Source organism: Esox lucius, chromosome 2, assembly GCF_011004845.1.
Source record: "Esox lucius isolate fEsoLuc1 chromosome 2, fEsoLuc1.pri, whole genome shotgun sequence".
NCBI classification, from domain to species: domain Eukaryota; kingdom Metazoa; phylum Chordata; class Actinopteri; order Esociformes; family Esocidae; genus Esox; species Esox lucius.
In genome coordinates, this window is record NC_047570.1 from 27043784 (window position 1) to 27315722 (window position 271939).

Below are 271939 nucleotides of genomic sequence, written 5' to 3' on the forward strand. Positions count from 1 at the left end.
AGTGGAATGGCTGAACACCTTAAAAGCCCCAGGGAGAGCCAGGGATGGTGGTTGAACAGACCATTTGAGGGGAAACAGTGGTGACAGATGTTTTTTTCCCCACAACAAACTATAATAATATATTTTGATAATATCAACTATAGCATTTCAGTCAAAATGAAAGATTGCAATAAACTGTTAAATTCTATAAGGAAATAAAAGAATGTGAACTATGCATTTTTTGTCAGCTGTTTATAATTCATTGTGTGTAATCTAAATGCATAAAGTTAATATTTGGAAATTGAAAAGATTCAGTGTTGATTCTGTGTTGATGTCTGGGGCATAGCCTAAATGAAAGTTGGCAAGATTTCATTTGACGTGTTTTAAACAATGGCCTCCAAATTATGTATTTTGAACAGCCTCAAAAGACTCAACTTTCGTTAGTACTTGAAATAGTCAGTGTTGTACATAGACGCATTTTCAGCGTTGAATCGCCGTAAAAATGTTAACTGGGGTGTCTTGCGACACGTTGATTGTGTTTTGTGTGTGTGTTGTCTCAGCGTTAAGGTCGTTAGGAGGCGTGACGCGGGGCAGACTTGCGGTTTGTGATAATTAACTGATTGATAGCTCTCTATTAATTTGTCCCGGAGGACGCAAGTCAATCCGTGCTGATCTGTTGGAGCGGCTGGATTTATACACGTGCGAATGCGGACACCACACAACACTGGGAACCACGATGTCGCCGACATGCGAAAGAATTGCTTTATTTTTTAATCAATACCTGCTGAAGCATATATGCTTTGGCTTGTGGGGCGCTATGCTGCTGAAAGTGTGTGCGCGCGTCTGCGCGTTCATACCATGAACAGTTTCATTTGTTTAACAATGTTATTCTAAAGAGAAGAAATGTTTGTCTTCAGATCTTTTTACGATTTCCTTTTCAGTGTATTCTCTGCAATGCTGATGCGTGCGAAAGAGTCATATTGATAAATTAGACTTAGAACGAATTATCTCTCAAAATTGCGTGAATAGCTTGAGCAAATAAGCAGTAGATTAGTTATTTGCTATTTATCCATTTCTGTCATGTATTGATGCAAATAAATTAAATGAATTTTATACTAGGCATATTGTTAGGACTTAACATATTTTAACTTGAATTAAACTGTAAAGGCCAATGTTGTATTCGCACATGACCAAAATATATTTTAAATTCACACCTACATTTTGGTCCATTACAACTCACAGTGTTAGTAGAATCATACTTTATCCTCCATTGTACAGTTCTTCCCATGATAATAACGCTTCAGATTCTGAAAAATGTGTGTAAACAGGAGACGGAAGCCGGAGCGGGACGGAATCGATCCGTCCTCGGGTGAAGTGTGTGATCGGCCTACTAAGAACTGAAATAGAAGATTGTTATTGAAATGTGCCTTATTATATTTCCCCTGTTACATCATGTATTTCTTGCGGTTTCTCATGTAAGGCCTGTCCGTAGGCTGCTTATAAATTAGCCTATTTCTTAAATAGATTGCTTTACATTTTTGGTGATTTACGCACTCGAAATAAAGTCTGAATCACTCACGTAGGGAACATTTAAAGCTATACGGCCTAGTCTATATGGCTGCTCGTAGCTGGTTGGCTTGAAGCCGAAATGATCATTAGTTAACAACAAAAAATCTACCGTTTAAAATATCCAATATTAGCTAATTAAATAATTTACAAATGTAGAATGTGTGTATTGTAAATAATTATAAACATCACGGTTTATATGCCACATGGCATATAATGTATCTTTAGTATTGATTCTGACTTCTGATCGAGTCGTTCGTTAGACATTCCTTAGGCTTTAATATTTTCCTGTTTGGTAAGTTAGGCTGCTAGAAGAACATTCAGTTATTTACTATACTTGGATTGAGTAGACCTACTTAAAATATGTTGTAACCGTCCTAACTTGATAACACCCCGTTGTTGTATGTAGGCTGAATGAGTGTGTGCAGTCATGCCATTGCTAGGCTACCTCAGTGTGGAGTTATCTGTTAAATGATTGTCAGACGGGCATAGCCGTGTGTGTGACCAGAGTGATAACGACCCTGGGAAAGCTCCCTACTACCTGTCCAACAACCTGTCTGTCTGCTCTGCGCGCTGGCTGCTGTCGTGTCACTATGGCCTTCAGCACGTTGATTTATAGCGCAGCTGATAGGATATAGCTACATACACTCGCGAACACTCGCACGTACACACACACAAACACAAACACATACCGCAGATACAGCTTCACACACGGAGCAGTAGAGCTCTGTTAATGGTTATCTAGACTGGAGACATTCGTACTAGGGGTGTCTCTACCTAGGCTTCTGCTGCTATCACAGAACACACAAATGCATTATTGTTCAATTCAACGCGTGAAATCAATACATAGGTTTCATGAATCAATCAACTGAAACAAAACCTTCTCTATGCAACTCATAGACACAAATATCACACAACGTAGGCGACCTGACGAACAAATCAGTATCTCACTTGTTTGATTATATTCTACATACTGTAGGCTTCATTCTGTCAGATGGTAGTGTAATAGATTATTTTATAACTATTACTTCAATCAGTCAGTACAGTGAAAAAAGCCTAAATTCTCAAGTAGAATTAATGGCGTTTGGGTCGAACCGCTTCAGTTTTTTGCAACGCACTTCTGCCCTCTACTGTTGAAGGGTCGTTATGCAAGAGACACTGTGTTTAAGCACCATGGAGAGCGACCCTTATTTCTGCCTGTCTGTATTATTGTGATACTGTCTGTGTGTGTGTGTGTGTGTGTGTGTGAGTGAAAGATTCAAGTCACAGCATGTGTACATGTGGGATCCAGATTTCCCCACAGAGATCATAAAACCTGACAAAAGGACAAATGTTTTGCTGTGGTAGGGGTTTGGTTTAACACTTTCAATAGGGTTGGAATTCAGATAACATTTAGGTTTACGCATTATTTGTTAGGTGTTAGGACTAAGTGAAGCATAAACATAAAAGTTAGATTGTGAAAGTTAGTCTAAGGGCTTGATAATAGGAAATATGGATTTCGGGTTTAGGTCTCCGGTCCCCACAAGTATAGAAAGACAAAATGTGTGTTATATTCCTTTGCGTATGTGATTGTGTAGTACAGGCTATTGTTCTCATTTTAATGTACCGTGTCGTTATTGTTGTAATACACCTGTTGTTTTAATTAAGTTTGTCGTAACATTTCTTTCTCCCTCACCCTTCGTACTCCTCCATTAGCGTGCAAGCGCAAGGAGCAGGACCTGGGCCATGGACACGCTCACAGCAAAGTTGGTGGAGAACGTGGTGGCAGCAGTGGCGGCGGCAACCACAGCGGCAATGGTGGCCACTCCAAGAAGCCTCGGCTGGTGTTTACAGATGTCCAGAGAAGGACCCTCCATGCCATCTTCAAGGAAAACAAGCGTCCATCGAAGGAGCTTCAAATCACCATCAGCCAGCAGCTTGGCCTGGAACTGGCCACTGTCTCCAATTTCTTCATGAATGCACGGCGACGCAGTCTCGACAAATGGCTGGATGAAAATGGTGGCTCCTCCCACTCCTCTTCCTCTAGTTGCAGCAAAGCCTGAGGAGTAGGGGTGGGTGGGAAACAAGAAACAGTTTGTTGTTTCAACAAAGGAAAAATAAGTTGCCACACTGACTTTTCTGTTACGTCAACTCAGGTAATCAAGTGTTGAGTTGGCTGAATTTTCTATTATTTATGGTATACGGTACGTTTTCAGTTGGTGTGGTGATCTAGTTTTCTATTTTGAAGCAGCCATGAAGTTTTACTGTTGGTGGGGAGGCAGACTGAGACACTGACTCAACCTTGGTGAAAAAGCTTTGAAATGTAGAAATCAAGAGAAAATAGGGAAAAGACCTGCAAGACAGAGGTTTGACCTTATAGCCTGTACTTTAACATTGCTATTTATAGTATCCAAAGAAGAAACCAAAGACTTGTTTTGACTTGCTTTAAAAAATATTTTCTGGCAAACAACTCATCCAATCACTGGTCTCACAGCTTTAATACCTCCCAGCCATTGTCCTTATCTTTGATCTGATTGGTCAGTTTGGGGAGCGCCTCTGGATGGACATTTAAATCAGCCTAACAGTGTTGTGGTTTCATACCAATAGAAGGAGATCCCCTGGGATGGGCCAATCAGCTAAGAGGGGGAATCTTACAGGGGCCACAGAATGTTCAGCAGCCGCTTGGATGGGTCAGTTTCTGCCTGTCAGGATAAACAGATATTTGATTGGTCAGAGTTTTCTTCCTGTCAGGAACTCCTAAAATACCCAGCCACACCAGGTAGAAGCTGCCATAAACTGATCAGGTTTAACTTAACATAACCTTGCCCCCAATCCTATCACATTAGATAATTATTTAATCTTTCTGACCCTGGAACAGTGATTAGGGGCATCTTCTACTTCCTCAACTGGAGGAGTAAACCGGGCTGGGGTAAAATCACCCCAGTGGAGGCTACTAACCCTAACCCCATAACCACTCCGTAGTGCTTTTTTCCTGCACAAGTTGTGAGAGTAAATATTCAAACCAAAGCTTTCTCCACTCCAGGGCAGGTAGTCCCTAGACTGTATGCAGTTATTATACCAAATCACAATATCACAGCAAGAAGTACAACCAAAGAAAATGTCTTATATTTTGATGTTGTAAAGAGTATTTTTTAAGACCCGAGTGTGACTGTTAACCCTGTCCTTTTTTCCATCTCTCTCACCTTACTTCTTCTCATCCTCTCTCCCTCAATCCGTCAAGCCCTACTCAACTCTTGCTTTCCCGCTCTAAGCTCTCATTGTGTGGATGTGGATGGATGCAACGCAGGCAGAAAGCACTACAGTGGCCTGCTGACCCAGTGTATGGGTCAAACTATGTAGGATTGGTCATCTGACTCTGTGTCATCTGACTCTGTGGGCTGGGTTAGCTCTTCTGTACTCCTCCATGTCTGTGGTCCCAGTTCTGTCTTTGGGAGTGGGAGTCAGAGTGGGGTTGGGGTGTCTTTGCCTCTGTCCATGGGTCACTGGAGCTCTGCGGTTAATGAGCATTAAACCAAATGCAGCAAAGCCAAGCAAGAGCTGCTTCCTTATGTCACAAGGAAACAACAAAGAAGAGGATTACAGAAAACGTCAAATGTGTTAAGACCTACAGATATTTTATAGTGTGAACCAAAGATGCTACCTCACTCAATTTCCATTTGTGATTTCTATCACTTTGATGATACCAAAGATAACCAAAGATTTTGTCATTGCACGGCCGACATGAGTGACGTGGATAGAAAGTTTACCAAATGTCCTTACCCTAACCCGTGCCCCAACCTATCCTCTTTTCTCGTCTACTCTCGTCCTCCTCTCGTCCTCCTCTCGTCCTCCTCTCGTCCTCCTCTCGTCCTCCTCTCGTCCTCCTCTCCTCCCCTTGTTCTGCATGGTCTTTCTTCGTCTCTGCTCTTTAATTATAGATCTATATAAACATGATACTATGTTACAAAGAAATGACACTCTAAACATACATTTGAATAACTTCCTAGACAGACATGTTGATGATGTTCTAGACAGTTTTGTTATCAACATTTTAGACCAGGGGTCCGCAACAAGCTATACCACACCACAAGTCATCTGAGGTGTGGTTTAAAAAAGGAAGACAACCGTATGTGTTATACCAAAGTGATTCGTAAAATGACCAAAACATTTAAACAGTTATTGGAGGATGTGTCCGTTTTTTAAAACTGAAATGACCAGGAAATCAACTAGAAATTATCGAAGATAAGCTATGTTTTTTGCACTGTACACAATTTTTTACAATTCTAATTATTTTTCAGCCCTTGTATCATCCAACAAAACTGGCCAGTTGCTGAATCTAGTTGCCTACCCCTGTTCTCGACAGACAGGTTGACAAGTTTCTAGAGTTGAAAGTTGACTGTGTTTTAGAAAGACATGTTGACTGTTTTCTGAAAGGACATGTTGGCAACACTTTCTAGAGATACATGTTGTCAACATTCCAGAAAGACTTGTTAAAACAATTAAAACATTGAAAAGAATTACATTTGGACCATTTTCCAAACTATACATACGTCTGAGAAACTCTCTAAAACTCACAGGACGAGTGCCTTGCTTTTACCAAAGTGTTAAACCGCTGTTGACCTCTCTATGATCTCTCTCACCTTAGACCTTTTACTCCTTTGAATACCTCAGCCTGTATAACCATGCAATGAAAACATACCAAAGGAATTTTCTGTTCTCCACTACTGCTAAAATACCAAAGCTCTTCTTCTTGTCTCCCATGCAAATCCCTGACCCCCCCTACTCACCCACTCCTTCCCCATCTCTCCTTCCATCCTCTCCCCTCCCCTCTGAAGGAAGGCCCAGCACTCTGGCCATGAGTGTGACTGAATACCTCATAGTGAGAACTCTGTGGTTCTGTAGAGTCGACATGGGTCAGGCAGAATTTAGATAGTTCAGCAACTAATGTTGTTATTGTTACTTCAAAAAGCTTTATGGTTATTATTTATTTTATGTTTTTTGGCAAAAGTGCTCTGTTAAGGTTTGTCCAGGACACGTTTCAGGTTTTTTGGATTTGAAACTTGTCTGGATGGAGAGATGACTTGTACTATTTTAATATCAGACGTTGGGTACTTATTCCAATATTATAATAATGGTAGACTATTGTTTTTACAGGGTAAAACCAACAACTGCTGTGATAATGTGTCAATATCCTCTCCTTTTATCTTCTGTGTTGTGATGATTTGATTTTAATTTAATTGCATTTTTGTATTATTGCTTAACCACTGCTTTAATTTATGCCTTTGTAGAAAATCTAGATGTGTATATAGTAGGTTTTTTGAAAGAAAACTAACAAAAGCAAAAAACAAACTGACAGTTTTGTGTTACAGCCTTATAACAGTTCTGCTTAGATCCGATGAAGAAGTCAATTTGTATTCTTCTTCTAATGTATCTCAGCTCCATCCTTTCAAATACGTTCTGAACACTGCCAGAGACCACACCGTTGCCCTGATAAGGGACCGAAACCCGTCTGACACTACACCCTATTTCTTATGTTATGCACTACTACTGGCCAGAAACACATGGTAAATCCAGGGAGGTGATCAGGACCACAATGAACATCAGGAAAATCTGGATTTTAAGGGATATGTCTGTCTCATTTACATACATGTAGGTGGAATTGCATCTCTGCAACTCTTATCCCAGTAGTGCAGTAGTTAATAGGGTGTCATTTCAGTTTGCAGACAGAAGTTCTACAGTTGTTCCATACTTTGTTCAGCAGCAGTGAAACAAGCAGCAGTGTGTAATATGTTTCCTGTTCTTTTTCATTTTTAAAAGGAAATTGTTATTAATTGGTATACATGATTATAATGCACATCCAAAGATTTCATAGACAAACCAAAAAGAGGAGGAAAATAGATAAAATAAACAATGTACGACGTGAAAAAAGGCACTGGCATTTGTGAGGTTAGAAGACGTTGGGTTTTGATTTACCATTTGCAGCACGGGTATAGATGTTAGTAAAGAGCGTAGGCCTGGGGCTTCTGTAGTCAAGGTTACTCAGCCGTGTGGGGAATCTCCTGTTTAAATGTACAATCTAAAGCACTGTTTCAAACCAAACCGGGGCTGCAAGTCCTCTTAGTGTTGCTCAGCCCAGTCCTTTGGTGCCTGCTGCACACTGTAAAGCCAAGCCCAGCTGTACTGTGGCGGCCTGGAAATGCTAATGTGTAAATTTGGTGTAGGACCAACAACCAGTTCACATATAAGGTCTATTCCAACACCATCACTCCTTATTCAACTAAGTCAACTAATCATAAAGCCCGTGACTAGTTTAGTCAGGGGAGTCAGTGTTGGAACACATCACATGTGAAACAGTTGGTCCCTGAGGACTGTTCTGAGTCAACTTTGCTGTGTGATACACAGAGGGAGGTGGGGGGAGTCAGGGGCATGTGGATTAAGTTAGTGGTGGGATGGGTGAGACAGCAGGCCGGCCAGAAGCCCAGGATCACAGGGTTCTTCACTGCATCTCAAATGTTGTCCTATTCCCTATATGTAATGTAGTGCACTATGAAGGGAATAGGGTGTGATATGAGACACAGCCCTTTCATTCCTAATAATAAAGGGTCCCTGCCGTCTAGCTCCACCCACTGTCTGTTGTTTGGTGCAAACTCGTGTAATGACAATGAGCAAAGTCTAATAAATCTGCTAAGAAACTTCTACCAAGGTATCAATGTGTGAGTGTGTCAAGGAGGGACAGCAATTCTCTGGTTTCAGTGTGTGTGTTTGTGCTTAAGTGTGTGCATGTATGTTCAGTGGACTCAGTTGTGAACTTCCCAGTAGGAACAGGCCTTTATATGGTGGATCCTGACAATGGAGCCAGATGTTTTAGCTTTCAGACCTCAAACTTTGTCATTCTCTGTAAGACAAACCATTCTATGGGAATAGTCTAACTACAGACAAGAAGAGACAAGTAGTCAAAGTACATTGTATAAATAAACAGGCTTGTGTGTGTGATCTGTCTGTCCGTTCATCTGACCGTCCATTTGTGTTTGAGCATATCTGTGTGAATCAGGAGGTTTCCCTAATCATGCTGAGTAGCTTGCCCACAAGTCCAATCACTGTACTGCAGCGTCTGAGACAATCAGTTGTTAGGGCAGATCTGAGGTGGTGCCCTATTCTTTAAAAGTAGTGCGTTGAAGGGAATAGGTTGCCAATTTGGATGTGGCCTCATACACAACTACAATATAAGGGGCTCTTCCAGAGATTACTCATATGATAAAGTGGTCTGGAAGGTTTTGATAAACTAAAGAAAAACTAAAACAACTTGCAAAACAATTTCCCTGAGAAAGTTGTTTTGAAGCAGCCAGTGAGAGTATTTCTCTGTCTATCTGTTCTCTGAAACTCTGTGTCCTTCATATCAATCATCACAGTCAGATGCATACAAATACATCCCCAGTGTTCACTAGTACTTGGCTGTGTTCTCAAGACCTAAATGGACCCCCTCTACCTGGTAATTCAGGTCTTAATAAGGAACTTCCCTTGCCTGGTGAACACAGCCAAGTACTTTAACTTCATGTTTTTAGATCTCTGATCACAGTTTCTAGTTGGGTTTCTTTGTATGGTGGGTTAGAAGGGGGTTGGGTTAGGTGACATTCTCCCAGGCTCATAGAGAGGTTCACAGTTCTTGTCCTGTGTCCACAAAGCACCTCAGAGCAGGAGGCCTGATCTAGAATCCTTTTTGCCCTTTAAATCCTAATGAAATGGGGCAACACTGTCCCAGATAAGACCTAAGACTCAGAGACACACTCTCGTTATGGGTCACAGTAGCTTGGTTGGTGTTACAATTTAGGTTCTTTACTCCTGGCTTTGTTACTGCTCTCTCAGTGCTGTGCAAGTTCATCTGCTGTGTTTGCAAAGTAAAAGTAAGAGGAAAAAAATATGAAAATATAAAAGAGAAACAAGCGAATATGTCATCCAGCTTTTGTTTTTCAGTGTTAAAATGTAACATGTTCTGTAGTCACTAAAAAGTAGAAAAAATAAACAGTTGAAATTCCAGCACCTGAATCCAGACTCATCATTAATATTCTCACTGATGGCAAGAACACTTTAGATTTATTTCATATTATTCAGTGTGCTTGAAAGTAAAACACATCTAGATGTTGTTTACTTATAGTTTTTAGGGGTGCTTACAGAGCGACACACTGCTCTAGAAATGTTTACACTGCTCTAGAAAATATCTACATTATAAACAAACAAAACTACTTTTAAATGTGCAAACTGTCTGAAACACATGATTGTGACTACTTTTAGACTGACTGCATTTCAATGATAATAAAAGTTCCATAGACTAACCATAGGTAGATGTTTGCCCTCATCTGCGTGTTACGAACCAATCTTTAGATGTTCACAGTGACACAACTTAGTACCAACAATGTTAATACAAGAGAACTATGTACACTATTTAAACTATGACCATTAACAGAAGCACTATATGCATTATTAGGAAGTATTTATTTACAACCCTGTTTCCCAACATTTTGGGACACTGTGTCAAATTTAAAAACAGAATGCAATGATGTGCAAATCATTTAATGTGCATATCACCCTATATTCAATAGAGAATAGCACAAAGACAACAATTCAAATGTTGCTACTGAGACATTTTATTGTTTCTTCAAAGATATATGCCCTCTTTTAATTTGAGGCTGGCAACACGTTTTCAAGAAGTTGGGAAAGAGGAAACAGAAGAGTGTAACGCTAAAATACTAAACCTGATGGAATATCATACAACTAATTAGGTTATTTGACAACAGGTCAGTAACATGATTGGGTGTTAAAAGATCATTCCAGAGAGGATGGGCCTATCAGAAGTAAAGATGGGGAGGGGTTCACCACTCTGTGAAAGACTGCACAGACAAATACAGCAACAATTTAAGAATAACGCTTCTCAATGTAAAATTACAAAGAATTTGGGGATCTCATCATCTGCGGTACATAATATAATTTAAATATTCAGAGAATCCGCAGAAATCTCTGTACACAAGGGACAAGGCCGAAAACCAATATTGGATGGCCTTGATCTTCAGGCCCTCAGGTGGCACTGCATTAAAAACATACAATTCTGTGATGGAAATCACAGCATGGGATCAGGAGCACTTCTGAAAACCATTGTCTGTGAACACAGTAAGTCGCTGCATCCACAAGTGCAAGTTAAAACTCTACCATGCAAAGAAGAAACCAGATATAAACAAGATCCAGAAATGCCACTGCTTTATCTGGGACTAAGCTCATTTACAATGGACTGAGGCAAAGTGGAAAACTGTCCTGTGGTCTGACAAATCAAAACGTGAAATTATTTTTGGGAATCATGGATGCTGCATCCTACGGAATAAAGAGGAGAGGGACCATCCTGCTTGTTATCAGTGTACAAAAGCCAGCATCCAGGTTGGTATGGAGGTGCATTAGTGCACATGGCATTGGTGACTTGCACATCTGTGAAGGCAGCATTAATGCTGAACAATATATACAGGTTTTGGAGCAACATACAGCTCTGGAAAAAATTAAGAGACTACTCCTAATTTTTCTTAAATCAGCATCTCTACATGCATGGCAGTGATTCCATTCCAGTGCCTGTTAAATTCAAACACAGGCACACCTCATTTTACTTAATGAGGTACTGATTAGGTGATTACCTGAACCAAATCTAATTTAACGAGGAAAGGTATAAAAACCACTGCTGTGGTCATCACTATCCTCTTGCAATAGGACCAGCTGGATGGCAAAAACAGTGCAAGTAGTACCTCAAAGGTAATTTTAATTTAAAAAATATCTATTCAGCATGACAAAAGAGTTGAAAAGGAAAGCTTTGATTGAGGAAAAGAAGGGTTCAATTCTGGCTTTACTGGCAGAGGGAGACAGTGAGCATCAGGTTGCTTCCATCCTGAACATTTTAGGAGGTCAAGCAACAGACATTGGGGACAACAAAGCAACAGACTGGCAGAGGGCAAAAATGAATACCGAGATGACTGTCAACTAATTCAAATGTCACTCAACAACCGTAGGATGATATCAAGTGACCTACCAAAAGAATGGCAAACAGCAGCTGGGTTGAAGTGCACGGTGAAGATTGTTCGAAACAGGCTCTTAAAGGCAGGGCTGAATTTGTCAATGAGTCCTTAATCAATGAGAAGCAAAGAAGAGCCAGGCTGAAGTTTGCAAAAGACCATAAAGATTAGACCGTATAGGAATGAAGTAAGGTCATCTTCTCTGACTTGTACAATTTTCAGCTTTGCCCAACACCTGGTTGTCTAATGGTTAGATGGAGACCTGGAAAGGCCTACAAGCCACAGTGTCTCGCACACACTGTGAAATTTGGTGGAGGATCAGTGATGATCTGGGGATGCCTCAGCAAGGCTGGAATCGGGCAGATTTTTCTATGTGAAGTACACATGAATCAAGCCAAGTACAAGTTTATCCTGGAAGAACACCTGCTTTCTTCTGCTTCTGTTCCCCAACTCTGAGAGTCTGGGTGCTAAACGGGCCTGCCTGCAGTCCAGACTTGTCACCCATTCAAAAGATATTTGGAGCATTATCAAACTTCAGCCATTAATGGATCAATGCAAAACTGAAACACCTGTAAGCAAAAATACGACAAAGGAGAACCCAAACTGTTGAGCAGCTGAAATCCTACATACAAGAACGGGAATACATTTCACTTTCAAAACTACAGCAATTAGTCTCCTCTGTTCCCAAACACAGAGTATTGTTAAAAGAAGAGGGGATGCAACACATGGGTAAACATGCCCCTGTCCCAAATTTTTTGAAACATGTTGCTGGCATCATCAAAATTGCCATGTATTTTTCCAAAAACTATAACATTTCTTAGTTCCAACATTTGATATATTGTCTTTGTACTATTTTCAAATAAATATTGAGATCAATGATTTGCACATCATTGTATTCTGTTTGTATTTGTTTTTTACAGATTGTCTCAACACTCTCAACACTTTTTGGAAACAGGGTTGTAGAAGACAGTGGACACTCTCCTTACATCTTTTTTTTTCTTTTACTAGGAGTGGGAATCATTGGAGACAGGTGATGCAGAGACAGGTATTGAACCCTGGTCTCCTGCAGGGAATTGCATATGTGCATGGAGCCATGGGCAAGGCTAGCACTACCAAACCACTATTGGCTGTCTGAGACTGACCTAACATAGACTGCTTGATTGCTTCTTTCAGAGTATTGCATACATAGACCTCATTTTTAAGGGCAACAAAAGTATTGAGAGAATTGGCTTGATACATTTTTCTTGTTAGTCAAATGTATTCCCTCACATATTTTGTGCCAGCTGGCATAAGAGAGCTGTGGTTTTGTATTTGGAGGCTACCAGTTTTATTTTGTTTTAATATATCAGACATGCATTAATACCCAGCACTTCTACTCTTTCACCTCTAGATGACAGTGTAAGCCAGCCAGCAGAAAAGAGATTATTCTAGATGTTATGATTTTCTACTAAGGTATAATTTTCTTTTTATCAACTTAATCTCAAATAAACCTTATGCACTTAACCTAGATAACCTGTCGAAGAGCATGGTAAAACAAAAGCCTCTAATTTTCCCCATAAACATTTCAATAAATTATTTTGGTTATCGTGTTTGTATTAGAAGTAAAACAAATTCTGTGGTGAACATTTCACTTATAATATGGATTTACTTGTGACCTTTTTAAAGCAAAAGGTAATTCTCTAAATATCATGTTTCTTTGAGGGATTGCTACTGTTTTTAATTAATTCTTCACTGCATAAATGTTTATTTGCACCTATTCAAGGTTTTGAACCACTATAACACAATAACATTGATTAAAAATGACCACAGGACACTTTTGAGTGGTAGTCCAAATTGTTAGTTGCCACAATGTCAGAAGGTCCACCTACCCGACCAATCAGAAAATTGAGTATGATGAAGCCAGAAGGCCAGGTTACTTGGCCAATGAGATGAGGAAGTGTGCTGCCTGCTTGTGATTAGCTGGAAACGACAACCAATCATATGAGGTAGTGGAATGCATGCCACAGATGAGAGACAGAGCTGACTAAAATACTAGTACCCGCCCTTGGTACTAGGCAGTTTAACCAAAACCATCAGTCTGACATAGATGTATGACTTATTGTATGACAAATTGTTGTTCTGAGCACAATGATCTTGTTTGAAGATCAACATTGCAGTTTACATTATAAAGTCTTTCTTTATAACGTGGAAATAGACAAGTCTCTGACCCCCAAAGCACACATGAAACTGGGTTACCATGTGTGTAAACATAATTATGTGTGTAGAAAATCACATTCATTTATGCACTGCAAACATGAAAGTTGGTTAATTACAGTATTGTCTTCAGTTTGTTTTAATCAATCCAAAAAACCCTAATTATTGTTTGAAAACAAAGCAATATTGTTAAAATGTGTATGTTAAAATGACTGGCTGTTTCAACTCCTGAATCATAAGATGGAACCATAAGACACTCGAGAGGTAGGCGAAAAGCAGGGCATTGTTAGTTGTAAAGCCACAATGTCAAAAGGAGCAACTACCCGACCAATCAGACAAGGGAGTGTAATGAAGGAAGTAGGCCTGCGAGGACTTCAGAGGAGGCCTGCATGTTCAGCTAGTGAGAGGCAACTGCAGTGACTTCAAGGTAAGTGCAGTCAATACAACACTACTTAGCACTCCTCTGCTTTTGATGTGACATGAAGGAATAAAAAACTATTTTGAGGCTTCAAAATGCTATTTAGAAGGAAGAAAATAATTATTTTGAGGCTTCAATATACTATTTTGAGGGAACAAAATGTTATTATCTGACATGAATAATACTTCTAAAGGTCAACTGGTCAACAATATTTTTATCTAACAGAGTCAATATGTTACTTCATTCCAAATTAATTTGTTTGATAAGATGAGTAGTCTTAATTGTTTACTGTAATATTTGGTTAATAGTATCGCAAGAATTGGAACAGTCCCCCATTATATTACTCATTAATATAGCCAAAAGTAATATTATTACTTTTGTTACTTTGCAGGCTGGTACCCCAGGCTTGTGGATATTTCACCAGTTGCTTATATAAGTGAAGATCCTGCTCCAGGTTTGTGTGGTCAAAATCCCCAAAATAGTATGTCTCTAAAATAATAAGAGACATCGTTTTTTAGCAGTCTCCAGTCCAAGTATGGCATGATTTCCCTTTACCGATAGCATCATATTCAGCATGGGACATTTATTTTGAAGCCAAAATCGAAAATGCAATTATGGTGGTTTATCCTTCCTTTATGTTGCGTCCCATCTTTTAAAGGTGTTTATAGAACTGATAGTGGATTTAATAGCAAAGGAATGGTGAATGTACAAGTTCAGTTAGGTAAATGAGTGGATAGGTTAAACAATAATCTCAATATATGGGTTGAATTGTTGGCAGAGAATTCTTATTTTATCAAATAAAAAACAGGATGAGAGATTTTACAGTATAGTGTGAATAAAGGAGCAAATTGTGATGTTCACACTGAGGCTGGGACACTATCCTGAATTCTTAATTCAAACTGATAGGGAAGAATGGGACTGGACTTTGTAATAGTTGAATGGTGACAGAAACGTTTGAGCATGTGATTGTATTGTGGATTGTGTAATACTATATTAAAATGAGCATTAGAACAACTCATATAGAAAGGGAGATGTTGTTTATAGGGTCAAATAGGATGGGCCTGATTGACATTTGGTTGGTGTTTTGGGATTGGTGCATTGAGGTGTGAGGGAATTTGGTTGAATGTTTTAGAACTGGTTAGAACCTCATGGTCAGATTTAAAAAATACACTCCATCACAGTAGATGGCGGTGTATGCACCTTAGATCGGTTGCGATACGCCAAGTACAATTTTTAAAGAAGAAGATGCTGTATGGAGAGAGCGAAGAGAGGGAGCGCAACAGAGAAAGAGTGAGCAATGCACAAAGCAGGTTATAGAGAACACAACTAGAACAACGTATATTGACGCTGCTAGCTGTATGCACGTATGTAGTTATGGAGTTGGACGAATTCACCGTAGCTAGCTAGCCAGCGAACCGTTAATGTTTTGGAGAAAGAGAAAAGTTACAGTAGCTAGCTAGCTACAGTACTGATTGAGTAGGGGACGACGTTATGTAGCCACTGTGACGAGTTGAGAAATTGATGGTCTGCTCGTTTTCCGACAAACTTGAAAGATAACTAGTTAACTGGCTTACATTTACAGTACTGACAAAGGACGTGACTTAATTTTACTCGCTATGCTTCAAGGCGACAAGTCGAGTCGGTGCTTCTTGACAACATAATGTTTAGCTAACGTTGGCTGTTTTGATAATGATCCGTTGAACGAGGTTTGTCCTCCAGGGAGACTCGAGCGTGTCGTTAGCCGAGGACGATCACTCATAGCTACCTGCGCGTGTTTGTTGGACCAGATAAGACTCCTATGTTGATTGTTTGGCCAACTAGCTACTGTAGCTAAACACTTGTTATCTAAGCCATGTAAGTAACAAGCAAGTTGAAGTTACGGTAACACATCAAGTTGTAGGAGAGAGATAGCGATGCTTCGTGACAGGATTAACGTTACTGCTACGGCTCTGGTGGTGGAATTTAAGACGTTTATTTTTGGGGGGGGTAGCAAGTCAACTAACGTTAGGTTGTCAGCTTGATGTCTTGTTGACTAGTTGGTTGGCAAAACAGTGGCTCGGAGCTAATCTAATGTTTTACTGTCAGGTATAGCTAGCTAGCTGAGCTGTTTGTTGGCCAGTTAACAGTGCGACTCGATGGACCTGTACAGTAGAAACTTGCTAACAAAGCATTGCTTTGTTAGATAGGGGCGATTGGCAGCATTACAGGCTACCTAGCTGGTATTGTTGCTTAATACAGTGAGCAATCCTTTTGGCGATTTGAATCCACACTCAGACACATCAGTACATGTAGTTATTGTTGCTGTCAGGGCTGTGTGGAAGGGAGTCTTAAGACAGAAGAAGACGCAAAGAGACAGAAGAGGCTATCGGACTCCTGAGATGACACTGGCTAACATGAAACCAGATCGAGGTAAGCAGATATAAAACAGTTGTATTCTTTGTCAAGTAACAGTAGTAGCTAGCTTGAATGTCAATGGTGGTATATGTCTTTGGTTCTACAGTGTCCATCTTCGCTGTGCTAATAACGATCATGGAAATGATCCACGTTGGCTTGTGTGTTCTTGGACCAGGGGAATGTAGCTAGCCAGGCAGTCCCCCGAGGGAAATCGGGGCATAGACAGAACATTATGTAACAGCTGGTTTGCTTGCTTGCTTTCTGCCTGTGTCAATAAACAAAGTCGACTTGACCCAGCCTGCCAGGCAGGAAGGTCAGTAAGGCCACGGAAATTAGAACGTTTTGACATATTGCACAATACATAGTTAAACAGCATGGCTACCCATTTTTGAGCATTGGTTCAGCTGTAACAACACATGCTCTGAGACATTAATGAGATAGTTTTTGTGAATCAAAAAAGCCCCAGTTCTGTGACATGGTTGAACAGCTGACTGCATGATTTGCCGTTAAACCGCTCCAGCTTCCTTTGTGTGTCGGAGCACTGCGTTATGCTGGTTTTCTGATACGGATGCTGCAATGCTAAAAGCTCTTTGTTCAAACTGGACACATCCACAATGACCCTGAATCATCACCACAACGATCAGAGACTTAGACCTGCCGTCTGTTCTCTCTGCCTGCTCCACTGTCTGTATGTTTACATAAAGCATGATCAGTGTGAAGCCATGCAGGGCAGCCTGCCATATTTGTTTTCATATCAGGCTTATGCAACCTCAGCCGAAGTAGTCTGTAATGTCTTTTCTATTAATAAAACATGGACTGTACTCCCCCGGTCTGAGGACAGACTGATATTATTGTGATTTTGGTTGGTTATGATTTAGGTATGGACAACAACAACAGAGGAGCTCTCTCTAGCTCTGAGACGTTAACTGATACGGTTTGGCCTTATCACATTACAGTCAATCAGAAGGCTGTCAGGCTCAGTTTGTTTTAGTTAGTAATCATGTAGTGCTAAGGCCTTTCCATCTACTGCACTAAAATCTGTTTTCCCTATTAAAACAATAGGCAGGGCATCTCCCTACTGCACATGGTTTGGATGTGATCACACAGCAAGTGTTGGTCAGGTAAACAAAGGTTTGCTAGTTCGAAACCCAGAGGCTCTCCGGTTCAAAAAGTTCTGTTCTTGATGAAGGGTATTGATCTTAATTTCACCAAGGCTGTGGTAAATAATGTCAGATCCCCTGTCATTGACCCCTGTCTCAGAGGGTGTTTCAAGGAGGGCTAAGCTATGCACCCCCCCCTTACTACTGTATGTCCCTCAGGATCAGAGCATCAGCCACATGAACAAAATAATTGAAAACATGGACAACATATTCTAACTCCATCATTGTCTTCCACATGCACAGTACCCAAACATCCAGCCTACTGACACTGTAATGTGACTCTCCAGGGTCAGTGGATGTATACCAACACCGGAATGCTTACATTTGCCCCTGCCTGGCCTTTCCCAATGCACTCTGACTCTCTTAAAATACACGCCATGAGTCATGGCTCAGAGGAGACACGGGCTGTGGGGGTGTGGATGTGGTAAACACACTGCAGGGCTACAGGCAATCATTAAAACACTTATTTTCAATAGCTTTTAGTGACAGACTGAAGCAGTTGTCAGGATAGCCATTTTAATCAGCTGTTTAATTGTCTTATTGCATTGGGGTAGAGGTTGGTTTGGTCCTGTACCTTGTGCTCTGGGTTCTCTACCTTGTGCTCTGTTACTAGTGTTGTGCTTGGGTGGCTGGAGTCCTTGGCTATCTTTAGGATCTTCTTTTGACACCTTGTGTATAGAAAAAACACTCACACCCGCACACAGAAGTACACACATGCTGTACAACACCAGGCCAACTCTTCCTGATTCTGACTGTTGACCATGCCAGCTGGATCACACATTTAGGGTAGTCTGACTCTACCTTAACTGTTCTTCCCCATTCTAGATTTGGTGTTCTTATGTCTTGTCTGTTACACTGGTTAATAATAATAAGAATGTCTCGTTGCAGTGGGAGCTGATCTGGAGCAGTTTCCATGTGACAGGCCAGCCAATGCTCCCTCCCTTCTATTGTTGTTATGGGATACTGTTCCTCTGGTGGAAATGGCGAACACACTGCCCTCCTCACTCTCCACTTCCCAGAGCCCTCTCTTCTGTTTGCTGGACATTCTAGCTTTTACATTGAACAGAGGGGTGGTGGTGGGGGGTGTTTCTATAGGCTTTAGCCATGTAGGCTAACATTGTCTTGAATTACACACTCACCACTTGAACGGTCATTGTTCCAATACATTTTTCTTGGTTATATGGGGAGGGGGGGGGTTTACTTGTATAAATGTTTCTTCAACTTTAGATTCCAACCATGCGTGGAAAGGAACAGGAGAAAGTCTAAAGGAGCCACCATGGTTCAGTGTTTACCTCAGGGCTAAGTGAAGTCATCTGACTAACTTGTTGTTCAACTTGTAGGCTATGCCTGCACTGGTGAACTTACTCCCCACCCTGAAGTGTCCACACTTGCAGCCCTAAATCGCTAGCTTTTCACATCCTGTGACCATTAGAGAGCATCAGGGAGGACGCTCACGTATACTAGTATAGAAGAGGTCCCTAGGTTGATCCAGTTATCATCCCTAATCAAGGCTCGAAGTGGTGCTTTATAATCCTTTACACTGGTGGCGACTGATTAACAGAATCAAACGAGGAGTGTTGTAGCCTGTACCTTAAGGTCCGTGACACACAGGGTGACGTATAGCTCGGGGGCCATGTGCCGACAGGCACCCACCAAGTCCATAAAGTATACACATGAGCTCACCGTGAGTCATGGTCCTGTGGAGGACATCACAAGGGAGGAGTGGAGTGCATAGGAGAGAAATGGAGTTCAGAGAAAAGTCTGAACGTTCCCAGTCAATACCTTTTGACATAGAGTAAATCTCTATTATGATGATCATTTGATTCAGGTTTATTTAGTCATGGAAGGGATGAAGTATACATTGTCGAACTGCAATCATTCTTTTGAGCGTGTACTGTGTGGTAGACGTGTGGTAAGTTGCATTTGTGGAATATTGCAATAGGAATGGCGAATTGTAATGCGTAATCGTGAGAACCTCCTATCCTAAGTTACCGTTCCCTACGTATTTTATGGTTCCCAGTAATTCCCGACCCTATTTTTGTTGTTTGCTAAGAGGTGTTTCCTGTTGGAGTTCTACCAAGGCATCTCAAGGGATGTCCACACCCCACACAGCCGGATACTCTTATAGCCCCTGCCCCAAGCCCAGTACCACCAGCAGAGAACCGTGCCCTGGCATGATGGAACAGATAATCAACAGATAATCACTCGGGCTCTGTCGTGGCACATCTTTCCCTTCCCCCTCATTCTTTTTCACTGATTAACCTACAACAGGTGTTTTGTTATTCACACACTACGCACAGGCGGGTAATGTCAGGCTGGTGTTGTTACTCACTAATTAGAATGGCAGGCAGTTGCGACAGGTGTGGGGTTATTCACAGACTGACCGAGTGGTACAAAAGGGGATTTGTTCTCACAGAAAGCATGTCACACCCAGCAGTTGTCATTGGGGGAATATAGTGGGACATATGTTGCGTTGGGAAAGTATGGATGCGTAATATTGACACTGTCTGTGTTTTAGGCCTAAACAAGCCTCTCTGTACGCCATAATAAACCACAAATTATTAATGGTGCAGTATGTCACTTGACAAAATAGTTCTGACTGTGTTCTATGTTAGCAAATGCTAGACTTCAGTTCCAGTTGAGCATGTGATTAATCTTCAAATGTGGTGCCTCATATTTAACTGGCGTCATTTTAGTTTTCGTTTAACCTGCTTGCCACAACCAATTTTAGCCATGGTCTGACCAACTGTTTATCACATTCATGCAGGGAAGTAGCAATTTAGAACTGAGAATTAATTGCATCATGGTGCATTACTTCTAACCTTATCTCATGTAGCCAATTACCTATTCATAAACCATAGCGAATCACGTCCTACTCTTGGAACTTCATACCCAAATATGGTATTAGACCATGTAGGCTAACAGGCATGTTCATTATACTAACATGTATCTAGACCAGCTATTCAACATTCCTGGCTTATTCAAGGCTTCATGATTGCATTTTTTACAAGGAGCATATGTGCTACTGTGCTTAAGCATTTAGGTGCACGGAAATACATTTAGGAGCACAATTTAATTGTTGAGGTAGAGTTTTGTCTCTAGTACTGACAATTAACCACAACAATTATGGAGCTAAAAATATATTGTACATGAACATGTATTGCTGGGGACCTTTTCAGGTATGAGAGCGACTTTAAACAAAATGAAACTTCTTCTTGTACATGCAACTTTTCCCTTGGTCCTTACTGTACAAGAGAAAGTACTACACTTTGTTTTATGTCAATATACTTGGCTATATGGATTACTGTAAATGGGGCCCTATAAATTCTTTAAAGTTTCTCAGTTTCTATTTTTAAGATATCTATAGAGAAAACACAAGATTAAATTTCAATGATTCTATCACATCAAAATATAAAAAAATGGAGCATTACCAGCAAAATCCCTGCTTTGGAATGATTTTGGGCAGTTTTGTGGGTAAGAACAACCACCTGGTTAATCAAATGGTTTGGATTTGGATAGAGCCCTGTTATTCCCAAAGCGGTGAACCTTTCAATAATAATTTTACCTTTGAGCCTTATTGCCAACCGGTGTGACAGGTGAGCTCCAAAATGAGGTGACATTAATATGGCAATGATCATATATCGCATTGTAGTGAGTTCATGTTCACCTAAGCATCGCATGAACATGTCTTAATGACTGGGCCTCCCCTGTGGTTGCTCTCAGCCAACCGGGGCCAGCACGACAGGAACAGTAGGAACCATCTGGCCTGATCTGTTTCCTCTTGGCAGGAGGAAGGATTAGATGAGGGCACAACTCTCACTCAGCCTGCCCTGGCCCATATATGATGCTCCTGATATTGGCTGCATTTTATAAGTACATTGGGTACCTTTCCTCACTCCATTATTGCTGAGGTAAAAGACCAGCCAAAATATTGCTATTTAAGCCTGTCTGTGTGGTCGGAAACATATTAAAGCATTTTCAATCATTTCTACTGTGACTGCTACCTACCACTCAGTGATATGTAAATGACTCCGTTTGAAGGAAGTTGAAAGCAACATATGGTTAAGTTAGTGCGGTTGCTGGATGTCTTAGGTGGGGGATAGCTAGGTCCACTTGAAAGAAGGAACAAAACAGCTTTTAAGTGCTCCAAAGCTGTCTGGTTGGGCATTTATAGCATTAAATGGTTATATATATTTTCAAATAATATTTTTTAGAAGACCTAAGGTAACGTTGATATTAAAATCTACATTCTGTCACAGTTCCTCAGTCTTCTACTGTTAATACATAGAGATGTTTAGAGACCTTGTTGTTAGCCACTTTGAGTAGACCAAATTACTGTTGCAATACATCTTAAGTGGAGCTGATTAGGTTCTTCTAGTTGGGTCAGAGTCCTCTTGGCCAATATCAACACCTCCCTCCAGAAGTCAGCCAACAGCTTTACTGTTCTAAACATGGCCGCCCACCACCATCCTTGCTGCTTTCTCTCACTCACATGCTGATGCTATATCTGAGAGAAACTCCCACATGGTTACAGTCTGCTGACTGCCTGGCTGCTTGTTCTGTTGCTTTATTTTAGTAACAGGGCCAACATAGTCCAACCCATATGATTGCTCTGCCTGTACCAAGTTTAAAGGCCTCTGAAACAACTGATCACTGTAGGTTTGAGATCTGTTGAACACGTTATGGACCATATAAGAATATCAGTGTGTTGCAGTGTAGAAGGGCTATGTCGCCCCGAGCGCTGCCCTGCAACAGGGTGACTGGCTGGCTACTAAATGGATGGATGCAGGACTCATCAGTCACCTGACTTCTATCTATATCTGTTGAAACACCCCTGGCATGGCTAGGTCTAAGTCATTCACTGATATATTATGCCTAGGTACTGGCTGGCCAGCTCCGGTTTATTCTCACCGTGTGACACACTTTCCATGGCCTTTGGAGTTTCGTTGGTGTTGCTCAATTTGTCCTCGCTGTCAGAAATCCAGAGATCTGTAGGTCAGAGGTGTGTGTTTGTGGGCACATTCAGGAGAGATATGTAGGTCAGAGGTGTGTGTTTGTGGGCACATTCAGGAGAGATCTGTAGGTCAGAGGTGTGTGTTTGTGGGCACATTCAGGAGAGATCTGCTGAGTGTGCAGGACACTTGTGTCACTGACATCTGTAGAGGTTGACGGGGACTCTGACCTCCTCTGGGCCTAGGTAGGGTGACGGGCCGGCCACGACAGCACAGTAGTCGACCTGTAGAATAGTAGTGTGTTTCTGCTCCAGTCTAGTGTGCTGGAGGTCACCGAGGGCACAATAAAGATTAGCAGCCTACCCTGTGCCGGGCCGGCCTGTCAGGCTGCCAGTTACGCAATCGGTATTAGTAGGACAACGTGGGCTTCTGCTGCGGAGGACCCTGGCTCTGTGGCCCGGGTCAGGCTATATACCCAGCCTGTCCTGTCCGGGTCCAAACATGACCAGGGTCACCTGTAATGCATCACTCACGCCTTCAGAGCTTCCACCACTCCTACGTGATTAAAAGCTTTAGGCTAGCCATGCTGAAGACTCGTTAGGCTATTCACCAGAGGTTGTGTTTCAGGTAAAGTGTGTGTGTGTGTGTGCGCCTTTCTGTTGCAGTAGCCAGTAATGAGGATTTGCGATACTTGTGAAAGGGCAGGTTGTGTGTCCGTTGGGCCGTGTTTGTGTGTGATCCAGACAATGGCAGCTGAGTTCGCAGAAGGGGAACTGTACCCAGTCCTCTAAGCCAATCAGAAGCCAGGGGATTGTTGCTATGAGGGCTGGGAATCTTCCCCTTTGTGTAAACAGCGAGGTGGTGGGGGGTTTGGAGAGAGAGAGGGAGAAAGAACACTCAGAGATAAAGGTTTGAGGACACAGTGAAGTTGGACTTTGCTAAACTTAAAACTGCATTCCCTCTTTGGTCGTCTTCATCTGATTTCAGGCCAACATATCATGGGAATAGAAAACTGTAGATAAAGACTGAGTTTGTTTGCTTTTCGATTTGCTTGCCACCATTTTTTTTGTATTCTTGTTCTTGCAAATCCAGTTCAAGAGCTCCTGTAGAGAGTGGTCTGTTTCAGACACTGACACAGCCATAGATTATGCCTCATAGAGAACAAAGGGTCTGTGTAAGAACAGACAAAACGGTTGTCTTACAGTTTTGTCATTCAGTAGACCCACTTATCCAGAGTGATTTCATACATATATTTTAAGAAACTAGGTGTACTCTGACAAAAATACAAATAATAACTAGGTTACCTAAGACAAAAATACAAATAATAAACATAAGCAGCATTAGGTGACGAAGGCAGCAGAAGGGGCGGCTGGAGTTATTTTAGGTTCGCTTACACCAGTCGCACGCACACACACGCGACTGGAAATTCTGGATAAATATACTCACACACCTTTACCCAGTTGATTCCAGCACACAGAGAGTCCCTGTGATGGGACATTAACATGATCGGTGTGTTGCCAGGGCAACCCTTTGTCCCCAATGCAAAATAGATGTACACTACAAGCAGAGGAGGAGTGTTAGGACTGTGTGTGTTTAGGTGTGTGTGCTGTTGGTGTTTGTGTTAGAATTCCTGGGTAATGTGTATGTTATGGTAAAGATGTCCTCTACCACTTCAGGACTGAGGCTTGTTTAAGGCCACGGCTGGGTAGTTATATTTGTCTTAGAGGGCCTTTATGCCCTGCAGTAACAGTAATCAGATTGACCATTGAGAAGCTGTCAGTAATCTCCTCATACTGCCTGTCACCACTAATACATTACATACACTCACTGTCTGTGTGGTAATATTTACTGTGTTTCTACACCGTGTGTAAGTCCCCTGTAGCTCACCTGATAAAAGCATGGGGAGGGGGGCAGTATGAAAATGAATGCTCTCACTGCTGCAAGTTGCCCTGGATTGCGAGTGTGTTGCGTGTGCCAGGCCAAGTGGACTCTTCTCCTCTCAGGGACAGCAGCAACATTAGTAGCAACATTAGTTCTAATAATACGACCTGTGCTCCGCTCTTTTAAAACCTCACCTCTTACATAATACATGCTTAGTATACACTACTTCATACACATGCGCAAAACGACCAGCTGCGACTAAGCAATGTCCTGTGTTTCCCCGTCCTGTCCCGCTGGGCTGGAGGATCTCTTTCTGCCAGACTGTTACCTTTAGCCCACTTCACTGGAGGGAGAGGAGGGTGAGCAGAGGAGAACACTGTATAGGAAGGCCTGTATGTTGTTCCTCTCCCTTCCCCCTCTCTGCTCCCACAGTCAGTCAGAGCTGGCCGTTCTCCCCCTCTCCGCTCCCACAGCCAGTCAGAGCTGGCTGTTCTCCCTCTCTCCGCCTACATCTGTCCGCAGCCCCCTCCTTTGATCCATGTGCTCACTGCTGTGTGTTGACTGCTCTCTGCCTCCACGTGCAGCAGGCAGTACCGAGCACGTGGGAGGAGTTCCCTAGAAGAATGAGCGTGACTGTCTAACACACACACACCCTATACTACAGCGCACCAAGAGCCAGCTCAGAGCGTCTTTGTTAGAGCTGAGCTGTAGGAGGACAGGACTCTGACTGTCAAGGTTCTTTTTCTGTTGCTCCACCCAATCATTACACTGACCCTCGACTACAGCACAATGTTGTTATTCTGGTGTGTGCGTGCGTGCGTGCGTGCGCGTGCGTGCGTGCGTGTGCGTGTGTGTGTGTTTCTTTGATTCCACCCGTGTTCAACAGACATGGAGATGCAAAATTATCCCCAGAACTAGAAGTGGATCCTTCACTTTCTGTGTAGTGGTTGGTCTGCTAATTAAAGAAATAGGAACTCTCTACCATAGATGTAATATGCTAAAGAGGCCTCAATTAAGAAGTTGCCTTTTTTAGGTTTAGAACAAATGACTGTTAATGCTTCTGGTAAACTAACTTATTGCTTGTTATTCATCATGTTTTCTTATAACACGGTAGCTGTCTTTTACTGCATCAAACCAGGAAGTGTTTAAGATAGCTAATGCTTATTAGCTATGAGAATACAGAACTTTTTATTAAACCTTTATTTCAACAAGGAGCACAGACTGAGACCAAGGTCTCTTACAGCTGGGCCCTGCCAATACACACACAGTTTAGGTTAAATGATGGAAAAGAAAACCAGAAAAATATAAAAACACGGTGTACAGACAAAACAAGATACAGATAATAAACACAAGACAAAGTACATTGCTTTAAAAACCAGTGGTATTTCCTCAGTGGCCTCATGTTTTTAGTAAGTAATAGGGTCTGGCAAGGTCTCTGCAGTCCCTCAGTTTTCGGAGCATACATGTATATATCAAACACACATACATATATAGTACATATAATAATAATAATAATAATAATAATAATAATAATAATAATAATAATAATAATAATAATAATAATAGGTACAAATCATTACTCTCAAGCTTTACATACAAGTCATGTACAATCAGAGCATGCCTGACGTACCACTCTGGAGGATTACGTAGATCAGATGCCCTAACCCAGGGACCTACTGACCATGCCCAAGGCCCTTCAACACATCAATACATGTGAAATATATTTTAAGTTCTATACTTCTGTCAACGCACAGAAAACACAAAAACTAAAATATACGCTATTCTCCTGTTACTTTGGCCACAATATAATATTCTCCTGTTACTTTGGCCACAATATAATATTCTCCTGTTACTTTGGCCGCGATACGATATTCTCCTGTTACTTTGGCCGCGATACGATATTCTCCTGTTACTTTGGCCGCGATACGATATTCTCCTGTTACTTTGGCCGCGATACGATATTCTCCTGTTACTTTGGCCGCGATACGATATTCTCCTGTTACCTTGGCCGCGATACGATATTCTCCTGTTACTTTGGCCGCGATACGATATTCTCCTGTTACTTTGGCCGCGATACAATATTCTCCTGTTACTTTGGCCGCGATACGATAGGATCCTGTTACTTTGGCCGCGATACGATAGGATCCTGATACTTTGGCCGCGATACGATAGGATCCTGATACTTTGGCCGCGATACGATAGGATCCTGATACTTTGGCCGCGATACGATAGGATCCTGATAATTTGGCCGCGATACGATAGGATCCTGATACTTTGGCCGCCATACGATAGGATCCTGATACTTTGGCCGCCATACGATAGGATCCTGATAATTTGGCCGCCATACGATAGGATCCTGATAATTTGGCCGCCATACGATAGGATCCTGATACTTTGGCCGCCATACGATAGGATCCTGATACTTTGGCCGCCATACGATAGGATCCTGATACTTTGGCAGCCATACGATAGGATCCTGATACTTTGGCCGCCATACATTTGAGGGGGACTGCTTGGGCACTGTTGATATCTTGCATGCAGTTACTGAATAAGTAGCAGCCAATAAGAAAATAAACCATTCAATAGAAGTTATATTTGAAACTCTTTGTATTAAAGAAAATGTATACAATAGAACACCATACAACGCAGAACTATTGTGTATGCTGTGTTAATGTTTGCAGAATAATAATAATATTTTTAGGAAAAAGTAATGTAATATATTATTGCTTAATTTCAGATTAAACTCAAACTGGCAGTGTAAACGCACCACGTGACTTTACATTGTATTGTCCACCATGTGAACAGTACAATATAAATACCACAGACACACACACTTCAGGAGGTTATTGGATAAAAAGATTGTTGCACTGGGAATGAATCTTTCAACACTACGTTCCGGTAGGCTTCAGTACAGTACACATTTGTTATGCCATTGCTGTTGTTGAAATAGTACAGCTATTAAATTAAAAAATGTGAAGTACTTTGAAATCAGACCTTACATATACTCATACTGGATTTTGAGTATTTTATGTCCCAAAATAGTGACTGTCCTAAAATAGTGATACTGTACAGAGCCCAGTGATCACCCACCAGCTGGCTGGTGGAATAAACATTCTACACGCCAATGCCAAAATGTACCAACATTTGGCGTTAATGAAATATTGATTCTTGGTATTGTTGTATTAATAAAATGTTATGGGGAATATACTGCATTGATTTTATTCCTCCACCCCTGAAATATTTTTGCTGTATGGCATCTTTCCCCAACTGTTTATATCTAGTTTCATTAACTGCCTTACTGTATGCATCGGCTGTCTGTGTGTCCTCCTTCAAATGTCCGTGCTTTGTCCCTTTCGGCACTATGATCTCTGAATGCTTGTTCTTCCAGAGTACAGAAATGCATCCCCTTGGAACTGAAGGTTCGGTATGCCACAATGTGCCTGACCTGTTTCTTTTGTTCTCCAGACGTGGCAGCGGAGGAGTTCTTTGAGTACGATGCAGAGGACTTTCTGGTGTTCCTGACCCTGTTGATCACTGAGGGCCGGACCCCAGAATGTTCTGTGAAGGGTCGAACAGAGGGGCTACACTGCCCTCCTGCACAGTCTGGCATGCCCCCTCTACACAGGCATGAGTGTAGTGACAAACTGCCCCAGGTAACCCACTGTACCACAGACTAACACACTCACACACACTTCCTGGTAACACGCTGTACCATAGAATAGCACACACAACTCCAGGTAACAAACTACCCAGGTAACATACTATACCACAGACAATAACACACACACACACACACTCTGAAGCTAGTCTTTGTGTGGGTTTCAGTGTGTGCAGGCACGGCGTGTGCGCTCGGAGGTGTGTGTGTTGTGGAGGAACAGTATTCCTATCATGGTGGAGGTGATGCTGCTGCCAGACTGTTGCTATGGAGACGAGACTCCCCCTAGTGACCCCATCAGTGACCCAGCAATCAAACAAGATGCTCTGCTACTGGAGAGATGGACACTGCAGCCTGTACCAAGACAGTATGTACACACATACACACACACACACACAGTCGAGCTAGAGACATAAGTGGCACAAACGTTAATTCTGCATCAAACACAGCATGTATATGTTTTCAAGACGCATGACAAAAAATGACACTGTATCGAACGTGAGTCACTCTCCCTCCCCCAGGACGGGTGACAAGTTCATAGAGGAGAAGACTCTGCTGTTAGCTGTTCGTTCCTACGTCTTCTTCTCCCAGCTCAGTGCCTGGCTCAGCGCTTCTCACGGGATCGTGCCCCGAAACATCCTTTACAGGTATCAAACACACACCGTTTCATTGAGCCCCTCCAGGTTACATGATCATCCAGCCGAAATGTTCCCCCTTGCAGAATTTGGTTTAGAAGGCAACATTTAATTGACAACTGGCTGTAGCCAATTAAAATAGAGAGGCACTTTCCCCCTCCCAAAATGACCTGCTGCACACCAGAACCACATTTGGATTGGGTCTGTGATTGGTGGTGGCGTGTCTGAGACAAGGTGTGATTATAGTTTTTGGAGGAGCCTCGCAATTTCAACGGGTTGATCATGACCGGAGTACGTCTAACTAAATCCTGACTTTCTTTGAAATAACGGCATGAATTACCATCAGACAGTCCTCGTGAATTGCCATCAGACAGTCCTCGTGTATTGCCATCAGACAGTCCTCGTGAATTGCCATCAGACAGTCCTCGTGAATTGCCATCAGACAGTCCTCGTGAATTGCCATCAGACAGTCCTCGTGAATTGCCATCAGACAGTCCTCGTGAATTGCCATCAGACAGTCCTCGTGAATTGCCATCAGACAGTCCTCGTGAATTGCCATCAGACAGTCCTCGTGAATTGCCATCAGACAGTCCTCGTGAATTGCCATCAGACAGTCCTCGTGAATTGCCATCAGACAGTCCTCGTGAATTGCCATCAGACAGTCTTCGTGAATTGCCATTAGACAGTCCTCATGAATTGCCATTAGACAGTCCTTATGAATTGCCATCAGACAGTCCTCATGAATTGCCATCAGACAGTCCTCATGAAATGCCATCAGACAGTCCTCAACGAGTCTTAAGTGGTGTGCATCTCGTCCACAGGATCAGTGCAGCAGACGAGGAGCGCGTGTGTCAGTTCTCCCAGCCCCCAGCGGAGCACCTGTTCCCTGTCCCCAACGTGTCCCAGAGTGTTGCCCTGAAGCTCAGGGTCCAGTCCCTCCCGCGGCAGCCCACCTACCCAACCCTGGCCTGTAGCATACACACCAGCCTTCCGTTGTCCCCGCTCTACAGCAAGACGCCCGGAGTTAGGCCGGGGCTGAACCCTAACCATCCCTTGTACGTGAAGAGCCGCGGCTCTAAAGATGGCCACAACAGAACCACGCTGCCCTTCTCTGGCCTCCCCTTCCCCAGCCTACCCTGCCTGTCCCTGCCCAGTAAGAGAGACAGCCAGGGCCCTCCAGACAGCCAGGGTCATTCTAGCCAGAATGGGTCAGATCTCCCCCAGCTCAGTAAGGGTGAATCATCATCATCATCCCCCTCCTACCACCCCCCCCTCTCCCCCAGGCCCCCACCCCGCTCCCCTCTCCCCTCTGGGGGAAAGGCTGTCAGGTGGCTGTATGCCCTCACCTCCGAGCCCTCCGATGAGATCGCAAACACCACCGACGACTATGGGACAGCTGTCCATGGGGCTGAGAGCTCCAAGGGCCATGGTTCTGAAGCCCTCAGGGCCTTTAAGACTTACTCATTGGGCGAACCCCCTCGATGCCCCTCCCCTAGACCCTCCTCTTCTGAGACAAACCCTCTGATTGGCTCCCTGCTCCAGGAAAGACAGGAAGTAATTGCCCGCATCGCTCAGCGCCTAAATTTCTGTGACCCGACCGCCCCCCATCTCCCCCCGGCCCTCTTTACCCCAGACACTCCCACCAAGACCCCTCTCTGGGGCAGTTACCTTGACAATGCCATGCTCGGCAAGACCAAAGAGCCAGAGGGGGCACCGCCTACTGAGCATGCCCCGCCCTCCCCTTTTGACACACCCGTTAGCAATGTAGCAGCCAACCTCAGGGAGACACTGTCCCCAAAACCTGCTGCCTGCCGCAAACTGAGACTCACAGAGGACAGAGACCTGGAGACTCAGAGAGAAATAAACTCGGTGAGAGAGAGAGTCAGGGGGACTCTGAAAGACATGGAAACCCAGAGAGACAGAGAGAAAGACACACAGAAAGACAGAGAAAGACAGCAAGAGAGAGATAGTAGTCTCTTTTCCCAGGCTGTTCAGGACATTACAAGACTGATTCAGGACAGACTGTCTGTCCCCTCCCTGTCCCCAACACACAGCCGCAGCCCGCAGCACACTCCACATACACACAACACACACACAGCCCATGAAGAGACACACACCACACACAGAGACGACTACAGCCATAGCAATGGTCACAGCAACGGTTACACACCCAGCCAAGACACACACACACTCACACGTACGCCTGTTTGCGCAGACAGAGCTGGTGCTCCTTCAGAGACAAACTGTCAAATCAGAACCCAGAAAGGCCAGTCACCACTTGAAGACGTACAGGTCAGCCCCAAAATCCAGTCTCAACCCCAGGCCTCAGCCCATGTCACCCCGCAACCTCTACCCCAGCCTAAGACACAGAGCTGTCCACTACTCAGCCCCAAGAGCCCTAGAGACAAGACCTCAAAGGGTTTCCACCCCACCCTCCACATACCACCAAGACCCTCCTCCCCTAAAGACATGATCATCAGAACTATCAGGACTTTGACTGTGACTCAGACCACCACACTGACCCAGACCACTGCCCAGACTCTGACCACCAAGCACACCCATACCACCGCTCTCATCCAGAACCACATCAAACCTCAATCTCATACCCCCCGGGACCAGACCCAGCCTCAGCCTCAGTCCCCCCGGGACCAGACCCAGCCACGGTCTCAGTCCCCCCGGGACCAGACCCAGCCACGGTCTCAGTCCCCCCGGGACCAGACCCAGCCTCGGTCTCAGTCCGCCCAGACCCAGACCCACCCTCGGTCTCAGTCCCCCCAGAACCAGACCCACCCTCGGTCTCAGTCCCCCCAGAACCAGACCCATCCTCGGTCTCAGTCCCCCCAGAACCAGACCCATCCTCGGTCTCAGTCCCCCCAGAACCAGACCCATCCTCGGTCTCAGTCCCCCCAGAACCAGACCCATCCTCGGTCTCAGTCCCCCCAGAACCAGACCCATCCTCGGTCTCAGTCCCCCCAGAACCTGCCTCAGTCTCCCCTGCCCTCTGCTCTCCAGGATGAGAACAAGGCCCCCCCAGGTTCTGGGTTTTCTAGCCCCCAGCGCCCTGCTACTAGATCCCCTTGCCCGGAGACCAACACTGTCCTGGTAAGTGGAGGAGCCCTATAGATGAGCACAGGAAATCACCATACACTCCAGTCAATCCTGAATGTCATGCAAAGAAATTTCAATAGAATAGGCCTTTGTGATTGTCCTAAATTAATGATACTGAAAAACTGGAAATATCTATGGAAAACAAGATATGGTTTTGAGAAAGGATATTTGGCATGTACCAGTGTTTCGCCTTGGTATCTAAAATGGCTGTTGAGGAATTTGCTGTAATAAAGTCTGTGTATTTCCTTTTTCTTTTGTAGCATTCTCCGTCACCCCTGAGACCATGTAACAGTTGGAGGAATCACAACCGTCACTCTCTGGACTCCACCCTAACAAAGGTCTTCCACCCCTGTACTGGCTTACCCCTTCTCTCCAGCCCTGTAAGACACACTCTCACACAGTCAGTCATTAGTCTGAACTCCTGTTGATGCTGACTGAGAACATACAGCCATATTTGGTTCATAATTGTATTTTTTTTGTGCTGCGTGTTATAGACTTAGGTGTTAGCATGTTGTAATGTCTGATGTCCATTTTATCAGTATAGTTGTGTGTTATGTTGTATTATTACATTTGTGTGTAATATCTTCCAGGTTCCTCAGAGGCGAAATCAGACTGGATACTTTGACTTGGACTCTTCTCTTAGCAGCTGTAAAGGACTGCCCTGGACTACAGGAAAGAGGTACTACTAACCAGTGTTTAGGGAGAAATGTGTTATAATAATGAGTAATTTTGGTGGTGATATTAGTTACAGATCAAAGATTTTCTTGTTACTCTGAGGTGAGGTTGTTCTATCCTGGCCTGTTCTGTACTGTAGGTCTGTCCTCTCATACCGCCACCTGCTGTTTGGTGGATATATTGCTATTAGTGCTGCAACTGGCCTGACAGTGAGCTCAAAATGGCAGCTCTACGGTCATAGGTTGTGCCCTGCTCTGCTTTGAGCTACTCATTCACTGTGCGGATAAGAGATTAGAGGTCAGTCGGTTTGAGCAGGGAGATACTTCAACGTGAATGGCTGATTAAGGTTTGATAGTACTGTGTTTGAGTAATATATGTGTGCGCGTGCTTGCGTTAGTTCTGATGGTAACCCCGTACTGTGTGTTCTCTGTTGTCAGAGTTTGTGTGAAAAGAGAGGAGTCGGAAGAAGCTCAGCAGTTGTTCAGTGCCAGCGCTCCTCCTGCTAGCCTCAGTCTACTGGGCAACTTTGAGGTACCACATAGACACTCATTCTCACACATGCGCGCGCACACACACACACTCTCTCTCACACAGGTAAAGTGTATGTACATGCATGGTATGACCTAAGTGGATGTGTATTACAGGAGTGTGTGCTGAACTACCGTCTGGAGCCGTTGGGGTTGGTGGATGGCTTCACGGCCGAGGTGGGGGCCTCCGGAACCTTCTGCCCCAGTCACATGACCTTCCCTGTTGACGTGTCCTTCTACAGTGTCTCCGACGACAACGCACCCTCGCCATACATGGTGAGACACGCACACATGACTTAAATTTGAGCAGTAAACTTTGGGGGGGGTTGTTAAATAGCCAGCATAACATGGCTGGAGCTGTTTTCCTAGTCATGAAACAGTAATTGATTTTATTTTTTCTTCATAGCTGTATTATATGGTCTTGTACAGTTGTGCTCATAAGTTTGCATAGCCTGGCAGAAATTGTGAAGTTCTGGCAATGATTTTGAAAATATGACTGATCATGCAAAAAAACTGTCCGTTATTTAAGGACAGTGATCATATGAAGCCATTTATTATCAATGTTTGGCCTTGTTACAGACACACACAGGAGAAAATTGCAATTAAAGGTGAATTTCCCACACCTGTGGCTTTTTAAATTGTAATTAGTATAAATAGTTAATGAGTTTGTTAGCTCTCACGTGAATGCACTGAGCAGGCTAGACACTGAGCCATGGGGAGCAGAAAAGAAGGACCTGCAAAAACAAGGTAATGGAACTTTATTAAGATGGAAAAGGATATAAAAAGATATAAAATGCCTTGCAAATGCCAGTCATTACTGTTCAATCACTTATTAAGAAGTGGAAAATTCAGGGAACTCTTGATACCAAGCCAAGGTCAGGTAGACCAAGAAAGATTTCAGCCAAAGCTGCCAGAAGAATTGTTCGGGATACAAAAAAAATCCCACAGGTAACCTCAGGAGAAATACAGGCTGCTCTGGAAAAAGACTGTGTGGTTGTTTCAAGGAGCACAATATGACGATACTTGAAAAAAAAATTGCTGCATGGTCGAATTGTCAAAATGAAGCCTTTACTGCGCTAGCACCACAAAAATGCCCGGTTACAATATGCTCGATAAGACCTTAACACACCTCACAGCTTCTGGCACACTGTAATTTGGAGTGACGAGAACAAAATCAAGCTTTATGGCCACAATCATGCTATGTTAGGAGAGGGGTCAACAAGGCCTATAGTGAACAGAATACCATCTAAAGGCACAGGGAATCTTGTGGAAATTGATGGCAAGATGAATGCTGCATGTTATCAGAAAATTCTGCACAAAAGCTGCGCATGGGACGGTCTTGGTCTTTCCAGCATGACAATGATCCTAAACACAAGGCCAAGTTGACACTCTAGTAGTTACAGCAGAAAAAGGTCAAGGTTCTAGAGTGGCCATCACAGTCTCCTGAACTTAATATCATTGAGACACTCTGGGGAGATCTCAAACGTGCGGTTCATGCAAGACAACCAAAGACTTTGCATGACCTGGAGGCATATTGCCAAGAAGAATGGGCAGCTAAACCAACTGCAAGAATTTGGGGCCTCATAGACAACTTTTACAAAAGACTGCATGCTGTCAATGATGCTAAAGGGGGCAATACACAGTAATAAGAACTAAGGGTATGCAGACTTTTGAACAGGTGTCAGTTCATTCTTTTTTTTTGTTACCAAGTTTTCTTTTATGATTGTGTCATTCTGTTATGACCTACAGTTGAATGTGAATCCCATAAGAAATAAAATATATTTTGCCTGCTCACTCATATTTTCTTTACAAATGGTACAATAATTACCAATTCTCCAAGGGTATGCAAACATTTGAGCACAACTATATGTCACAGCTTTCAGCTAATCCATATTTAAGGATTCAAACCAAACAGTTCATATAAAAAAAAATGTATATATATATATGAGCTCACCATATATATATATATATATATATATATATATATATATATATATATATATATATAGATACATACACACACACACACACACACACACACACACACACACACACACACACACACACACACACACACACACACACACACCTAAAGGATTATTAGGAACACCAGTTCAATTTCTCAGTAATGCAATTATCTAATCAACCAATCACATGGCAGTTGCTTCAATGAAGGAAAAACATCCAGTATGCGGCAGTCCTGTGGGCGAAAATGCCTTGTTGATGCTAGAGGTCAGAGGAGAATGGGCTGACTGATTCAAGCTGATAGAAGAGCAACTTTGACTGAAATAACCACTCGTTACAACCGAGGTATGCAGCAAAGCATTTGTGAAGCCACAACACACACAACCTTGAGGCGGACGGGCCACAACAGCAGAAGACCCCACTCGGTACCACTCATCTCCACTACAAATAGGAAAAAGAGACTACAATTTGCATGAGCTCACCAAAATTGGACAGTTGAAGACTGGAAGAATGTTGCCTGGTCTGATGAGTCTCGACTTCTGTTGAGACATTCAGATGGTAGAGTCAGAATTTGGCGTAAACAGAATGAGAATATGGATCCATCATGCCTTGTTACCACTGTGCAGGCTGGTGGTGGTGGTGTAATTGTGTGGGGGATGTTTTCTTGGCACACTTTAGGCTTCTTAGTGCCAATTGGGCATCGTTTAAATGCCACGGCCTACCTGAGCATTGTTTCTGACCATGTCCATCCCTTTATGACCACCATGTACCCATCCTCTGATGGCTACTTCCAGCAGGATAATGCGCCATGTCACAAAGCTTGAATCATTTCAAATTGGTTTCTTGAACATGACAATGAGTTCACTGTACTTTTTTAACATTTCTAAAGAATGCTTTCAGTACCTTGTTGAATCAATGTCACGTAGAATTAAGGCAGTTCTGAAGGCGAAAGGGGGTCAAAAACAGTATTAGTATGGTGTCCCTAATAATCCTTTAGGTGATATATATATATATATATATATATATATATATATATATATATACACACACACACACACACACACACACACACACACACACACACACACACACACACACAAACCTATTCCACATTTTAATCCTGTATTTGAAACCATGAAGTGTACATTCATATAATAAGCTAGGACAGCCAACTAGTGTACATGGCCTATCCAAGCCAGAAAAGCCAGCATACCACCTTAGTCAAAGGTGTGAAAGAAACTGCAGTTTTTTTCCATACCTTGGCAGTAAAGGCCTTTTTTCCTTTCTGCTCAATGTGAGGATTAGTATTAAAACTTTGTTGTTCTTGTTACAGGGAGTCATCAACCTTGAGACTCTGGGTAAACGGGGATATCGTGTCCCTTCATCAGGAACCATTCAAGTGGTGAGGATATTTGTACTCTGGTGGATCATACACACTGAGTACTTGTGTTTAATGTATGTGCATGCACAAGTGTCACCATTGCTAAAATCAAAACCTTAGACTAAGAGAACAAAGATGGGCCAATAGCTCTATCTAGCTTTTAGGAAAGTGAGACCTCTAGTGGAGAAATGCATTAATATGAATTGTCTTTATAAGCTCTCTTCCATTTTTGTCTGTCCACTCCCTCCATCTGTCTCCTAGACCTTATTTAACCCCAATAAAACAGTGGTGAAGATGTTTGTGGTGGTGTATGACCTGAGAGCCATGCCTTCCAGCCACCAGACCTTCCTCCGTCAGAGGACCTTTTCTGTCCCTGTCCGACGAGACAGCACACACTCACACACTCATGGCAGCCGAGACAACACACACACGCATGGCGGCACTCACGGCATCGGCAAGAAAGCCCTCCCATTGGGTCAAGGACGTATTCTTCGCTACCTCATTCACCTGAGGTAAGAAAGACCATCTTGCTTGCTTCGACTGACCTTTCAATCAAATATATTAACTATTAGTCTAGACTGGATAGAAGACTGGCACTAATCCCTCTCTGCTCTTCCCACCCCAGGTTCCAGACCTCTAGGTCAGGTAAGGTGTACCTCCACAGGGACATCAGACTCCTCTTCAGTAGGAAGTCTATGGAGGTGGACAGTGGAGCGGCCTACGAACTCAAGTCCTACACAGAGTCCCCTGCTGACCCAGCCTTTTCCCCACGCTGCTGACACACACACACACACACACACACACACCTCTAGACCCCCACCCCACACACACACCTTCTGCCCTTGCTGCTCACAAAAACACACAAACACACATCTAGACCCACCCTTTTCTTCCCTTGCTGCTGACACAAACACACAAACAGATCCCTGTCTGTGTCTGCACTGCTGACACTGTCATACACACACATACATAGACCTGTCAGAGAGCTGGGCTCCAAGTGGTCTTATGATTAAAAGTCCATACAGGCGCTGTCCTAGATACCTAGGGCTGAAGTTCTCCCTCACCATCTAACCTGACCAGGAACAACTCCTGGTCCTATGGGAAACATGTTGTTGTCTGTGAAGTAAAAAAACAAACATAAAATACATGTTGAAAACATGTTAGACGTGCTAAAACGCATCAAATACACGTTAGTGAACATGGACCACTGACAGACCAGAACAAGCAATCAAGAATCAAAGACCGATTACAGGATGACATTGCAAAAGCGCACTGTGTTTTCCACCATGACTGGAAATCTAAATGAGTAATATTCTAATACTTATTTTTTGTACTGTTACAAAAAAAACTATCGGAAATGTTGCAATAGAAAGAGACTAACCTTTAGCTTTAGTGTTTACATTTACTTCATGTTTACCATCAGTTATTTAATATTTAAATTAATATTTCAGTTACTGCTCATGTGATGTCTTTCATGCTCAGCATTAGTGCAAAACTCTGTAAATCATATGTATTTTTGACATTAATATTCTGATCTGAAAAAAATAAATATATCTATATCTTATAAAGCAATCTTCAAGACTGGATTTTCTGTGCGTCTTTATTATGGCCTTTGATTAGTTTTCTCTGACAAAACGGAGGTCCATATCATCTGACCTGGGATTTAAATGATTTTATAACTGTTACATAAGGAAGCAACAAGGCACGAGGGGTTATGGTATAAGGCTAACATACCGCGGCTAAGAGCTGTTCTTAGGCACGACGCATTGAAGGTTGGTTCCAAACACATGATCCTTTCCCATGTGACCAATAAAGAGAAAAAATACTTCACATGTACATTAAAGTCCTTATCGATATAAATTACGTTTATGCTGTATGTGTGTAGGCTTACTGCTAACTGCAGACCGATCTAGAATGACACAGGTGGTGGGCGCGCACTTCTCAATTACAAAGTCACTGGTTCAGTTTTGGTTGTTCCAGGTCAATCACTAGCCTTCAATGTAATGTATGTAGCTCTTGTCCAAGAAAACGTATACCTTAACTTATCGCATGACATTGGACTTTGTGGTAGAAAGCCACTACAGCAGTTATGTCAAAAAACGACATGTACCATAATGCAATATTTTCTGAAAGCCGTCTTAAAATGTTGCCAAAGACGCTTCAAGTTAGCGGTATTGGGATGTGTTTACGAGTGAAATCGATGCCCATATGTCCCTCATGGCACTACTTGTATTGTAACAATATTTAATTATGTCTAGCAGAGCGGATAAGCGCACATCTAATTCAGAATGACGTCAGATTGGGCTGCCATATTTCTACGCGCTAGCAGCTAACGGTCGGACGGATTCGTATGGGGAAGGTACAACAATCCAGGGCAAGGATTTAGTCCAGATTGTTTTTATCTCTTCGCTTTGGCAAGAATAGAAATTACAAAGAAATGTCGGAAGAAATTGAGGGAACAAAAACGACAGAGGAGACGGTGGTAAATGACCAAAACGTACGTTTATTTATATTCCCAGTAAACCACACTTGCTAACCAACGTCAGACCGCGAAGCTGCACTGCAATGCCAGTGATACACTACTGTACTGTAACGTCGACGTTATGCAGGTCTTTAGCTAACGCGCTAGCTTACTAATACTTTCTAGCTCACTAATTAGATGTTTGATTGTCAACAGCATTATCCGCCCATGTCTGGTTAACGACGTCAGTTTCTAACCAATATAATAGTGTATGGGCTAGTACCAAACACTAATGTAGACAGTGGCAGTCGTTACCGCGTTATGCTTTATGGAATTTATATATCTAGCTAGCATAGTTAGCTAACGAGGTTAGCTACAAGAGGTAACGTTGAGTTAGCTGTCAGCAAAGCTAACTAGCTAATTGGATGAAACTGTTAGTAAATACCATCTGGACATCTGACTTAGAATCTGTTGAAATTATTTTGGGCCTATAGTAACTATAATGTACAGTATTTGTTTAATTGACTTAAATAAATATATATTATAACGTAATTACAGTATGCACAACACTACACACTTCACCAGCTAGTTATGTCTTGACTTTAGCCGTAAAAGCAATACGAGCTAACGCGTTAGCTACTTATTGTTATTGCCACATCAGCCAGCTTACTTGGGTGACGGAAATATAAGTAGTTCGCTAACCGACTAACGTGTAATGCTGTATATTCCCAGGAATCCCCTTAAATATTGTGTACAGTCAGTATCCAATAATTTAATATTTCAAGCTAATTAAGATACGTTAGCTTATGTACCGCCATAACAACTGATGCTCTTTAGCTTAACGACAGTTGTCATTTCTTCTAACTTACGTTGTTGGATGGCAGTCTAGCTTGTCTGTGAGCAGTTACTCTGCAGTAGTCAAGGCCAATGTTTTTTTTTTGTGTGGCTATTGTAGTAGATAGCTAGCTCGTATCATTAATTTCAACAATTCATATTGGTGCCTGCAGCTTTAGGGGGCATGTGATGTTGAATGCGTTCTAGTTGCACAAGATTACTGCTGCTGTGGTTTTATAGTTAAATCCCTACTTCTATTCTAATGCACAACATGTCTACTAGTTTTATCTTATGCCATGTCTTAATACACCTATCTCACAACAGGCTCTCTTTGTCTCAAGAATTCAGGTTGGTCCCTGCTTTTCTGGTTTTCTTTGAGTAAACAGCTAAGGACCTATTTGAACGTTCCGCAACTGAAAGTTTTGTTAGGGGTAATGAATACATCCCTGGACAAAGGCATATGTCTATTCTACAGGCCTGACTGGGCGATCTACTCCTATTGCCTATTCCTATAAAAAAAAAAAAAGTATTTCACCAAAGGGCGGAGCCTTATTTCATACGTCACAACAATGCGCGTTCTCAGCACCAGCGCTTGATGGCACCATCAGGAAAGTTGTGCACGAAGATGCTATACATATGTCGATTTTTGTAATTATATATAAAACATTTAATTAAAACGAGTGATAGACTGAGTACCTGTTTTTGATATAACGTTGAGATTTACTGAGTAGATTGAGCAGTCCTCTTGCTGTTAACTAGTTTTGTTTTACAGCCAGCCCGTAACATTAAACGCTTAAGTTCACGGTACTATGTGTAATTTAGCAGCACAGATTTCAGTAAAAATTTCCATTGAAGAAAACATTGCACCAAACCTGAAGAATGTGAACAATATCATCAATCCGATGGAGTAAGAATGTTAGTTTAAATTAAACTTCTGAAATGTGTATACAGATTACCTCAATGTATTCTTCTGTCAGTGGGACACTAAAGACATGCCTGATTTGAATGATTTGTCACCTAAATTCAAATACATTTATATATGTTAAAAATGACAGACATTAAATACATTTTCACAAAACGCAGGAGTGTCCTACATTCAGACAATAGGGTGTTTTTCCTAGCCACTGTGTCAATTTCTTGTTTCTTGTTCTTGGGGTTTTTAGCTGGGTGTCTGTGTAAGCACGTTGTCATAGCTGCTGTTGTATGATGGCTTTGGTGTGTGTGTGTGTGTGTGTGTGTGTGTGTTTTAGGCTCCATTAATGCTACAATAATTCTTAATAAAGTGGCTCTCAAAAATATCCACCCCCCTTGGACTATATATATGAATTGTTTTACAACATGAAATAAACATTTATTTTATCAGGAGTTTTTGCCATTGCACACAAAGTCCATAATGTCAAAGTTAAAAATAAATCCGCAATTTGTTTGAAAGATTCAGAATATGCATACATTACATTGGTCAGCATGCACAGTTCAACTGCTGTTGCCTGTGGTTGTTCAGCCTGTTACGCATTCTTAGTTGTACTGTTAAGTAGAGGACATGTCATCACAATAAAAGATGAGGTATTTTTTAGAAAGTTGAAATTAATGAGCAATAATAGCTGGTGAATTGGCTGTGATAATGTTTAAATATAACCAATAGATTTGGATTGGTTTGAATTTCTGTGGATCAATGCACTCAGGGGACCAGGCATATCATGAATCATTCAATCCCTAGTGTAGCACAAACCATAAAATCTTAATCGGTGAATTGACTTACGACTGATGATAACAATTGTGTGTTTCAGGAAATGGATGACAAGGTTATCAGTCCAGAGAAGGTGGAGGAGGCAAAACTAAAGGCTCGCTACCCGAACTTGGGACACAAACCCGGAGGTTCTGATCTGCTACGCAAACGATTGACCAAAGGGGTGAGTCCACACTACACAGTTAACCCTGTCCCTTTCTCTCAGGCAGTGTTTACAGAGTTTAACCCGTTGTCTCTCTGCAGCAAAAGTACTTTGATTCGGGGGACTACAACATGGCCAAGGCCAAGGTGAAGAACAAGCAGCTTCCTGCAGCCACGTCAGAGAAGAGTGGAGGGGAGATCACAGGAGACCACATCCCCACACCCCAGGACCTGCCCCAGAGGAAACCCTCCCTGGTGGCCAGCAAACTGGCTGGCTGATAAACACACACACACTGTCCTGTCTTTAAACCCTGTCTATACTCCTAACAGTTACCCAGCTACCCTGGTCCCTGTCTCTCTACCCAACCCCCACCCCACCCTGTGTACTCTCCAGCCCCAGAGAAACTCCTCCCTTGGTGGCCAGCTAATTGGCACACACCCTACTCAGCTAACCCTATCTCTGGTTGTGTTCCTCACGCTCAGCACCTCGGGCCACTCATCCCCGCTTTCCCCCGTTCTCTACTCAGATGTTATGGCTCCCTAATCCCCTCTCCCACCTCCCCTACCCGCTCTGCCCCCTCCTCCCCCCTCTTTTTTCTTATTTTCTACTTTTGTGTATAAATACACTGAAAGGAAGGTTGGGCCTACTACTACAGGAGGTGACTGTAAAGGTGGTTGTAACTCTGTCCCCTATTACATCCTATCCCCTCAATAACCCTATGGAATGCAGTGTATGGGGAATAGGGTGCCATTTGGGATGCACATCTGAAGGGTCTAATACTGGAGCTGCAGAGGGCCTCAAATGACACCATATTCCATAGGTAGTACATTAGCATCAACCAGAGCCCTATGTGGCTGCCTTATGAGCCTCTGGCCCAAACGAGTGCACTACTTAGGGAATAGTTTCCTGTTTGGGACCTGGCCAGACATATGGTCTCTGGTTTAGAGGGTAGAATGTCATTGCCAGTCCTTTTAGCTGATCATGTACATATTTCTAATTGTGTTGGAGAGGAAAACAGAAATCAGGATTTTAGAATGTTTTACTGTAAAATATGATCCTTTACCAAATGTTGTTAGCATTGTCCTCATATAAATTATGCTGTATTGTGCTTGAGTGATGGATTATGAATATAACCATGGTAATGACTGACCACAATCTCTCTGCAGTTGGTTTGTTCTGTTTAAAGACTACATGTATGCATACCTAATGGCACACTATTCTGTACATATGCAGTGTTTACACAGGCAGCCCAATTCTGATGGGTTTTTTTTTCTCACTGTTTTTGACTGATCACATCACCTATGAAGAAGGAATGTAAAAGGTCCAATCGGATTGGTTTGAAGACCAGTTAGTGGAAACAATGTCACAGTTGGACTGCCTATGCAAACAAAGAAAAAGTGCATTAGTTTTGACCAGGGTCTGAATTGGCACTGGTAGTTATAAAAGTAGTACACTATATAGAGACTTGGGTGTCGTTAGGGTAGCATACTAGATCTCCAATCACCCTACTCTTTATATGGTGCTCACCTTCTGATTATAACTGCATAGGGTTGCCACCTAGGCCTTTAGTCAAAGAATACATTTTGAAGTACTTTTCACTTTTAACCAGGGCCAAAACATTATTCTGGTTATTTCAAAAGGACAGGAAAACATGGCCGTAGGGTAAGGTTTAGACCAGACTGGAGATGAGATGTAGATGGAACAGCCTGAAGATGTGATGGGGGTGTTCTAAAAGACATTAGCTTTACATAAGATGGTCTCATACGCCATCCCTCCTTTCTGTCTTTCACTCACACACACTGCTACCACTAGAACTCTACCATATGTACTCTCACACATGATTACTCTCCCACTCATGTCACATACTCCCTCTCACAAACTAATTACCTAGTTCTTCAAAGCTATGATCACACGTATTGCTCGGGTTGGGTTGAATTTCAAGTCACTTGTGGTCCCAACGCCAAGTTACAATTGAATGAGATTTGGGAGTACACCAGATACCATAGTAATGATGTGAGTGTGGGCGGTGGTGTTGGCTGTTGACTGGCTGTGTCTCCTTATCCTGAGGTTCTGTAGTAAACCAAGGTTACACCTGCTGTAGTTTTCCCAGATGCTTGGAACCATCACGTTTATTATATAAAGCTGTTTTTACGTCTCAAATTTAAGATGATTTAACCATCTGAAATTAGACATTTGACTAGCCACTACTGAAGTCGAAATAAAACTAATTAGCTGTTAGGTTACTAGCATGCTCATTTGTAAACATTGTCCCTAGTTTTCTCAGCTCCAACAAGTGAGAAGATGTCAAATAACCGTTCTTGAGAGCAAATTAATTAGCTTGAGAGCAAATTAATCAGACTTTACCATTCAGAAACAGATCACACAGCCAGGGATTTATTCCTGATTTCAAACTAAGGTTTGAAAAGTGGGGACAATAAAATTGATGCTATGTGACTTTGTACCTGCTCAAACTAAATTAAAAAGCCTGATTTGATTAAGATATGGGGACATTTTTGTCTCTTCCATCTGCCGGTGTGAGCCAGGCTTAGTTCTACAATCTGTACACAACCCAGTCCACTAGTGGAGCTGAAGGTGTGGTCATCAAGTGTCTGAAGCTGAAGCACTACAACAGGAACCTGGCTCCTGGAATGCTTACGAATCTGCAGGGGTTTATTTATTAAGCCAACAAAACCTTGTAGTTACAAATCATTAAAACTGGGAGGGTCCTGCCTGCATCCATCCAATGGGAACTGTTTGGCCAAAACATTTAGTAGTATACAATGTAATTGGTCCCGTTCCTCACCTCACTTGATCTTGATCAGTTTGGTTTCGGCTAAAATTCAACACCAGGGGTGCATTCAGATAGAAATAGCATGTATTGATCGAACATGCCTCTGACATGAATGACAAGTAATTGGATCAGCTCTGTTCACAACATTTCTAACTGCAGGACGTTTAAATGACCGTAGCCCTCCAGCACCAGGGTTGACTACCCCTGCACTACATTGTTGAGGTTTGAGGTGTGCATGTATGCGACTGTCCCCATACAACCCTCCTGCTGTCACTTTGTGCCATTTTGTTATGTAAATAAAATAGTTTTGCACAAATACTGCTGGTGTTTGTGACTTCTGTCTCCATGCAGTTTAATGAGATCATACGATAATCCATAAATTATTTCACAAGATAGTAATTTTATTAAGAATGTAGAATGTTACTGAACAAATAAATGCATTTTATGTCAGCAGCATACACAATCCATGATTATCTAGAAAGATAAGGAGTTCTCTGGTAATTCAGTTTACAGGAAGAGAGGTACGGCAAAGATTAATATAATTAGAAACAGCTAGAACAGTACTATCACTGCTCAGAAAGAACTATACAGTAGTAGGCAACATAGTCTATTTCTGGACTGCCTCAGGTAGTTCTACTGCAGACACTTTAGTCCCCAAGTAGACTGTAGCTAAGCAGTTCAATTATTGCCTCAATTCAACACAGCTTGTCTTTTAAGCAGGTAAAATCAAAAACATGAAATGACTGTTAAGGGTTGCCTACCCTTGCTTTAAATCTGACAGGCATTATTCAGTTTCAGGTATATTTTATACAACACAGAAAAAAACATGGGATTTGTTATGCATTTTTTATGACTATTTATTTTAAGACTTAGGATTCTAAATAGCTTTTTGCAGAACAGTAATTTTTCTTAAACAAATTGTTTACAGAATTTATTAAGAAGCAGTTTATTGAAAATGTTTATTCAAAGGAATAAACAGCAAACTACATCAATAGCAATTGCCGAAAAGTCAAATGTACCTGAGCAATCAGATGTACAGTCATGTGAGAAAGATAGGAGACCCCATGACAACTGTTGTCTTTTCTAATATATTTAAACATATGGACATTTTATCATTTTTTTTTCAATTTTGAGAACTGGAGGTAGTATAACAACAACAATAAAACTGAAGTAGTGTCTTGTACAAATGATTTGTAAAATCTAATTAATAGAAATGCAATTTTCCTTTTAAGGACAAAGTTAGGACACCCCAAACAATTAGATGCAAAGTCCTGGTCCTAGCAATTAGATGTAAAGACCTGGACTTCTGGAACAATGTGGACAGATGAATCCAAAGTTGAATTATTTGGGCACAGTAACAGAAGATATGTTTGTCGCAAACCAAAGACAGCATTTGAGCACAAGAACCTCATACCAAGTGTGAAACATGGGGGTGGAAATGGTTTTGGGCTGCTTTGCGTTGCAGGGGCTGGTCGGCTCACTGTCATAGAATCTACTATGCATTCTTTATTTGGATCAGAGGGTGCTTGAAAATGTGAGACCATCTGTCCAAAAATTTAAGCTTGAAGTGGATGTGGACCATGCACCATGACAATGACCAAGAACATTCCAGTCAATCCACCAAGGAATGTCTCAAAAGAAAGAAATGGAGAGTTCTGGAATGGCCAAGTCAAAGCCCGGATCTTAATCCTATTGAGATCCTGTGGGGTGATTTGAAACGGGCTGTGCATGCAAGTAACCCTTCAAATATCACAGCTGCATGTAGAAGTATGGAAACACATTCTCCCAGTCGAAGTTGGAGACTGGTAGACAGTTACAGGAAACATCTTATTGAGGGTATTTCAGCCAAAGGGGGCAATACCAGCTGTTAGGGCACAGGGTGTCCTAATGTTTTCCTCAGAAGGATTGCTCTTTTAGTTGTTAAATAAATGATAACACAGTTACATTTTCATTGTTTTTGGTTCAGTTACATCACCTTTATCTATAGCTATTGTTTGAAGGAAGGTCAAAGACTGAAATGGCCTTATCTCTTTGAAAATCACTAAATGTTTTAAGAGGTGTCCTCATTTTTTCGCATGACAGTATCGGTGTAATGTGGGAGATGAGATACTTTGTCTGTGTGACTGTTGAGTTTAATGACAAACCTTCAAAGAAACTTGTTATGGAAATACTTAATTTAAACTCCTTGATGAAGGGTACATTATTTTCTTTACAACTGAAACTGGAGCAAAAGAAGCATTTGTCTGATCAAGAAGGAAATGGTTGGAGAAAGGTGAAAACAACATCAGAGTTTACATTTCCTGATACATTTAATATAGATGGCAAAGAAATCCAAAACCATAAGGATATTTCCAAATGTCTCAGACTTCCATAACTCTTTACAAAAGTAATGCCTGCAATATTGGTGATATAATTGTCATTCTAGACCCATTCAAGCCTATACAGAATTTATAGAGGAAAAATGTATCAGCAAGTAGAGAGAACACATCTTCAGGAAATGATGGCCTCATTAGTCAATTCTATAGTTTTTCAGGAGTATATTGTTGATTTTGTATTTCTTGCCTTTAAGAGAGTAATTGATCTAGGGATGATGCCTGTCTTAATGACACAATACTGTAACGAATACTCCAGAACACAGAAAGGTAATCCAAGTGCAGGAGCGCAACAGTTTATTGTGTAACAGTTCAAATAGATAGATTCGGGACAGAAAGAACAGTTAGTCCGTTAGAAGGGCGACGAGGCCGGTCAGAAGGCTACGTGGGAAATCCAGAGGCCAGTCAGGAGGTTCGGAACACCAGTTATCAGGTAGGCGGTCGAAGGTACCGAGAGGCATGCAAAACGGGTAATCCAAGAAGGCAGACAGGCAGAGAATCGGTACTTGAAGTCAACGGACTTGGTTAGTAGACGCAAAATATAATTCTTCACAAAGGGTGCGGGGCTGAGGAGAGCTATATAGTAACTGGGGATTGGTAGATGTGAAACAGGTGGTCAGAATTCGGGTGATTGGGATCTAGAAGTACAGTGAATTTTGAGCAGAGCTGAGATAGTTTTCAATTGTATATTTTTACAAGCTTTTTGATGCAGTTAAACGTAACTCTGTGTGGTTTTGGACAAGCGTATGACGCTTTATAAATATAGTAACAGCTTTGATACGTTATCATATTGAGAGATTGAGAGATATCATATTCCCAGTATCTACCCTGCACACACTTTGTTGTTCACAGATTTAAAACTGCTGCTGATTACGAATATATTTTGTTGTTGTAACTCTAGTCCATTTATTTTGGGCAGGTTCTTGTGGACAGAAGATTGTGGACTGATTAGGCGAACTTAATTTAAATGGAAAAAATGTAACTGTGGATTTAAAAGACTCTGATATTCCGTTTTATTTTATTCTTACTGATATGAAGCTTAATTTAATGTTTAAAAAGTGTTGCTTACAAATTTAGCCATTGTCTATGTGAACTCTATGTACTCTTGTATGTACATTTCATTTTTGGTTAGGGTTTTAATTAAATTACCGTGCGTCCATACTGTAAAACTAAAGCAATGTCATCTCTTGGCCACAGGGGAGCGCAGTTTACTTATGCTTCTGAACCCATAGCAACAGCCGCGTTACACTGAATCATTTTATCCATCATACCCAGAATGCTCAGAGAGACGCCAAAATATCGAGGTTTTCAGGTATCATGGTGGTAGTAGGTGTTTTACCCTGAGGAGAGTAAGCTGAACCTGGTGCCATTTTATGTATTCACTGCGAGGAAAACGCATATTCGATTCTCATACGGACGTGCTACCAAGCTACTGCTGATGTTTAAATCTAACTGCTGAGATTCATGGAAAAAGGACACGACAGCTCTTCCAGTATGGCAGCGTCGGAGCTGTACACAAAGGTAACGCAGCCAACATCACCAAGCTTTGCCTTTGTGTTTTTATTGATAGTGTGTTGCTCTTTTTTGTATGACCTGAAGCAAAGAGTCTGTTTATTATCATCAATTCGCTGATTGCGGTAATGAATTATAATTACGTCTTTGGTCCAAACCGCGAGATTGGCTGGTCATAAAGCTTCGCGCACTGCAAATCATTGCGTGTTTTTTGGAATGAATGAAAAGATTTTCAAGCAGCGTCCTGCTGGAGGAATATTGGTTAACAGTCAGGCAACATGCGGGAAAAGTGCCTTCTATATTTAGCTCTGCTGTGTTAAAATGGGTGCAGCAGTTGCAGCTCATCTGACAAAGCGGCGGAGCCGATGCGGTGGGCTCTGAAATTCTACCTCTGTTCTGGCCCTGCCCTTAATAGCTCCTGGTTCAAAAATACTATTTTATTTAATAGATTTTTATTGGACCTACACGTCTTCTTCTGCAGGTCAGAGTTGAAGTGTTTGTAATTTGGCAACATTTTCTGGAAGTCTGTCCTTATACATTTCGCGTCGCACTGACCTCTCCCATCGAGGCCAAACCACCATGCAGAATGGAATCTTTGTCTTTTTTTGTGCTAAGTAATAGATTTACAAATGTTGTCAACATTGTGATCACCGATGTAACTAATTACGTGATTTTACTTTTATCAGAGATAAATATTTTTATGCGGGAGGTATCCTTTCGCTTGGGTACCGCGAAGAATGATGCTGAGAGCCATGGTGACGTCACGTGTCCCGCTTACGTCACAGTTTTTTCATTATTTTTCATTTTAGCATCCTGGCTAAAATCTGGCCAGTAGTTGAGCCAGAGCAGAACGAGAGGTCTGTGAGACATTATATTAGGTTTAATTAAAACTCTTTGTTTATGTGTTATAAAAAACAAATAACAGTGCCAGAATAAAGACAATGGAAAAAAAGACCCCAACTCCAAATATGAAAATAATGCTACTATGATGATGTTTTTGTTTTTGACCAACAGTGTAAGAAAGATGAACATTCAGATAGGCTAGTGGAGGGGAGTGCGAGGGGCAGCTTCCCTTCCCCCCACTAGGCCAGCTGCTGTATTCAGAACTAACAGAGTGCGCTGTGTGTTTCTGTGGTGTGTGTTAATGTGAATGACCGATACCTTGACGTGTCCAGTTCCTCTGGATTACTACTACCAGATCTATTCACCCTAAAAGCAAAGGAGTTTGTGGATGTTGTAGACATGGTCAATTCCAGTGTTATGAACATTACATTGCTTCCAAAATCACAGATTTGTCTCAGAATGGACAAACAAAACTGAAATCAAGGTTCTGTGGACTATTCCCATGTTGGAGAAGGGAAATCAAGTCAAAAAAAAGAAGTGTATTTATTCTTTTCTCTGGAACCACTTAAAGGGAATTTTGTTCAAAATTCAAAATTTTCTCAAAGTTCACTTACGAAGAGAAATTCCAGATGGCACAATCCATTATTCACCTCTGTCCCAGTCTGTAATTAGCATTATTAGTATCGTCCAAATTTATGAGTGGAAAGGGTTTGTATCGCTATCTCAAAGCTGCATTGCAAGCAGAAAACTACGTTCAGCAGTCTGTCGCGGTAGCATACATTCTTTTTAAATTGAACACTGACAAAACAGCCAGCGGAATTGCCTGAATTCAAACTGGTACTAGCAAACTATTTCCTATAGCCACCATACACAGCTTCTGTTCTTCAGCAGTGATGTCATCGAGGTGAGCGTAAACTTTAACCTCAACAAACTATGTGAAAATTGGTTGCTTCGCTTAGCTGGCCCATTTTTGTTGGTGGATATCAGAACAATATTTGTCTCTCATCTCAGAACAATATTTGTAATAGTGGAAAATGCAGTGATCATAAGAAAGGTACAGAGGACGTGGGAGAGGAGATTTGAGGTTTCACTCATTGCCATATCTGTAAGATCTTTTCGCAGTTTCATCTCTTAACCAAATCACCAGGATGACAAATAGCCTCCAGATCCTAAGATCCTCCAGATCCCAGTCACAATGAACACAGCACTCCTCCCAGCTCCCAGTAACTGAAATACTAAGCATGTTCAAGAGTTTGTGATCGGTTTCTAATAGGGGTGTAATGGTACACACGGTTCAGTACGATTTCGGTACATTGGAAAAAAGACATGCAAAACATAATTTATATAACTTATATAATTTATTTTCATTTGTTATGAAGTTTTCTTAAACAGGAGACCCGAAGAATACAGGAGGGTCCTCAAGATCTGACTTGTCGTTTGCATTCGCAATATTTATTTACGAGGATGCATAATGTGCTGAATCTCAAATCGCATACTTGCATACTATTTGACAGATTAGCATGCGAGAAGAAATGTCCAAAACCACAGAACGCTAAAAATAATTTTACCAAAAGTTCCCGGATGGTCTACTGTTTCTGGTGTACTTTCCAAGCATGCATCCGTGCATGGTTTTTGGTGCAACCCCTTGTGCAGTAAAAGATGGGTTTTCACGATTTTCGAAAAAATCAGTTAACGTCAGCGATGTTGATGTCATTCACGCATCAAGGAAAAATGAACGTTGCTTTCCCATGAAATGAAATAGTTTTTGCAGTGTAAAGTTTGTCTTCAGTCTCGCAAGCAATTGCTAAATTCTAATGACTATTAGTAGTAAGATACTAGTATGACTCGCTTCTAAGCTATTAAAATGGCCAGTTGCAAAAGCCATATAGTTTGAAGATACTATTTGTGGTGGTAGTAAATTCGTAAAACACGTTAGTCAGTTTAACGCAATGCTCAATGGTGTCTAGGTAAATATTCTGTTATGTTAATGCGCGACAAAATTCTTATGTTGTGAGACGCAATTTTATGACAAGGTAGTAAGTCCCTGTCAGTCCCAATACTGGCATACTAGCTTACTATATACTGAACAGTACATAATTGTAGTATGTAGTGTGAGATTTGAGATTCAGCCCTAGGCAACTTCAGTTTCTAAGTTAAGGCTCCAAAATCCGTCTCCGGGAGAATTTATAATTTTTGTTCCACACACAAAAGTAATGTGCGTAGTTAAAATGAGTCTGTATTCATCCGGATCACAGCGCGTACCAAACTGAATGTCCTGTACCGAGCCATATGGTATGGATACATGTACCACTACACCTCTACTTTCCAACGTTCTTTGATCCTAGCATGCCTTCTGTGTTTACGTTTCACCATACCTTCGCCTGAGCCTTTTTGACATACACACTTGTATTTTGGATTTTGCCGGCTAATTTACATAGTTGTATATCATTGCTAAACCTGCTACAGTGGGGGGGACACTGCCGATTTTGCAGGTTTTCCCACTTACAAAGCATGTAGAAGTCTGTAATTTTTTATCATAGGTACTCTTCAACTAAGTGACGGAATTTAAAACAAAAATCCAGAAAATCACATTCTATCATTTTTAAGTAATTAATTAGCGTTTTATTGCATGACATAAGTATTTGATACATCAGAAAAGCAGAACTTAATATTTGGGACAGAATCCTTTGTTTGCAATTACAAAGATCATACGTTTCCTGTAGTTCTTGACCAGGTTTGCACACACTGCAGCAGGGATTATGGCCCACTCCTCCATACAGACCTTCTCCAGATCCTTCAGGTTTCGGGGCTGTCGCTGGGCAATACAGACTTTCAGCCCCCTTACAAAGATTTTCTATTGGGTTCAGGTCTGGAGACTGGCTAGGCCACTCCAGGACCTTCAGATGCTTCTTACGGAGCCACTCCTTAGTTGCCCTGGCTGTGTGTTTCGGGTCGTTGTCATGCTGGAAGACCCAGCCACAACCCATCTTCAATGCTCTTACTGAGGGAAGGAGGTTGTTGGCCAAGATCTCGCGATACATGGCCCCATCCATCCTCCCCCAATAAGGTGCAGTCGTCCTGTCCCCTTTGCAGAAAAGCATTCCAAAAGCATGATGTTTCCACCTCCATGCTTCACAGTTGGGATGGTGTTCTTGGGGTTGTACACATCCTTCTTCTTCCTCCAAACACGGCGAGTGGAGTTTAGAACAAAAAGCTCTATTTTTGCCTCACCAGACCACATGACCTTCTCCCATTCCTCCTCTGGATCATCCAGATGGTCACTGGCAAACTTCAGACGGGCCTGGACATGCGCTGGCTTGAGCAGGGGGACATTGCGTGCGCTGCAGGATTTTAATCCATGACGGAATTGTGTTACTAATGGTTTTCTTTGAGACTGTAGTCCCAGCTCTCTTCAGGTCATTGACCAGGTCCTGCTGTGTAGTTCTGGGCTGATCCCTCACCTTCCTCATGATCATTGATTCCCCACGAGGTGTGATCTTGCATGAACTTATGCCATTTTCTAATAATTGCGCCAACAGTTGTTGCCTTCTCACCAAGCTGCTTTCCTATTGTCTTGTAGCCCATCCCAGCCTTGTGCAGGTCTACAAATGTATCCCTGATGTCCTTACACAGCTCTTGGGTCTTGGCCATTATGGAGAGGTTGGAGTTTGTTTGATTGAGTGTGTGGACAGGTGTCTTTTATACAGGTAACAAGTTCAAACAGGTGCAGTTAATACAGGTAATGAGTGGAGAACAGGAGGGCTTCTTAAAGAAAAACTAACAGGTCTGTGAGAGCCGGAATTCTTACTGGTTGATAGGTGATCAAATACTTATGTCATGCAATAAAATATATATAATATATAATTATAAAAAAATCATACAGTATGATGTTCTGGATTTTTGTTTTAGATTCCGTCTCTCACAGTTGAAGTGTACCTATGATAAAAATTACAGACCTCTACATGCTTTGTAAGTAGGAAAACCTGCAAAATCGGCAGTGTATCAAATACTTGTTCTCCCCACTGTATATCTATAATATTCAATAGTTCTACCCATATTGTTCATATTCCTCATCCTACTCTTTTTTTGCTATGTTATAATACACAAAGTACACAATGCCCCTGGATATTCTGGGATAGTGCTGGGGATTATGCCCCCCTTTAGCTGCTATCCAAGCATCTATTCGGTCAATTCAGCATCTGTGTATTATGGTTAGAACAAGGCAGGCTGTATCAGACATAATATATACTGGTGCATTTAAAAAAAATTGAATATTGTGGAAAAGTTCATTTTGTTTTCCATAATTCAAATCAAAAAGTGACACCTTCATATGTTCTAAATTCATTACACATGAAGTGAAACATTTCAAGCCTTTGTTTGTTTCAATCTTGATGATTACGGCTTACAGCTCATGGAAATGAAAAATCCAGTATCTCAAAAAATTAGAATAACAAATGTACAATACAGAAATGTCGACCTGAATAGACCTGTATGTATTTTCCTTTCTCCCTCAAGCAAATACATTTTGACTGTCAGAGGTGAATATCAAAGATAAAATAGATAGCATGCTTTCTAGCTAGTGAATACTAACTTTCGTTTGCTGTGATGTATACACTTACTCTTCCCAAAACCAAACTGACCGGTAAACACAGGATGTACCTGTTTATTTGAAATGAGAATTAAATTGAGAAAACTAAAACTGTATTTCGAGGAATACAACATCGTCATGTAAACAACACTACTGGTCTAAGTTTGGAGTGCTTTAGACTAGTTTTCCACTTGCAATGCAATCTGGGTCTGTGAAATCAGCCCTAAATGGTATTAAAAGGTATTTAAGTATTATTTAGATTTGTCCATAGTGTCCTTGTGAGTTTGTAGTTCTTCTGTGTGGTTGAGGTCAGGGAACACTTTTTTTCTGTCTATTACCGACAAACCATTCATTCAGGGTCCACTGCTAAATACACAACTGGCTTTGTCTTCTGTCTGCTCCGACCGTGGGAGGGTCAGAAGACACTTAATGTTCAGAAGGAACGAGGAAACGATAAAGATCATCTTTTTTTTATTGAAAGAAATTAATTGCTAAGTTTGTGGAAGTGGGACACATAGCAATCAAATTGAAAGCCCTGGTGTCGGTACCAAACCCAGAATCGTGGTTTTGTTGGTACCAAAACCACAGTTCTTACAGTTCACATTCTCTCCTACTTTAGAAAAATGTCAAGTTATTTTGACAGCATTAATCTCCGCTGTCATGGGTTGGTGAACAAAGGCTGTAGTCATCATCAGGTTATAGTCAGCTTCAGTAGTCAGTCATGTAACCTACGTGACTCTTCAAGTCTTACCCTATGATGTCTGGAGCCTTGCTGGTTTTGTCTTCTACCTGATGAAGACTTGCGTTCAAACTGGTCTTTAATTAAAGGTTTAATAGAAGACCCGGTAGAGTGCAACCTACTTCGAATGTTGGAGTTGAATGTCATGGCTATATGGCATCACTTAAGGGAGAGCAAATGTTTAGTAACTCAGAAGAGAATGATACAAAATCTCTCTAGTACTCAGAGCTTAAAACACTCCTCGGGCCACATGTAACCAAGGCAAAAAAATATTTTGGAACCACTAAGTTGTAGTTTAGTGCAGTAAATAGTATTTATGTAGTATTCACTAATAAGTATACTTATGGTGTTGAAATTGACCCACATGTTTTCCACATAGTTCAGGAAACTTAAGAAACATGATGAAAATTGCGTTTTACTACCCTTCAAATATATTTCTACATTTATAATACGCTACACTGATAACACAAGAAAATTGGGAATATATTTTAAATCCTAGCTGACACTGTTCATTCACATGCCATTTCCATAGACGCCTGTCACATTGGTGACGTTTTGACAGACTGGGTTTGAACCCATTTCATCTGCTCAACAGTTGGATTGTACTTAGGCCAGAGGCGAAATAGCTTAAATTCCACATCACTATCATGCTACTAGTCAGCTGGTCACAACCAACTCCTGGACCATTTCTTACGTGTGTGTTCTCTTCTGGCACTGATGCAGGGCATGTGCATTAGATTACCACGGTAACTCAGTTATGGTAATTGAGCAGAAAAGTTGTATTCACTTCTACATCCTGCTGCTCCTCACACCTACACACAGACACGCAGGTGAACACACTTTTTTTTTAGCGTGTGTGCGTGCATGTGTGCGTGTGTTGTGTGACTTTCTGATCGCAGTGTTTCGTTGTGATTCCTGGCGTCTGTCTGTCTGTCTGTCTGTCTGTGTGGGTCTGTATGTTGGTTTGTCTTTGTGTGTTTTGTTTTTTTGTCTGCCTCTGGTCTCATGTGACTGAGGGGTGGTAGTCTGGACTGGAAGGGTGGAGCTGTTCTTTTTGAATGACAGCTGGCTTGTCCTATGGCAGCGGCGGACCAGGGCAGAGTAGAGGGCTGAGGGTAACAGAAGAAACCCTGATTGCTATCAGACACAATGGGAATAATTCATGTCCACTACGCTGTAACTCATCGCTAATCGATTGACCTTCCTTCAGGGGTGTGTGTGTCAAAGGTGAGAGGTGGTGAGGGAGGGGGGACAGGAGGTGAAAAGGAGGGGGGACTGTGGACAGAGATTGGAGAAAAAAATCATAATAATCTGGGATCAGAGGAGTGAAGATGAACGAGAATCAGGAGTTGGATTATATGTTTGTCAAAGTAAGTGGAATTCTGTTAAGAGTGTTTGTGCTCCCTGTCTGTCATGACCTGTGTTGTGTTTGATGATGAAGGAAGATACGTTAGGGGTTCCATTAGGACTTGGTGCTTCATTGAACACAGAATCCACAGACAGTACAGCCAGTTTCAACCATTAGCAGAGCCTGTTATCCAGAGCAACATATGGAAGGAATTCGGGTTTAGTGCATTACTCAAGGGCAGATTATTTTACCTTGTCAGTTTAGGGATTAGAACATTGTTATCAGTGTTGTCCCGTTGGGCTATACGTCTCGTGTGTAATAATTTACTGTACTGTCATAGCCAAGGCCTGTGCACTGTAACCTACTGTACTGTCATAGCCAAGGTCTGTGCACTGTAACCTACTGTACTGTCATAGCCAAGGCCTGTGCACTGTAACCTACTGTACTGTCATAGCCAAGGCCTGTGCACTGTAACCTACAGTACTGTCATAGCCAAGGCCTGTGCACTGTAACCTACTGTACTGTCATAGCCAAGGCCTGTGCACTGTAACCTACAGTACTGTCATAGCCAAGGCCTGTGCACTGTAACCTACTGTACTGTCATAGCCAAGGCTTGTGCACTATAGTCTACAGTACTGTCATAGCCAAGGCTTGTGCACTGTAGCCTACAGTACTGTCATAGCCTAGACCTGTGCACTGTAACCTACAGTACTGTCATAGCCAAGGCTTGTGCACTGTAGCCTACTGTACTGTCATAGCCTATGCCTGTGCACTGTAACCTACTGTACTGTCATAGCCAAGGCCTGTGCACTGTAACCTACTGTACTGTCATAGCCAAGACCTGTGCACTGTAACCTACTGTACTGTCATAGCCAAGACCTGTGCACTGTAACCTACTGTATTTGTCATAGCCAAGGCCTGTGCAATGTAACCTACTGTACTGTCATAGCCAAGGCCTGTGCACTATAACCTACTGTACTGTCATAGCCAAGGCTTGTGCACTGTAGCCTACAGTACTGTCATAGCCAAGGCTCGGGCACTGTAACTTACTGTACTGCTGTTGGTCCAATGACTGTGTGGTAGACCAGGCCAGACTAATGAGATTAGATACATTACCGTTAAACAATGATATTGAGTGACACTGTTGACATGGATGGGAGGAAAGGAGGGATGATAGAGAAAGAATAGTCAGAAGATAGAGTAATGAGAAAGGGAGGGAAAGATGGAGACTAAGCACTTTAGGTTGTGTTTCTCTGGATTTCGGAGCTTTCCATAAAAAATATTTTTCTCAAGGTCCGCTTTGCTTCTCTTCTCCCCTCCTCTCTACTCCCTTCCTCTCTCCTCCCATACTCTCTTCTCTCCTCCCCTCCTCTCTTCCTCCCCTACTCTCTTCTCTCCTCCCCTCCTCTCTTCTCCCCTTCTCTCCTCATCTTCCCGCTGTGCCTGCTAAGGTGGGTACTGAACAGCATTTAACAGAAAAGCAGCAGTTTATCACCTGATGCATTGTCATGTGATGACCCAGGTCATGTGATGACCCAGGTCATGTGATGACCCAGGTCATGTGATGAGGGGGCCAGAGTCTCAGAGAGATTAGTTCTATTGCTCACACATCCGCACGCACGTACGTACGCATGCGTGCACACACACACACACACACACACACCCTGATGGCAAGGCTGCATTCAGGATGAAAGACTGGTAGTCAAACGTTCAATTTAAGTGCAAACTGTTTATTGGAAGACATTTGGAAGAACGTAATAATGGGGGCCTGGGAACATTGGTCTCCAGTTTAGCAGTGAGGCCAGGCCAGGGTCTGTAGGCTACAGCCCCACACTGTGTTTTATCCTCCTCCTCAGCACTGAAGGCACCATGCTGCAGAGCGAGGCCAGGCTTCAGTTCAAACCACCTCCTCCTCCTCCGATCTGCAGTCAGTCAATGTGCTAATCCGCAGTGCTGCAATGGAACATAGCTATCAGAGATGAAAAGCAAACATTTTTGTTGGGTCACGAACCCACACTACACTGAGCCTTTCACCATTCAGCCCCCAGAAATCCTGCTCAAATCTTCCCTGAATAAGAAGACATGGGACAGCTCCAGATCTCCCTATTCATTGAAAGATCACAGCTATGCACACCATGTTCACAGACCCTTGTCCCTGTATGCAGTTAGTTCTTGTCCTCCAGACAGCTATATTGGCTGCCAGTGCTTAAAGGAAGACTGGTACTGGTGTGAGTCCTGTTCTCCTGATCATTGTCATAGTTATCCAATCAGGATTAAATCCTCTGCTCCCCTCAAGCTCATTGAGTGTTCAATAATATACTTAAAGACTGAAGAAATCCTAGTTTCTTTGGCAAATGACATGTCAGTACAGGGAATGGAATCTAAGCTGAAGAGATTAAAACCCAAGCTAGACAATACACCACTGAGGCTAAGGGTTCACTTTGGTCCAGAAACAAACAGCTGGGTGGACAGAACCTCCCCCAAAAGCAGAGAACCAGCTGGTTAACAGCACACATTATACAGTTTAGATAGTTTAGGTTGTAGGTAACTGAGTCCTAGACCTCCCCTATAACCTGCTTCAGAAGGCAAGATGATTGGATTCCTGTTCTCTCCCAGCTCCTCGATTTAACTGATCATTCGCTGCATCTTGTGCCTCAGCTTTGTACGCCGCCACTCAGCCGGCTGGAATAAAGAGGCTGGCTGGAAACAAAAGTTCTAATTGTAGGATAGGATTATGAAACAGTGGAACGGTCACATCTGCCGGCCCGTCAGGATGTTAAGAAGGCCTTCCAAGCCTGTAGGGACAGATTGACAGAAAGGAAAGGAGAGCAGGTAAAACCATCCTGAAATAACAGTCTCTGGGCTTGTAGGTGGATGACCCATGACCCTTGTGGTAATGTCCAGTAGCTACACATGATTGATTCCTTACATAAAAAAAAAAAAAAGTGCATTCAATAAATGTAGAACAAAGAGCTCTTAAAACAAACATTGACAGGATATAAGATTATTCCACAATTTGCGACCAATATTGGGTAAAAAATATTCTTGCACAAGTGTACTTAAATAGAGCTTGAATCCACTTTAGGAACCTGACTACAAGATTCCATTTTTGTAGGATTGAGGCAGCATAGCTGAAGCTTACATAGAATTCAACAGGGAGTCCATCTGGATCTCGGTTCTTGTCATTTTAATAGATTCTTTGGTGTAGGGGGGTCAATTGCCTTCTTCCAGAACCTTCTGCATATTTAAAGGATCCGTACGTGCTTTGGATGTTTACAAGGATTCATAAAACAGACAATCTGTCTTTAATTTCCTTGGGAAATGCAAGCAGTTTCCCTGCTGCAGACCTTGTGGGGTGATACGATCACACTTCATTTTACCCTCTTGTCCTGTCAGTAGTCATCAGACTCTACGTATTTCTGTTAAGTATATGTACGTGATTTACACATTATAGCTGAGAGGGTTTTGTTGTATTTGGTTTGTAATGAAAGATTTTCAAGCATTTCTATGCTTTATTTGGATGATTATGGGTCACATTCAAACCCAGGCTGCAGGGGTGTGGTAACACCTGGAATGGCATTCAGGATAACCAAGTCTAGGCTGTTTGTCTTTTTGGGAGCCTTATTTTCCAGGGCACTGTGGCGATCAGTATGAGACATACATTAGAGCAAGTAAGGCTCTCAAACAAAATGGCTAATTGATTTCCTTTGGAACACAGAACATGTTAAGAAAAAACGAATCACTTTTCTGTTGAATATCGTTTTGAGAAAGCTTGGGCACCACTGCCTTGGTGACTAGTGTTTTCAGTTGCTAAGATAACAACTTAATTGACTAAACTCACTGACACGGTTTTACAAGCCACATCCGTCAGTGTATTTCTGACACATGTGGTGTTCCAGATCTGAATTAGTCCTTTATTAATAGAGGATGAAAATCCTGTTTGGTCTCTGCAGGATGGGAGTTGCAGAGTCTTGTTCATATCTCCTTCCTGTGAACTCTCCCCTTATCTTCTAGCCCCTGTATTCTTACACCCTAATGTAGAATGCAGTCATTCACAGATTTGTAAGGACTGGCATAAACTCATACATAGGCTACTCACCATTTTGACCAAGTGTGTGGGTGGGTCTGGAGGTGTGGTTCTCTTTGTAGGGATTAGATTAGAGGTAAATCCAGAATAAATCCTGTGCTGATCTTTAGTCCCTTAGTCAGTCCTGGATTAAGGGGCCAACCTGAGTATTTACTGGCTTTACCCTGCTTCCAACCTGCCAAACACACACACACACGCACAATACTACTGTGGTAGTTGGCTTATAAAGAGGTGAACGGGGCCCCAGAAGAGTTCCTGCTCTCTCACTTTGGGGTTGGGCATAGTGTTAGAATCGGTGTTACTTTTTGGGTTAGGGATTTGGTTTTCGCTTAGGCATTAGAGTTAAATTCAGTTTAGGCATGAAGGATAGGTTATTGAGGTTAAGGTTAGGTTTAGGGGGTAGGGAACATGGATTTCACAAGGATAGCAAAACAACTGTGTGTGTGCATGTTACCCTTCATCTGTCCTCTACGCCGACACCCAGGGGATTTTCTATAAATATGACACTCATCCTGCTGTGATATCGGTTTCTCTTTCAATGTGAACTAGTAAATGGTTTACGCACTCCATTGCTGAGGAAAGTGTGTGTGAGAGAGATTAGGAGGAAGTACGCTCCTCGGTGTCTGATGTGGGAATGATGCTACCCTGTGAGGGGAGAGACTATTTTTACCTCTCTCCTCATTTTACTTCTCCCCCTCTCGTTCTCTGTCTCCCTCTCCCTCCTTTGTTGCTAAGCATTGAGCTGTAAACTGCTTTCTTCTGGGGAGGAACTGGCAAAAACGCCTCCTTGATGCAGGGATGGAGAGTGGCAGAAGTCCCTGTGTCTGTACCATAGGATGTGTCTGCCTGTGCTGTAGGATGTATCTGTGCTGTAGGATGTATCTGTGCTGTAGGATGTATCTGTGCTGTAGGACGTATCTGTGCTGTAGGACGTATCTGTGCTGTAGGACGTATCTGTGCTGTAGGACGTATCTGTGCTGTAGGACGTATCTGTGCTGTAGGACGTATCTGTGCTGTAGGATGTATCTGTGCTATAGGGTACCAGGGTTATTTTGAGTCTGCGCTTCTCAACACACACACTGTCTGCTCTGACCTTTCAGTGTTAAATGCTGCAGTGTGAAGAGTCTATTTAAGCCAGTTATGGCCGATTTATAATACCAGAGTTCTTTTTCCAATATTTGTGACACGTTTTTGCTATACATTTTTCCCTCGCAACCATGTGATTTGAAAAAAGTGATTTTATCGACTCCCAAAGTTTTATACTGATTAGTAATGATATCTTGTTCTGGGGGAAATGGGCTAATGTTATGAAATGCATAAAAAAACTAAAATAAACCACTCTGTTTATTTGAACCACATTTGTTGGCTACCGGAGGTTAACTGGTTTCTAGATCAAAGCAAAAACCAAAAAGTTAAATTTTTTCCACAAATCAGGTGACCCGTAGTTTAAGCACTGACCATTAAAATGACATAACAATGACAGAAGGTCTGGCATCCTTGGGACAATACCCGCGTGTTTGAGTTCTGTTTTAGTTTGGAGCAAATAGTAATGGGCATGTTGGCATGACAATGACGTGGCTCTGAATATGTAAGCGGCCCTGTATAATGGTCATTATTGTCTGTGTGAGGGCATGCCTCTGTAGGCTATGGGAAAGCTCTGGAGAGTTTTCCACTTAATGTTTGTGTGAGGTTGGCTGAGGGTTGCTGGAAGGTAAGATTGAGTCATGAGGATATGAGAGCATCCTAACTGAGTGAGGCCACTCCCCTCCCTCCAGTCCTCCATCTGCCAACCAAACACAGGTCCGTTTCAGTCATTCAGATTATGATGCCTTTCGTTGACAGATACAGTGGGTTTTCAGAGGAGTTCTGTATTAAAGGCAGGAGGCAGCCTAGTGATGGAGCGTATTAGTGTGGTTGTGTTGTCCTCAGGCCCACTGATACTAGTACTATGGAGTGGGGCCTTAAGGGTGTTACCGTTTAATTGACCGTGACGGCTAACGTTAACAAAAATACAAAAAAAAACAACATTTTTTTTCAACAAATTAAGATCAAAAGGGTGGGCACATTGAGAGTTTCAGTTGCACTGTGCGTCACGTACCTCTTTAATAAACATTTAGCTTGCTCTCACAAAATGGCCAATTTAGTTACCTGGCATTTAGATTCACGTGCATTAGGCTTATCCTGTTATATAGTGTAAACCGACTTTTGTATAATTTAACTTCAGAGGATGTATTTTAGGCAATACTCTGTCAATTGTGCATTAAGTGACACAGCGGTAGTTAGACAAATTTGTGAAAAATGAATGGAAAATATTTAGAGGAAATAAGAGGTGTATGTTTAACATCTCTGTAGCTCTCTATATCGTATGGATAGTGAGCTTTTAAACAAAAGCAGTAGAGAAGGATACATTCATTTGAAATTTAAATTGCAGTAATGGTTGTATTTCGGACAAGGATGGTCAGTGATAAAAATGCTACTGTTTTCGGTGGTTTATATCATCGGATTATCAATCTACAGTGGGGCAAAAAAGTATTTAGTCAGCCACCAATTGTGCAAGTTCTCCCACTAAAAAAGATGAGAGAGGCCTGTAATTTTCATCATAGGTACACTTCAACTATGAGAGACAAAATGAGAAAAAAAATCCAGAAAATCACATTGTAGGATTTTTAATGAATGTTTTGGTAAATTATGGTGCAAAATAAGTATTTGGTCAATAACAAAAGTTAATCTCAATACTTTCAACTCCCTCCAAAGATTTTCTATGGGGTTGAGATCTGGTGACTGGCTAGGCCACTCCAGGACCTTGAAATGCTTCTTACAAAGCCACTCCTTCGTTGCCCGGGCGGTGTGTTTGGGATCATTGTCATGCTGAAAGACTCAGCCACGTATCATCTTCAATGCTCTTGCTGATGGAAGGAGGTTTCCACTCAAAATCTCACGATACATGGCCCCATTCATCCTTTCCTTTACACGGATCAGTCGTCCTGGTCCCTTTGCAGAAAAACAGCCCCAAAGCATGATGTTTCCACCCCCATGCTTCACAGTAGGTATGGTGTTCTTTGGATGCAACTCAACATTCTTTCTCCTCCAAACACGACAAATTAAGTTTTTACCAAAAAGTTCAATTTTGGTTTCCTCTGACATTCTCCCAATCCTCTTCTGGACCATCCAAATGCTCTCTAGCAAACCTCAGACGGGCCTGGACATGTACTGGCTTAAGCAGGGGGACATGTCTGGCACTGCAGGATTTGAGTTCCTGGCATTGTAGTGTGTTACTGATGGTAGCCTTTGTTACTTTGGTCCCAGTTCTCTGCAGGTCATTCACTAGGTCCCCCCTGTGTGGTTCTGGGATTTTTGCTCACCGTTCTTGTGATCATTTTGACCCCACGGGGTGAGATCTTGCATGGAACCCCGGATCGAGGGAGATTATCAGTGGTCTTGTATGTCTTCCATTTTCTTATAATTGCTCCCACAGTTGATTTCTTCACACCAAGCTGCTTACCTATTGCAGATTCAGTCTTCCCAGCCTGGTGCAGGTCTACAATTTTGTTTCAGGTGTCCTTTGACAGCTCTTTGGTCTTGGCCATAGTGGAGTTTTGAGTGTGACTGTTTGAGGTTGTGGACAGGTGTCTTTTATAGTGATGACAAGTTCAAACAGGTGCCATTAATACAGGTAACAAGTGGAGGACAGAGGAGCCTCTTAAAGAAGAAGTTACAGGTCTTAGAAAGCCAGAAATCTTGCTTGTTTGTAGGTGACCAAATACTTATTTTACAGAGGAATTTACCAATTAATTCATTAAAAATCCCACAATGTGATTTTCTGGACTTTTTTCCCTCATTTTGTCTCTCATAGTTGAAGTGTACCTATGATGAAAATTACAGGCCTCTCTCATCTTTTAAGTGGGAGAACTTGCACAATTGGTGGCTGACTAAATACTTTTTTGCCCCACTGTATTTAAAAGGGCGTCTTTATTTGAACTAAGTAACAGCTGTTATAAAACAGATATTTGTTTAAAAATATAGAGAATTATGGAAAATAAGAGGTACCTCTGGGTGTAGCTGTTATAGGGGAAAAAAATATTTTCCTAGCTCATATGGATAGTGAGATATAAAAAAAACAGCCTTATAGAAGGGCACATTGAATTTAATGTCAGTAAAATTCTAAATATCAAGGACAGTGACTAAAGTAGAACTGTTTTAATGAGTTATAATTATTAGTTATAATAATAATAATAATAATGAGTAATTATTAATCTGAATATGAGTCTATTGTAAGAAAAATAAGATCGTGTTAATTAAGCTGTAATAGAACACACATTTGTAAAAAAAATAATATATACAGTAATTTCTTTCAAAACATAAGGAGAGATTTCTTTCAAAACATAACTACAAAATGTTTCTGTTGCTACAAAACTACAAAATGTTTCTGTTGCTTATAAGCAATCATAGGTATTGCACTTTTGAGACACTCCCTAGAAAACCAACATAAAACCTTCAGGGCTATGTTAGTGCAAACCGTGGGAAAAGTTAAATCGTCAATGAAATTCAAGTGTGTACCTCATCACTACATTTTTCTGATTTTATAGTACCTTCTTTGCGAGAGCTTTTGACAAGCCACCTGAATATCAAACGTGAAACTATTAGTCAGATGTGAGTTCCGGAGAGGAGAGACAACATTTATATCTGCTGGCGTAATGTAATCCATCATCTCTTCTAATTTCATAGTAGCTATATTGACTCCCATCAAAGCAAGAGAAAATAACCCTAGCTAGCTTTTTTTAAAAATTGAGAATACAAAATGTGACTGTTTTTTTTTCTGCTTCACAACTTCCGTTCTGATAATTTGTTTAATTGCCAGCCTGTCTGTTTGGAGCTAAGGGAATTTCACATGCCAGTTCATGTGAAATCTTATTACTTCTTTCATGTCATTGGAACGGGAAAGGACGAGAAAATGCCAGTTTATACATTGTGCACTATAACACGTGCCTAGTAGAACCCGTGTTTGACCCCAGGACGGAGTATTCATAATACTCAGTGGTAAATGGACGGTGAAATAAATTCTGATCATCATTGAGCTGCTTAGCGAGATGCGAAGGCCATGGATTGCCCATTTGATAGGCCATCTGTGTTTAACCTTTCAAATGGAAGCTGTTACAGCTGGAATGTGTGAGAGCTGTTTGGGATCAAACCCTCCTCTGGCAGTAGTACTGTAGGCCCTTCAACCACCTGTTTAAAACAGAGGTGGCTAACTCACTGGCTTAGTGAACTAAGCTTGCTGATGATCAGTACCTGAGCCTGAAAGAAATCCCCCCCACCAGAACCCCCCCCCCCACCAAATTGTATAAACTGTGTTTTTTCTCAGCGGATAGCTTCTAGCTAGGGCTTGGCTGGGACATGTTGTAAATGATCACAGAATCATGTGTCCTGGGTTTGGCGCTTAAATGAATGGTCAGCAGTATTCATAGATAGTTTTTATCATGGGAGTATTAATAATGTTACATGCATATATGGACATACCAACAATGGCCTCAGTCAGCACTGTATTTTTCTTCCTTTATTTTGAGAAGTCACATTGCAATTTCCCACCTCTTTTTCAGTTGAGCCCTGCAGGGCAGCTATGTGACTTTGAGGTTATACAATTAACTTTTTCTGTCCATCTTTTCCCATCCATCTCTCTCTGTCAGTTTGCTCGGGTGTGGATCCCTGATGCAGAGGAGGTGTGGAAGTCAGCAGAGCTCACAAAGAACTACAAACATGGAGACAAGTTGTTACACCTCACTCTGGAGGATGGAACGGTAAGTACTGGAGGACGAATGGAAGGAGGCTGTATAACCCTGTTGTTTGGTAACTGGAGACACACACACTTTACATTTTACTGTCCTTGTGGACAGATGGTGTTCTTCCTAACCTCAAAGATCTGTTACAGGTCCAAACATTTTTTAAACCTATACATTTTTAGTGTGCGTAATATGCTTCATATACAGTATGTTAGTAATCTACAAGTAAAATCCCTCAAACTTCAGTTAGGCAAGAAATTCCAAGTTGGAGAACAGGTGTTTTGAAAGAAACGATGCATATTGGCACATATTTTCCTTCTGAGGATTTAGGGATATTTACAATGTAGTCATGAGCAACTGTATTATCAACGTTAACTTCTCTGTTTATTCTGTGTTCTCCAGAACATTGAGTACAACTTGGATGAGAAGACCAAGAACCTTCCGCACCTTCGGAACCCTGACATCCTGGTTGGGGAGAATGACCTCACAGCTCTCAGTTACCTCCACGAGCCGGCAGTCTTGCACAACCTTAAAGTCCGCTTCACTGACTCCAAACTCATCTACACATACTGTGGTACTACACAAACACACACACACACACACACACACACACACAGTGTGTATACAGTAAACTCCAAACGTAGTAGTGATTCATACTTTGTTTAATATCCTTTGCGTGAAACAAGTATAGGCCCATAGACCTCACCAGACGCTGAGTATCTTCCCTGGTAATGTTCTGTCCGGCCTGCACTGCAGCCGACCCACTCTCTGGTCTTTCTTCCTGTAGGTATTGTCCTGGTGGCCATTAACCCCTATGAGAACCTGCCCATCTATGGTAGTGACATCATCAATGCCTACAGCGGCCAGAACATGGGAGACATGGATCCTCACATCTTTGCTGTTGCTGAGGAGGCGTACAAACAAATGGCCAGGTATGTCCGGGTGTGTTGCCAGCTCAACAGGAGTGTAGACACCGTTTTCCTGTGGTCCAAACACTGTCACAAATGAAAGCCTGAAGGATCGTCTGAGGGCTTCTGGTCAAATCATTGAATGTATTCTCTGCGTGGGTTTCCCTGCTCCTGGCTCCTCTTCTCTTCTTCCATCAACCTCTCAGGGTTTGTAGGTCAGAACTAAAGCAGAAATAGACTGGTGCTCTTTGTTTCTTTCTCTCACTTTTTCCCCCAATCCTTTCTTTTCCTATCTCTGCCTCTGCATAGTTCGCCCTCTCTCTTTTCCCCAATCTTTTCTTTTCCTATCTCTGCCTCTGCATAGTTCGCCCTCTCTCTTTTCCCCAATCCTTTCTTTTCCTATTTCTGCCTCTGCATAGTTCGTCCTCTCTTTTTTTGTTAAACGTGTTTATTTATTCAAAGGAGCTTTATTGGCATGGGGAAAATGTTGTTTACCAATGCAAGTAGAAAATAAGAAACATTTTATACATTTTTGTTTTCTCCTCAATTTCTCCTTTTTCTCTTTCTGATCTCCTCCTTTATCTGTTATCTTCTGTTGTTTGTTATATACAGGACCTGTCAAAAGTTTGGACACACCTACTCATTCAAGGGTATTTCTTTAGTTTTACTATTTACCACATTGTAGAATAGTAGTGAAGACATCAAATCAATCAATCAAATGTATTTATAAAGCCCTTTTTATATCAGCAGTTGTCACAGTGCTTTTACAAAAGACCCAGCCTGAAACCCCAAGGAGCAAGCAACAACCATGTTGTAGCATATCAACACTGTCAAATAGATACAGTAATTAATGCATAAGGTTGTTTTATAAAGGATGACACAGAAGAACATCATTAAGTCTGTACTTTAGTCATCCATATTATGGCAAGAACAGCACTAATAAGCAAAGAGAAATGACCATTCATCAATACTACAAGACATGAAGGTCAGTCAATCTGGGAAATGTCAACTTTTCAAGAAAGTTTCTTCAAATGCAGTTCCAAAAATCTATTAAGTGCTACGATGAAACTGCCTCTCATGAGGCACTACTGGAAAGGAAGACCCAGAGTTTCCTCTGCTGCAGAAGATATGTCAATTAGAGTAACCAGCCTCAGAATTCAGCAATTCACTGTTCCTCAGATTGCAGCCCATATAAATGCTTCAGAGTTTAAGTAAACTCAACATCAACTGTTCAGAGGAGACTGTGTGAATTGGGCCTTTATGGTCAAATTGCTTCAAAGAAGTCACTACTGAGGGACACCAATAAGACGAAGAGACTTGCTTGGGCCAAGAAACCAAAGAATTGGCATTAAACCAGTGGAAATTTTTCCTTATTTTGGTAACTAAATGGTTCCATAGTTTTGTTGTCTTCACAATTCATCTACAGTGTGGGAAATAGTCAAACGGAAGAAATACCCTTGTTTTAACAAGTGTTTCCAAACATTGGTACTACATGTATTTTTGTGAATTGACACACAAACATTCATTTACACACAGCACGCTCCACGTTCCCTCACCTTCTCCATATTTCCTTCTCTCCTGTATTAGAGATGAGAGGAACCAGTCTATAATCGTTAGCGGTGAGTCAGGCGCTGGCAAGACCGTGTCGGCTAAATATGCCATGCGGTACTTTGCAACAGTTAGCGGAGCAGCCACCGAGGCCAACGTAGAGGAGAAGGTCCTGGCATCCAACCCCATCATGGAGGTATGGTCCTCTCCCCCCCACTGCGACTTCTAGCTCTCCTTCCTCTCCTCCTTTTCCTGTTCTCCTTATCTCTCCAGTCACCAGAACCTGCTTCATGTTGTCCTCATGTGGAGTCTGGGACGGTTACTGCTTTCCTCTGTGCACATATGGCCTCTCCCCTCCCCCATCTCCTCTCTCGCCCTCCATTTCCACTCTTTCTAATTTCCTCTCTTCCTCTTCTCCCCTCCCCCGTTCTCCTCCATCTCTTTTTCTCCATTCTACTCCATATCCTCTTTTTTTTTTTACCTCTCTCCTCTCCTTTTCGGTGTATGGATGACCGGTTCTCTCCCAGCCCTGATGGCCAATCAATCAGTCATTAGAGAATAAATAGTGTGTGTGTGTGTGTTTTAGGTCTAACTGTACTCATGGGGACCAAATGTCCCTATGAGTATAGTGAAACCAGAAAAAGATTCCCTATGAGGCAAAAGTCAATTTCCAGCTCAGGGTTTAGGTTTAGGGTCAAACTTACAATTCATTTTAGAGTTAGAATTGTTTTTTTTTTTTATGTCCAGGCGTTGTTGGTTAGGTTTAGGGTTACAGTTAGGCATTACATCTAGGTAAAGTTTAGGCATAAATGTTACTTTATTGAGGTTACGGTTAGGGTTAGGTTTATTGTTAAGATTAGGGCAAGGGAGCATGCAATTTCTATTTTCTGGTCCCCATGAGGATAGCCATACAAACGTATGTGTGTGTGTGATTTTCTCCTCATACACACATTAACCTTCCCGTGTTTCTGAAGTAAGGACACATTACCATTCGTGCCCTTGCAGCTGAAAGCCTCCTTGTTTTTAGAGAACAGTATCAGTGTGTTACCTCTTAGCTCAGCTAGAGGAGAACACACCAACTTAACCCTGTGTGTGTGTGTGTGTTTTGGACTTGATTCCACTGTAGTCAGTAACATTGGCTTTAGACACTTTCTGTCCCTGTGCTGGCATTATGAAATCTAATTCTCTAGTTAACTTGACTGCAATGATGTCTACCTAAAATATGACCAATGATGACTGTGCTATGCTTTGACTGCAAACCTAGCAAGACTCCATTACCCATGATGCACAGCCACAGTTCCACATTCTCTCTCTCTCTCTCTCCCCCTCCCTCCCTCCCAACCTCCCTCCTGTGTGTGTGTTCTCTAGGCAATAGGAAATGCCAAGACCACTCGTAACGACAACAGCAGTCGTTTTGGGAAGTACATTGAGATCGGCTTTGACAAACGCTACCGGATCATTGGAGCTAACATGCGGACTTATCTGCTGGAGAAGTCCAGAGTGGTGTTCCAGGTTAGACACATACACCAACAGAACCAGAAACACACAGTAAGACAAGGGGAGCCCTGTGCTGGAAACTGGGTTAGGGGTTATGGGTAGGGCCTGAGTTCTTCCTGGTCATGTGGTCCCTAGACTCTCTCCTAACCATTTTCTGATTTGGTTGAAGTTCCTCCTAAATCCTCTCTTCTGTCCTCCTTTCTACGTGATCCGGAAACCAATAAGGGGTTATAAAGATAGATGCATTACATTAGTAGGTAGTTGATATCAGACTAATCGAGGACACTCGTGTGTATCCTACCACAAAAGAGTTTTGAAATCATCTTTCAATCAGCGTTTGTTCATAGAAAGAAAAAGTCACGCACATATTTAAAACAACATGCTACTTCTAGTTTTATCAATAAAATGTAACTCAAGCAATTCTTAGTGCATGTTCGCTCTCCTCACCTCCTCTGCTCGATTACCTTTGACATTTTTCAAACAGAGGGCAAGAGGGAGCAGAGAGAGGAGGCAGGAGGAGGCATTTTTATATGCTGCTGCAGTAAACCTTTAAGAGATACTTCTCAATATGCTGGTGTCCTCATCTGTCAGCAGTGCACCTGGAGTCTGCCACACATATAAATGCTGTTCTGTGTTTCTGTTGGTCTATCTGTATCTGCGTTGGTTGGTTGGTTGGTGTGTGTGTGTGTGTGTGTGTGTGTGTGGTCTGTCTGTGCAGGCGGACGAGGAGAGGAACTACCATATCTTCTATCAGCTGTGTGCCTCATCCCATTTACCAGAGTTCAAGAATCTAAAACTAGGTAAGCCACACGCAGACAAATTCAACGTGAAAGAAGAAACCCTTAATGGTGTGGTGGGATTGTCTCTGGGGCTGACAGACAGCAGCCATATTGACCACCTCCTGGTGGTGGTTTGAGAGGAATGGGCGCTGGTAGAATGGGAGCACCCTCATTTCTTCTCCATCTTGCAGCCTTGCCCTTTTCATCTCCTGTTTTGCTACTGGCCTCCGCCATGAGCTGCTCCCTGGGAGCCCTTAAAGGCCTCCGCTGACAAAGTCCCAAGGGGAGGTAGGTGTGTAAGGGCAGGGCTGGCTCAGCTGGTAGCTTCTGGAATATTCCAGTATGTACCGGCTATTTCTGTGGGGGGGCGTTGGTGGGATGCTGATTTGTGGGGCGAGGGAGTGTTTACATGACATAATATAATAGAGGCTAATATAAGACATTTAAAACAACTTTGATTGGTTTAATTAAAAAAAAACGTACAACTTGATAAATATGGATTGCCCAGGGATATGTTACCCCCAGTCTTACCCCCATGGAAGTTAGTTTTCGTCATAGAACGTTCCTGGAAAATTGCCACAGTAGATCTGAAGTGATACACAAGGAAAACATTTTAGTTGTGGATACATTCATAGCGTTTCCAATAAGAACACCAACCAGAGGGCACAATAGTGAAAATCTTTGTCTTCAAGCTATCAAGAACGAAAGTTTGAGATCTGAGATATGGTGGGGTAATTTGCCGGCCAATTTTGGTTGCAACTGAGTTTCAGCTTTGTAGGTGATTTTAGCAAGTATTGGTGCTTTAACAAAAGATCAGATGTTGATAATTTAGTGGTCAGTCTAAAGGAAGTTGTAGAATGTGTTTGGAAACAAAAATATGAGGACTAAGAGGCTGCAGCCATATTGAGTCATATTAACTGATTGACAGAAAGCAGCCGTATTGAGTCATATTAACTGACTGATCGACAGCAGCCATATTGAGTCATATTAACTGACTGACAGACAGCAGCCATATTGAGTCATATTAACTGACTGACAGACAGCAGCCATATTGAGTCATATTAACTGACTGACAGACAGCAGCCGTATTGAGTCATATTACTATGACATTAAGTGTGGGATCAAAGAACTCCTGTTAGCTACATCATTAGACATTTTGTGTGTTAGTGAGTGTGTGCCGGTTCACGGTCAAGGCTTCACGGTCAAAGCAAGTATTGGTGCTTTAACAAAAGATCAGATGTTGATAATTTAGTGGTCAGTCTAAAGGAAGTTGTAGAATGTGTTTGGAATCAAAAATATGAGGACTAAGAGGCTGCAGCCATATTGAGTCATATTAACTGACTGACAGAAAGCAGCCATATTGAGTCATATTAACTGACTGATCGACAGCAGCCATATTGAGTCATATTAACTGACTGACAGACAGCAGCCATATTGAGTCATATTAACTGACTGACAGACAGCAGCCATATTGAGTCATATTAACTGATTGACAGAAAGCAGCCATATTGAGTCATATTAACTGACTGACAGACAGCAGCTGTATTGAATCATATTAACTGACTGACAGACAGCAGCTGTATTGAATCATATTAACTGACTGACAGACAGCAGCCGTATTGAGTCATATTACTATGACATTAAGTGTGGGATCAAAGAACTCCTGTTAGCTACATCATTAGACATTTTGTGTGTTAGTGAGTGTGTGCCGGTTCACGGTCAAGGCTATTGGCTGATCGTACCCACTGTGAGCACACGCGCGCGCGCGCACCCCCCCCCCCCCACACACACACACACACATACACACACACACACTCTGCCTTAGTCTCTCAGCTGGCTTCCTGGCAGAGACACACCCCCGTAATGGAAGGGCTGTCATGGGGATAGCAGCCTGAAGTTGCTAGGCAACAGGCTATGGATGCTTAAATCTAGACAAGTGTGGGTTTGTGTATGTGTGCGTGCACCCAGTGTAACTCTCGCAAACAAACCGAGTCAGGTTTTGGCCCCATCGTGATCCCTGTGGCTCTGATGTTTTCTGCTGATCAGCGTCTCTGAACAGGGGAACACCAGATCCAACAATCCCTTGACTGACACTGTGGACCGTCCTGCTTTGTGTTCATGCAGGTGGTGCTGATGACTTCCACTGTACCAACCAGGGCGGGAGCCCGGTCATCGATGGAGTGGACGACTCTAAGGAGATGAGCACAACACGAAACGCCTTCTCACTATTAGGTCCGTAGTAGCATTTACCTGACCTTACATGACCCCCGAGCCCAGTTAGTCCCACAGTGAAATACTTTGTGTACTGTGGGAGGTGTTATGTTTTCATGTGTTTGTGTTCAGGCATCAACGAGCAGAACCAGATGGGGCTTTTCCAGGTCCTTGCGGCCATCCTGCACCTGGGGAACGTGGAGATCAAAGACCGAGACTCTGACAGCAGTGCCATACCTGTGAGGACACACCTTCTAAACTCCCTGACCTCTCCCAAACAATGGCCCTTTCTCACTTAATCTTGACCTCTCTCCCTTCACTCTACTTTTAAAACTCCATTTGGAGAAGACCTGTAGAGGTGGAGAGAGACCTTTCACATTATTGTTGAAAAGGAGATGTTGAAAAGGAGGTGTTGAAAAGGAGGTTCTTTTTATTGCTTAAAATAACCCTGAATTCCTGTCTCCCTCCTCTCAGCCCAATAACCGCCACCTCCAGGTGTTCTGTGAGCTGATGGGCGTCACCTATCAGGACATGTCTCATTGGCTGTGCCACAAGAAACTGAAGACAGCCCAGGAGACCTACATCAAGCCCATTCCACGAATGCAAGCCTCCAATGCTCGCGATGCGCTCGCAAAACACATCTACGCCAAAGTCTTCAGCTGGATTGTGGACCATGTGAACCAGTCTCTGCGTGCCAGTGTCAAACAGCACTCCTTCATAGGAGTTCTGGATATCTACGGGTGGGTGTGTTGAGTGTGTGTGTGTGTGTGTGTGTACGTGTGTCTGGGGGGGGGGTGATCATTTTTCTGACCTCTCTACTACTCTCCAGGTTTGAGACGTTTGAAGTCAACAGTTTTGAGCAGTTCTGTATCAACTATGCCAATGAGAAGCTGCAACAGCAGTTTAACATGGTGAGAAAAGTGCGGGTGTGTGTGTGTGTCTTTTCTGAAATGACTTCCTGTTGTTCCACTGTCTAAACTGCCCTCTTTGTGTGTATTTGAAAAAGTGTGTGAAAATTTGAGAAAATATAAATAGATGGATGTGTTTCGATCTTTGAGTGAGCATACGATGACATCTGTGCATGCTGACCTGCTGTCTCTCCCCTGTTCTCCTCAGCATGTGTTCAAGCTAGAGCAGGAAGAATATTTGAAGGAACAGATTCCCTGGACTCTGATAGACTTCTATGATAACCAGCCATGTATCAACCTCATTGAGGCCAAGATGGGAGTGTTGGACCTGCTGGATGAAGAATGCAAGGTTCAACACACACACACAAAATATTTTATTTTACACATGTGCAAGTGTGTACTTCCATGTATATTAACCTCTTGGCGTCAAGCAGACTGAGCAGAAAAAGTTCCTAGTGGGTAACGTTATTCTGTGTCCAGATGCCTAAGGGGTCAGACGACTCATGGGCCCAGAAGCTGTACAACACCCACCTGAAGACCTGCACTCTGTTTGAAAAACCTCGCATGTCCAACAAAGCCTTCATCATACAACACTTTGCTGACAAGGTACTGGTCACTGTGTGTTCTGGGTGTCTTCTCGGAACCAGTACTGCTGAGGTCCCGGGGCGGCACTGTGAATTGGATCAGTGCTGTCCAAAGAGGACTGTCCTGTAGGTGGTTTCGGACCAGAACGTGAGCTAAATGTCCTTCTTATAACCTTTGTGTTCAGGTGGAGTACCAGTGTGAAGGGTTTCTGGAGAAGAACAAGGACACAGTGAATGAAGAGCAGATTAATGTTTTGAAGGCCAGCAAGGTGCGTGTCCCTGTAACACACACACACACACAGTATATTTAACGTGTGACACACGTTCTGTGACTTTCTTGCTAGCGCGTGTGTGTGTGTGTGTGTGTGTGTGTGTTTCCACTGACTGACCTCTGACAGGGAAGCTGGTTGATAACCCAGTAAAGGTCAAGGGAAACAGCACCCTCTGCTGTCAATGGGGTTTATTGACAGTGATGATGAAAATGGTGTACACAATACACATCATTTTGTGTGTGTGTGTGTGTGTCTGGGCTCACTGTGCATGTTGTTCTGTGCAGAGAGGGTTAAGGGTTAAAACAGTCCTTTAACCCTAACACTAAAACACAGAGATGACTACACTAGAGCAATCAGACATGGCTGTGCACGCGCACGCCTGCGTATACTTTGTGTTGCCGTGGAGACCGCCTTGACTAACCAGTCATGGTGTAGAAGTGATAATGACTAATTAACAAGAATCCGACGAAGCTCCAGAAAATGTGTCAGTTCAACCCAGTGTGTGAAAGGAAAGGAGTGTGTTGTTTTATTTTTAGAACAGCGGTTCTCAAACCTTTCCTGGGGACCCCAGGCCAGTACGTGTTCAATATGCATCTCAGACCAACGCACCTGAATCAGCATGTGGACTTATTATCAAGACCTTGGCTGCTTCATTCGGGGGAGCGAGTTCAGGGCAACAGCCAAATTGTGGGACGGCTGCAAGTCCCCGGGGGAGGCTGGAGAACCACTGAGGACGAAGACGCTCTTATTCAGAGTGACTTACAGTAGTGATCCGTCACACTACTGTGGACCAGGGGCAGTGCTCTACCGACCCAGCTACCCAGAATCCCACAAGAAAGTCCCGCGTCACTCATGTGTTGTGCTGCCTCGGTCACGTCCGTTGTCGGTTCCCATGTCGAGTGGCGTCATCGTTATTCCGTGGCGCCGTGACAACACCTCCGTGTTGTTGATCTTTTTACATGGGTTCAGGCGTGTTACTGCGATGATTTAGATCTCCTTGATTTTCTTCCTTTTTTTGGTTAATCATCATGTTGTTGTTTATGTCTGTTGTCCATGTGTGTCCGTCCCATCATGACAACATCATTTAAACAGCTGAAGGTAAACACTGGCGTCGCCGTGCTTTACCACAACCTCCGTCGTTTCGTCCTGTCCTTCCTCCATCCTGTCCTTCCTCCATCCTGTCCTTCCTCCTTCCTGTCCCTCCTCCATCCTGTCCATAGTCACCCCATTCCCTCTCACCGTGGTTCTAACGGCACTTGTGTGTGTTGGGGAAGGGGTGGAGGTGACCCAGCATGGGGGCTGCAGTAGCGAAGAGGAGGTGTGAGGTGTGGTGGTATCACCAACTGGAGCAGTGTTTCCCCAACTCGGCCCTGGGCACTGGGAACGGCGTAGCTCTACACAACTAACTCCAGTAATGAATCATTTAGCTGTGGTTCTGTGAGTCAGTTGTTAAGTGACACGGCCAGAAAACCATGTGCACGCAACCTTTTGCGGTTCCAACCAGGACCAAGTTTGGGATGGACTGACTAAGAAAAGCAGCATGGCAGCATTCCATACACACACAGTTTGACAGAATGACAGAGACACAAGCACAGCTGGAAAATGAACGCATTTGGCTCCTCCCCATTATAATGTAACCAGCCAAATTACAGAGAGACCACACTAACCAATCGCTTTCTCCTTAAACCATAACATTGACAATGTCTTTGTTCTGAAATTAGATAGTTGGACATAATTGTTTGCATGAGTGAGCTGATATTAACTACTGACCTTATACTGACAACTCTGCATCATGATTTTTGGATTGCAATTTCTGGCCAAAATGACAAAGTTTAGAAACCTTGAAAGTTGAATGTTGTCATATCGGCACCATTCTGATCTGATGGCCAGACTGTCTGCTGCTTTAGCCAGCAACATTATTAGCACTGTTAGCTAGCTGGCCTAGCCAGATCCCACTGATTCTGTACTGTATGGCTAGTACATTGCTAGTACTAAACCTGTCTCTCTTGTATGTTGTAGCTAGTAAATATCTGCTCTCTGCATGTTCATCCAAGATAGTCAATTAAGAGCAGATGGTTATTTACTATTATCGTGTGTATGTGTGTGTGTGTGTGTGCGCGCATTTACATGTGTGTAGTTGGACCTGTTAGTAGAGCTGTTTCAGGATGAGGAGAAGGCAACCAGTCCTACTGGAACCACCACAGGAGGCCGAACACGACTCAGTGTCAAGCCAAAGGAGGTCAGACCAGGAGCAAGCAGCAAGGAACACAAGAAGACAGTTGGCTGCCAGGTAGACTGCATCATTGAATCTCACACACACACACACACACACACACACACACACACCCTCACCCTCCTAACGATCAATCAACCAGGTTGCTATTTGCCAACCCTCCTGGTTTGGGAGGACTTTATTAATCGTTCATTTTCTGCCTTTCTCCTCCCTTGTCCTGTCTCCTCCCTTGTCCTGTCTCCTCCTGTAGTTCCGTAACTCTCTGGCTATGTTAATGGAGACGTTAAACGCAACCACTCCTCACTACGTACGCTGCATTAAGCCCAACGACCTAAAGTTCCCCTTTACGTGAGTCTGCACGCTACTGTCTGTTTAAATACCCTAGCCCCTAGTGGGCAAGACCGTTGAGCCTTTAACTGAAGGGTTGCTGGTTCAAATCCCTGAGAAACAAATGGGGATGTCTATCAGTTGTGACCTTCAGGCATCTGGTAAAAGAAAAAAAATATGTAAGTGACTATAACGCTGACAAGTTTGTTTTTCTCTGCAGGTTTATTATGTAGATGTTGTCTGTAGGTTTGATTCTTACCGTTCAGTTGAATGTGGTTTCTAGGTTTGACCCTAAGCGAGCAGTGCAGCAGCTCAGAGCCTGTGGTGTTCTGGAGACCATCCGCATTTCAGCTGCAGGATTCCCATCAAGGTGGACGTACCAGGAGTTCTTCAGCCGCTACCGGGTGCTGATGAAGCAGAAGGACGTCTTGTCGGATAGGAGGTTGACCTGTAGGAACGTCCTGGAGAAACTGGTGCAGGTAACGAAGGGTCAGGGTTCATGGTGCAGGAGGTTGACCTGTAGGAACGTCCTGGATGGTAAAAAGCAAGGAAGACGATGAGGAAAACACACTTATGTTATTTTTGCTAGGAAGGAAGCATATCAATCTGACAGTGCAGTGTGTACATTAGGCAGGTATTAACTGAATATGTACTGTAATGACAATGTACTGTAAATGGATGACTGTTTTCTAGACAATTATGCCCAGACCATCTACTGGCCGATTTGGTGATGTGGAGTGCAAGTCATTGTTTTAAAAGCATTGTGAAATTTTATTGTGTGTTGGCCTCCATCTCCAGTCAAGTTAATACACAGCTACTATGCTTTACTGCTTGATTTTGAGATTTCACAGTTAAATCGTTTTCTTGATGTATTGTTTACCTGCACTAATAGAACATAGGCTTTCCCCAAAAGGAGTTTCATAGTTTATTATTTTATTCTTTGAGTGTGGATTACCTTCTAAAGACTAGATAGCAATCAGATTGCTCAGAATCAATCTACAACTCCTCTAACAGTAGAACTGTTTATGTGTTCAAGATCAGTAATGATGGACCCTAACTGATTCCCTGCTCTCTCTCTCTCCTTCCACCTCACCTTCTAACACACTTTGACCCCTCTCCTCTTCTAATCCCACCCCCCAAGGATCAGGATAAATACCAGTTTGGAAAGACCAAGATCTTCTTCAGGGCCGGTCAGGTTGCCTACCTGGAGAAACTGAGGGCTGATAAGCTGAGACAGGCGTGTGTCCGCATCCAGAAGACTATCCGCTGCTGGCTGGTCCGTAAGAAGTACCTCCGCAAGAAGCATGCTGCTATGACAATCCAGAGATACACCCGTGGACACCAGGCTCGCTGGTCAGTGGAGCACAAAACTGTCATTCAACAGCCACTGGCCAATTACAATACAGATGCCAGCTGTTTAGAACATGTAAAGGAGCTAAGCAGAATTGTCTGCTGCACATTAGGAAGTTGGGCCATTTTGTACATTTTGATTTGATACGTCATTCCAATCAGTTGGAAGTTATTGGTTGGGTACATTAGTTATTCATCTGTATGTTTATATACATCCTCTTACTTCGCTCTCTCCATCTCCCTCTACCTCCCCCGCCTTCTCCCTCATCCCTCCCCCAGTCTGGTTAAGTTCATGCGTCGGACCAGGGCGGCCATCGTCATCCAGAAGTTCCAGAGGATGTACGTCCAGAGGAAACTGTACCGGCAGAAGCAGGCTGCAGCCCTGGTCATGCAGACTATCCTCAGGGCATATATGGCCCGTCAGAAATACCAAGGGGTGAGAGACACCTGCAGACCTCACTGACACGCTGGCAAGACCGTCCCCAGGGTCTACACAGAACAGCCTGCTAATAACCGGTCTGGCAGCAGGGTGTTTTATTAATAACTCCAGTGTAATGTTGGACGGATGGGAGTCTCCAGTCATTGTACCTGGACCGCTGACAGGAAGCTGACAGGGGAATGGTGTCACTGCTCACTGCGCAATGTTGGGGTCAGAAGACACGGCAGCCGTGTTAGGGACTGTCCCCCTGACTGACACACGCAGCTGGTCATTCTAACACAACTAGAACCCAGCCAATCTTTTTCTCCGTCTCGGCCTCACCATTTGTGCCTCTCGGTCTCCGTCTTTAACTAAAAATGTAGAATAGACCTCCCATTGTGAGAATGAAAAGTAAAGATGAATCCCAGGAAACCAGTAAGAATCCAGGAACACCAGATATGTTGCGTTCCATTAACAGGAACTGAGTATATTTTTACTCATCACTTAACAGAAACTAACCATCTCTTTTCTCCCTCTCTCTCGGCAGTTGCTGCGTAATCACAAAGCTGTGTTCATCCAGAAGCACGTGCGCGGCTGGCTGGCTAGACAAAGGTACAAGCGCTCCCTGCGAGCCATCGTCTACCTTCAGTGCTGCATCAGAAGGATGAAGGCAAAGAAGGAGCTGAAGAAGCTTAAGATTGAGGCCCGCTCCGTGGAACACTTTAAGAAGCTCAACGTCGGCATGGAGAACAAGATCATGCAGTTGCAGAGGAAGATCGACGAACAGGTGGGTCTCTGTGGAAACCAGGCGGACATTTTGTGCATTGGTTCTTATTAATTTTTCTCTCCCTCCCTTACAGACTAAAGACAACCGTCTGATTAGTGAGCGACTGAATGGTCTGGAAACGTCCCACGCCTTGGAGAGTGAGAAGCTGAAGATAGAGGTCTCCAAGCTGAAGGGCATAGAAGAGGAAGCTAAGAACAACGCCAACCGTGTCACTTCCCTTCTGGAGGAGCTGGAGAGGCTGAGAAAAGATCTGACCACCACCCAGAAAGAGAAGAAGACCATAGAAGACTGGGCTACCAAGTACAGGGATGAGATGGAACAGGTGAGAGAGGACAAAGGAGGATGGAGAGAAGGACAAAGGAGGATGGAGAGAAGGACAAAGGAGGATGGAGAGAAGGACAAAGGAGGATGGAGAGAAGGGGTGGAATCTGATGGTTTTAGGAGAGGAAGTGGTTTATCAAATATATTTAGAAGTTAAATGGCTCTAATGCGTTTCCTCTTGTGGCTTATGGAGGTATGACAAGATTGTGTAAAGGTTTTTGCCAGAGGATACATTGTATGTTCCATGGTTTAATGGTTTAGGACCCAGGGGAATCCAGTGCAGAGAGGGCACATGGCGGGCAGGAAGGCCATTGCCTTAGTGCAGGTGAGACAGGTAGTGGTGTGTGTGTGTGTGTGTGTGTGTGTCTGCGTGTTAACAGTTAGTGTAGTGTTAACTGTGAAGTACAGTAGAGCAGGATTCTAGCTAGTCAAGTGGACCTTTAAGGAGTTCAGATATGCTGGTGTTCTCGAAGTCCATGACTGGTTACTGGCCAATAGGCTGTGCTGGATATTATTTAATAATGCTCTGCTTTGTGTGTAGATGGTAGCAGAGCTGAAGGAGGAGAACGGTCTCCTGAAGACAGAGAAAAACGACCTGAACCGAATGATCAAGGAACAGAGCCAGCAGATGACAGGTACCAACCAATCACGCTGGCTCCTGTTTCTGTTACACCAATCAAATTTGCTGTTCCTGCATTTAGAAGATGCACTGTTGACTTTCCGTACAATTGATTATATGTTCCCCATGCATGCTGAACTTGTCTTTTCCAATCTCTACACTCTCCTTTCTCTCTTCCTGGTCTTCTTCCCTCTCCTGCTCCTGCCTGTTCACACCTTTTCTCCCACCCCCTCAGAAAAAATGGCTCGTGCCTTAGCGGAGGAGACCCACCAGTTGGAGAGCGATCTGAACGAGGAGAGGTCGCGCTACCAGAATCTCCTAACAGAACACTTGAGGTTAGAGGAACGCTACGACGACCTGAAGGAGGAAATCACACTATCTGTGGTAGGAGACATGGACAGCATGTTAAATATTCACACCGGACAACACACTCACACACACACACACTCTGCACTCACTGTACCACATTACACACAAAAATATACAATCACAGCACATATACACGACAAAATACTGTATCACATCACAACTAACACATTTCCTTGGCATTGCCACTCTTTTTTTTTCCAGAACGTTCCCAAGGCCGGCCACAGGAGAACAGACTCCACCCACAGCAGCAACGGATCAGAGTGCACCTACAACTCAGAGTTCGCCGAATCAGAAGAAAGCTCCCGACACGGAGAAGTGAGTGGGGCAGGATTGAAACATATTTCAAACAACTTTCTCTAACTTTTATCAGTGTTAATAAAAACTGTTCTGTGGTTCATTACAGTAATTACAATGTCTGCAGTGACCTGAAGAGGCACTGATATGGTGCCTGTCTGGGTCTCTCTTTTCTCTGACCTTACTTCATGTTGTGACAGGATGTGACCCGGGGCATGGACACATCTCTGACTCTGAAGCTGCAGAAACGTGTGACGGAGCTGGAACAGGAGAAGTCCTCGCTCCGCAACGAGCTGGAGAACAGAGAAGAGCAGTTCCAGCGGGCTAGAGCCAGGGTACATGGAACACTACTACACAACATTACTAAAATCCAATGCATTACCACAATACTATGCAGCATTACCACAATACTATGCAGCATTACCACAATACTATGCAGCATTACCACAATACTATGCAGCATTACCACAATAATACACTACATTACTACACTACATTACCACAGCACTACAACAATACTAAGCAACATCACCACGCTACTTTGCAATGTTACCGCCCCACAATGCAACGTTACCACACTACTATGCTATATTACTACCTTACACATAGGCTGTCTCTGTATCACTCCAGGATGATGAGGAGCATAGGAAATCTCGTGGAGCAGAACTGGAGTACGAGTCTCTCAAGGTACTGTGTATTTGAATCCCAATACATATTACAGCCAGTGTGTAGTTGGTAGTGGTTAAGGTCTTAGGGCCTAGGACCCTCAAAGTCATCTCTGGAGCTCAAGGCCAGCTGCACAGCATTTTGTCATTACAACCCTTAAAACAGGGACTGAGTTTGACCTGAGACACCAGGTGTGTGCACTTAATTATGAGGAAGAACAGAAAACCTTGCAGGGTGTTGGGTGATAGTGGACTACGCCTGGACTGGGACAAGGCTGGGCCAACAGGGGCCTGTCCCTGCCTAAGGAGTTGATTTGGGACAGGGTTAGCTGTGGGAGTGTCTACATACAGATGGAGATCTCTAGATGGATAGAACCCGTTTTTCTCACGAACCTGTTTTTTCTCAAGGTTTTCCCTCTACATTTGTGCATTCCATTAATCCACAGCGTCAGGAGCTGGATTCAGAGAACAAGAAACTAAAGCACGACCTGACCGCCATGAGGCAGAGCCTGCTGGGTAATGCCGGCGCTGAGGCGGGCGCGCCAGGAAGCGCACCCTACAAGGTTCTCGTGGATCAACTGAACACCTTGTGTGAGGAGCTAGAGGTGCGGAAAGAGGAGGTCCTGATTCTACGCTCCCAGCTGGTGTCACAGAAGGAGGCCATGCAGCACAAGGTAAGAGAGACTGAGGGGCCTGCATGGATCTGCCCCACACACACACACGTTCTTACGCATAACACACAGGACCTTGTACCAACACGTTTCTACACTGAGATACAGATCCCACAGTACATGGTTAACCACTGCACTGTCTGTCTGTCCTCCCTATCCTCTAATGTGTCCTTTCTCTATCTCCTCCCATGCCTTCCTGAAGGATGAGAAGGTACTAGAACCCCCGCGACGACCTACGAGCTCTGGGAATGGCTAGTTTAGACGGGCACACACTGATCGATGGGTTCCGCTGATATATGTTTCCGTCTCACCTGTGCACGGTTTTAAGGTTCTGACTACTGGTGGTGGCAAAATAATGATATAATGATGAAGCAGTCAGGCACACCAGCTAGTTCTGTATTATGGAGTATCACTGGGAAATGGGCGTTTAATAGTTTCACCCCTAAGAGTTCAGTTCACGTAACAGGGTTCACCTGGAAATTCGAAGCCTAAATAAATCTCAAATCACAGCGAAAACATTTTTAAAAACATTAATCAAGCTTTAAAATGTTGGTAAAACTTGGAGAAATGTTTTCTGAGTGGGTTGGCTTTCAGAGCATAGGATAACCAACAAACCCTTCTTCAATAGTGACTGTCAACAGGTGTGTCCGTGACGACAAGTACAGCGCTGTTTGGAACGCTCCTAGTTGCATCAGCATCAAAATAAGTCATTCTGTAATGGTGTTACAGTGTCCGACGGACATGCCCTCCGTGTCTCATCTCTCCTCCCCCTCTCATCCCTCTCCAGGAGACTATGACAGAGCCATTGCACTATGCAGAGGATGTCCATAACATGAAAGACTCTGGTGCAATCACTCAGGCTTATCTAAGCCTCAAAGAGACCAACAGGTACGCCCCGCAGGCCCACTTTCTCTACGGTTTTACCTTGCTCCCTTCCTCTGCCACTCCCTCTCTCTTTCCTGCTCCCGCCACATCTTTTTTGACAATCTTATCTCGAGTGAGCTGCTGCTCCTTCTATATCTCTTCCTCTGTCGACCTTTGACTGTTTTCTATCTCTCTTCCTCTTTCGACCTTTGACCTCCCTCTCTCTCTTTCCCATCCTCTCTAGCTTTCTCCATGTTTTTCTGTGTTTGTCTCTGTCGTTAAACTTCTCCTTTCCCCAGGGTACCATGGACAAGCTTCCCATCTGTATGCATCAATTGTGTGTGTGCGTATGTGTGTTTGTGTAAGATACTCCATGAGTACACTTAGTTTGTAAGATCTGTGTGTATGTGTGTGAACTCCTCTCTCTGTTCTGTGCAGATCTCCAAGGTTTATGCGTAAACCAATAGAAACCAATGAGCTCCTAAATCGGCTGAGGTAACCAATCGGATATGGCTGATGCATTATGGGGCAGAGCATGCATGGCCATGCTGGCCAATAAGAATTGAGCAAGACTGAACCAAGGCTTTTTATTTAATGATCCTAACATAGTTGATTATGGCTGATATTGAATGCTATATTACACTGGTGACTAAACTATGATCAGTCAGTAACAGTGGAATTGCTTGTTTTCCACAAGGACAATGCCTGACCTGTGCTGGAAGCGGTGAAAGGCTGAATAATATTAGTAGTAATATTCCAAGAGACCAAGCTAGGTTAGCCTCAGTGGCGTTAGACTTCTAATTCTGTGTTTAAACAAGCAGTCCATTCCTGATATTTTTCCAGTTTGTTTGCCAAAGAGCTGATATTATTTGTCAAAAGATAAGTTGGGAAGAATATCAGATTTGAACTGGTGTGAACACCAGGATAAATAGCTTTCAGATTAAGCTAAAATAAGCTAGCCTCTGTAGCAGTGATCATCTAACTAGCATGTTAATTTAGCTAGGTTAGCCTCCATAGCACTGGTCATCTAAGTAGCATGAAGCTGAACTAGGTTAGCCGCACACAGCGATGTGGCCTCTCTGCGTGCACGTGCAGCGTTATAAAGTTAATCTCTACTTTTATTTAATTGCCAATCATGGACACTCCAACCAAGTGACTGCTGACTACATTAACATGGTGGAAGCCCTCAATGGCACTGCCCATGCTAAAATAGCCTTTTGACCAGTAGAGGGGCCTCTATCTCTATGGTTATTATCTGTATGTGTTCTGGGTAAGGCTTGAATGATGCAGAGACTCTAAAGTGACTAATCAGTTCCTATGGAATGTCTACTTTTGCATGAAATCAACCCTGCATCTTTACCAACAATGTGTTTCCCCTGTCTTCTTGTTTTTGCCCCGCCACATTGCTATCATCCTGTGTGTTATGTTGCATTAAGAATCCTTGACATTTCACATTTGGTTAATTTTGTTTATTGAAAACGCGTTGATTCAGTATACTAATGCTAAAAAGCTGCATGGTTCACCAGTACGCCCTCATTACCCAACCCCCTCATTATTCAGCCTTTATGTTCCTTTCTTTGCTTTGTGTGTCAGATCCCCCACCGCTGACTTCCATAGGCTGAATGAGGACGGAGAGCTGTGGCTGGTATATGAAGGGTTAAAGGAGACCAACAGGTTAACTGTGGGGGGGTGGGGTGGGGGTGTGTGTGTGTGTGTGTGCTCCCATCCTCTTTATCTCTATCTCTCGCTCTTTTCTATCGGTCTCTTTTATTCTCTCTTTCTCGCTCTCTCTGGAGTGAATATTGACCTTAGTGCGCAGAGTGAATCCCTCTCTCTAAAGTGAATATTGACCTCGGTGCCCAGAGTGAATGCCTCTCTCTGGGGTGAATATTGACCGTAGTGCTCAGAGTGAATCCCTCTCTCTGGAATGAATATTGACCTCAGTGCTCAGAGTGAATCCCTCTCTCTGGAGTGAATATTGACATCAGTGCTCAGAGTGAATCCCTCTTTCTGGAGTGAATATTGACCTCAGAGTGAATCCCTCTCTCTGGAGTGTATATTGACCTCAGTGTTCAGAGTGAATCCCTCTCTCTGGAGTGAACATTGACCTCCGTGTTCAGAGTGAATCCCTCTCTGTCTCTGTCAGACTGCTGGAGGGCCAGATGCAGCAGCAGCGGCGTAGCTATGACAACGATGTGGAGGTACTGCGGGGGGAGTTACAAAGTCTCAAGGAGGAGAACAACCGTCAACAACAGCTGTTGGCCCAGAACCTGCAGCTCCCGCCAGAGGCCCGTATAGAGGCTAGTCTGCAACACGAAATCACACGACTCACCAACGAGAACCTGGTGGGTTATACAGACACACACAATGTCCACACATGCACACAGACACTCATCCATACAGACATGTAGAAACATGCTTACAAACATGTGTGAGTGTGTGTGTGTGTTCCATACTGGCCTCTCCAAGAGAGAACCTGGTGCCATCAATCAGCACCAACCGTACTGGTTGGTAGCAGTACTATGCTGGTTATGATTTTACAGAGTTCGACACCATCCACGTTTGTGTGTGTACGTGTGCGTGTGTGTGCGTCCTGTGCGTGTGTCCTGTGAGAATACACTCTGATGTTTATGAATGTCACCTAACAGGAGATGCTGCGGACTGAGGACCCAACTGAATATCGTACCGCCAAACTCAACATATTACGACGGATGGTTGTATGTAGAGTCTGAGGACTTTGGGTGGTTTTCTGCACGTGTGTAAATACTAACAGAGTGCAGTGTTTGTTTTCCACGGGAGTGTGTGTGTTGCGTATATGTGTGTCAAATGTCTTCTGATAACTCAGCAGCAGTGTTTTAACCTACGGCAGAGCACCTCTTCTTTCTAACTCACGCAGGAGATTGTTCAACACAGCACCCCTTTTCTCTAACCTCACGGTGGACCAAATGAGCCCCGAACTTTGACATTTGTCAGCTTCCCGTTTGACCTCTGATCCCTCGCTTTGATAGGTGATCGACTACTGCCCCCCCTCACCTCTCACTCCCTCTCTCTCTCCCCCTCTCACTCTCTCTCAGGACCTCATGGAACAGCTGGAGAAGCAGGACAAGACAATCCGTAAGCTTAAGAAACAGCTGAAGGTTTTCTCGAAGAAGATCGGAGAAATGGGAGGTAAGCATGATAATGTGGAGCCAAGTGTCGGACCTGAATGTCGGACATGAATGTGTGTATGTTTGACCATGTGTTTTGTGTTATATTGTGTGTGTGTGTGTGTGTGTGTGTGTGTGTGTGTGTGTGTGTGTGCACGCTTGCAGCTGGCCAGGGCGAGAGTGTATCTCCTGGTCAGATGGTTGAAGAGACAGTCCGTCCAGTGAACATTCCTCGTCGGGAGAAAGACTTTCAGGGAATGTTGGAGTACAAGCAGGAGGATGAGCTGAAACTGGTTAAGAACCTCATATTGGGTATGATTACGCCAGTGTGACCTTTAACACTTGATCTCCAACCCATCTCTCTGTCTGTGCAACAGTGGGTTTTTTTGTGTGATAACTCTGTAATCGGCCGTTTGTGAATACAGCCATGCACATGTAATACTCAATAGCTGACCACTTTCCATATATCTACCTGTTGAACGCTCAACCCCCCCCCCCTCCCCCAACAGAGTTGAAGCCTCGCGGTGTTGCCGTGAATCTGATCCCAGGTCTGCCAGCGTATATTCTCTTCATGTGTCTGAGACATGCTGACTATGTCAACGATGACCAGAAGGTCAGGACATTGCTCACGTCCACCATCAACAGCATCAAGAAGATTCTCAAGGTGAGCTTGTAGGCCAACATCGACAACACGGCCGTGGCCAGTGTCCCCAAAAGAGTGACCTGGTCCCCAGGCCTTGTGGCGTTGAGGTCCTCCTTAAAACCATCCTACCATGGATCTTCAGAAGCCAGGCTTTACACAACCCGCTGTTTATTTACCAACCTTCTTAAAGCCCTTATAAAACAGTGTCGTAGATGGGGTTTTGTCCTTCTGCATGACTTCACGCACCGAAGACCTGAAAGACAGAATCCCAATGTGTATCTCTGTCTGTGTACAAAGAACTTCAAAACATAGTTCACAGTTTTGGGGTTTCTCAGAAGAGTACACACATGATTGGCTGTTGAGGCGTGTATATTTGACATTGAAATCAATCTTATATTGATGGCAATGTTATTATATTTTGCTTCTGTCTGTATTTTTTGCCTTTCTTTTCATGATGTGTAACAATATGCGCACAGTGATATCGCACATCTCAATGGTTTATTAAAGAGTAAGCGTTTAGAATAGACCTGATCTGTAGTTGCAGCCATATGTGATCATCCCTCCAGAATCTGATTCATCGTCAGTATTGTGAATGACCCTGGCAGCATCACACAGGGTCTAACAACACACGTGGCCAATGTTGTTTGTAACACAAAATGCATCTGTTCCGATGATCCTAACACTTCAGTGATTTCACACTGGGGAAACCGAGGCTTTGGTCCATGTTGTCGGTAACGCGTTACGTTTCTTTTCTGCGTGTCGTGACCCTGTGTTACTCCGTTAACATCTCATGTCCATCTGGTTGTTCCTCCTCCGTTTCTCTCGACTGACAGAAACGAGGGGATGACTTTGAGACGGTTTCCTTCTGGTTGTCCAACACCTGTCGCTTCTTACACTGTCTCAAACAGTACAGTGGAGATGAGGTAAGATGAAACACACACACTCACACTCACACACACACACACACAGAGTGGTTTATTCTTGCATTCGTCAAACTTACTTTCTCTGTTTGTGTCCGTTCTTTCTCTCTTTCTGCTTCTTTTCCAGTCGTTTATGAAACACAACACTCCTAAACAAAACGAACACTGCCTGTCTAACTTTGACCTGGCGGAGTATCGTCAGGTTCTCAGTGACCTGGCCATCCAGATCTATCAGCAGCTCATCAAATGCATGGAGAACATCCTGCAGCCTATGATTGGTCAGTACATCAAGGCGTGTGCCTGTGCACATGGCTGGGGGAGATCCTACAACTAATGCGTGCGTCTCCTTCCTTCAGTCTCCGGTATGTTGGAGCATGAGACCATTCAGGGTGTGTCGGGGGTGAAGCCGACCGGTCTTCGCAAAAGGACATCGAGCATCGCTGACGAGGGAACGTACACGCTGGAGTCCATCTTACGCCAGCTCAGCGCTTTCCACTCTACCATGTGTCAGCACGGCACAGATCCAGAACTCATCAAACAGGTGTGGGCGTGTACTAGTGGGCGTGTACTAGTGGGCGTGTACTAGTGGGCGTGTACTAGTGGGCGTGTGTGTGTGGCTGGCTGGCTGGCTGTTTGTGACTGGCTGTTTATCGTGACCCCCAGGTTGTTAAGCAGCAGTTCTACATCATTGGAGCTGTGACGCTGAACAACTTGCTTCTTCGTAAAGACATGTGCTCCTGGAGCAAAGGCATGCAGATCAGGTAGGACCAGGAGGCAGTCGTTTGGGGGACTTCATTAGGACCCGCCACTGATTTGGACATCTTGTCCGTCCAAACATAAAACAGTGTGTGTGTGTGTGTGTGTGTGTCAGGTATAACGTTAGTCAGCTGGAGGAGTGGCTGCGTGACAAGTCTTTGATGATGTGTGGAGCCAAAGAGACTCTGGAGCCTCTGATTCAGGCCGCTCAGCTTCTGCAGGTCAAGAAGAAGACTGATGAAGATGCTGAGGCCATCTGCTCCTTGTGCAACTGCCTCTCCACAGCTCAGGTAACCAATCACAGCCCAGTCTACCCCTCAGGTAACCAATCACAGCCCTGTCTACCGCTCAGGTAACCAATCACAGCCCAGTCTACCGCTCAGGTAACCAATCACAGACCTGTCTACCGCTCAGGTAACCAATCACAGCCCTATCTACCGCTCAGGTAAATGACTACTATACACATCGCTAAACTGCTCAGGTACTAAGCTAATTAGAACCCTTTGTACTGCTTGTGTACTCAACTGGCACAATCACTGCCCTCTCTACCACTCAGCGAACAAAGTAACACTTCGGTGTAGCTTACATTTAGTAACAACTTGAACAGAGGAACTAGTCAACGTATACGCCCGACGCAGTGGACACGTTGGTGAGGAGAAGTTAAAATGAGGTGTTTCTGTGTCACCAGATTGTGAAGGTGTTGAACCTCTACACTCCAGTCAACGAGTTTGAAGAGAGGGTGTCCGTCGCCTTCATACGAACCATACAGGTGAGGCCCAACCGTGCCGGTCTGTGTGCTTAGAAGTATGTGACTACGTTTGTAACCGGTGTGTGTGTGTGTGTCTGTCCCCTCCCTTCCCCGACCCCCTCTGTCTGCCAGACTCGTTTGCGGGACCGGTGTGAGACTCCTCAGCTGCTGATGGACACTAAAGTCATCTACCCAGTCACCTTTCCGTTCAACCCGTCCTCTCTGGCCCTGGAGAGCATCCAGATTCCAGGCTCTCTCAACCTGGGCTTTCTGACCCGTGTCTAACTCGCTCACACACACACACACACACACCCGTAACCAACACATGGCTATAAATGGGTAAACATGCATTAATGTGCATACACAAACCAACCGCTTCCTAACGCACTTACATAGACCACACAAATACACGCGCACACACACCGACCACACGCACACACACACACGTGCTAAACTTCCAGCCTGAGTTTTTCTGTCAGTCCCATCTTCCTGCGTGTACAAATGCTCAGTCCTATGAGAATGCACCACTTTTCCCCAATTTTCCCCCCTTTAAAATGAGCTTTACCACCCACCTAGAACACCAAGATCTTGTTCCATGTTCCCAAGGTCCACTCTTTTTTCCTCTTTGTACTCTTCTCAGTAGTGTAGTGTTTTCTAGCAGTCCGGTTCTCCCATAGGAATGTATTATGATACATTAAACTGAAAACTTGCTAGTCCAGGGATAGCATTACAGCTAGCTAGTTCCTTCTGGCTGAGCTAGCATCTGTTTTATTATAGGATGCTAATGCTAGCTCTTCTGCAGTCACCAGAAGCTAGTAGTTCAACAGTTAGCATCGGTTTGGAGTACATCGTTGGAGTACATCGTTGTTGTCATCTTATCCACTGAACACAGTCAAACCAATGCAGAAGCTGTTATCTGTACCATACTTCTTATACATATATAAATACATACAAATATGAATATATTTATCATGCTTAGGTATTTTGTGTATTGCTTTCATTTCTCTAACTTTCCTTGAAGACTTGAAGTTTTTCTTTGCAGATTAACATTGATACCATAGACAGGTAGGCCTATCTCCCCAATGTCATAGGATGGAGAGAATTATGGCCATTAAAGTACAACTGGAGTAAAATAGTATTGTTATATTTGTTAATAGCACATTAACTATGTAGAATTATTTAATAAGCGCTATTTAATGTAGGTATTTATTTGTTTAGCTCAAGATGTATCATGCTTTTAGATGTCTCACTGCTGAGGCTTTGTCATGTTTAACCTGCTTCTCTTGAAAATAGATACTTTAGCACTGCTGAAAGAGAGGTGGCATAGATAAAGGGGAAGACTAGAAACAAGATTTGAAAAGGGCCACACGTGAAATGGAGGCCCAATACTTGACAGGAACTTAAGACGTGGGTGTAAAGGTATACAAGTGTAGCATGTTTAGACAGCTTCAGCTACAGTATTTATTTATCTTTGTTAAGGAGGCAGTGTGTTTCCTAGCCCTGCTGAGGGTACACAAACAGATTACTGAAGTACACTGAATCCTGCGTATCCACTAGTAACTACATATCTACACCTTCTCCAGGCTCCACCTTCTTTGCTCAGCTCTGTGGATGTTTTTGAGACACGAGGTCCATAGGTATTACTTTCGGTGTTTAAAAAAAAAAAACAGAGGTTGTGTTTGTGTATGTTCCTAAATCTGGTTATCACTGAGATGGTCTTTCTGTTAGTCGGGGTGACTACATTTGCTCTGGTAAACAACTGGATTTAGACGCAATGTCAACCGTGTTTTCGATGTTTTCTCTACGATGACGATGTTGTCATGTCTTTACTCCAGAAACATAATCACTGTTTTGTGGACCAACTATAACACGGTGTACAGTCTCTCTGCTTTAACCTGCTGTTGAACCCTTGACCCTTTCTTCACTACTAAACTAGTGTAATGACTCCTTTACCTGAAATTGACCAGGAGAGGGTGACATTAACCATAATTCTTCTCCTCTGAGGGTTATTCTCTTTCTCTGCAGTGAGTTAGCACACAACTGTGGCTCCAATAGAACCCGAGGTTTTGCTTGATGTTTTATAGAATCAGAGAAGTTCTCCTGGCCTTCTCATCACTAAGAATACAGACCTTCTCACCTCTGTCACTGCTTAGCACTGGCAGAGACAAAGGGTTGATATACATTTCTAATCATATGATCATTGTCTCTCTTCCTTACTGCCATCTGGGTTTACCCATAACCTAACTACCTTGTTTTACCATAAACATTTGTGTTTACCGTGAACTTTATTTACTTTCACCTTTATTTTCCTACCAACCTTGACCCCTTGAACTTTATACTTTGTGCCCTTGCCTAGCAACATGTGACTTTAACATTATTATAACTATCGGTGATGTATGAGTCCAGTTCTTGTTTTAACTTGTTTTATGTTGGAACTGAATTCTCAAGGGGACCACCATGAGTGTATTGAGTGTATGAAAAGTCAACATTGCCTTTTTAAATTTTTGCAGCATTGCATTTAAATGAAGGATTGTTAGAAGTAGGTGATAGGTTGTTCATCGTGTGTATAGTAATATCACATCTAGGGTACAAATCTGCAAAACAGAGAACCTCAGACAATACTGAAAAATGTTACTGCCTGTCCTGCAGGTTTTACCCTTTCGAATGTTTAGAGCTGCTGTTGATATGATTACTTAATTGGTACACGTTTTGGACAAAGCCTTACCAATGACTTTAACGCACTATCATCTTGTCATTTTCATTTGACTGTTATGCGTTCTATTTTTAAAATGTATTATCATTATTATTACAGTGTTTTTGACAAGTTGTCAGTATCCAATATCCATATTTCAAAAGCTGGGTTGGAAGGAATGTTTTTTATGTCTGTCTAAAAGCACTTTTTGAAATAGCTTCTGAAGCAGTTTAATAAATAATAACGACATGTCTGCCCTGAACATATCTTTAATGGGAAATAATGCCTAATAATTGTCTAATCATCCCCAACATTGGTTTAAGGTCCTTCAGGGGTCATATCCAGGAGCTGAGATCATTTGCACAGCTGACGGCTTTTCCCAAATGGAACACTATTCCCTACACCTTGCACTACTTTTGACCAGAGCAGTGTAGCGAATAGGCAGCCATTTGGGACGTAGCACAAGTCAATTTCTATGATCATCCCTCTTTTAACCGTATAGACAACCACAACCCCCAGCCCCTCTGCTTCTATTTGCTTCTTTCTCAACTTCTGTCATCCATCCCAGGGTACATCAGGAGAACTGGACTGTGTGTATAATTCCTGGTAGCTGTACTTAGTGAATGTGTCCACCATTAAGAAACTTCAAATTTGTGTAAATTGTCAGACTCTGTAAAAGACAAATAAAGGAATTCAGCACCGTCAATATTTGTTTCTGTAAGTATTTTGCTCCAAAGAGAAAGGCAAAAACGTCACTGTCTTATTTAAAACAAGGTCAAATTGGAAATAATTTATAGCGTTCATTATTTCTGCCATGTCAGCCTGTGCAGTGGTTTTATTAACATCTGCTCAAATTACCATCCACACCAATGTTAACAAATACAGGTTGGGAAATGATGAAACCTTGGACCAATTCTTGGGGACAGCATCCTACCAGGTCCTTCATATCAAATGGTATCTTAAAACCTACTCTGTACACTACTTTTGAGCTGGGCCCAGAAGTTTGTCCTAATCTAGGGTACTACTCTACATTACAGATCATAGGGTTCCATTTGTGCTGTAGCCAATGCCTGTGTACCTGTGGGTTATATTTGACCGCGGATAAAGCTGTTGATAAGTAGCTTAGTGTTCTCCTCTCCTGTCTCTGGGCTCCAATCCTCTAACAGTCTTCTAAGGACAGCGTACGGTCTGAGAGGCAGAGTAGCCACTCTCCTTAGGTAAGAACTTTATTATGTGTTTTATCTTTAATGCCATGTATTTAAAATCATATACGATATGAGAGTATTACTGATTTAAAATATCAGAGTTGTATTTCAAAATTGTCTACAGTCAGGAAAATCCACACATAGACTGCTTATAGTTAGGGACTTGTAACTGACCTTAAAGCCTCTTCAGCCTATTTTGAGCATGAATGGTTCTGTACAGTACAGTATAGTGCAGCAGTAGAGAATGTTGTGGGCTAGTATAGTATTAGGATGCTTCTGGCTCTCATCTGTCTACCCCTGTTGTGCCGTTGAGCGAGACAACAGCACCTGCATAACCAGAACATATCTCCAGTGCTGATGGATTTTGGACGGTTGACCCTGTGCTTTCAGATGTACAGTATGTGTGTTGCCTTCCTGTATGTACTGCCATGGAGGGATTTGGATGATAGTATCTCGCTACCAGGACTTCTGATAAAGAGTCTATTTTCAGAAATATTGTACCCTTTGGTAAAGATGAGCAAAAATGGCTGTGAACTAAACCAGCTTACACTCAAAAATATAACCATTAATTGAGGTGGAAAAATATTGAAAACTGACAAGTGTCTTGATTATTGGCACCCTTTGAAATTCTTACAAACAAACTCTAACAGAAGTGTCTTCCCATTCATTTTTTTCCCCAAGTTCATCTAAGTCATTAAGAACCCTTAAATGGTCATCCATGAGTTATTGTTTCATTGGGGAATAAATATGAGCTGACACATACCAAACCATTTTTGTCTTCTATTAAATTGGTAAAGTAACACAGAAATGAAATGAGACAAAATGTTGCTGACTTCATAAATGGCTATAAAAAAATCGCTATATAGCTGAAAATACCCTTTACCTAATCCTCACTGAAAACCTGTGAGGTGAGCTGGAGATGAGTGTCCAATAATGAGGACTAAGGAATCAAATGTGTTAGTACAAGATTCAATGCTATAGTCTTGGCAAGAGGTGGGTGCACAATGTATTGCAATGTACCTGCAGTGCAGGTAGGTAAATAATTGTGACACTTTTGAGAAAAATATATCTTGATTCAAGAATTTGTTTTTTCTTTTAATAATTTAATTGCAGTGAAAGGTTAACTTTCTCTCATTTTATCTCTCCTATCCTTTTTTGCTCATTTTTACCAAGGGAGTCCAGTAATTCTGGAGGGCTCTGTACATACCTGACTGGTGTTCCACGAAACAGTCCAGGATAAATTAGTAAGCAAGCTTACTTGCCTACATATTCAGATATATTCTAAACGGTATAGACCTTTACTCATCACAAAAATGTAGAATTTTGACTTTGTTGTTTTAACCCAACATTTCCATAATACATCTGCAATAGTAGAATGATAGTGTTTTACAAAAGTTATTCATCAGAAATTATTATTCATTAGAGTCCTAAAATGTAGAATTTAGCAAAAAGCTGCATCTGATGTTATTGCTGTAATTCAGCTCACTTCCACAAGATGGGACTACATTTGTGATATTTCTAAAATATATATTTGTGGTTATGCTAACCAGAACATCAATTGCTACACATGGCCATGATGTTAGTCTGAAGCTGTCTAGGGGCCATAGAGCAGCAAGGGCCTTGTTAAACGGTCGAATGGTAACTACTTCCAAATAATACACACAGCCTGGTCTATTTCCAAAGGGTTGACATCCCTGTGTTTCTTATACAACCCACAATATAATGTAATGTACAGTACAAGGATCAAACAGATTATATAAATCGGTTATTTTTCTACAGTGTGTATTATTCAGGCCATTATCTATTTGTTCTATTTCTACAGTGTGTAGTTAGGCTAGGTTTAGATTAAAGGTCACACTTGGGATTTGAATTATATACCAGGGTAAGGTTCAGAGTTCAAATTAGGTTTTATATATCATGCGAGATTAATGTTGAGCAAGTAAAAATGTGCGAGTTGTGTGTTTTTAAAGCAGGTGCGTCTCCCAGAATAGACCTACTGCTCTCTCCTTCTCAGAGCAGGATCAGTCAGAAGGGGAGATTACCCACAGCTTATGCACAATACAACTGTCAAAACACACACTTAATCTCCCCATTCTTTTTCTGTCTCAGTCTCACAGATAATATTCCCAAAAACAAAGACCTATTTTGTTTACCAAGTGTGTTTCCTTCAGGCGAACAGTGTGAGTATCTTTGTGTGTGTGTGTAATGTTGAAGTGTTAGATTGATTGTGTTCCTCCGCCCTATACAGGTGTGTGTGTGGTTAACTAGCTGCAGCCATGTGTGACCAGACGTTTGTGGCCATCACCTTTGGGCCATGTGACAGCTGCTCCGAGAACCGGCCTTTGATGAACCTCTACATCAAGACTGAGCCCATCAACTACTGCTCACTATGCATGGAGATAGTACGTACCTTAACCCCTGACCTGTGCTCTCTGACCGCTGACCCTAACACAATGGATTACATTCGAGTCTATTCCATTTTATTGTCATTGAACAGTACGAGTACAGTACAACGAAATGCAGTTAGTGTCTAACCAGAACTGCATTTCATTGTACTTTACGGTACACATACAGTACATTCTACCTTATAGATCCTGGCAGAAGAGGTTCATTTGAGAATTTATTTTTAGGGGTTAGCAAAAAGTATTACCCTATGCAGCATGTTGGCATTCACAACTTTAGGTATACGAATAAATAAAGCAATTTAAGTAATGAAATTAATTACAATGTGGTTCAAGTGTTAACCATGATAACATTAAGGGACAATCATGTTTAGTACCATAGCGGCAGGGTCATTTAGTAGTTAGAGCATCTGACTGGTGACTGAAAGGTTAACAGATAGAATCCCAGAGCTGCCAAATTGAAAAATCTGTTGTTCTGTCCCAGACAGTTGTGTGCAGGGCAAATTGCTCCCAGCAAGTTGCTGAAAAGAATGTTTTCTTAACCAAAATGTCAAACCGATTCAAAAGACAATAGTATACTATCTACTGAGTATGAGAGAGGGATGGGGGAAGGATATGCCAATACAAACACATTTTCCCATGTCAGTAAAGCCCTTTAAATTGAAAAATACTGTAGAGACAGCGGCTGAAGAGGCAGAGTTTCGCGTGACGTAACAGTAGTAGCGGCATCAGCTGTAGCAAGGCAGCCAGCCGCCTCGATGGGTGCTGTTCATCTTTTGACCTCACCGGTCCCTTGCTTTACCCCCGTTCCCTTCTGAATGTGTTGTTCTGCTCTAAAGATGGCTTGCCAGGACCTTGCTGGCGGCGAGACTCTGAATTCGTTGAAGGCGGAGACGGAGTCCCTGAGGAAGAGGCTCGAGGAGGAGCGGAAGAAACTGCACGATGTGGAGCGTGAGTGTTGTTTATCGGGGAAGGGTGGGTGACACTGGGTTCTCGCAAAGCACGGAACTGTTCACCGTGTCTGTTATTTTATAACCCAAACAATTGAAAAGAAACTATGCTGTATCAATGCGTGTGTTGTTGTGTCTGCAGTGGAATGAAGGAATGGAATGTTATAGAGTGATATGCATGAGTTAGTAACATTCCCATATGTTTCTTTCAATTCGTTAATGTGATGCCTATCCCTAAAACATCACACCCGTACTTTTGGTATTGTCTGTATTTCAGTGTTAGTGGGAACCTGTTCACAATAGAAACAGTAAATCAATCTCCACTTTGTCTGGCAATAGTTGTGAAATCCTTAATAATACCTTCTAGAGGTTTCAATATGAATAAAACACTTTCACAGAAAATGTTGATTAGACCCTTCCAGTGCCCCAGTAAATTGATTTAGGGGCATTCCAAGCTCTTCCAAGCTCTTCCAAGCTCTCTGAACAGCTTTTACTTGATCTTGAAGCAACTCAATCCCCTATGCAGCCCCCAAAATAGCCTATTGTCGAGCACCCCCATCCTATCTGTACTTGTGCTTCCTTCCATTCCTACGCATCTTCTTTTCTTTTAATTTCTTCCACAATCATACTATGCTGTTTATGTGCTATGTATGAACAACCTCAACTCAAGTTAATTCTGTGCATTTTTGTAGCATAATAGGTCCCTGTCTGATTGGTCTCGCTCGGCCATACCTTTACATATTGATGTAACACATCATTTGTTTATTATGTATTCAGTGACAGTGAGTTAACACAATAATCTCAATCTGACCACACTCATTAAATCACCAATCTAGGCCTATATTAAAGGATTTCATTATTATTTTTGTGGAGATCATCAACTCACTTGGTGAGTTCATTGGTGGGGAAAAGAGGTCTATACATAACATAAATGTTTTATGTCTAAATTAGCTCAAAACCACTAGTCAACTAGCAAGAGAAAATGTTGCTCTCAATAACTGTCAAAAAGAAAGGTAGAGAATAGGAAGAGAAACTCCTGATTTTGACATTACAGGTGGGACTTTTGAGTAAGACGTTTTTTTCCAATTTGTAATTTTTATATATATATATACTCTATGTATGTATTTTTTACTTGGGTGCGCCAAACAAAATGGCCTGCCTGCTGCTAACAAACAGTGTACTGTATTCCTATATATGTATTCATGTTTTACCATTGCATTTGTTAAGTATGATAATAACCGATTCATATAGTCTGATGTGTGATGGGTGAGTGGGACGAGTGCCATATGTCCCTACACGCTCCTCACGCTGCTGCTGTGTAAGAACAGGTCAGGAGGAAACCAGCTCATGTATCCAAATTACTTTAAATTATTATAGTTTTAAACTGTGTGTGTGTGTGTGTGTGTGTGTGTGTTTGTGAGTGTAGTGGAGAAGGTAGCTGAGAAGGCGGAAGCACTCAGTGCTTTAAACTTGAAAACCCGGCGCACGCTGAAAGGCCATGCCAATAAGGTGCTCTGCATGGACTGGTGCAAAGATAAACGACGCATGGTCAGCTCCTCCCAGGTACCTGCCCATCCTGTATTTAACTCCTCCCAGGTACTTGCCCATCCTGTACTCAGCTCCTCCCAGGTACCTGCCCATCCTGTACTTAACTCCTCCCAGGTACCTGCCCATCCTGTACTTAACTCCTACCAGGTACCTGCCCATCCTGTACTCATCTCCTCCCAGGTACCTGCCCATCCTGTATTTAACTCCTCCCAGGTACTTGCCCATCCTGTACTCATCTCCTCCCAGGTACCTGCCCATCCTGTACTCATCTCCTCCCAGGTACCTGCCCATCCTGTATTTAACTCCTCCCAGGTACTTGCCCATCCTGTACTCAGCTCCTCCCAGGTACCTGCCCATCCTGTATTTAGCTCCTCCCAGGTACCTGCCCATCCTGTACTTTACTGGATAAAAATGGTCTGGAGCCAGAGTGGGTTCCCAACAGGACCTCCCCTCTCTTCCCAACCCCCTCCACACGCTTTCCTATGGTCATCTGCCTTCCTTATCTACTCCCTCTAATCTGATTGTTATTAGTGTATGTAAATGAAAGCCTTGTCCACTGTGTTGAGTTACTGGAAATCCTGCTCTATTTCGAGCCATGTCTAATAGCATTTTGATTAGCTAAAATGATTAAGTTCTCTAAAAGCAACTCTGAAAGGTTTTTGTGTCAGGCTAATATGCAGTGTGCGTTGGTCAGTAACGGATCACTTACCAATTTTCCTCTATTTTCATTTGTTGTGGATTTAATAAGATGTTGTCATTTTTTTTAGGACGGAAAGGTTATCGTATGGGATGCTTTCACCACCAATAAGGTAAGGCATGTTGACAATTTTGTGCATGTGTAGTGTGTTGATGTGTGCGTCTCGTAGCCCTTTAAGGGCTGCATAACCCAGTCTCACGGTGGAGCACTTGTAACCAGGTTAAGAGAACGGATCCATTAACACTAGGCAGGGAAGTGATGGTGTACATTTGTGTGTTTCCGTTAATTGACCCTCCGTTCGGACTGATGTGTGTTCTAGGAACATGCAGTGAGCATGCCAACTACGTGGGTGATGGCATGTGCCTACGCACCCTCTGGATGTGCCATCGCCTGTGGGTGAGTCTGACGCCGACATCTGGTGTCTGTTCCCCTGAGCCCGGTTGGATGTTACTGCAACCCCCTATAAATTACCATCTCTTTCTGGTCTGTCTGACAGGGGATTGGATAACAAGTGTTCCGTGTACCCTCTTTCACTGGACCAGAATGAGAATTTGGCGGCCAAGAAGAAGTCAGTTGCCCTGCACACCAACTACCTGTCCGGCTGCACCTTCACAAACTCAGATATGCAGGTTAGGGATTGGACACACACCTATGAACACACACAACAAGTAAAGATTTCAGATGAGTAGCAAAGAATGGATGCAGGGGATATGGCTGAAGCTGTAAATAATTAATTTGTGCAGAGAAGGTGCGACTGGTAGAGGGATCGAGGAAGAGGAGAAAAGAGGGGGATGAGATAAGGAGAGACAGGAGATTTGTCAAGGAAGTACAGGAGAAGAAACAGAAATGGCTCATTAGGAGAGAACAGAGAGAGAGTGGGAGGGCAGGTAGAGAGAGAGTGGGAGGGCAGGTAGAGAGTGGGAGGGCAGGTAGAGAGTGGGAGGGCAGGTAGAGAGAGAGTGGGAGGGCAGGTAGAGAGAGAGTGGGAGGGCAGGTAGAGAGAGAGTGGGAGGGCAGGTAGAGAGAGAGTGGGAGGCCAGATAGAGAGAGAGTGGGAGGCCAGATAGAGAGAGAGTGGGAGGCCAGATAGAGAGAGAGTGGGAGGCCAGATAGAGAGAGAGTGGGAGGCCAGATAGAGAGAGAGTGGGAGGCCAGATAGAGAGAGAATGGGAGGCCAGATAGAGAGAGAGTGGGAGGCCAGATAGAGAGAGAGTGGGAGGCCAGATAGAGAGAGAGTGGGAGTCCAGATAGAGAGAGAGTGGGAGGCCAGATAGAGAGAGAGCGGGAGGCCAGATCGAAAGTGCCAGGGCAGATAGAGAGTGAGTGGGAAGGCAGATAGAGAGAGAGTGGGAGCGCAGTTTGAGACAGAGTGGGAGGCCAGATAGAGTGGCAGGCAAGGCAGATAGAGAGAGAGTGGCAAGGCAGAGAGAAGTAAGAGAGAGAGTGATGGCCCTCCATTGTGAGTGTATTAATAGACATAAAGAGGCCTTTATATGTTTTCGACCTGAAGACACTGACCTAAGGACAAACATACCCACTGTCTTCCTAATGCACCCGGGCCTGTCAATGGCTGTGAAGAAGCATGCCTGGAGGTGTGTCTGTGTGTGTATCACAATGATGCCCTTAGACTGACTGTGCATGTGTGGCCTGATGAACAGGGGTCTGCTTGTGGCTTTGTCTAAAGCTCGTTCTCCAGAGAGAAATAAAGTGTGCTGGAGACAGAGAGAAGGTTAAGTGCCCACTCTGTGTGGAGGGCCACCCATTAAGAAGAAGCTGTGATACAGCGGAGTCAGTACAGGAAACAGACTGGAGTCGAGACAACAACTTATGTTCAGTTCATATATTTATTGTCTGAGAGTAGAAACATAACTGGAGTTTATATCAATAGCCCATAACGTGCCACACACACGTGCACTATTCTTTCACCGTAACAAGTCTATTCCATTTCCATTCCAGTCTATTCAGGAAGTACACTGATATTCCAGTTGCTGGGTCCCCGAGTGGCGCAGTCACCTTCACCCAGTACAGCTGCATCATTGTGGTCAGGAGTTTGAATCATGTCAGATGCTTTGCCCATGACTTCGTTTAGCTGCTTTTCAGCTATTAACACAGCCAACGATGAAATCTACTGACGACTGTGGTGGTCAGCTTGGTGCTAAAGAGTGCCTTAGATCTCTGTGGTCTGAGGGACATGGCACTCTGTGCAGGACAGTGTCCCCGTCACTGCCTTGGGACATTGGAATTAACACTTTCAAACAGAGGGAACCGTTTCCCCTGCTGGCCCTCCAACACCACTACCAGCAGCATCTGGCCTTCCACTCAGGGAACGATCAGGACAGCTCTGCTGAGCTCAAAGGCTAGCCAGCAGGGGAATACAGGCTGCTATGCTGCTGGCCTCCTGGTTGGCCATGACATTTCAATTCAAATTTTACTCAATGTGTTTCAAGGAGTGACATTGGGAATTGGAATTTTGCTGATTTCGTGAATTGACAAAAATGTGGGCTGTCAGGCTTAGTCTAGACTGGATCCCTGAGCCGTCAGTGTGAACCATCTGTCATTCTTTACCCAAGCAAGTCTCTTAAAGGGATAATTCATCCAAAAATCATATTTTGGTGACAGTTGATCCTTCAGGCAGCTAGTCATTTTTTAAAACATTCCATTATTCCGCTCTGTCTCAGTCAGTAATTAAATTCTGCAATGCACATTTAGAATTGCCATTGTACTAGCTTTTCTTTTTTTGGGATGTTACATGCACGTCTACCTCGGAACCTCATTGCTACTATCCCCGCATTTCGGTTGTACAGACTACATTACACCTCCAACTTGCTCGACTGCACAGTCAGAATTGCCATTTGTCCTTGCATTTACCTCATCACACAACTATTCATTCCCACATGCGCATACACTGATCAGCCATAACATTATGACCAAATGCCTAAAATTGTGAAGGTCCCCCTTTTGCCGCCAAAACAGCCCTGACCCGTCGCGGCATGGACTCCATTAGACCTCTGAAGGTGTGCTGTGGTATCTTTCACCAAGACATTAGCAGCAGATCCTTCAAGTCCTGTAAGTTGCGAGGTGGGGCCTCCATGGATCAGACTTGTTTGTACAGCACATCCCACAGATGCTAGATTGGATTGAGATCTGGGGAATTTGGAGGCCTTAAACTTGCTGTCATGTTCCTCAAACCATTCCTGAACAATTTTTGCTTTGTGGCAGGGCACATTATCCTGCTGAAAGAGACCAATGCCATCAGGGAATACCGTTGCCATAAAAGGGTGCACATGGTCTGCAACAATGCTCAGGTAGGTGGTACATCCACATGAATGGCAGGACCCAAGGTTTCCCTGCAAAACATTGCTCAAAATATCACACTGCCCCCACCGGCTTGCCGCCTTCCCATAGTGCATCCTGGTGCCATGTGTTCTCCAGGTAATCGGCGAACACGCACCCTGGCATCCACGTGATGCAAAAGGAAACATGATTCATCAGACCAGGCCACCTTCTTCCATTTCTCCATGGTCCAGTTCTGATGCTCACGTGCCCATTGTAGGCGCTTTCGGCAGTACAGGGGCACCCTGTCTGGTTTGCGGTTACGCAGCCCCATACTCAACAAACTGTGATGCACTGCGTGTTCTGACACCTTTCTATCAGTATCAGCATGAACTTTTTCAACAATTTGAGCTACAGAAGCTTGTCTGTTGGATCGGACTACACGGACCATCCTTCGCTCCCCACGTGCATCAATGAGCCTTGGCCACCAATGACCCTGTCGATGGTTCACCGCTTTTCCTTCCTTGGACCACTTTTGATAGGTACTGACCACTGCAGACTGGGAACACCTCACAAGGAATGCAGTTGTGGAGATGCTCTGACCCAGTCATCTAGCTATCACAATTTGGTCCTTGTCAAAGTCGCTCAGATCCTTACACTTGCCCATTTTTCCTGCTTCTAACACATCAACTTTGAGGACAGAATGTTCACTTACTGCCTAATATATCCCACCCACTAACAGGTGCCATGATAACGAGATTATCCGTGTTATTCACTTGTCAGTTTGATGACAGGTGAAGTGAATAACATCGGTGTATGTAAACTACCAGGCAAAATCCAAAATACAAGTGTGTATGTCAAAAAGTCTCAGTTCGAAGGTACAGACTAGGATAAGCTAAATCGTAAACACTGAAGGCATGCTAGGATCAAAGAACGTTAGAAAGCTATCACGAACTCTTGAACAGGCTTATTATTTCGGTGATTGGGAGTTGGGAGGAGTGCTGCATTCATCGTGATTGGGATCTGGAGGCTATATGTCATCCTGGTGATTTGGTTGAGAGAGGAAACTGCGAACAGACCTTACAGATATGGAGTGAAACCTCAAGTCGACCAGCTAGGCGGAGCAGCCTACCTTTCACATAGCTTGTTGAGGTTAAAGTTCATGCTCACCTCGATGACATCACTGCCAAAGAACAGAAGCTATGATTGGTAGCTATAGGAAATAGTTCCAGTTTGAATTGAGCCAATTCTGCTGGCTGTTTCGTCAGTGTACAGTTTAAAAAATCTATGCTACCACGACCAATAACTGAATGTAGTTTGAAATGTTTTGGAGTAGTTTTCTGCTTGCAATCCATAGCGATACAAACCATTTCCATTCATGGAATTGGAAGATGCTAATAACGCTAATTACAGACTGAGACAGAGCTGAATAATGGATTTTTTGAAATAATGACTTTGTGCCTTCAGGACTATCTCTTTGTAAGTGGACTATGAAAGGGACAAAGCATCCCTTTAACACGGATAGCAACGAAGTTGCCGCTGAAAATGAGAATGTGTTCTTAGCCAGATTTACCAGGTGAAATTAGGGTACACAGTAGTTTACCACCTCTATTGAAATAATTATCGTTTCATTTCAATTTGGAATTAGATTAAATTGTCTCTTAACCAGCCCTATGGAATTCGATTAAATCTCCCCAAACTGGCACTAGGGGGCAGCCCTAACACCATGAAACATAAAATGAGGAATATCTGTGTGTGTGTGTGTGTCTCAGAATTCAGATTATGACTGCTTGTGCGCGTGTGTGTGTGTGTGTGTGTGGGGGGATTCATACGTCGTCCTGTGCGTGTCCCTGCGTGTGTGCAGATCCTGACGTGCAGCGGGGACGGCACCAGTGCCCTGTGGGACGTGGAAAGCGGTCAGCTGCTGCAGAGTTTCCATGGTCACTCTGCCGACGTCCTGACCCTGGACCTGGCCCCCTCTGAGACGGGAAACACTTTTGTCTCTGGGGTCAGTGTTTTTATGTGTGTGTGTGTGTGTGTGTGTGTCTGTGTTTCTTTCTCTTTCTGACTGTCTTGTTCTGTTTCCCCTTCCTCTGAACCATGTGTTAATTCCAGGGCTCTGATAAGAAGGCTAATATATGGGACTTGCGCTCAGGGCAGAACATCCAATCATTTGACACTCACGAGTCTGACGTCAACTGCGTCAAGTAAGTGGACTCAACCACATGAACCCCAACGCTAAGAGCCCATATTATATGGCTGTCCGCGCATTGACCTTCTAGCCTTATATTACCCACTGAATCTCTAATGTTAACAGTCAATGTTACAGATCTCTGCGGTTAACAACTGACCCTTCTTACAACTTGCAATGTCCACATATATTCCAATTATGTTTCTCTTTCTTTCCCGCCTCTCTCTCTCCCTCCCTCCCTCTCTTTATCTCTCACCCTCCCTCTCTGCCCACCCCTCCAGGTATTACCCTAGTGGGGATGCTTTTGCCTCTGCATCCGATGACGCTACTGTGAGTTTATAACATGTTTATTCACCATACTTAGTGCACTGCTTTTGACCACTGGGAGTTTAAAAGTGTTAATTAACACTAAAAGCGCTAATCCAAAGTAGCCTGCTATATAATATATAGACAATGGGTTTTCATAAACATAGATGATTTTTTTTTTTTTGCTGAATCAACTAATGTAATTTACTTTTGTCGCAATTGTGTGTTGTATGTGTGTGGCAATCAGACTGTATTCTCCAGCACCATTGAATTAATTGATTCTTCATGAGAGATTGTTATCTTACTGTGATGTCAGTGGTCAAAGACCATCCTTTTTTGACAACATCACCCAAATGTGTCAAAACATCCTTTTTCAATTACTACCCAGGTTTGTATGTGTTAAGATGTGTTGTTCTTATTTGGGCCCAGACATAAAATTCAGTATATGTGTTATTGTACCTCATACAAAGAATAATTAAAAATTATAAGAAATACAGAATAAATAAATCGGGAATCTGAACGTACAACACAAACAGAATCAACAACTTGAACTAGCTTGTGACCTCTTAATGTGTGTGTGTGTGTGTGTCTTCCAGTGTCGTCTGTTTGATCTCAGGGCTGATCGTGAGGTGTCCATCTACTCCAAAGATAGCATCATATTCGGAGCCACAAGTGTTGACTTTTCTCTTAGTGGTAAGTGGTAAGACATGACTATTCAATTACTGAGCAAATGGTACATCTTTAGTAGCTTAGGCATGCTCCTGATGAGATGGCGGATGGTGTCCTGGCGGGGAATCTCCTCCCAAAACTGGATCAGGGGATCAGTGATCTCTGTGTGATCTCAGTCTGTGGCGCTTCTTGGCGTCGTCGGATGTACAATAAATAACATCCCAAAGGTTCTCAATTTGATTCAGGTCTGGGGAACGTGAGGGCCAGTCAGTGGCATCAGTGCCTACAACATCCAGGAACTGCCTACACACTCAGGTCACATTGTCCTGCACCAGGAGGAACCCAGGGCCCACTGCAGTGGTCTGGCCATTGGTCTCAGGATTTCATCCCGGTACCTAACAGCAGTCAGGGTACTGTTGCCTAGCATGCGGAGGTCTGTGTGACCCTCCAAGGATATGCACAGCTAGCTCAGTCAGAAAGGATAAAGAGAGAGCAATTGTCTGTGGCCACCACCTGCAAAACCATTCCCTCTTTGGGGGTTGTCTTGCTGTTGCCTCTCCAGTGCACCTCTCCAGTGCACCTCTCCAGTGCACCTCTCCAGTGCACCTGTTGTCACTTTCATTTGCACCAAAACAGGTGACATTGATTCACAACCCCTTATGCTTCCTAACTGGACAGATTGATATCCCTGAAATGTAACTGACTTGGTGTTATACTGTGATGAATACGTGGTCCCTTCATTTTTTTTGAGCAGTGTATATTGTCTTCTAAAGCAACAACCCATGCTTTTTTTTGGTTGTTACCACTGGTCGCTCAACTCGATACACTATACTGTAATCTGTACGTGCCAGAAGTAACTTGCTGGCCTTTTACCTCATTTGAGCCTACAGAGCACAATGAGGCAAGGCAATCAATCAAATCCATATTTATCCTATGAGCATTTGTCATAAAGAGCTTATACTGATATCCAGCCTAAAACCCCTGATGACTAAGCCCCCAAATCCGGACGGTTCTGGACGAGGGAAGGAATTTTATGTTAAGAAATTCTGCTACTCCTTAAATTATGATCCTTATTTTTTATTTACCTTTATTCAGACATGCAGGTTATTTGACTAGTTTTACCTAGTACAGAAGCTATCCTTGGAATATGAAGTACTAACCATTCCTGTGCTCTTTTGCTGTAAATGATGATTTTAACTTTAATGAGTGATGTCAGTTATGCTGGAAGTTCCTGCAAGACTGCCTTATAATAAACAAATGAGAGCGCTTCTTCAGTCTTACATACAGAGGTCCATCACACTTTTTTATACTTCAGTAAAGGGATCCAATCCTAATTTTCAGGTTTTGTTACTAAATCAGTAACATGTGTTTGTAAAGGGCAACATATCATTAATACAAATAGCAGGACGTTGATAAGGAACTTATTTTTTGAATTTGTGATGTGTTCAGTTTAGTCATCTAACAATTACTTAAAATGTGTGTTTTGGCATTCATACATCTAAGAGAGCAATACACTGAAGCAGGCAAAGGCACAGTTCCTAGTAAGTGCAGTGGAATACAGTACTGTTTCAGTAGCATAGAAATACGTGTTAATTCTTTTTCACAATCACTCTAATGTCATTGATATACCAGGTGTATAAAACAAGCAATTCACGTTTGACCCTTTCATTCAGAATTGCCAATCTCAAAGATTGGCATTGGCATTTAATCCCTGATTACATCAATTAGATAATTTAAAGGCAATAATCAACTGTGTCAGTCACTTTTGAAAAGACTAAAAAAGCCAACACAATTCATGCTATCCTCCAAAGCTCTGACAATATTATTTACATGAAGTTTGGTGTCAGACAAAATGTGTACTCTGGCTTAAAGCGTGCTTGATGCGTACAGTATTCAAAATACAAGTCTGAAAAGAACATGGCTATATATTCACCAGGGATTTTAGAAACTAGATGAAACTACATTTATAAACTAGATGAGATATGGCAAGGTTAAAATATTTGCCTCCTGTATGGACAGTGGTAGACCATGAGTGCTTTCCATACTTCTGAAATAACCTCTTAGACTATATTTAGATTTTACTGAACCAGCAAAAAAATATGCACATACAAGTAAATCTGTATCCAATTTGCTTGCCCCATCGGACTTCATTGTGTCTATAGCAAGGCATTGAGGACTTAATTATTGTAAACTGTTTAAAACAAAAACATTGACCATAGTTTTCTAGGAGGACCTGTGTCATTTCAACAACGGCACATTGCCTCAAACCACAGTGAGTAGAAACAGATGTTCTTTTGAGAAGTAATCCAGCCAAAACAAAAAGGCAGATAAATGCATCAATAATAGCATATTTCTCAGTAAGGGAACCAGTGGTAGAATGAATTTGTTGTGTTTGAGATGAAGTAGTACTTTTGTTCAAGGTAGTAAAAGTTTTCCCAAAGGGCGTAGATTTCCCCTTTACATTAGATGATTGTGGGTTTACATATGATTCTAACTTGGCTTTTCAGACTTGCATTATGCATAGATTCTGAACAACAGACAATCATGATCTGAATTAGTTTTTCTTGCTTGAACTTTTGATATTGAGTTGATGATCCCTGGAATTCCCCCAAGCATACAGGTATTCACCAGTTTTCTGTAGGACATTTACCGTGTCACTTTCTATTTCATCGGATGTGGTTATAACATGGACAGTTTCTATTGCCCTTCATTGCAGACAAACTATTTGATGTTATAACATTATCTGTGTAAGCTGAGATTGGGTCCAGTAAACATTCCTACTCATGACTATGTTGAATTTCTGTTGTAAGCAGTGGTTCCCAACCTTTTTCAGTTACTGTACCACCAACAGAATTTTGCTCTGCTTGGAGTACCCCTGAAGTACCCCCTCATGTTAATTTCACTGGTATGCCTATGGTGTCATGAGTGTTCTCAAGTAACCCCTGTGGAGAGGTCAAGTACCCTCAGGGGTCCCAGTACCTCTGGTCAGGAACCACTGTAGAGTGAAAAAGTATTGAATATACGAACTACAACAACCGTTGGTTTTTGCATAGCTTCATGGCAAATAAAGTTTTAAAGTGGAAAGTCACCAGGCAAAAGGGGAATTTGAATAACTTGAAATCAGCCTGTAGGAAGAAACACAAAACATCTGAAGTTTTGGTAAAATTTGTAACCACATGACCACATCATTGTAAAAAGCAGTTTTTTCTATTTGTAAGTCGGCCCACTCTGACATTTATGGCTTTGTTAATACTCTGTCTCCATCTTTCCTCTCATTACCTAGTATTGAACTGATTTATCTCTCGCTGTGTCATTCTCCTTTTCAAGTCTACTCTCTATATCTATTCCTCTCTATTCCCCCTTTAAATCCCAGTGTTGTCACTTTTTCACTTTCTTATTCTCTCTCTCTATGTATTTGTCTCCATCTCTCTCACTTTCTTTCTCTTTCTCCCTCTGTCTCTCACTGTCTCCCAGGGCGCCTGTTATTTGCTGGCTATAACGACTACACCATCAACGTATGGGACGTGTTGAAGGGGACCAGAGTGGCCGTCTTGTTTGGCCATGAGAACAGAGTCAGCTCACTCAAATTTTCGCCTGACGGAACTGCTTTCTGCTCTGCTTCCTGGGACAACACTCTACGGGTGAGACACAGGGGGATTTCACGTTACTTGTGAAAACATTACTTGATTTGATGAGGGAAAGAGGTTGGAGCTAGGTCGAGGTGTGGAGACTGAGAGTTAAGGAGTTTGAGACCATTATGAATGAGAGTTGCTGAATGCGTCACAGGTGACATTTACGTCAGACACTCCCACCCACTACAATGACAATCAAATACATACTTCTGTTTTTTATTTTGGAAATAACTAGGTAATAGTTGCTTTTAGCCATGGTCTGCGCCACTGGTGATCTCACTTCCTCTCCTGAGTTTCTCTGCCTCAATATCTGAAAAAAGCTTCTCTATCTCCCTGTATATCTAATTCCTAGTAATGTTTATTCCTTTCAGGGGCTTTTTAAAAAAGGAAAGGGGATATTTGTCAGTTTGCAGTCCCCTGCTCAGGGACAGAATGACAGATCTAGTTTTCCTTGCAGGTTTGGGAATTCGTTTTAGCAAAATTTTGGTTACTAGCCTTGCTATAATGCTATAATCACTAGGTGATCTGCTGCCCCAACAGATGCCACCATGATGCTTGGTCTTTCAGGTAGAGGCCTGGTTACTGTGATTTGCTTTTTGACAACTGTTAATACAATGTGATTTATAGATTTTTGCTTTCTGTGCTTTATCTCACAGATCTGGGCCTAGTGGTGCTGTGGTGTCATCAGAGTGAGATAGTGGAATCCCTGAAAGTCTGGACTCAAAGGTCCCGGGGTCAGGACCAGAGTCACATGATCATTCAATCCAGAGCAGCCCATGGAGCACACATATGCCTATAGAAAATGTACACACACAAATATAATAATAATACATTATTTAGGTTTGATTCAGATAGACTATTTATTTGAATTGATTTAGACTACACATTTCTCTAAAGCGTTGTTGTTATTAGAATGTTTGATATTACAGTATTATTACTATTGTCTAAAGGACTGTTTTCTCTACAGCAGCTCACAGTTAATATCATTCTCAGGAGTGCTAACTGTCCTGTAATATTCACTGCCCTTTTCTTCTCCTCAGTCCCCCTTTACAGCCCTGTTGCCTGTTTAGTTTACCAGTCATTGAGTCATTCTGTCAGACAACCCAGAGTCTTAACTTTTTCTCTCAGATCTAATGGTAAATAAACCAATGATGTTATATTGTTAAATGGTGTCAATTCCATCTGCTTATTTTTTATGTTTATGATATTGATATGGAAAACGAATTGTCGTAATGACGCTGCGATGGTGATTTTTTGAAATATGACGTGCTATAGTAAAGGAGGAGGAGTCAAGCGAATAGAAAAATAAAGTGACACTGGAAAAGAGGAAATGCCGTTGATGACAGCGGCCCTCCTTCTTCCTGCTGTACGTCGAGAAAGCAGTCTGATTGCTGGGAGGGTGAGCTTTTTGTTGGATGTTTCTATTTAAAATAAACTATTAATTTGTCTTTAACTCAGTTCTCTAAATATTTTTGAATACGTCAGTCAAACTTCGGTTTTACAAACTTACAATAAATCGATGCGGTTTTGTTCACGGACCGAAGCCGTTGTTCGCGGCCTCGGGTTCTGTGGTCCTTTGTGTGTATTTATTCATTTGACATATTCAACCAAGCTAGCTATCAACGTAGAGATCGGTAATATAGTTAGCCTAAGACCGTTAGCTCACATTAGATACATTGCTTTTTACTCCCCTAAACCAAGACTCATGTAATCATATATTTTGCCATGTTTTACAATTAGTCAGCAATCTAACCTTCGCTAACAAGCTGCAGAAGTACAGTACTGTACTAAATGTGTAGATTGCGGTGTACAATACTGTAGTGTTATATCTTCGTGATTATTTTCCTGTGATTTAACAGTCAGTCTAGCTGGTTCTAGGTAGCAAGTACAAAGATAGACGGTAAGGTAAAAAGATCAATGTACCTGTACGGGTTTTGGGGAAATAAGGGGATGCCATCGATGGATATTGGACATTCGTTAAATCCGACTACTTATGGCTTTACACCAGTAGTTCCCAATATTTTTCTGTTAATATACAGTACCACCTAATAATTATGCTGTGCCCGGAGATCCCCCCTCGTGCATTTTGCCATTATTAATCGAGGCTTCTCAAGTACTCCTGGTTTGGGAACCACTTTATACCAACTCCACAAATGTGATTATTCATGTTTTTTGGAATTTATTGGTGGTGGCCAGTCCTCTTTTCTTGGAATTTATAGATTTGGCTATTTTCGCAGCATAACATTCAAAAGTTGTCATTGTCGGGTTTATAATATGTGTCTGCTACATAGCTAAATGATGCCTCGCGTTTGTGTATATAAGCTTAGCAGATCATGTTTTAGCATCAGTGCCGTTGATTGGTGACGATGACGAACATAGTGTAATTATTCTGAATTTCTCTTGGCTCTATACTCCAGAAATGGATTTGAAATCAAACAACTACTATAATGTTATTTGAAATATAGATTCTGGCCCATAGTCTCTATGGCAGCATGTTAGCAGTTATTGTCTTGATTTATGGCGATCCACTGCGTTTGGTGGAATTTGATTGTACAGTATTTAGCATGCAATATGTTTCTGTACACTTAAGTATTCCTTCTGCTACTGTCAGCAATTATACAATGGATACAAATGAGCCAGTTCTGATGCAGCTGTACCTGCCCAAGCTTTTACACTATCATCATATTTCACAGATGAGGTCAGGTATATATCTAGGGCAGTTATTTTCTCTTCATGACACCTTCCTCTTGTCATCACTGTGTCAGATGGTAATCTTAGTCTCATCTGTGCTTGAGTTTTCCAGAACTCATCTGGTTTTTATAGGTACTTTTTATCTAACTGTAACCTTGACATCCAGTTTGAGGCTATCTACTGGTTTGCAAATTCCAGTGTAGCCTCTAGTTCTGCAGGTGAGGTCTTCTGGGGATGATACTGGTTGACAAATCACTATGGTGATTATGGTTTATTTCTTTAGTCGTCCACTGTAGAGGTCGTCCTTGGTCTGCCGCGCTGTTTGTGATTGGACCAGTGCTTTCCTACTTCGTTCTTTAATGCGGTTCCAAGCTGTTGTTTTTGGAAAGCCTAAGATTTTTAGATTTTTCAGCTTCACAAAGGCTACCTTGACTTTCATTAACACCTCTCACACTGACACAAATGATCAGAAGGAACACAACTCACTAAACAGAAATGCCTGTAAAGCCAATTGTGATGGTAAACCAATATTTACACATGCCCCAAAGGCTAAGAATCATAATGCAATTTGTATAGCAAACTGAATCATACTTCAACCTTATAGTAAATAATTTCAATTCCAAACATTTTGAGTCTAGAGTTGAAAGGACACATGCCTACTGTCCAGATAATGACTGAAGGGGGGTACGGTGGATGAGTGGTGCGGTGTTACCTCAAAGTCTGTGAGTTTCACTCTTCTGTGGCTTTTCCAGCACATTTAGAAAGCTTGCTTTCACTTTTGAATGCAGTCCTCTAGGGAATGTACTAGATGTCAACCCTTTGGGATATGATTGTTTTTAATAAACCGTATTTTGTGGGTTGTGGAAACACTGATTGTATGTTGACAATTGTATTAACTTGTCCAAGAATACGAGGTATTGGTAATGTTTCCTGTTGTCTGGAACATTGAGTGTGGGTTGTGGAAAGACACTGGCTGTAGCAAAGAGCTACAATTAGTCAAATGTTTTATAAAGCCCTTTTTACATCTGCCATTGTCGCAGTTCTTAAACGGATACCCATCCCAAAATCCCACAGAGCAAATGATAAGATCAAGTACAATGGCTATTAACTGCCTATAAATGCAGGAACTAGGAAGAATCTACAGAGGAGCCTGGCTTCTGGTGGTGTCCAGTCCTCTTTTGGCTTTGTTGGGTGGAGAGTATGAGTACCTGACTGTTTAAGCCCACAATTTTACAAGATAGTTACGTGTTCACATGGTTACTTGGTTAAAAATATCTACCCCTCAGGAGTAAATGTCAGTTGGCTTTTCATACTGAGTTTTAAGAGATTCAGGCAAAAATGGCTTTTGTGGGTTTGATTCCCATGGGGATCAAGAAAGTACTAAGAAAATGTAACTAATCACTACTGTCGCTTTGGATAAGATGTGCCAAATAACTTTCATTTAATATGTACTGTTAATGTGTGATTGACATTTCCTCTATAGATTATGTCGTGCGGGCTGTGGAAAGAAACCCTGGCTGTAGCAGAGGACTACCTGTCTGTCTGCAGAATTGTCCCCACCCCTGGGTCTCCGGCAGCCACACCCCCTCCTCCTCCCAGTGAATCGGCTGCAGCCATGAGACACCTGGCCCTGGACATGGAGGCCCAGCACCGGGCCCGTTTCCACGCCCTGGCACACAGCTTCCTGAGCCAATGTGGTCTGGACCCCTGTGCCTCTCTGCGCAGGGTGATGGAGGAGCTGGTAGGAGATGGACAAATGAACTGGGGGCGGGTGGTCTCTCTCTTTACCTTCACTGGGGTGTTGGTGAGGAAGCTACAAGGAGAGGACACAGACCAGGGGACAGGGGTTAGGGGGACGGAGTGGCTGGGGGGTAAGGAGAGCTGCAGAGCGCTGGCGGAGACCATAGCGAACTACCTAGGCAAAGAGAAGAGCGACTGGATGCTGAAGAATCAAGGCTGGGTAAGTTTGACTGCATGGTGTGTTTGACTACACGCCACAAAATAAAAAACAAATTCACCCTAACATTAACTTAATAATCTAACCTTCATTCACTACATTGAACCTAATCCTAACTCCTAAACTTAATCGTAATTTAAACCCTAAACTTAACCCCAAGCCTAAAGTAATACCTTTCAAATGGTCCTCACATCCCCCGAAGGGCCTTGGTCTCAAAATGCGTGTTCATTGGAATTTGAGTACACGCATAGAGCTGTTGACCATGACAATGTAACAGGAATTTGTGGTCATTAGCAGCACTTAATTCTAAGCCAAGAGAAGCGGTTTGAGGTATGTGGTCACAATATCGATTTCAGATGCTAAGCCTGAGGCCAATCCCAGTAATAACCGGTTCACACACTGGTAGTTTTTACTATAAGGAATGTCACAATAGCCTTACTCTGGATATTCAAACAGTGACAAGTGGTGGGAAGCCCCATGGGTCATGCAGGAAACATCTCTGTGGGCGACTGTTTTATGCTTCAATTGTTAACTTCTCTTAAACGATTGTGGCATCGAGACAACTCCAACATTTTATTCTAGCAATGAAGCATGTAATGGAATGCCATTTGTTTAATCCAAAATGTAGATTTGTGATATGATGGGGATATATGGTGTCCCAAAAATAGGAGTATCACTCTGTTTTCCTTGGGTTGTCTGTAGGTTGCTGCACCGAAGTAATCATCTGCACAGGACTGGTCATAATGTCTGCTTGTGAATTTGGTTTAACTTTGGATATTCCTATAGAGCTGGTTAGTCGGGGACCTTCAGTAAATAATACACACTTGCTATTCAAAGTCCAACCAACTTTGCCACAGTTGCACACCAGCTCGCCGAAAGCTATACTTTGTAAATCGTTTTTATAAATGATTTCATTTGTTGTGTCGACCATATCAGAATCTGAAGTGTATGATCGTATTGAGGTACTCCCCACTGCCTGTGGTGCTTTGAAGAGCCGAGGGCTGAATCAGCAACAGGCACAGCTGTTGTCATGTGTTGAGTGCTTTTGTGAATGAAGTGGGCCCACGCCCTCATCAAGACAGCTGGTCCTAACAGCCATATTGACTGTATGGTATTGTAACACTCTGGTGACCTCCATGCTCTAAGCACACAACAATAGTTAATACTCAAATACAAGTCTGGATCAGTTTAATAACAAAGGAACACCTGGGTCATATGCAATAGGCACCTTTAAAAACAGTTGTGACCATGTCCAGAAGTTGTCAGATGAATCATTTTACTTGGAAATCTTTTTTTTGCTGCATTGTTATGACAGCCCTGGTCTATTCAGTCAGGAACCGAGCCCACGCTGGTCTGTCTGAAATCAGCAGGGGAAATGGGGCTTTTTTAACATTATTGAACAAAACCGTTTCCTGACAGACTTTTGTTTTGACCGCTTAACTCTCTTCATTAAACCAATAATATCCTCATGTAGGACATTAACACAGAGATTACATTTTTGCAAGTTTTGTTCTAAACCTAACTCTTCTCTCTCTCTCTCTTTCTCTCTCTCTCTCTCTCTCTCTCTCTCTCTCTCTCAGGAGGGCTTCTGTAAGTTCTTCCATTCAGCTAGGGTGGTGAACCAGGACTCCTCCATGAAGACAGCTCTCTTTGCTGCCGCTGGGGTGGGCATCGCAGGTTTGACCTTCCTCCTGGTCCGCTGATACAAACAGTGCAAGCCCTACTTCGTCTTGATTGTCCTCAATCTTGTTTCAATGGGATGACCTCTTTCGGGCAGACCTTTTTAAGGAGCTAATTGGTTTTACATCAGGTATGAAACAGTGTTTTGAAAATGGAGTGTTGGAGTCGGAGTCATTTCCAATGGACCTGTTGAATATTCCCCATGTCTCTTTAAAGCAGTGTCCCATTCTGCTCTTTACTTTCATTTATTTATCAACTGAATGTTTCCACGTCTTTCTGCCCCTCGGTAATATCTTGATTCTGACCAACGTTTCTCATTCGTCCATACCCGGAGATTGTAATCACAAACTGAATGCCTTCTGAAATGACAGAATATGTGAATATTATTAGTTTGCGTATCTTTCCCCTGTAATAAGAAATATTTTTATTATATGTCAAAGCAAAGCGTGCAGGGTGCCGATGTTGTGTTGACCACAACAGGAGCGCTGTGGTCAGTCCCATTGTGCGCAGCCGGGTCGTTACACTGATGATTCTCAGATGTCTGCGTCCCGAATGGATTAGTGTGTTTAGTGTCCCGATTGCCAATTGTTAACGTCTCTCTAGCCTGCCTTTTTACTTCACATGTCAACCAGCAGTATGTGTTTGTGTGTACGCGTGTGTGGCACGATGCCTTTTAGTGTAATAAACGTATAAATTAATATATTATATTTATATGAATAAAAATGTAAACCCTGGCCATCTTTGAATTGACAAATGGAAGATTTCATTGTTTTAGTTAGTTTGTTCCTTTTCTCTCTCTCATGTTTACAACAGGGTTATTTAACTGTAGGCTCAGAGGTGCACCATTGTTTTTTTTTTTATTTCTTGATGGTTGATGTATTAATATTACTGATCAGGGAGCCAGAGTCCTTTTAGCTGCATCACATTTCACTAAGTTCTGTTAGTTTAAAATGTTTGCAAGTTGCGCTGTAGTATAAACCAATTCATTTCCCAACTCTGACTTGGTCCCTGATTTAGATGCCCCTTTAGGCCTGCAGTTCAATATCTTTGGTCTGTCTCATGTATATTCCTGTGTGTCTGAGTGTAATAATCTATAATGTTTCAGGGCTATACAGAAGGACAGACATTGGTGCTACGGTATGATATACTAACCATCAGACCAATTAAAACTACACATGGTTTGCATCCCTCAATGCCACCCTGATTATGGTGATGTTTGGGAAGCAAGCCATACACCTGTTACCACAACATAACCAATCAAATTTAAATCAATGGAAGAAAACAAAAGTCCCCACTGAATTCCTATTTTTACATTGTTTCATATATCACTTTTTCTAAATAAAAAGGTGCTATCATGGAGGTACCGTATTGTCTTTTGTTGAAACAGGAAAGGATGTGCGCATGTAGGTTGGGTGGGTGGGACTACAGGTTAGTGAACAGGCTAGTCTTTTTCACTTGACCCTTGGCATGTGAATCGTAGATTCAATCAATCAAATGTATTCTTACATCAGCAGTCACAAAGTGCTTTTACAAAAACACCCGGCTTTAAACCCCAAGGAGCAAACAACAGTAGTGTTGAAGTTCAGTTGTTTTACAAACTGTTTCCTATTCTTCATTTTATATCAATCTAATTCTAACCCTTATGCCAGCTGTATCCCCAAGTTGCAGGCCAGAATAGTGTTTTCTTTTCTTTTTTTTTGTAGAGTGGTGAAATGTCCTGTTGGTTTCATCTATGCATGCTGTCAAACGTACTGTGTTCTCAGTCATACTGACCTGGTAGAAAGAAGTGCATATGCCATGGTATCAGGGCTTGTCTGAATGTCTGTGCTTCACAATTACTTTAAGCCAAACCAAAAGGACTGATCTTTATCCTGTAGAGAGAGAGACACACACACACACACACACCTTCCCCCAACACAGTCTAGTTGAGGCAGGCCTTGTGTTCCACATCCTCTGATATGATTCTCAGAATATTCACAGAAATAACAACCGCGCTGTGTTGTATCCTGTTCTGAACTGCAAACACAGAGCGCCCATGTAGCAAGAGCCACAGTAGCGAGCTGTTGAAGAAACGCATACAGATGTATCTTTTGTTCACTCTACTTTAGCTAACTCAAATGTCTCTCCTAGGCCGTGGGAATACAGCCCCATACTCCGTGATCCTACAGCCACAAGATGGCGGTTCTACTGGATAGAGAGGGGGTGGATTAGATCAGTCCGGAGGGCCGTAACTAATCTCTGTCTGATCCTTATCAACCAGGAGGGACGAAAAGGTGTACCGAGGCTCAGTCACTATCTGGCCTGATCTTGATTATAGCTGGCTTGTAGCTGCTACACTGGCTTTCCATCACACACACACACACACTCAGTCCTTAACTACTGCATGGGAAAGCAGTTGGTTTTATCTGCTCTGCTGGCTTCGATCTGTTTATACTATCAGCGTTGCCTGCAGACACACTTGCACACCTTTCTGTGTAACTGACCTACACTCCACTGCTCTGTGGGGGGTCATTTAAAAACATCTGATGAGGTGTGACAGGTCCATTTTTCACCACTGGCAGCTTAGTATATCTTGCCAAAAATGGCTGTTGTCATAGGCTCTCAGGAGGAGGAGATCCAAAAATGAGATTAGGGGTTGAGGAGAGTGAGACCATTCATTGTGTATCTGAACAAAACCACTCCGTAAAGTATCACTGTATTGTCTTCAGAACCTCAGAATGCTGACTGAGGTCATTTCCTGCTGTGAAACACTGGCACGTGGCAGGAGAGCCCACTGTGTTTGTTATGGCTGTCCTGTTGACATGTTTTCCTTCAGCAGACTGACAGCTGGACATCACAGCTGTGGTTCATAGGGAACTGGCTGACATTAATGCCTAGTTATTATAACTCACACTACTCAGACATCCACACACAGAGACAATGTTTAGCTGATGGATTAAAGAGATTAGGACTCTTCCTCTCCCTCCCGGTCTTCCATTCCCACCGCGACTCCCCAGCCTCCAGGTTGGTCTCTTGGAATTGCCTTAATAACATGCAGTATTAGTGACAGACCGCGAATGATGTCATTAGGCATGTTAAGAAGCGGTGCTGGAACCTATTGACTAGGCACTGGATTTGGATGGTGGAAAGGGACAGTTTTGTTTCGAATATTTTTTTAAACAGATACATAGGACAAATTAGCAACAGAAATGCAACAACAAAACAAAGAGGGGAAAAAAAACCCAGATTAACAGCGTTAATTGACGAAACAGTATGTATAAAAAAAAAAAAGACGAGTTTTCCTTACCCCTCCCACTTCACAACCACACCCAAACACATTCTGAGTAGTGGTATGCTTCCCCCATACCACTTCTCCCACTAAGGGGCCAGTTCACGGAGCCCAGTACTGATCACAGAGATAATGTACCAAAGGCACATTTTTACATAGGCTGCATTACAGTGTTTGCTATTTTAAGTAGGAGGGGCAGAATTGCCAGATCCTGTCAAAATATGGATAAACTGTCAGTTGGCCTATATAGGATTGTGCCTAAATGCAATGTTTGCCAGGGCATATTTTGTAGAAGATGGAGTACAGGGGAAATGACTGGTACTAGTGTATACCATTTTGGAAGGTTCAGTAACCACCTGGCATTCTGTGATAGTCTGCTCTGGCGGTAGAATTATTTCACTCCAGTTTGCTTCAGCGTTGCTGTCTACATTGTGACATCAAAAAAGAGAGTTGTTATAGCCAGTTTTAGGGTGACTGTTCAAATATGTTTGAGCGTGGGGAAAGTGTACTTTCCTTTGAAAGGTTTATTTGATTTATTTTAAATGAAGAGGTGTGCTAAAACAGAAAGCTCTTATTTAGTTTCTCCATGCTGATTTTGGTACAGGCAGTGACACAAAACAGGAGAATGAGTCATTTTCTCTGTTCAGACAGGTTGAATGTAAGTGATTTTCATATTCCAGGAAAATCAAATAGGAGATCATCTGTTTTAAATTGATAGCCAGTAGTCTAGGCTACTTTACAATTTCTGTGGAATAATATTTTGTCTCTTAATGTTGCAAACAAAAGAAAATATAGACTGATGAACCCAAACATTATGACCACTCACAGGTGAAGTGAATAATGTTGATAATCTCCTAATGAGGGCACTTGTCAACGTTTGCGAAGAAGGAAAGTGAACAATCAGTTCTCATAGTCAACATGTTGGATGCAGGAGAAATGGGCAAGGCTTGTGGGGTGCTCCTGGCCAATAGTGGTGGTTACCTACCGACAGTGACAGGGCGATTGGTGCCCAAGGCTCATCGATGTGCAAGGGCAACGAAGGCTATCCTGCCTGGTTCCAACCAACAGAAGGTCTAGTGAGGCACAAGTCAGAGAATTTTTATGATGTTTACGGAAGGACTGTGTTACAACCCACAGTGCATTGCACCCAGCTGCGTATGGGGCTGTGTAGCTGCTGAACGGTCAGAGTGCCCATGATGACCCCTGTCTACGGTCAAAAGCGCCTACAATGGGCACATGAGTGAAGGAACTGGACTTTGGAGCAGTGGAAGGTTGCCTGGTCCGATGAGTCCCGTTTTTCTTTTACATCACGTGGACGACCGTGTACGTGTGCACCATTTACCCTGGGGAAGTTCTGCCACCTGGATTCACTGTGGGAAGATGACTAGCCAATTTGACACGTGCCACCTACCTAAACATCATTGCAGACCAGGTACACCCCTTCATGACAGTAATACTCCCTGATATCAGTGGTCTCTTTCTGCAGGATAATGTGCCCATGCCACACTGCACCCATTGTTAGGAAATGATTTGAGGAACATGATGAAGAGTTCAAGGTGTTTCCCTGGCCTCTAAATTCCCCAGATCTCAATCTGATTGAGCATCTGCGGGATGTGTAGGACAAACAAATACGATCCACGGTGGTTCCCCCTCGCAACTTACAGGAATTGGGGGGGGATCTCCTGCTGATGTCTTAGTGCCAGATACCACAGGATCACTTCAGGGACCTTGTAGAGTCCATGCCTCGGCACACTGGCGCTGTTTGGCGGCACATGGAGAACCGACAACATATTAGACACGTGGTCATAATGTTCATCAGTGTATATGTGGACTTTGATACTAACGTAATTTAAGATTTCAACAGTTTTATAAATTATATTTATTGTATTATATTTAATTTATATTATATTTATATGGTCCAATATGGGTTTCGAATCCCTCCCAAAGAATATATTGATCAATGTTTTTGAATGCTGCACTAAGGTCAAAAAGAAGACAAGTGTAGAGCCTTGGTCAAACGCCATTAAACTGTAATTTACCACCTTCACAAGTGTATCCCCAACACAAACTCATTACCAATTTAATGATTGCATTTATTTGATAATTTACAATTATACATTCAGGCCAAACATTTGGAGTTTATTAACTAAAAATATATATTCAAGAATGAAAATCTAAATTTCAGGACTGTCTAATATATCGTATTTTAACAAAATAAAGCAGACAAAAGAACACAGTATAAACCAAACAGACCAACGGGGTGAGAGTATTTTCCTCAGATCACAGACTGTTGAAATGACTGTAGTTTTCATCATGTTTCACATCCCCTAGTTTCAATGTGATCAATCATTAATACAATCAGATGAAGCCCATCATCTGAGAAAACGCTCTCCTCTTCCTCCACCGGAGATAAGATGTGAGGATGCGTCCCTATACATTTCCCATTATGGAGATAGTTAAAACATGGACATTGCTGTTTAAGGCTTCTGCACATTTTTTTTTACCCTAGTCAACTGGGTGGGACATCCAAGATAACTGGCTGATCCTTTCTGAATATGACATTTCTGAAACCCCTAGCCACCCAAGGAGGGCACTCTAAGCAAGCGTAGAGCATATGGATTTGGAATGATGGCCGATTTGACATTACTTTTAATAGAACTCACAGATGCTCTCAATGGCAATGTCCATGCTAAAACAGACTTAAGCCCATCTAAGAACTCAATCCTTCACTACGGTCTTGGCTCAACTACTGGAGAAGGCACTTATTATCCTTCTTCACTTTCTCCACTGTTCCTCCCTGGCTCACCTCCCTCACCATTGCCACCATCTGGTCAGAAAGGAGAGTACATGTTACAGAGAGAGAATGCAGATAATCAAGGTTACCAGTGTAGTGACGAACGTCCGCTTTTGTCTTGAAGTCGGCATTGCAGTTTCCGGTTTACGTACTAATACTCATCCGCATTAGTAAACACCTAAACTCACAACAAGATGAGTGATGCTGTTTTACGGAGAAAAAAGATATATATAATGTACGTGACTCATTTAAGTTTCAAGGTACAAGTGGGGCATCATTTTAATCAGGAGAATGTCCTCTTTTTAATAGAATATGGCTTGCGGCATTTAATTACTTCAAACGCTAGACTAGAAATAGTCAGAAAAGGCGATTTTTTTAACGCAAGTTAATGCGCAATTATTACCATATAGGACCAGATGTTTACTTCCTATGCCAGTTGTTATTTTTCAGTTTCGTTGTGAAATGAGGTCACAGTAGTAAAATAAAAGAGGGGACCTGTTTTGGTGCTTTTTTGAGGCTATGGAATTTTAAGCTTCATTCAGGTTAGAAGAGGCTGAACGAAGGTTCGTTTCAATTCACTTGCTATGGGGACGCGCTAGCGTTCCAGCTCAGCCAGCGTTCTTTTGCCATTTTTGAGGCTAAAGAACGCTGGCATTTTCCTAGTTAAGTAAACCGGAAAATGATATGCCGACATCTGGCTAAAGCGGAAGTTCGTCCATATGCTTGTGCACAGAGCCTAATGTGATATGCACACACTACAAGGTTAAAACATTTCTTTTGGCCTGGTTTTGCTCCCATAACGTATTGTCTGATAGCCTTTCATTCATGCCTAACCTGTGGTTCAGACACTTTGTGTTTACCACCTGGTGTGTAGAACAGGACTAACACTCACCTCCTTCGTGTTCGGGAATCCTCCCATCTCCAGTTTAGAGAAGGCAAGTGTACTGTTCACAGTCACCTCAAAACTTGCTGTGGGGAAAAACATGGTTTGTTGGAATAGAACAGACAACAAAAGTCCACTGAGGTGGTAAAGATCATATCTAGTTTATGGATCCTCTGGGTCCAGTGAGCTGGTCAGCTGGGATCTGTGACCTCATTCTGTTTGTAGTGCAGCTGTTACTTCAGGAAGGTGTATACACTGAGGTTTCACACCCAGAGTCACAACTTGTCGAGCAGACTAAACCAACCAAACAGACACCTCAATGAGAGAAGTAAAAAATGTTTTTAGTTGTGAGTTTTGTCCATGTTCAAGAGACTCAAAAATGCAATGTATTTTGTGTCAAATCTAAACATTCTAATGGGTTGTTATTTACATTGCAAGTTGATTTGTAGATCAGTCAGTTGGCATTTGCATGCAACCATTTTGATCTTCTTGAACACAACCAGTTTATTATGTAGAACCAGTTATTACTCCAGTAACCTTGTCACAATTTGGGATTGACTGTATCATTCTCTGGGACCTTCATGTTTGTCATCATAGATTTTAGCGAATTAAAATAATGCAAGGTGTGACTCTGAAAGAAGCGGTATACACTAATGAGCCAAAACATTATGATCACCTGCCTAATATGTTGTTGGTCCTCCGGTGCCGTCAAAACAGCACCAACCTGCCAAGGCATGGACCCCACAAGACCCATCATGCTGTCCTGTGGTATCTGGCACCAAGTCCTTTTACATCACGGCCGTCCATGTGATGTAAAAGAAAACGGGAATCATCAGACTAGGTGGCCTAATTCCACTGCTCCAAGGTCCAGTTTCCCTTCACTATTGTACTCATTGTAGGCACTTTTGACGGTGGACATGGGTCATCATGGCCACTCTGACCGGTCTGCAGCTACTCAGCCCCATTCGCAGCAGTCCTCCCTTAGTAGATCTCAGTAGATCTCAGTAGATCTTCTGTCAGTTTGGACTAGACGGGAAAGCCTTCGTTGCCCTCGCGCATTGATGAGCCTTGGGTTTGTGGTTTTTCCCTCCTCAGAACGCTGTCGGTAGGTACTCACCGCTGCTGACCAGGAGCTCCCCTAGTCGTATGGCCATAGCAATTTGGCACTTTACTGCTGCCCATTTCTCCTGCATCCAACACTGACTATGAGAATTGATTCCGCGCTTATAATTTATTCTACCCTGACCTTGGCATGTGCCTGGTTAGGAGGTAATCACTGTTATTCACTTCACCTGTGAGTGGTCATTATATTTTGGTTCATCAGTGTATCTAAGCAAACTATTATTACACCCAGTCAAATCTGCCTGCCACTTAACAATGCAAATGAGAACCAGCTAATAGCCAACAACAAAATATAAAGTTCCTTCAATTAGCAAATGTAGTATAAATGATTGTTTCACAATAGACAAGTTTTATTGAAACAAGAACAGCCTTGTTCTATCTCAATACAGTGCTGCATTTACAACACAACATATGGATTGGTGCTTGGGTGCAAAACACTCCTGGGGAGTTGATTGGTTGGTAGACTAAGCCAAAACCATCTGGAATTTCTCACAACTTATTAACTTATACAATGAAGGCCAATTTTGATGGGCTGTTACACCATATCTCATACAAATTTGGATGGAAGTTTCTGGGAACAAAGTTATTACTACAACCATGAGAAGGTGGCCAACTGATTTATACTTTTTTTTTGTCAAAAACAAATGTATGGCAGTAGTGTCTTTGATTTCGCATATGGTTTCTGTGTGTGACATCAAACGCATGATTGGGATTTCTACTAAGAGATACACATTTTTCTAGGTATATTATTTGGGGTGATTTCCAACTGTTTGTGTTGAGCAGGTAACTTACTACGCCGCCCCTGGGTTCCGGTCACTGTTGCGTCAGGAACGTTCTGCTTGATGGCAGATGCCAGGTCCTGGAAGCGAGACCGGTACCCTCATCCTCCACTGCGACCACAACAAACACACACACAATGTTACACAGGCTGTAGGTATGTATGTAAAATCAATAACTTTGCATTGGACTACAGTATTTCATACATTTTGTATGTACATGCTTTTATATATTTTTTTTAAGAAGTGTGTCTTCAATTATGTTTTTCAAAGAAAGTGTATAGAAAAAAAGTGTATATGTAGATTTTTAAAAATAATTTCTAAATTGCAAAACAATTGCACAAATGCCCTCAAATCGAATCTTAGTGTACATAAATTATGTTTTTTGGGGTTCTCGTGAGCTTTAACATTTTTCAAAAACAAGTGAAAAGCGAAATGATCCTATCAACATTACAAATACAAACATAGAAACATAGAACAGAACACAACTGCAAAAAGATTAACACAAATGATCTTTTTAGTCCAAGACAACAAAATAAAACATTTCAAGGTGCCTAATGCAGCATTTTCCATTTAAAATATCTGATAATAACCCTTAGCCTAGAGTACATATCAGTTAATGTTAAAAAAAAAAAAACAGCCTCTGGCAGTGTTAGGACTGACACTATCCCCACTGGCATAGTTGCAAGTAAAATGCAGAAGGTCCCAATAGCATCCAGCAGCAGCCCTGCAGATCACTGGCTCAAACTCAGCTGGTTAAAAGTCATACTTCCTGTTCATCACTTCTGTTTTGTCCTTGCTTACTTCCATTTGATAATTTCCCTTACATCTACCTCTTGCTTTGGATAATAGAAAAGAGTTTAATTATGCCAACCCTGGATTACGGAAGTATCAGATTTGACTTGTTATTGGAGAACAGAACCTTACAATTTAACAATTTAATAATACTGGCAAAATATGTTTTGCCAGTATAGGTCCCCCTGCATGTTTAGGATATTTTTTAATTAAATATCACTATTTGCAATCTCTGAAATTGTAAAAATCTAAGAAATCCCTAAATTTATACAACCATTTATCAAACTTGACTGAACTCTAACCCCTCATTTGTTTGTTATATTATATTTTGTTATTATTATTAATGTTATGTATCTTTATTGTATTAGCTCAGGCCTAAGCTGTATATGTTGTGGAAATTACAAGGCTTTTGTAAGAATTTTTTGAAATAAAAAAAACATCTACCTCTTGCTAAAACTAGCTTCTTAAAACTATTATACCTTACACATAATAAAAAACAGTATATATAAAACCTACACCTAAATTATAACAATATGCTTTAGAATACATTAGCATCATAGAATCACTTCAGATAGACATTAAATAAACTTTGTTTCCCATGTTATGCTATCACAACTAAACATTCTATATTGTCTGTTAATTGCTACAGTTCCCTAAGATTCTGGTAACGTTAGTAAATTACCAATTGCTGTCCAACCAGTAATTATCACTTATGATAATGTACACCAATACGTTCAGACAATTTGTCAATAGTTTTTGTGGGAATGACAACAGATCTCCTAATAACATGTCCGAATAAGAAACTGCACATGTAGGAAAAACATTATCTGATAACTTACCAATATTCTATGTGTACTTTTACCGACATCTCCCTTGGTAGTTTCTCCTCTCTGGGACCGGTGTATTTGTGTGTTAGACAGAAGTGAGTGAAGAGGGGCTGTAATCTGCTGAGTCACTGATGAGCCATTTATCCAGCCTACCTGCTGGCAGGTGAACAGACTGGTTAATCTAGTGTGAACAGGAAGAAACTTCAAAACCTTGGGAGAATCTTATTTGCATGCACACATAGCCTCCTCTCCTGAATTAGGGTTGACTTAGCAGTTAGTATGTTCAAGACTCATATTAAGAACAGTCATTCAGCCAATACTTCAATGGAACCTTTCAAACGAAAGTACCCCACATTTGGGGACCTATGTTAATTAATCAAATTTAGTGTGATGTGTGGACAGGTGAGAATCTTGCCTTTTCAGCGGTGACTTCAAATCTTTGATGTGGCTCACTATCATAAAAATCAACCATTTTGTTATTACACATAACCTATTACATAATTACATTGTTAATTTGGGTGTAACTCTAGAGCGATGTTTTGTTTCACCAGGCCCCCCATTTCACACTGGATACAGCCCCCTCCCCGAAGAACAAAAACAACTCCCTAAAACAAAGTAATTAACATAATAATTCTATGTTTTATATGAAGTGTTCTGTCAATTTTTTACATTCTTTTTGGAGGGGAGAGGGGGAGATCACCTGGCTTGTATGCAGCGGTTAACTGAAGTTCAACTGTGTTTCACAGCTATGACTTCTGAGTGAGATTGTATTCAATGCATTTCCATTGAAGGTTTTAAATAACATGTAACTGATGTGGAAACTATCTATTTACAATCACAATGGGAATGTATCAGTCCGTGGCTTGTACTCATCAAGATATTATCTCCAAATGAAAATCTAGATATTTATCTGAAGGTTTTCACAAAGCAGCTGTCTCTTACTGCATTTGCTGTACTTACACAGCAGTAACTGGTGGGGGGTGTCAGTAGCAGAAGGTAACGGGTGCTAATTTCAATCTTCACAGGTTAAACATAACAATAATTGTATTGCTTACCCAAAACTTGTGAAGTCTTGAAATTATTGTAGTAAGATGCTACAAATTTAGGTGGAGATGAGACTGGTGAGAAGGACGAAATATGTAGAGTTCCCAGCGGGACCTTATTGTCGGTAAGTGTTGGTTTGGGTTGCAGATAAAGTCTCTTGAGTACTTGATGAATAACTGTTGACTGGTGGCATTTTATCAGCTGGCTATCATCAACAGGTGTGTGTTTGTGAAAGAGTTTCTGAGTGCGTGGGTCTGCCAGCAGTTGCAGTCATAATGAAGAATTTGAGTGCATCATCTCAAAAACTATACAGTATTAGCCTCTTACTCACTGTACATGTAATAGGCCATTAATCTTTATTAAATGTGCTTGCCAAAGGCAAAGCAAGACTCTAGACTTCATCTCATAGTCTCATTATTATTCCAATTTGCTTCCATTTAGATTTGACTTTTGTAATAATAAGCATTATAAATGTTTTCATAAGTTAACATTGATTTTAATGAGTCACAGGGATGCAGAGGTTTCAGATCACAATGGTCATGCTTCTTGGGCAATCAAGCTATAATACTAAATTTAAAGCAGTGGTTCCCAACCAGGGGTACTAGGACCCCTGGGGGTACTTGACCTCTCCACATGGGGTACTTGAAAACACTCATGACACCATAGACTTACTAGTGAAATGAACATGAGGGGGTACTTCAGGGGTACTCCAAGCAGTGCAAATTTTTTTGGGGGTACAGTAACTGAAAAAGGTTGGGAGCCACTGATTTTAAACATACAATTCTGTATCTTTAACTGTTTAAGCTAGAGGGATCAAACCAACATTGTTTCAGGTTTAGGTTATCCCAAATTAAAATGCTTATCAACTATCACTACATGATTTAACAAATTACCAAAACTTCTTAACTGTTAATTGACTAGATTAATTAGCCTAGATTGATTACATGATTTACATGAATTATTTCTAAAGCAATACCTCATGAACCGTTCAAGCACGGGAGAACCTACTTTTATCGACTATGACCTCATTTGCCTAGTTTGGTCATTTTGGTACAGGGAGTGAACTTCTTCAAGGAGTTATTAGGAGTGAATTGGGCATTAGCTCTAAAACCCAACATTATCCTAAACATATAATATTTTCAGACATCTGCAATAACTTGTTCTTGATAATAATCCTTTTGTAGTCATACAATCTCCTAATTTAAAGTATCTATATTTTGTTTGATGCAAATATGTTTTACTGAGAAGTAGGCAGAAGATTTGAATAGAGTTCTTTCTTTTTTAACAAAATATAGAATTAAAAACACAGGATAACAAACAAGCCAGAAAAACAAAATAACCCTTAAAGAAAATGAAAAAACACTGACAAACATGAAAACAACGCACAACCAACCTCCCAAAAGACGCCAAACCAAACCTCCCAAAGTTTCCCACTTATCCCTCCCCTCACTTCTAGTATTAATAAACATAAGGAGGCCCCTGCTTTGTCATTGGTTTCAAAGAAAAGCTTACATTTTCCTTTCTGATATTCATAGAACGCCAGCTCTGTGAGGACTGGAGGATCTTTTATTTTGTCTATAGATATTCAGTAGAGTAATAGAGGCCGAATGGATCTCCTACAAACAAACCAGCGACCAAAGCATTTAAATGCCTCTGATACAAGTTCATAGATATTGATCCCTATTCTTTGGGCAGACAGGAGGATCTTGGCATTGCAGTGCAGTCCGTAGGTTCAAATGTGATCAAATGTGGTTTAAGCACTTCTTCCTCTTCTCTGGCAATGGCCAGTTGAATACTAGCACTGGCCAATTCTCTCTGGCTCTGTCCAATAGCATCAAACCTTGAGCCTCACTGAGTGGATTATTCCGCTTTCGGGGTTGTATGGTTCGTCCTGAGGCAAAGTCAGTTTTTCTGGTGTGTACTCATTCCTCTTCAGATCTAAAAAGACAAAGGATAAGCAAAGGAGAGAAATGAGGCCGGCAGGCAAAAAACAGGTACCGTCTTGTATATTTAGCTTAATTAACCACGTCCTCAATCCTAGAACCTTCTTTGAATCTATATTGTCCCCACTTGTCCACACTTTCCAGTCCCCATAGCAACAGAAAAACCCATCTCCAACATGTAATGGACACACTCTGATGCAAACAGAAACAGAGATACAGTAGTTGCCTACCGAGAAGTTTGAGTTTCCTGCAGCAGGAATTGCAGTGGTGTTTAGCCCGGAAGTTTCTGATGGCGTCGTCTCCCAGGTTGGCAGGACCAAATATCATGTCATATGACCTATAGATTAGTTGAGAATATTATTAGTGCCTACAAGAATGATTAGCCCCCTATAATAATGACCCATACGTATAACAACGGCACGTAAGTATAATAATGACCTATACGTATAATAATGACCTATAGGTATAATAATGACCTATCGGTATAATAATGACCTATACGTATAATAATGACCTATACGTATAATAATGACCTATAGGTATAATAATGACCCATAAGTATAATAATGACCCATAAGTATAATAATGACCCATAAGAATGACCCATAAATAATAACAGCTCAAGGGATTGCGTTGTTTTTGCCGGACCGCGTAAGCGGAGCTGGCCTAGAAGAGACCGACCGGCAGATCGACCCTTGTTATATAGCGTAGTGGTTAGAGAAGCGGGGTCCGGAACAACAGGTCCCGCGTTCGCTTCCTGTAACAGTCAAATGCATTATGCCTGAGGTTCAGGACAGAATTTATTTTTACGTAGCTACGTCATAGGAAGCCTAAAATAAAACGGTTCTGGTGGATATAAGGATTTGTTCAGGATAGACAAACACTTTGCAGGCTTCACGATTCTCTCGTCTCTGGTCTAGTTATTGTTAGTGATGGCCATTTGAGGCTTCATTACAGTTCTTCTAGCAGCAGGATATTATGTTAATAATGCTAACTCAGATTTTATTTTTCAAAATAAAAGCCATCATTGAACTATGTAAATTAATATTAAGGATTGACAATTCACAAACTAGATAAATATAATTATATTGGGATAGATAAAAACCTCTCTGGCTACAACCTTGAGTAGATACATAATGGGAAGCCTAAAATGGAACTGTTTACTATATTGCGACTATTTCTGGTGGATTTTCAAATTATGTCTCAGGATTTGTTCAGGATAGACAAACACTTCGCTGGCTACACGATTCTCTCGTCTTTTCACTTGACAAAAGTTATCGTCACCTATATTGATACAGTAGTTATTGTATCAATGTCATTCACAAATGGCTAATATGCTGTTAAAACGGCCAGTGGCAAAAGCCATAAAGTTCATAGATGCTATTTGTGGTGGAGGTAAACGTAATAAGAAACGTTACTCAGTTTAACACTAGTTAATGGTGTCTAACAAAATATTCAAACATGGTGGCATAGTGGTAAACGACAATGCCTTTCATATGGGCAACCCAGGTTTGATTCTCAAGAGGGCAGCCATGATTAACCAATTTTATTGCGGGCCGGCTGAACTAGGCTTGCCTGGTTTCTTGTTTCTTTGTCACATTTCCTCTCTGATGTGTGCTAAATTATTCAATGTGGTTCCGCAAAAATTTTAGTATTCTTGCTGTATTTTCCTGGGATATTGGGCCCAGTCACATTTCCTCAGGCCCAGTCTGCTACACAGCCATTTCTGGCTGTTTCCAATAGAATTGGATGGTTATAAAGGTTTTAAAACACAGTGAAACACAACATAAACAGGCTTACATACCGCTTCTCACCACTTTTTATTACAGAGGGATCTGTCAGAATCTCTCCCACACCTAAAAAGCACACAGAGATTACAGTTACTAACGGACCTTCAGCTGTAGCAGCATTGCGTGTATTCAGACATTCAGTCACTGAAAGGTCAAGGGCTAAAGCCTACAAGTTAGGTACGTAGGGTTGCATATTACCTTGTAGGTCAAGCACTAGCAGCTCTCCCCTGGTGTACTCATATGTCCAGTGGCTGAAGGCCAGCATGTTCTCTTCCAGGAGGTTGGTTGGGATGATCTCATCCCCGTTGTTATTGTTAAACTTCCGGAACTCTCCAGTGATGCACTCCTCTATGGCGAACCACTGGCCTGCTGAGTGACAGTACAACAGAAATACCTCCAGAAACCTAGAGAGAAGAGAGATACATGACCAGTGTTACTGTAGTACATGTATTAGTCTAATAGTCAGAAAGTAGCGGTCACACTGTATGAGAAGGGACCAATCTGGAGTGAAATGTGAGTGTTTACCTGGGAGAATAAGGGATTGTCTTGGGCCTCATTTGGTTAAAAGCAAATGTCAGTTTCTGTGCAGCTCTCTGCTGTTGAATTTCCTGTGAAAAAAACAAATGGACAATGCAACAGTAGACATGATACTCTGAAGCATCACCCCAATGGTTCAGTCAATGTAATTTTATAAATCCTGACAATGCGCATAACTGACATTTATTTTGTTAAAGTACAATATATTTGACTGATTAATGTGTTTATGTGCCCACTTCATTGATTATTGGTCAAAGTGGAAATTTTCTGTCCTCTAATATTGGTAATATTGTGTTGAGCTATCTTTGTCGGTGCAGCATATCATGTTTCACAAAGAAAGGCTTCAGAATTTCTCTGCAGAGATGCGGAAACCTTCCAGAGGAACACCCATCTCTGCAGCACTCCATAAATCGAGTAAAAAGCATATAACATGCCCTTTGGAGTTTGTAAAATAGCAGTTAAAGGACAGAGCATGAAGTTTCTCTGGTCTGATGAAACCAAAATGAAAACAGTGAAGCATGGTGGGGGGGACCATCATGCTATGGGGATGCATCTCAGCAGTAGGGACTGGGAGACTGGGTCAGGGTTGAGGGAAAGATTAACGAAGCTAAATACTGAGAGGTCCTTTAAGAAAACCTGATCCAGACTGCACAGTACCTCAGACCAAAGAAAAGATTAATCATTCAGCATGACAAAGACTGGAAGCACGCAATCAAGACAATGGATGTCCTTTAGTGGTCCAGTCACAGCCCGGACTAGAACAGCCAGCCTGAAGATAGCAGTTCACCAAAGCGCCCCATCCAATCAGAGGAAATTCAAGAATGGGAGAAACTGTTCAAATCCAAGTGTGTAAAAGCATACCCCAAAAGACTCAAACTGGCATTTGCTGCCAAAGGTGCTTCTACAAACTAACATTTTTTTTTAGGAATACTTCAATGGTTAAACATTTTTTTTTAAATTGTTTTTCCCTTTGTTTATATATATATATATTTTTTGGGGGGGGCATAATAATAACAACAAAATGTGGAGAAATTAAAGGGGTCTGAATCCTTCCGAAGGTACTGCATTCACCTTAGTTGTCAAAATCGGGCCAGATGTGTGAGCCATCATTAACAAATGAGAGAACCTGAAAGTTACATTAAACTGCCTTGAATAAACCGAGCAGAGAAAGGACAGATACAGAGAAGGGAGGTGTGCCGGTGTGTGTGTGTGTGTGTGTATACAGTTCTCCCCTACCCTGAGACAAAGCAACAACACAGTGTCCTCCTTGTAAATGCTCTGCCAGGTCTGGACCACCTCTGGTAAGAAGGACTTAACAATGTACAGGTGACCTGGCTTCAGAATGTCATACTCTGACCACGTACACAGCACCTGTAGTACAGTAGAGTAGGACAGTAATGCACACTGCAAGTATTCTGGAAATATACCTGGTTAAATAAGTTACAACTATTAGATATTTCCCTCCCATTTTGGGGTTTTTCATATTACAATTTTCTAAACTTACTATAGGATGAGTAGTCAATATTAGTAATGAAATCAGAAAACCCTTTCCATGTTGGAAAAACCTCTGCAATTCCCCACTAACAGCACACCACAAACACACGTAACATAACTGGATATTAACTGCCAGATTGTTAGGTTTTTTAATCTAATAATGACTAAAGGGGGGTGGGGTAATGTAAATGGTGCATTGATAAGATAGTAGCTGGGAGCCTGTGGTGTCTGATAGTGACACTTGTAACTGCTTGCAGTGGAACATAAAATGTAAAACACTTGTTTGGTGAGCAACTTAAATATAGATGGTTGACCTAGTGACCCCACCCAGACATGTACAACCATATGACTACACGGTAGTGACCCCATCCAGACATGTATAACCATATGACTACACGGTAGTGACCCCATCCAGACATGTATAACCATATGACTACACGGTAGTGACCCCACCCAGACATATACAACCATATGACTACACGGTAGTGACCCCACCCAGACATGTACAACCATATGACTACACGGTAGTGACCCCACCCAGACATGAACAACCATATGAATACACGGTAGTGACCCCACCCAGACATGTACAACCATATGACCACACGGTAGTGACCCCACCCAGACATGTACAACCATATGACAAACACGGTAGTGACCCCACCCAGACTTGTACAACCATATGACTACACGGTTGTGACCCCACCCAGACATGTACAACCATATGACCACACGGTAGTGACCCCACCCAGACATGTACAACCATATGACTACACGGTAGTGACCCCATCCAGACATGTATAACCATATGACTACACGGTAGTGACCCCACCCAGACATATACAACCATATGACTACACGGTAGTGACCCCACCCAGACATGTACAACCATATGACTACACGGTAGTGACCCCACCCAGACATGAACAACCATATGACTACACGGTAGTGACCCCACCCAGACATGTACAACCATATGACTACACGGTAGTGACCCCACCCAGACATGAACAACCATATGACTACACGGTAGTGACCCCACCCAGACATGTACAACCATATGACTACATGGTAGTGACCCCACCCAGACATGTACAACCATATGACCACACGGTAGTGACCCCACCCAGACATGTACAACCATATGACAAACACGGTAGTGACCCCACCCAGACTTGTACAACCATATGACTACACGGTTGTGACCCCACCCAGACATGTACAACCATATGACCACACGGTAGTGACCCCACCCAGACTTGTACAACTGTACCTTGAGTGCTCTTCGCAGCCCCCCTCCCATCTCTTCCTTGCTGAGGAATTCTATTTTGGCACAGAGACCTTTCTGAGCCCAGGAAGACATGCTGTTGTTGATGGTGTTGGGAGAGCTCTCTTCCAGACGATAAACGGTCACTGGCTCACCTGCACAGGGCAACATTAAGACAGTAGTGTGTGTGAGTGTGTGTGGTATGGTTTCTGTGCACCTATGGGGATGTGATGCATAGGTGCACAATGCTGAGTCATTTAACATTGTGTGGACATTTGGCAAGCCCCCACGGGGGTAAATACAATATATGGCCCTGGGGTAAATACAATATATGGCCCTGGGGTTAGGGCTGGGAAATGGGGAACATAGATTTCCAGGTCAGGGGTAGGTCTCAGTTCCCCACCAGCATAGTAAAACAAAAGTCTGTGTTTATGTATCCATGTGTAATGGTGTAAAAGTATTTAGGGAGTTCTTAGTTAATGTGCTTCAAAATCACTGGTGATTGGGGTTTTTGACTGGGTGTCTGTATAGGCACTTTGTGAAAACTGCTGAATACTACACTCACCTAAAGGATTATTAGGAACACAATACTAATACTGTGTTTGACCCCCTTTCGCCTTCAGAACTGCCTTAATTCTACGTGGAATTGATTCAACAAGGTGCTGAAAGCATTCTTTAGAAATGTTGGCCCATATTGATAGGATAGCATCTTGCAGTTGATGGAGATTTGTGGGATGCACATACAAGGCACGAAGCTCCCGTTCCACCACATCCCAAAGATGCTCTATTGGGTTGAGATCTGGTGACTGTGGGGGCCATTTCAGTACAGTGAACTCATTGTCATGTTCAAGAAACCAATTTAAAATGATTTGAGCTTTGTGACATGGTGCATTATCATGCTGGAAGTAGCCATCAGAGGATGGGTACATGGTGGTCATAAAGGGATGGACATGGTCAGAAACAATGCTCAGGTAGGCCGTAGCATTTAAACAATGCCCAATTGGCACTAAGGGGCCTAAAGTGTGCCAAAAAAACATCCCCCACACCATTACACCACCACCACCAGCCTGCACAGTGGTAACAAGGCATGATGGATCCATGTTCTCATTCTGTTTACGCCAAATTCTGACTCTACCATCTGAATGTCTCAACAGAAATCGAGACTCATCAGACCAGGCAACATTCTTCCAGTCCTCAACTGTCCAATTTTGGTGAGCTTGTGTAAATTGTTGCCTCTTTTTCCTATTTGTAGTGGAGATGAGTGGTACCCGGTGGGGTCTTCTGCTGTTGTAGCCCATCCGCCTCAAGGTTGTGTGTGTTGTGGCTTCACAAATGCTTTGCTGCATACCTCGGTTGTAAGGAGTGGTTATTTCAGTCAAAGTTGCTTTTCTATCAGCTTGAATCAGTCGGCCCATTCTCCTCTGACCTCTAGCATCAACAAGGCATTTTCGCCCAGAGGACTGCCGCATACTGGATGTTTTTCCCTTTTCACACCATTCTTTGTAAACCCTAGAAATGGTTGTGCGTGAAAATCCCAGTAACTGAGCAGATTGTGAAATACTCAGACTGGCCCGTCTGGCACCAACAAGCATGCCACGCTCAAAATTGCTTAAATCACCTTTCTTTCCCATTCTGACATTCAGTTTGGAGTTCAGGAGTTTGTCTTGACCAGGACCACACCCCTAAATGCATTGAAGCAACTGCCATGTGATTGGTTGATTACATAATTGCATTAATGAGAAATTGAACAGGTGTTCCTAATAATCCTTTAGATGAGTGTATATCTTACCTATAGGTGGTAGTGGAGTGAATGGGGATATTCAATACTGTATCATACCTCTAGGTGGCACTGGAGTGAAGGGGATGCTCTGAGACAGCCTCATCAGGTTGTTACGCTCTACTGCTACAGGGAAGGCAACACACATATACAAACATGTCGTCAAAAACACTCCTGGAGGAGGTTACAGTAGACTAAAAAACTAATCCCAAATGACATACTCCATATAGTTAAGAAAATGTGTGACAGTATTCTTCAAAGTATGTGTTTACCCAACATCCTATCCCATAATACTTTGACACAGTAGACCAGCTGCAAAGACATCCCGTGACTCTTGGGTCTCCCCCTACAGAGTGCACAATGCTTAGTTGTTACCATTCTCAACTGCTGTGGCAGTTGGTTATGTGAAATAAAAATGTCATATCTGTTTTTGATGGAAAGGTACTCATTTCTTTATTCAAAACAATAATACCTTAGACTAAAAGATTATTTGGCCATATCCTTTTATTAAAATAAGATTTTTTTTTCTCCACAATTCAGAAAATGTTGCATGCCACAAACAGGATGTAAACTTCTGGCTGCTATTTTGTAGGTAGTGAATTAAACCACTTCCACATATGAGCCCTTGGGAGTTTCTGGATTTTGAGTACACAGCATTCTATGAACCAAAGCTCACCTGAGTATTGGTAGCTTTCCATTGCCTTGAAAGGGGAACCAATTGCTACAGAAACAAAACTAGTTGTTTAAATACAATGAAATCTACAACAACAAAATTGTATGATGGTTTACAGCATATGTACGTAACATAATGACATTTTTTCTTGCAAGCTCATTACACTTCCTAATGAAAGGAGAAATTAACATTGTAATGTTTTAAGTCTAAAACAAAAGAAATCGTCTTTAAGAGAGACGAGAATAGATTTATAGAAGTGAATACATTTTAATGGTACAGTACTTGCTCTCAGTAAGTAGTTAAATATAGCTTAGTTAGAAGTATATTGAACCAAAATACGGATGCAATAATTTCAAAGATTTTTACGTGTTACTCCCCAGTACATAATACAGAGATTCATCGGTGAAGAGCAGACTCCGCCAGCATAGCAGTGACAATCAAAAGTAAGCATTTGACCACAGAAGTTTGTTATGAACAGTAATCATGGCAAGACCCTTGTGAAGATGATGAGCATGCAAATGAGCTTCCCTAAGAGAGTTTTTGAAAGCTTTTGCTGACATTCTTCGATTGTGCCAACCCACATTCTCATCAGTTGTTCGGGTGGCCTGACTCAGACAATCCCATAGGTGAAAAAGCTGGATGTACAGGTCCTGTGTTTGTAAGTCTGGTCAGACATACTGCCAAATTCATTAAAACAATGGCTTATGGTAGAGAAATGACCATTACATTATCTGGCAACAACTCTGGGGGACATGCCTGCATCATGCTGTTCAATCAGTTTCTTCACATACCTGAGAAATTCTCATTAACAGATTATTTCATTTTTGTGCAAATAGAAAATACTTTTTTTAGCTTATGGGATCGTGTGATCTGACCAATACTTTGCATTTTTGTTCAGTATGGTTCAAGAGACGGTAGTTCCCAATGTGTTTGGTAAAGAAAGGTCATAATAATTAGTTAGGATTTTTTGAAAAGACAAGTTAGCTGCTGTTAAAGGGGTAATTCACAAAGTGTTAAAAGCAGTTATCAAGATAGTTTGCCCTGATTTATAGGCGGTTAAAGACATATTTTATGAGTTAATAGTAATCAAAGGGATAGTTCCCCTCACAATGAGTTAGTGGCAGTTTATGTGATATTTTACAGCCACTCACCTTCCTTCCTGCTCCCCTGTCTACTGAGACAAGCTGGAGCTAAGAAGAATGGGATAAAAAGGGACAATTATATCATCAGTCAGTGACACATGACCACAGAGGTGGTCATCCTTGTTCATTTCAGAAAATGAAACCAGGAACTCTAAAGTTACGATATAGACACAAACCATATAGTGCAGAGTCCTCCCCTGGTGCCCTGGTGGGAAAATCCAACAAACTTTAACATCCGTGCCCACAGATACAAAACAACATATTTCATGACACTATAAAACACACATTATCAAACATAAAAAATGTCTAGACTCTACATCTCTAATGTAAGGAGCATATGAACCAGCCACCCACACCACACCCTAACGACTGTCTTAGGAATGTGATTGGAACGGTGTTTCCTTTCACCATGGTAACAATAACGAGTCTTTTGTGTAGTAGATCTATAAACATATTTTTGTCATGTCTACGTTTGTGTAATAGTACAAGCACATTTCCAAGAAAGTTGGAATGCTGCATAAAATGCAAACAAAAACAGAACGCAATGATGTGCAAATCATTTAATCCCTGTATTTAATTGAAAATAGGACAAAGACAACATATCAAATGTTGAACCAGAGAAATGTTATTGTTTTTGGAAAAATATATGTCCCTTTTGAATTTGATGCCAACAACACGTTTACACATTTTTGGGACAGGGGCATGTTTAGCGCTGTGATATCATCACCTTTTCATTTAACAACACTCTGTAAGCATTTGGGATCTGAGGAGACCAATTGCTGTATTTTTGAAAGTGAAATATTTTCCCATTATTTGTTGATATAGGATTTCAGCTGCTCTACAATTTGGGTTCTCCATTGTCATATTGTTCGTTTCATAATGCGTTTTTTTTTTTACGCATTGGCTGCAGGCAAGCCATTTTAGCACCCAGGCTATTTTACTACAGAGCCATGCTGTTGCCATGCAAGCCTTCCCTGAAAAACGTGGTGGGCAGCATTTGTTGCTCCAAAACCTGTATATATATTTTGCATTAATCGTGCCATCACAGATGTGCTAGTCACCCATGCCATGTGCACTAATGCACCCCCATACCATCATGTATGCTGGCTTTTGAACTGTGCGCTGATAACAAGCTGGATGGTCCCTTTCCTTATTGCCTGGAGGACACGGCATCCATGATTCCCAAAACTTTGATGTCAGACCACAGGACATTTTTCCACTTCGCCTCAGTCCAGCTTATATGATCTCGGGCCCAGAGGAGGTGGTGGCATTTCTGGATTTTCTTTATATCTGGTTTCTTCTTTGCATGGTAGAGTTTTAACTTACATTTGTGGATATAGCGACAAACTGTGACAATGGTTTTCAGAAGTGTTCCTCAGGCCATGCAATGATTTCCACTACAGATTCGTGTCTGTTTTTAATGCATTGCCACCTGAGGGCCCGGAGATCACGGCCATCCAACAGTGGTTTAAGGCTTTGTCCCTTGCATACAAAGATTTCTCCAGATTCTCTGAATCTTTTAATGATATTATGTACCGTAGATAATGAGATCCCCAAACTCTTTGCAATTTTACGTTGAGAAACATTCATAAATTGTTGCACAATTTACATGTGCAGTCTTTCAGAGTGGTAAACCTCTCCCAATCTTTACTTCTGAAAGACTCATCCTCTCTGGGATGCTCTTTTTATACCCAATCATGTTACTGACCTGTTGCCAATTAACCTAATTATTTGTAAGATCTTCCACCAGGTTCTTTTTTTATTACACAACTTTTCCAGTCTTTTGTTGCCCCTGTCCCAGCTTTTTTGAAACATGTCGCTGGAATCAAATTCGAAGTGGCCATGTATTTTTAGAGGAACACATTTTTTTTCTGTTTAAACATTTGATATGTTTTCTGATTGATATTTTTACTATTTTCTATTGAATACAGGGTTTAAATTATTTGTACATCTTTGCATTCTGTTTTCATAAAATTCTCAGACATGCAAATTGCCAGTGTGATAATAGTTGCTTCTTCGTCTGTTTTCAGTTTTCCATTTCACAGCTTGATTCTAGCATTAAGCCATGCGAATATCTTTACAATTATGAGCAGAAATATAAAATTGCAAATGTGAATGTAAATATAAAATCATAAATACAATATAGATCTCTTCTAGGGTTTCCAGGACTGTAAGATCCAGGTCTGTAAGGTTAAGTGGATGGCAGCTGAAAAACAAGGGTGAAGATATGAATGTAAATGATTGGTACTTACAGACTGCTGGCCTGGGTGGACTTGACCTGAACCCTCTCCTGAGGAACATTGCAGATATTGTATTAGTTCTCCTGAGACGACAAGTTGATAAGAATTGACTTTTGTGGTCTTTTCCCAACAACATGGTTAATTAGGCTACAGATTAAATATAATATGCAGAACAGGGATGTTTACAATGGTGAGCTTGATGTTTGTTATTCTTTAGATTTTTGGCTGCTTTTTGACAAATTGTGTCTCACTTGCGTGCATAGCCTAATCTCAGCACGATTTTTCATGTTAATCACATGGAACTAAAACAAATGGTACACTGGGCCCTAGAAGCCATATGTACCAATATGTTAATATGCAAATGACATGTTCTGGTAAATGGATATAACTAACTCAGAAGAAACCTGGCAAGCCTAGTTCAGCTGGCCCACAATAGAAAGAGTTGCCATCTCGATATTCACACATGGGTAGCCCATGTGAAAGCTGTGTTATTAACCACTACACCATGGACCTGTACATTTGCCGGGTGTCAGTATAGACAAGAGGCTTCTGTATATCCTGAACAAATCCCCTTTTGCCACTGACCATTTTAATAGTTAATTGACCATTCGTGAAGGACATAGATACAGTTAAACTGACTAACATTTCTTACTAAGTTTACATCCTCCACAAGAAGCGTCTATGAACTGTTAGCTTTTTGCCACAGCGTATTAGCCAATAATAAGCTTTACCGGTATCTACTAACTTACTGGAATAGTCATAAGAATTTAGCAATTGCTAGCGGGTCTGCCAAAGCTATTTAATTTCATGACATAAGAATGTATTTTTCGCTCTCATGGCAAAACAACATACTTTCTTTAATTTGTGAATTACATTTATACATTAACTATCAATAAAGGCTAACTATCTAACTATTTCATCAAGTGAAAAGACGAGAGAATCATGGAATCTACCAGAAATAATTTATAAATGTCGTTACTCTCTATAGATTCAAACTTAGGTCTTCCTCATGAAAGGCACTGTCTTAAACCACTACACCACGGCATTACACGTTTCAGCAGTCACAAGTCTCCATTGAGCATTGGGTTAAACTGACTGTTAACGTTTCTTATTACGTTTACCTCCACTATAGCTTCTATGAACTGTATTGCTTTTCCCACTGGCCGTTTTAACAGCTTATTAGCCAGTAATAGGCTTACTAGTATCTACTACCTTCCTAGGAATAATCATTGCCAGAAACAGTTGCAATATAACCGTATACAGTTAGAATTAAGGCTTATTATAATGTAACCATTAACAAGGGTTAGTCAGTCAGTCACTCAGTAAGAGACATTTGCTCTTCTTGGCCAGCTCCGCTTACACAGTACGGCAAAAACAAACCCCTAAACAAACTGTAAATCACAAAGCATGAAAGTTTTTTTTATTAGTATAGAAAAAAAAGATATATATGAAAATCAGACCACTTACGCCGTCCGGGAAAAATTTATATAACTGACTAATATATTACAAACAAAAAAATACCTCTCAACTGTGAAGTAACAAAGTAAATCACAACCTCAATTCAAACAGAATGGGTTGTTCTGATGAGATCCATGTTTTTGGAAAACATTTTGCTTAGTAAAGCTAAGGTTAGGATTTGCAGAGACAAATGTGGTTAGAAAGCCATTGAGAAATTCGGCATTCTCTATGAACAAAGTGACTCTGGAATGTAAATTGTCCAGTCTTGTCCTGTAGATCACTGCCTCAATACACACAAACAGATTGACACTCTTGTTGTACCTGTTCTCTGGGCCATGTGGCTGGGCTGAGCTGTCTGGAAGAGGAGGCTGAGGAGGAGATGTCCTTGGGGAATGAGCACTGCAGGTCCAAGTGAAGATTTTCTTGATGACCTGAAGGACCAAAACAACGTTAATCAGACAACATCTCAACCAGAGAGGCCATAATGAATCTCGGAAGGCCAAACAGTTGCACGCTTTATTATGTTGCCAATTCCAATTTGATTATTTCCTGAACTAATTGGAACTGTCCCCAACTCTGATCCGGTGGTGACCAACTGGTTGAGTGTCTTAGAGACAACATCCTAGACAGACTTGTTTAATGTCTTAGAGACAACATCCTAGACCGACTGGTTGATTTGTCTTAGAGACAATATCCTTGGCCGACTGGTTGAGTTGTCTAAGAGACAACATCCTAGACAGACTAGTTTAATGTCTTAGAGACAACATCCTAGAACAATTGGACTGCTCATTCTTCCTTAGACTGTTGTACGGTGTCTGCTCAATTAAATATATTAAAATAACTAATTTAATTCTCCTGAGTTGAAATGTCTATACAACAGTATAAGGAATTTATCAGATGCCATAAACCAGAGCAACTCTCATTTGAATACATACTTTGTCACTGGTCCCCCAGGGGAATTGAGCCTACAACCCATGATTTTATCTTACTTAGTCTATTTGAAAAGTTTAAATGTTTACCATGTGACAAACCATTTAATCAGTACAAAGTCAGGGAGTGTGCTCATATCAACCAGTCAGTCCATGGTGATTGTCACAAGTCTTTCAGCTCAAACAATATGCCTATACCCCAACAGCAACAAAATATAAGCAAGGCCAACACAACTAAATGGTAGACAATATTTCTTTTTTAGATGACCTGGGTTCAAATACACTTTCAATACACTTTGAAATTGTTCTCTTGATAAGACATTTTTATAGATGAACATGTATGAGTTATGACAAGAGAATGGTGTTTGGAGAACAAAAAGAACTGGCATAATACCTCAGCAGTATAACGAATTCTGTAGTTTAGATTAATGAATTCTGTGGAAACAGACAGCTTTTACTCATATAGAAAGACAATAACCCCAACCATTCTGCCAGAGAAAATATGAAGTTTGTTTTGGAACAAATTTTTGGCTGGCCAAGTCAACCTCCAAATTTAAATCGAATTGAAAAAGCCTTTCATTTGCTGAAGATAAGACTTTAGGCAACAAGTCCTCAAAAAAAAAAAACTGAAGATGGCTGAAGTACATGCCTGGCAGAGCATCACCAGGGAAGATACCCAGGGACTGGTGGGGTCACTGGGTTACAGACTTCAGGAAGTTTTTTAATGCAAATACTAAACACAAGTGCTTTATTTGGACATTTTATCTATCACAGTACTTTCTGTGCCATGAAAGAGGATTATGTGTAAACTAATATGTACACAAATACCCTCAAAAGCCAATCATTTATACTTTAACCTTTTTTTATTTATTTTTTTATCTTAAATCCAAACTTCTGAAGAAGAAGAAGCATTTATGTTCCAGTTTTAATGGGGGCCATTGACACTGTATGGTCACCCATGTTTTTGCCAGATATACTCACGGTTTTTTAATAGGTTATGAGAACAGATGTGTGTTATTTAAGTTAGACCCCAGAACACCACGTCAGACCACCAACAACCATCCTTCACCCTGGTTAAGAAAAGAGGTGTTACAGTTGAAAGGTAAAGTAAGATCTGAAATGTGCCCCAAAGCCCCGAAAAATTCAGACTGAGACTCAAACCTCTGTCTTCAGTAGGGTCCCTTCCATCTCTTCCAGGAGGAACCCCTGACTGAAATCCAGGGTCTGAAGACTTCCCTTCTCTGGTCCTCTTGTCACATTGTTTCCTGGGCACCACTGCAGTGGTCAGGGGACAGCCTGGGAATGGCCTGTTCCTGGTAGCGTCAGACAGTGGCAAGAGGATGGCCTCGCGGGTGGTTTCAAGAGCCAATGGTACCTCAGCTTTTCCTCCCTGCTCACCTATCAGAACTGCTTCAGGTCCTCCCTCGTCATTGCAAAACGCTCCATTCTCATACCCCTCCCCTTGTGCTCGCCTCTCCATCTCACACCTATCTTTTGCCCTTCCTCTCTCACTCCTCCTTTCAAACTCACTCCTCCCACCCCTGTGCAGCCTTTCCTCAGGGGTAGCAGGGAAGCAAATGGGCCGAGCGATGTCAGTGGTCTTGGACACAACAACAATGGGGAACAGGCAGCTAGTGGCCTCCTCTTTGTCATCCTTCACTTCTTCCTTCTCCTCACACTTGTAATTACCAATTGATGCACTAACATCAACAGTAGCACTGTCTTTGCCTGACGGAGCCAAGTTGAGTCGTGGGTGGCTGGAGCCAAAGGGCTGAGAGGGGGTTAAGCTGACATAGAAGCCAGCCTCAGGACATGGGACGTTGAGAAGGCTGGAAGGACAGTCAGAGAGGCCTGGCTTCTCTGAAAGGGTCAGCTCCTGCTGGGTAAAGGACTCCGTAAGACTGACAGAGGACACTGAAGCAGGGCAGAGGGAGCTGGCACTGTGACTGGTACTGGCTGTGCTACTTTCACCAGTGGATGATTCAGCCTCTACAGCAGCAGTAGCACGCTGCGCCGGCCACGCCCAACCACCTTCCTGCTCCGGGGGGCTGAGCGTCTGTGGGGGATGTGGGTCAAGCTCCATCCCAAGAGGCCTACTCCCTAGCCCCGGTGTCTCTAATCCAGATTCCATTGCACATCCTAACAGAGACTCGGCCCACTCCATCACCCGAGATGCCTGGGGAGAGGAAGAACCCAAGAAGGCTCCCACACTCTGCTTGGCACCCTTAGAATGGGGCTCAGCGCAGTGGGTAGAGTCCTGGGAGGGGGGAACCAGATTTTGGGCAAAGTTGGGCAGACTGAGCTCTCTAGTGATCTGGCTGTGCACCTTGCTGGCCTCTGAGGCCCTTTGGGCAGTCAGCGTCTTCAGGGTGTCCACAGTCAGAGCTGACAGGTCCTGGAGGTGGCCGATCTGGGAGTCCAGTGTGTGTAGGGAACGCTTGATAAAGTTCACCTTATTACCGACCTCCTTTAGCTGGACACAAATGGTCTCAACCCTGCAAATAGAAAAGAAAAATGGACAATACTATAAAATGTTGATCTATTGAGCTTGGTTGATATGCTGCCCTAGAGCTGACTATTCTCTTATGATACACTCCATGACGGCTGCGGCCAACAAGAAGGTACAATTAAATTGTAACAGTTACCGGTCAGAGGTGAGGCGGATGCGCTCTTCACTCCCTGAGTGGAACTTGTCATCTTTCTCATGGAAGTACTTCTCCACACACTGCTCCTCAAAGTCATGGAGCTTCTTCTGATCCTCCTCAGTTAGAAACAACTCTGGAGGGAGGATTGAGGGAGGGAGAGATTGGGGGAAACCGGGAGGGAGAAAAAGAGGGAACTAGAAAGGCATCTGTTTAAAAAGAAATGTGTTCCTCTAATATTGATCTTAATGTAACTCCAAATACACATTATTTTATTTTTTACAACCACCACAAAAAATGGCTCTCAAAAGTATTCACCCCTTTGGACTACTTTGACATTTTCACATTTAATTTGGTTACAAACATTTCAAAATTGCTTTCATTATGAGGTTTTGCCTCTGATCAACACAAAACAGTCTGCAATGTTAAAATGAAAAATTAAATCAGTATATTGTTCTAAATTAATTACAAATATAAAACATTAAATAATGAATTACATAAGTATTCACCATCTTTGCTATGACACCTGAACGAGCTGGGGTGCAACCAATTGTCTTTAGAAGTCACATCATTCATTGAATGGAGTCCACCTGTAGAAATTAGAGTTACATTCTTGCAAGTTGGAAGACACTGTGCATATTGCAACAATTGCCAGGCTGCTTTACAAAGTGGCCTTTATGAGAGAGTGGCAAAAAGAAAGTAACTCACGTCAAAGGAGAGACTGTGAGATCAATAGGAAGAATTGGTGGCAGCATCATGCTATGGGGATGTTTCTCAGTGGCAGCAATTGGGACATTGTTCAGGTTTGAGGGAAGGATGAACAGAGCAAAATAGAGAGGTCCTTGAAAAAAACCTGATCAAGTGCGCACTGGACGTGATCCAGAGCACACAACAGAGAAACCGGGGCTTCAGGACAAATGTGTGAATGTCTCAGTGGCACAGTCAAACCTCTCAATCCAATTGAGAATGTGGAAATAATAGACAATTGCTGTTTGCCAAAGGTCACCATCTAGAGCTTGAGCAATTTTGCAAAGAAGAATTGGGAAAATAATTCTGTCCAGACATGCAAAGTTGGTAGAGATGTATCCAAAGTATTGCTGCAAAAGTTGCCAAATATTGACTAAAAGGAGTGAATACGTAGGCAAGCAAATATTTCTGTTTTGTATTCGTATTTCTTTCCCCACTTTAATAATATTTGTGTGTTGATCATTAGCAAAACTCTTAATTAAATCCATTTTAAGAGGGATAATGTTGAGAGCCACTGTATATTTTTGCTAATATGCTACCCAGAAATCCCTAGACTTTTACTGTTTTTTTTGTCAGTCACTTTAATAAACTACAGTTGTCCCTCAGGGCTAAGAACTAGGTCCTCTCTTGTTCTCTTTATACACACCACATGGTTCAGTTAGTTTTTTTGTTTTATGGAGTTAGAGTTTAGTGACATACTTGGTCCGTAAGAGTGGCTGTTGTTCTTTTTTTTGCAACAGACACAGGAAAATAAAGAGACGAGATGGGAGAGGAGGATGAGTGGAGGAGGGAGGACTGGCTTCTCATGGTAGGCCATGACAAAATGATACCGCTGATACTTCCATACCAGATTACTGATTGACTTCATTTGGATGTACACATTACTGAGGAAAAGTAAGAGGTGGCAGAAATGAATAGTTAAAACAATATTTCAAATATAGGAAACAGATCATCATGATCATGGTATTAATGAATTATGTGAATAGTAAAGGTGTGTGTGTGTGTGTGTGTGTAATCTTACTTGCAGAAGGCAATGAGAAGGTTAACCATCAGTATGTACTGGACAAAGAGGTAGACTGCTTGTAGTAAAGGAGTGATCCACACTGTATTTGTACATAGGTGGTTTGAATCACTATTATTGACACACACTGTGGAGAAAGGGGACTGCATCAGACACACACGCAAACAAACACAGTTTACCCTACAGTTTATCTCTATAATGATATCCTCTCCATGCAGCTTTACATTTCTAGTAGCTAATCTACTTAATGGACTGGCTCCCTAATAGTAGATCATCTAATATAACCGGCTCTCTTGCACAGCCATCTACTGAATATTTTATACTATCAGGCCTTAAAACGGACTAATGAAACCTTCATGGATTGTTTGCATTGCACTGAGCAGACCGATTCACGCAATGTTCAATCATGCACAACATAGCAATACTATTAGCTGTCCATTAACTTCAAAGCCGTATAAGTATTGTTTACTAAAGTATATACAGGTGTTGTGTTTTGTTGCAAACACTTTACTATTCTATGTCTTGTTTAGCCTGGCTAGCTGGAAACAAATTGACATAGACTGCCAACCTGGATTCTAGTAAGAAACCATTTCTCATGTAATGGGGCCTACATGATGTGGCCAAGAAGGCTTGGGAACAACAACTTTCTTGCCAATTGTAGGTCATCGAGCACACTCAGGACAAGAACCACATTCTGCCTGTGATGCAGGAGCACGTGGAGGAAGCCCTGCATGTGCCAAAACCTGCCGGCAATGTGAGTTCCAGCAGGAAGACATAGTGCCTGTTCCTACTGCCTGCCTGCTGTTCCCGAACCCCTGAAAGGGCCCTAAACCATCACCAAGCGGGTTGGCCCAGGGGAATACTAGAGCACCACAAATTGTTAGAACAACATTGTATAACAACACTGTATTAATGTGCTGTTCCTTACTGCTGGCTATACCTCCACTCACTGGTGTAGGAAGACAAAACCTAGCCAGCAGGTCCTACAATCTAAGTATATTTTCTCCCCAAGTCCTTAGATATTAAACACTTCATACGATTGGCATGAATTGAACAGGCACTTTAAGATATACATCTACCCAACCACTTCTAAAAAATGTATGACTTTATTTTTAGAGTCAATCAGCTTATTTCTCAATAGTGAGAACAGTTAGTGAAACAATTTCACTATACCAGACTTGTCCACTTTACCATCAATTTCATACGCATACACTTCCCCATACATCATCCAGTACGGCTGGAAGACCACGTCTTTGAGAAGCTTCCAACTGGGCTCCTCGTTTGGGTACAGGATGGCTTTCCGGGGCACACCATAACTCAACAACACCACCACCATGATCACCACAATATAAAACATATTGGCCACCTAATGGAAGACAGTATTTACATAATAATTATCCAAAACATCTAAACATGTTGGCATAAAGTACATTATCCTAGATACATTTAGATGTAACATGAAAATGTAACAGGGATGAAAAACTAGTTTGGAGTAGAAAATCCTTACAAAAAGAGCACTCACCATTTTACCAATCATCATCACATATGGTCCTGCTTGCTGGTTGACTGCCAGTATGTCTAGGAGTCTTATATACCAGAAAATGATATTCAAGCAGTACACAGTCCGTCCTGGGACAATCACATCTTCATCTACCATCCTTATTCCAAAGCCAACAAAGAACGTGACAATAGCCAAGAAGTCTGAGAGGTTAAAATAGTAACTGAACCACACTTTAATCTTCTGGCTAATCTTCCCAGCTTCAGACATAAGACACATCTACAAAAAAAGAAAGGAAAAGAACAGTGAACAGGAGACGAGCGCATTGGGTGAACTGAAAGGTCAAATTTACAATAAGATGGAGTTGAAGAATGTATATTCTATCACATGTATTCCATTAAAGTGAATATGGCATAAATGCATCCATGTACAAGTTATAAACTAGACTCAGTAGCTATATTAATAGCTTATTCAAAGGACCATCAGACAGGGCCATATCTCACTAAATAAAGCTGGCAGACAGGCACTGAGGCATTGAGTTACTGTTTGACTGAATGTGCAAAATTAGTGACCTAAGCAACTGAATACGCTTTGTCTATGCCAGTAAATAAGAAATTGGCTTCCTACTGGGATTTTCACACATAAGTGTCTGGGGCTTACATACAATAGTGCAACCAACAAAAAACAGCCAGTCAATGGTAGTGCTCGGGGCAAAACCAATTGGTTGATGGAAGAGGTTGAAGGAGAATGGTAAGAATCAAGAAAGCTGATTCCTGGGCCACAAACATGGGCAGAAATAATACTCAAGTGGTAATACTAAAGCCAGGTTTTTGTTTAGTTTTGATACATTGGCAGATATTTCTAAAATGTCACTTTGTTGCCATGGGGTATTATGTGTAGATTGATGGCAAAAATTGACACTACAGTCATATGAAAAAGTTGCCTTTTGGTTCACTTATTTGGACACATGGATATTTGAGCTCCATTCGAATCATGTTCACCGATATAGGCCAACACAATTTAACAATTCATAAAATAAATATGAACATGCAACTGCTTCAATAGCTCATGTGCTTCACAAAAGTGGCCTTCATGGGAGAGTGGCAAAAAGAAAAAAAATCACATCAAATCCATCAAATGTTTGAGACTCATTGATCAAGTGAAAAAGCATTGTATGGGGTGACAAGACCACGATAGCTGTAGGGACATTTTCCAACGCCCAGTCATTCCATGTATTTAAAGTATTTTACAGCTAGTGCACCTGACTAAACATTTCATATTCTCATGAAGCCGTTGGATAAACTTTTGGAAAACTCTTGGATAAACCCTTGGACAGGTTTTAGCACACCTCTCTTATCTTCTCAATGGCGGAAGTGAATATGTAGAGGATGACCACCCACTCCTCAGGAGATGGAAACTCCGGCATCCGGACCAGAACCACGAACGAGTACAGCATCAGGAAGCCCATATACGCCAGCTATCCAGGAGACACACACACACACACGATCATGTTTTTCTATCCTTGTTGGGAAAGATACCCCTTTTTTTCCCCTATCCCCTAAATCTTAACCTAAAACTAATCTCAATTCTAACACTCATTTCCAATTGTAGGTTTAACCCCAACTCTAACCACTCAGCTGGAAATAACCATTTATGTTGTGGGGACCAAATTATCTGGTTTTATTGTGTTGGTTGGGACTTCTGCTTCTGTAGTAAAACAAGAATCTCTCTCACACACACACACACAGATTCTCACCCCTTCACAAACTTAACATTGGTAAGGAGTGCTCTGTTGATGCTATTAGGACATATGATGAGGTCAGGGAACTGGTAAGAGGTAACATCCAGGGTTTCTTACCGTGTTGAACCAGAACTTGACGATGGGGGCGTGGTAGAAGGCGTAGAACTTGGTGGTCAGAGGAAGTCTTCGGGAGCGGACCTGTATCTCCACCTCGTCCTTCACCACCACGTTGTCATTCGCCCTCGCCTCCTTGAACACGTCCTGATGGAACAACCATGTTGAATTAGGCACATTAAATAGACACTCTCATCGGAGAGAGGTGAAAGACAGCCAGGAGAAGAAGGATGAAGAGGCTGACAGAGCTACCATCCATTCCTCCCAAACCACCATTCCTTCCCTCTCCTCCTCTTTATGCTTTAATAAAACATCCTCCAAGGACCTGAACATTCCCTTTCCAAATGCTTTAGGAGTTCATTGTAAATGTACAGGCTGAAAACGCACCACAGAAAAACAATTCACTCAAAACAATTTTTTAATTGCCGTAGTGCCAGTTTGTGCCTGAACAGATGAATAAAATAGGAAAAGACAACATCAACTAAGCACTAAGACAAAGTGCAGGTCCCATTGATTCTGACCATCTGTATGTCTTCAGTTGTGTTCTGGAGGTTGTGTTCACTGTCCTCCATGGTCATCTGATGGGCGACCTGACTCTGAGGGATGTGGGACATCTCTGCCTTGGACTTATACTCCAGGAGGAGGATCGCAGGAGGTACCAGGATACTGAGGATTACCTGGATACGTACAGTACATATCATCATATACACAAACACACACTTAACTATACATCATTATGTAACACATTATATATTTTCTTCTTTATATAAATGTATATATATTTTCTAGAAGCATATAATATATTGTAATACTGCAATAAAGGACACAGAGCTTTGTTTAAGACCATTGTATGTTTTATTACGTCACAGGACAGTGTCACCTTGTACCAGGAGTTCTTCCTCATGTTGAGTCTTCCCATCCACATGTCTGAAAGCAGTAGCTGGGTGCAGGTGTGAGCCACAAAGGGCCGTAACCGTGACGACACAGCCAGCTTCAGACAGGTGCTGTTACTCCAGTTCTTCAGTTCATAGGTCAGCAGCTTCATTGCCATGGTTTCATCCTGTCTGAACGACTGTTCTAGGAGGTCCACTGCGAGGGTGCCAAATTCACTACGAAATAATTACAGGGATTATCTTAACCATTCTGTACATCCTAACTCCAGACTTTGTCATGATGAATAACACAACAGATACACTCAACGGTCATGTCATTAGGTAAATCTTTTCAACTACTTGTCAGCCAATCACGTGGCAGCAACTCAATGCATTTAGGCATGTAGACATGGTCATGACGATCTGCTGAATTTCAAACCAGGCATAAGAATGGGGAAGAAAGGTGATTTAAGTGACTTTGAACGTGGCATGGTTGTTAGTATTTCAGTGCTGATCTACTGGGATTTTCCCAAACAACCACCTTTAGGGTTTACAGAGTATGGTCCAAAAAACTGAAAATATCCACTGAGCAGCAGTTCTCTGGGTGAATTTGCCTTGTTGATGACAGGTCAGAGGAGAATGGCCAGACTTGTTAGAGCTGATAGAAAGGCAACAGTAACTCAAATAACCACTTGTTACAACCAAGGTATGCAGAAGAGCAACCCTGAACGCGCTACACATTAAACCTTGAAGTAGATGGGCTACAGCAGTAGAATACCACACCAGGTGCCACTCCTGTCAGCTAAGAACAGGAAAATTAGGCTACAGTTTGCACAAGGCCTCCAAAAATAGACAACAGAAGATTGGAATAACGTTGCATGGCCTGATGAGTCTTGATTTCTGCTGCAACATTCAGATGGTAGGGTCAGAATTGTCCTGACTTGTATCAATGGTGTGGGGGATAGCCCCTTAGTATTAATTGAGCATCTTTTAAATGCCACAGTTTACCTGAGTATTGTTGCTGACCATGTCCATCCCCTTATGACCTGTGTATCCATCTTTTAATGGCTTTTTCCAGCAGGATAACATGCCATATCACAAAGCTCACATCATCTCAAACCGGTTTCTTAAACATGACAATGAGTTCACTATTCAAATGGCCTACACAGTCACCAGATCGCAATCCAATAGAGCACATTTGGGATGTGGTGGAACGGGAGATTGGCATCATGGATGTGCAGCCAACAAATCTGCAGCAACTGTGTGATGCTATCATGTCAGTATGAACCAGAATCTCTGAGGAATGTTTCCAGCACCTCGTTGAATCTGTGCCACAAAGAATTAAGGCTGTTCAGAAGGCAAAAGGGGGTCCAACCCGGTACTAGCAAGGTGTCCTTAATGAGGTGACCGGTGAGTGTATATCAAAGTAACCAAAATAGCATCAGTAACTGTATCTACATTGTCGACACTCAGGGAAGACTGAAATGGGATAATTTATTCTCTTTGTAGGGTGTCTTACTTTGAGTAGTCTTTCAGATCCTCCGAGGTGTCGTCAACCACGTCACTCTTCTTGGCCTCGTAGCCCATGGAACGACAGAGCTTACAGGCCACCAGTGCCTTGGCCATGCTCTCCTCGCCATGCTGCCAGAAGAACAGTGACATCTTCTGCCTTTTCATCAGGACGGCCCACACCAGCAGCTCGTTGAACGGGTAGGGAAAACTATCAGTCATCTCCTCACTGGCTTTTTTATTGGACTGGTCCGTTGCCAACTCCAACTAAAGAATAGGGGTCAAATGGAGTTCACCAACAGACTCAGTTCTGTGATGGCTGGTGGTATGTGTGTGCCACAAGCGTGTGTCATACTGGCCAAGCCCAAATTATGCAATTACCGTTCCTATATGGACCTATATGCGGCAAGACATGACTGTCTGTTTGAACTGGCAGCTATTAAGGTTAGATAAGTTGCCCACAAAACCACAATCACATGGTTGTCAAAGGAGCCCAGTGTGAGGCAGATGATAGTGTCCCCTTTCATTCAGGTCATTCTGTACAACACTCTCTGGGAATTTGTATGTTAATGCAAACAACTTAAATGCAAAATTCATTTTCGAATTTCAAGGCCAACAATGGCTGGAGTCAGCGTGGAGGGGCTTGCCTTCCAGATGATAAAACCTGAAGACCGTCGCAGTGAATGTTAAATTCCCATTGAAAGGAGTATATCTTCCTGTTGGAACAAGCAGACCAAGCTTTCCTGGTCGGGGTTGTGTTCCAAGCCATGAACCTCTCATGCCACTTTAACATTGCTTCCAGGGATCCTGATGGAATTTGCCCTGTGTTTCTCTGCCTGGGTCATGCTTCTGCTGCCCTTGTATGTCCCAACATCAACTTTGCCCAGTTACACTCTGGGGGGGGGTTGTGTTTCTGCAAAGGTGAAAGTCTGATAGGTCTACCACAAGGCAGCTGATCATGGGTTGATTGACTATTTCCCCCAATGCCACCCCAGCAGTTCAGCTTTTGCAAGGCTTTCCTACAATTTTCCCAACGTCAGCTAAATGGTGTTTTGCCATCTTTCATGATTTTATGTGGGATCTGGTACAATCTTTTGTTAGAATGCCTCCTTCTGAATGTCCTATTATAAGGTTGGCAAGAGAATCCTCTATGGATTTTTTTTTATAGCTTACTGAGGTATCATAGTTTTTCTACTTATTGATGTAATTGTTTTGTTTGTTTGCTAGCCTTACAGAACAGGACAGCCCAATGTCTTTGGTGTATCCAGTATCCAGTGGGTTCCCAGAAATGAGATCCCAGTATCCAGTGTGTTTTGTCTAGCCAAATGTGTGTGTGTGTACCTTGGGTTTGTATGGCTGTGCAGTCTTGATGAGGTGCTTGGTCTTCTCCTTCTTGTCTGGCTGGATATTTAAAGACTCTTGGAGGTTGTTGTAGAAGATCCTGAAGCGTTTCCTGGTGTAGTTGCACCTGTACGTCCCGCCCATCAAGTACTCTATCACCAGGCCAATGTCAATCAGTGTGATCTTGTAGTTAGGGGGGAGGTTACCCTGGAAACAATCAGAATGACAGTTATTTGAGCCATACTAATGTATTCAATATCACAATCAATTGATTTTGTTCAATTCGTTTCAAAATGTATTGACAATAAACAATGGTTGACAGAAAGTCAGAGATGCACCTGTTTGACGTCCCTTATGAGGTGGAAGAGCGTGGGATTGGTTAGGGATTGTTTCTGGAACACAAGAGGCACAAGGGGCATAATGCTCAGCAGGACCATGCAGCAACAGACTGTTTAGAACCAATATGGTAGAATGTTGGATTCAACATGTTGAACATTTTCTATAAATACAGAGCCCACAGGCCCGGCCTGGCAGGGCATCAGCTGGAAAGAAACCCAGAATCTGAAAATGTTTATGGGTCGTAGACTTCTGTCAATCATTGCATGTAAAGGATATGCCATGAGTATTAAACATGACTACTTTATTGTACATAATGTTAATCTCTCCAAATGCTTTTGCAAACCCTGTGTGCAAAATGTGCTGTAATTTTTTAAATTTCTTACATGGATGAATGACAATCTGCCCTTTAACTCCATAGTCATTGTATCATTTCCGAATTATTTTGGTGTTTGCTGTATGTGTGCACTCTGTGTTAGTGTGTTACCATGTTGTACAGCTCCTCCAGCCGTGTGATGGTAAGGAACCTGTGCATGCTGACTCCATTCTCTATCAGTAGCTTCACAAAATCCACACGGTCCATCACTAAGGCATCCAGCATGGCCTGTTCCAACAAACCCACCTACACAGTTGCACACACAAACTTTACCAGCAAGGATCTAACATTACCAGCACTAACAAGAGACCGTATGGATTTACATTGTAAATGTATATACCAAACAAGTTGAGATTAGACTGTGGCTAAATGACCACTGATACTGGAGTGGCAATCTTGGGGTTTATATGGCGTTTAAGCGTATGATTTTCACTTAAGCTTACAGTATTATAGTTAACTGTGCATTTACAATAGATAGACGTACCAATAACTGCTGTCCGTAGACGACCACAGACAGACCGACAGAAAGACGTACCAGTAACTGCTGTCCGTAGACGACCACAGACAGACCGACAGAAAGACGTACCAGTAACTGCTGTCCGTAGACGACCACAGACAGACCGACAGAAAGACGTACCAGTAACTGCTGTCCGTAGACGACCACAGACAGACCGACAGAAAGACGTACCAGTAACTGCTGTCCATAGACGACCACAGACAGACCGACAGAAAGACGTACCAGTAACTGCTGTCCGTAGACGAACACATGATTCTTGGCAATGTCCACCCGATCCCAGGCGAGAGTCAGAACCAGCTGGTCAAACGCAGGCATGTTGGTGCCTGGAGGATCATACACACACACAGGTGTGTACAAACATGTGAACATACTTCATAGTTCAGAGATTGTTCAGACAGCTAATTCCTTTCTTTCTACACACTTTCCTTAAGCCATCACTCAGGTACATGTTGATCTTTGTCTTATCTGTCCACAGACCCATTTTTAAAGAGCTCTGTTTTTCTGAGTACATTCTAGGCCATCCTGTTTTTAGACAACTAGTGCATCTTGCAAACTAACAAGTGCACCTAGTTTTTTTTACCTTGCAATCCAGCCTCTGTAGATCTGCTGATCAAGATCTCAACGGATGCTTACCTAGACATTTGCCATTCCTGAGTTTACCAGCGCTTCCTTTCATTATTCTTGTTATATTAAACAGTTCATTTTGGCACGCCTAATGTTTTGGCTACGCCCTAGATGGTTTTATTCTGACTGATCCTAGAGCTCCACAAGAGGTGTTGCCTTACATTAACGTTTTGTCAACGTAACCCCACAGAAATAGTGTTTCAAATAAATCAACAACCCACAGAAAAAAAAATTCTAATAAAGAGCCAAGAGCACACAACACATCTGTAACGGTCTGAATACATTTACAGTTCATATTGTATTTATATCTCCTGGAGACCTGGACAGATATCTACTAGAAATCTCTGCTCACACAGATACATGCATACAAACACATACACACCTGCTGCAGCCACACAAACACTCACACAATGCACAATCTCTGGAAACACACCTTTGAGCAGTGTCCTTAGTATGGCTAAATCAATGTCCTGGTGGTCCTCAGAACCGATATGAAACACAGTGATCTGTCATTCCGAGGGAGAAAAGTAAAAAAAGAGAGAGAGAGTGGAAATAGGTTGGGTTCATTATAAAAACTGTAAAGAATAAAAAATATGAAATATTGTTAAATATGAATTTATGACAAACAGAATTATTTTTAACAGTAATCCCACAAAAGTATTCACATTCAGCCTTGGATTTAAAACATTAAATCAAAATAGTTTTATTTTGTCCAGTTCGTAGTTTGTTCACCGATCAACACAAAGAAGTGCATAATGTGAAAAATACAATCTACAAATTGTTCTAATTATTATTGTTAATTGTTAATAGAAAAAGAGAAAATAATTTAGTGCATAAGTATTTACCAGGTTCAGGTTGGTACTCAAATATTGACTGATCAGATAATCGTTTTTTTGTCTCCACCAGTTTGCACATTCTTGCCCATTCCTCCAACAAGCTAAATGGGGACCTTTACTGCAGAGCAACTTTCAATTGGATTGAGATCCGGGCTTTGACTGGCCATAGCTTCAGATTGTCTTTGTTCTTTGTGTTGTGGTCTGGCTGAAAGATGAATTGTCACCCCAGTCTGAGGTCCTGTGCATTCTAGATCAGGTTTTATTTAAGGATCTCACTGTATTTTGCTCCATTCATCATTCCTTCAATCCTGACCAGTCTTTTCCTCTGAGAAGCGAAGACTGCTACCACTTCCATGCTTTATAGTAGACTATGACTTTATAGTAGACTTTATAGTAGACCTCCTGTAGAGGTGCCTGACGCCTCTTGGTGGAATCCCTGACCCTTTGACCTTCTTGCCCAGATACTCTGTTTTTGAGGACGACCTGTTCTAGACAGATTCACAGTGTATCATATTCCCTCCATTCCATAGTAATGTACTCTACTGTGCTCCAGCAGTTTTTCAATTCCTTGTAAATGTTCTTATATCCCACCCCTGACTGATGCTTTTGAATAAGCTTATTCTGGATTTGCTTGGAATGTTCCTTCATGATATAGATTTTGTTAGGTGTTTGTACCAACCAACCAGAGACAGGTGTATTTAACCTGAAATCATGTGAAACACCAATTGCACACAGGTGGATTCTATTCAATAATGTCATTTCTAAAGGCAATTGGTTGTACCACATCTTATTCAGGTGTTTCATAGCAAAGGGGGTGAATACTTATGCGACTAATTTGATTAAAAAAAACATTGTGAATTGTGATTAACTTACCAGAGCCGCTGGTATCTTTATAATGACAATAATAAGACACTGAACTGAGGACAGTTTCATAGGTCTCAGTTCAGTAATCAATTTGTGAAATATAGAGTCAACTGTTTACCAGTTCTTTGCTCTTCATACAGTCCATGAGGGTCTGGAAGAGGTGGCTGGCATCACTGTGGCTGAAGTTGAACATCTTTTTGATTGTAGTGATGATGTCCATCTCCAGTCCATCAGGAAGACCCCTGAAGAGTTAAATAAAGTCACATGAAATAATGATCATTCCTCTAAGAGCAGGTCTCCACTAAAACTTAAACACCAATAACAAGCCATGAGAACACAGTAACGGTTTGTGCAATCAGTCAGGGGAATGTGTGTGTGTGTGTGTGTCTCTCACCCCCCCTCCTCTGTCTGTTTGTGGACATAGGCCAGTATGTCAGCAGCGCGGCCAGTCCCCTCACAGACAACCACAGGGACAGGGGGACTCTCCTGAAGGTACTCCAACACAGTCAGAATCACGTTGGGACCCCCCTCCAATATCAACGCTACAACCGGAACACCTTGACCAATACCTGGGAGAGGGGGAGACAGAAAGGGAGAGAAATGAATACAGGGTGAAACACTATCCACCTCGTGTGTAAATCTAGATCACGTGTTATATTGGTCTTTGTTCAAGACGACGACAGGAAGGGAACAGCACATTATTAATCTTTTGTCACAGGGCTTAAATCAAACTTTTTAAAGGGTGTGTCTAAACTGGTCATCCGACCGCTACCCATATATAACAGTGGCTTTCTACACTGGCTGTACTTTTGGGTGTTTGTCCGTGATTTAATAACTGGTGGTCTCAGGTAACATGCCGCCGTCAACCAGACAAATCTCTCTGAAAAAGGACAAAACTAATGCTGTGGCTGGAGGTGAAAGCACATATGGATCACATTCGCATCTATATGTGTGTGTTTGTCTCTCACGCGCGTGTATCCTCTGCAGGTTGATGTGTTTCTCAAGCTTGCGGCGTAGTTTGACCTCTGCTCCATACTTCCCCACCGTCCCATCATCCACCAGCAGGAAGTGGGAGTGGTGGTTGTTCAACACGTTCAGCTTGGACAGGGGGTTCTGTAATGTCTGGTAGGAAGCCACCACCTAAACACTCATACACAGTTAGAACGTTCAGCAGGGACACAGGGATTTAGCAGCATCTAGTAGGTGGCTACCACCGTGAACACACAGAGGCACCTGGAGAACATCCTGTTTGAAATAGAGGACTTTGCGTAACCTAAGGAAGTGACTGCAGCCTGAACCACACACTTCACTCTGACAAATGCAAATACTTCTGACCACTTGAATAAGTGTCATGGCAGTGTTGGGGTGCCCCTGGGATAATAAAACACCAAATATTCATGTGTTTGCGTGTGCGCACGCATGTGTGTTCCTCACATCTCTCCCGATGAGGTCCTCGCGGTTCTCGATGACACCCCAGGGAGCGATTCCGATGGTACAGATCTTCTTCGATGATCTAGAACAGTGCTCCTTCAGCGCATCCCCCACATGCTTGGCCACACCTGGAGGTCGGGGTTCAAACGCAGCCAATCAATACCCGGCAATGGATTCCAAGTCTAGTTGACTGGACAGTTTAGTGTGGCTGATTATCAATTCAAGGACCATTGGGCAGTCCATGGAAAGCCTTTACTTTTTGTTGGATTTGCATCAAACACAACGTTTAAAACACAAAGATACCACCCTGACCTGTGTTCACCCCCCCCGTCAATATCCACGCCCCAGTGGTGACCGCAGCTTTGATCAGGCCCTTTCCCACCACCTGTTTGATGCGAGGGTGTAGGTCAAAGTTCTGGATGCCTCCGTGGACTGAGATGAGGATCTTAGGAAGCTCCATCTGCCACTCCTTCAGCATGAGCCGCAGAATACTCTCTGGCCGGCTGTCATGGGACAGACGCACATACTGGAGGGACGAGAGGATTAACACTCATCAACAAACAACATGTTGTCCTCTTAAAGTAATGTACTTCTCTAACTTTGTAGAACATAGTATATAATATTCAATCCACATTCTCATGTTGACAACAATATTTAGGTCCCAAGAGAGTCACAGTTACCAAGTAATCAAGTCCTGCGGTCCTCATGTAGCTAGCAGAGTCTAAAATATGGCATACTTCATTACCTTTCCCTCCTGAAAGAGGCACAGTGGTCATTTGATGTAAGACTGGGTCAAATTATGAGATTATGAGTTTATTTAGAGCTTGGTATATTTTTTCACATTTGAAAATCACCTTGACTTCCAGCTCAGCTTCTGAATGTCAGAGAAACTAACCATAAACATTTTAGCCTGAAAAAATAAAAGGCAGGCCTCACCCCTGCCACTTCCTTGAGTGGGTTGCCGCAGGAAATTAGGCATCCCTAGGCTGGGAACTCGTGAATTACAGCAAAGTGCACAACTTCAGTAATTTTGTGTGTGTGTGTTATGTATACGGTAAAAGTGTTTACCCCAGACTGTATGCTCCACTCCCCCCTACCTTGGCTCTGTAAGAGTGTGACCCCCCCTGGAAGTTAACGATGCCATAAGCGTCTGTAGGACTCTCCTGTGTGTGTTTGTCCACAGTCCACTCCTCCATCTCTGACTGACCCCCACCCCCTGCCGCCCCACCCAGGGTCACGTCGGAGTACTTCATGGCCAGACTGGCAGTAAAACCAGCATGCTGCCGTACAAGCCGACCACAGCAGCATCTAGGAAGAGTTAACCAACACAAACGTTCAGAACTATAGGAAGCATCAGATATTCTGGATATAAGATATTCTGGATATAAGATCAGATATTCCCTTCAAGAAACAAACAGAGAACAATCTAGGCCTTCCTCTCACAGTCCTCTCAGAGTCGCAATGTGTTCTTCCTGACATACTAAGTCTGGAAGCTAACTGTTTCAAGTTAAGTGGTACAGTGGTGATTAGTGGAATACTGTTACTGATACATAGATGTGGAATTGTTTGTCTTTGTACTAATTTAACAGTTAGTTAAGTCAAGGACCAGGCTCATGTCAGTCTTAGAGTTAAGGATATGGCTGAAAACCCACCTCACCAACTGCTGGCATCCTGGAAAGCATCTGAAACCGACAAAAAATGTAAACATTAGAGATAATTAAGTAAATAAGTATTGTACTGTATATACACTAAACCTTTCATTTTTAACAGAAAGGTCTGTAATAATACCTATTATTATTATAGATATGTTAGATCCCAAAGGCAATCAGAATCTATTAAACATTTCATTGGCTAATAAAAGCAGGCTTAAGTCTGATTTGTTTACTAGCCTAAATGAGGCCTCTCCTCCTGGTTACACAAGTATGTGAACTCCTGCCCACAAAGTCAGAGGTATAGCTAATATCAGACCAAATAGTAATTTTTAGCAAATGGTTTCTTCATTTTATTTTGTATTTTTTGTAGTAATTAATTATATGGAGCCTACGCAATCACTTTTTATATCTACATACTGTTTCTAGGCAACCCTGAGATGTATTCAGAAAACCATGTAAGTAAGTTGAGAACCAATTTAATGGCAACCATCCCAAAGGCATACAGTTAAAAGGGACATGACACAGAACTATACAAATAATGTAAAAAAATGTTTTTATAGATTAACACTACCTACAAAGGAAATAAACATAGAAATGAAATAGTAATACAACAAAACAAACAGAAAAGTTTCAGCAGGTCCACTGATCAGACAGTATAATTTTTTGTTAGTTTTTGAAGAAGTGAGGTGTGATGAAAGTGTCAGGTTTAAGGATAATTTGCAATTCAGTGAATTGGAGCATATGATTCAGTCAATAGTAGCACAGAATAAAAATGAATGGCGGCAAAAGAAAGTGCGTTTTTAAAGCAATCCTTGTGAGATATCTACAGTACTACATGAAAAGCAGATGCTGAGGTAGAGTCTGAATATGTCTAAAAGGGATTTGTAAATAAGTTGGTATCAGGGAGTTTGGAGGTGTCGTGTATGTACGAAGCACCAGTTAATCAAAGTGTTAAGGTCACAGTGACGACATGCTCTGGATGAAAGTATCTACTAAAGTGTTGAGGGGGCTGCTGGTAACAAAGTGGATGGCGGTGTTACATAGTTACAATTTATTTATGAGATGTTGGTGGCAAACATGCAAAACGACATGACCATAGTTGAGGACAGACAGGATATTCCTTTTTACAAGGTTATTCCTTAGTGCAGAATGAGAAACCAATTTTGTATGGAACATTTTAAAGTTCTGGATGCCTCCATTTTGTATGGATTTTAAAATGTCTTTGTACCATAATTTTACGTTAATGTTCCTTTATTATGTAATGCCAGTGCATTAGGGATCATATGAAAGAGAGAGAGGGAGAGAGATTCCCACACATACAAGCCAAACACATTGCTCACCTGGGGCGGTTTGACTCTGGACGTATCTGGACACATTCCCTCTTGGTGAAAGTGCTTTCTATCCACAATTTCTGGGACTTTGGAGAAACAAAACAAATATCATGAATGAATTTTCATGACTCAAAAAAATTTATATCTTCAGATGTTTCAGTCACTTGTGTAAAAAGTCCCTGGGGAGTTGTTCAGAACCAGACCCAGTGGAGTCAGACTAAATCCCACCATTTTTTTAAATGTAGTTATGGTATTAAACTTTAACTTTGAGTATATATTGATTCAAAGTTCACTATAAAACCACACAGGAGGTTCCACATACATTTCACATGAAATTAAATCAGATAGTAACTATAAAAACTGGGTTATGTTTTTATCTATTTAGACAGGATGTTTAACGTGGGTCAATTTGCCAGTTATTTGAAAATGTTATTCAATATTTCTAAATTAAGCTCCATAAATAATGATTTGGTAATGTTTAGATAATAGGCAACTTCAGTCCCATTTTAAATTAAATATCAAACATGCAATTATTTATCAGTCAAAAGAAAAACACACTGGAGTGGCTTTGGGAAAAGTCTGTGAGTGTCTTTGTGTGACACATCCAAAGCCTCTACTTGAACCAAACTGAACATCTGTGGGTTGACTAAAAGATCGAAGCTCACAGATGCTCCCCGTCCAGTCTGCTAGAACTGGAGTTAATCAAGGAAGAGTTGAAGAAACTGCACAAATCCAGGTGTGCAAAGCTGGTAGAGGCTTACCATGAAGACTAAAACATTTGATCGCTGCCAAAGGCACTTATATAAAGTACTGAATACTTATGTACATGACATTTCAGTTTTTCTTTTCAAAAGAAAACATTTCCGTTGTCATTTTTCAGTATTTTGTACAGATCGATGGCAAAAAAAATTATGTGAACAATTACACATTTAGTTAAAACAACAAAGTTTACATGTAACTGCCAACAACTCCCTCCTCAGTTTGCAAAGCCCACTGACCTGACATTATATAAGCTACCTGCTGTTCTACCTTTTATTCTACATCAAATAAACAATTTAAATAAAAGCCCTCTGGTAAGATCTCATACCATTCTCTACAATGTTGAGAGTCAAGAAGAGCTGCGTGGGGGCTTGTATCCATCAGCTGAGGGTGTTCCTCTCTGTTAAGCTTGATTGGAAGGTCCTGTAGTTGTTTAACGATCTGGTCTAACTGCAGCTCCAACAATGTAATGTTGCATTTCCAAACTGACACTGCTGGATGAAGCCACCTGAGTAAGCCCCTGAGCCTGCAGTCACATCACGTGACCAGGGAGTACCTGGAGGGTACCGAACGTCTAAATAGTTACAGATTTATTGATGGAATTATGCCCAAATTGATATACAGATTTATTGATGGAATTATACCCAAATTGATATACAGATTTATTGATGGAATTATGCCCAAATTGATATACAGATTTATTGATGGAATTATACCCAAATTGATATACAGATTTATTGATGGAATTATACCCAAATTGATATACAGATTTATTGATGGAATTATACCCAAATTGATATACAGATTTATTGATGGAATTATACCCAAATTGATATACAGATTTATTGATGGAATTATACCCAAATTGATATACAGATTTATTGATGGAATTATACCCAAATTGATATACAGATTTATTGATGGAATTATACCCAAATTAATATACAGATCTATTGATGGAATTATACCCAAATTGATATACAGATTGATTGTTGAGCAATGAATGTTTGCACCAAAGTGTAAGAAAACAGCAAGTTCTGGGAGAAACACAACACAGCCTTTCACGGAGTATATTTAGTTTTTCACTTAAAATGATGTATTTATTTTATTAACCCAGAGAACTCAATACACCCAGTGATGCTATGGCAGTTAGGTGTGTTGTGTCCAAAGGACCTTAACAAGGCCTGATCCTTATCTAGATTATCTGGATGGACTGACAGGTATACAGGGCGTCACTATCGGGCCTGATCTTGCTACTGCTACACCAGTTCTCACGGCTGTGTCTTTCCATCTTGTATACACATTGTCATCACATTCACACAGACAACCAAACCACTGACACATGGGAAGAGCAGCCGCATCTGCTCCCTCAGGTCTAATCTGTGTATTCTATCAGCCCTCTGTCTGCTGACACCTTCACACCTAATCTGTAACTAGGGTTGCACTCAATGTTCAAAGTTACGTAGACGCTCTACCAATATGAGGAACTGCTATGGTTATGGTTAGGTTTAGCTTAGGGGTTATTGTAAAGGTTTACGGTTTGGGTTGATATGAAATGTTATTGATAGTCTGGAGATATAAACCATCGGGAATCCATATAAAGTGTTATTGTGTTAACCCAGCACTTAGCTACTGTACAGGGTCACTGAAAATATCAGGTGCTGAGCTCATGTTTCACTAGAGGCAGCTAAGTATACCTGTAAGCAGATTTGAGCCCCCTTTCCTGGTTCTCAAACAAACCTTCACATGCACAGACACTATAGGCATACATAGGTTTTGTTTAGCCTATGAGTGAAGATGCTTGGCGATAAGAGTAAAGAGAACATACAACATAAGAGTAAATAAAGCCACGTCAGAGGTCCTGATCAAAGCTCCCGAGAGGCAGCACACATCAACCACAGGTTAAATCAAACCAAAATCAAATGACCTGAATTATCATTACTTATTGTTTCTTCAGATAATTGAATAATTATTTGGGAAATCAGCTGCAGATAATTAGAATAAAAAAAACAGCAGTATCAGTATACAAATCTGTGGGCCAAATGAACAGCTGTCTCAGACTTGTGATGACATGATGTGCTAGGTTGGTGCACTAGAGCATTGCTCCCGTATTTTTATCAGAACTAGACAAAGAAAATTATCCAGTGATATCCAGATATCTAGTGAGAACATATTTACTAATAGATCTATTAAATTATTTGATCGCAGCTTGGTTGCTGTCATGTTATGTCAAAACAAGTCGTTTTTCCCACGATCATTCTGTTCCATTTGTGTAACTGAAGAGAATCTATTTTGTTCTCTTGCCTTTAACTTTGATATGTAAAACAAATAATTGGGACTCTAGGCTGACATTAAGAGGCAGTGGTGGAAAGTGTGTAAGAAGATCCTTAAAATGAGGTGCAGTCTACAGGGGATGGAACAGGGGCTGAACATTCCTTCCTGAGGATCATGTAGGAAGGTTGCACTGACTACATCTGATCGACTATGCCAGTACAGTACATGGTTCACCACCAGAACATTTAGACATTTCTTATAGCTGCAGGGACACCAAATACAGTATTTAGTGGGGTGTGTATTGACACCTCCTGTGTTCACATTACAGGTGGAGATGGGGGCGATGCCAGTGCGGAATACCATACAGCAGTGGCCAGTTCAAGTTAATTTGCCATTGCACATTAACAAGTGCGTTATTGGCAATGGGAATTGGGGGGTGATCAAGAGTTCAACAGTCTTATGGCCTGGGGGAGGAATCTGTCCCGGGACCTGTTTGTTGTGGACTGGATGGTCCTCTACCTCCTGCCACACGGAAACAAAGAGAACGGCTGGGTTCTGGGGTCCTTGATGATACTCAGGGCCTTTGTCCTGCCCTTCTGGGCGTACAGAGCCTGGCAGGTCGGTCCTGACGCTATGCCGCCTTGACCACCCTCTTTAGAACCTTACAGTGAAGGGCAGTGCAGCTGCCAAACCAGACAGAGATGCAGGACCAGCCCCAGAATAACATGACTGAGGGTGTATTTTGTATAATAGAGGGGGCTTGTCTAATCTCTGTGGGCAACCCCCCCCCCATAACCGAGTGGGCACGAATTGCATACCCCTTTGCCCCCCCTGCGGTGACACATACCCCTTTGCCCCCCCTGCGGTGACACATACCCCTTTGCCCCCCCTGCGGTGACACATACCCCTTTGCCCCCCCTGCGGTGACGCATACCCCTTTGCCCCCCCTGCGGTGACACATACCCCTTTGCCCCCCCTGCGGTGACACATACCCCTTTGCCCCCCCTGCGGTTACACATACCCCTTTGCCCCCCCTGCGGTGACGCATACCCCTTTGCCCCCCCTGCGGTGACGCAGCCAGTGCAGATGCTCTCGATGGTACGCCTGCAGAAGCTGATGAGCATCCTGAGTTTTGGCCGAAACTCTTTGAGTCGGCGTAGGAATAATAGATGATAACTCACGTTCTCGTCACCAATGGAACCTGATGCTGTGGACTCTCTCCAATTAGCTACTAGCTCAAACTAGATGGACATGGGGTGTCCCAGTCGAGGGAACAGGTTCTAGAGACACATAAGAAAGGAACATAAGAAAGAAAAGCTCTGAGATTTGGGTGGGTTTTACCGAGGCCAGGGAGACAGGAATGGATGGAATGGAGTTAGCAACAACTTGATTTAGAAGTGTTGAAGATAAGATAGGGAGTTGAAACCTGATTTATTTAAAACACATCTGAATACAGTGTTTTAGGATGATGTGCTAACCCCAAACCAACAACAGAACTGAAAACAGGAGGAGGGTGGAGCTTAGCTTCACCTCCTGAAATGTGATTGAACCAGCCAATCAAGATTAATCATGGCCCCAAATGAAAGCATTGTTCTCTTGGTGTCATTCAGAGAAACTCAACCGATGAAATTGAATTACTAACAAAGAGGGAGTATTAATTTTACCCACAGAATCACTATGCCCATACCCAAATCAATTAATCATCCATGTAAATAACTCCCATTATGCCATTAACCTGAAGTACCACAATATTGTAACCTCGCATTTGCTTTAGACTGGGTGACTACAGCTAAATGTGAGGATTTGTGATTTGACCTTTTTTTAAAGATAAAATCACAATTTTCTTAAAATCGCAGATGCTTCCTGATGTTTACTGTGGGAAACCATTAAGGCATAAGTAAGAGCTCTATCATATTTTTCCAGGCACTCAGAGAAAAATTATTAGGCCAGAAATAGCTAAAACAGAAAGACAAATGTGCTTATTGGATAAGGAGAACATTTTCACCCATAGAGAAATTGCTGAATTTCTCAGCAACAAATGGCTGGACAAATAAAATTGAGAGCGATCATATCATCTGCAAAATAAGTTACTTGGGAGGTACTTTCCACAAAATAAAGTAATTGGTTTCTTTCCTTTTTTATATACATCTAAAGGAGATCCTAACACAACCCCATTTCCCCAAAAAGTTGGGACGCTACATAAAATGCAAATATAAACAGAATGTAATGATGTGCAAATCATTTATCCCTATATTTAATTGAAAATAGTACAAAGACAACATATCAAATGTTGAAACTGAGAAATGTTATTGTTTTAGGAAAATGCATGCCAATTTTTTATTTGCAACACATTTCAAAAAGTTGGGACAGGAGCATGTTGACCACTGTGTTGCATCGCCTCTTCTTTTAACCATACTCTGTGTTTGGGAACTGAGGAGACAAATTGCGGTACTTTTGAAAGCTGCTCAACAGTTCAGGGTCTCCTTTGTCATATTTTTCATTTCATAATCCACCAAATGTTTTCAATGGGTGAGAGGTCTGGACGGCAGGCAGGCCAGTTTAGCACCCAGACTCTTTTATTACGAACCCATGCTGTTGTAATACGTGTAGAATGTGGTTTGGCACTGTCTTAGTGAAATAAGCAAGGCCTTCTCACAAAAATATGTCATCTGGATGGCAACATATGTTGCTCCAAAACCTGTACATGTTGTTCAGCACTTGCACCTTCACAGATGCAAGTGCAAGTCACCCATTCCATGTGCTCTAAATGCACCCCCATACCATCACTGATGCTGGCTTTTGAACTGGGCACTGATAACAAGCCAGATGGTCCCTCTCCTCTTTAGTCCGGAGGACTAATGATTCCTGACCATGATTCCTGAAAATAATGTTACATTTTGATTTGTCAGTCCACAGGACAGTTTTGCACTTCGCCTCAGTCCATCTTAAATGAGCTCGGGCCCCCGAGAAGGTGGCAGCGGTTCTGGATCTTGTTTATGTGTGGTTTCTTCATGGTAGAGTTTTAACTTTACTGGTTAAACTTTTTAACAAACAAAATGTTCCTTAGCCCATGCAGTGATGTCTACTACAAAAGTGTGTCAGGATTTAATGCGGTGCTGCCTGAGGGCCCAAATTGCACATCCATAATTTTTTTGGCCTTGTCCCTTGCATAGAGATTTTCCATATTCTCTGAATATTTTAAGGATATCATGTACCGTAGATTAGATTTGGTACATGAATCTCTTTGCAATTTCACCCCTCCCCTCAAATGTTATTTTAATACCCAATCATGTTACTAACCTGTTGCCAATTGACCTGCAGTAATTAGTTGTGTGATATTCCACCAGGTTTAGTTTTTTAGCGTTACACAACATTTCCAGTCTTTTGTTGCCTCTGTCCCAACCTTTTGAAAGGTGTTGCTGGCATCAAATTCAAAGAGGGCATATGTTTTTCAAAAAACATTAAACAGTATTATTTTCAATATTTGATGTTTTTTTGTAAATTAACCATTCATAACTGACTGAAGTAGTGTCATCTACCCTTGTTGAATCAATACTGATTTAAACACAGTAAACCTCTCTGAGATGTATGAAAATCAAGTACATTTCTAAAGACTTCAGAGCCAGATGGAATTCTACATGAAATTCTTTATTGTTCTCTTTAGATATCTGTGGATAAAAATGTATGTAAACACCCTCCCCAAATTTGAAAATACAATTCTAAACATCTATCTCATACATATACTACTCAAGGCAAAACTCCCTAACAGCAAGCAAGTGAACATTCTGTCCTCAAAGTTTGTGTTAGAAGCAGGAAAAATGGGCAAGCATAAGGATCTGAGCAACTTTGACAAAGGCCAGATTGTGATAGCTAGACGATTGGCACAGAGCATCTCCAAAGCTGCAGCCCTTGTGCGGTGTTCTAAAACCTCTTAGAAGCAGGTCTGCAGTGGTCAATACCTATCAAAAGTGGGCCAAGGACAGAAAAGCGGTGAATCGGTATCAGGGTCATGGGTGGCCAAAGCTCATTGATGCACGTGAGAAGAGAAGGCTGGCCTGTGTGGTACGATCCAACAGACGAGCTACTGCAGCTCAAATTGCTAAAAATGTTTATGCTGGTACTGACAGAAAGGTGTCAGAACACACAGGGAATCGCAGTTTGTTGCATATGAGGCTGCGTAGCTGCAGACCAGTCAGGGTGCCCATGCTGACCCTGTCCACTGCCGAAAGTGCCTACAATGGGCACGTGAGAATCAGAACTGGACCACGGAGCAATGGAAGCAAGTGGCCTGGTCTGACAAATAATGTTTCTTTTTACATCACATGGATGGTTGGGTTTGTGTGCGTCGCTTACCTGGAGAACACATGGCACCAGAATGCACTATGGGAAGAAGGCAAGCCAATGAAGGCAGTGTGATGCTTTGGGCAATGTTCTGCTGGGAAACCTTGGGTCCTGCCATTCATGTGGATGTTACTTTGACACGCACCACCTACCTAAGCATTGTTGCAGACCATGTGCACCCTTTCATGGCAACGGTATTCCCTGATGGAATTGGCCTTTTTCAACAGGATAATGCACCCTGCCACAAAGCAAAAATGGTTCAGGAATGGTGTTCAAGGTGTTGACTTGGCCTCCAAAATTCCCCAGATCTCAATCCAATCGAGCATCCAATCGATGTGCTGGACAAACAGGTCTGATCCATGGAGACCCCACCTCGCAACTTACAAGACGTAAAGGACCTGCTGCTAACGTCTTTGTGCCAGATACCACAGCACACCATCAGATGTCTAGTGGAGTCCATGCCTCGATGGGACAGGGCTGTTTTGGCCACAAAACAGGGACCTACACAATAATGTTTTGGCTGTTCGGTGTACATGCCAATACATATACTGTGGCGCCATCTGGTGTTTGGAGCAGTAACACTACCAACCTTCTTGGTGTACTTTCATGCTCCTGACACATTTGTAGAAAAGGTCCATTTACAGTTTACTGTCAACTATTAACATCTGTGAGACCACCAACAACCCATTAGAAGTAAAAAAATAATCATGTACTGCAGTGAAAATACAAGAAACAATTTAAGAGAATGGTAAGACTGTCATATTTTTAGAAGATAGTGACCTCTGCCTACTTATAGAAAATGTTTGCAAACAAACTAAAAGGGGGCAATCCCACCTATTTTGGCTGAGGCAGTAACTACAGGTGTGAAACAGCTAGGGTCACGCAGCTCAATTTCGCCCCACAACACAGATAAAAAACTAAATACTCAGCAATCAATCCCCATCACCCGGATTTTGGTCTCGTGTAGCACTACACATTTACAGCACAAAGGATACAAAAAAAATTCTGTGTGGATGACATTCTTCACTAGGCACTTGAACCCCTAACACAGCACTCTGGCCATCCTTGTTTGATCATCAAATCAGCAATGGCGCTAGCATGGAAATCCAAATGATCACATCATGTGAAAAACTAGCATGGTCCTAGCCTTTTGTATCAACACCAAACAATATCAAGATTGGTGCTTTTATTTTAATTCCCTCAACTTACTATTTTCCCCACTTGACCTTAAAAAGGCATTCAAAGAAATTAACAAATATATTTCTTTTTGGAGAAAACCAAACCACCAAGAAAAAAAGATTTAGGATTTAAACAACAGAAGTTGTTGCTTTCTCTCCTTGCTCATTCCAACTGATGCATGAGTGGTTTGGAGATAACAGCTGGCCATGCACCCATGAGACAACCGAACTAGAAAGGCAACCAATGCAAATGAAAACCAAGTCCAACTAGTGTCTTTCCATGGGACTCTGCTAGTTAACAATAAGGCATTAGGGGACTACATTGGCAATTAACTAGGTATAACAAAGCAGAATTCAAAACCTAATTTCACTAACTACATTTTCAATATTTTGGTTTACTATCACTGTAATTCTCAAGCCAAACCAAAATGAATCAGATCTCTCCAAAGTGGCCATTTCTCAGTTTTCAGCATTCACTTGATTCCCTAACATTAACGTCATTCTCTGGTCTAGAATATTTGTCGGCGATTGCACATCTAAAAACAAGTGAAGACATTCAAAAGGCAGTGCAGCAATATCACCTTTTTCCTCGGGAGACAAGTGTGCCAAAATGTAATCACGGTTTTCTGGAATCTCACTTATGCATGGTCTCGTCAGCAACAAGTGACCAAGGGTCCCCACAGCAATTTGGCAGACGAGGGGCTGGTTTGGGATTTATGGTGCATTTACAGCCACATCGCAAATACCACAGAGAATCAGCCACTCACTCACTCACTGTACCAGGAATGGGCTGTATGATACTTTGTCCTTTTTATTAAAATGTTATATGGTAGAAAATGTATACAGTAATACCCCCCTGCATAAAATATCATCTTATTCAGTTTGAGTGCCATATCAGTATCTATAAGATACACTAAATTGGCATATGCGCATACAATATGTGATGACATAGTAATAATAATAATAAAAGTACCAGCGTTGTAACATTTAAAATCTATCAGCAATTTTTGGTGGACACATTTCAGAAGAGTTCAACACAATAAAAGTATTACATATATGTACTGTAAAAGTTGCATTGCAATCTGCCCATATTTTACAAGATTTAAAAATTAATGTATTCTCATTAAATATGAACCAAAAAATGCCTTAATGTTACATGTATTTTACATTTATAAAAAGTATCTGGCGACATTCTGCATTAAGTGTTGCAGATGGTATCTCAGCCAGCTAACCCTGGGATCAGCTGTAGACACAGACAATGCACTTTAATGTTGCTTTAGTTTATAGGCAACTTTCATAGTTCAGAATAAATACTAGACCCTCTTTAAGCGATGATAGTGTACCTGTTGATAGCCATTTATATATTTTTTTTATATACTCATTCATATATAAACTTGTAGTAAAATACATTTAAAAGCTCCATTCCGATTTACAAATAAAAAAAAATAATAATAACTTGGTTGCTGACTGGCTTGGTTGGACACAGTTTCTGGCGGGATAGATACAAACATCACATTGTTCTGCATGCAGGCACTGGTCTCCATGGAAACGCATGCTCTTCCAGTTGTTTTGATGAGGTGCGCGTGCACACTCCTTCCTCATTCCTCCTCTCTCGGAAGTCACCCATATAATCACAGCACTCTTCTTTCTGGCTCTGTCCAATAGGATTAAAGCATGAGCCGCATTGAGTGGCGGGTCCCGCTTCCAGGGTCATGTGATTCGTCCTGAGGCAGCATTAGTTTGTCTGGTGTGTATTCATTTCTCTTCAGATCTAAACAGAAACGGGGGAGAGGAGAGATATGAGACAGACATATCTTCGAACACATAGCCATTGCGGAGTCTTTTAATTGGCTCAGCATTGTCCCCTCTCAACCACACTGCCCTGTCCGCACGGCAAGAGAAGCGAAGCGCGTCTCCATAGTAAGACACACACTGACGCAACAGAAAAACAGAGAGCCGTCTACCGGGAAGTTTGAGTTTCCTGCAGCAGGAATTGCAGTGGTGTTTAGCCCGGAAGTTTCTGATGGCGTCGTCTCCCAGGTTGGCAGGACCAAATATCATGTCATATGACCTACAGTCGGGAACATTAGATAGTCATTAACTAGCTGTCGCCCTTGTTATTCTCCTTCATTTACGCCAGTGAGCACAGACACACCTCTGTGGAATTTCATTCAGAAAAACCCATGTGGTTATGCACTGGCATTCACTGACAAACCTAACAAAGAGCTTGAAAATATTCAGTTGATGTTAGATAAACAGGCAATTTCGTCTAACCAGCTGTATTCACTGATGATATCAAATACATATTTAAAGTTCAGCAAAAGGTGACTTAGGATAATGCAATACATTTAACAAGAACAGTGTATTAAAGCATTTGTTCACTGTTATTCTGAGACATATAGTATTATGTTACAACATGAGCATTATAAATGGAGTGAATATCGTGTGATCAACAGATTAGAATACAATAAAAAACAGGGCTTACATACCCCTTCTCACCACTCTTTATGACAGATGGATCAGTGAGAATCTCCCCCACACCTAAAAACACACAAACACACACAGTTACACAGTTACAAGGACTTCTAGCGCACAGGATTATGACCAGCCCAGCATTGCTCTGCACTGGTGTACTTATATATCCAGTACAGGAAACGTCAGAGAGGTTCGTCTGATTTCAATTTGGAGATGAGGGATTGGACATCACTATTACATTGATGGTCCAGCTATAGCAGCTCTCCCCTAATTGTAGTTCGGTCACTGAAAGGTCAAGGGCTAAAGCCTACAAGTTAGGTACGTAGGGTTGCGTATTACCTTGTAGGTCAAGCACTAGCAGCTCTCCCCTGGTGTACTCATATGTCCAGTGGCTGAAGGCCAGCATGGTCTCTTCCAGGAGGTTGGTCGGGATGATCTCATCCCCGTTGTTATTGTTAAACTTCCGGAACTCTCCAGTGATGCACTCCTCTATGGCGAACCACTGGCCTGCTGAGTGACAGTACAACAGAAATACCTCCAGAAACCTAGAGCGAGGAGAGATACATGACCAGTGTTACTGTAGTACATGTATTAGTCTACATCAAATCAACTGGTGACTAATGGACAGTGCAATAAAACCAAAACAGCAAATATTCAGAAAGTAGCGCTCATACTGTATGAGAAGGGACCAATCTGGAGTGAAATGTGAGTGTTTACCTGGGAGAATAAGGGATTGTCTTGGGCCTGATTTGGTTAAAGGCAAATGTCAGTTTCTGTGCAGCTCTCTGCTGTTGAATTTCCTGTGAAAAAAACAAATGGACAATGCAACAGTAAACATGATACTCTGAAGCATCACCCCAATGGTTCAGTCAATGTCATTTTATAAATCCTGACAATGCGCATAACTGACATGTATGTTGTTAAAGTACAATATATTTGACTGATTAATGTGTTTTTATGTGCCCACGTCATTGATTATTGGTCAAAGTGGAAATGTTCTGTCCTCTAATATTGGTAATATTGTGTTGAGCTATCTTTGTCGGTGCAGCATATCATTTTTCACAAAGAAAGGCTTCAGAATTTCTCTGCAGAGATGCGGAAACCTTCCAGAGGTACACCCATCTCTGCAGCACTTCATAAATTGAGTAAAAAGCATATAACATGCCCTTTGGAGTTTGTAAAATAGCAGTTAAAGGACAGAGGTTTCTCTGGTCTGATGAAACCAAAATCAACTCAGTCCTGAACACCAAGCTCTATGTCTAAAAAAAAGTCCCTACAGTGAAGCATGGTGGGGGGGACCATCATGCTATGGGGATGCATCTCAGCAGTAGGGACTGGGAGACTGGGTCAGGGTTGAGGGAAAGATTAACAAAGCTGAATACTGAGAAGTCCTTTAAGAAAACCTGATCCAGACTGCACAGTACCTCAGACCAAAGAAAGATTAATCATTCAGCATGACAAAGACTGGAAGCACGCAATCAAGACAATGGATGTCCTTTAGTGGTCCAGTCACAGCCCGGACTAGAACAGCCAGCCTGAAGATAGCAGTTCACCAAAGCGCCCCATCCAATCAGAGGAAATTCAAGAATGGGAGAAACTGTTCAAATCCAAGTGTGTAGAATCATACCCGCATTTGCTGCCAAAGGTGCTTCTACAAACTACAATTTTTTTTTAGGAATACTTCAATGGTAAAACATTTTTAAAAAGTTTATATCTATCTATATCTATCTATCTATATCTATCTATATCTATCTATATCTATCTATATCTATCTATATCTATCTATATCTATCTATATCTATCTATCTATCTATATCTATCTATCTATCTATTCATCTATCTATTCATCTATCTATTCATCTATCTCTCATCTATCTCTCATCTATCTCTCATCTATCTCTCATCTATCTCTCATCTATCTCTCATCTATCTCTCATCTATCTCTCATCTATCTCTCATCTATCTCTCATCTATCTCTCATCTATCTCTCATCTATCTATCTATCTATCTCTCTCTCTCTATCTATCTATCTATCTATATCTATCTATCTATCTATATCTATCTATCTATCTATCTATATCTATCTATCTCTATCTATCTATATCTATATCTATCTATCTATTCATCTATCTCTCATCTATCTCTCATCTATCTCTCATCTATCTCTCATCTATCTATATCTATCTATCTATCATCTATCTATCTATCTATCTATCTATCATCTATCTATCTATCTATCTCTATCTATCTATCTATCTATCTATCTATCTATCTATCTATCTATCTATCTATCTATCTATATCTATCTATCTATCTATCTATCTATATCTATCTATCTATATCTATCTATCTATCTATCTATATCTATCTATCTATATCTATCTATCTATATCTATCTCTCTCATCTATCTCTCATCTATCTCTCATCTATCTCTCATCTATCTCTCATCTATCTCTCATCTATCTCTCATCTATCTCTCATCTATCTCTCATCTATCTATCTATCTCTCTATCTATCTCTCTATCTATCTCTCATCTATCTCTCATCTATCTCTCTATCTATCTATCTAGATATATAGATATATAGATATATAGATATATAGATATATAGATATATTTGTTTTTTTGGGGGAGGGCATAATAATAACAACAAAATGTGGAGAAATTAAAGGGGTCTGAATCCTTCCGAAGGTACTGCATTCACCTTAGTTGTCAAAATTGGGCCAGATGTGTGAGCCATCATTAACAAATGAGAGAACCTGAAAGTTACATTAAACTGCCTTGAATAAACCGAGCAGAGAAAGGACAGATACAGAGAAGGGAGGTGTGCCGGTGTGTGTGTGTGTGTGTGTATACAGTTCTTCCCTACCCTGAGACAAAGCAACAACACAGTGTCCTCCTTGTATATGCTCTGCCAGGTCTGGACCACCTCTGGTAAGAAGGACTTAACAATGTACAGGTGACCTGGCTTCAGAATGTCATACTCTGACCACGTACACAGCACCTGTAGTACAGTAGAGTAGGACAGTAATGCACACTGCAAGTATTCTGGAAACATACCTGGTTAAATAAGTTACAACTAAAAGGGGGTCCCCTATGGTAGTGACCCCACCCAGACTTGTACAACCATATGACTACACGGTAGTGACCCCACCCAGACTTGTACAACTGTACCTTGAGTGCTCTTCGCAGCCCCCCTCCCATCTCTTCCTTGCTGAGGAATTCTATTTTGGCACAGAGACCTTTCTGAGCCCAGGAAGACATGCTGTTGTTGATGGTGTTGGGAGAGCTCTCTTCCAGACGATAAACTGTCACTGGCTCACCTGCACAGGGCAACATTAAGACAGTAGTGCGTGTGTTTGAGCATAAAAGATGGTGCAAAAAAAAAAAAATAGGCATTTGGATGAAAGGGATATGCAATACCGTCTCATACCTCTAGGTGGCACTGGGGTGAACGGGATGCTCTGAGACAGCCTCATCAGGTTGTTACGCTCCACAGCTGCAGGGATGGAGACGCGCACAAAGCGTCAGAACACACAATAAACGGCAGAACGACGCTATGTGAATAATATCCCACTCCAGAACAAGGCAGATGTGGGCTGAAAGCACCTCTGGTTTTCACAGTTTCAAAATCAGGGACTAATTCAAACTTAATAGCAGGCAGAAACTAAAACCAGGAGTGTTCCAGCCCTCCATGTTGCCTTCCCTGTCCAGCTCCATGTAGTGCGGAACAGGATTTGACAGGAGCAACATTAAGGCTTTAAACACACCTGAGTATTGGTAGCTTTCCATTGGCTTGAAAGGTGAACCAATTGCTGCAGGAGAAAGAAAAAATATTTTTTAAATAAACTCCAATCAAATTGAAGGGATATATCTGATTTGGTTCACTGCAAGTATAAACAATACAATGAAATGCTTACTTGCAAGCTCTCCTCTCATGACATTTGCTAATAAAAGTACAAGTAAAAAAAGAAAAGATAAAGAAACAAAAAGAAAAACGCATGTATGGAAGAGGAGAAATAATAAATAATTACATTGAGTTAGTAGTACATGGATACATCACAATGAGTTATGCTGTGTACACTACACCACTCTGACCCAGGAAACCCGTCGCAGATGCAAAAGGGAAACCAGACTGTGTGGACGCAAGCAGTGATGACGAGTGGTCTTCAATGGGTTCAAACGTGTGCCCAAATGTTACTCTACAGCTCCAGTAGTCATCACGTCGCTTTGCCATCGTCCAGAACCCCAAACATTTTCCCTTCGTATTTCCATTCACAAGACAGAATTGAATGGCCGTCGGTCACCCAAAACTAAACCTCAGGGATTCTTGGAGCTTTGGTGGTGCAATGAGACATGATGAAGCAGGAGTCGTATAGCCACAGTCATTCGATTCAAAGGAGGCACTCCTTAGCAGCTAAAGGCCAATGACAGGGCCTGATTCTCTATTATAGACGGCTCTATTGTTAAAGTGCCGTTACAGCATTGCTGATCACATGTAACGTCATTCAATTCAAAATGCATTGGCTAGATACGCCAACGCCGAAAGTCTGACTGAAACACTGAACACCTGCTTGAAAGGTTTCAGGCTTGAGCCACAGGCATTACTGCCATGTTAAACTATATCATCACAGTTGTGTGCGCCACACAGCGCGAATACTCACGACATAGCTAGTGAGAAATCTTACAGTGTGACCCAAATCCCATCTGTGCAAGCGTGCACCACCACATTGTCAAGACAAAATCAAAGGAAAGATGTTTAATGAGAGAGGCTCAGTAATGTGGAGATTGTTAGAAGTTGTGTAGTGTACACTTAGCATTATTAGTTAAAGGGACAGTTCACAATGAGTAAGATGCAGCTGAAGGGATACTTGAGAACAAATTATACATAATTCTATTTCAGTGAGTTAATAGTTAAAAGGGATAATTCACAAAGAAATAAAAGTAGCTAGGGCACACTCAGTTTGTGGCAGTTTAAGTAATATTTTACAACCACTTACAGTCCTTCCTGCTCCCCAGGTGGGTGTGTCTGAAGAGACAAGCCGCAGCTAAGAGGAATGAGAGAAGAAATCCTTATACCATCAGTCAGCAACACATGACCAGATAGGTCTGTAATCTTGTTCATCTCCAAAAATTCATCAGGAACAAATTACAGCATTAGCCAAGACTAAGTTCCAGTAAAGACCTACCATTTAGTCCCGGGTCCTCCCCTGGGGTCCTGCTGAGAGAAAGAGAGAGAATGCACAACGGACGTAAAATGTCTCCTTGACAGAAGATACAAAACAACACGCACGCACGCACGCACGCACACACCTGACACTAACTGCGGTCTTGGGAATATGACTGGAAAGTAGTTCACTGTCATCATGACAACGATAAGCCCAGCTGGGCCCAGTGGGAACACTGATCTTATGTATTATACTACACGGGTTCCAAACATATTTTCCCTGCAGAGCCCCACTAACACACAACACCATTTAGAAATGTACCCTTGCTCTCTTATTTGGACACCGTATTCTAATTGACACCAATGTGCTTCCACCCCAGTGCCATGCCTGCCGTTCCCAGTACCGGTCCATCACTCAAGTAGCGGACATGTACAGTTAGGTCTGAAGACAATTGGACACTGACACAAGTCGTTATTTTGGCTGTTCACCAAAAAACATTCAAGTTCCAGTTAAATTATTAATCAGGGCTTAAAAGAGCAGTCTCTCAGCTTTAATTTGAGGGTATTCACATGCAAATTGGAGGAAGTGTTTTTGAAGTACAGGTCTTTAATATGTAGCCCCCTCTTTTTCAAGTGACCAAAAGTAATTGGACAATTGACTCAAAAGCTGTTTCATGGACAGGTGCGGGCTATTCCTTCATTTTCTTCTTCATCAGTTAAGCAGGTGAAAGGTCTGGAGATGATTCCAGGTGTGGCATTTGCATTTGGAAGCTGTTGCTGTGAACCCACAACATGCGGTCAAAGGAGCTCTCAAAGCAAGTGAAACAGGCCATCCTTAGACTGCAAAACAAATTAATAATAATCCATCAGAGAGATAGCAGGAACATTAGGAGTGGCCAAATCATTCTGAGAAATAAATAATGCACTGGTGAGCTTTACAACACAAAAAGGCCCGGACGTCCACGGAAGACAACGGTGGTAGTTGATCGCAGGATCCTTTCCATGGTAAAGAAAAGTTTGGTGAGGTCCATGCGTTCCAGACATCAAGAAATAATTGCCTGCAAAGGATTCTTGACAAAGTATTAAAAATGAACATTCTATTTATTGTTCATTTGACTGTGTAGGAAAATGGTTGCAATTCCTAAACGTTTCATATGATATTTTGATCAATGCCTTGAATTAAAGCTGAAAGTCTGCACGTCAATTGCATCTCGGTTTTTCCATTTCAAATCCATTGTGGTGGTGTAAAAAGCCAAAATAAGGAAAATTGTGTCAGTGTCCAAAGATTTCTGGTCCTAACTGTATCATTTTTTTCAACTTTTCTTTGTTTCTCAAAAATGATACATGTGAAGCAAAAAACATGAAGGATTCCTATGCGCATTGTTTGGCAGCAAAACACCTTATGCCAGTCTCCTTCCTTCTCTGAGGACTTGAGAGATGTGTAGAAGTGAGCAGAGTATCAGTGGGTATCATCAGTGTTTACGGTTAGTGCTGATTGAGACTGCTGATGTTTGCATCACAGGCTTGGAAACAAACCTAATAAAAAAAACATTAAAGCTGATATTTACATTCAACACTGAATTTTTAATCTTCACCATCATGGAATACCAGGCCAATTTGTGAAGTAGCCCCTCCCCCCGGTAACTGTAGTGTGTTAAAGAGGGACTGGCTCCACCCAACTGAATACTGAAGGAGCTGCATCGGCACCAGTAGCAGCATCACCCTGGTGGACGCTTCATGGTAACTGTACATTTCTGTAAAAACACACACCATGTACTCCTCAAACTAAGGAAGGTCCCCCATCCCACAGGACACTGGGACCCCCTGGTTATGAACCACTGCTCTGCTACACCCGGGCTATAGGGAAATCAATCTACTCAGCTCATTTCCAGGACTGTAAGATCCAGGTCTATATGGTTAAGTGGACGGCAGCTGAAAAACAAGGGTGAAGATATGAATGTAAATGATTGGTACTTACAGACTGCTGGCCTGGGCGGATTTGACCTGAACCCTCTCCTGAGGGTGGAAGGAAAACAGGGCAGTCAGTCAGTCAGTAGTGATATAAGGACCTGAAGAAGTGTGAGACAGTCAACACAACAGTTATCACCAGTAGCACAGCGGCTCGTGGGTCTTCGTGGGCGAGGATGTCTTCTGCGGACACTCTGCTTCTCTCTCTCTTACTCAGAGCTGCAGGGACCCAAAACCAAATACAGTTAACCTGCAGCTACTACACACAGGAGACATGCCAGGACCAGGCACAGTATTCACATATCTAGCAGCACAATCCATCTTCCTTGACTTACAGGAGTCGGGGTGGAGGAAAGAGGGACTTCGGTCAAACTCAGTGAAGCCAGCATATGAGTTGACTGTCCTCATATTACCATGGACTTCTGGATGACCCTGCAGACAGAGAACGACACAAAAACATCGGTATCTAGTAGCTATTTCCTCCGACCCGTGCTGATGAGATCTAGATTTTCTGTAGAAGGATTTGCAGGGACAAATGTGGTTAGACAGAAAGCCATTAAGAAATTCAGCTCTCTGATGAGTGTCTCTGTGATGTTTCAAGGAAATACATTAACCATACCTAAATGGCCACCCTGTTCTATTCTGGTAAATGGAAAGAAGACCACTGCCTCTACACATGACAAACATATTGACACTCTTGTTGTACCTGTTCTCTGGGCCGTGTGGCTGGGCTGAGCTGTCTGGAAGAGGAGGCTGAGGAGGAGATGTCCTTGGGGAATGAGCACTGCAGGTCCAAGTGAAGATTTTCTTTATGACCTGAAGGACCAAAACAATGTATTAATCCGACAGCATCTCAACAGGGGTTAGGGACTGGTCCTGGAAAGCCAAAAGGTTAAATGCTTTTTTTTGTTGAGAACTGTCTCATCTTGACATTTTAAATAAATGCAAACATTTTGCAGAATTGAAAAGGAATTGAGCAAAAACCAGGATCCACATTAACATTGTGTCATTGGAATCCAGTAAGGACCTCCCTATTTCCATTTCGCAAACGGTTTAACCAAAGAAATCAAAGGTCCTATTCCAAATAAAGGAAATGTACCCAAACAACATTTCAATTTAAATAACATGTAGATATAATTTAAATGAACATTTGGTTGTGAATGTATTGGGTTGTCAGAGCTTGGCGATCGTTGTAACACGCCTGCAGTGCCTTGACCAAAACAAGAAACCAGGCAAGCCTAGTTCAGCTGGCCCGCAATAGACAGAGTTGCCATCTCGAGATTCAAACCCGGGTCGCCAACGCGAAAGGCTGTGTTCGTTAACCACGACACCACTTATAGACCACTTGTATAGACAAGAGGCTTCTGTATATCCTGAACAAATCCTCTTTTGCCACTGGCCGTTTTAATAGTTAATTGGCCATTCGTGAATGACATTGATACAGTTAAACCGACTAACGTTCCTTACTAAGTTTACCTCCCCCACAAATAGTGTCTATGTATGCCGTTTGCCACTGGCCGTTTTAACAGCGTATTAGTCAGTAATAAGCTTTACCGGTATCTACTAACTTACTGGAATAGTCATAAGAATTGTGCAATTGCTAGGGAGTCTGCCAAAGCTATTTCATTTCAGCCAGCGAAGTTGGCAGCGAAGTTTTCGTCTATATGGAATAATTCATAATGCATACATCACTTCGCCTACGAGGAGATACGAACTCGGGACCTATAGTTCACAAATCCACTTCTCTAACCACTACGCTATTTTACAAGGGGCAGTCAGTCAATCAGTCAGTAAGAGACATTCGCTCTTCTTAGCCAGCTCCGCTTACGCAGTCCGGCAATGAAACAAAACTGAGATCTCAATCATTGTCTCGGTCCGTGAACTCCTGCAGAAATCACACATTCCAGCCGCTACGTTCCCTTGACCTTTTGATGGAACCTTCCCTCTAGGTTTACATTACGGTATGAAGGGACATACATCACATTGATTTCTATAGTGACAACTGGTCTGTTTTTTTCTTTCCTAAAAAGCTAACATCCAATCACTATGTTTGTGTACTTCCTTGAACTTCACAATTCTCCCAGCTTAAAGTAACTGATTGGTCAAAACAGCAAAGGCGTCACTAACGGAACGGCAAGCGATTATGTGCGACTGAGGGGAAATGCACAGCACTGACATTGGAGTAAATATTTCTATGTATAAAAGGTGCCCATAACATGACCAAAGTTACAATCCCGCAATTCCTATCATAAAGGGTAAAGTATGATAGTGTTCTCCTCTCGATTGTTGTATTTCTTTCTCCTCACAAGACTACTCACCGACAAATGCACCAAACTCCTCAGTGGCAGAGGTGGAAGCAGAGGTTCTGTCTTTGTTCGGCAGAGCCAGGTTGAGGTCTGGGTGACTGGAACCGGAGGGATGAGAGGGGACTGAGCTAACATAAAAGGCAGCCCCGGGAGAGGGCACGCTGGGCAGGCTGGAGGGACAGTCGGTGAGGACCGGCTGCTCTGGACGGGTCAGTTGCCGCTGCGTGAAAGAGTGGCCACGCAGGCGCAGTTCTGGAGGAGTGACAGTGGGGGGCGGTGGAGCTGGGCTGAGGGAGAAGGCGCTGGCACTTCCACCAGTGAAGGGTCCGGCCTCTATAGCAGCAGTAGCATGGTGCCCCAGGCCAGCCAAGTCTCCTTTCCGCTCCTGAGGACTGAGCCTCAACGGGGGGTTTGGGTCCAGCCCCATCCCCAGGCCAGGTAAGAACCCAGGTCCAATCCCAAGAGGCCTTCTCCCCAGCCCCAGTATCTCCAATCCTCCTTCCACTGCACTACCAAACAGAGAATCAGCCATGTTGCCACCCACCACCACACCTGACGCCTGGGGAAACGAGGAACCAAAGAAGGCCCCCACACTCCGTTTGACCCCCTTGGAATGAGGCCCGGCACATGGTGTAGGGTCCTGGGATGTGGGGGCAACGTTCTTCGACAGACTGAGCTCTCTAGTGATCTGGTTGTGCACCTTGCTGGCCTCTGAGGCCCTTTGGGCAGTCAGCGTCTTCAGGGTGTCCACAGTCAGAGCTGACAGGTCCTGGAGGTGGCCGATCTGGGAGTCCAGTGTGTGTAGGGAACGCTTGATAAAGTTCACCTTATTACCGACCTCCTTTAGCTGGACACACATGGTCTCAACCCTGCAAAGAGAAAAGAAAAATGGACAATACTATAAAATGTTGATCTATTGAGCTTGGTTGATATGCTGCCCTAGAGCTGACTATTCTCTTATGATACACTCCATGACGGCTGCGGCCAACAAGAAGGTACAATTAAATTGTAACAGTTACCGGTCAGAGGTGAGGCGGATGCGCTCTTCACTCCCTGAGTGGAACTTGTCATCTTTCTCATGGAAGTATTTCTCCACACACTGCTCCTCAAAGTCATGGAGCTTCTTCTGATCCTCCTCAGTTAAAAACAACTCTGGAGGGAGGATTGAGGGGGAGACAGAGAGAATGATTATTTCTCTTTCACTTATTACAGATCTGAACGTAACCATTAGCACAGATTTTCCAAAAACGCATTATATCGATAAACAATAGATCCCTACAGTCTTGTACTATAATATACTACCAAGGTCCCCCAGGGTTCAGTATTAGGTCCTCCCGCTCTCTTTGTACACCACGTGGTTCTATGTAATCGTCATTTTAGGGAGTTAAAGGAGGACGTTCACTTACTTGGTCCATAAGAGTGACTGTCCTTCTTCCTCTTGCGACAGATGCAAGAGAAGAAAGAGACAAGATGGGAGAGGAGGATGAGTGGTGGAGGGAGGACTGGCTTCTCATGGTAGGCCATGACGAAATGATACCGCTGATACTTCCATACCAGTTTACTGATTGACTGCACTTGGATGTACACATTACTGAGAAGAGAAGGATGGCAGAAATTAAAAAGCTGATAGTGTAAGTAATTAATAATAAGGAGAATCAATGGTTACAGAACAGAGCTCTGTGGAACCCGGTGTGTGCGTGCGCATGTATGTGTGTGTATGTGTAATCTTACTTGAAGAAGGCGATGAGAAGGTTAACCATCAGTATGTACTGGACAAAGAGGTAGACTGCTTGTAAAAAAGGAGTGATCCACACTGTATCTGAGCATAGTGATTTCACATTAGTTTCCGAGTTATTGGCACACACTGTGGAGAAAGGGGACTGCATCAGACACACTCATCAACAGTGCTACAAAAATCTCAACACACACAAAACAACACAGACAGATGTAACTAACACACACAAAACAACACAGAGACCGATGTAACTAACACACACACACAAAACATCTAACTTTATAGGTTTACTGACATTAAATGGACAATACTATAAACTCATCTTCGCCATCAGTTTCCAAACAACTTGATGTATATACCTCACACACCCAATATCCACTCATACAGCCCCACAGCTCACACTATGACAAACAGCACGCTCTCCTTCATTCACATACATGCGCCTCCATAGCCTAGGTCTAGTGATGTCCCTGATACTGTCACCTGGGCCCAGTTCATCCTCTTTCTAGCTATTCTGGTGCAGCAGGCATATACGTTCTATGAAACTTTGCGGGAGCAAATAAAACCTGGTCTGGGGAAGAACATTTAGGGTTTGTGGGGCTGACTAGATAAGCAAACAATACAGGTTAAGTGGACAATTGGCACAGTCTGATAATGAAATCTAACATCACACTCTGAAGCACTTATATGTTATACAGTCATGTCAAAAAGTAAGCACATACAACTGGATAGTTCTGTTCTAGAGCAGTGTTGTTTTCTACAAATATGGCGCCTGGCATTATAGCCAAATAACTGCACCTTTGACTCATCTGTTCAGAGCACATCGTTCTTTAACCAGGTGTTGTCTGGCAGACGTTAGTCATGTTTGGATATTCTGTCTTCCTTTCAGACCCCCCATGGAGACCAAATTAGTGCATTTTCTTTCTGACAGTTGACTCATGCACAACACTTGACTGTGGCTAGAGACTCCTACAGACCCCTTGATGTGACTCTGGGGTTCTTAGAGACTTCAATCAGCATCTTTTAGTCAAGTCTTGGCCTGAATTTGGAGGGACGACCTGTCCTACTTAGATTCCCTGTGGCGTGGACTTTTCAGCATTTGTTGATTATACGTCAGACATTGGAATGATTTACTTCAAATTGCTTGGAAATGGCTTATGGGCATTCATTATTTTTCTTTAGATGGCCTTGGACAGGTTTTTTGATCTTTGCATAATGGGTTACCACAAACCCATATGGTTAAGATCAAACTAGACCAAGTCTCAAATTATTTTCTAATCATTAGCACCTGTTTTGATGAACCAGATTTGAATTTCAGCCATTTTATTTGATGATAAAGGGTTAGGGTATATATACATTAACGTGTATTTATGGATGCATTCTGTGCTTAGGCAAAATGTTGTCAGTTCTAACAATTTACATGGATGGAATACTTTTTGATTAAAAACATTTAGCCAGAAGCCTCGGTTGAAAGATTTCTAGAATCTCAATCAAACTCTGGAATCGTCCAACCAAGGATTTTAGAATTGTCCAAAATTATTTGCACCTGAACAAGTATTGTGATAAGAAAATCCCAAGGTCTTCCAAAAGCCTCGTTTGAAAGATGTCGGGAATCATCTAACCAAGGATTTTGGAATGTTCAAGTCTTGATGGTGCAGGAAGCGAGGGAGCACAACTTAGAACCAGGCAACTCAACAGTCACTCACAACCACTCATCCCGAAACTACTATTAAGCGACTGGTGGTGTGTTTACTCAAACAAGACAAGGATTTCTGGGGTTACGTTTTCTTACAATATTCAACCTCTCATGCTGTTGAGAGAATCTTTGTGACAACGGATAATGTAATAATGTAATGTAATAAACTAGCCTGTTAACATTAATATATCTTCTAATTTATAAAACAATAAAGTAATAACCTTTAGGATAAATGTAATGGATTACATTTCCTGGTGGATTTTAAGGTTGAGTATTTATGAATAACGTGCTATATGCCTCCATTTGACACAAACTTCATATCATGCAGGAATACTCCTAAAGTAACAAACACAAAGTAATTGAACTGAAATACTTACACTTGTGGTTTAACAAACCTCATACTCAATGTTGTTGACTATATACTCATGCTAAACTGTTCACTTTCATTTGCCACCATGCTTGTGGATGCTTTCATATTGCTTCCGTAACTAACATTAACAGAGTTCAATTTCATAGTGATTAAGTGCGGAAAATCTACACTCACCTAAAGGATTATTAGGAACACCATACTAATACTGTGTTTGACCCCCTTCCGCCTTCAGAACTGCCTTAATTCTATGTGGCATTGATTCAACAAGGTGCTGAAAGCATTCTTTAGAAATGTTTGCCCATATTGATAGGATAGCATCTTGTAGTTGGTGGAGATTTGTGGGATGCACATCCAGGGCACGAAGCTCCCGTTCCACCACATCCCAAAGATGCTCTATTGGGTTGAGATCTGGTGACTGTGGGGGCCATTTCAGTACAGTGAACTCATTGTCATGTTCAAGAAACCAATTTAAAATGATTTGAGCTTTGTGACGTGGTGCATTATCCTGCTGGAAGTAGCCATCAGAGGATGGGTATATGGTGGTCATAAAGGGATGGACATGGTCAGAAACAATGCTCAGGTAGGCCGTGGCATTTAAACAATGCCCAATTGGCACTAAGGGGCCTAAAGTGTGCCAAAAAAACATCCCCCACACCATTACACCACCACCACCGGCCTGAACAGTGGTAACAAGGCATGATGGATCCATGTTCTCATTCTGTTTACGCCAAATTCTGACTCTACCATCTGAATGTCTCAACAGAAATCGAGACTCATCAGACCAGGCAACATTCTTCCAGTCCTCAACTGTCCAATTTTGGTGAGCTTGTGTAAATTGTTGCCTCTTTTTCCTATTTGTAGTGGAGATGAGTGGTACCCGGTGGGGTCTTCTGCTGTTGTAGCCCATCCGCCTCAAGGTTGTGCGTGTTGTGGCTTCACAATTGCTTTGCTGCATACCTCGGTTGTAAGGAGTGGTTATTTCAGTCAAAGCTGCTATTCTATCAGCTTGAATCAGTCGGCCCATTCTCCTCTGACCTCTAGAATCAAGAAGGCATTTTCGCCCACAGGACTGCCTTATACTGGATGTTTTTCCCTTTTGACACCATTCTTTGTAAACCCTAGAAATGGTTGTGCGTGAAAATCCCAGTAACTGAGCAGATTGTGAAATACTCAGACCGGCCCGTCTGGCACCAACAACCATGCCATGCTCAAAATTGCTTAAATCACCTTTTCCCATTCTGACATTCACTTTGGAGTTCAGGAGATTGTCTTGACCAGGACCACATCCCTTAATGCATTGAAGCAACTACCATGTGATTGGTTGATTAGATAATTGCATTAATGAGAAATTGAACAGGTGTTCCTAATAATCCTTTAGGTGAGTGTATATATGTTATCAGGCAAGTTATTCCAAGAATTGGTTTTGATAACAAAAAATAAGTTACTACAAATATATAAAAAAAAAAATCATACATTAATGTTATTACATCAACTGTTGTTACAATCCAGAATAAAAAAAAAAAACTCTAGAGGTAAATACCTGATTTATAGGAGTGTAACGGTACACATACCCATTCCCTACTGTTCGGTATAGGCCGTTCGGTTTGGTACGCGCTGTGAACTGAATGAATATAGGCTAGTTTTAACTATACACGTTACTATTTTGTGTACTGAACAAAAAGTTTAAACTCAGAGTTCCAGCCCGGAGGTGGATTTTGAAGCCGCAACTTAGCAACTGAAGTAGCCTAGCACATATTATGCAGCCTCGTAAATAAATATGGCGAACACAAACGACAAGCCAGATCTGGAGGACCCTCCGGTATCCTTCAGGTCTCCCGTTAGGGAAAACGTCTTCTGTTTTGCATGTCTTTTTTCCACTGTACCGAACCGTGACTTTTGTGTACCGTTACACCCCTACTGGTTTGCCTTCCTTACCATCAATTTCATACGCATACACTTCCCCATACATCATCCAGTACGGCTGGAAGACCACGTCTTTGAGAAGCTTCCAACTGGGCTCCTCGTTTGGGTACAGGATGGCTTTCCGGGGCACACCATAACTCAACAACACCACCACCATGATCACCACAATATAAAACATATTGGCCACCTAGAGGAATAAATATATGCATGCATATTATCCATGACATCAATGTATCAATAACAACATTACCACCCCTATTTAAAGCAAGCATTAGCAACTGTCAGTCCTTGAGAACTGCCAACAGTACACATTGTTTGTAATCCTGGCCAAGTCATTGAATTACGTTGAATTAGATTTGCTTATCTGGGGAGATACGCTCCGTAAATTCCAACAGCTATGTAACATCATTGCCACTATGGAAAACACGTAAAGTCTCTGACACAGAACAAGCACTAACAGTCCATAGAACTTCAAAGAAAATCGTAATAGACTTTTACATTATTGTCACTACATTCCAAGTCCCACCTTCCAAATAACATTTCAATTGGGATTGTGATCAGTGGTGACATGACAAAGTGAGGTCACTTTCAGACACGGTGAGGTCACTCAGCGATTTTAATCATGTGACCAGGGTGTAACTTTAAAGGGAAACCAAATTCATATGATTATCCTTCTGAAAACAACTTCCATCTCAACAGTCCCATCTTGCGAACACTTCTTTTTAGTAACAAAATAGGGGAGACAGAAGCTTCTACTTTAAGCTGCTTGATAAGAAAAGCAGTGCACCACCCCCTAAACTCCACACACAAACCTGCTTTTGATTGGGACTGGGAATGGTAGTGATTTGTCTGAGACAGTGAGACCACTTCTTAAGAATAGTTTCTGAAGAAATGTGGCCGTCATGTCAACGTTGCTCCGCGTTAAATATGTTCATATTCTACATTTTAATCCTATTATAGAAAACATTGACGTACAATGGCTTTATAGAGTATTCAGACCCTTTCTAAATCATGTCTAATCAAGCGCAGGTGGACTACAGACAAGTTGGAGAGACATTAAGACACAGGATATTTTTAAAAAATCCTGTTTCCACTTTGTCACTATGGACTATTGTGCGAAGATTGATGTAAATCAATCTAAATGTAATCAATTATGAATTCATTCTATAAGACAACAGAAAGTGAAGAAAGTAAATGAATCAAAATACTTTCCAAAGCCATTGTAAATTGATAATCACTTTACACTTACAATTTTAAGAAATTTGATTAGTAAAGCATAAAAATAAAAGTACTCACCATTTTACTAATCATCATCACATATGGTCCTGCTTGCTGGTTGACTGCCAGTGTGTCTAGGAGTCTTACATACCAGAAAATGATATTCAAGCAGTACACAGTCCGTCCTGGGACAATATCTTCGCCTCCTATCCTCAATCCAAATCCCACAAAGAAGGTGACAATAGCCACGAAGTCTGAGAGGTTAAAATAGTCACTGAACCAGATTTTTACCTTCTGGCTAATCTTCCCAGCTTCAGACATAAATATCTACAAGGTAAAAAAAGAGACAGAAATAAAACAATTCATAAAAATGTAGACTGATATTCACTGAAAGTGATGTCCCTTTTAAAGATATTAACTACACCAATCCTGAAGTGCTTATCCAGTAACCAGCCTGATACCCTACAGAGCAAGCGATACCATGTCGAATTGACACAAAAAGTTCCTAGATGGAAACTGAGGGTCTTATTTACATTACAAGAGATAATGAGAATAACAAAACTTATTTGCAGAATAATTCCAATAATGTTGGAATTCACACCTGCATGTTCTAGATGTAATCATGTTAACGGTGTGTTAGAAAAGCATTGACCTGGGTGCAGCAACTGCAGTAATGATAGAGAGAACTATACTCGTGTAATCAGGGCATGCTAATCAGGCCATTTATTTTCTGGAGGAAAACACTATTGTTTTCACACTTGCAAATCTCCAAGGGGGGTTGAGAGAAAACGAGGCACACACTAACTCGCTAACTGGTGTCTCGAGTGGTCTTGATTGATATCGGCAAGTGTACCCAAAAAAAGGATAGCGCTTCCGATACGCCGCGGAATATGGCTTGACACAGACACTTTGAAGACAATCCTATGTTTTGGGTTGGCGTTTGCACACCTCTCTTATCTTCTCGATGGCGTAGGTGAATATGTAGAGGATGACCACCCACTCCTGAGTAGATGGAAACTCCGGCATCTGGACCAGAACCACGAACGAGTACAGCATCAGGAAGCCCAGATACGCCAGCTAGCCAGGAGACACACAAACACCACCCCTCTGGATGTTACACCAACATCTACAGGCACAAATTTCTACCAGGCTATAAAGAAACACAACATTTTATGTAAAATAGCTACAAATAAATAAAATACAAAAAATATGTATATATATTAATTTTTTTTGGAAAATCTGATTTTCTTATAAAACAAATCGAATCAATCGTCAAATTTCACTGGTACTAGACAGTATATATTTTAAGTTCAGAAATCTGGAATTATATTCAAAGGTCAACACTGTTCAGAAATCCGGAACTGTACTCAGAACTCAACACTGTGGCCCTGCTTCATAAAATATCCCACAGGTCTCTTTAGAGGTCAACACTGGGCCTGACTGTAGGAATTTGAAGTGCAGGTAGTTCAGCAGGGCAAAGTCACACCTTAGTAGTGACACGTCCACTACAACACCTGCCAAATCCTAATTACAATCAGAGCCAAGCAAAGTAATTCTACTTACTCCATGTGAGTAGGTATGCTCAGTTTTTATTAAACCAATACCTTTTTGCCACCTGGCATGTACTAACACGCCTTCTACAGTATTAACGTTTGATAGGATCCAGTTATAAATAGTCACCACAGAGACTAAAAAAAGCCCTTTTTCAATTTACACCTACCAAAAGATTTATGTAGATAGTAACCATGGTGTGACTTTGCCAAGCAATTAGCAGCTCTGTCATTATACAGTCCCATGTAAACATCAGCCATTCCAACTACGGCCCGGGGGTTCGTTTTGTGTGTGTGTGTGTGTGTGTGTGTGTGTGTGTGTGTGTGTGTGTGTGTGTGTGGGTGTGGGTGTGTGGGTGTGTGTGTTGGATGGGCCTGACTAAATTGAGACTGATCATTGCTGATTGAAGCAGGCACCAGGCAAAGGTGAGACCGAGGCAACCGAAGAGATGTGACATACACTGTGAGAACTGGATCATTATGTGGCAGTCAGCATAATCTTGTTGATTGTGTGGTAGATAAGCATTGATCTGGGTGCAGCAGCTACAGCTATGGTAAGGAGCACTATTCTGATGCTATCAGGGCACGCCAGTGAGGCCAGGGCACCTGGAAAATGCCTGCGGTCAGGGGTGTGTGTGTGCAGCTCACAGGGGATGGGAAGTAGAGGGCTGGAAAAGTACACATGCCCCAGCCCTTCTCTGTCCACTCGATACAGACTGGTTCCATTCCATGTCAGCTAGCCCAGGTCTCACACAAACAGTTTGCGTCGCGTTATCAGCTATCCCAGCTGGGCATAATTGTCTCACGCCAGACCATTATATTAGTCCTAGAGTAACACATACAAGATCGTTCCCAGCTTTTCCTGGCCAGTTCACATGGAGAGGATAGCGGTAACATCCAGGGTTTCTTACCGTGTTGAACCAGAACTTGACGATGGGGGCGTGGTAGAAGGCGTAGAACTTGGTGGTCAGAGGAAGTCTTCGGGAGCGGACCTGTATCTCCACCTCGTCCTTCACCACCACGTTGTCATTCGCCCTCGCCTCCTTGAACACGTCCTGATGAAACAACCCTCTCCAGTCAACAGGGCAGTCTACACTGTGGGACTGCTAACATCAATGCATTGCACTCATTCTGAGTGGATTTCCCCAGACAGGACCAGCCTCAAGGTTAGCCGAAAAACACAGTAAAAAAAAAGGCTAAATAATCACTAAGACAAAGTGCAGGTCACATTGACTCTGACCATCTGTATGTCTTCAGTTGTGTTCTGGAGGTTGTGTTCACTGTCCTCCATGGTCATCTGATGGGCGTCCTGACTCTGAGGGATGTGGGACATCTCTGCCTTGGACTTATACTCCAGGAGGAGGATCGCAGGAGGTACCAGGATACTGAGGATTACCTGGATACGACCAGTACACATCATCATATACACAAACACACACTTGAGCTAAAGTCTAAACACATTCTTCTGACTAAAGAATGACACAAAAATAAATTAACTTTGAATCCAATTACGCTATTAAAATAAACAGAAAGCCATTTCCTTATGTCAGGAAAGTTAGCACAGCCCTGTCTTTTCCATCACACAATAGTATCAGATGTGCCAAAACAAGAGAAAATAATGACAAATGATTGTATAACTTGGGAGGTTCCAGTCTTCCATACAGATTAGGAACTTGGACTGCTTTGGTTTTAACCATAGAACATAAGCTCTACCCAAGGACCTCTGAAGAAAGATTGATGCCCATGAGTTTGCGAGGGGTTACAAAGCAATTCGAAGTACATCATTTTAATGTCTGACTTATTTACAAATTGAGAAAATCTCAAACCCCAAGGAAACTTACATAGGACATCTTGTCCCAACAAAAACTGGTCGTGAGCTGAACAAAAGACGCTCATATAAGTCTCTATGAACCCCAGGGAAACATCTATAAGCCCATTTTGCCAATGTCAAAGCGCATGAGTCAACTGTCAGACACTGCAAAAACACGGCCTATATAGAAAGTCAGAAAGGAAGACATGCCTGCTCTTAAAAACTAATTGATGAAACTAAGGTTTAAGAAACTAAGGTTTATGGAATAGCTAAATTAAAGCCCAGAGCTGAATCCTTAATGTTAGAGGGACTTGAAGCATGTCATCTGTGCAAGAAAGCCCTCGAACATAAAATAGTTAAAACAGTACTGTAAAAAACAGAGGGCAAAGATTCCTCCCAGTCTTGCATGTATGAAACTGGTAACAAGAAATGGCTACATTAAAGGGATAGTTAGTCCTAGATTCATATTGGGGTGAAGTAACATTTATCTGGAGTTGTTCTTGAAGGCCCATGGAGTCATTTTTCAAGACAAGACAATATTCAACTCCATCCCAGCCTGGAATTACGATTATTAGCGTTGTCCAAAAAAAAAAAAAATCAACAATCGTTTTTTTTTGTTTTTTTTTAATGTACTACATCACAGGAAAGTGTCACCTTGTACCAGGAGTTCTTCCTCATGTTGAGTCTTCCCATCCACATGTCTGAAAGCAGTAGCTGGGTGCAGGTGTGAGCCACGAAGGGCCGTAACCGTGACGACACAGCCAGCTTCAGACAGGTGCTGTTACTCCAGTTCTTCAGTTCATAGGTCAGCAGCTTCATTGCCATGGTTTCATCCTGTCTGAACGACTGTTCTAGGAGGTCCACTGCGAGGGTGCCAAATTCACTATGAAATAATTACAGGGATTATCTTATTTATAATTATCTACATAACATCACTGTGATTACAACAGGCATATTATACTAATTGAAAAAAACAAACATCATTTACAGTGCAACATTATTTCCTACTGCTTTGTAGTGTGTCTTACTTTGAGTAGTCTTTGAGTTCCTCCGAGGTGTCGTCAACCACGTCACTCTTCTTGGCCTCGTAGCCCATGGAACGACAGAGCTTACAGGCCACCAGTGCCTTGGCCATGCTCTCCTCGCCATGCTGCCAGAAGAACAGCGACATCTTCTGCCTATTCATCAGGACGGCCCACACCAGCAGCTCGTTGAACGGGTAGGGAAACCTGCGAGTCTCTGGGTCATCAATGTCGACTATCTCCTCCCTGGCTTTTTTCTTGGACTGGTCTGTTGCCGACTCCAACTAAGAGAGAAAGGTGTGGGAGAGGGGGAGTTATTCAGCAGGCTCAGTGTGAGAGTGTGTGTGTGTGTGTGTGTGTGTGTGTGTGTGTGTGAACGTACTTTGGGTTTGTATGGCTGTGCAGTCTTGATGAAGTGGTTGTGCCTGGTCTTCTCCTTCTTGTCAGCCTGGATACTGAAAGACTCCTGACTCTTCCTTAGGTGGGATCCAGGCCCTGCAGAGTGGCGACCAGACCTCTGAGGAGAGAGTGGGGGAGGGTAGAGTGAGTACACTAGAAGAGAAAGAAATGTTGACTGACACCAACTATCGACGCTGTCGTCGATTAGTGAATTTGCAAGCTCAAAATGAGCAGAGTTTGAGGAATTGTCTTAACACGTTGTACCCTTTCACCCTTACCCTGCTGTTGCCGTGGAGATTGTTGTAGATGATCCTAAAGCGTTTCCTGGTGTAGTTGCACCTGTAAGTCCCACCCATCAAGTACTCTATCACCAGGCCAATGTCAATCAGTGTGATCTTGTAGTTAGGGGGGAGGTTACCCTGGAAACGATCAGAATGACAGTTATTTACTAATAACACTAATATATTCAACAATATCATCAATTACTCTAGTTCAATTTGATTCAGGAAGTCAGAACTGCACCTGTTTGACGTCCCTTACGAGGTGGAAGAGTGTTGGATTGGCTGGTGATTGTTTCTAGAGCCCCGAAACACACACACAAAGATCAGGAGGACCATGGACAAACAGATCTCTGAATGTTAGATTCCAGAGGACATACACGTAATTAGAATGAACGCTACCAACAAGAGCCCTTGTCTGTGAAACCCTTGTGTGTGTTAATGTATGGGTGCTCAGGCAATGAGTGTATTAGTGTGTTACCATGTTGTACAGCTCCTCCAGCCGTGTGATGGTAAGGAACCTGTGCATGCTGACTCCATTCTCTATCAGTAGCTTCACAAAATCCACACGGTCCATCACTAAGGCATCCAGCATGGCCTGTTCCAACGAACCCACCTACACACACACACACACACACACACACAGACACACAGACACACAGACACACAGACACACAATAAGCAAGGATCTAATTTTCTTTGAGTTAGTCATTAGTGACGGGAATATACCAGACCAGTTGAGTTAGGGTCCCGGTCAGTCTACAAGACCCGGCTTCAGCCTCCTGTTGCTGAAGGACCACTGACGGAGTGACTTTCTTAGGGGTTATTTTGAATTAAATGAACAGGGTCTATGGGTCCAGATGTCTGCACTAAAGTTAGATTGTCTACTTCACACACAGTAACTGCTGTGGTTGTTTTGCTGCACTTGTTTTGAGAACACACTGCTCTGGAAACTTTCAGAGATGGAGAACAGCACTCATTTAATAAACACAGATGGAAGCTGATTCAATGTACGTTCACACATTCTGTGATTATACTAACAAAAAGTGTACACATTCATTAGTGAAATACATTTCTGTAAGCTTTACAGGTTAAATAGTAATGCACAATCTGCATACAAAGTACAGTTGTTTTGAATTCTACAGTGAGAGCAGAGAGCAAACTAGCAAATCTGTTATAACCAAAGCGCATATTAACTAATGTCACAGACTTGAATTTTGCTAGAATAACTGAAGAACATTCTAATCAAAATCATTGTAAAATCCCATTACAAAGAAAAAGCCTATAACTGAGGATGGTACTGAAGAGCTGCAGATTTGTTCTAGATGTCAGCAGACAGATGTACCTGTAGCTACTGTCTGTCGACGAACACAGACAGACCAACAGAAAGACATACCAGTAACTGCTGTCCGTAGACGACCACAGACAGACCGACAGAAAGACGTACCAGTAACTGCTGTCCGTAGACGACCACAGACAGACCGACAGAAAGACGTACCAGTAACTGCTGTCCGTAGACGACCACAGACAGACCGACAGAAAGACGTACCAGTAACTGCTGTCCGTAGACGACCACAGACAGACCGACAGAAAGACGTACCAGTAACTGCTGTCCGTAGACGACCACAGACAGACCGACAGAAAGACGTACCAGTAACTGCTGTCCGTAGACGACCACAGACAGACCGACAGAAAGACGTACCAGTAACTGCTGTCCGTAGACGACCACAGACAGACCGACAGAAAGACGTACCAGTAACTGCTGTCCATAGACGACCGCAGACAGACCGACAGAAAGACGTACCAGTAACTGCTGTCCATAGACGACCACAGACAGACCGACAGAAAGACGTACCAGTAACTGCTGTCCGTAGACGACCACAGACAGACCGACAGAAAGACGTACCAGTAACTGCTGTCCGTAGACGACCACAGACAGACCGACAGAAAGACGTACCAGTAACTGCTGTCCGTAGACGAACACATGATTCTTGGCAATGTCCACCCGATCCCAGGCGAGAGTCAGAACCAGCTGGTCAAACGCAGACGCATTGGTGCCTGGAGATGTGTGTAAATGTAAGTAAGCAAAAACAAACACGTACAAATAAATAAATAAACAAACAAACACAGGCACAAAAACACTAGATGTGCAGTCGTATGAATTGCTAAGCGAAGCCAAAATAATGTTTTCTGCAGACCAAGCAACAAGACAAACACAGAACAGGGTAAGGAAGTCATAGCACAAAATCCAAAATACAGATCCACGGAAATCTCAAACACTACCAAAAACATACGGTTTAAACAGGACCACATCTCAACATGGCATCCAATATTGTCCATATCAACCAATTCAGTCAGAGCAACAACTACCTAAACTTAGAATTCTAGACCTAGACTGAGAATGAAGTACAGAGCACCCATTGGAGAACAACGTCCTATATGTTCCTCAAGGTTTGTAAGGACATAAAACCTTACATGTTACCTGCTATATTTATTTTGGTGCCCATGTGTAGTTTAGGCCTCTATTCAATCTGTATATTTCTGATTGACCATTGCTGCAGTCTTTCTCTAATGCAGGAACATTGCGCTGCATTACTGAATTTCTTCAATATGTATTACACAGAAGCCACAGTGTTACTAGATGATTAAGGCTAGTTTGGCAGATGACTGGCTGCAGGCTGGGGATCCATCATGGACTGGATCAGAGAGGATCTACATAGCGGGTGGATTGACCGAGGGGGCCTGGCAACACTAAACACCGGGGGACAGTAGAATTGCTGAACAGGTGAATACCTATTCTTTTAGCTCGATCTTAGAAAGCGGGGGTGAGAGTGAACGGAGAAAAGTCAAGGACAGCATTGTGTGTTGTGAAACTGGAGCACAACGAGTGCCTAGCAACAATCCTCTCAGAAACCCGGAGAGAAGCCCAGTGAGAAAGACAGATAGGAAGAGGGGAGAGAGAGAGACATTTAGACCGTGAGGGAAGAGACCGAGCAATAACCTCTCAAAACATATCTCGTATCTGTTTCAAAATGAAAACATTAAAATGTCAATTTGGCTAAACAACCAGCAGTCTCGCCTTTCGCTTTCTTTCGTTATTGTAATCGTTTCAGTTGCCCTCGCCCTTTCCCCATCAGACAGGGGTCAGACAGAGAGCACAGATCTGCTGTCAGTCAAACAGTAGGACACAGATGGAGTTACGCTTCACACGCACACACCTTTGAGTAATGCCCTCAATATGGCCACATCAATGTCCTGGTGATCGTCAGAGCCAATGTGAAACACAGTGATCTGTCATTTCAATGGTAAAGGGGGAGGGAGAGAGAGAGAGAGAGAGAGAGAGAGAGAGAGAGATAGGGAAAATGACAGATGATGTGTTCATTACAAGAAACAGGGATGAAAAAAAGAATGTTATTCATTATGGAATTTATGATAAATGCCAAACTTCTATCTTTAATGATTATAATCAAAATCTGGACTGAGGACATCAAAGTGCAGTATTGTAGGATTTATTTGGTGACTGTCTCTTTACCAGTTCTTTGCTCTTCATACAGTCCATGAGGGTCTGGAAGAGGTGGCTGGCATCACTGTGGCTGAAGTTGAACATCTTTTTGATTGTAGTGATGATGTCCATCTCCAGTCCATCAGGAAGACCCCTGAAGAGTTAAATAAAGTCACATGAAATAATGATCATTCCTCTAAGAGCAGGTCTCCACTAAAACTTAAACACCAATAACAAGCCATGAGAACACAGTAACGGTTTGTGCAATCAGTCAAGGGAATGTGTGTGTGTGTGTGTGTGTGTGTCTCTCACCCCCCCTCCTCTGTCTGTTTGTGGACATAGGCCAGTATGTCAGCAGCGCGGCCAGTCCCCTCACAGACAACTACAGGGACAGGGGGACTCTCCTGAAGGTACTCCAACACAGTCAGAATCACGTTGGGACCCCCCTCCAATATCAACGCCACAACCGGAACACCTTGACCAATACCTGGGAGAGGGGGAGACAGAAAGGGAGGGAAATGAATACAGGGTGAAACAGAAAACAGAGAAAGTCTAAACTAAATATTCTACTGTTTAAAGGGAACATCGGATGAGTCTCCACTGTCACAGCTGACCTTGTTTGCACTCAATCGGTGCAACTTATTGACCTCCTGCTGACTCCATCGTGCCTAATTGTTACTTGATTGTTTCTGTTAATGTGTAACTGACAGTTTTATCTTGCAATTGTTATGCCTTTGGTTCGATCGTCGTGGTAAATTAAAATTCGCCATTCCTCGGCTTACCTGGTTAAATAAAAGCGAAATACATTTTTTAATAAAACATCTAGACACGGGTCTTTGTTTATGATGAAAGGAGTAACACAGTAAAGGGGTTAATCTTGAGGGAGAGACATGAGGTCACGTCTTACATCTCCGTTTTAAGAGGGTGTGTCTCAACTGGTCATCTGACTTCCGCACCCTAATAACAGTGGCTTTCTACTCTGGCTGTACATATGGGTGTTTGCTCATGATATAATAATAGGGTACTAAGTTAGAGTGATAATAGTCTGCCTGTGGTAATCTGCCTGTCACACACTGGCACTTACAAGCCTGTATAGAGAGGTCAAAGAGGGCAGGAGGGATACAGCTACTAGATTAGCAGACAGTGACTGATACAGACTGATTTGAACTGACCCTAATGGTTAAATACTGTGTGGGGAAAGACCTACTGTAATACAACAGATTTCCTGGAGGAGTCAAGTACTCAACACTCAACACAGCCACTGAAAATGACGCCTGGGAATAACATGAATTACTGTATAAAAAAGGTATCCAGGATCCTGGATGCGGATTAGCAGACAATTTATTTATGAGAAGTTATAGAATATCCACAAAATGACATACCTTATTATCATCACCGCACACTTTTTGTCTCCGCCTAACAATTCCTAAAACATTATCTACAATATCAAAGCTTTCAGGAAATTATTTAGCCATTCTTCTAGCCTAGCCTTTTGATTAGTAAGAGTGCGTGTGTGTGTGTGTGTGTGTGTGTGTGTGTGTGTGTGTGTGTGTGGGGGGGGGGGGTTGTCTAAACCTGTCTCCCCAACCTCTGCAGCAATGTTGGAATTTAGGAATGCAATCTTCACCATTCCAAATTAGAAGGAACGTGTTTGGACGAGAAGGACAGCTTCTCTGAGAAGAAAAAATAAAAATCATGCAGGCCCAGTCCTGGATGTTCTGCTGCCCTAGGCAACAAAGAAAAATTCAGCCCGCCCCTAATCCATGCAAAACTAGAGTAGTGAAGACTAGGGTCAACCCCTTAACACAATTTCATGAATTTCTATCCATGAAACATTTCTGAAACAAGCAATTGCACTGGGTATATTGGGCTAGTTTAATTCTTGACCAATTAAAATGTAAGATTTTAGTCATTTTAACTAATTTGAATGGAAACCAGCAGAGGAAAGGCGGATGTTTTCATTTGATAGGGCACTCAATTCGATCAGAGCTACACATTACATCAAGAGACAGAATCTCTCTCATAAATTTGCCTACATGTGACCTCCAGCTTGCAAGCTACAAAAGAAACCTCATATCCTACTACTGTTTCTACAGCCGCGTGTTGTATATTAGATCATCTGGATCCCATCTGGTTCCCTACAACAGTATCCTGGTGAGGAACGCTGGGCATGGACAAGTTCAATATCTCGCCATCTTGGCTTTGGCAAAGTGGGCACTGCTTACCATGGCTTGTAACCAGTACAAAAGAAACCTCAAGGGTTTGTAGTATGGAGCGTTGGGGCCGCACCTAAGAACAGCCTATAACAGTGGTATATTGGCCATCAACCATTCCCACCTGTACCATATTGCTTAATTATCCCACTGGGTTAAAAATGTTTTTTCAATGTTTGGGGAACACAACATTTTAGGTGTTGTGTGTTGTTGAAAGTGGGTCAAGGTCGGTTAAGTTCAGAACATGCCTTTTGAATTTGCCACCACAGGTAGTTTCTTAAACTTGCCTGAAGGGTGCATAGCCCTTTTGATGCACAAGCAGTTCACTTTATCCTAATTTATATTTCCATATTTTTATTTGCATGAAGGGCTACAAGACATCTGATTCATACATATGGTCATTGTCTTTGTGCGTGTCAGTTACTACTTAACTACTTTGCTACATCTTGAAATAAACATTTTAAATATTGTCAAAGGTATGGGGCAAATTTATTGGAATGGGAAAATTGTCCATGCCGAGTCAATGGAGATACGGTACAAACATGCCTTTCAGGACAAAATTTGTGCAACATCGAATCTGAACACTGAAACCGCTGAACATTCCAAAGAAATAGCTACATAAACATTATTGCAGTTGTATTACATAAATGTGTTAGCTGGTTATTCACTATCATGAATAACCCAAGGGCTGTTCTACACTCACACTGATGGTGTGTGTGTGTGTGTGTGTGTGTGTGTGTGCCTCACGTGCGTGTATTCTCTGCAGGTTGATGTGTTTTTCCAGGTCACGGCGTAGATCGACTTCGGCTCCATACTTCCCCACCGTCCCATCATCCACCAGCAGGAAGTGGGAGTGGAGGTTGTTCAACACGTTCAACTTGGACAGGGGATTTAGCAATGTCTGGTAAGGGGCTACTACCTAGAACACACAGTGAGAACGTTCAGCTGAGACACAGGGGTAAAAAGAAAGCCACACACACACGCACACACAGACAGACAGACAGACAGACAGACACCTCAATCTGACTGGACGGCAGATTGTTAAGTGATATGATGTATGCACGTGTTCCTCACATCTCTCCCGATGAGGTCGTTGCGGTTCTCGATAACGCCCCAGGGAGCGATTCCGATGGTACAGATCTTCTTCGGGGATCTAGAACAGTGCTCCTTCAGCGCATCACCCACATGCTTGGCCACACCTGGAGGTCAGGGGTCAAACAGGTCCAATCAATACCAGGCAATGGATTCCAAGTCGAGTTGTCTGGACTGTTTGCAGAGGCTGATTATCACTATAAGGACCAGTCAAAGTAAACCCCAGTCTGTCTAATGCCAGAGATTCATAAACATATGCAGAGTAAAGTTGTGTTGTTGTTGGCAGTAGGTGGTGGTTGGTCCATCATAGCACATAGAAACATTGATTTTGGAATGTTACATAGTTAGCTGAAGTAATTAAGTACTCTTATTTACATTTAGCAGAAGAGTTTGTTACTCTAACAGGAAAGTTACTACATTGAAAGACAATTTCACTACTATACAACTTCAGGTTAGATCCTGATATCTAACAATCTACTGTATGGGTAAAAGGAAAATATAATACATGGTTTCGTTTTCTTTAAATGGCCATGAGAAACTTTAGCCAGCGCTAGCTAAAAATCTGTAGAATAATTGGGGGTGTGAAAGCATGTTTAAATGAGATCAAAACAAATATGGACATAATTTGAACTGATTTAGAGATCTTAAAACCAGGAGTCCAGGATTCCACATTAATAATGGAACGCTAGTCCAGGGCCAGTAAGACCTAACGTTGGTAGACAGGGTTAGGTCCTACTTATGGCCCGCTGGCCCAGGGTCATTTTCCAATGGCACGAACAACTACCGAAAACATGCTCTTAAATCCCTGCAGCATTTTGAGTGTATTGCGGCCAAACTGGCTGCTGACAACCCTGGGACAACACCAATGAACAACTGCCTGCTCCGAATGACTGAGGTGATGCATAGCCAAAATGAAAAACGAATTACGACCGCCTACCATGTTGTGACGAGGGAGAAACCGTTCCCGGACTACGTCCATGACATAGGCCGTGAATATGGCGCCATATTAATGTATTAGATTACATACTTTATCCAGGGATATAGAGTATTTTCAGGGCTAGGAATCATAACGCAGTTCTTGAGTAGTTACATATCCCCTAAATCAGTTATATCTTTATAAAATCTCAACTTAATAACGTTTATACATTAGGTTAAGAGTTTTTACACAACCATCAAGACTTAAACCTGTTAAACACAGTTATTAATAACAACAGTCACATGTCCTTCGTACATAATGAACGTATGGATGCGCTAACTTAATAACCAAAAACTTAATGCAAACAGACGTGGAAGGCAATGCATTAAACATTACCTTTAAGTACCAGAAGTAATGAGAAAGAAACCCTTGTGTATTATACACCAGACAAAAAAAAGAACGGTAACAGTGTGAGTATGTGTGCGAGCATGTGTGTACAAAAAGTCCTCACAAGGCCAGTAAACTATGGACAATTTGCTAAAATGGGCTAATTTAGCCAGTTCTTCATAAAAATTAAAAAAAGAGGCTATTTTAGGCTAAGGGTTATAATTAGGTGTTTCTGGTTATGGTAAAATTATATTTTCTATGATAATCAATTGTTGGTCCACAAATACTGTATTAATACTGTATTTGTGTATGTGTCTCTGACCTGTGTTCACCCCTCCCGTCAATATCCACGCCCCAGTGGTGACCGCAGCTTTGATCAGGCCCTTTCCCACCACCTGTTTGATGCGAGGGTGTAGGTCAAAGTTCTGGATGCCTCCGTGGACTGAGATGAGGATCTTAGGAAGCTCCATCTGCCACTCCTTCAGCATGAGCCGCAGAATACTCTCTGGCCGGCTGTCATGGGACAGACGCACATACTGGAGGGACGAGAGGATTAACACTCATCAACAAACATCAATGAAGGACGTCTTTAGAAAGTCTAAGGATGTATGGAGGGATTCAGACTCCAGGTATAGACAAAATCTAGATGAGCTTGACTGCTCAGGTCGGGGGAATGTTTTCCAGAATTCTATGCCAAACAAGGTTAAAATAAGAAGTAGAGTAGTTAAGGTGAATTACTGTCATTCTGAGCAACGTGGGTGGACACTGTAATGGGTTTCACGCCCGAATGTATATGGGACAGGTAAATATTTCAAATAAGTTACATTTAAAATCTTCCCTGTCACATTGTCCGGCGCCACATTCGTCCAATACAAATCCTGATCTGGGCCTGACTTGCCAGACAAATTAAGCTTACTAACTAACTAAATATGCGGTCACGGCCAGAGATAGTGTGTCTGACACTCTGCTTTGGATTGTTGGGTTGAGAAGCAGCTGTTAAATTGACATCCAGTAAGACAGTGGGTATGAGTGAGTTGAGTGTGTACAAGTGTTTACCCCAGACTGTATGCTCCACTCCCCCCTACCTTGGCTCTGTAAGAGTGTGACCCCCCCTGGAAGTTAACGATGCCGTAAGCGTCTGTAGGACTCTCCTGTGTGTGTTTGTCCACGGTCCACTCCTCCATCTCTGACTGACCCCCACCCCCTGCCGCCCCACCCAGGGTCACGTCGGAGTACTTCATGGCCAGACTGGCAGTAAAACCAGCATGCTGCCGTACAAGCCGACCACAGCAGCATCTAGGAGTTCAAACAGAGCAGAATATTATTCCACACAGTTTAACACAGTTTAACTTTTTTAAAACATATCATACCCAAAACATATCATACCCAAAACATTAATCCTTAATCTAGGTCCTCCTCTCCCATACTCCCTCTTACAGTCCTCTCAGAAGGCATAATGTCTTCCTCCTGAAGCACAAAGCCTGGAAGCTAATTGTTTCCTGTCAAGAGTAGTGGAGTATTGTGGAGTACTTTATACAATGGAGTACATCCCATGTAACTCCCTTGGGGAGAGCACAGTGCTTGCAATGCCAGGGTTGCGGGTTTGATTCCCGTAGGGAATCTAAGAAAATATATAGGCTTACTTTCTGGAGGACAGTTTCAGCAAAATTACTTACTACCAATGTAACGGTTAAGGTTTCTTTTAGTTTTAAGTGCCACAAAGACTAGTCTCCGTTACTGAGTATTTTAAAGTCATTTAAAAAAAAAAAGTGTGAATACCATTTTATAAGCAGTTGAATTGAATTGGTGAGATCCCTGAGTCGGACAAAATACTTACCTCACCAACTGCTGGCAAATCTGACATCCTGGAAGGCATCTGAAACAAAAATCAACAAACAGGTTTATTTTATATACTGTGTGTGTGTACAAATATAAATTAATGGATGGACGGATGGAGGAAAACAATTCAGTCAACAGCTGTCCAGACTGGTGGTATTGAACTCAGGCAACAGCTGTCCAGACTGGATGCAGTCTATTACAGCACATCAGAGAGAACGTCAGTATGCTGTATCACTGCATCAGAATCAAGGATGTCTCTCTCTGAATATTGATACATTGGTATTTTTTTAAACTTTTCTTTAAACTTTTATTGCTCAAGTTAACAACTCCAACAGCTTTATTAGCATAAAAAGTCACCACACAAGTCAAAAATAGTTTCAAGGTTGATTGACGCAAGCAGCCTCATTGGTCTCCACAAAACTAGGAAAGCTGGCTTTGTTTTTGCCACTTTCGTGCTGCAGAGAAACTAAAGTTGCACTAACTGTTCTGACACTATAAAATAATGTTTTATGATTTTATGACTGGTGATTGAATGATAGTGTTGTTTCGGTTCTCTTTATGTTTTATGTTTGATAATTGACCTTGTGATTTTACTAGAGCATACTGTAATATGTAAGATATTTATTACACAATTGTTGATATAAATCAGGTCATTGCTGCAAATGGAAAGGAAAAAAAAACGGTGGGACTCTAAGTAGAGCATGGGGATTGTAAATAGAGTTTTCCATTTGGTCACGATAGGAAACCAGCACAAAAAAGTATGACAAATGAACTTACACACTAGTTTCTCTGGATGAGAGTCGGCTTCAGGACTAAAAATGACACAGATGCAAGTCAATCTAATCAACCTTATGTCTCTGACGCTCATTTGTTCTGTCGGATGAAGTTCATGACCTCAGCTAAAAGGGATGCATTTGTATTTTCTTTGCTAGTTATAAAACGCCACTATCGGGCCAATCAGCGTAATTTGTGTAAATACCAGAGCTTACAGAATGATGCATGACTTACACTTTTCGTCAAAAGACAGTAAAACGGGCTCCTGAGAAAGTTTTTGGGCTACACTGTATTTACAAACGTCCGGGTAAAACAAGCTTATATATTTGTCTGGGGGACAAAAAGGGGCAGCGCAAATGTGTTCAGCTCGGGGTGGATGTAGAACAGGGTCGCCTTGTCTCAACATGCTCTGGTGACTCGTATTAGTTTCACTGCAACACCCCCACGGGTCTCTGATCACCACTTTGCCTTTGTCTCATTCACCCTCCTCCAACACTATCCACTAAGCCCTTCCCAGACGGAATCTTCTTTCTCTCTCTCCTCCAACACTATCCACTAAGCCCCTCCCAGACGGAATCTTCCTTCCCGCTCCCCTCCAACCCTATCCACTAAGCCCCTCCCAGACGGAATCTTCCTTCCCGCTCCCCTCCAACCCTATCCACTAAGCCCCTCCCAGACGGAATCTTCCTTCCCGCTCCCCTCCAACCCTATCCACTAAGCACCTCCCAGATGGAATCTTCTTCCCCTCTCTCCTCCAACCCTATCCACTTAGCTCCACTAAGCCCCTCCCAGACGGACTCTTCCTTCCCGCTCCCCTCCAACACTATCCACTAAGCCCCTCCCAGATGGAATATTCTTCCCCGCTCTCCTCCAACCCTATCCACTTAGCTCCACTAAGCCCCTCCCAGACGGAATCTTCCTTCCCGCTCCCCTCCAACACTATCCACTAAGCCCCTGCCAGACGGAATCTTCCTTCCCGCTCCCCTCCAAAACTATCCACTAAGCCCCTCCCAGACGGAATCTTCCTTCCCGCTCCCCTCCAACACTATCCACTAAGCCCCTCCCAGACGGAATCTTCCTTCCCGCTCCCCTCCAACCCTATCCACTAAGCCCCTCCCAGACGGAATCTTCCTTCCCGCTCCCCTCCAACACTATCCACTAAGCCCCTCCCAGATGGAATATTCTTCCCCGCTCTCCTCCAACCCTATCCACTTAGCTCCACTAAGCCCCTCCCAGACAGAATCTTCCTTCCTGCTCCCCTCAAACCCTATACGCTTATACCCAACATCACCTTCATCTACTTCCTTCCTCCTCCGTCCGATCTCTGATCTCCTGATGCAGATTACTAGACCCTGCTCTCCTCCCTTGCCACATCCTATGACTCATGGTCCCCTTTCCTTCGAGCCAGCTGCCCCCCCCAACATCCACAACCCAGTTACAGCCTATTGGGTCCACTAGACAACTTCAAGTAATTATAAAAAAACTTTGATGTACAAATCTCAAACCTACAGTACTAGTTAAAAGAAAACATGACTATAAAACAATCCATGGAATCATGTAGTAACCAAAAAAAGTATTAAACCAATCAAAAAACATTAATATATAAGACACTTCAAAGTAGCCTCCCTTTTGCCTTAATGACAGCTTTGCACACTCCTGGCGTTCTCTTATCCAGCTTCAAAAGGTAGAGTGAAAATGTTCTGGTACATGGTAAAGTTCATCATTCTGTCAAACATTTTTATTATATTTTTCCACTGGTGCAAGCAGGTCGGTCTTAAACGCATCACAGAACCATTTCAAGCTAAATAGCTACACACTATTAAAAGATCATCTACCACATTTTACCAAGGCAATTGGCTGTTGTAATAGTATTATAATGTTCTCGCATTACAGAATTTACCCCTCGTCAAAGGTGCCAATAATAATGATAGACCAGGCTCCTAATCCACAGCATTTCAAATGTGCGTTAAGCTATGCTGTGCAAGAGCATGTGCCTTGGCCACACCAGTGTTGGAGAAGCCAAAAGGGCCAAACTACGGTTTGAAAGTTATCTGCATATATAGTATTCCTGGTACCTGCTGCATTTCCCCACAGGCAGAGCCCGTGACTTAGCTTTTTCTAACTGAGTTCAGTGGTGCATGAAAATCCCCACAGGGTTAAATCCTTAAAGGTAAATCGTACTGCTCAAATCCTAACTCTTTTGTGACTCATTTACAGCTCTCTTCCCCCGATACAATAGGTTATACTGGATGATAGCGCACACAAAAGGTCCATGTATAAAAGCAGGGCAGTCAATGTGAAACCATATTCATTTTCTCATATGATAAATAAGCACCCATAGCAGGACAGGGATGGGATTGGTGCCATAAAAGCTAAGACTTTGGTGCCGAGGAAATGAAACCAAAGCATGGATTTTATTCAAAATCATTGGTTACAGGATAAAGAAACCAAGATGTAATTTGGTAATTTGATAATTTGGTTAAACTACCCCTTTGACACAAACTAGTGGCTTTTGTTTTGACTCCAGAGGAGAAAGAGAAAGGTAAGGTCAGTCTGACATCACTTCCTGGTGACAGGCCAGCATTCCTCAGGGTTGGGTTCATGGCGTTGTAACATTATTTTTAAACGCAAACATTTTAGAAAAGTCACCAATAAATGACATTCTACAGACCAATCACCGCTCACACTTCATGTACAACCAATAGAAAAGAATGTCACAGGCCTTTTGGTCACAAGTCCATCCACTACCCTTGTGACTCTGAAATTGATGAGTGGTCGAGGAGATGTAAATGTATACTCCAGGCAACTAGAGTATTGTTTTCTCTTCCTCGATAGCCAACTTTCACCGTGGACAGGAAAGTATTTCCGCCAGTAGAATAATTATATATGTCACAAACCTTTGAACATGTTTTAAAACTCTTATTCTTAGGTTTTATCTATGAAACACTGCACTACTACATAAGTTCAGTTGTGTGACCATTATCTACTCAATTACTGTATCAATGTAAAAATACATTCAGGAAAAGTCACACAAACAATGTTCTATTAAAAAAATATTCTTTAAACATTTAGAGATATTCAACACATTGATATTCGTCAGTCAAGAGCTTAGCAATTGTTACCTGGCAAACTGATTTACGATTGAAAGGTAATTCCCTTAAACCATCTGTGTTCTTGTGAGTATTCTTTGAATTTCAGTGAGGCATGTTTTCAATGCTTTATGAGTAGTAATATATAACTGCCTTTACCCTGACTGCATAAAATTAATACATAGATCATTAATTTCGGCATAATGGTGTAGATGATTACTTTACTTTGACTTAAAATTCAAGTGTGCCATAAAGAACTTGGTAAGTGTGAAGCAGGACTGTTAATAAGTTACAAAACAGGTATGATATGACCCTCAAATACACAATTTAAGCCTGTAATATTTACCCTGAGCATTCAAACCAGTGGGGATCTTCATGCACCAATAATCTCAAGAAGAAAAAGAATAAGAAAAGTCACAGGTCCCACCAGTAGAGGTAACAAGGTTGTTTGTCATTTCAGCATCCTTTTCAATCGTCGTTTGGCCGGTTGGATCTCAAAAACTTATTTTCTTTTTGAGAAACAGTTTGATGACATTACTATGGTTGCAAAAGGAGGGTATCCTACGAAGATCTTTAGAAAAGTACACATACATAGTGTCCATTGTAGGCACTTCAGATCGTGTCAGCTGTCTATAAAACCCCTTCAAAACAGACCTTACATTTACTATTCCAGCATTTCGCTACCAGCCTTTCATTTGAAACGTATAAAATAAAAGTAATCCTGCTCATTCACAGACTTTCTCAAAAAGTGATATTGTTGGCAAACCACTTCTTGAATGTCCTTTCTGTAAGTTTCACATCATACAGCCTGAAAGAAGCGTTGATGTTAAGACAGCACTTGTGCATGTCCTGACTATGTTTTTTCTACCTGACATTTCGTTCTGTATGGCAACAACAAGATTACCTGGTAGCTGCATTTCATCTTTTGATGGTGACTCATAGCAAAAGTTGACAAGGTGGGTGAAGTTTTCCACAATCAGCGTACTTCGGTTTTTGCAAAAAGTGGAAAGATTTAAGAGTTTTCCATGTATTGTACATGGACTCCTGAAGATGAACAGTCCTGTGAGAAGACTTGCAGCAAGAGCAGAACAGTTTGTGGCAGTGAACTCCTTGTTTAACACCAGTTTGAATGGTCAAAGGTTTGATTCGCAGCACATTACAGAGGGAGTACACTACTAGATCAGCACTTCGACTCAGAGACTTAATACTGACTATGGTCTGTAGATAAATGACTGAGTAAAAGTTTGAGAATAGGAAAGATTGTCGTCATTAATTAATCTCACTCTTTCATTGAGAGAGAACGAAGAAAGACCGTTAACTCACCACAGAATACAAAACACTCCGGACCCCCTCATGTTCTCTAGAGTACAGTGTTTAAATTAGGGTTTAGTAGCATATCATACTACCAACAATATGTTAGAACGGGGAAAATATTTGCACAACAAAATATGTTTTGAAGACAACTTAGTTGACTTGTTTGTTGGACTGCCTGCCAGTGGTATACTGAATGACTGGGGTCTGCCCACTCACCCTTCACACTACAGTGCAGGCTAAAACTTGACTGTGTTGTGCTGCTGGCGTGGATATTTTCATTTCACATTGTTCTTTCAAGCACAGTTGCAGTAATATAACCAGAGCCAACAGAGGGCTGTTGAGCTCATAGTGAGAAAATGGTGACAGGACCTCTGTAGAATTCCCAGCACTGCGATGTCACATTCCAAAAAGTTAGCTGGAAATACTACTAAGCAGCACGAGACCTTCACACTCATTCATACAAGCCTTGACCTTCATAAAACACTAACAAACTGAAAATGTCAGAACCTAAAATGATAGTCATATCATAAATATACATTGCCTCGTAAGTGTTCAAACCCCTGACAAATTCTCTAATTTCACTGAATTACAAATGACACGTACATTTTGTTCTGTATGAAATTAAATTTTTAAACACTGACACTCAAAACTATTGTAAAATGACATTGGTTTTATGATGGGAATCACAATGAGAAAATTACAAATGACTGAAATATGTTATTATTGATGTTAGTTAGCTGTAAGACAGACTTCTCTTTAAAGGGTCTGATGAAATCACAAGCATTACACCATGTTGACTACTAAACTGACAGAAGTTCATCCCTGGACACCTGTTGCTGTGAACACATCTCTGGTTTTGAAAACCATTTTCTTTGTCCACATTATGTCACTGGGTATGAATACTAGAAAACCACATTGAGTGTAGATATTTTGATGAGAAATAGGCTAAACCCAGTCAATAGACCTTACCACACACACACACACACACACACACACACACACACACACACACACACACACACTAAAGAACCCAAACCAGGGAACACTCACAGTCTCCTTAAGAGAAGTACAATCTCCATAACTTTACCTACTCAATCAGAGTTGAATACCTGGCAGCACATCCATTCACCGACTAACATAGCGGAGCCAGCCAGGCAAACATCATACAAAAGCAGGATGATTCGAACCAGTGCAGCACAAAGAGAGATGCTCTTGGAGCTACTTGACCAGCCACTTATTAGTGTCCACAATCTTTTCATAGGATAGGACTAAATAAAAGTATCATATATGAAATAAATACAGCAACACAAAGCCGAATAAAAACAGCGGGATACTTTCTATTCTCTTCCTCCACCAAAACTTTTGGTAATCAGGCAAGGTGAAAGTGTAGCCCTTTAGAACAAACTTTCACAGTCTTACATAATGATATTGGGGCTCTGCATTGGAGGTTTGACCTCTCCTGACAGTTCCAGGTCGATTTAAGCAATGAGTCTTTTTGGAGCCAAATACTTGCCTGGTCACTAGGGCTACAATACTCCTGATCCACGGAACATAATACAGGGAGGGCTCGGAGGATTTTGGGTACAGCACAAAACATTTACTGTCAACAGATACTGAAGATCAGTGTTCGGTTTATTTGGCAAAAGACGCAACACTAAACCACGAAGAATATATAAATCCTTGCGACGCGGTGACAACACAATAAAAAAAGGGCAAAATACCGTGTCTATACAGACACCCATGTGGGTAGATCCCGTAATCTCTATAGCCCAGTCAGACTGCTGCTAAGGCCTGCTTGTTTATGGTTACAATATGAAAAAGATGTTTCACAAACCTGTTTCACTTTGGTTTGAAAGTTACTATTCTGAACTGTTTTGATAAATCATTTAGAAATCCCTGGCATGAAAAAAAAAAAAAAAATTTTTTAAAAAAACAGTATGCTTTAACATGTCCCCCACAATTATCGCAGTATGGAGAAACAAGGAAATCTTGTAACAGGATATGTTCAAAAAGAAACATGTTAATTTCAACACTGATACAGAGCTCAGTGTTCGTGTACATGCTGAGAAGAGCATGATACCTTCCAATGTCCTTTTAAGCTGTGCCTGACGTCGCCAACGACTTTGGAGCATTGAGGTTAACGATAAGACGGATTTGTTGCAACCCATTGGGTTTCCATGTTGCTCCGAGGGTATTGATACTCCGGTGATGCTGGTGTGGACGTGTAAACGACTGGGGATTTAGCAGCGGCATAGGCTACTTTCACCAAGCAGTGGCAAAAAAACGGTTAACGTTTTATCAATTATTGTTTGTCCATTGTAGTCTACTGCTGCCTAACTGGAGATTTAAACAAAGCTTTAAATTTAAATTATTATAATTGTGTAAAGGCAATAGTTGTTTTCCCCCAGATCAATCAGATTCAGAGACATTCAACAAAGTAGCAGGCTATTTATTTTGATTTCTTATTTTTTTGGTTCAGGTGTGAACCATAAGGGCATGAACCACCCCCTGCATCGAATCTTCCTCCAAAATGGTTCTACTGTAAGCTACCTCCAGAACACCCGGCTGCTCTAGCCGGTCATGTTCTCATTACACGGGTGATGTTTTTGTATGTGCTAGAAATGTCTCCAAATGTGGGTAGACTGGGCCGCGTTTCTGTCCTAAATCCTAAATTGCAGTAAGTAGACATAAACAACGGTCAGGTGGGAACTGACTGGCTGACTCACTGTTGCAGCATACCCTTGGCATAACAACAAACCATACTTACTACAGTAGTGGGCAGGTTTCACCTGGCCGAACAGCACTTACTGACACACTCACTTTAATTACAGTGCAGTATCACCATCACGCAGGTAGACTCAACCCAACCGGCACGCACATACATGCATGCATGCATGCATGCACACACACACACTCACAGGCGCTCGCACACACACACTCACCTTTTTCAATACTTAGGGGGACTGGAAACCCAGAAACCCACAAGTATCCTTATCCCCTAACCTAATCATAACCTTAACCTAATCATAACCTTAACCTCAACGACTAAAATTAAACTAACCCCTAAACTGAAAAGTGGCCCCAATTGGAGGTTTTCCCTAAGCCTAACCCTTAAGTCAGAAATTGACTTATTCCTTGTGGGGACTGGGAAAAAGGTCATAATCAGGGCACATTTTACAATCCTTATGAGGACATTTGGACCTTATTCAGTCAGTCACACACACACACACACACAACATACCTGTGGGGGTCTTTCGACACAGGAAGTATCTGGACACATTCCCTCTTGGTGAAAGTGCTTTCTATCCAGGATTTCTGGGACTGTGAAGAGTAGAGGAGACAGAAACCAACTGTATTTAAATATACCAAACTTTCTTAAAAAGAAATACCAGAGCCAAATTATTTGTCTGGTGGCTAGCAAGCAAGTTTATTTATATAGCACAATTCATACATTGAAGCAATTCAATGTGCTTTACAAAGAAAAATATATGAAAGTACAATAACAAAAACAAAAACTCAAATGAAAACATCAAAACAGATGAATACATCATAATAATAAAAAATACAATAAGAAAAAGATTAAAACGGGATAAAAATATAGGAAGCTATCAGGCTGAAAAGTGTGGTTAAGTTTAAGTGCTCAGTCATAGGCACATGAGAAGAGAAGTGTTTTTAACAAGGATTTAAAAATGTATATGTTTGGGGCACGTCTAAGATCTTCTGGTAGTTTATTCCAGTTGTGTACAGCATAAGTGCTAAATGCAGCTTCTCCATGTTTAGTTTGGACTCTGGGCTCTACTAGCTGACCAGTGTTCATGGATCTAAGAGCCCTGCTCGGTTTATATTCTTCAAACATATCTGAAATGTATTTGGGTCTTAAACCATTTAGAGATTTATAAACTAAAAGCACCACTTTGAAATCTATTCTGTAACTGACTGGAAGCCAATGCAAAGATTTAAGAACCGGAGTGATGTGCTCTGTTCTCTTGGTCCTGGTTAACATTCTAGCTAGACAAATCCCTGGTAGACAAATCCCGTCTGTCTCGCATCCTTGCCAACACTCATGTGATAGCATATTTTCCAAAGGTATTTTTGTACTATCAATTTTTCTTTATTACAATTTTTTTTTACGATACCCATGTGAGAATGCTTCAAAGGAACTCATGGTATATCCGTGCATTCAAACTGCCAATCTAAAATGCTAAACTGTTTGTCTGTAGCATACCATATCGCCATTGCCACCATGGGACACTGTTCACAATGTTAACACTAGCAAAGCTCTTGCCCACACAGTGACATACACAGTCTGCCATCTGACTGGTACGACCTAACCAGGATTCATCCATGCTTTTTCAATTGCAAAACCCTTCGACTTGAGAAATATGTACAGTAACACTTATGTAACAAAACAACATTTTACAGTAAAGTGACCTCTTATTATCCCCAGAAAAAGGACCGCCAGTGTAACCACCATGCTGTTTAATCAGCTTTTGATATACTACACTAGGGCAGCACAATTTGGATAAAATATAGAATTGTGATTTATTTGACAAATATTGCAATCACGGTTATGATTTGCGATTTTCAAACATGGGTCTAAACAGCATAGATAATCTCACTTAAAAATAGAGTTCATAGCCAACATAGTGTGCTACTAAACTGAATAAGAATCCAGTTAAAGTTCAGTGTTTTCTATTTAACACTTAATACCAATTTGAAGGTGCAACCTGTATCGAACTGCTCATTTAATACAATGGCGTTTGCGCCGTTGCCATAGCTGTTTAGGCAACATTTCTTAACCTTTAGGGTATATTGTCTCCCATATTAAATATGTTTGTAGGCACCGACATTGAAGCCAAAACTTTTAATAACTATTCTGTTGTGTATTTGAGACAATATCTTGGTGCCACTCGTTAACTTGAAGCAGGTGAAAAACAATTACGGACGTATGATGCATGCACGTTGCCTCACGTGAAGCCTATATCATTAAACTTTCTTGGAGCTGAAAATCACAAGTTGGCATTTTGTACATTGCAATAATGCAATTTCGATGAATTGTGCAGACATGTCAGTCGATGGATTATCTTGGGGGAAAATGATTTTTAAAAATCTGAAAAAACTAAACAAGAGAAAGGTCTTCATTAAGGAACATTGTTAATATTCTTCCCCCTAAATCAACGCATTTTAGAAACCCCTTCGGCATATTACCACCTGGAAGATTTCATCAAGTGTTCTTTCCAAAATTATTCAGTCATCGCCAAAGATCGAAATTTCAAGTAAGATCAATCTAGGCCAATCTGAAATATTCACTGTATTATGTGTAAGCAAGGTATAGATTGGACCTATTAGTAGTTTCCTGTAAGGGTTCTCTCATCTGCATTCCATTCATTTTTATCTTGAATACTTTGCTGTGGTAATGTCACACATACTCATACCATGATGGAACTACCGCCATTATTGAAACTGAGGTAGTTACTCTGTAGGAAAATATGTTGCTTTGGATTTTACCCAAACTTAAAGCTCTCAATGTAACTATAATGACACTACACTGTGGCTCCATGCACAGTTCTCCCATCATTATAACTGGACTGTTTAAGTCTGCAATGTACTAACCTGATCCTGAAGCTCAGAAGGATGGAAGTTTGTGTAGATCAATGCACAATTAACAGGTCCAGAAATGATTGGACACTGATGTTTTGTTATTTTAGTGGTTTACCAAAAAGTTATAGTTGCGCTTAAAGTGCAGTCCCTCAGCTTAAATTTGAGGGTATTCACATCCATATTGGAGGACGGGTTTAAGAATTACAGCTCTTTAATATGTAGCCTCCTCTTTTTCTAGGGACAAAAAGTAATTGGACAATTGACTCAAAAGCTGTTTCATGGAAAGGTCTTGGCTAATCATTTGTTATTTCATCATCAATTAAGCAGCTAAAAGATCTGGAGTTGATTCCTGGTGTGGCATTCGTAAGTGGAAGCTGTTGTGGGTGCGCAGCAATGTGGTCAAAGGAGCTCTCAAAGAAAGTGAAACGGGACATCTTTAGGCTGCAAAAAAGAAAATCCATCAGAGAGATCATTAGGAACATTAGGAGTGATCAAATCAACAGTTTGGCACATTCTGAAAAATGTGAGCTCTGCAACACAAAAGGCCTGAATGTCCACAGAAGACATTCAGGCCTGGATGATTGTAGGACCCTTTCCATGGTTTAAAAACAAAAAAAAAAAAGTATTCACAACATCCAGCCAGGAGTTTAAGGCAAAGTAGTATATAAGAATATTCTGCAATGGCTGAGTCAATCACCTCATCTCAACCCGATCAAACATGAATTTCACTTGAAGACAAAATCATAAGGCAGAAAGACCCACGAACAAACAACTGAAGACAGCGGCAGTAAAGGTCTGGCAAAGCATCACAAAGGAGGAAACCCAGCGTTTGGTGATGTCCATGCGTTACAGACTTCAAGCAGTAATTGCCTGCAAAGGATTCTTGATCAAGTATTAAAAATGAACATTTGTTCAATTACATTTGAGCCCCTGAAATTAGGGGACTGTGTATGAAACTGATTGCAATTCCTAAACGTTTCATACGATATTTCTTGTTCAACCCCCAAGTCTGCACTTCAATTGCATCTCAGTTGTTTCATTTCAAATCCATTGTGGTGGCATATAGAGACAAAATTATGAAAATTGTGTCAGTGTCCAGATAATTCCTAACTGTCTGATCGCCTAAGAACAAAACTTCTCCTTACTCTGCAACTCAAATACAATTATGCATTATAATCTCATCAAATCTACTGGTGTCTGATCAAGGAAAACCCAGGAAATTCAGTCAGAAAATGTAAGAAATGATTGTTGAATCCATTAAATATAATTATATTAAATCTGAAGTCAATTGTAGAAGGGTCACTGTCAATGGCTGGGCATTATTCCACAGTAACACATTAAAATACATGTCAAACAAAAACCAAAGACATCAAAGTTAGAGTTATACAATCTATGGACTAGGTAGTAATTTTTCAAGAAACATTTCATTAAAAACAGGGTAGATTTGAAGATTGAAAACATAACTACAGCACTGAACTCTCCTCTTCTGAGACCAGCAGCCTAGCACCCAAGGAAAGCTGGGGATTTATGTCAGAAGAATTTTTGAATTAATTTCCATGGTTTCATCATTCCAATACCTTTTTGTTCCTGGTTCTAAACCTCAGGGCCTCACAGACGATTAGCACCAATAATCCTTGCCTGAACAAAGAAACAGGCAGAAATATTTAACCTCCTCCTAATTCATACAGGTACTGGGTTACAGTGGTTTACTGGCAGAGAGCAGAGATTACACGACACTGGTAACGACAAGGTTTTAGGTGGCCATCTGTAGTAGTCCCGTTTTATCCTACAGTACAAGAATAACTGACCAGTAACAAACATGTTTTAGAAAGAGGTAGAAGAACAAAAGGACCAGAACAGAGGTAAAAAAAAAATAATTTGAAATGATAACACCAGGGGAGTTCAAAACTGGAAGATCACTAACACAGAAGCTCTGAAAAATGTATAAAAAGTTGTCTACCTGGAAGTCCTCTTCGTCATCACGGTAGTGTTTAAGAGCTGAATACAGGAACATAGCAAAAAACCTTCACGCATCTCCTGACCAACAAACCACACTAGAACCACAGACTAGCACCACAGGCTCAACAAATCTCCACAGATAGCGCCTCTAAGTCAAAGCTATATCTTCCTCTCGGTTTCACCCTGTCACCACAATCACCAAAGTCTAAAAGGTGATGGAATATTGCAAATCTATTTCTGTTAAAAGCTGAGCAATCAGTGAGAGGGAGAGAGCTCCTATGTTACTCAAACTGTGAATAGAAGTTAATCTGTAAAACAGAGACACTCAAAGTGCTGATGAATGTGTCTGAGACAGAGTGCTTATTAAACGAGAGAGAGAGACAGAGAGAGAGACAGAGAGAGAGAGACAGAGAGCAATCAGTAATTTATATCTTCTTCACACCACCTGTTGTGACCCAGCCTACTTGTCAAGTGAGCATGGTTCAGTCCATCACTAAACAGCTCTGCTACACACAGGGATTACAGGTTAGGTAGCTTCAGGTCATCTAGGAACCTATAATCAGATGTACCATTACTAGACAACTAAATCAACAGGACCAATTCACTTTCCACTGAAAAAAGGCCCAACTTTTGTTATAGGTATTACGCTATTGAAAAACCTAGGCTTTGTTCCCCGCTAACCTGTAACCATGGTACCTGAGAATGTCAGGCAACAAAAGCCCAGATCTCTAAAGCCTCTGCCAGGAACTCACTGTATGCACATCTTTCTCTACCTCTCATTCTCTTTCTACCTCCCTTATTCTCTACCTCTTTCATTCTCCACCAACGACACAGTCAGTGCCCCCCTACCCAATTCCTTCTCTCCCTCCCTTTTCATTTTCTGCAAATTACCCAGGGAGGTCCCTCTCTATTTCCGTGCATCCCTCTCTCTCTGCCAAACAGAGGAAGGGCTCTCTTTAGCCAATTCCTTTTCCTTTAGGAAAGTAGGCTGACCAGCAAACTTTCTCCATCGTTACATAAAGACAAAAACACACACACACACACACACACACACACACACATACATACACTTGTTTTACTATACCTGTGAGGACTTTTTTGGGATCACACCCGATTTCCATTACAAATTGTAAAGACTGACAAAATGCCTTGAGGACATTTGGACAAGTGTAGTTGTAAATGCATACAGACAAACACATGCACATTGATCCTTTAACGCCTGAAGACAAACATTGATTTTAGGACGCTCAAACTAGAAGACAGCACTTTATGAAGGCTTTTCCAACAGAAATGTATGGGATCTTATATGAAAAACGATAGTCTTGAAACAATGCAAGTAGCACTAATTATGATCTTAAGTTATGTCCATTGGAATTCTACTGCAGAATATCAAACCCAGGTCTGAGGATCACCACCATTCCATGGGGGACATCGTGACACACCACAAGCAATAACTGCTATTTTGCAGTTGGCACAGACAGCTTTCTAAATCATGCCTACGAATAGGATTATAACTTTTGAGCGGTTTGAACTATTAGCTATTATGAACCTGGGGCATATATATGTCAATTTCCAGAGACATTTCCTCAATCTTGACAAATGAACAGCCAATGACCATAAATTGAGGAATTAATCTTTAAGTTACAGGTATGTCGCAGAAACGTGTGCAGAAATCAGCACGTGTCTGAATTATTACTTCTTGATATTCCCCGGCACTTTAATTTCCCTATAACATTTTGAAGCATTTCAAATACTATAAACCATAGAACAAATCTCACATTAATTTGGTGTACCAACTAAATCGGTCTGTCAAGCTTAAAGACTACATACACGTTTTTGTAAGTTTCCAATAGCCCTAATATTTTCTAACTTAGAAAACGTTATTGCTGAATTAAACATGTTATGACTATGTTAAAACAATTCAGTGGGTTATGGTAAGAGAAACCATGCTGTGCCAATCCCTGCCACAAAACAGTTTGAGAAACACAGTTGTTTCATCTGGTGTAGGTTTCAGTTCTTTATTCAGTAGCATGCAAGGATACTCATGGGGAGATTGGAAACTCAGTTGGAATCAGGTTAACGCATACAGAATATTATTTTTTTTTTAAACATACATTCTCAGAGATATTTAACTTGTTCTTTATAAGTGTGCATGGTTTCAGAATGGTGATATAATATCAGACACTTAAAAGAAATTATCCAATTGCCTATTGAAACGCTAGACAAAGGCGTTCCAATTCAAATCCATATGTCTTTATTGGCATGTGAAATATTTATTTACATTGCCAAAGCAAAGTGGCGCCTTTAATCTTGTCGTCGTCCCTTTCTCGAAATCCATTGGACGGCTCTGACCTCCTACTCCAATCAGTTTTGAGCAGAATGCAATGACAGAGGATGTAAGGATTATGACACTGCGAAAAGGCCAATGAACACTTTAGGATTACTACAAAGCATTACACGCAGCAGCATGACAACCAGACCAGCGCGCACAATTACTGACGTCACGTGCCAGGCTTGCCATCAGCGGCATGGTGCAACTCTCCTTCCTTTGAGAAATCGGTCCAGCTCCTTTCAGTAGCTTACAACGGTGTAACAAAATGCCCAGAAGCTTCGAACCATTCCATAAGTCATAACTATGTTAGTGGTGGTTAGCCAGAAACATTGTGAACAAACAAACCAAAGACATCCCAAAACGCGTCATCACGACAACGAGACCCGACAAGTCTGTGGAGGACAATTATCACATCACAAAGACAAGCGTGTCAAGCTATAGTAGTTAGCTTACGGGAGTAGAGAAATAGACGGCATTTGTATGTGAGTGCAGAGCCCCACGGGTGGCAATCATATCACCTACAGAATATTTTCAAGTAACTTGCTAGTTAACCTCTGTTGGAAAACTATTTTTGGTTACATACAGCAAAGACAATAACATTAACAATGTACACAATCTCCGGTAACTTCCGTGAAGTCACTACCAACGTTAGCAGATGACAGCCATAAAGCCACGCTTCAGTGTTTGGGTAGTAGTCAAATATATTTTCTTTGTCATCCATCCTCTCCCCTTTCCCTTTTCTTGGAATTCAACTTTGGCAAGTCATCGCACGACTGCACACACGAGTTGGCATGGCTCTGCACTCACTTGACAGAGCTAGCTGGAGCTAACTATCTAGCATATAACGTCAATGTGGCATGCAATGCTACATAGTTAGCTACCTACCTATGCCTATCCGCTATCGCCGATATGCTGAGCCTCATTCGCCTGTCAATGAACGTTCAGCCGATGCCTATTTACTACCATTGCCAAGTTGTTAACATGTCAGTACCTGCTAGAGTAACCATATATCTGGACAATTACACACAAACATACAGTGGTACAAACTGATTATTCTGTTCTAAACAGACAAAGAAGCTGCATGTGAAGAACTGCCAACCGCTCATGTCATCCTACAAGGTTCGCAAAATCCGAAGACCGGACCTGACATTCTATAATACAGGTGTCAACCTCGTATTCCATGCAGGACAGAGTCTGCGTGGGTCGCATTTCGAACCTGATTGACAATTGATGCTCACTGACTGCTTGGTTATCCTAGCCTGGTTGTCTACGTTTCACAGTGGACACAAATTGGAGGAAAACTAAAAATCAGAAGACACGGCCCTCTTCTAAATGAGTTTGACACCCCTGTTCTAGAAGCTACCTCCCAGTCACTCTACCCAGAAAACGAATCTCAGAAAAGCAGTTTGGTTTAGATATCGTACCATTCTCTTCACCGTTGAAACTCAGGAAGAGCTGCTCCGAGGCTTTTATCCATCTATCAGCGGTGTTCCTCTCTGTTACCCTTGGAAGGAAAGCCCAGTAGTCGCTGGAAAAATCTGCCCTAGCTGCAGCTCCAGCGGAAGGTTGCTTTTTCATAATTGTGCGACTCCGAACTGACGCAGCTGCGTGACGAAGCCAGCTGAGTCAGCCGCAGCCCGCAGCAAGTCACATGACAGGGGAGGAGCTCAACTCGACCGTTCGAAATGCCTTAATTTTTATGTGTTTATTGATAAGACTTTCCCTTTAGGACATTAACGCTTTATTTGTAATGTTCCTTTAATTATTATATATATTTTTGAAATGATCAAATGCCAATATAACTTACCAGAAGGTGGCTAGCATGGCCACATCATTTAAAATATACATTTTCCAGAAACATTTCTGGTTTGAATTCCATGACAACAAGTTTAAGTAAATCATGCACGTTTCAAAACCCACACAGAATAATCTACAAATGTAATTAAATCTTGGTGCCACTTGTAGCAAGATGAGTAATGAGCTCACAAAGGACTGTTACTGACCTGTAAGTGGTCTTTATTGACTATAATTGTGTGTTGTTGAAATATGTAAAGAGCCTATAACTATATTTTTTAAATGGTGAATTGTTCATTTTCAAGGATCCATTGAGAGTGGGACCCAGGCTTGATTGTGTTCCCCCGAGCAAATGAAAAACAAAAAATAGAGCTCCTGAAAAAATTAAGAGACCATTGCACCTTTTTCTTTCCTTTCCAAAAAAGAAGAAAAGGAAAATTTTGAGTGAGGAAAAGCATTCAATTTGCAGTGGTCTCTTAATTTAAACCCTTTGTTCCTCACTCAAAAACTTCCTTTGACTTATTTGGAAAGGAAAGAAAAAAGGTGCAGTGGTCTGTACATTTTTTCTGGAGTTGTATTACAGGGTTGTTATTAAGACCTCTGATAAGTTGAATTAGGCATGCATGTTGCAGTAAAAAGACATATGTGTGGATGAGAAAGAGCAAGCTGTACAGGCCTACGCACAAAGCCGTAAATAATTACACATACTCAGAGCTGAAATCAGAATGGATTAATTTAAGGCAAAGAAAGCAATCCTGAAGATTGTGTTTTTCAATCATACAAACAAGTTATACGGAAAGCTCCAGAACAATAATAACCAGAATATCTTTATCTTAGCCTACAGTTTAAATTTAAATTCCCCCAAAATTTAGAACATGAGTACTAAAGTGCAATCAGTTGTGTCATTTACAAAGGCAAAACACATTTTATGCATTATTTAAATTAGTTCCTCACTCCTTTATACATCCCATATTATAAAACACACTGCATTCTCAGGTCATCTTAAGCCTCTCAAATGAACTGTCTGGCTTTTCAAAAGTCCCACAATGTGCCATCCATAACCCTAAACCCTGCCCTCTGCACCCCCACCCACCACATCTCCCCAGTATAAATTGATAGACTAGAATAGCTATGTTATTACCCTTGCATCACATGGATGAACTACGTGGCTGATTTGAAAAGGAGAAAAGCGCTCCATCAGTTGGTTTGCTACTGAAATAGCGGATTATTTGTAATCAGCAACTTCCTCTGCTGGCATAGTCAGGTCTTCCACCTATGTAAAAGAGGAGGGGATAGATGATGTGAGGAGAGCGAAAGAAAAGCAGAAGACAACAGGGAGAAAGAGAGAGAACAGAAAACAAGTGAGGAGAGAACGGATGAGCTTATGAGTATACTAGTCATCAGTTATGATACAAAATCCAGTGCCAATGTCCAGTAGCCTGTATGCTGTGCTGAGCTCTTCCACAGACATATTCAGGGTGGAACTGTCCAGAATGTTCATATAGAACAGACTAATCTTCATCATACGTTATCAGCTCTATGAATTGCATGTTCTATTTGCAACATTCTGAAAGTTTTACCCTTTTGAACCACAGCACACTATTTTGCAGAAAGCATGAAACGATGAACATGAGAACACAAAATCACCCCAAAAGCTTCCAAATGGCAACTGCACCTCTCAACAAAGCTGCATGCAGAAAAGTAGGCAAATTTAAACTCATGAAGATGGTACATGAGAGGAATATATTCTAGAACAGCAGTTCTCAAAGGGGGATTTTCTAGTCAGTGAGCTGCCATGAGGGCCTTGAGATGACAAAAACAATGATAAAATAACTACTTGATATAACTATTATACTAAACACATTATCCACAGAGAACTTAAAATACAGTGCCATGCAAAAGTATATACCCCTTGACCAATTCTCTTATATTACTGAATTATAAGCAGTACTCAAACATGTCATTATGTTAGATATTTTAAAACACTGAACCTCACACCCGATTAATGTAAGATGACATTGGTGACAAAGGTTGTCTCACATCACCTAGCTGCTGTGAACACATCTCTGGTTTGTGTCACTATACAGAAAAGTTCAGTTTGTTGTCTTGTTAACGATCTCTCCACAAATTGACTGCTTCATTTTCAGATGTCCTCACACTGAGTCAGCAGCTTTTGTAACTACAGTCTGATAGACTGTGTTTTTTTCAATAGGGGATAACATCTCATGTAAGGAGGTCCTGAAATACAGTATGTTCTGGGATGCAAGTGGGCCATGGAGGCAAAAAGGTTGAGAGCCACTGAATCTGAGACACCCTTGGCATTTCCAGGACCCTAGTGACATCTAGTGGCCATGTTAGATATTGAGCACACAACAAAATATGACATTCCTGTTTAACCTTTTTGATTTGCTAAAGGAACGAAGAAAATGCTGTTAAAAAGTGAACAGAAAAAGTAAGAAAATGGCACAGAGAAGGGGTCGTGATAGCAATGACTGGGATCAGGCATGAAAGGTTAGGGGTTAGATGTCAGGGGTTGAAAGCACACCTGTCAGTAATGGTTCCCTGGTGGAGTCCAAAACCTGATAAAGAAACACCATCATAATCATTATTATTACGGTATACCACGATCAAGATATAACGTCCACACTATTTAGTCAGTGAGGAGAACAACACAAAACCTACCACTGCTGAAAAACGTGTTTCTTTAAAAGCACAAATTACATTTGCAGAAAAAACCCCGATATCTCAATTTTTCAAAAGGCACCGCAAACACTTTTCCACCTTTATAATTTTACGCAGAGACGGTTTAGAACATGTTTTGCGGTGAGGACGACCACTGTAATATACGGCTCAGATAAATCTTAGAATTGGAAATGAATAAAAATGTATTAATTTATTGCCTTTTTATTAATGTCATCCATTGACAGAACTAAAACAGCATGGGCCATGGAAATAACTCAATAATATACTGCATTCATCTTGTCCTCTTCTCACCTCGTATGTGGTCCCATTCCAGAACTGCCTCATCTCTGCTCTCCTCCAGGCCAGCACAGCAGATCCCAGAAGTGTAAATGGAACCAGATACAGCAGGGCCGGCTGCGCCATGTTAGTCAACAACATCACTGCAAATGTGACAACCATGCCACACAGGTAGGCTGGGGGGGGAGGGGGGGGGTTAAGAGGACCCGGATGAGCAGAAAGGCATAGAGACTATCCTCAAAATAATGATAGTGGTGATAATGATGGGTTATGTATTGATAACATCCATGTCATTACCTATGCAGCACACGAGAAGGTAGATCTTGTTGGGGCTGTTGACTCGCACATCAAACCGACTACAATAGGCCACCAGAAGACCTGGTGGAGCAATCAACACCGTTTATTAAGTTTGTGACGCTATCGAGAAATGACAACACAGGCAGCTTGTACTGAGGCTTCTGATGACTCCAGAAATATATTGCTCCTTACAAACAAATCTGGGATCAGTGTTCATTCAGAACAAAACCATTAAAGAGGGAATCCTGATCTAAGATACAGATCAGGATTCCAATGTAGATGATACGATTGTAATCTCAAAAGTATTGAACCTTAAACAAGGTGCCCAACTGTGATAAGACATGGTTACCAAACCTGGTACAATAATGTCCCCATAGCCCAGGATGGAGAACTGCATGCCACACAGGTTCTGAGACCATGGAAAGAATCGTGGAACTCGCATCACTACTGGTAGCTATGAGGGAAAGAACATGGACACCAGTCAGCTACCAGAAATAACAACCATCTAAAACTCACTGTCAAAATATGTATATTAAAAAACAATAACTAAAAGATGACTAAAACATCTCAAATTTTTTATCCTTTAGAAACAAGTGTAGGAGTTCTCCCTATTATTCTGCATCAAAACCAATGACAGTACTTTCTTGTTCCTCAGCAAACAGATGTCACCATGCCAACTGTACAGACAGCGCGTCAAGGTCAGCCTGTACAACTGCTGAAAGTATTAACCAACTTGGACTACTGCAGATATTATTGTTAAAACATTAAAAGAAAATATAAATGTTTTGCCAGTGATTAAAAGCGTCAACAATGTCAAAGTGTTCTAAATAAACTACAAATATAACAATTGACTGCACCCCCTTTAGTCAATATTTGATAAAGGCACCTTTAGCAGCAATTACAACCATGAGTTGTTTTGGATAAGCCTCCAACTGGTTTGCACATCTAGACGGAGCAGTTTTGGCCCATTCTTCTTTGCAAAATTGCTCTAGGTCTGTCAAGTCAGATCAGTACCTATAGTGAACATTTTCAAAATGTTCCACATATTCTCAATTAGATTGAGGTCCGGTCTATTGACTTCTGAAATCCAGGACGTTGACCTTTTTGTTTTTAAGCCACTTCACTGTGGCTCTGGCTGTGTGTTTGGGGTCATCATCATGCAGACAGATTAATCTTCTCCCCAGTCCCAGGTCTCTTGCAGACCTCAGCGGGTTCTTTCCCCATTTCTTTGTACTTTGCATCTATTTTGTCCTCCATCTTCAGAAGCTTTCTAAGCACCGATGCAGAGAAGAACCTGATGTCATATGAAACACCTTTACCTACCCAGGTGAACTCAATTAAAATGATCACATGACTTCTAAAGACTATTGGTACCACAGCTCATTCAGGTGTGTCATGGCAAAGGGGGTGAATACTTTAGCAATCAATTATTTTCTGTTTTCCATTTTAAATTAATTTAGAATATGCATATTTAATTTTAACTTAGACATTTACTTTTTGTGTTGTGGCAAAAACTAAATCCAGTTGGATTTAATGTCTTAGCAAAGTCCAAACCAAATGTATACTTTTGAGAGCCACTGTAGTTCTCAACGGCACACTCAGTAAGTAGATGTCAACTCTACATAACGTGTAGATGTCAACTCTACATAACGTGTAGATGTCAACTCTACATAACGTGTAGATGTCAACTATACATAACGTGTAGATGTCAACTATACATAACGTGTAGATGTCAACTATACATAACGTGTAGATGTCAACTATACATAACGTGTAGATGTCAACTATACATAACGTGTAGATGTCAAAATGCAAAAAATACAGTCATAGTGTAGAAGTGAACTGCACAGTTATAGTGTGTAGATGTGAACGACACAGTCATAGCACATATTTCAACTTGCCAACTGTACAGTCAGGACAGTAATAAAATATTTTCAGGGTGTCGAGCGCGCAGTCCTAGTGTGTAGACGTCGAGCACGCAGTCCTAGTGTGTAGACGTCGAGCGAGCAGTCCTAGTGTGTAGACGTCGAGCGCGCAGTCCTAGTGTGTAGACGTCGAGCGCGCAGTCCTAGTGTGTAGACGTCGAGCGCGCAGTCCTAGTGTGTAGACGTCGAGCGCGCAGTCCTAGTGTGTAGACGTCGAGCGCGCAGTCCTAGTGTGTAGACGTCGAGCGAGCAGTCCTAGTGTGTAGACGTCGAGCGAGCAGTCCTAGTGTGTAGACGTCGAGCGAGCAGTCCTAGTGTGTAGACGTCGAGCGAGCAGTCCTAGTGTGTAGACGTCGAGCGAGCAGTCCTAGTGTGTAGACGTCGAGCGAGCAGTCCTAGTGTGTAGACGTCGAGCGAGCAGTCCTAGTGTGTAGACGTCGAGCGAGCAGTCCTAGTGTGTAGACGTCGAGCGAGCAGTCCTAGTGTGTAGACGTCGAGCGAGCAGCCAGTGTGTTTGTTAATAATGAGAATATGAGACAAGAAAGCAAACAGTTCCATTCCAGATCAAACAGCAACATCCTAATTTAAACTCTTAGTCTATCATAACATATGACATCGATGACTTGTTGATGTCATATTTTATCAAGGTATTGTTAGAGTTACCTTCATGGTCGGAGCAAACTTAAAAAACTCCTAACAATGATGAAAGATACAGTAACCCACTTGTCACATGATGCATCAGACCAACCAGTCATGCGGTGGTTGAATAGTATGAATGTTCTCTGATAGTCAAGTGCAAATGGGGATCATTACATGAAGATTTTAAAAGGAAAAATCTGCAATATGATGCCCACTGACTCTTAAAGAACACTGCCAATTTTGCAGGTTTTCCCACTTACAAAGCATGTAGAAGTCTGTAATTTCTATCATAGGTACTCTTCAACTGTGAGAAACGGAATCTGAAACAAAATCCCGAAAATCACATTGTATGATTTTTAAATACATTTTTGGCAAAGGGGAATGGACCACTGCACCGTATTGTGGGGAGGATGGATGGGGCCATGTATCGCGAGATCTTGGCCAACAACCTCCTTCCCTCAGTAAGAGCATTGAAGATGGGTCGTGGCTGGGTCTTCCAGCATGACAACGACCCGAAACACACAGCCAGGGCAACTAAGGAGTGGCTCCGTAAGAAGCATCTCAAGGTCCTGGAGTGGCCTAGCCCGTCTCCAGACCTGAACCTAATAGAAAATCTTTGGAGGGAGCTGAAAGTCTGTATTGCCCAGCGACAGCCCCGAAACCTGAAGGATCTGGAGAAGGTCTGTATGGAGGAGAGGGCCAAAATCTATGCTGCAGTGTGTGCAAACCTGGTCATGAACTACAAGAAACGTATGATCTCTGTAATTGCAAACAAAGATTTCTGTACCAAATATTAAATTCTGCTTTTCTGATGTATCAAATACTTATGTCATGCAATAAAATGCAAATTAATTATTTAAAAATCATACAATGTGATTTTCTGGAATATTGTTTTAGATTCCATCACTCACAGTTGAAGAGTACCTATGATAAAAATTACAGACTCCTACATGCTTTGTAAGAGGGAAAACCTGCAAAATCGGCAGTGTATCAAATACTTGTTCTCCCCACTGTATTTCATTTACTGAATAACAAAACACACCTTTTCAAATTGTCAAACTTTCCAAAAAAAAAAAAGAACTGAATTATTTTGTTATTACTGACAAATGTAATAATTTGTTTCATAAATGTAATAGGTGGCTTTTGGTTCAAACACACTGATTCCAACCATGGAAATCAGACTGAAGAGTGTTTGGGAGTGAAAGCTCGAACAAAATGGGAAAATTATGAATGACATGTCATGCCTCTACCAACTTCCATTGAGTAGAAATCTTTGTGGACATGCGTTCAATGGTTCTGTACATCATCTCAACCCCAATAGAGTGGATCAGGGGAGCACTAGCACTTGAATGTAAACCCAGGTCCCTGTGACAGTCATTCCAAAGCCGTTACACTGTCACCATCAATAATACATGAGCAAGTTTACACTTCTCAATTCTCACAGTGTGTTAATCGTAATGGCAGGATGCATTCATTTAAGGTTTTGCTTGCCCGTCTCTAAAGTACCAAACAGTTACATTCTAAATTCTGTACAAAAGGTTTTCACCTCCATATTCAACCTCCCCCTGTTCCTGTCTGTAGTCCCCTCCTGCTTCCAACAGACCACCATCGTCCCTGTACCGAAGAAACCTTCCATCATCTACCTGAATGACTACCGCCCTGTAGCACTGACCTCCACCATCATGAAGTGCTTTGAGTGCCTGGTCAGAACTCACATCTGCTCCACCCTTACTGATACTTCGGACCCCTTTCAATTTGCATACCACCCCAATAGATCTACGGACGATGCCATCGCCCTGACGACACACCGCCCTCTCCCACCTGGAAAAAGGAGACAAATGCGTGAGGATGCTGTTTGTGGACTACAGCTCAGCATTCAACACTATTGCTCCCGCTAAGCTTGTTCTGAACCTCGGGACCCTGGGACCTATAACCCCCCTTTGCAAATTAATCCTGGACTTCCTGATGGGCAGAACCCAGGTGATGAGAATAGGCAAGCTCACCTCCCCTGCATTGACACTGCGCATCCAGAGCTCCCCAGGGCTGCGTACTCAGTCCCTTCCTGTACTCCCTGTTCATGCATGACTACGTGGCCACACACTGCTCCAACATCATCCACAAATTCATGGACGACACTACCATCCAGGGTCTCATCTCCAACAACGATGAGACCGCTTACACAGAGGAGATAAAGAACCTGGCAACATGGTGTCAGGACAACAACCTCTCTCTCAAAGTTTGCAAGACTAAGGAGATGATCGGGGACTTCAAGAAGCGACAGAGTGGGTGTCGTGCCCCCATACACATCAATGGAGCTGAACTGGAGAGTCTCCAAATTCAGGTTTCTCAGTGTGTTCATCAAAGATGATCTCACTTGGCCCAGGCAAGCAAATTCAGCAGTGAAAACTGACTGAAAACAGCCATTACCCCTCTGTGCAAGGCATCTACCATACATGATGCCTTTGGAAAGCACGGAACATCAAAGACCACAGCCACCCAGGCTATGGTCTGTTCACACTGCTGCCATCTGCTAGACGCTACCAGAGCATCAGGGAACGCTCAAAAACCCAAACAGTTTTTCCCTCAGGCTATAAGGCTCCTCAACCAGAAAACACTGATCTATGATCATACTGATCACACACAAACATTCCAGATGCTCTGATGTCTATTCATGTACATTGAATATTCCTTGGCATGTACCATTCATAGGCATTTTACTCATATTGTATCTAATATTATTGCTAATATTAGGGAAGTGTCTAATATTTAATACTTCTACCCATATTGTTCTTTTTCCCCATCCTATTCTTTAAAATTGCTGCTAGTTTACATTGTTGTGTATATAAATGCTATATTTTTGCTTTATATATTTTATTATATATATTTCTATTTCTATATCTCTTAATTCTTACTACATAGATGTCGTGTGCCATGTCAAAAGAAATCCATTGTGCGGGATGACGCTGTGCTGTTCGGTGCATTTGACATATAAACTTTGAACTATTATTATTTTTCACACAAACTTTTCAAAACCATTCATCAGCTGTCTAGTAACTTCAATTTGTTTGGCCTAACTAGCTAGCAGTACATGTGAAGCTAAGTAGTAAAGTGGGTGGGGTCTTACTTTCTCATGTGGAGTCGACGGTTCAGCTGGCACCTCCAAGTTACCCTGCGTTCAGACAAAGAACACCCCACCAGATCCCCCGCCCCAGACGCAGTCAGTTTGCATCCTAAACGGCACCCTATAATTACACATTGGGCCATTTGGTACCAATGCTCGTGAGACTGTAAGTAATTTGGACCCCAAGAGAACCTGATCTACACAGCAAGGGTGAACAGCCCATCACATCACAGCAAGGCTGTATTAAGACCAGGAGTTTTTCCCGGATTGGGGTCAGTAGTGTGGTCAGGAAACACTCCTGGCCCTACTGATTGCTAATTAAGTCACTGAAGGGTTGATGGACAGGTGGGTGTTTACCTTCTCTCCTGAAGCATCCGGGCCCAGAGCCACCTGGACCATAATGCTCTCACCGTGCTGGACATGAAAAAAAGTTCAACACCAAACCAGCAGCACAACACATACAGCCGATAGATTTAATGACGGGACGACAATAATAATAATAATAAAAATTAACTATTGCTCAAGTCAATAAAAAGGAAGACAGCTCACCATGAATAGGGGAGTGATGAAAACAAAAAAGACGTCATAGAGCAACAGTAGGCTCAACAGGATGACACAGATCTGAGGGATGGAGGGCAGGCGTTAATGTCTGAGCCACAGAGAAACCTCTCCGTCTTAAGATCAGAGGATGAACGTCACCTTGAAATTGGACAGAGAGATGGTCTTGAGGAAGTTGAGACAGAAGGCCACGCCCAGTAGGTCCTGCAAGATCCAGATCCACCTGGAAAAACAGTAAAGCAGATTGAAGTGGGGGGGGGGATCTATTAAAATAGAGTGCAGTGTAGAGTAAAGCAGAAGAGAGTACAAGTGAATAGAGAAAAGCAGAAGAGACTATAGGTGAGTAGAGTAAAGCAGAAGAGACTATAGGTAAATAGAGTAAAGCAGGAGAGAGTACAGGTGAATACAGAAAAGCAGAAGAGAGTACAGGTGAATAGAGTAAAGCAGATGTGAGTATAGTAGAATATAATATAACAGACTACATAACCAAATCAGAACAGAGAATACATTAGAGAAAGAGAAGCAAATCACAGTAAAACACAACACTAAATTCTACATAGGAAATCATTTTCCAAATGATAACAGTTTCACCATACCCTACAGACTCAACTACACCTGATTCAATTCATGTAATAAGGAAATAGACCAAATCATTTAAACAAAAGGCCATAAGGCCACAACAGGTACAAAGTGCCAGCAAAGCTTGTTAAAGTCCCCCAAACACAATGAAAACCTTAGATTGGATAGTACCTTCCCTTTCCTCTAAAAAGTCCCAAGCATTTCTTTAACCTTTGTTAGATTTTCACTTTGCAGAATAGAAGCATTTTACCAGTAATTCTCCAGTTCCTGCTTTAGTGAATTAGAAAATGTGTAATATGAGACACTATGAAATGTGCATGTGAGTCAAAAGGGAAGTGAAACCAACTTCTCTAGAACATTATAATTACCTACTGTGCTTTGCTCATGGAAAACCTTCTCACAAGATTAGCTGTGGGCCGACTGTTGTTGTAGACTTAAGACATTTAGTTACTGTTTCTACTAATACTTGTACTGTGCTAAGGTCTAAGGACAGTCACTAGCCTGTATGAAAATACCCACACATAATGTTATTCTGGTGTCGCGTATAAGAGAGACAAACTATTTCCATTGTATAACTCAGTGGCATTACCACAGACATAGCGTTCCAAATGGCACGCAATTCCTATAAGTGCAGTGCTTCTGACCAACTTAGTAGTTTACTAAATAGGAAATAGTGTGCAATTTGAGATACACACAGGCAGACAGACAGTACTCAAGAGGCAATGAGGCAGTGAAACTAAAAGCAAGCGTGACACTAAAAGCAACAACAACACGCCTCTGCCCTGCTGATTATGTCGGAGCCCTCCAGACACTCTCACCCAAAACACCACTTCCTGCACTCTGCTGTCCCGCCACAGCATTCCCAGTGGGTGTCACTGTGGCAGTTTGAGAGTGTGCCAGTGTTTTGTCTGGAAAAATTTGATGCCGTGGGAGAATATCTCACGGGACACATTTCCTTGTTTCGGGGTCCATTAACCTCCCATGGCAAAACGTCATCTGATTTATTTATTTTTAGATGTGAGACGGTTCTGCTGACATTTCTAAAAAGGCATTCTATGCCAAAGATGAAGGATAAAGAAAAGATGCAGACAGTCTACTGAAACAAATTCAGCTTTCAGAAATGAGAGGTTCAGTAACCGTCTCCACCATTTTACACAAGGTCTCCTCTTCTTCAGTCTCCTGGTGTTATTCTCACAGTCAAAGCAGTAGATTATAATAAAGAGAATTTGGGTAGTTATTTAAACAAACTGAACAATGCATACAGCCTACAGAGTATTTCATAAGTATTCACTCGCAAACTGATTTTGCTTGTTCTTTATTGTTGAAACTGAAATAGATTTGATATTTTCTGTCACATCCCTGATTAAATCCACCAGTTTCTGTAATGCCCCATACTATGACGGAGAGCATGACAGAACAAAGTGAAGACCAAGGAGCTTTCAATACAAATACTGGAGAAAGAGCTCAAAACGCACCAATCTGACAGTCCATTAAGGCTGAGCGTTAAAGTAGGCTGGGGGTCAGAGAAGTCACCAAGAGGTCAATATTAACTTTGCAAGACAGTCCACAACCACAACGGGACAAACTGTTCAAGTCATTATTACCCAGGGGCCCCACAAAGCTGGGCAATATGGAACAGCAGAGTAGAGAAAGCCATTTCTAAAAATCCATCACATAAAATCCCATCTGGATTTTTCCATGACTCAGGTGAAAGAGTGATGTGGCAGTGATGTGATGTGGCAAAAGGTTCTCTAGTGAGATGAGACCAAAAGTTGCTGGTGACCAACACTGCAAATCCAACTTGAGTGAAATTAACAGGCTATAATAGCAAGAACCAGATATGTAAAGCTGGTAAAGACAAACCCAAATAGACTTGCTGTTGTATTTGCTAAAGTTGCTTCTACCTATTTACTCTGGTGTGAGAATATTTATTCAATCAACAAATCCATTTTTTTATTTTAATTAAACCTTTGTTTCATTAAAAAGCCTAGTGGGAGAGAATCCAAATTGAATCCATTTTGTTTTCTAGATTGTAACAAAGGTGCGTGTGTGGGGGGAGTGTATTTACAGTACCTGTCTTCGTTCCTGAAGACCCCCCAGACCACAGCTACCGTGACACACACAAAAAACAGCAACACAGACCTCACGGAAACACTTTTACCCAGGACCGTAACCCTGTAGGAAAACAACACACATGTTTTCAGTCATCATAGAGGAGATAGAGCGGTGTGTATGTGTGTGTGTGTGTGTGTGTGGTTGGTCAGACAATACATCACATTTAATTTTTTACCTTTATTTACTGTTTGAAAAATGTCCAATGTTTTCATGGAAAGTGTGTGTGTGTGTGTGTGTGTGTGTGTGTGTGTAGCCATGTACCTCATGACGCTACACATGGCCAGGTCCAACAAAGCATCCAGGCAGCTGAAGAGGGCAGTGGCTGATGCCAGGCAGAATATGACGATGATCACATAGACTAACAAAAAGAAAAACAAGTATGACATTGAGGATCTAACATCTTTTGGTACGTGGTTTGCTAGGCAGTTCAAGTGTAAATAAAGTGGTATGATTGAAAATATACCGTTACAGTGGGGAGAACAAGTATTTGATACACTGCCGATTTTGCAGGTTTTCCTACTTACAAATCATGTAGAAGTCTGTAATTTTTATCATAGGTACATTTCATCTGTGAGAGACGGAATCGAAAACAAAGCATGGAGGTGGAAACATCATACTTTGGGGATGCTTTTCTGTAAAGGACGATTGCACCGTATTGAGAGGAGGATGGATGGGGCCATGTATCGCGAGATCTTGGCCAACAACAGCATTGAAGATGGGTCGTGGCTGGGTCTTCCAGCATGACAACGACCCGAAACACACAGCAAGGGCAACTAAGGAGTGGCTCTGTAAGAAGCATCTCAAGGTCCTGGAGTGGCCTAGCCAGTCTCCAGACCTGAACCCAATAGAAAATCTTTGGCGGGAGCTGAAAGTTTGTATTGCCAAGCGACAGCCCCGAAACCTGAAGGATCTGGAGAAGGTCTGTGTGGAGGAGTGGGCCAAAATCCCTGCTGCAGTGTGTGCAAACCTGGTCAAGAACTACAGGAAACGTATGATCTCTGTAATTGCAAACAAAGGATTCTGTACCAAATATTAAGTTCTGCTTTTCTGATGTATCAAATACTTATGTCATGCAATAAAATGCAAATTAATTACTTAAAAATCATACAATGTGATTTTCTGGATTTTTGATTTTTAGATTCCATCACTCACAGTTGAAGAGTACCTATGATAAACATTTCTACATGCTTTGTAAGTGGGAAAACCTGCAAAATCGGCAGGGTATCAAATACTTGTTCTCCCCACTGTAGGTCTGAAAATAACTGGACACTGACACAAGTTTCGTTTTTTTGGCTCTTTACCAAAATATATTCAGGTTATAGTTAAATAATGAATATGAGCCTCTAAGATTTCAGGGTATTCACATCCAAATTGGAGGAAGGGTTTAGGAATTACAGCTCTTTAATATGTAGCCTCCTCTTTTTCTAGGAACCAAAAGTAATTGGACAATTGACTCAAAAGCTGTTTCATGGAAAGGTCTGGGCTATTCCTTCATTATTTCTTCATCAATTAAGCAGGTGAAAGGTCTGGACTTGATTCCAGGTGTGGCATTCAGAATTGGAAGCTGTTGCTGTGAACATACAACATGTGGTCAAAGGAGCTCTCAATGCAAGTGAAACAGGTCATCCTTAGGCTGCAAAAAAATTCCATCAGAGATAGCAGGAACATTATAAGTGGCCAAATCAACAGTTTGGTACATTCTTAGACAAAAAAATGCACTGCTGAGCTCTGTAACATAAAAAGGCCTGGACATCCACGGAAGACAACAGTGGTGGATGATTGTAGGATCCTTTCCATGGTTAAGAAAAACCCTTTACAACATCCAGCCAGGAGTTTTTTAAGGCAAAAAAGTGGAATATTCTGCAATGGCCGAGTCAATCACCTCATCTCAACCTGATTGAGCACGAATTTCACTTGCTGAAGACACAATTTAAGGCAGAAAGACCCAAGAACCAACAGCAACTGAAGACAGCTGCAGTAAAGGCCTGGCAAAGCATCACAAAGGAGGAAACCCAGCGTTTGGTAATGTCCATGCGTTCCAGACTTCAAGCAGTCATTGCCTGCAAAGGATCTCAAATAAGTATTAAAAATGAAAATTTTATTTATGATTGGGTTAATTTGTCCAATTACATTTGAGCACCTGAAATAAGGGGACTGGGTTGGAAAATGGTTGCAATTCCTAAACGTTTCATAACATATTTTTGTTCAACCACTTGAATTCAAGCTGAAAGTCTGCACTCCAACTGCATCTCGGTTGTTTCATTTCAAATCCACTGCGGTGGCATAGAGTGCCAAAATTGCGTCAGTATCCAAATATTTCCATACCTAACTGTACATGTACTAAGCAACATTTGTCCTGACTCACCGAGGTATCTGGAGAAGAAGTACATAAGTACCAGCATCAGGCACATCAGACCCACAAAGATGACCACCTTCAGAGGAGAGTAGAGAATCACGTCCCCACTGTCACACTTCTCTCCTCCTCCTCCTCCTCCTCCTCCAGGTTGACCACCACTCAGTCTCTCTCTGACACACACGGACACATTCAGAATGTAAACACACTGAAAAGCGGGCAGAATGAAACGTGTGTGTGTGTGTGTGTCAGTGGGGTCTCACCTTTCACAGGCCCCACTCCAGTAGCCTCCCAGACTCACAGTGACCACAGCTATTAGAAGCATGACAACAATGCTTGGATCTAACAGTGGCATCACCGGAGAGTACATCTTCACCAGCATCTCCTCACCAAACACCTGGAGAAGCAGAGTTAACACACCTGATGAACACACACTACCCAACACTCTATTTCATTAGCCTATGACTTTCAATATTTTTTTTTTACAGTGGAAAACTAGACTGTAACAGGAGTGTAATAGGAGGCTATCTTCCTGTCGAATGTGATAGTTTTAACATCAACACGTCACTTTTAACTGGAACTGTAATTGTGGAAATAATTTTGCTAAGAAGTGTCAGTAATTGCATGGAATGTCAAACAGGCTGATTTGCACGTGCTAATCAATCACTAATGTTATTTATCGTAGCTAAGTTACCTGGAAAGCTAATTAGCCACACATTCACCCAGCGACCAACAACGGTGCTCATGTGCGTATTCAACTATTGTTAATGTCCTACGTTGATGCTGCTGCTAGATACGTCAGATGTGAAGTCTGAGTACAGCGTCAATAATTTATGTTGTGTAATTTATGCACATAAACGACAGTCATATAACATATTGTATAGCTGTATTTACTTAAGATAAATAGCATTATTAGTGTTGGTTTGATTAAAGTGAAAGCAGTTTTATTAGTCAACTTTCATTCAGTGTCATCATAAGCAAGAGGAAGGATGGCAGTGACATTCATGTTTCTGGGCAGCCTCAGAAAATAAAAGTAAGCTGAAAGAAGTGAGAAAAATCAGTACCAGTCAGATGATAGACTAAGTATACAGTAGCACAAGAGGTGAGTCAATGTTTATTGATATAATAATCATTGCCATTAATATCAGAAATGGTTAGTAATCCATTCCTGAACATTATGGCAAGAAACACCACTTGTTTACTGATTATTTATAGTATTTATTTCATGTTCACACTAGTGCGTTCAGAGTAAAGAGAGAGAGGGAGAGAGAGAGAGAGCATGAGGACGATAATAATAATAATAAATAATAATAATAATTTCATATAATATGGATGCCAACAGGGCAGGGAGAGCAGGTGACATGGTGAGTGAGAAAATTAGCACATATTGATGACCAATCTGATCGCTATGTTGGTGTTATTTCGACAACATTATAATTAATGTTGGCACAACTGAGGTTAGACTTAGGCACAGGCACCAATGAGGTTAGTTTTAGGCACAGGTGTCTCTGAGGTTAGGGTTAGTTCAAAGGGGTGGGGGAATATTCTGTCTTTGGACTGGGGTAACCAACTAATTACAAGTCAGTTGCAATGATGGTCCTAGAGCAACATTTAATATGATGTTGTAGGACCAACAATACCTTGATATCAGATTGTGTAAATATTTATGGTTAAGAGTTATAAATATTTTAAACATTTGTTAATGTTTTTCTGTTAATGTTTTTCCCCGGCTGATTTGGTCCCCCCCAATGTTGACTCCATGGCTTCAGCCTTGGTTCCATGCCCTCATTTTTGTGGATAACATTTTGTCCATTCACCAGTCAAGCTGCCGTATCAGAGAACTCACCTTCTGTGCGTCCAGGAAGTCCAAGTATCTCATCAGAACAATTGGAATCTGGACCTTCTTAAACTCTGACTCATTGGCTGATGGGGGACTCTGAAGAAACAATCGAATTACAGAACAAATGAAAAGACGGAAAAAGCATTTTGTAGGTACTATTGATATTAAATTTAGACAACACCATGGACACATTACATATCCAGTATCAAGCCCCTACCATAGGTGTAGTGCTAACGATGATAAGAGTGGTAACCCCCATATCCTGAGCTACCAGAGCCTTCTGACTGAAGTCACATTCACCTCTCATGACCACCACAGCCTTGCCCTGTACAGTGCTGGGTGTTATCCCTGCTGAGGTACACAGCAGGCTGGATGAAAGGTTCACCAGGGGGTACTCCATCTGACAAAGTACAGTGGGTGGTGTTAAGTTTAGTCCACAAATCACGTCAATCAATCGTTGTATTGTCACTTTAGCTGGACTGACCATAGAGCCACTACAAGGTACACTAGATTTCAGTATTTACTAGGAAACAGGATCTGTATTTTTAAAGTGTCTCATAGCTGGTTCCTGGTCTAAGATCTGGTCACCATGACCATATAATCATAATAACTATGCCAAAAGAGGTAGGCTACTCCATCGTGACCATACTACCAACTCTCCCATGACTGATGGAATGTCATGTACGCCGGCTATCCAAGTTGTCATGTTGCTGAACTTACAGCACCACTGAGGGTGAGTGGCAGGGGGGTCCATGACGAGTTGTAGACCAGGCAGTATTCTTCATCTACTGCCCCATTTGAGATGTGCAAGACTGCTTCTTGGCAGTTCACCTGAGTGGATTAAAAACAGTATGTACAGGTAGCTAAATTACAACAAATATTTTTAAATAATATAAACTTCTAAACATAAACACCTGATCTGGGATGATCATTTCAGAGAGCGATATAACCTGTTATTCTGTAAGGGTACCTTGTTGTTGAAGTAGACCTCACTAGTCTAATAGTTTTTGTTCCACCTAGAAGCTCAAATGGAAGTTTGGTACTTCCCCATAACAGATAGAAAATCTGCATATCGTCTACACAGTCATCTTTATTTTTCCAACTATAAAGTTACCTAGCTAGCTAACTAGATAGCCAACTTAATTTATACAACATGGGCAGACTAATAGGATAGAAAACACTGGAAAAGACAACAGGGGATAGTAGCTATTTGCGTACGTATGAGGAATAAATATCACAACATAATGTATCTGGTCAGCTAGTTAACGTTAGTTACGGCCTTCATGTTGAGATAGCTGGTTGGACATGCTACAGTCTGTACAACCTTAACCGTGAGACTAATGTTAGCTATGTCAACATACATATGTAGCTACATAGTTAACTACCTTAGCTAACTAACACAACTAAATAGATCCGTGTGAATTTCTGTACATTTTACCTGCGATGACAGTAGAACGCCTGACAAAATAATAATCCACGTAGAAGTTGCCATATCGGTGACATCCGGGACTGAGTAATAAAACCGTGTTTTAAAAAAAAACCCAAAAAACACAACTAATCCGCGATTTGGCACGCCGCTGTCTACTTTCACTATCGTTCCTTCTATGTTACCGGAGATCCATAAACGTCGGGAATTTGGTTTACACTCCCAGCGGACAACTCTTGACCCAAAACTACACAGAATGCACCGCGGTCGAATGTCAAATGTTGCGAGGATATCACGAGATGTCACGTCTATCCAGCTTTATGTATGTTTAGTCAAATCGGGACATATGTCTTAGAGATGTTTCTATCAGGCTATAGACATCTCTGAGTAAAACAAAACTACCAAATGACATTCTTAGTTTCTGGTTCCTACTCAATGGTAGAATAAGAGAGATATTAAGTAAAAAATAAACAAAACAGCAGCAATGATGTAATAATAATAATAATTACATTAAGAATATGTTAGCAAAATGACAGTATCTGCAACAGGTAGTATTTTACACAGAGAGTTAGACTATATGTTTGTGTGAGTAGCCTATTGTGTGGAGAAAAAAGAAAAATAATAATAATAATAATGTATATACAGGTGCTGGTCATAAAATTAGAATATCATCAAAAAGTAGTTTTATTTCAGTAATTCCATTCCAAAAGTGAAACTTGTATATTATATTCATTCATTACACACAGATTGATATATTTCAAATGTTTATTTCTTTTAATTGTGATGATTATAACTGACAACTAATGAAAATCCCAAATTCAGTATCTCAGAAAATTTGAATATTACTTAAGACCAATAAAAAAAATATATTTTTAGAACTGTTGGCCAACTGAAAAGTATGACCATGAAAAGTATGAGCGTGTACAGCACTCAATACTTAGTTGGGGCTCCTTTTACCTGAATTACTGCAGCAATGCGGCGTGGCATGGAGTTGATCAGTCTGTGGCCCTGCTCAGGTGTTATGAGAGCCCAGGTTGCTCTGATAGTGGCCTTCAGCTATTCTGCATTGTTGGGTCTGGCATATCGCATCTTCCTCTTCACAATACCCCATAGATTTTCTATAGGGTTAAGGTCAGGCGAGTTTGCTGGCCAATTAAGAACAGGGATACCATGGTCCTTAAACCAGGTACTGGTAGCTTTGGCACTGTGTGCAGAAAACACAGTGGACCAACACCAGCAGATGACATGGCTCCCCAAATCATCACTGACTGTGAAAACTTTACACTGGACTGGATTCTGTGCCTCTCCTCTTTTCCTCCAGACTCTGGGACCTTGATTTCCAAAGGAAATGCTAAATTTACTTTAATCAGAGAAAATAACTCAGCTGCAGTCCAGCCCTTTTTGTCTTTAGCCCAGGCGAGACACTTCTGACGCTGTGTCTTGTTCAAGAGTGGCTTGACACAAAGAGTGAGACGATGAAACCCCTGTCTTGCATACGTCTGTGCGTGGTGGTTCTTGAAGCACTGACTCCAGCTGCAGTCCACTCTTTGTGAATTGTTTTTAAGATAACACTGCTCTGAATTAGAGTGGATGGCCACAGATTACGCCAAATAATCCTTTGTGGCAAAACAGTGATTGGGAACCGATAAACTTGAGGGTGTCTGGTCAAATTAGATGGGAAGCTGACAGCTAGTGTAACTTTTGAGGACCATGGGGGCCAGAAAATGTCTGTCTCCATTGAAATGGACTTAGGATCGCCTCGTATAAACTGGGCACATTGGCCATTTAATCCCACTGGATTGTCACAGAATGTTTCGAACTCAACTGGTGCAGGGCCGCTGTGATCCATCGCAAGGTGTTGAATACATTGCCAGCGGCAACTATAGCTGAAGGACATGGCAAACCAACTGCAGCAGAAGAATGTGATATGCCAGCCACAACTGTTGTTGGCAGCTCACTGGCTGCTCTATGGGTTTGTGACTCTCACTACCACTGACAGTGCTTATCAGACTACCACAACTGGCTCCCATGATGGATCTGCACCGGGGATCGCAGTTCTCCCAAGTGCAGGGGTATTTGGGACTTCCAGTACAAGAGGCAGGCAACTCCTCAGAACTGAAGATAGCCGCCCATTTAGGTCAGAGAAAATTATCTGAAGGGCAGCGAAACCCTTGGCCAAGACTCTTGCCCAAACCTGGAGCTAGGTAACGCTGTCCCTGGCTGTAGAGGCAGGGGACTCTAACCCCAGGCTGGACATACTTTAGGAAGCCAGGCTGGACATACTTTTAGATTGAAAACTGTTGGAGTTACTTACACAATGTGAATGTTGTGCTGCTCAGTGATCCATACTAAGACTGCTCTGATTCAATGTGAAAGACATACATTTTTCAGGACATAGGTGAATAAATTACATATACAGCTACCCGAATAATTATGAATTATGTCTGGCCTTATTAACTGCCTTATACAATTTAAATCACTGTTTTTTTTTAATGGGATTCAAGTTTGAAAACTGAGATGGCAATTGCAAGAGATTACCAGGTTTTTGTCTAAATAATGTCTGGTACTAGGCTGACTTCATGCCCTTGACCTTCAAAGACCGGAAGATATTTATATAACATCATCTCAGGAATTGGAATTAATTCACAGCACAAATAAGGACATTAAGTCCAATTATGGAACTTGTAGCGAAGGTGGCTGAGAATGGGACAAATGTAAAAATCATGACAAATGACAACATCTTACCATGTCGGCATGTCAAATCTTAGCTAGGACTTTTTCTCTGTAAAACATGTACAACTGTCTCATCTTCTTAGGTTCATTATCAGTGGTGTCCAAAATCACCATCTATAGTATTTATAGTGCAATACTTTAAACCACAGCCCATGGGGTTGGCACCTTAGAAAATAGGGTGCCATTTAAGATGACTAAATTCAAATTGAACCTGACAAAAACATTATTCTCAAAACTGGCTGGCATAGAATTGTTCATTTATTTGAATTCTACGGAATGAGAAAAATACAACAATTATAAAAATACATTGTTTGAAATCAATGCAAAAAAGTATTTAAAAGCTGTTGAAGTGCACAGTATACAAGAAACCAATAGTCCAGTGTGCCCTACCTACACATTTCAAGTGTATTAGAAAAATAAATGTTTTCTTACTTCCATGAAGGCCACTCAAAGATCATGTTTAAACAGAATAAAGCAGTTCACATGGTTTGTCCCCCTAGTGACACCATATGTAAATGTTTTGACCAGGGCAAAATGTCTCTGGACAAAACTAATGCACTATATATGAAATAGGGTGCCATTCGGGACATCAACATCGAATCATGGCCTCCATATTGACACTGTAAGAATTCTCTCATTTAGGATTTGATATTGAACCAGATAATATTTATAATGTGCCTCATAACTGCACAGTGGCCCAGCCACCACATAAAAGGTCCTTTCTTTATCAGTCTATAAATACAGGCATCCATGCCATAAGGCCTAAAATATGACCACACACTCCTGAACATTGGGGAATGCTTCCTTTCTTTCTCTCCCACACACACACACACACACGGCAGCAAACCATTTTCAACACTTACAGTGCAACAGCATGACAGACAAATAGCAGTGCTTTAATATGAATGAATTATATACAAGTTGCTGGGGAGTTGAGCAGTGATTTCATTGTTTGGTCCTTTGTCTGGTTCAGATCCTTTTCAATGCCTCCCCAGTGCCACAGCACATACCTCCTATTGAATGGTGGGGGAGAAATACACAGACACAATAAAATTTGAGTACATGCATCTGGAAGATTTAAATGTAAGAGTATGTTGCTAAGAGAAGTAACACATTAACAGTAATACAGTAAAAATAATAACACAGGACAAGTAGTACAAACTGTGGTACTAAAAGCATAACATTAATTAAAGTACTAGTAGCACATTAGATACTAATAGTAGTAGCATAAATAATACAGTACTAATAGTATGTATAACCCATTATAAATATTGTCCTAGTAACATTAATAACATAGTACTAGTAACAGTTCTAGTATAACACTGAATGACAACCGGACCACACATTGAGTCTAAGAGGACAAGACACCCAACTACATAGATTATGTAAAAATGAAATACAAATAAACACTATAAGGGACTAGAAAAATTACACTAAAACAGAGGCAGATCGGCACCAGAAACTAAAAGGGTGCACTGAGCAGATAGAAGCATGTCTATTTAGTGAGGTGTGGGTCTTTTGAAATTCAATCAGTGGTGGCAGTGTACTCAAATTAATGAGGACCAAAGAAAGAGCAGGCTTTTAGAGTGACCATTTCCCTAAAAAAAAAACATAAGTTGGAACCATTAAGGATGGTGACACAGATATAGCAAGGATCACTTAACCAGAATATAAAAGAGGCCCCATCGCATATACAATGCTGCTATATTACAGGATTGGCGTGGTATGCACGGGTATACTGGGCAGTGTGGTTAAAAGACGCTTTATAGGAGAACAAGAAACCAATTTTGGATGTATTTAAGGCTGGATTACGTTGAATGGTTGACAGCACAGCATTCAGAGGGGCTAGAACCAGGCTAGACAGTCCTATGAGAAACTAGGTGGCTGACTATATTAATTAAGATGCAATGTTTAACAGAGATAAGACATTTGTTTACATCATTAAAATCTTGGCAGAAGTTGGTAGGCATATGAATGATGATAATATCGGACTTGCTTTGTCTAAAGACTTGGGATTGAATCGAGTTGGGGCCAGAACAAGTTGGAAGAGATTTAAAAGCATCTAATAGGAGCTTTAAGAATATTTAATAGGTGAAGTACAGTATCTCACAGAAGTGAGTACACCCCTCAAATTTTTGTAAATATTTGATTATAGCAGTGGGGCAAAATAAGTTTTTAGTCAGCCACCAATTGTGCAAGTTCTCCCACTTAAAAATATGAGAGAGGTCTTTCATTTTCATCATAGGTACATTTCAACTATGAGAGACAAAATGAGAAAAATCCAGAATTTTTAATGAATTTATTGGTTCATTCCTCTGTAAAATAAGTATTTGGTCACCTATAAACAAGCAAGATTTCTGGCTCTCACAGACCTGTAACTTCTTCTTTACAAGGCTGCTCTGTCCTTCACTTGTTCCCTGTATTAATGGCACCTGTTTGAACTGGTCATCAGTATAAAAGACACCTGTCCACAACCTCAAACAGTCACACTCCAAACTCCACTATGGCCAAGACCAAAGGGCTGTCAATGGACACCAGAAACAAAATTGTAGACCTGCACCAGGCTGGGAAGACTGAATCTGCAATAGGTAAGCAGCTTGGTGTGAAGAAATCAACTGTGGGAGCAATTATAAGAAAATGGAAGACATACAAGACCACTGATAATCTCCCTGGATCTGGGGCTCCACGCAAGATCTCACCCCGTGGGGTCAAAATGATCACAAGAACGGTGAGCAAAAATCCTAGAACCACACGGGGGGACCTAGTGAATGACCTGCAGAGAGCTGGGACCAAAGTAACAAAGGCTACCATCAGTAACACACTACACTGCCAGGGACTCAAATCCTGTCCCCCTGCTTAAGCCAGTACATGTCCAGGCCCGTCTGAGGTTTGCTAGAGAGCATTTGGATGGTCCAAAAGAGGATTGGGAGAATGTCATATGGTCAGATGAAACAAAAATATAACTTTTTGGTAAAAACTCAACTCTTCGTGTTTGGAGGAGAAAGAATGCTGAGTTGTATCCAAAGAACACCATACCTACTGTGAAGCATGGGGGTGGAAACATCATGCTTTGGGGCTGTTTTTCTGCAAAGGGACCAGGACGACTGAACCGTGTAAAGGAAAGAATGAATGGGGCCATGTATCATGAGATTTTGAGTGAAAAACTCCTTCCATCAGCAAGGGCATTGACGATGAAACGTGGCTGGGTCTTTCAGCATGACAATGATCACAAACACACCGCCTGGGCAACAAAGGAGTGGCTTTGTAAGAAGCATTTCAAGGTCCTGGAGTGGCCTAGCCAGTCACCAGATCTCAACCCCAAAGAAAATCTTTGGAGGGAGTTGAAAGTCTGTGTTGCCCAGCGACAGCCCCAAAACATCACTGCTCTAGAGGTGATCTGCATGGAGGAATGGGACAAAATACCAGCAACAGTGTGTGAAAACCTTGTGAAGACTTACAGAAAACGTTTGACCTCTGTCATTGCCAACAAAGGGTATATAACAAAGTATTGAGATTAACTTTTGTTATTGACCAAATACATATTTTCCACCATAATTTAACAATACATTCATAAAAAATCCTACAAAGCGATTTTCTGGATTTCTTTTTATCATTTTGTCTCTCATAGTTGATGTGTACCTATGATGAAATTTACAGGCCTCTTTCATCTTTTTAAGTGGGAGAACTTGCACAATTGGTGGCTGACTAAATACTTTTTGCCCCACTGTATCTTTTCATGTGAAAACACTGAAGAAATGACACTGTGCTACAATGTAAAGCATTGAGTGTAGAGCTTGTATAACAGTGTACATTTGCTGTCCCCTCAAAATAACACAACACACAGCCAATAATGTCCAAATCGCTGACAACAAAAGTGAGTACACCCCTAAGTGAAAATGTCCAAATTGGGCCCAAGTGTCAATATTTTGTGTGGCCACCATTATTTTCCAGCACTGCCTTAACCCTCTTGGGCATGTAGTTCACCAGAGCTTTACAAGTTGCCACTAAGTCCTCTTCCACTCCTCCATGACGACATCGCAAGCTGGTGGATGTTAGAGACCTTGCGCTCCTCCACCTTCCGTTTCAGGATGCCCCACAGATGGTCAATAGGGTTTAGGTCTGGAGACATGCTTGGCCAGTCCATCACCTTTACCCTCAGCTTTTTTAGCAAGGCTGTGGTTGTCTTGGAGGTGTGTTTGGGGTCGTTATCATGTTGGAATACTGCCCTGCGGCCCAGTCTCCGAAGGGAGGGGATCATGCTCTGCTTCAGTATGTCACAGTACATGTTGGCATTCATGGTTCCCTCAATGAACTGTAGCTCCCCAATGCCGGCAGCACTCATGCAGCCCCAGACCATGAAGCTCCCACCACCATACTTGACTGTAAGCAAAGAGACACTTGTCTTTGTACTCTTCACCTGGTTGCCGCCACACACGCTTGACACCATCTGAACCAAATATGTTTATCTTAGTCTCATCAGACCACAGGACATGGTTCCAGTAATCTATGTCCTTAGTGTGCTTGTCTTTAGCAAACAATTTGCGGGCTGTCTTGTGCTTCATCTTTACTAGAGGCTTCATTCTGGTACGACAGCCATGCAGACCAATTTGATGCAGTGTTCGGCGTATGGTCTGAGCACTGACAGGCTGACCCCCCACCCCTTCAACCTCTGCAGCAATGCTGGCAGCACTTGTTCGTCTATTTCCCAAAGACAACCTCTGGATATGACCCTGAGCATGTGCACTCAACTTCTTAAGTCGACCATGGCGAGGCCTGTTCTGAGTGGAACATGCCCTTTTAAACCGCTGTATGGTCTTGACCACCATGGCAATCTTCTTATAGCCTAGGCCAGCTTTATGTAGAGCAACAATTCTTTTTTTCAGATCCTCAGAGAGTTCTTTACCATGAGGTGCCATGTTGAACTTCCAGTGACCAGTATGAGGGAGTGTGAGAGCGATAAAACCAAATTGAACACACCTGCTCCCCATTCACACCTGAGATCTTGTAACACTAATGAGTCACATGACACCAGGGAGGGAAAATGGCTAATTGGGCCCAATTTGGATATATTCACTGAGGGGTGTACTCACGTTTGTTGCCAGCGATTTAGACATTAATGGCTGTGTGTTGAGTTATTTTGAGGGGACAGCAAATTTACACTGTTATACAAGCTGTACACTCACTACTTTACATTGTAGCAAAGTGTCATTACTTCAGTGTTGTCACATGAAAATATATACAAAAATGTGAGGGGTGTACTCACTTTTGTGAGATACTGTATATCCCAGTTATAGTCAATGAGAAACAGAATGAGCACAGACAGGAGCAGAGGGAGGTCTATAGCAGACAGACAGGAGCAGAGGGAGGTCTATAGCAGACAGACAGGAGCAGAGGGAGGTCTATAGCAGACAGGCAGGAGCAGAGGGAGGTCTATAGCAGACAGGCAGGAGCAGAGGGAGGTCTATAGCAGACAGGCAGGAGCAGAGGGAGGTCTATAGCAGACAGGCAGGAGCAGAGGGAGGTCTATAGCAGACAGACAGGAGCAGAGGGAGGTCTATAGCAGACAGACAGGAGCAGAGGGACTGGTAGTCCTTATATCACAATAACACTGTTCCCGTAGTGCTGGTAACACTAAAAAATACAGCATTACTAGTAATCCTACGAAAATCAACAGATATAGTGGAATCGATGTGATAGCAATTGCAGTATAACGTAAGTAACAAAGCAATATAGGGATCGGTACACGACTCACCTGGTTACTCATGATTGCTCTCAGACCCTCCATGATAACCTCCTTTTGATTTCATCTGGGCCTGAACAGAGTTAACCTACACACACACACACACACACACACATTTGAGCGATTAGACCCTTCTCTCCACTCTCTTGGCTGGCCATTTCAGTCTCTAGATACCTTTCCATTGCATCCTACTTCAATCAAATGCATTTATAAAGCCCTTTTTACAACAGCAGTTGTCACAAAGTGCTTTACAGAGACACCCGGCCTTAAACCCCAAGGAGCAAACAACAGTAGTGTTGAATTTCAGGCTGTTCTGGCCAGTTGATGTGGAGATGATCCGTCTGTACCCCAGGACTCGGTTCTATGCCTGAGCCAAAACAGTGTCCTGGGGTACACCAGTAGTCACTAGGCTCCATCATATCCTCATACGGTCTCGCTTTCCCGCTTCTGAAACCCAGATGGCAATGCATTTCGGTGTGTCCGGCAGACACCTCTGCTTGTACGCCAACAGGACTGAGCAGCTCTTCCTCCCTGGTTAGGCCTGCCTGTTCCAAGAGCTCACTGTCACGGTTGACATCTCCTTGGTGTCTCCCTCTCAGGGAGCAAATAAACTTACAGTGACCCTGGTCAACCTTCTGTCATTCTCCATAGACAAAGCAGTGTTAGTTCTGTTCTTTTGGCTGTCCCACCCCAATAAGAGTATGGCTCAAGCTCAGCCCAGTCCAAAGTTGTTCGCTGTCCAACCACCCAACAGTAAAACCAGTACACATTGATGCTACTGGAGTCCCCATGTTTTTTTGGGGTACACTGAATTACTATTATACTTGTTTCTGGCCTTGCAAATGATACACTACCCTCAAATGTATGCTGAATAATTCTAAACCCATTTTTGGTTTAAATAGACAACTTTGCCTTTGCATTTTTGTTAGTTAGCAGACACTCTTATCCAGAGCGACTTACAATAACTGCATTCTTCTTCAGGTGTTTTGGAAAAACAAAATCCGATAATCATAATAAGTACATTTTCCTACACCGAAGCGATTAGTTGGCAAAGTCAGTGCCAGAGAAATCAAAGTTAAGTGCATTTATTTTCCTTCATAAATGAACACTTGTATAAATGAACACACATTTCTTCCCTTCCTGCCATTACTTTTCTGACTGATAGACAATTTATTCATTAAAAACTTACTATGACAGAGTTGTGATTGTCCCACATAGCTATCTAAAGACAACTAATAAATTGACACAAATGTTCTGTTTGAATGTAGGAGGTCAGTACGTACTGAAGAGAGCCCAATGCCCATGTCTCCTGAGCCCACGTGTGTCGTGTGAACAAAGTTGGTTGGTTCTCCTATCATTGAACGGTCTATCCTCCGCCGCCTCTTCTGTTAAACAAAGACATGACACTTTTTCACCAGCCCAGAACAATCCAAACTGGTTTATTTTAGGAGGCTAATGAAGTACAGCAGGCACCAAAGTCCTGTTCTATTTCAGTGACTAGCACCTTTCTTTTTATATTCCACACTTCACATAATCTGAAAGTTGAGTAAATCATGGTGTGTGTGTGTGTGTGTACTTACAGGCTGGGGCTGCTCTGCAATACAGCAGCTGAAACACACCCAAAACTCAGTCATGCTGACGCTGAACCTTGGCAAATTCTCTCTTCCTTGTGCTCTCTCTCTCTCTCTCTCTCTCTCTCTCTCTCTCTCTCTCTCTCTCTCTCTCTCTCTCTCGATCTTCAGCCCTCTGTCTTCCTGTTAACTCCGCAGCCGATGCCACAAACAGCCGGCGGAAGCAGATTACAGACAGACATACACCTACTGCTGCTGTTTCTGTAATACACTTCAACACACACACACGCACACACACACACACCGTTGCTGTCTACAGGCCGTGAGCAGCACACTCCTGCAAAAACATAGAATCAGAAGACAGCATATTTTTGGGAGAATCAAGGTTAGCATTCTTAATGTTCACAATCGTGTTTGGTTGGTTGATGGCCAAGAGATTTTGTTACCTTGCTATGTAGGACTAGTTACAGCATGTATGTTACTTAGACAGTGCTGACACAGGGCAGTGATGGAAGAGAGAAAACACTCAAAAGATGGAATTTGAGCAGCATACTGTACACAATCACCAGGAACAAAAACAAGTCTCAATATATTATACTAGAGTATACTGTCACAAACCTAGGACAATTTAGGCTAAAAAACAATGAAAGTATCTGTGGTTTGGCTCAATGACATTTAGAAGCTGAGATCAGATCTTTTAAAGTAGAACACATTAGAATTTCCTTCTTTGTCACTTTCTGTGGCGCTACGTAGAATCCTGCCTCTAATGTTCACAACACTGAATTTAAACAGTAACATAAACTTGGAATAACTTTTGGGGAAATCTATTTTTTTTCTGAGACATCCATAGAAATCTAACCACTAGTAGTCACTACACTTGGTTGCAATAAAGTGCAGCTTCTGATTGTCCCTACAAACACTGCAGCATGGGTTAGATTTTGCCTACTGTTTCAGCACACTCTCTGAAAGTCTAACTGCTTTTCTTTGTGACTGTAGTCTTAATATTGGTGATTCTAAGAAGGCAATAAGTTGTGACAACCTTCTTTTGTTTTGTAACCATTGTCCAAAAAGTAAACTTTGGACATATTTTTTTTATGTAATAAAAAGTGTTTTTACTGGGATTTCTTTCAGCAGTGGTGAGGGCGTTCACATTTGTACACTCCAAAATGCATACATAGAGTAGATTTTTTTTATTTTTATGACTGTGAACTATAATTTAACTTTGAAAGCATCACATTATAAAAGAGAAAGGACAGTAGCTAGGCCTATGTAATCAAAATGAACTGCAAAATCTGATTACTAAAGTTTGGCTATATTCTGATTCAGCTGGCTTGTTTTTGTCAGGAAATGAAATACTACTTTAATCAGATATTATACCTGACCATTACCAGATATACCTGACTCCAATCTGATTTCAATATAATTCATAAACCTTTTGATTTAAAGACAAACATAATATAGGAATTTTGACCAAAAACATAATTGCTTACAGTTTTTATATTACCCCCCCCCCCCCACCCCCAGTCCTCTCCACTTTATCAGTCTGTTACCATGAAATTGCTCATATGTAACCATATGGTAACAAAACTGCACAGTCTATTATTTTAAGCGAAAATGTCCTGAAAGTTCAAACTCTGGCTGTAGTTCCCTGACTAGACTAAATGCCTACTCTATCTGAACTTCACTACCATCAGCGTCTGTGGAGGATGAGGGCATAGCCAGTAGAGTCAAGTGAAACTAGACTGTCTTGTTTTCCAGGCCCACAAGATGATGGGCTGGTTTGTAAATGGTATGTCTCACAAAATAGAAAAACAAAACATAAATGAAACACTTATAAATGAAATTTGTATCCACAGTGCCCCACAGTGAGAGTGTATATACTGTACCCCGGAAATATGGTCATTTTACACACTGCAAAAAGTGACCTCATCTGAAACATATCACCACAATCACAATGAGGTTCAGAAAAAGTGACCTCATCTGAAACACATCACCACAATCACAACGAGGTTCAGGTGTGCAGCAGGTCAGTTGGCAGAAGAGGATGCACAGCTGTTGGTGTCAATGGGCTCAAATTGGAGGTCTAAGGTCTCCAACAGCGTGGCTTTTATCAATGGGTCTGAAACAGGCTGAGTGTAGCATCAGTCCAAATGCCTATATCTATCAACATATCTATATCTAGGCACTTGGAATGGTGCTAGGCTTCCTCCCAAAAAGCTTGCAGTGTTAAGTGTTAATCATTAAAATTATGTTTTAGATTTTGGCCGATAGTTTCACCACATATCACAGCACACTGTATCAGAAAGTATTCTGGCCCCCTGAATTCTCATAGATTGATGCGTTGCACACATCTATAAAGCTCTCATGCCTAACCCACCATACCGTACTTCTCAGTTGACTTGTAAGCTAATAAAAACTAAATCTGGAGATCCCTTCTCCACTGAGTTAAGTAAATGGGCTTTACATTTTTCCACCTTACATGTAGACTAATCTCCAATACCCTTTATATTTGGGTGAACTGGTGAAATTATAATCGTTCCCCCAGCTCAGGATAAATGTTCATGAGTTTCTGACTTACAATAAATTGTCAGATCATAGTTGCGGTTAACATCGTTAAAACTCCAAAAAGTTTGGAACCACTGATCACCAGGAGAACCCAAATTATCATGTGCTATATTGTGTTTTTCACAAACAATCCAATAGCTAGGGAAGAGTTTTTGTAAGTAGTACTCTGTAGCCTAAAGTATTTTTATATAGCTCCAGTTAGTCTCGTAAGTAATGAGACTACCGGTAATTGGTGTTATGTAGTAACTCACTCTCAATAAGTTTTTCAATTTCCAAAATTAAAAGATTAATTAAAATATGGCAACAGAAGAAGCTGCTTATTTAAACCTTTCTAGAGCACTTAGGGCCAAAAGACACAAGCAGGAAGGAGCGAGGTTCGACTTGTGGTTTTCAAACTGACAGCTAGCTAGCTATGCTAACCATTCCTGGCAGCAAGCTAAGTCAATAAACTAACTTTACTCTGAAACTTAAAGAAGAAAATACATGGTATTGTAGCTATGAAGCTCGAAGGCAAGGGATAGTTTAATAAGCTTCAAAATAATTAAATAGCTAGATATGTGGTAAAGATCATAAAATAGACATACCTGTTTTAACTTCCCGAAGTTGGAGTTGAACGTATAAAACAACTCTTCCGGCTTAGCAGTTGCGCAGTGATAGCTGGGATTTGGTGTTCAATCAAAACAGATAACGCTGTGGTTGCTTTGCTCCGCTTTGCTCAGATGTTGCTTACACCAACCACAGCATGCTTGCTACGTAATCGACTGCATCAATTGAATGACATGTTGTAGTTCTCTTTCCCACTTCAGTGCGTCTACTAGGGGAATACACACCTAGGAATCAGGCATGCGTAACACTGACAACAAATACAGTAATGCCTGATAATGTCCAACAAGTGCCAAGCAGCCAGTAGCCCCATTTCTGGTAACCAGCGAACACCTGTAGGCAAGGGCGTAGGAGTGACTCTGATATTGGGAGGTGGGGAGTGGGGGGGGGGACATTTGACTAAGTGTGAATGTTAATTAATTCACCAAAATGTATTTTTAATATGTAGTTCTATGTGTATTATTTACCAATGAAGTGCGAATAGGACCAGTGCAACTGACACAGTTTCACTCAGAGGTAGTCCGGTTGAAAATACTGGGGGCGATAATTGTTTCCACAACGCTAACTTGCAATACTCATTATGTCTGGAAAGGTTGTAGCAAATATAGTTACACAAAACAATGTTGTCCACTCAATATTCTTGGAAAGGCATCTCAGATAGATGATAATGTAACCAGAGTGCATTTCTAAAATCACTAATACTACAAGGATGTTGTTAACAGCTCAGTCAGGCATTTTAGCCCAATCTCCTCCAATAGACCGCCTTGAATTACTACTTCTTACTATCTTACCCCTTGGTTTGTGGCCTCTCTCTCCCTCACTCAGTCTACCTTTCTAATCTGTGCTATTGTTATGACTGCCTCTCTCTTGAATTAAGTGAACACATACAGTACAATCCTAAATTCAGCTTCTGTCCTGCTATCAGAGATCCTATTCAATGACTCTGATTGATTTACATGATGACAGATCAACAGTCTAGCTTGGCATGGCACTAATCAATAATTTACCTGTTGGTTTGTTGCCTCTTTCTGTCTTTGCCTGTTTGTTCATGTCTATCAATCTCCTGCCATTATCATTAGCATAAACCAATATCTTAAAATATTGGACACACTTTAGCTATATCTAAATGATTCAAAACATAAACTGAAGGAAAAAATTGCCAGCTTTTGTGTGTAGATTGTTACCAAGAACTGTAGCTACTTACACTCCATTCTTGACTGGTGGTAGCTAGCTACTTGCAGACCCTATGGTGCAGACTAAGACAGAGATTGTGCAAATCATTTTAGCATGCATTCTTCCTTTCAAATCATTCATTATCACTTTTTTCACACAGCCATAGGAACTAGTGTTATATAGCAAGCAAGCTACTGTAAAGTTTCTTGGCTTAAACTTGAAAGTAAAGATAGCTAACTACGTCTTAACAATTAACGATACGTCCTAACAATACGTTTGTTCGTTCTATAGCTATGAAAATCTATTGCTGTTTATACACGTTGTAATTACTGTGAAAACAAAATTTATAGCTACAGTAATCTACTTAGCCATCCTACACATACTGCACGTCATTAAAGAATGAATGAAAATGTTGGATTCGTTCGCGACAGAGACGTGACAAGTTCCAAAGCGTAATTCTTTAAAAATAAAAGTGTTACACAAAACAACATTATTGGGGGGGACACTTTAACCCGTTTCTAATATTGGGGGGGCCATCCCCTCCGGCTCCTACACCCTTGCCTGTAGGCCCTACTCACAGATTTTCTGCTTGTCAACCGTCCTCTGCAAATCTCACGCCTGCTTTTGCAAGCATTTTGTTCACATGCTTGGAAAAGCATTCCCATAGGTGTTGCTGTTTGTAGTTTATCAACGCGAATAAACGGGGCGCAGTTGGTTGTTTGAATCTCATCTCCTTGAGCCAGACAAATGCTGTTTGTTAGACAGGTCCAGTTCCACCACCTCGCTCTTCAGCTTTCCATTGGTTAATCCAGACACATTTGCTTGGAGGAACAGGGGGCCCGGTTTTGACCATGCCTGTGTTGGTGAACCCCTCCGTCTTGTCCTATCCCTTCGTTCTTGCCTTTTCTGTGTCAGGTTTATTTTCGTGGCAATGAACCTCTCTTTTGGCCTCTCCCTGTCCTCCCTCCCATTTTCCCAGGTGGCCAGGGGAGTTCTGACTCCATTGAGACTCAGAGGGATCTCATTGCTGGCTGGTTTGGGCGATTGGCTGATAGTAGCAGAGTAATGTCTGCAGGTGGCGGTGCACACTGCTCTATTCCTCTCATGCATTCACTCTCTGTGGTCCATAGTTTGTTTGGTGTAGAGTTACCTCACTCTATCTAAGCAGCTTCAGTTTTTGGGTCTCGAGTAACATTAAATTCTCAGTCGTGCGTTTATATCATTTCAGAAGTGGGACACTTTTTTGGTTTCGCAACTGCCTTTGTCTCTTGGGACTTTTGTCTTCCCTGGTGGCCACCACCCCCCTTGGGATGTCAAGAAAGTGACCAGTTCAACACAGCTACTGAATGCCTTAACCCATCAAGCTACCTCTATTAGTTACTCGTGGTGTCCTCCTCGTGCGATGGTCTGTTCAAGTGGTCCAAGGCTGTTTTACATATGGGTCCATCGGGAGGAGTCTCCGATCACAACTTTGTAGCCAAATACGACTCCAAGCAATGGCAGCTCAGTGGAAATTTGATCTGAATTTCGAATTTTCTACACAGTATGTATATACACTCACCTAAAGGATTATTAGGAACACCTGTTCAATTTCTCATTAATGCAATTATCTAATCAACCAATCACATGGCAGTTGCTTCAATGCATTTAGGGGTGTGGTCCTGGTCAAGACAATCTCCTGAACTCCAAACTGAATGTTAGAATGGGAAAGAAAGGTGATTTAAGCAATTTTGAACGTGGCTAGGTTGTTGGTGCCAGACGGGCCGGTCTGAGTATTTCACAATCTGCTCAGTTACTGGGATTTTCACGCACAACCATTTCTAGGGTTTACAAAGAATGGTGTGAAAAGGGAAAAACATCCAGTATGCGGCAGTCCTGTGGGCGACAATGCTTTGTTGATGCTAGAGGTCAGAGGAGAATGGGCCACAACACGCACAACCTTGAGGCGGATGGGCTACAACAGCAGAAGACCCCACTGGGTACCACTCATCTCCACTACAAATAGGAAAAAGAGGCTACAGTTTGCACGAGCTCACCAAAATTGGACAGTTGAAGACTGGAAGAATGTTGCCTGGTCTGATGAGTCTCGATTTCTGTTGAGACATTCAGATGGTAGAGTCAGAATTTGGCGTAAACAGAATGAGAACGTGGATCCATAATGCCTTGTTACCACTGTGCAAGCTGGTGGTGGTGTAATGGTGTGGGGGATGTTTTCTTGGCACACTTTAGGCCCCTTAGTGGTAATTGGGCATCGTTTAAATGCCACGGCTTACCTGAGCATGTTTCTGACCATGTCCATCCCTTTATGACCACCATGTACCCATCCTCTGATGGCTACTTCCAGCCGGATAATGCACCATGTCACAAAGCTCAAATCATTTCAAACTGGTTTCTTGAACATGACAATGAGTTCACTGTACTGAAATGGCCCCCACAGTCACCAGATCTCAACCCAATAGAGGATCTTTGGGATGTGGTGGAACGGGAGCTATGTGCCCTGGATGTGCATCCCACAAATCTCCATCAACTGCAAGATGCTATCCTATCAATATGGGCCAACATTTCTAAAGAATGCTTTCAGCACCTTGTTGAATCAATGCCACGTAGAATTAAGGCAGTTCTGAAGGCGAAAGGGGGTCAAACACAGTATTAGTATGGTGTTCCTAATAATCCTTTAGGCGAGTGTATATGTGTATATGTTTATCTTAATGTATGTGTCTATGTATGTGTATATAATATATTGTGTATGTATATGTCTGTGTGTGTGTGTTACAAATAATGTTATTTGTCAACTGCTCTATCATTGTTTGTGTTTATTTTTTAATGACTTATTGATTCATATTGCTGTGTTGTAGTATGATGTGACATTGTGTTTGGCCTGATCTGGTCTTGCTACTTTCTGAAGTGTTCAACAAAAAAACATGTAGTAAGATTATTGGTCATGTTTTTCATAAAACTATTTCCAAGGAACCATTTTATTATTTTATAATGTTAAGGCAAGTAAACCTCATGTAGTGTGTAAAAACTGTCCAGCAGAGGGCAGACATACTCACATAATATAAGGTTTGTAGCGAAGTAGAACAAGATGCTTTGTCCAACAAACTGACTTGACTCTGTAACTGAATTACAATCAATCTCAATCCCCCGTGCCTCAAACAGGTATAATTTTAATCTGATTCCATGAGTTACAGGCAGATCATCGCATCAGTATATGTCTACTTCGTTAGGTAAATCCTGTAGGCTAATCTCCGGAAAGCTTCTTTACTTCCATCATGCAATAGCAATACATTAAATGTAGCTAGATAAATGTAGATGAGTGAACTGTTGGATAAACAGAGGGATGGGTACAGGAACTGAAACCTGCAACATCATATGAAGATTTATTTAGCAAAATAATTGCACATTTGCATAATATATTTTTTGACATAAGTTAGAGCCTGCTGGAGTGTTAAGGTCATTTGAATGTGCAGTTTCTGCGGCAGCATAAAAGTGCAGGTCTATAATGGCCCCCTATTTCCTGTGCAGTAGTTTTCACCAGGGTCCACAGAAGAGAAATAAACTGACAAGAAACCCAGAATGGGGAGGAATTATCAGCATTTGTCTACCAGGGGAAACAGCAAAACATGTAAAGAATGTAAAATGACAAATTAGATCATTCAGAAGAGCAAGGCTTTATTGACAATGGGACAGCAAGAGATCTGTTCTGGATCAGTCGGTGGTTGTGAGCGCGAAGGCTGTGTGTTTCTGATAAGGTATTTGTGAATACATGCGTGTTCCCGGGGGCCTAAAAAGAGGAACCTGAAGACCCTGGTCTGTTGGACCAGGAAGTAGACAGGCAGGAGAACCGAGCAAAACAACTTGTACTATCCTCACTCCTCAGAACTATTTAGCAATGTCATGTTACAACTATCACACTGGTGACATTGAATACGGATGGATTCAGAATACCAGGCAGCGGATTCAGCTCCAGATGTCTCTGCACAGCAGCATGGCCATGGCATCTGTTCCTCTGCCAGCTGGGGCACACAGACACAGGCTTTGTTAACATCGAAGTTCCCGACGTGGTGCCCTACTTTTACCAGAGACCTATGGGTGAATGGACGGCAAGACGCTTGAAATAGTGTGTCCATACAGCGGGCGCGCGCGCACACACGGGTCTAACTCTTGTGACCTGAGTAACATTGGCCTGCGTGTTATCAGTTATCTGGAACTGTCGCTGGCCGTCATGTGTGTACTGTGAATAAGTAGTGTTTTACACCACATTTACAAACATTCCTAGAAACAAGAAAAGGAACCAGACCAGCCTACTTCTACCGGCCCACCATTCGAAGGGATGAATGTTGTTGCCAAAGTTGGATTCAACCCGTGGTTTACCATGTGATAGACTGTGTCTTTAACTACTACACTATTTAAACAGCAGGTGTGGGTGCACATGATACGTGTCTAGATATGTGATGTCAGTTTACGCCACGGTTCCCTACATTAGTTAACATTCAAACCAATAACAGGTATAATAGGACCGCTACACTACATTCAACACGTTAAATTAGAAAGAGATTACTGTAGATGGCTAGCTAATAGCTATACAGTACCTATAAGGAAAACAATGACACGAATCACTCCATGGCTGGTTGGTTTCTTTTGAGATTTAAATAGCTAACCACTACGCCAAGTGAACTATCCTAAATTGAAAACAAGAGGAATATGAACAAATCCAAACTGGTTGGGTGTGTAGCAAGGATCAAACCCCAGTCACTAACTTGACAGTCCACATATCTATCCCAAATCTCTAACCACTATGCTATATTGGGGACAGCTTGCTAATAGTTATACAGTATATATTAAAAACAATGATTCAAATCACTCCATGGCTGGTTTGTTTCTTTAGAAAACAAATAGACAGTTGAATAGCTAAACACTAGGCTACGTCAATTTAAACTACGCTATGTAAATCGAAACTTACAGTAATTCACTTTAAATTGTACATGGAATTCTCTGTATTTCAGAATTTATTTCAATTTAAATTACACATTCAAACCTTCAATTAACATTTGTCCTGTAAAATAACTGGAAAAGTCTGTTATCAGGAAACATAAGAATTATCTGTTTTTCCACAGACTTTGATTCGAATACGGAGTATTTTTGTTTTATTATTGATATCCCAGCATGCTTTGTGGCAGTTCAATATGTTAATGTTTATGTTTATTGTAATTAATATGAAGGTGAAAGAGCTTAGTTTTTTTTTGCCATCTTCTTTATGTACAGTGTTACCCTTTGGAATGTTTTTGGGGGATTATGGTTGTGTTTGTGTGCCAACAGTAGAAAAGAAGACGATTCTATTTGGTGTAACTTGCTGCTTTGTATGAAATTCTTTGGGAGCTCTGACTCTTGGATATCTGCGAACGGTGTGTCTGGTAGAAGTTGGTACGGCATACAAGTAGCTGATGTATAAATGCATAAAACTTGAAGAACAAACATTTTTAAAAGCTGTAGATGACAGCAACAAAAATGAGAATTTGGGAGAGAAAATCGATTCTTGCTGTGAAATTACATCAATATACTTTATTTTAAGTAAAGTCAACTTCCGTATATCTACAGATTAATAATGTAATTTTACGCGATGTTGTTTTACAACATAAATCTGTTTTTTAACTGTATTTTTCCGGCACGCGAGCTGCCAGACAATTACCGTTTTTTTACACTTTTCTACAGTCTAGTTAACGACAGATAGTTACTCTGTCAATCAGAGACATTCGCTCGATGACGCGGTCCGGCAAAAATATTTGTGTATGATGAGTGCAATATGTGATAGACTGTGCAAATGAAACATGAGTGTTCGGAAAAGAAACTGTTACATGTGTCAGGAGCAAATCCTGATGACCAACGAACTCCACAATACAACCAGAAGGTTAAGGGCCGAATAGCTTTATTTGGTATATAAATAGATTTATATTTTTGTTTGATGGTTGATGATGAAAGTGACTATTAAATGTTTACACATCCTACATTGGTATTTTAGTTGTTAATGGCATGCTTTCCATGGTTGATTTAATCTTTAACAAGGCAAATGTTTTTCAAAAAAAGTATGTCTTTCACTCGATATAAATGCAATGAAGTTTCTGCAGTCATGAATAGCAACAGCCACAGCCACCTCACAACACAAGTCAGAACTGGATTGTATATGGTGCCAATTGAGATGCAAACTTACTGTTGGCCGCCAACTCTTCATAGCTGAGGTTCTGAGGGGGAAGAAAACCATTTTGGGTTAACCACAGAAAAAGGTCACATCCTTGGAAGAATGGTGGTGGATACTGGTAAACAAAACAAAGAAAACAGGAGAAACTGGAGACAGCAACAACATGATGCAATGAAAAACAATTACAGTTATATTATTTTATTAGTCTGGTCTTGTGCACATACCCTCTATCTCCGGGAATTTTGCTTGTTAGGTGAGGTGTCCCGTTATATGAAATGAAAATAGTTTTAAATATTATATGTATTTTCTAAGACAATGTGCTAGGCCATACTACGACATGCAGTGTGCGTACAAATACATACACACATTCCATATATTAACAATGAACACCTAAATGTCACACAGGTTACAATAATACTGCTTGTCATACACGGATAAATGTATCTAATACAACTATTTATTGCAACAGCAAACCGATACAGACGACATGGCAATTGAGAGATGGCAATAAAATAACTTTTTCATTTTATTTTTACAGACAACAACAAGATAGACCTACTATTTTTAAGATTCTTGCAATGAAGGTGGGCGGTAAAGGCGGGGACTGAAGACTGGGACGCTACCGGATTGGCTGTATTTTTTTCCGCTGGGACTGAAGTGTGTATATAGCCAACCACCGTTGAATAGGCAGTATGTGTAGAAGTGAGCATAGAGGCCCGTTTCTCTCTTCGTGGAAGCGCATAGTCGAGTGACATCGTCAAACCTTTCACCATACTCTGAAACATGGAAGAATTAAGTAGTTGACGTTTCCTGAACCTTCTCTTTTTAAGCTTTCTTCCGTCTGATCATTGAGTTCCTAGTGAGCTGATCGGTCCAGTTTTTTTTTGACGTTTTCTGAGCTTTCACTGTCTGACAAGATGAAGTACATTATCGGAATCGGCGGGTGAGTGTCTTAAAATGAATGGCGACCTTAGCCATGGGTATGATTATACCGGTTGTCTACTAGGCCGCAGCACGTGGGGCTGGACGAAAAACAATACTGCATTTCAGTTGTGTCTGTAATGGTCGTGGCGACTTTGTCTTTTTACCTGTACAGTACATTTTCAGTTTGAAAAAGAAACATTGAGTGAAAAAATTCTATAAGTTGTGACAAGTGTGCAGATGGCGTTTGGACGTTCGTTCTAAAGTGAACACAATGTTATTGTTGGTAATGGTGATTACAATTTGAAAGTATCGTGTTGTTGTTACAAGTGTCAGCAAATAGTTATCTCTTGTCTTTCTGCCAGCTAGTTAGCATTCATTTGTAATTAGAGCGCCTTAAGTTGGTACTCCCTGCTCAATACAGCGCGCGGCCTCGTGGTCATTCTTACAATATGGATGTGAATTGACAATGTCTACTTGTCTTTACAGCGTAACCAACGGGGGAAAGACCACCCTCACCAACAGACTGATCAAGAACCTCCCCAACTGTTGTGTGGTTCATCAGGATGACTTCTTCAAGGTGAGTTTCATAGGATTGTATTCGGCTGCTAGACCTATTACTGCTGTTATTACCAAGTTATTACCATGTTGGTTGTTCATTTAGTGATGGACGCACCTGCAATCAGGCTAGATTTGTCAGAGGTGACTTGTGATTCATATCATTGCTTAGACAGAACTAGTGTAAAATAAAAAGCCTATAGCATATTTTCCTTTAGTGTGTGTTGTGGTAGGGAGGAAGGGTTGGCAGACCATGAGAGGTGGTAGAATGTTAGTATGTACCTGGGTACATCTCATTCATGTATGTTTCAGCCACAAGATCAGATTGAAGTTGGTGAAGATGGCTTTAAGCAGTATGATGGTAAGACAGGTTATTTGTGGAAGGTTTGTGTGTCTGTTTGTCTGTGTGTGTGTCTTTGTTTGTAACACACTATTACTCAATACAATCTGCATGCTTGTTAACAAAGGTGTCAGATTTAATTTTTTTGTAACTACATATCTGGTTTAGCGGTTTCTGACTGTCTCTGTGTGTCTGCCTTTTCCCTCGTCATCCCTTCTTCCTCCAGTCATCACTGCCCTGGACATGGACGCCATGATGAGTACCATCTACGCATGGATTGACAACCCTGTGAAGTTTGAACGGTCACATGGCGTCAACAACAACTTGGATACCGAGATTCTCCAGGAGTCCGACCACAAGGATGAGGAAACTCACATCCTCATTGTGGAAGGATTTCTGCTTTACACCTACAGGTGAGGACGTCCTCTTCTGCATCCTCCTTTAGCTATGGGTGAACCGTACAGAATATGTCTCTCGCTTTCACTTCTGTTGAACAACAGTTGTATCCAAGACAAGGTTAATTGTTGCAGTTATACCTCGATATGATGCCGCTGTGAGGAGTAGGCAACTGTAGGAAGTTGCGCGCCTGTTCATTCGTGCTTTAAACGTTAGTTTGTATGTGTGCGTGTATAAGAAGCACACCCATTGAAATGAGTACATGCTTTTACACCTGTAAGTGAACCAGATTAGGAGTGTGGGTTCTGTTGCTGACATCTCTGACTAAGACATATGTCCATCTCATTCTATCAAAGACCTGTAAACTATACTAATATTTCCCATTGTTTTCGTGTCCCTGCAGACCTTTGATCGACGTACTGAACCAATCTTATTTCATTTCAATTCCATACGAAGAATGCAAAAAGAGGAGGTGGTACGTAAAAACCTTGTCTTGAAACAGCTTTTACGGGAACATGCAAGCTCTCGCCCCTGTGCTATGGTGAAGGTATGTTTTGTTAATGTGTGTGTGTGTGTGTGTGTGTGTGTGTGTGTAGCTCAAGGAACTACGCCGTACCAGACCCCCCCGGTCTGTTTGACCGTCACGTCTGGCCCATGTACATCAAGCACAAGAACATCATGGAGGCATCAGGAGTTGATGTTGGTAAGTGTCTGTGTGAGCACAATGTCTATGCCCCTGACTTAAATCTAAAGAGTGGCTTCTGTGTTTCAATGTCTAAGATGTTTTCATATTTGTGTGTGTGAACAGTGCAGCTAGACGGAACTAAGTCAAAGGAACAGCTGTACAACGCTGTCTATGGAGACGTGCTGAACAACATCCAGACGTGTCAGTGAGCAACTAAGGTATGCTCCCTTTTCTTAAACTACTGGCACCGTTTAACCTCTAGACTTGAAAATCCTCAGCTCAGTGAAAAGTCACGTGTATGAGGGTAATGATGATGAGAGAACTAATAGGATTGTGGTTCCATGTTCCTTTAGGTCGGCTAAGAGAAAGAACATGTATTCTGCCTGCGGGATGAAAGGAGGAGTGCCTTGCCATAACCGTTTCTACGTCCGGTAGCTAGCCTCTCTGTCAGCGCCGCACTACTGCCTCTGATGCTTCCACCATGACGTGACTATTAGTGTAAATTATTACCTGGCGTTATATGCTGGCATGGTTTTATATCATCCATATTTATTGCTTTGTTACTACGAGTCACATATATGACAATGGGTCAGTTGCGTGGAGGCTTGCGGCTCAAAGCACAACTCCAATAAACAATACTCCTGCTTAAACAGACTGTGGCCTGTCTTCTGTGGTTGTTTCTATTGTTATTTACTGATTAATTACATACATTTGAATGTAATCTGTGTGTATCCAAATACAAATGTGTTCTTTGGTTCTGCTGTACATAGTGTAATCTCATGATACCATCGCTCCATTGACCACTCTTCCCTTTGCATACTATAGTATGACTTTGAAAGATTTCACTTTTCCACTGACTGTCTGGCTCAGACACATCCCCAACCTGCTAGCCAGTGCAGAACTATATCCTCCATTTAGTTTTCCCCTCTCGCCACTGTCTCCACTGTCTTGTGTTAAACGCTGAGGCGGGATGCCACTAAACACAGGTCCCCACAGCAATGCTTGCTATCTGTCCCTCCGGCAACAGTTGGCCTGGGTGATAGCAGGGAGTCATCACGAGACCTGACCATGTGACCTGGCTGGCAAGCCAGAAGATCATTGAAATTGACTGAAAGTTCCATAATGGAATCCTTTTTGTCCCTCTGAATTTAGTTAGGCTGTATGGTATGTATGTAATGTACTTGTTATTTCCATGGAGATTAGGATTCGTACATTCTAGAATTCACATGAAACCAATTGAACTGGAAAAGTCTGCAGTACTATCACGTCATGTTCTTCTGATCTTGGCTAGAAGTGGGTTGCTTTTTTAAAATTGCTGTCTCATTGGCAACAACAATCTTATTAAGACAAACTGAACTACTGTAAAACAGTACGTCCCATCCCTGGATACATATCAAGGTTGTTACTGAAAAGAAAAATCAGCAACTTTTGGTAAGGGGTTGAGTTAAGAAAACGTTTTAGGTTCAACAGTCATGTGCTACGTTTTAGTAGAGACAAGTGTGTTTTGGGCTGCTGGTCATGATTGTGTACACCAGTGTGACGCCTGACACCATTATATCCTTATGACCACGTTGCTAAGTGACTTTGAGCTGGTAGTAGATAAGCCCACCTGCAGGGAGAAGGAGTAGCTGCGAATCCTAGCTCTATCACTCTGTTTCACTTAAGAAACGGTGCAGGTAAGCTTGTATTCTAGGCTAAAGAAAGAGATGACTTACCTACATCTGGGAGAGGTCTAAGAGCCGTGTGTTAGAGTCTGTAGTTTTCTTCTCTGAAGAGGGTGCATCCGAAATGCTAGACCCTAAAGGGTATTGGGTCATGTCAGCCCTGGGTGAAACTAGTGCATTGTGTAGGTAATAGGGGGCCCTGCTCAAAAGTACTGGACTGCAGTGTGTATAAAATAACAGGCCATTTCAGATGCAACCCAGTAGTTTGGTGAAGTTTTTACCACAGATTATACAGTCTTCAGCTTGGGCTTGTAGCTTTTTTCATACTGTAGTTAGATTGATAGCATTATGTTGTCCTTATACCGTATCAATATACATATTTTTTAAATGCATCTCACAAACTGTGTGTAAGTGTTCAAATCTACAAGTATCACATCATTTGGAATCGATTAGTAATGTTACTAACACCAAATATACAGCTGCGGAAAAAATTAAGCGACCACTGCACCTTTTTCTTTCCTTTCCAAAAAAGTCGAAAAGGAAGGTTTTGAGTGAGGAACAGAAGGGTTCAAATTAAGAGACCACTGCAAACTGAACGTTTCTGTTCATTACTCAAAACTTTCCTTTTCAAATTTTTTGGGAAGGAAAGAAAAGGAGCTGTGGTCTCTTAGTTTCTTCCGGAGCTGTATTTCCCCATGGGACTTGTGCAAATATGAAAGAAGAGTGATAATGGTCTATGATTAATCAGAACGATCCTGCCTTTAGGAAAACATTTTGTGATCTCCAGGGGAAAGAGCTTATTACAGTAGCATCTACTGTATACTCCAGTTGTTTGAGCATGAAGCATGCTCAAATAACTGGAGTATACAGTAGATGCTACTGTAATAATGTATCAAAGTAATGTATTACATGTTGCTGACACTCTACATATCAGGGTCACACACTTGACACATCCTGCTGCTAGCTTTCTGGTTAATATTTCCTAAATATACTCTATGTCCAAATGATTGCCCTATATATGCCATCCATGTAAATTTTACTTGTATTTTTACACTTAATTTCTCAAATGATGTCCGAAGCACTGCTGGAGCGGAAGGAAAAGTCTCTGACCACGAACCCACAGTAGAATCCTGAACCAGACAGAATGTCTTCAGCCACAGTGTGAGTCAGGCAGGCAGGGCAGATTGCTAGGCGAGAGGGAGCGGGGGAATTTTCCATGGAGGTCTTTTCTTTAGAGCTGTATAGGAGAGTTATGCAACTAGTGCAGAAAAATAACACACAGCTCAAATGTGGGACACAGACCACTTTTCAAGTGAATAGAGATCAACTGTTTATGTTTCTCTCCCAGCAGAATGTATGTGTATATAGATATATATTTACACTCACACATACATGGAGTTGCAGGCTACTTCCATAGCTTTATACAGCAAACTAAACTAGTACTGTTTGGATGTGCGGTTATCCAGCTGTCTTAAGAGCTTAAGAGTAATGCAATAACTAGGTTGCTCTGAATAAGAGTGTCTGTTTTTAAAAAAAAAATAAAAAAAATAATTAGCAAACGTAAGCATGGGCAGACAGCCATTGTGAACGTGTCCATGTGCTTGCGATTCCCTCACAGCAGCTGCTGACGAACAGTGTTCCTCTTCCTGCCACAGATCGAACGGAAGAGGCTCTCCGTCCATTCACTACATTCTACAAACATACACACGCAGACACACTCACCCATGCCCACACAGACCACACCCTGACGCTGTTTGTCTAAAACAGCATTTCCAGTTTAGGCATGTTCCATCCGGTAGCTAGGAGACTGTTAGGGAAGTGTTCTTTCTGTAGTTCCATATCTCAGTTGGTACAGTCATTACACAGTGTTTACACAAGCAATAAGAAACTAGATGTGGTATATGGTAAAATGGCTAAGGGCTGTTCTTAGGCATGACACAACGGGGAGTGCGTGTTGTCAGGACATAACCGTGGTATACTGGACACATGCCACAGACCAGGAGGTGCATCATTTCTAGTTGATATTAGAACCGAAAAACTGTATTTGTACACACACAGTGGGGAGAACAAGTATTTGATACACTGCTGATTTTGCAGGATTTACCACTTACAAAGCATGTAGAAGTCTGTAATTGGGAGTGACGGAATCTAAAACAAAAATCCAGAAAATCACCTTGTATAATATTTTAGTAATTAATTTGCATTTTATTGCATAACAAGTATTTCATATATCAGAAAAGCAGAACTTAAAATTTGGTACAGAAAACTTTGTTTGCAAATACAGAAATCATACATTTCCTGTAATTCTTGACCAGGTTTGCACACACTGCAGCAGGGATTTTGGCCCACTCCTCCATTCAGACCTTCTCCAGATCCTTCAGGTTTGGGGTCTGTCGCTGGGCAATATGGACTTTCAGCTCCCTCCAAAGATTTTCTATTGGGTTTAGGTCTGGAGACTGGCTAGCCCACTCCAGGACCTTGAGATGCTTCTTATGGAGCCAATACTTAGTTGCCTTGGCTGTGTGTTTTGGGTTGTTGTCATGCTGGAAGACCCAGCCACAACCCATCTTCAATGCTCTTACTGAGGGAAGGAGGTTGTTGGCCAAGATCTCGCGATACATGGCCCCATCCATCCTCCCCCAATAAGGTGCAGTCGTCCTGTCCCCTTTGCAGAAAAGGGGACAGGTTTCCACCTCCATGCTTCACAGTTGGGATGGTGTTCTTGGGGTTGTACACATCCTTCTTCTTCCTCCAAACACGGCGAGTGGAGTTTAGAACAAAAAGCTCTATTTTTGCCTCACCAGACCACATGACCTTCTCCCATTCCTCCTCTGGATCATCCAGATGGTCACTGGCAAACTTCAGACGGGCCTGGACATGCGCTGGCTTGAGCAGGGGGACATTGCGTGCGCTGCAGGATTTTAATCCATGACGGAATTGTGTTACTAATGGTTTTCTTTGAGACTGTAGTCCCAGCTCTCTTCAGGTCATTGACCAGGTCCTGCTGTGTAGTTCTGGGCTGATCCCTCACCTTCCTCATGATCATTGATGCCCCACGAGGTGAGATCTTGCATGGAGCCCCAGACCGAGGGAGATTGACCCTCATATTGAACTTCTTCCATTTTCTAATAATTGCGCCAACAGTGGTTGCCTTCTCACCAAGCTGCTTGCCTATTGTCCTGTAGCCCATCCCAGCCTTGTGCAGGTCTACAATTTTATCCCTGATGTCCTTACACAGCTATCTGGTCTTGGCCATTGTGGAGAGGTTGGAGTCTGTTTGATTGAATGTGTGGACAGGTGTCTTTTATACATGTAATGTGTTCAAACATGTGCAGTTAATACAGGTAATGAGTGGAGAACAGGAGGGCTTCTTAAAGAAAAACTAACAGGTCTGTGAGAGCTGGAATTCTTACTGGTTGGTAGGTGATCAAATACTTATGTCATGCAATAAAATGAAATTGAATTATTCAAAAATCATACAATGTGATTTTCTGGATTTTTGTTTTAGATTCCGTCTTTCACAGTTGAAGTGTACCTATGATAAAACTTACAGACCTCAACATGCTTTGTAAGTAGGCAAACCTGCAAAATCGGCAGTGTATCAAATACTTGTTCTCCCCACTGTACATATATAACATTTTTCTCTGGATATGATCAGGTTTTGTGCAACTTTGTTTTAATTATAGTTGGAGTTGAATTTAGAGACATGACTTAAAGGTGTGTATGTGGGTATGTTTTAAGAATGTAACCGCCACAGAGACAAATTTACTGTATTGTATGACTTATGTTGGGGTGTGCTGTGTGGTGTGTTGCATGTACCGTGTATGTGTGGGAGTGTGTATGTGTATAGAGACAGAGTTGTGATATTGTTCTGTGAAATTGTAGAGTTGTTTTATTATGGTGTGTGTTGCTGCACGACCTAAGTGTGATCACGAGTGACACATCTAGCATGCATGCACAAACGTGCTACTGGTGCCTAGAACACTTACACCAAATAGACATTCAATATCCAACATCTGTCCAGGTCCTCATGATATCAGGAGTTGACTTATGACAGTATGCTACTAGACACTTTCACTTCACCCATAGATGTTTACCCACCCCATAATAACTGGTTGTGACTAGAAAAAGATTTGCTCACTCATAGGTTCGAACAGGACAGCACGTGTGTCAACGAGGCCGTTTCTTTTCGTCTTTGTGTCAGTCTATATGTTGGTTTTGTGTCTGTGTGTACCTTACTCTACAGTGTAACCTTACATGTTTCATGAGTGTGTATGAACAGAATGTTGATATGTATTTAAAAATATATGCGCAGCGGTGAGCAGTGAATATTACACTACCCACACTGGGAATTTCCTTGCGGCTATTTTAGCAGCTCCCAAGAGCAACTTGATGACAGTTTACTGACCAACAAGCAGGGTAAAGAATGAACATGGCCCCAAGCTCAACTGGATAAGGTATATTAGATCAAGTAGATCCCACGTCATTATGATCCCAAAAGATCAAATTTGGAATGCGAGTGAATCCGTGATCTAATTATTGCTAACAAATGAACAAATGTCATGTGTAACGTGACACCTAACGTATGTATTACATTTGGGTTCAAGCAAAGCTTTTGATAAAGACTGTACAGAATGTCTTTGAGACCGGACAGCTTGTAGAGGCCATTCAAATTCTTGGCTCATGCGATTCCTGTATCCAACACACGGAAATGAATGCTCTGTTGACACGGTGCCTTTTAACGGCAATCTACGCTGCTGGGAACACACTTCAGATAACACTGCACAAACACGAAAACTAAAACAAATACAAAGATCAACTGTACTAGTGGTTCCAACTCTGGTCTTTCTCTTTGGTCAGCTTCAGTTAAATGTGGCGGAGGTCTCTGAAGTCGGATGAGGCTTTGTTGGAGTGCGATGCATTTCGAAGGAATAAGTCATGTATAAATGTTTTTTGTCTTTATTCTGTTGTCTTGATTGTTTGTTTATATTTTAGAAAACAAAAACAAACAGCCTGTCCACTTTTGCAATAATTTATTTGCAGCTTAAAATAAGAAAACATGAATAAACTATTGAAATTAAAAAGAATGATGGTAATAAACCACAGCACCTTGTCCTCAGAGGCATGCACATACCTAACATTAGGACCGTGCATGACATCCTGGTGGCAGGTTGAGGAGAGATTAACAACTGCACTTCTAGTTGTTTGGAATTTAAAAAAGAAATAACCACATGCATAATATGTTTGCATATAGAACACATACCCAACTAAAAATGCTACAAGGGGTTTCTTAATTTTTACCAAAAAAGAAAACTGATTTAATGCATTGGTCACTTGTGTTCAGGGCTATGCCATTGTTGAATGGAATGAGATGTTAATCAAGCAAAAAGCAAATATTGATTCCCTTCACAAAGCGGTCGTTTAACTTTGTTTTAAGAAAATGTATATGAATATATGAATATATTTTTGTGTACTCAAATTGTTTTTATGTATTACCATGAGTTGAATGTAACAATCAATAATATCTTGTTTACAAACGTCCTGTTTATGTTATGTATGTGGGTGTGGAATCCAGGACGAGCGACTGCTACATGTGCAATAGCTTATGGGGGTTCAAATAAAATACCCCCCGCCACCACTCATAACAATCGACACACACATATACTCAGACACTGCATACAATACATTCTCACACGTACACTCACATGATCCACCAATTACATTTCACCCGCTCCGACACATAACGCTTCAACTCACACCCCCATCTGATACACTCCCAAAACCCCCCACTTCCATCCCTGCATGACATAACTACATAATGAGGAACTAAAGGTATTTGTTAAAGATAAAACTCTGCAGCTGCGACTCTACTGAGTCTTTCCTGCGTAGCACATGCAATGTGCCAGAGATACAGCACATGAGTATGACACTGTGTGTGTGTGTGTGTGTGCGTGTGAGATAGAATTAGAGTGAAAGTGTCAGATAAGCAGATGATGTAACACCCCGCCCATCCCGAAGTGGCTCAGCGGTGTAAGTCAGTGCCTTGCAGTACAGCTATTTCACTGCAACTGGGATTTTAAATCCAATCAGCTCCACTCTGGCAGCACGGGGTCACCCAGGATCCTGCAGAGGATGGAGCAGAGAACGGTCTCAACTTGGAGTTCTTCACCAATCTACACCCAATACCCCATAATGACAAAGAACGATATCATTATAATTTTTTTTTCAGCTACACCACATGGGATTTCTCAGACATGTTAACCTGGACTATGACAACACAATATACTCAGATTTTTCACAACTCCCAAACAAGTTCAGTTTGGAACCTGACAGTCCAACTGAATTCCGCAATCTGTCCAGAAGGAAAACATGAACTACACTGTTGAAGTGTCAAGTAGTACTACGGCTGAGTTTTCTTTACATCAGTGTTCATTTTGAACTTGTTCACAAACTTGACCAGTGTCGTCTATACATTTCTACCACCCAAGTCATTGTGTTTCATTAAGAAATGTGTATAGAAAAGGGAGGTTAGAAATTGGTCTTTAGCTGCTGAGGTGTCATACACACTAATGCGCTTTTCTTAAGAAAGGCTTTTACTAAAACGATGTAAGTACAGCTGGAATATAACACCTGAACAGAGCTTTTTAACTGCCTTATTCTAGACAGCAATGTACCGTACTCTCAAAAAACCCAAAAGTGGATGTTTTGATTAAACCTCTTTAATGCCTTAATACTGTAATGATCCCGGCCAAATAGGATTTTTCCAGTCCGTGTTTTGATTTTGTCATGTCTTTACTTGGTCCTCCCTTCTTGTCTTCCCTCAGTTAATCAGTCCCATCAATCCCACTTGTGTTTCTACTCACCTGTGCCCCATTTCCTTCAAGTACAGTCTTCTTGCCCAAGTCCCTGTCGATTATTGTTTTTTCTTGGACACCAGGTTTTCCTTGGTTTTTGTTCTTCAAGATTGTTTGGATTAAGACCTCTGAGACTCTCTGTGCCCCCTGCGTCTTCTTTCTACCCTACTCAGCCATTACAATTACTTACCTTCCCAATGTTCAAAATAGGTCCATAGTATCGACACGGTTTAGGGTAGACCCATTTAGATGTTGAACAAAATCTATTGAATTATTTAGATTCAGAAACTCAATAGCTTTTGGTACAGGCTTGAGTGTCTTTATATAAATGTAATTAGATCACAGTTTTGTCACAGTTCATAGTAATAATACAAATGAAAAATATTGGATATATTGCCCAAGAAGGCGGGACCTGGTTAGGTTGTTCTATTAAAGGGTTAGAACAAGTACAGATTGTTTACACCTTAAAAATGTGTCTGTTCTTTCCATTCTCTCTGCTGGCATTTCTCAACCTCTTTGTTTCTTTCTCACCTCCTGGTATTTTTACCGATAAATCTATTTTCTCACCTCGTCCTTCTCCGCCAGTCTTACAAACAGACTTGATATAAACATTAAGACGGAGTGGTAATGGATGGATGATGTCTTCTTCAGCGGTTGTCTTCTTGATTCTATACAGCCCAACCATAGCTCCTGGGCTGGGCTGGCTCTGGAGTTATCTCAACCACAATGACCACGAAAGGCTGACCACTAAAGTTACTGACACGGATCACAGCGGATATCCCCATTTCTCTACCTCTTCCTCACTGTCTCTCTCTTTTTACTTTCACCGCCCTCTCTGTTGAACTTTCTCCCTCGACCTCCATCTGTCCTGAGGGCAGCACCAGGCCATTAGGCAGTCTGTGGTTGTCTCAGAGAGAAAATAAACAGCAACAAAAATCCTAGTAGAGAATTCTCACTCTCCTCTAATCTGAGTGAGTAGTTTAAGGTTTGGTTTAGATGGGCGCAGCTCCACCCAAGGCATATACACATGCAAACACACACACCGCTCTAGTCCAGCCACTAGCCCTGAACCTATCAGCGGCCCATCTCTTTGGCCCTTGTGCTGAATGGATGACCTTTAACCTTTAACCTGG

The 271939-nt window shown here is 41.9% G+C and overlaps 10 protein-coding genes and 3 long non-coding RNA genes across 35 annotated transcripts in view; 7 read left to right on the forward strand and 6 right to left on the reverse strand.

Moving 5' to 3' along the window:
• The window catches only part of onecut1 (one cut homeobox 1), a 13683-nt gene extending 4155 nt beyond the window's left edge, over nucleotides 1-9528 (forward strand). For 2 of the 3 annotated variants that reach the window (XM_020051618.2, XM_020051621.2), the window contains exon 2: nucleotides 3241-9528. In XM_020051618.2, the coding sequence (XP_019907177.1) occupies nucleotides 3241-3587 (347 nt within the window). In that variant the 3' untranslated portion in view covers nucleotides 3588-9528. Of the gene's footprint in view, nucleotides 215-3240 lie in introns of those variants that run through there. The other variant, XR_828910.2, reaches the window with a different exon arrangement.
• Nucleotides 9529-15427: 5899 nt separating this feature from the next.
• Nucleotides 15428-38075, forward strand: fam214a (family with sequence similarity 214 member A). The gene is made up of 12 exons (XM_020055960.3): nucleotides 15428-16587; nucleotides 28031-28218; nucleotides 28391-28587; nucleotides 28742-28867; nucleotides 29677-31957; nucleotides 32224-32343; nucleotides 32554-32642; nucleotides 33076-33169; nucleotides 33283-33441; nucleotides 36464-36532; nucleotides 36773-37023; nucleotides 37137-38075. The coding sequence occupies exons 1-12, from the start codon at nucleotides 16557-16559 to the stop codon at nucleotides 37288-37290; spliced, it is 3759 nt and encodes a 1252-aa protein (XP_019911519.3). The 5' UTR covers nucleotides 15428-16556; the 3' UTR covers nucleotides 37291-38075.
• Nucleotides 38076-38804: 729 nt separating this feature from the next.
• Nucleotides 38805-42850, forward strand: arpp19a (cAMP-regulated phosphoprotein 19a). Its single transcript, XM_010891253.5, has 3 exons — nucleotides 38805-39008; nucleotides 41594-41716; nucleotides 41797-42850. The coding sequence occupies exons 1-3, from the start codon at nucleotides 38949-38951 to the stop codon at nucleotides 41971-41973; spliced, it is 360 nt and encodes a 119-aa protein (XP_010889555.1). The 5' UTR covers nucleotides 38805-38948; the 3' UTR covers nucleotides 41974-42850.
• Nucleotides 42851-47952: 5102 nt separating this feature from the next.
• myo5aa (myosin VAa) lies at nucleotides 47953-92988 on the forward strand. 15 transcript variants are annotated; one of them, XM_034297511.1, is made up of 44 exons: nucleotides 47953-48379; nucleotides 65660-65770; nucleotides 66155-66326; nucleotides 66540-66684; nucleotides 68248-68404; nucleotides 69577-69720; nucleotides 70424-70505; nucleotides 72609-72716; nucleotides 72828-72934; nucleotides 73170-73435; nucleotides 73525-73606; nucleotides 73812-73952; nucleotides 74084-74209; nucleotides 74373-74456; nucleotides 75552-75557; nucleotides 76597-76749; nucleotides 76943-77040; nucleotides 77303-77498; nucleotides 78161-78372; nucleotides 78649-78805; nucleotides 79335-79574; nucleotides 79648-79896; nucleotides 80437-80530; nucleotides 80750-80898; nucleotides 81085-81198; nucleotides 81378-81512; nucleotides 81808-81864; nucleotides 82289-82516; nucleotides 82716-82724; nucleotides 83301-83401; nucleotides 83816-83872; nucleotides 84971-85051; nucleotides 85524-85722; nucleotides 86026-86094; nucleotides 86452-86545; nucleotides 86689-86835; nucleotides 87033-87187; nucleotides 88000-88089; nucleotides 88214-88364; nucleotides 88443-88627; nucleotides 88750-88847; nucleotides 88958-89132; nucleotides 89531-89611; nucleotides 89723-92988. In XM_034297511.1, exons 1-44 carry the CDS (start codon nucleotides 48323-48325, stop codon nucleotides 89873-89875), a joined length of 5715 nt encoding a protein of 1904 aa, XP_034153402.1. In that variant the 5' UTR covers nucleotides 47953-48322; the 3' UTR covers nucleotides 89876-92988. The 15 variants fall into 15 exon arrangements, with proteins under 15 accessions (XP_034153402.1, XP_034153406.1, XP_034153411.1 ...); XM_034297516.1 differs by lacking the exon at nucleotides 47953-48379 and adding an exon at nucleotides 55832-55910; XM_034297515.1 differs by lacking the exon at nucleotides 82716-82724.
• A 421-nt stretch (nucleotides 92989-93409) lies between these two features.
• On the forward strand, nucleotides 93410-110322 carry gnb5b (guanine nucleotide binding protein (G protein), beta 5b). 2 transcript variants are annotated; one of them, XM_034286961.1, is made up of 14 exons: nucleotides 93461-93499; nucleotides 94661-94731; nucleotides 95736-95889; nucleotides 96729-96840; nucleotides 98266-98402; nucleotides 99155-99196; nucleotides 99404-99480; nucleotides 99581-99713; nucleotides 104222-104365; nucleotides 104473-104564; nucleotides 104830-104878; nucleotides 105451-105547; nucleotides 108998-109164; nucleotides 109812-110322. In XM_034286961.1, exons 3-14 carry the CDS (start codon nucleotides 95764-95766, stop codon nucleotides 109821-109823), a joined length of 1188 nt encoding a protein of 395 aa, XP_034142852.1. In that variant the 5' UTR covers nucleotides 93461-93499; nucleotides 94661-94731; nucleotides 95736-95763; the 3' UTR covers nucleotides 109824-110322. The 2 variants fall into 2 exon arrangements, with proteins under 2 accessions (XP_010889566.1, XP_034142852.1); XM_010891264.4 differs by lacking the exon at nucleotides 94661-94731 and having other exon boundaries at nucleotides 93410-93499.
• A 127-nt stretch (nucleotides 110323-110449) lies between these two features.
• Nucleotides 110450-116843, forward strand: bcl2l10 (BCL2 like 10). The gene is made up of 3 exons (XM_010891265.5): nucleotides 110450-110554; nucleotides 113330-113806; nucleotides 115384-116843. Exons 1-3 carry the CDS (start codon nucleotides 110486-110488, stop codon nucleotides 115504-115506), a joined length of 669 nt encoding a protein of 222 aa, XP_010889567.1. The 5' UTR covers nucleotides 110450-110485; the 3' UTR covers nucleotides 115507-116843.
• Nucleotides 116844-120823: 3980 nt separating this feature from the next.
• LOC105022648 lies at nucleotides 120824-126071 on the reverse strand. The gene is made up of 4 exons (XR_828912.3): nucleotides 125961-126071; nucleotides 124343-124440; nucleotides 122438-122514; nucleotides 120824-121578 (listed from the first exon to the last, which is right to left on the reverse strand). It is a non-coding gene; the product is annotated as an uncharacterized LOC105022648 (long non-coding RNA).
• Nucleotides 126072-128404: 2333 nt separating this feature from the next.
• LOC106024192 (transient receptor potential cation channel subfamily M member 7-like) lies at nucleotides 128405-162865 on the reverse strand. Its single transcript, XM_029114172.2, has 38 exons — nucleotides 162782-162865; nucleotides 161704-161780; nucleotides 160364-160393; nucleotides 159809-160019; nucleotides 159024-159237; nucleotides 158715-158839; nucleotides 158249-158420; nucleotides 157675-157849; nucleotides 157399-157522; nucleotides 156014-156086; nucleotides 155179-155279; nucleotides 154551-154685; nucleotides 154066-154119; nucleotides 153728-153934; nucleotides 152397-152653; nucleotides 150886-151114; nucleotides 150527-150682; nucleotides 150009-150152; nucleotides 149499-149627; nucleotides 148175-148429; nucleotides 147844-148018; nucleotides 146653-146779; nucleotides 146331-146515; nucleotides 144888-145020; nucleotides 143404-144737; nucleotides 141635-141744; nucleotides 139868-139905; nucleotides 137792-137820; nucleotides 137625-137663; nucleotides 136477-136521; nucleotides 135861-135926; nucleotides 134030-134178; nucleotides 132499-132633; nucleotides 131251-131333; nucleotides 130924-131129; nucleotides 130740-130791; nucleotides 129166-129272; nucleotides 128405-128930 (listed from the first exon to the last, which is right to left on the reverse strand). Exons 1-38 carry the CDS (start codon nucleotides 162782-162784, stop codon nucleotides 128827-128829), a joined length of 5988 nt encoding a protein of 1995 aa, XP_028970005.2. The 5' UTR covers nucleotides 162785-162865; the 3' UTR covers nucleotides 128405-128826.
• Nucleotides 162866-171017: 8152 nt separating this feature from the next.
• Nucleotides 171018-220779, reverse strand: LOC105022650 (transient receptor potential cation channel subfamily M member 7). Of its 3 annotated transcripts, none has more exons than XM_029124499.2 (42): nucleotides 220606-220779; nucleotides 212531-212610; nucleotides 204111-204149; nucleotides 203359-203569; nucleotides 202596-202809; nucleotides 200953-201077; nucleotides 200626-200797; nucleotides 197978-198152; nucleotides 197696-197819; nucleotides 197382-197454; nucleotides 196121-196221; nucleotides 194645-194779; nucleotides 194408-194461; nucleotides 194164-194304; nucleotides 193869-194003; nucleotides 193493-193770; nucleotides 193119-193347; nucleotides 191895-192050; nucleotides 191566-191709; nucleotides 190053-190181; nucleotides 189183-189431; nucleotides 187899-188073; nucleotides 183894-184026; nucleotides 183569-183753; nucleotides 183182-183314; nucleotides 182175-183031; nucleotides 180563-180672; nucleotides 180192-180288; nucleotides 179996-180075; nucleotides 179867-179904; nucleotides 177911-177939; nucleotides 177722-177769; nucleotides 176642-176668; nucleotides 176492-176536; nucleotides 176155-176220; nucleotides 175896-176044; nucleotides 175591-175725; nucleotides 173439-173521; nucleotides 173061-173266; nucleotides 172736-172787; nucleotides 172211-172317; nucleotides 171018-172017 (listed from the first exon to the last, which is right to left on the reverse strand). In XM_029124499.2, the coding sequence occupies exons 1-42, from the start codon at nucleotides 220606-220608 to the stop codon at nucleotides 171914-171916; spliced, it is 5826 nt and encodes a 1941-aa protein (XP_028980332.1). In that variant the 5' UTR covers nucleotides 220609-220779; the 3' UTR covers nucleotides 171018-171913. The 3 variants fall into 3 exon arrangements, with proteins under 3 accessions (XP_028980332.1, XP_028980331.1, XP_028980333.1); XM_029124498.2 differs by having other exon boundaries at nucleotides 177911-177942; XM_029124500.2 differs by lacking the exon at nucleotides 176642-176668 and having other exon boundaries at nucleotides 177911-177942.
• A 911-nt stretch (nucleotides 220780-221690) lies between these two features.
• On the reverse strand, nucleotides 221691-239087 carry zgc:123258 (PA_hSPPL_like and Peptidase_A22B domain-containing protein). Of its 3 annotated transcripts, XM_010891268.5 has the most exons (17): nucleotides 238820-239087; nucleotides 238102-238212; nucleotides 237599-237781; nucleotides 237388-237477; nucleotides 235805-235938; nucleotides 235554-235714; nucleotides 233450-233546; nucleotides 233147-233248; nucleotides 230636-230717; nucleotides 230486-230557; nucleotides 230294-230350; nucleotides 229940-229984; nucleotides 224606-224705; nucleotides 224252-224332; nucleotides 223970-224130; nucleotides 223521-223554; nucleotides 221691-222248 (listed from the first exon to the last, which is right to left on the reverse strand). In XM_010891268.5, exons 1-17 carry the CDS (start codon nucleotides 238871-238873, stop codon nucleotides 222211-222213), a joined length of 1602 nt encoding a protein of 533 aa, XP_010889570.2. In that variant the 5' UTR covers nucleotides 238874-239087; the 3' UTR covers nucleotides 221691-222210. The 3 variants fall into 3 exon arrangements, with proteins under 3 accessions (XP_010889570.2, XP_010889572.2, XP_010889571.2); XM_010891270.4 differs by lacking the exon at nucleotides 229940-229984; XM_010891269.5 differs by lacking the exon at nucleotides 223521-223554.
• Nucleotides 239088-248935: 9848 nt separating this feature from the next.
• LOC105022652 lies at nucleotides 248936-254643 on the reverse strand. The gene is made up of 3 exons (XR_003777361.2): nucleotides 253771-254643; nucleotides 252001-252230; nucleotides 248936-249188 (listed from the first exon to the last, which is right to left on the reverse strand). It is a non-coding gene; the product is annotated as an uncharacterized LOC105022652 (long non-coding RNA).
• Nucleotides 254644-256680: 2037 nt separating this feature from the next.
• Nucleotides 256681-259980, reverse strand: LOC109616413. The gene is made up of 3 exons (XR_002197534.1): nucleotides 259613-259980; nucleotides 259401-259431; nucleotides 256681-257208 (listed from the first exon to the last, which is right to left on the reverse strand). It is a non-coding gene; the product is annotated as an uncharacterized LOC109616413 (long non-coding RNA).
• Nucleotides 259981-260110: 130 nt separating this feature from the next.
• mibp2 (muscle-specific beta 1 integrin binding protein 2) lies at nucleotides 260111-262942 on the forward strand. 2 transcript variants are annotated; one of them, NM_001304104.1, is made up of 8 exons: nucleotides 260111-260331; nucleotides 260799-260889; nucleotides 261180-261228; nucleotides 261434-261620; nucleotides 262007-262078; nucleotides 262200-262306; nucleotides 262412-262506; nucleotides 262642-262935. In NM_001304104.1, exons 1-7 carry the CDS (start codon nucleotides 260306-260308, stop codon nucleotides 262495-262497), a joined length of 618 nt encoding a protein of 205 aa, NP_001291033.1. In that variant the 5' UTR covers nucleotides 260111-260305; the 3' UTR covers nucleotides 262498-262506; nucleotides 262642-262935. The 2 variants fall into 2 exon arrangements, with proteins under 2 accessions (NP_001291033.1, XP_034151098.1); XM_034295207.1 differs by lacking the exons at nucleotides 260111-260331; nucleotides 261180-261228 and having other exon boundaries at nucleotides 262642-262942.
• The last annotated feature ends 8997 nt before the right edge of the window (nucleotides 262943-271939 follow it).

Excerpts from the sequence above, each read along its gene's own strand:
- LOC105022650 (XM_029124498.2), bottom strand. Across the intron at positions 198,153-200,625 it reads CCTGCAGAGAATACACGCAC|GTATTGGTCAAGGTGTTCCG; the intron begins GTGAGGCACACA and ends CCCCTCTCCCAG. Across the intron at positions 193,771-193,868 it reads CACAGCCATACAAACCCAAA|TTGGAGTCGGCAACAGACCA; the intron begins GTACGTTCACAC and ends TTTCTCTCTTAG.
- gnb5b (XM_010891264.4), top strand. The coding sequence starts at position 95,764 with ATGTGTGACCAGACGTTTGTGGCCATCACCTTTGGGCCATGTGACAGC. Across the intron at positions 95,890-96,728 it reads GCTCACTATGCATGGAGATA|ATGGCTTGCCAGGACCTTGC; the intron begins GTACGTACCTTA and ends TCTGCTCTAAAG. Across the intron at positions 99,481-99,580 it reads GGATGTGCCATCGCCTGTGG|GGGATTGGATAACAAGTGTT; the intron begins GTGAGTCTGACG and ends TCTGTCTGACAG.
- fam214a (XM_020055960.3), top strand. The coding sequence starts at position 16,557 with ATGACACTGGCTAACATGAAACCAGATCGAG. Across the intron at positions 28,588-28,741 it reads CTGCAGCCTGTACCAAGACA|GACGGGTGACAAGTTCATAG; the intron begins GTATGTACACAC and ends TCCCTCCCCCAG. Across the intron at positions 33,170-33,282 it reads GTCTACTGGGCAACTTTGAG|GAGTGTGTGCTGAACTACCG; the intron begins GTACCACATAGA and ends TGTGTATTACAG.
- myo5aa (XM_034297511.1), top strand. The coding sequence starts at position 48,323 with ATGGAAAAAGGACACGACAGCTCTTCCAGTATGGCAGCGTCGGAGCTG. Across the intron at positions 66,685-68,247 it reads GCGTACAAACAAATGGCCAG|AGATGAGAGGAACCAGTCTA; the intron begins GTATGTCCGGGT and ends CTCCTGTATTAG. Across the intron at positions 79,575-79,647 it reads AGAGGAAGATCGACGAACAG|ACTAAAGACAACCGTCTGAT; the intron begins GTGGGTCTCTGT and ends CCTCCCTTACAG.
- mibp2 (NM_001304104.1), top strand. The coding sequence starts at position 260,306 with ATGAAGTACATTATCGGAATCGGCGG. Across the intron at positions 261,621-262,006 it reads TTTCTGCTTTACACCTACAG|ACCTTTGATCGACGTACTGA; the intron begins GTGAGGACGTCC and ends GTGTCCCTGCAG. Across the intron at positions 262,307-262,411 it reads GGCATCAGGAGTTGATGTTG|TGCAGCTAGACGGAACTAAG; the intron begins GTAAGTGTCTGT and ends GTGTGTGAACAG.
- zgc:123258 (XM_010891268.5), bottom strand. The coding sequence starts at position 238,873 with ATGGCAACTTCTACGTGGATTATTATTTTGTCAGGCGTTCTACTGTCA. Across the intron at positions 233,547-235,553 it reads CTTCTTCTCCAGATACCTCG|TCTATGTGATCATCGTCATA; the intron begins GTGAGTCAGGAC and ends TCTTTTTGTTAG. Across the intron at positions 229,985-230,293 it reads CGGATGCTTCAGGAGAGAAG|GGTAACTTGGAGGTGCCAGC; the intron begins GTAAACACCCAC and ends GTCTGAACGCAG.
- bcl2l10 (XM_010891265.5), top strand. The coding sequence starts at position 110,486 with ATGCCGTTGATGACAGCGGCCCTCCTTCTTCCTGCTGTACGTCGAGAA. Across the intron at positions 110,555-113,329 it reads GCAGTCTGATTGCTGGGAGG|ATTATGTCGTGCGGGCTGTG; the intron begins GTGAGCTTTTTG and ends TTTCCTCTATAG. Across the intron at positions 113,807-115,383 it reads TGCTGAAGAATCAAGGCTGG|GAGGGCTTCTGTAAGTTCTT; the intron begins GTAAGTTTGACT and ends TCTCTCTCTCAG.
- LOC106024192 (XM_029114172.2), bottom strand. Across the intron at positions 146,516-146,652 it reads CTTCTCATTGCCTTCTGCAA|TAATGTGTACATCCAAATGA; the intron begins GTAAGATTACAC and ends ACTTTTCCTCAG. Across the intron at positions 137,664-137,791 it reads GGAGGACTCTGCACTATATG|CTCCAGCTTGTCTCAGTAGA; the intron begins GTTTGTGTCTAT and ends CATTCTTCTTAG.
- arpp19a (XM_010891253.5), top strand. The coding sequence starts at position 38,949 with ATGTCGGAAGAAATTGAGGGAACAAAAACGACAGAGGAGACGGTGGTA. Across the intron at positions 39,009-41,593 it reads CGGTGGTAAATGACCAAAAC|GAAATGGATGACAAGGTTAT; the intron begins GTACGTTTATTT and ends TGTGTGTTTCAG. Across the intron at positions 41,717-41,796 it reads GCAAACGATTGACCAAAGGG|CAAAAGTACTTTGATTCGGG; the intron begins GTGAGTCCACAC and ends GTCTCTCTGCAG.